We start from the raw sequence: 288,358 nt of genomic DNA, 5'->3' as shown, positions 1-288,358 counted from the left end.
CACCTTTGGCTTCAAGAGCATACTGCATCTCGATTCAAAATCTGAAATATCAAATAGAAACATATTAAATGGCTTGATCATGTCTGCCCCCTAGTGGTCAATGCTCTACTAAATGAAGAGGCTGCTGAAGGTTGAATCTGGAAGCTTGAATAAAAACAAAGACTTCTAATTCTTAAAAGAAAACTATCACAACAGAAAAATTTTTAAATGTGTAATTTTGTTAGAGGTATGCAATATTGAATTGGAAGATAATTTTCTCCTGGTGTGGAATATATGATAGTATTTGGAAATGCTGTGTTCTGTGCTACATTTTGTTATTCCTGGCATTACATAAGACATATTATTGATGTATTTTTGCAATTTAAGCTACTATTAATCTATCCTCTTTTAGTATGTTTGTCAACCTGTAGAATATAAATTTGAATGTATAATACTCAAGCCTTATGGTGATCAATGAACACATGAAGTGGTTACTATTGCCTTTTGCTTTTCAAAAATGTTATCCCCAATTACATTACTTTTGGTTAATGAGGTTTGAACCCGTGTATACATGAGTTAACTTGTGCAGTCAAATTACACTCCTGTAGGGCTTCCCTGGTGGCACAGTGGTTGAGAGTCCGCCTGCCGATTCAGGGAACACGGGTTTGTGCCCCGGTCCAGGAAGGTCCCACATGCCGCAGAGCGGCTGGGCCCGTGAGCCATGGCCGCTGAGCCTGCGCGTCTGGAGCATGTGCTCCGCAACGGGAGAGGCCACAACAGTGAGAGGCCCGCGTACCAAAAAAAAAAAAAAAAAAAAAAAAAAAATTACACTCCTGTAGAACAGAAGACACATTATGCTTCAAGAGCCATCTTCCTTCCATTTTAATTTATATTTGATTTAGCATTATTCTATGTGAATAAAGAGTTTGCAAGTTAGTTACTATAGTACCTTGCTACAAAAATCATGACAATGTGCCCTGTTTCCCTGGCAATTCTTCCTTCAGAGATTTACAATGAATTCCCTTCAGTTACATGGTATTATGTCCAAACTTCTTAGGACAGTTTTCCTAAACTGGTCATATTTGATTTCAAACAATAAAGCAAGAGCTCCACTGAGTGAATTCCCTTTCCTGACTATTTTACATGCATTGTCCTATCTCCCATGCTGTTGTTTATACTTTGGGACAGTGACTTAATTTCTATTTATAATACATGGTTTTCTCATCTGGCAAATGGGATAATTATAGTACATACCTCAGAGAGTTGTTTTGAGGATTAAATGAGAGAGTATATGTAAAGCACTTTTTGAAAAGTGTCAAAAAGTTTCTTTTTGAAAAGAAACACAGTAAGCAGCAAATAAATGCCTATTATTATTCATCTTGCCCTTGTATAATATTCTACCCCATACACCTCTCTACCACCTGACAATCAAGAATTGATTTCTCGGAGATTGGTTCAAGATGGCAGAGTAGACAGACATGCTCTCACTCCCTCTTGCGAGAGCACCGGAATCACAACTAACGGCTGAACATTAATCCACAGAAAGACACTGGAACTCACCAAAAAAGATACCCCACATCCAAAGACAAAGGAGAAGCCACAATGAGATGGTAAGAGGGGCACAATCACAATAAAATCAAATCCCATAGCTGCTGGGTGGGTGACTCACAAACTGGGGAACACTTATACCACAGAAGTCCACCCACTGGAATGAAGGTTCTCAGCCCCATGTCAGGCTTCCTAATCTGGGGGCCTGGCAATGGGAGAAGGAATTCCTAGAGAATCAGACTTTGAAGGCTAGTGGGATTTGATTGCAGGACTTCAATAGGACTGGGGGAAACAGAGACTCCACTCTTGGAGGGCACACACAAAGTAGTGTGCGCATCGGGACCCAGGGGAAGGAGCAGTAACCCGATAGGAGACTGAACCAGACCTACTGGCTAGTGTTGGAGGGTCTCCTGCAGAGGCAGGGGCTGGCTGTGTCTCACCGTGAGGACAAGGACACTGGCAACAGAGGTTCTGGGAAGTGCTCCTTGGCATGAGCCCTCCTGGAGTCTGTTATTGACCCTGCCAAGGAACCCGGGTAGGCTCCAGTGCTGGGTCACCTCAGGCCAAACAACCAATAGGGAGGGAACTCAGCCCCACCCATCAGCAGACAAGCAGAGTAAAGTTTTACTGAGCTCTGCCCAACAGAGCAACAGCTAGCTCTACCCACCACTAGTCTCTCCCATCAGAAAGCTTGCACAAGCCCCTTAGATAGCCTCATCCACCAGAGAGCAGACAGCAGAAGCAAGAAGAACTACAAACCTGTAGCCTGTGGAACAAAAACCACATTCACAGAAAGATAGACAAGATGAAAAGGCAGAGGGCTGTGTACTAGATGAAGGAACAAGATAAAACCCCAGAAAAACAACTAAATGAAGTAGAGATAGGCAAACTTCCAGAAAAAGAATTCAGAATAATGATAGTGAAGATGACCCAGGACCTCGGAAAAAGAATGGAGGCAAAGATTGAGAAGATGCAAGAAATGTTTAAAAAAGACCTAGAAAAATTAAAGAACAAACAAACAGAGAAGAACAATACAATAACTGAAATGAAAAATACACTAGAAGGAATCAATATCAGAATAACTGAGAAAGAAGAAGAGATAAGTGACCTGGAAGACAGAATGGTGATATTCACTGCTGCGGAACAGAATAAAGAAAAAAGAATGAAAAGAAATAAAGACAGCCTAAGAGACCTCTGAGACAACATTAAACACAACAATATTTGCATTATAGGGGTCCAAGAAGGACAAGAGAGAGAGAAAGGACCCGAGAAAATATTTGAAATGATTATAGTCAAAAACTTCTCTAACGTGGGAAAGGAAATAGCCACTGAAGTTCAGGAAGCACAGAGAGTCCCATACAGGATAAACCTAAAGAGAAACACACTGAGACACATAGTAATCAAACTGGCAAAAATTAAAGACAAAGAAAAATTATTGAAAGCAGCAAGGGAAAAACAACAAATAACATACAAGAGAACTCCCATAAAGTTAACAGCTGATTTCTCAGCAGAAACTCTACAAGCCAGAAGGGAGTGGCATGATATACTTAAAGTGATGAAAGAGAAAAACCTACAACCAGGATTACTCTACCTGGCAAGGATCTCATTTAGATTTGATGGAGAAATCAAAAGCTTTACAGACAAGCAAAAGCTAAAAGAATTCAGCACCACCAAACCAGCTCTACAACAAATACTAAGGGAAATTCTCTAAGTGAGAAACACAAGAGAAGAAAAGGACCTACAAAAAAAAAACCCAAAACAATTTAAAAAATAGTAATAGGAACATACATCTCTATAATTACTTTAAATATGAATGGAATAAATGCTCCAACCAAAAGACACAGACTCACTAAATGGATACAAAAACAAGACCCATAAATATACTGTCTACAAGAGACCCACTTCAGACCTAGGGACACATACAGACTGAAAGTGAGGGGATGGAAAAAAGATATTCCATGCAAATGGAAGTCAAAAGAAAGCTGGAGTAGCAATTCTCATATCAGACAAAATAGACTTTAAAACAAAGACTATTACAAGAGACAAAGAAGGACACTACATAATGACCAAGGGATCAATCCAAGAAGAAGATATAACAATTATTAATATATACACACCCAACATAGGAGCACCTCAATACATAAGGCAACTGCTAACAGCTATAAAAGAGGAAATCAACAGTAACACAATAATACTGGGAGACTTTAACACATCACTTACACCAATGGACAGATCATCCAAAATGAAAATTAATAAGGAAACACAAGCTTTAAATGACACAATAGACTAGATAGATTTAATTGATATTTATAGGACATTCCATCCCAAAACAGCAGGTTACACTTTCTTCTCAAGTGCACAACGAACATTCTCCAGGATAAGTCACATCTTGGGTCACAAATCAAGCCTCAGTAAATTTAAGAAAATTGAAATCATATCAAGCATCTTTTCTGACTACAACGCTATGAGATTAGAAATCAATTACAGGGAAAAAAATGTAAAAAAACACAAACACATGGTGGCTAAACAATGCATTAGTAAATAACCAAGAGATCACTGAAGAAATCAAAGAGGAAATCAAAAAATACCTTGAGATAAATGACAATGAAAACACAACGATCCAAAACCTATGGGATGCAGCAAAAGCAGTTCTAAGAGGGAAGTTTAAAGCAATAGAATCCTACCTCAAGCAACAACAAACATCTCAAATAAACTATCTAACCTTACACCTAAACGAACTAGAGAAAGAAGAACAAACAAAACCCAAAGTTAGTAGAAGGAAAGAAATCATAAAGATCAGAGCAGAAATAAATGAAATAGAAAGAAAGAAAACAATAGCAAAGATCAATAAAACTAAAAGCTGGTTCTTTGAGAAGATAAACAAAATTGATAAACCATTAGCCAGACTCATCAAGAAAAAGAGGGAGAGGACTCATATCAATAAAATTAGAAATGAAAATGGAGAAGTTACAATGGACACCGCAGAAATACAAAGCATCCTAAGAGACTACTACAAGCAACTCTATGCCAATAAAATGGACAACCTGGAAGAAATGGACAAATTCTTAGAAAAGTATAACCTTTCAAGACTGAACCAGGAAGAAATAGAAAATATGAACAGACCAATCACAAGTAATGAAATTGAGACTGTGATTAAAAATCTTCCAACAAACAAAAGTCCAGGACCAGATGGCTTCACAGGTGAATTCTATCAAACATTTAGAGAAGAGCTAACAACAATCCTTCTCAAACTCTTCCAAAACACTGCAGAGGAAGGAACACTCCCAAACGCATTCTATGAGGCTGCCATCACCCTGATACCAAAACCAGACAAAGATACTACCAAAAAAGAAAATTGCAGGCCAATATCACTGATGAATATAGATGCAAAAATCCTCAACAAAATACTAGCAATCAGAATCCAACAACACATTAAAAAGATCATATTGGGCCTCCCTGGCGGCACAGTGGTTGAGAGTCTGCCTGCTGATGCAGGGGACATGGGTTTGTGACCCGGTCCGGGAGGATTTCACATGCTGTGGAGCGGCTGGGCCCGTGGCCATGGCTGCTGAGCCTGTGCTTCCAGAGCCTGTGCTCTATAGCGGGAGAGGCCAAAACAGTAAGAGGCCCGCGTACCACAAAAAAAAGAATACAAATTGGAAAAGAAGAAGTAAAACTGTCACTGTTTGCAGATGACATGATACTATGCATAGAGAATCCTAAAGATGCCACCAGAAAACCACTAGAGCTAATCAATGAATTTGGTAAAGTTGCAGGATACAAGATTAATGCACAGAAATCTCTTGCATTCCTATACACTAATGCTGAAAAATCTGAAAGAGAAATTAAGGAAACACTCCCATTTACCATTGCAACAAAAAGAATAAAATACCTAGGAATAAACCCACCTAGGGAGACAGAAGACCTGTATGCAGAAAACTATAAGACACTGATGAAAGAAATTAAAGATGATACAAACAGATGGAGAGATATACCATGTTCTTGGATTGGAAGGATCAATGATGTAAGAATGACTATATTACCCAAAGCAATCTACAGTTTCAATGCAATCCCTATCAAATTACCAATGGCATGTTTTACAGGACTAGAACAAAAAATCTTAAAATTTGTGTGGAGACAAAAAAGACCCTGAATAGCCAAAGCAGTCTTGAGGGAAAAAAATGGAGCTGGAGGAATCAGACTCCCTGACTTCAGCCTATACTACCAAGCTACAGTAATCAAGACAATATGGTATTTGCACAAAAACAGAAATATAGATCAATGGAACAGGATAGAAAGCCCAGAGATAAACCCACACACTGATGATCAAGTAATCTATGACAAAAGAGGCAAGGATATACAATGGAGAAAAGACAGTCTCTTCAATAAGTGGTGCTGGGAAAACTGGACAGCTACATGTAAAAGAATGAAATTAGAATACTCACTAACACCATACACGGAAATAAACTCAAAATGGATTAGAGACCTAAATGTAAGACTGGACACTATAGCACTCTTAGAGGAAAACATAGGAAGAACACTCTTTGACATAAATCACAGCAAGATCTTTTTTGATCCACTTCGTAGAGTGATGGAAATAAAAACAAAAATAAACAAATGGGACCTAGTGAAACTTAAATGTTTTTGCACAGCAAAGAAAACTACAAACAAATCAAAAAGACAACCCTCAGAATGGGAGAAAATATTTGCAAACGAATGAATGGACAAGGATTAATCTCCAAAATATATAAACAGCTCATGCAGCTCAATATTAAAAAATCAAACAACCCAATCCAAAAATGGGCAGAAGACCTAAGTAGACATTTCTCCAAGGAATACATACAGAGAGCCAAGAAGCACATGAAAAGTTGGTCAACATCATTAATTATTAGAGAAATGCAAATCAAAAGTACAATGAGGTATCACCTCACACCGGTTGGAATGGGCATCATCAGAAAATCTACAAACAACAAATGCTGGAGAGGGTGTGGAGAAAAGGGAACCCTCTTGCACTGTTGGTGGGAATGTAAATTGATACAGCCACTATGGAGAACAGTATGGAAATTCCCCAAAAAAGTAAAAAGAGAACTACCATATGACCCAGCAATCCTACTACTGGGCATATACCCTGAGAGAACCATAATTTAAAAAGACACATGCACCCCAATGTTCATTACAGCACTATTTACAATAGCCAGGACATGGAAGCAACCTAAATGCCCATCGACAGATGAGTGGATAAGGAAAATGTGGTACATATATAAAATGGAATATTACTCAGCCATAAAAAGAAACGAAATTGGGTCATTTGTAGCTATGTGGATGGAGCTAGAAAGTGTCATACAGAATGAAGTAAGTCAGAAAGAGAAAAACAAATATCGTATATTAACGCATATCTGTGGAACCTAGAAAAATGGTACAGATGAACCGGTTTGCGGGGCAGAAATTGAGACACAGATGTAGAGAACAAACATATGGACACCAAGGGGGGAAAGTGACGGGGGGGTGGTGGTGGTGTGATGAATTGGGAGATTGGGATTGACATATATACACTAATATGTATGAAATGGATGACTAATAAGAACCTGCTCTATAAAAAGTAAATAAGATTAAATAAAAAATAAGAATTGATTTCTCTGTCATTTGCATTCTGCTGACTTTTTGTAGATACTGTTCAAGCATTATCACACTATATGTAAATTATTTAGCTATATTTCCATGTACCTGGCACACTGCTCTTTGTGGGCAGTTCAATTAGTACAGTTTCTGCACATAATAGAGGTTCAATAATGTTTGGGGAGTTTAAATGAAATGATTAGAAAACATGAAGATTGATGGGATGTGAACCTGATTCATGAAAATCAGTTGAGAACAACAACAAAACAACTACAGTAGACCCTTGAACAACACAGGTTTGAACTGTACAGGTCCACTGACATGCAGATCTTTTTCAATAAATATACTGGAAATTTTGGGGGAGATTTGCACCAATTTGAAAAAACTTGCAGACAAAACCGTGTAGTCTAGAAATATCAAAAAAAATGAAGAAAATGTTAAGTATGTCATGAATGCATAAAATATATATAGATACTAGTCTATTTTATCATTTACAACCATCAAATATGCACAAATGTATTATAAAAAGTTAACATTTATCAAAACTTATTCATAAAACACTTACAGACTATACTTGGTGCCATTTGCCGCCAAGAGAAATGTAAACAAATGTAAAGATGCGGTTTTAAACTGTAACTGTGTAAAATTAACTGCAGTACATACTGTGCTATCATATCAATTTCATAGCCACCTCCTGTTTCTGTTTAGGTGAGCTCAGATGTTGCGAGTATTGTGTAAAATGCCAAGTGATGCTAATCATCTCTGCATGTGCAGCTCCTCGCTGGTAAATTTCGTATCGCGGTAAAAAGTGATCTCTCCCAGTTCTTGCATGGTTTTCATCATGTTTAGTGCAATACTGTAAACCTCAAATAATACCATGGGATCCACACAAAGTGCCACTAGTGAGGCTGGAAGTGCTCCCAAGAAGCAGAGAAAAGTCATGATATTACAAGGAAAAGTTGAATTGCTGGGTATGTACCCTAGATTGAGGTCTGCAGCTGCTGTTGCCTGCCATTTTAAGATAAATGAATCCAGCGGAAGGACCACTGTAAAAAAAAGGAAAGGAAAATCGTGAAGCCATCGCTGCAGCTACATCAGCAGGCAGGAAAACCTTGCACTTTTTGCAAAATACCTTTTTATCTTGTATCGAAAATGCAGCTTTTATGTGGGTGCAGGCATATCTACAGACTCTAAAATGATTTTTAAAAAAAGCGAAATCATTATATGACAACCGAAAGCCAAAGGAAGGTGAAGGATCTAAAGCTGTAGAATTTAATGCCAGCAAAGGATGGTTTGATAATTTTAAGAAGAGGTGTGGCTTAAAAAATATCAAGATAACAGGAAAACCAGCTTCTGCTGACCAAGAGACAGCAGACGAATTCCCAGACGCCATTAAGAAAATCATTGAGGAGAAAGGATTCTCCTGAATGGGTTATAATGCAGATGAAAGTGCCCTATTCTGGGGGAAAAAAATGCCACAGAAGGCATTTATTTGTAAGGAAGAAAAGTGAGCACTAGGATTTAAGGCAGGAAGGGATAGGCTAACTCTACAGCTTGTGCAAATGCTGTCGGGTTTATGAGAAGTACTGCCCTTATCTATAAAGCTGCTAATATCTGAGCCTTGAAGGGAAAAGATAAACACCAGCTGTCAGTCTTGGTTGTACATCAAGAAGGCCTGGACCATGAGAATTCTTTTTCTGGATTGGTTCCATCGATGATTTGTCCCTGAAGGAAATACCTTGCCTGTAAGGGGTTGCCTTTTAAAGTTCTTTTGATATTGGACAAGGCCCCTGGCCACCCAGAGCCTCATGAGTTCAACATCAAAGTTTCTGAAGTGGTCTCCTTGCCACCAAACACAACGTCTCAAAGTCAGCCTCTAGATTAGGGGGTTGGAAAGGCCTTTAAGGCTCATCACACACAGTATGCTATGGAAAGGATTGTCAGTGCTATGGAAGAGAACCCTGATGGAGAGAACATCATGAAAGTCTGGAAGAATTACACCTTCCACTGAAGATGCCATTGTTATTATAGAAAAAGTTGTGAAAGCCATCAAGCCCCAAACAATAAATTCCTGCTGGAGAAAACTCTGTCCAGATGTTGTGCATGACTTCACAGGATTTATGACAGAACCAATCAAGGAAATCCTGAGATTGTGGCTATGACAAAAAGGTGGGAAGTAAAGGCTTTCAAAATATGGACCTTGGAGAAATTCAAGAGCTAATAGACACCACACCAGAGGAATTAACAGAAGATGACTGAATGCCTCTGAACCAGTGGCAGACAATGCGGAAGAAGATGTAGAAGATGCAGTGCCAGCAAACAAACTGACGTTGGACCTTCCGTCGGAAGGGTTCCGATTTTTCAAGACTGCTTTTTCATTCTTTTACGACGTGGATGGGCCCTTCTATGAAATGGGTACTGGAGCTAAAGTGAAAAACAGTAGGGGGATTGATTCCATCTAGAAACAGTTTTAGAGAAATGAAAAAGCAAAAGTCAGACAGAAATAACCATGTAGTTCCATAAAGTTACACGGAGTGTGCCTGCCTCTCCTGCCCTCCCCCTCCCCCTCCTCCATCTCTTCCCTCTCTGCCGCTGCTGAGATAGCAAGACCAACCCCTCCTCCCCCGCAGCCTTCTCAACGTGGAGACAACCTTTATGATGATCCACTTAATGAAGAGTAAATGATCATCATGTCGTACAGTTAATAAACTTATCTGCTGTGTACGTGTGAGTGTCTTCATGTGAAAATCTAGTAACCGTATGACAGGAACCATAGGAGACATTTTGTGTCATCATCATCAACATCACCTGAGTATTCATCGGGTAGAACATGGTGCACCAGACTTGTAATGAAGTGGACAGCATATCTTACATAGGCATAAGGTTAGTAATATTTAACATAAAATTGACAGTGTGTTAGTTTTCTTACTGTTTTATAACTTTGCTTTCAAAGAATTACATTACCATACAGTATGCCTCTCTCTCTCATTATTGGAAAAACTGTGTATCAGCCTATCATCACAGGTAGGTGGTTTCTAAAAAAAAAAGTAACAATGTTTCTAATACTGTATTATGAATAAGACTGTAGTATTGTATGCCATAAAATTTTATAATGATTCATTCACTAGTGCATAGGCTAGGCTACCATGAATCAATCATACTGTCGCTTCTTCATTATCAATGCACAAATCATTATACTTATAAATAAATATGCATTTTTCACATTATCTTTTCATTTTGAAGTCTAGTGATAGTAATACATAGAACATCTATTGTGTTTTGTATCATATAAGACAATATTGATGTACCTACTGTCAGATAGATGATTCATCCTGTAAACAAACCATGTAAACTTATAGTATCGATAAACACAGTACAGTACTGTATTTTTCTTCCATATAATTTTCTTAATTTCTTTATTTCTTAATAAAATTTTCTTTTCTCTAGCTTACTTTATTGAATGGATACAGTATATAAAACATATAACATACAAAATATGTGTTAACTGTTTATGTTATTGGTAAGACTTCCACTAACAATAGGTTATTTGTAGTTAAGTTTTGGGGGAATCAAAAGTTATACTCAAATTTTCATCTGTGTGTGTGGTCTTGGCACCCCTAACCCCCGCGTTGTTCAAGGGTCAGCTGTACTTTTAAATGTAGAGGACTAAGGTAGGGAAAGGCAAAGAAAGGTGGAGCAAAGTCAGTCTTAATGGCCATCTGTACTTATCAGACTCCTGGCAGAAAATAGAAGCAACTCTGGGTCTTTTAAGCAAAGTGGTGGGAATGCTGAGAAGTTAAATGAAGGATAGAGAAACAAGCCATAGGTTAGCCATTTAGGGGAGCCAAAACTTTATCTTTGCTGATTTTAAGTTTTCACCTGGGGTTCCTTAACAAAAAGATTTACAAGAGGAAAATAGTTTATTTACCTGTGCTGTGCACATCATGGAGGAGAAACCTCAATGAAAAGTAACTCAGAACTGTGGCTTAGAACTCCAGCTTCTATAGCATCTTCAACAAAGAACAATACATTTGTAGAGAAATGGCAGGACAAAGGAAAGCAGTTTTAGGCTTCTAAGGATGGCAAACTGTGGGAAGGTAAACATTTAGGAGGGAACTAATAAAGTGAGGGTTGTTTGCAGATTGCTCTGGTGCTGTCTCTGAGCTGATAAGTCTGTCTCCAGTAAAGGGAGAATTTATATCCTGCCTTCATACAGAAAAGGGGAGGGTAGAGAGAGCGTTTCCTGCTTCTTAGCTGTCTTTAACTCAAAATAATTTTTATGTCAGAGAGGTGTATTTGGAGTGACATATCCTGATTTCCTTCAGGTGAAAGAGGAAGCTGCTACCACCCTTAGGGCGGAGAGGACAGTGTGATGAGATGGTGTTACCAGAACCAAGAAGCCAAAGCTCTTTGGAGGAAGTTCAACTAAGTGGGGGCTTCCTGGTGAGAAGTGAAACCGCACAGGGTGGACTGTCCCGTGGAAGCTGGAGACATGAAGACATAGTTGCTGTCAGAGGTCACACACAAGAGTGAGAAAGGAGCAGACAGAGCCCTGATCTCTGCACTACTGACCTCCAGTCTCTAGCAGGTATCTCCCACTGGCCAAACCCAGCTGTAAACTAGCTGAGGTAGGAGCCTTGATAAAGCAGTCTGCAGGGGCAGGCTTTTCTATGCTATGGAGTGGAATTGGCTGCAAGCCTGAGGAATAGATCTGAAGGCAAAAGTACAGCTGACCATCTTCTAACTTCTTTTCTTTCTCACAATTTACATTCCTACCTCTGTTTTTCTGGCCATTCCTAAACACAGGGAAACTGTTCATGCCTTTACTACTATTCCTGCATCACAGAACACAATCTCTATGCTTTTTTCCTGTTAGAATTTAACCAATTGTTCAAAGCCCAGTCAGAATGCCACACCATTTCAAAACTTTTCTCTTACTCTCAGTTAAATAGTGTATTTCATCAGTACTTTATAGTACTTTGATTATGTTTCTCTTGTAGCACTAATTTTTGCCTTACAGTATAGTGATTTATGTATAGGTCCTTTTCTCTTAATATTAAAAACATATTTGGCTATTGCTTGACTAAAAATCCCCACAGGTTCAACACTTTCTTTAGTGCCAAAATCAGTGTGGACTGTGAACTGTGAGGATATTACCCAAGATGGTATTGCCTCCATTTATAGCCCAGGGACCATGGCACATACTATCTCCCTCTGGACACCAGGAAGGACTTCCATTAGCTCAGAAATGGGAGCTAACTTTCTCCCTGAGGCATGGAGAGATTGAAACTACAATGGATGTCAAGATTTTGTCCTCACCCTCTTTGGAGAATTCACCATCCTGGCATGAGTCTAATTTATTTAGGGAAAAAAAAAAGTGCATTGATTTTTTTTAAAAGATCATTTTCTTCTTCTAAATACAGAAGGTTTCCATCTATTTTTCAAAACAAGGCTACAGAGGGTGAGAAAGTTATGGCCAATATGCTTTTCCTTAACCAGTGGTTATGATTTATTAACACAAATGTTAGGGTTGGTCAGTAACCACGGTATCTGTAGCTTCAAACCACATATTTCCCAGTGCATTGAACTACAATTTTCCAAGCATTGTAGGAGGAGATAAATTCACCTGTTTAATACCATTCTTTATTGAGCATCTATGTACCATGAACTGTGCAAGGGTCTTGGGTAGGTCATTCTGGACAAAGTTCGGTCACGCTGATAGCTGGATGGTGAACCAGTTGCTTTCAAGGATGTGGACTGGAGCTGTTGAGGGCCCAGCTTAGTTTAAAATGACATAGTCTAACTGCATCATAGCAATGCCAAGGGCATGCATTTCAACATACAGTCCTCAGTCATTCCAAGATCTCAGTATCTAGAACCTTGCAACTATTCTGTAATCTCCACAAACTTGAGATATTTTCAGGAGTCTCAGACTATTGGTTTTTGAGACTCATTCCTTTACTGTTCTAATTTTGCTCCTTTCCCAGGCATATTTTGTTTTTAAAACATTTAGCATTCATCTGGGCTACATTTTCTATGCATGGAAAATATGCTTACCCTGAAAATCATGTAAATCGTAAGTTATAAGAATGGGCTCCTAGCTGTATTCAAGAAAATTAATTCCTTCCAACCTTCATGATTATTATTCATTAGAATCTCCACTGTGTAGGGTATTGTTCCAGATTCTAGAGTTTGAGGGGGTGTAACATTAAAATTGTACTCTGGAAGCATAGGGTCAACATTTTGCTCTATTGTTAAGTAGCTCTGCGATTTGAGGTTAATTTCGTTACTTCTGTAAGATTTAGTTCTTTCATTTGTAAAGTTAGGAGCTTGGACTTCACAAGATTAATTCTAAGCTCTTTTCCAGGTCTGAAAATCTATGATATTATAATGATAAAAATTCTGATATAAATATTTTCATATATGGGACAGGCAGTTAAAACTATAAAGTATATCCCTCTGACACATGAGGTTCTAAGTGATATAACTTGATTTTGAAAATATCTTCACTGTGCGAGTGATGGGAGAAATCCTTAAAAAAAGACATTGACACCTGTAAGTTACAAACCATCCTTCTGTGACTTTTCTCTCACCTTTTCATAGTTTTCTATTCGAAACAAGTGTTATCACAATTTGTGGCCAAGTAGAATCAAAGTAGGATATAAAAATCGATCCATGTTTATACTGTTTTCATACATCATTTAAAATTACCAAATGATGCACCAAATATCTGTAATTGGGTCCAGTCTGTCATTTATGGGCTCAAATGACAACACTGTATGTCCAGAGAAGCGAGAATATCATATCATTACTTCAACCAGGTTAAGTCTGTGACCAAGAAGAGACACGTTCATAATTGGCAATGAGACCTGGGCAGGGGGAGGAGAGGAGAATGACAGTCCATGCGGAGAGTGAGAAGAAGGCAGAGCAGTGGGAGAGATGACTGGGGAAACTGGGAACCCCATTGCACTGAGAAAGAATGATCTCACAGCTCCCTGGGAGCTTCAACAAGTGATCGTTGATCAGGATGATGGCTAGGTGGCTCTGTTCAGCTGCTCATTTCATGTTTTCCCTTTTTTGCTATTAGTCACAAAATGAATCGGTTGCATTAGAGCCAGTGTAAATCATAAAACCACAATACATTAACTATGTTTTCCCTGCACAACATTTATTATTGTTGTTTTCCCTTAATGCCAGTTATTGTACATATATTGCAGAAATTTAGAATAATAGACAGGATTATGAGACAAAGACACATAAGGTCTAACTGTAATCCATCCACTCTTTTGAATCATCATTTATTAATATACATGACACTTCAGGGTAATCAAATCCCCTTACCAAAATCAAAGATAAGGAAAGTGATCAGTGCACTGTAAAACTAAGTTTAAATATCTGAAGAAAAACATCATTTACTTCATTCTTCTCAGGTGCCTGCCACAAAGTACCTGCATATGCCAGCAGTGGAGAATCAGGGATCTTGGCTGTATCAGCCTTCTACAAAAACTGCCTCCATCTCTGAGAGTCCTTCCTAAAAATTACTCATTAAGAGGGTTTCTACCTAGGCTCAAATGGGTGACCCACTGTTCTAATGTGGTATTTTCTTGCAGGAGTTATGAAAATGCATCAGAAAAGACACTCACACTTAAATGCTCAAGTGATTTCCACTCAATGTTCCAAAATTATTTAATGGGAAAATACAGTCTTTTAAAAAACAATCCTGGAATAAATGGATAAACAAATGCACGGGGAAAAGAAACTCTACCTTACCCCATATGCAAACATCAACTCAAAATTAGTCATAAAGTTAAATGTTAGAGCTAAAATTATTAAATTTCTAGAAGAAAGCTTTAAGACAAAATCTTTATGACATTGGGTTAGGTAGATTTCTTAAGAGGATCCAAAAATCACATAAGAGAAAAAAAAATGGAAAACTGATTAGATCAAAATTTGTTCAATTTCTTTGAACCTCATTAAGAAAGCCACAGACTGAGAGAAAAAAATTGAAACTATATCTACAAAAGGCTGATATCCAGAAAAGTAAACAAAGACCTTATCCAGAGCATATAAAAGACTCTTAAAGAGAAGAAAAATTTTAAATGGGCAAAAGGTTTGACAGACACTTCACGAAAGTGGCCAATAATCACAAAGTATGATCCACATCAGTAGTCATCAAGAAGATGCAATGAAAACTTTAGTGAGATACCACTACGGACTCACCTGAATGACTCAAGTGAAGAAGACGGACAATACTTCTGACAAAGATGTGAAGCAACTGAGACTCCCATACCTTGCTGTGGAAATTCAAAATAGCACATTAACTTAGGAAGATAGTATGGTATCATCTTATGATATTAAACATATATTATTATCTGATCCAGCAATCCCACTCTAGGTATTTATCTAATGGAATGAAAACATATGTCCATACAAAGACTTGTATACTTATGTTTATTGCAGCATTTTCTATAATAGCAAAACCCATCAACTGATGAATGAATAAACAAATTGTGGTATATGTAGCATATCTATATATGATAGTTCTTTTTATGACTTGACTGGATCATGAGATGTCCAGATGTCTGGTTAGGCATTATTTCTGGTTATGTCTGTGAGACTATTTCAAGAAGAGATTAGCATTTGAATCAATAGACTGAATGAGGTGCATTGCCCTCCCCAACATGAGTAGGCATATTCCAATCTACTGAGGGCTTCAATAGGATTAAAAGGTGGAGGAAGGGGGGATTTGCTCTCTCTGCCAACTGAATCCTTAATTAAGCTATTAAATATTTAAATTTTGTAAAGTAAACTCATCCACAAAGAAAACCCCATTCCCAGGTGAGTTCTTCAAAATATCTTACATACTTTTACACACAGAAAGGATAAAGTGGGGATACTTCCAAACTTGTTTTATGAGGCCATAACAAAATTAATTTCAAAATATGTCAAAGATAAAGCATAAAATTAAATGCCAATATTTGCCACTATCACAGTATATCTCTTTATATCTTCTTTAATTTTGCAAAGTATTATAGTTTTCATTGTACAAATTTGGTCCCTTATTTTTGCTTAATTTATTCCTAAGTATTTCATATCTTGATGTTCTAGTAAATGCTGTTAGTTTCTAATTTTACTTTAAAATTTTAAATTGTGATTATACAGTAATAAAGTTGATTTTTGTATTATTGACTGTGTCCTTGCTAACTTTATTTATTAGTTCTAGTAGCTTTTGTATAAATTCATTGAAATTTACTGTGTATATGATAATGTCCTGGGCAAATAAAAACAGTTTTTAGTCTTCCTTTCCAATATTTATGCCTTGCCTTTATCAATCAATCCTCTATCTCTATCTATCTATCTATCTATCTATCTATCTATCTATCTATCTATCATCTATCTGTCTATCCATCCATCCATCTATCTATCTACTATCTATCTTTGCCTGGTGAAACTTGCTAGCTAAGACCTCCATCAGAAAGTTGAACAGAAGAAGTGAGATAGACATCCATTTGTGATCTCAGCTAGAAAGCTTTGAACCTTTCACTTTCAAAAATATTAGCTGCAGGTTTTTCAAAGATGCCTTTTATCATGTTGAAGGAGTTCCCTTTTACTCCTAGTTTTCAAAGTTTTTTATCATAAATGGGAATTGAATTTTGTCTACTTTTTCCCCCTTCATCTGTTGTGATGATCATATGGGTTTTTTTCCCCTTTATTTTATTTATATGGTGATTGATTTATTTTTGAACATTGAACTGATCCCTTATTATCAGTATAAGTCATTCTTGGCCATTATGCATTTTTCCATTTATATATTTATAAATTTGTGGCTTTGTTTATGGGAATTTGGTACGTAGTTCTTTTTTCTGGAGATGTCTTTTGTCTGATTTTGGTACTGTTACATGAATTGGAAAATGTTCTCTCCTCTTTGCTTTTCTGAAAGAGTTTTTGTAGGATTAGTATTATTTTTCCTTAAATGTTTGATAGAATTTACCATTGAATCCTTCTGGGCCTGGTACTTTCTTTGTGGTAAGGATTTTGATTATAAATTCTAATTCTGTAATTGTTATAGGACAATTTATGTTTTCTATTTCATTTTGGATATCTTTCCATAAGTCATATCTTTCAAGTATATTGTCCACAGGCCAACATTACTGGCATAGAGCTGTTCATAATATTTCCTTATTATTCTTTTAAAATGAAACTAAGGTCTACAGTGATGCATCTCTGTTTTGATTTTTCTTTTCTTTTTGATCAGTCTAGCTAGATTTTAATCAATTTTATCAATCATTACAAATAATAAGCTTTGGTTCTACTGATTTTCTCCTTTGCTTTTCTATATTCTATTTACTTGGTTTGTACTCTTATCTTTTGTTATTTATTTACTTTTACTTACTTTGAGTTTAATTTATGCTACTTTTTCTTGGTATGTATCACTAGGGTTTTATCAGTTTTATTAGTCATTTAAAAAAATTGCTTTTGGTTTTGTTGATCTTATCCATTATATTTTTGTGTTCTATTTCTCTGATTTCTGCTTTTATCTTTACTATTTCTTTCCTTATACTTCACCATGTATGAGCCTATTCCTCTATTGGAATAGTGACAGATCTATTCCATCTATGAAAGTATTACTCGTTGTGGAAGATGTTTCAAGTTAACAACCTTTTTATAAGGTTAATTAAAGAGTTTCTAGAATTTCCATGAATCAAAACACTCACTGCCTATGACTAGTTTACAGCAAGGCCTGCCTTTAAGAAATCAACTAACCACATATTGAAGTTTTCTACTTCCACAATTTGGGGAAATAAACATTCTATGGTTACTGAAAAGTAGTAGGTAATAGTGGAGAGAGAAAGATGGAGGTAATTCAGTTTTGAGTCCTTTGTCTTGGAGCTCAATATCTGCATGAAAACATGATAGAAGGGACAATTGAGGGTATCCAACAGCAATTCAGACGTGAGTAGTTATCATAGATTTATAGTCTCTCAATGGTATTTTACCTTCTAAAGGTGTCCTTGGGACAAAATTCTGTTCTTATGTAGGTCATAGTTTGGACTCCTCTGTGGCACACAATTACATTATCTCTGCTATTGTAAAGTGCATTCCTTGGGCACTCAGTGAAAATATACTTTATACTAGGAAGACGTCTCCCAGGATTTCGAGCCTAAAGTCACTTTTTGTTGGAATGAAGCAGACAGATTTATCATTTGGCAATCCTAGTAGAAAAAGACTTGAGACAACTATTTCCTTTAACAAGAGAAAAAAAAACCAGTTCTACCTCTGGTTTTAAGAGAGTATCTTACATCAGAACAAACTTCCTGTCTTGGAACAAACAATAAAAATTGGACACAATAAGAAAAGAAACAATAAATAAAAACACCTATTTAAAGGCACTGGAGAGAAACAAAGTCAACCAGAAATAAGAAAAAAATATACCAAGGTGAGCTCTTCTTTCTCTGCATCTTTTACTCCTTGAGGCACTCGATGATTAACAGTTTTAAAGGTCAAAAGCTAAATAAAAGCAGAGGCTTAAAGCTTGATTTAGTCTCACTGGGCTAGTAATATAAAAAGGAATTCAGAGATAACAAGGAGCTCATCACTTCATGGGAAATGCCCTGAAGAAAATGGAACTATGGAGAAGTGAAACCGTCTATCTGCTTGGCTTTTGGCCTCATACTATATTACACAATGATGAAGGACCCTACTTTGAAGAACCTTAGCTTGTTTTCTGTGTATATACCTGGGGCTTTTCAACTCTTTGTTTGGACCTAGCCTCCAGATACCTGAGATTTGTAAGGGGTATACCTAATACAAGCCCTCCCTTTTTTGCATGTGTAGTTCAAGGTGAACTAACACACCATGGGAACAGCAGTAAGGGAAGCTCAAGATTCTTGAGAGCAGTGTCTGATGATGAACGGACTAAATGTATGAGGAAGAAAGAGCAGCAGATTTTGAGAGTGAGGGTCTGGCTGCACTGGTTCTGTTTGCCCTGGAAGCCCATTCATTGGTGTCTCGGGTTGGAGACTCTACCAAGGACTTCGAAGCACCTCGCCTCTCTTTCATCAGTTTTGACCTTCAGGTAGGAGTCAGCAACCTTTTCTTGTAGAGGTCAGTTAGTAATATTTACAGCTTAATGGACCATGTAGCCTCTGTTGCAACTGCTGAGTTCTGCTGGTGTATTACTAAAGCAGCCAGAGACAAAAAGTAAATCATTGGGAATGGCTGTGTTCCAATAACATTTTATTTATGGACACTGATATTTAAATTTCTTATAGTTTTCATGCATGATGAAATATTCTTCTTCTTCTGATATTTTCCTCCACCATTTAAAATTTAAAAAAACATTCTTCACTTGCAGGCTGTACAAAATTGGCCCGTGGCTGGTGTTTGCTGACCCTGTCTTAGGGCATCAAGTCCTTCCTGATATTCAGAATCCTCAGGAGATTCAGTACTCTTTTCCCATAACAACAGTATTATGGTAATATGGGGTTTCGGGGAAATATTCTGCAGACAATCTGTTCCTGGAATCAATTTCAGCCGCTTAATAACCACCTCGTCATCAAGGAAGAGAAGATGGCTTGTCGGTTTCGTGGTTATTCTCAGTGTTTGCTCCAGAAATAACTTGCTTGATTTTTCTCCTTCTTTAAGTGGCAGACACTGAACATGAATGAGAAATGATTTAATATGATGTACTGTTCTGCCAAGAAGGGAATGTGGAATGAGACATGATTTTTTGGTTGTTGTTGAAATTTTACCATTGTTAACGAATGATTTCTACTTATGAACAAGTCTAAGACTTGACTAGATTCTTTCACACGTTCAGTAATGAAGTAAGTGACTGGCTGTCTGGCTGAAACAGCACTACGAATACCGACATTTATCCTTTCTCTATGAGTCGAGCCAGAGAATAGTCTGAAATATGAGGAAATTAAAACAGAAAGACAGGGGAAATGACAATAAAATGATAAAGGCATTTGATAATACACATCCAACTGTGAGTAAGGTTGTTATAGTTCAGAAATTTACATGAAAGTTAAAAAATAACTAGAAATTCACCCCCAAGATTATAATCAGTTTACACAAGTCTTTTTAATTCAAATGGGAAAGTGTTACAAATGCATTTCAGGTGTCTATAAGGACACCCCAGTTCCAAGACATGTTTCCAACTTTGGAAAAGGAAAATCAAAGCTGATGTGTATAGCAAATTTGGGAAACGATTTCCTTGCCTCTATCAGAAACTGCATTCTGTTTCTTCCCTGAAAGAGTACTTCTAACAAAGGAATTAATTCTGCAGAGTTTCTCTAACAAAAAAAGCTTAAGATGAAGCATACCAGTATGGGGGCAAGAGGTTGCTTCAGAGAAGATACCTTCAGAAAGCAGTGGAGTATTTGAGTGAAAAGACTCACAACTGGCTCCCAAATAATTATAAACTTGTCCAAGTCAAGCAAGAGTTTTAGAAAAGCTATTAATTGATAGGACCAGTAGATGGCATCAATAAGTCAGGATAGACTCAAGGCTCAAGGAAAGAAAAAGGGCAATTTGGTAACTCCTTACTTTCATGTCTAACCCTTCTGTCTAAGCTAGTGCTATTTGCCTCCCTGATCCTATCTGACACTCTGAGCTACTGCTTCAATTTTAGTCCACACTCAGCAAAGGTCCATGAGCACATGCTGAGGGACTTAGGACAAAAAACCCAGTGAAATGATGTGATCAGAAGAGAGTTATATTTACCATTATAATTTTCCTGCTTCTGTCCCCATGCTCATTTTCCTTTCTTCCTCCCTCCCTTCCTCCATCTCTTCCTCTGTACCTTAGGTGCAAATATCTGACTTATATTCTGCTCACCATCATCACAGTTTGAAAATCCCTCTCTCTCTTTTTTAAAAAATTTTCCCTCTTTTCCTGGACTTCCAAACTGATCTCCCCATAGGTATTTACGGAATGTAGTTGATATCTATGCTTGACATTTTACATATGTAAAATATGTAATGTTTTGTGCATGTATATATTTTTAATTTTTATGAAAAGTATTAGATTGTTGATTTTTGTTTCTTGTCTTTCCTTTTTCACTCAACAATATGTTTCTCAAAAATGTTCAAGTTGCTGTTACTTCTAACTGCCACCTACTATTATTCCATAGGATTTACCTGCTATATTTTAATTGGCTATTCCTTTAGTGATGGACAAAACTAGACCTTGGTTGTTTGGGGGTAATCTTCTATTTTTCTCTTTCCTTCTCTCAGGGCATGGTCAGACTTTAGAAAAAATACATTTTGTAAAACAGCTTTTAAAAATGTGATAAACAGTGAATAAAACTGAGGAAACATGGTGTTTGTTGGGAAAAGCATTCTCAGTCTCTGCTACATATTGGCTCGGTTCCTTTAAGACTTCTAGAAGAGCTTTCTGATTCTCATTATTACTAATTTTTACATTTTTTACCAAGTACAAGTATAAAAACCAAGGAGATATTTGAATTTATTCCACTCTTAGATTTATTTTCTCTTGTTCTAACAATGTATTTTGAAGAGAGAACAAAAATGAGAATGTTACAAAATTAACATAACTGGTTTGTGTTTTATAATCAACATCATGGCTATTTCTAATCTTACTCCCCTCTACATATATAACAATTTTTAATGGAAAATGCAGCATTAAACACTGGTAAACTATCTGTGCCAGACAGACAGGCAATACCATATTCTTTGATGGTACAAACTGAACTGTGCTCCTCTAAATTCGTGTTGAAGTCCTAACTCTCCACGTGACTGTATTGGAGACAGGGCATTTAAGGTGATTAAAGTTAAATGAGGGCACAAAGGCAGAACCGCAGTTCTCTAGAGCTGGTACTCTGATAAGAGGAGGAGGACATACAGAGTGTACTCTGCACCATGTGAGGACCCAGCAGGACGGCAGCCTTCTGCAAGCCAGAAGGAGGGCCCCCACTAGCATCTGACCTACTGGTACTCCGATCTCAGACTTCCAGCCTCCAGAACTCTGTGAAAATAAATTTCTGTTGTTTAAGCCACTCAGTCTATGATATTTTGTCATGGAAGCCCAAGCTGACTCATGCAAAGGCGCAGATAATAAATATTTCAGGCCTGTGTGCGAGGACCAGCATTACAAGGCTTACTCCGGAATGCCTTTCTAAGAAGGTGACAGTTGGCTGAGAAATCAATCATGAGCAGGATCCAGTTATGCAAAACTCAAGGTGGTCCTGGCAGTGAAAACAGTAAGTGCAAAGTCCTCAAGGTGGCAGAGGTGGCATCCAGCTTGTGGCAGGGGTTCGGGGGGCTCAGGACAACAACAAAAGGACCAGTGTGTCTGGCTTAGAATCTGGTGTAAGAGTGTGAGATGTATGAGATAAGGAAGGATAATGAGGAGGGTGAGAACTTGGAAAGGAACTTGGATTTTAGCCTAAGGGTTGTGGGACACTTTTGGAGTGTGTGTGTGTGTGTGTGTCTGTGTGTGTGTGTGTTTAACTTTGTATTTCTTTGGAACACTTTAAAGTCTGAAAGTAACTTGATCTGATTTATGTTTAAAAAAATCACTTTGGCTACTAAATGGAGAGGAAACTGGGAGTCTAGTTAGTAGACAATTGTAAACTTGGAATATCGATGCTGGAAAGCGTGGGTAGATTTCAGACATTATTTACATGCTAAATCATCAGGATTTGTTGATAGATTATGAATAGAGGGCAAGAGAAAGACAGGATGACACATAGTTTTTTGGTTTCAATAACAACAAGAGGGGTGGGAAAAATAGAGAAGGAATAGCATCTTTTTCGAGGGGAGGGAGGCAAGAGTTTATTTTGGAAATGTTGCATATAAGATGCTTATTAGAAATGCATGGAATTACTGTGCATGTAGTTATATATACAAGTCCACATCTCAGTAGAGAATGGAGGTTGGTGTGTTACCTTCAGCATAGAGACGGAAGAAAAGCCATAAGACTGAGTGGAAGCCCTTAGAGCAGGAGTGAGCAAGAGAAAAGAGAAAAAGAGGGCCCAGGATTGAGCATGGGGGCATTTATAGGCTGAGCAGTGGAGGAAGAGCCATCAAAGGGCACGAAGAAGAAGCTTCTAGGAAGGTAGGAAAAACACTTACCACAAGATGGCAGTCATTTTGGAAAAGGTCAGAGAAGGGAAAAAAGGCCAATTGCTTTGAATGCTGATAAGAAGTTGTGAAGAATGAAGACAGATAGTGACCATTGGATTTGTCAATGGAGGTGGTCAGTGGACCTGACAAGAGCTGTTTCTCTAAGAGAAGAGGATGGAAGCCCCAATGGACCATGTTGAGGAGAGAGTGAAGGTTTGGATTTGGAGGTTAAGAAGGAAATAAGATGAGCACTGAACTTGCCTCATAAGATCTGAGACTGAAGTTGATCTCTGTCATGTACTAACTGAACCATCTGGGAAAAATCACTTAATTTCTTTGAATTTCATTTTGCTTCTCTGTAAATTGGGGATAAAATGCTACACACAAGGGTAATTATGGAGATTAAATAAAACAATGTAGGCTAAGTGCACATAATGGACAAGTATTTATCTTTTCCTCTCATATTCTCTTCCCTTGATCTAACCCTTCTGTAGGTAATGAATGTTTCCAATGTAAGGATCCACAGGTGGCCTTAGCAAGTGCCACGAAACTCGGGTTGTGAGTACAGAAACTACTAAAAAAGACTTTGCTGCTCTAGTTTCCTCACCTGTGCTTGAGGTGCAGTAAGTATAAAGGTCTATACCTTGGTCTCTGAGGGCCACCAACCTGAGAAAGCAGGAGGATATTTGCAACATATCCCGACAACTCCACTTTGGATCTATCAAAACGTTCTGATCTAAGGTCTATCCACGTCTCAGATGGACTTTCCTACAGTCTATGAGTGACAAGAGAACATGTATAAGTCAAGGATGATGCACTTTCACCCAGAAAAGCAAGGTTGGCATTGTCAAGTGGAAATCTGAGGATTTCTAGGAGCTTGTAGTATGTTGCTATCTAATTGCATTGCACATGCCCTTACCCCCATAGTAGAAAAATGGGTTGAGAGGAACCATCCAGTGGTCTTCCTTGAGTCTTCTACAGTGCTGCTTCCCCCAGGAGATTCTGTTTCCTAGAAAGTCACACTGATGTCACAGTCAAAAGAAAGTGAGTTATAATGGAAAAGAATATAAAAAAAGAAATGTATATATATATGTGTAACTGAGTCACTTTGTTGTACAGCAGATAGTGATACAACATTGTAAATCAACTATACTTCAATTAAAAAAAATAGAAATAAACTTTTAAGGAGATAGAAAAAAAAAAAAAAGAAAGTGAGTTATTCCAGTTGAGGGACCTGCCAACATTTTACCTTCCTTGAAGCATGTCTCCTTCTTTCTCTGTCCTTCTCCACCCCTGCGCCTGTCATCAGGAAAAAATATTCTCTTTAAGCTTCATAATTAAAAAATGCTTTACTAATTAAAATATTTGTTTGTGTAATAACAATAACTAATTACACCCAGCCTGATGAGTTGTATATCACATTTCAGCCAAGTAGAACTCAAAACAGCTGAGCTATTAAATCCTGATAAGTGATAATGGAAAAGACTGCACAGCCTTAACCCTAGTGATGCTACCAGCAGCACTATAATTATAATTTCCTCTTTCATTAAGGACCATAATTTGCCATTGATTTTTATGTAAAATGCCATTGACTTCAATGGGAATTCCTTATGCATAGCAAAGGGAAAATATGGCCTTTGTTATTTCCTGAAATGTTTCTAAAACTTTCATTCTTTACGGTATGATTGGATGCCATATCACACAAATTTTCATCTTATTCTTTATATTTTATCTTCTGTTAGAAAATATACATAAAGTTACTACAATTCAGCTTAGAATGTTTGTCATTTTTGAAAAAAGTTAGTCTAGGATCATGTTCCCAAGAGAATTATAACACAAGTCATGTCTGTATGAAGATAGATTTAAGTTCAAAAGAACAATCTTTACGGAATCTACAGAATCCCTTTTCCCAATTTCATGACACATTTTGCCCTGTTTTATTGTTGTTTTTGTTTATTTGTGCATATGTCTGTGTGTGTGTGTGTGTGTATTGATAATGTCTGAAGTCTGTGAACTTCCTGGGTTATTTTTACATGGGACATGAGACATGTTAGAAAGAAGGCAAATTCCCTTTTCCTCCCAACTACCCACTCACCATTCCAGACAGCCATCCTTCCACAGCCCCACCTCCTGGCTCCTCTTAAGACTAAACACAGATCCTTGCACCTAGATGTCTTTTATTACAAGGGCGCAACCACAAGCATGGTGCCAAAAATACTATAATGACCATCAAGATTTTGGTTCATTTCATTTGCTATCAAAGCATAGAGCTGAAGAATGGTAACATTATATTCTTGTCAGTATTCTTTATGTCCCCTCCCTCTTTTACTTTTCTTTTTTCTTTTCTTTTTCCTTTCCTTTCCTTTCCTTCCCCTCCCTCTCTCCCTTCCTCCCTCCCTTCCTTCTTCCCTTCCTTCCGTCCTTTCTTGCTTTCTCTCTTTCCCTTTTCCCCTGGTAAGTGCTTGATTCTCACTATTGAGAGAATTATACACTGTCACCTTGTTAGTTAAAGCCAAGGCAGGAGTAATCGTCACTGTGCGAGGCAGCACCCGCTCTCTAGAGCTTACTGACCATCGTATAAGAAGATCCTGGGGATTACTGTTGGCTCTGGATCCCACCTTTAGGAGTGATGCTGGCTCCAGGCCCATGCACTGTGTGGGGGGAAGTGGAACATAGTTCTCCCTTGCTTATGATTTTCTAAAACAAAGCATGTCCATGCAGTTCAGGGAAATGTGGCTTCATGAGCGTGTATCAGTCCGGGTATGCACAGATTTCAGCCCTGCCACTGTCTCAACAATGAATGGGGACAAGTTACCCAAACATTCTGGGCAAAGTTACTGACTATTATTACAAGCTAAGGGTTAAGAATCAAGTGACTCTAAGGTCTTAGGTCATCAGCTTTTGTTGTTTAACAAACGAATCAAAAATTTAGGTGTCAAACAATTTATTCCTGCCCATGGGTGGCCTGGGGGTGAACAGATCTAGGGTGAGTGCAACGGGAGGCTCTGCTTCAAGCTGTGGATGCCGCTGGAATTGGCTGCTCTCAGAGAGCTTGACCCAGATCTGCTCCATGTGCGTTTATTCTGGGCCCAAGCTGAAGGGGCAGCAGCTAACTCGGGGGAAGCTCTTGTTAGGGTGATATCAGAGGCACAGTGAGTAAGCACAATTTCCCAAGTGCCTGCTCAGCCTTGTTTTGTGTCACATCTGCTAACATACTGTTGGTCAAATCAGGTGGTGTGGCTTTTCCTGAAGTGGGGCATGGAAGATAAACAACTATTTGTTAACAATGAGATTAAAAGCAGAATTAATTTTCTCTAGATAGTTATGTTTCCATTTTATATATTGGTACCTTCAGAGAGGAGGGCTTCAAAAGAATACATTTTGGGGGGAATTTCTAAAATTGTGGAGATGGGGTGTTGAGAATAAATGAAAAACAAGGCTTTCAAAATATGAATTAAATAAAAACCATGGAAAATTTCCCTGTAATGATTTTAGTGTTTCTTTCTTTCTTTTAAAATTTTTTTCAATTGTTTTGATAATATTCATGGACTAGGTAAATCATTAGAAGCTGTGCTAATGGGTCCAGAGAAGATAGATGTACACAAGAAATTTGGAGTAGAATTTAAGAGTGAAGCGTTAGTATCCCATTTTATATAATGCTGTCTTATCAGAAACAGCAGCATAGCAAATATTAATTTTCACAGAATATATAATCATTTGTACAAAAATATAACTTTATTTTCTTATAGCTGATCTTTATTTCTATTTCAAGCCATATCCCATCTGACGACAGGGAAGGTTTTTCTTTTCCTCCTTACACTTGCAGGTAAATTCAGCCCAATTCAGGGATTCTTTTGAAGATCATTTCAAGTTGTTTTTTTTTTTAACAACTTTTTTGGAGCATAATTGCTTTACAATGGTGTGTTAGTTTCTGCTGTATAACAAAGTGAATCAGCTGTATATATACATACATCCTCATATCTCCTCCCTCTTGTGTCTCCCTTCCACCCTCCCTATCCCACCCCTCTAGGTGGACACAAAGCACTGAGCTGATCTCCCTGTGCTATGCAGCTGCTTCCTACTAGCTGTCTATTGTACATTTGGTAGTGTATATATGTCCATGCCACTCTCTCGCTTTGTCACAGCTTACCCTTCCCCCTCCCTGTGTCCTCAAGTCCATTCTCTATGTCTGAGTCTTTATTCCTGTCCTGCCCCTAGGTTCTTCAGAACCATTTTTTTGTGTTTCTTTTAGATTCCATATATATGTGTTATATGTATAACATATGTATATGTTCTATATAGGGTATTTGTTTTTCTCTTTCTGACTTATTTCAATCTGTATGACAGACTCTAGGTCCATCCACCTCACTACAAATAACTCAATTTCATTTCTTTTTATGGCTGAGTAATATTCCATTGTATATATGTGCCACATCTTCTTTATCCATTCATCTGTTGATGGACACTTAGGTTGCTTCCATGTCCTGGCTATTGTAAATAAAGCTGCAATGAACATTTTGGTACGTGACCCTTTTTGAATTATGGTTTTCTCAGGGTATATGCCCAGTAGTGGGATTGCTGGGTCGTATGGTAGTTCTATATGTAGTTTTTTAAGGAAGCTCCATACTGTTCTCCATAGTGGCTGTGTCAATTTACATTCCCACCAACTGGGCAAGAGGGTTCCCAGCATCTTGTTGGGGCATGCTGGAGCTCTGTAGGGAAGCCTTGAGTATTCTTCTTGGGTATTTCTATGTAGCTGCTCTGTCTGCTTTCCCCCATGACTCCAGTAGGGTAATGCGACACATACCTCTCTGCCCATAGGTCCTCAGTTTATTGTGTTGGCATTTGTTCATTCTTCCCCAGGGACTCTGAGGCTATAGGCAGGGCATAGGCCACCTGGCCAGTTACTAAGGCCCCTTCTTCTCCAAATCTTTTTTCTTCCATACTTGGATGATTTTTATTAAGTGGGCCATGGAGACAGAAGTAAAGGGGTTTCCCCAAGTTATTTTAAATATTTCTACTGTTTCCCATGGATTTACCAAAGGACTGGGCTTTTTGACCTTTAAAACCAGAATTTGACATTTTTCTTCTCTCATACTTCTTGCCCTTGAGGCGATGAGCTACCCTAAGGAAAGATGATCACAAGAAAAAAGGAAGGAAGAGAGAGAATAACACGCCAGTTAATATCTCACCATATCATCACATCTCAGCGGTCTTAGGAGATGAGAAAATTATACTTTAACAACAATAATGGTTTACAGTGGTAAGACTTCTCAGTGTTTTCAAGTATTTTCACAACATCATCTCATTTAATTCTCACAATGACCCTCTGGGGTTGAGCACATTTGCAGCTCTGGAAGTGTGAATATATTTCATCACTTAATGAGCTGTGTCTCCTGGGACCGACGCTTTAGCAGGGTTAGGAAATACAAGTATCCGTGAAGATGGAGACACCCTAGGGAAAATGCTGCACCTTTTCATACATCTTTCTTTTTTATTTGTAAATTTGAAATTGCTAAATAACACTGGATATTTATTGAGTCTTTGCCAGCTGTACAGAAAGATGCTTCTATTCACAGATATTTAGCCTGTCGGAAAACTTCAAGGATTCAACATAAAAGGCACAGTTATTTAAGTTCACATGCTTTCTCCTCTAATTTATGCTTGCCCACTATATTAGCTTACAAATGGGGGTGTCCCAGTTGAACCTACCCCTAGATTTGGAGGGGCTGGTCCGTTGACATGTTGGCTCCCATATCCTCCATTTGGCTTTTGTGGATATGAGGTAGAGCAGGTGGCCTCTGAGAAAGAAACTTCATGAAAAATCCTGTTATAGAAGTAGGAGAGACAAGAAAATGGAATAGGATGAAGCAAGCAGTAAGATGAAAAGGATTAATTGTAAAGTAGTCTGTTCCCTGGTCCTGCCCCTTTGACTAGTTCGGAGCTTTAGAGAAAGAGAGCTGTAATGAAACAACTGAAGAGAGCTTTCCTTGGGAGGGACTTTGTGAGATTTTTGCTTTAGATCCTAGGTGGTAAAATATGCAGAATGGGGTGTTCTCTCAGTTTCTGCCTGGAGCAGCCTAACTTCATCTTAGCCAACACTCAAAGCTATAATTGTAAGTAAAGCCTAATAGTTTTCATGGAAGTCCATCCTGGGTTCAGCCTCCTGCATAAGTATGGAGACTAAAAAGGCTGCAAAGAAAAACTGAAAGAAAAATGTTGCTTAGCATTGTAAATCATTATAGGGCACAAGCCCATCAGAGTTTCATAGAAAGGAAAGCAAGTCATTCTCTTGCTGCAAAGACTGGTATTTAATAGAGCCTAGTTTAAATCCTGTGCCCACAATGTATTTATCACACTTGCCGTGTGATCTTAGGCAAGTAATTAAACTTTCTGTGGCTCAGGTCACTCATCTCTAAAATGGAGATAATAAGAACAACTACTTCATTGTTTTTTTTTAGGATTAAATGAGGATATTTAGGAACTGGACAATTTGTGGTTTTAGGGAAAATATGGCCCTGTATTTCTATCATTATAAGGAGTTGGACACATTTTCCTTCTTCTTTCCTCCCTTCCCTCCTTCCTCCCTTCCTTCCTTCTTTCCTTCTTTCCTTCCTTCTTTTACTCCCTTGTTCCTCTATTTATTTGAAATTACCATCTTTCATCATTTTTCTGATCAATTAAGATTGTTTTGATTGGCTCAGTTGACCCCTCAAATATTACTGATATTTCTCAATTTTATTTCCATACTAAAAAAATAAATTTTTTATTCTGGTATAATTTTAGATTTATAGAAAAGCTACTAAGATACTAAAGAGAATTTCCCACATACCCTTTACCTAGTTTTCCCTAAAGTTAACATCCTACCTAATCAAGGAACATTTGTCAAAACTAAGAAATTAACATTAGTATATGACTATTATCGAAACTAAACGTTCTATTTGGATCTCACCCATTTTTCCATAAGTGTAATTTTTCAATTACATGATCCAATGAAAGTTACCACATTGCATTTAATTACTTCTATTTTTAAGAGAAAAAGTACCTTCGTAAAATATAAATATCCAGAAAAAATAAAATCAAACTCTATCAATTTGTTTATAACACAATTTTGATAAATTAGGTAGTAAAGTGACAAGAAATTAGAAAGTTTTGACTTTTAAATCCCATTAATATAACTGTATTCTTTCTATATATAATGTGCCAACCCTCTTTTATAATTCTAAAATGCTGGAGAAAATAAGTAGTGTAATCCCAGAAAATAAAATTGCTTATTTAGTCAGTATCTTTTAAGGTAACTTTCAGGAGAGATATGATATATACTATATATGCTATTTATTATATATAGTCATTTAAGCATTTGAACTTTAGTTTTATTGGGATAAATGCTACTTTTTTAGTTTTAATTTATATAACTATGAATAATAAAAATAATATACAAATTATCTTATTAGGTCATAATTTGGCATTAATTTAATTTTTGGTACTTAAATACTGGGTGACCTTGGTAAAGTTACTTCTCTGTGCTTAAATTTGCTTATACAAAGATAAAGAGATTGATTTAGATGGACTCAAAGGTCCAGTTGACTCCAGAAATCCTCTACCTATGTTTTACTTTGGTATGTTTTTTAAAAAGTAGCAACTCCATGAGACAGGTAAGGCCTGTGGCCCATTGGGGTTAAATGATTCATGATGTCACCCAGTGAGTAAGTGGCCAGCTCCGAGGCAAAATAAGGCCTTAGGACTGCAAGACCAGTGTGCATTCCATCCCATGGAGTCCTCTTCTGTGAAATACTTTAGAAACACACATACACATAGCTCATTAGAGATGGAGAAACACATTTATTTAAAAAAACCAAAAAGAGCTCTGGATTACTCACTCCATAGCAGAATTTTGCTTCATTTACCTCAAGATTCAGAACTGTTACAATTGTTTTATTGTTGTCAAGGTTATTTCCATGATTTTGTTTATTTTTGAGAAAATAATCTTTCATTTAGCCCATCTAGATCTTAGTCTTTAGATCTAGATAAAGACACTCTATGACTAATATTTTTGGAAGGGAAGTTGAAAAGTACAAAAATTAAATACCTTTGACATCATCACCCAAGAGACCAGTGTTTCACCACTGATGAGACGGCAATTCTCTGAGTTTACTCCTGTGTACATTCTTAATCCATTGCTAATGCCCCTCTGCTTTTTGCCTGGTCTCAGCACTCTAGTTGCAAAGCATTACATAGTTAACTGTGTAATGTTAACTTTACAGTTAAAAGAGACACTCTTTTACTTTCCCTGAAGGTCATGAGTGCAATAGTGGGGCACTCCTATTACTGGGAAAACAAGGAACTAGTTGTGTTTTCAAATGCCCATTTGGGTTCTCATTTTCCACAAAAGCAAATGAAGATCTAAATTCTGAGGCTTGTGTGGGATGCACTTGGGTTTCATTATGGCTGATGGACTGATGCATTCATGCAATCTGTCTTTCTTATAAAGATGTGCGGTTCATCGCAGAGCAGTGGCACTAATGAGCCTTCCAAACAACCAGGACCACACTCTTTAATAAGGACTGGAAAATGAGACCTACGATTTTTTGCTTGTCAGAGAGAAAAAGGAATATGAGAAATATATGGAGTCCTGCCTTATGTAAATTGGTACTTGCCTTTCCAAATGACATGTTTTCTAGTAAAGTACACAAAGATGCCTTAGCGGGTACTGGAGAAAGCCATAGGGTCTGCTGGTGTGCAGCAAATAATCATAAAAGATCTGAAGTTGGGCTGCAGTGAAGTGGGAGTAGAAGGAAGTAAAAGCTGTTGTGTATTATTTTGTCTTTCTAAAGATTCCCTTATTCCCATAATAATAAACCATAATTTTGACTGCAGGAATGCTACCAACATTTCAGGCATTCTATAGAGTCTGCCTAACTATATACTAAAATGAACTATGGCTGACTTAACCTGATAATTAATTGTTTATCAATTGAATGGGGCTTTAAATATACAGAGGTATGAGGATAACCAGCAATTAAAGGTCATTTGTCCAAATGAAAAATAGGAGATCAGAGGGGACCACATTGCCAGCACCCAGTTTAATCCTCAGTTTGAAGACAGAATCTTGATTTTAGCTGAAGAAATGCTTTGGGCAAACTCTGTTAGAGAAATGCGATTTGGATGCCTATCATCTCATACAGTGGATATAGGTTGTTCAATCTGACAAATGGAGAAGAATATTAAAAGAACAAACACAGAGTCAAATTCTTTTAGAGATCAGGAACTAGCATTATGTCCATTTACTGACACTCAAAATATGGTCCTTGTAGCACAAAAAGTCCCTGAATGCTTCAGGGTAACTCTAACCAGTCTCAATTACTGATCTATATTATACTTTAAGACTAGCTCCTGAGTTAGGTGTAAAAAGCTGCAATTTTTTTCTCTTCTGTACTGGGAAACATGAAAGAAAAAAGATGTGTGCAATATTTTCAGCAGGCTAAATACGAAATACTTTATACAATGAAATATTAAAGGTAATCATTTCTTATTTCTTTTCATCTGAGCATGATTTAAAAAGGGAAGAGTGTGATTATATTTTTGTATAGGATGGAGCAGAATTTCTGGGTAATCTTATGCTCAGCTTTACTGCTTTATTGATAAGAAAGGAGGATGTATGGATGTATATTTTATGAGTAATGCATTTATTAAGCACAGACTGTACATAATGCATTAGGCTTTATGTGAAGTGCATTGGATTTATCTTTATTTTAGAGTATATTTAAAAAATGTTTTACTGTATCTATTATAATCCCTTTATAGCTAAGATGTCCCTTCATGGTAATAGTGGTTTAAAATCTTAAGAGTAACTTGTGAGATGATAGTCAAGGGAAAAAGGTCACTCGGGCATGCACAATTAATAATTAACATCTCATGTCTCCCCATTTCCCTCCTTTCCTTGAACAATGCTTCTTTTTCTCCTGTAATCTTCCAGTCAGTCAAGTTCACTGACAAATTTGTGAAGAAAGTAAGATGATTATAAATAGTAGGAGATATAAACAGATCTAAAAATAGTTTCTAGAAGTAGAGTCAAATGTCTCAGTCCAACAAAAGCAGCCTAAAGTTTGAGAGTGTGTCATGTTCTCTGACAAAAGGAAGCATACTCCTGATTGCTCTTTGTTGAGAGCAAACAACATCTGCAAGCAACCAGAGTTGGCTTCCACAACCAGCCTTAAAAGGGAGACCATTATACAAATTATGCACCAGCCACCTGTTTTCCCTTAATCACTGCCTGCATATTAGCTAATATATTAGCTCTAAATTTAAGTTCATTCCTAAGGATATGATATTTGGAGATTTTTTCAGACTTTTATAAACTCCTAATTAAAATTTCCCATATATTCTCAAATCTGGCTTGACGTTTGTCAGTTTTAGCATTAACCCGACCACACGGCTTTATCATCTGCAGCATGAATGAGCCATATCCTTTAATGCTGAAATAATCTAAATGGAATAATATGATTCATCCTCCCAATAAAAATTCTCATGGAGCTTTATCATGGTATAGAGATGAGTATTAGAGCCTCTATTTGGATTAAGTTTGTACAACTAGAATGTGCAAAGCTTCCTAATTTTTTTTTCCTGGCTTTGCTATTTATGAGAAGTATATTGCATATGAAAAATGTTTAAATCCATTTAAAACAATCCAAATTACACTGTAGATTTGAGTTGGGACTCTCAGCATCATCTATTTGCTGAATCAAACAATATTAAGGTCATCTTAGAATTACACTTTCCTGACCAACCTGACCCACAGATTTCAAAACATCATAAAATGTCATATTAACCCAATACGGTGTCTGTTATTCACAATTTAATACAAAGAAAGAGATGTCTAAGAAACACTAGACCTGATTGCAAGATTCTGAATTGTCTCATTCACCTGGTCTTCTTCCCTACTGTTCTTTAGTATAAATTCTGACTGAGATCAACAGGAGAGTACATGTCATCATTGAAAAGGAAATCTGTCGGCTATTTCCATCACCGTTTCTGTAACAATGATTTTTTTTCTAGATCCTTATAATAATGTCCAGTGTTAGAGGACATCAGGTTGTTCATAGGCCTGCCTGTTGTCAGCACATTTCCAGTGTGTTAAATTCCATGGGGGCCAACACTGCCTGTTTTACTTACCATCAGCTACTGGCTGACACAGTGACTGGCACATATTAGGTACTTAGTCCATATTTATGGAAATGTATGAATGAATGAATGAATGATGTAGCTGTTCTCTGCCTCAGGGTGATTGTGTAGAATAGAGGTCTGTTTCATTTACTCTGTGTAACAAACCCAAAGCTTAATGATTTAAAACAACATATTTTATTGTGCTTAAATAACAAGAATCAGCAGTCTGGGCTGGGTTTGGTAAGGACACCTAATTTCCTTTTCACTCAGTATGGCTGAGGCAGTCCAATGTTTGGGAGCTGGAATCCTCTGAAGACTTCTGAACCATGTGTCTGAAGGTGGGGCTGGGAAGACTCAAATTGCCCAGGGCTAGAACAGCTGGGGTTCCTTGGGCATTTCTCCTTCGCTCAATGTGGTCTCTGCTGAATTAACTCTTCATTATAACTCGTCTCTTATACAGTGATTCAGGACTTCAAAGGCATGAGTCTCAATAAGGAAACAGAGGCTGAATTGTCTTTTGTAACTTGGCCTAAGAAATCACATAGCATCATTTCTGCTGTACTCTATCAGTGGAGATAGTCACAAAGGTCCACCCAGATTAAAGGGGAAGACACATAGACCTCACGTCTCCATGAAGGAGCGTGAATGTCATATTTTAAGAAGAATATGTGGAATGGATTATGTAAGGGTGCAGACGTTTTTGGAAAAATACTATCTGTCACAATGCTCAATCTTGTGTTATTATTTTACTTGGAGAGCTAGGAAGATTCTTAATCAGAAACTTACAAATCCCTTTTTTCTAGAGATGAAAAATAGCTTAAGTGAATAAATAAAAGCTTAACTGAATAATAATATTATTTTCAAAAACCATTTAGAACATTGGCAAATGTGAATTTCTCATTTTATGTTTCTAGGAAGATGAAAGATTATCTATATTTTATTAACCCTGAAATACTTTAAGTTTTGATTATTGGTCAATTCCAGTTTTTAGAAGTGGAGAAAATGAAATAAAAGCATTCAGAATCTACTTTCTTATTATCTGAAGACTGTGAAGTACAATATTATCTGAAGAACATGAAAATTTGATGGCAAACTTCAGAATCATTTTCTACTGTATTATTAGCCCAGTTCCAACCCAATCCTTGAAAATATGTCATAATCCTGTGATAGTCTGCATTATTATTATTATACCCTTGGGCTTTACACAGGTCAAATCGTATTGCACAGATCTTAGTGTCTCTGATCAGAAAAAAAATTCTTTATTAATTATATTATATTTATATAATTATATAAATAATTATATTATCTACAAATATATTACCACAATTAGAGTCTAGAATAGCATCTGTTAGATCATGTTGTAAATAAATGCACTACTTACACAAATTAAGTCACTAAGTCATAATGACTTAGTCCACTGACACTGATTCCAGTAAAACCAGGGAAGAGTTTTTTAAAGGCTGCCTATCTATTTTCTATTAGTTTTTACAATTTCAGAGGATTCATTTTTAATTGCTCTTAATTTCCACATTTGAAATATGAAATATAGAGGGTTCTCCAATCTGAATTTTAAGCAAAAATCTTTAATAGAAAGGCAAGAGTACTCAAATGATGGCAGAGAGTTAGGTTCAAGTCCCCACCAAACCACAAACTCCGCAACCCAGGCAAATCACTTAACTTCCTGTAGACCTGCTTTTCACACTGAGTAACAGAATAAATGTCTGGATGAATAAATGAAAAACTTATTAATGAGCAGTCCAGGAAGAAAGCTTACAAATTCAAAACCCTAAGAGACTCTCAAACATGGCCAGGGTGCTAGAACCTTAATGAAATAGAGTAAAATGAAGAAAATTGCATTTGTCAGTATTTCTCAGGAAGAAATTGAATGTGGATGAAAGAATGCAGTACTTTGATAAGCCCCTTTGGTGGGGCATGAAACCTCACAAGAGCTGGAAGTGGCATTGTATTTTAAGGTGGCAGGGCTTTGGTTTTGTGGGGTGAAGATTGTGAGGAGTGTTCAAAGTGTTCAATTTGGAGGCATTAATAGAAAAATTGTTAAGCTCTGTCCCAAGGAAATCTCATTCTCTACTTTTCCCCAGTGCTGTTCAACCGTCCCCTCCCTCCCTTCCTTCCTTCCCTTTCCCTTTCCACTAACATTTATTGGCCAATTATTTTGTGCCACTTTACTGTTTTAAGAACTTTCCATATAGTAACCCATTCATAAGTAACCGTTGGACACTTACTTGATGAACATTTATTATCCTGAAGAGGCACTGCGCTGGAGGAGACACATCTGCTGCCTCATTTAGTCAGAGACTTTCACTTTTGTCCTCTTCCAGGTCTTGGGTTTACTGGGATCCTGTGCTGATGAACAAGAACTTCTCTTAGAGCTCAGCTTGTTCACTTCTTCAGGTTTTCCTTGCCGACTCACCTCTTAGGTCCTTGACAGGTTAAACTCCTAGAAACCAAAACACCAAGAATAAAGAAAACAAAAACAGAGGAACAATAACAGAAACCATCACCATTACCACTACAAGGAGGAGGTTAGTTTCTGTGCAAACTAAGGTATTATGTAAGGTGAGATAAAATAGGTATCATGGCATTATGGCCAGAACCATAACAAGAGATGAAACTGGTGAAATGTCAAGATCAAAGACAAAACTAGAATGAAAAATTAGCTATTGCATGGTGCTGAGAGGCAAGGAAAGGAATGGTAGAGATTAGGAAGCTGAGATAATTGAAATGGATGATTACTAAAGTCTGTGAATATTTTTAAGGAACATACAATAATTTCAAAACTACATAGACTCTGGACAAATTAAGTCAGACATATTATGCAAGTATGAGGTTAAAATAAAAATGATAGTTCTTCATGTTTTTCAAGTAAAAACATCTCTCCTGTTGAAAGGGGAAGCCCATCTTATTTTTCTTTACATCCCCAGCACCTAATGTGCTCTTGGCATGCAGTAGGAGGTCAAGAAATATTTGTGAAAGAATTAATGATGAAATTTATTTGTGCAAACATTAAGGATCCATAAGGATGACATTAAAAATCAGGAAGGATTAAAATTTAAATGATTATGTATCAGACTATCACTCGATATCTCAGTAGTTCATAGTGTATAAGTAAAATCTAAAGAAGATTTTCTGATTATTTTGCATATTCACATTCATATTCCTTCTTTTATTATTTATTCCACATCAATCTGTGGTTAACATTTGCCATTAGCCCTGCCTAAAACAGTGATTCTCAACTGTGGGTTCACATCTGAATAACTCTATCTGAATTTCAGAGACTTGATACAGACCTCTGTATTTTTCAAAAGGGTCTTGGATCATTCATGTGATTTCTCCTTGTTAAGAACCACTGGGCTACAATATCTTTTCCCATCTCACACACATGGCCGATCCCCACTTTTTTTTTTTCCTGAGATTTAGCAGATGTTTAATAATCAATATAATAAAAACTTTTAGATTTTCCTTTTTCTGATATTTATGAACAAACACAGATAGGCAATACCAGTCAGAATATATCTGAGAAGCTTAAGGGGCATTGACATTTTAAATGCTGTTATCCTGTATTATAATTCAGGTTGATAGGGACAGACATTGTCCTTTTATTGGTGCACTAACTCTAGCATACCAACATGAAGCTAACGTGTCCTAAGGAAAGAAAAATCCTAGAGTTTTACAGCATTAAATATGGCATGCTACAGAATGAATATGTGAAAACACACTTGGAAATAAACTATTACATTTTAGAAGTGAACTTTTATTTTCAAGAGAAAATTATTTATAAATAAATATATCTATAATATTCTAAGAGACTCACTACCTTACAAGTGATAATCATGTATAGTTTAATTGACTATTTTCAAATTCCTTTTTGGTAGAAGATATAATAAAAATACATCAACCCTTATATTCAGAATCACCTATCAATATCAGCATGATATTCAAAGTTAAATGGTGATTTAATGATGCAAAATATATTTTTATTTTCCAGAATGAGAGGAAGTACTAATTTCAGTTCATAGACTAATATTTCCAACAGATTAAATAGTTCTAATTATATTTATAACATCTAGAAAAGTTGTATAAATACCTTTGAGCTAGGGGGCTTAATTTTACAGTCAGGATTCTGAATAAAATCCATATGCTTGTTGAAAGCATTGTACAGTTGTCTGAAATTTGTCCAGTTTAAAGGCTTACTGGTATAGAGCTGAAGTTAATGCTTGTGATCATGAACTCTGAAAAATAATGAATAAAGAATTTTAGTTCACTAATGGAAAAGTGAGTCTCTAGCTTTTGACTGGTGCAGTGTGGTTGATTTGTATTTCTACTATTACATATGCTTGTGCTTATATTATGAATTTTGCAGCTGTGGTACTAAATGTAAATTTATAGTCATGGATAGTTTGTTTTAGTCATTATTAAACTAGTTTAATGTTTATGATGGATCAAATAAATACTTTGGGACTTCTGTTTTAAACCTAGTTGATGTTCACCTCCTGTATTTTATTCATATTCTTTTAATAGATGTATAATTTCCTAAAATTGTCAAGTTCTAATGATAACAGATATGAGTAAGTTGTGGACTCATCCTTCAAGAACCTAAAGGACTGGTAGATTGATGAGAGAATTTGAAAATTTCTTAAAATTTTGTAATTACAGAAGAATGTACCAACAATTTTTATCCATTAGATTCTCTCTGATTGGTAATTATTTTCTCCTTTTGTTTGAACTAAACTTGAATAATAATTTCTTATGGTTTCATTTTGTTAAGATAAAATTACTGCTGGTCTAGAAGGAGAGAAACCTGTCTTTCAGAACTTTTATAAAAGCTTTTTTCCCTTAATTTTCACTAAGTTAATCTGGAAATTTTATGTCTGAGTTTGAGGGGGAAACATCTATAAAAGATTTCTCCCCTATGGTTGGTTGTAACAGAAATGTCTCCCAGTGCTGTGTGAGCTTCTGGTTTGCTCAGCTTAGAGGCCCCTGACAGTTTTTGCCCAGCCTCATGACGTTCCAACTTAATGCACAGTTAATGCCTAGCTTAGAATTCAGCAACGAACTCAAGGAGATATCCTGTGTCCTTTGTCTTCCTCCCTACCTCCTTTTCAGGACTCTGCCCACAAAGTCAACTGCAACCTCACTGAACTGTCGTGTCTGACTCAATTCTGTGAGCTTGTTCTGCTCTGCTTGGGTTCCCCTTTCCTGTGCCATCCCTCTAGGTAAAAAGGTGGTAATAAGGCTCCTCTTATTTGTTTTCCTTGTCTTAGAAATCAAAGACCTGTACTGCCTGTTGTCTAACGTTTGAAAGTGAAAGTAAGTTGTTTCTTATATGTTTCTGGTGGGAGGGCAGGTTTGGTACTTCTTATTCCATCCTGGTCTGTCTATTGAATCATATAACAAAACTTTAGCTTGTGCTTTGCAGGTCTTTCCTTTTTTAAAAAAAATTATTTCTTTTAACAATCTATTTTCATTATACTTTAAACGTATATCAGTCTGGAACAGAAGGGAAACAAGAAAGAGCTGCTTTGAACCACAACAGTTTAAATTTTTTTTTTTTTTTTTTTTTTTGCGGTACGCAGTCCTCTCACCGTTGTGGCCTCTCCCGTTGCGGAGCACAGGCTCCGGACGCGCAGGCTCAGCGGCCATGGCTCACAGGCCCAGCCGCTCCGCGGCATGTGGGATCTTCCCGGACCGGGGCAGGAACCCGTGTCCCTTGCATCGACAGGCTGACTCTCAACCACTGAGCCACCAGGGAAGACCCAATAGTTTAAATTTTAATGTGTATACAAGTTACCTGGGGATCTTGTTAAAATTCAGATTCTGATTCAGCAGGTATGAGGGCTGAGGGTGTAACAGTCTTCCAGGTGATACCAATCCAAGGACCACATTTTGTGGAGCGATGTTCTGTGCCACAGGAGATTCAACTTTTGGACTCAGACACATTCTGGTTATTGATAACCAGCAAGTTAGATTCACTAAAAGTGCAAAACCAATGAAGAAAGATCAAAGCAGCCCAGGCAAGGAAAGAGACCTTTGTCTCTTTTCTTCTCCCTTCCCCCTACCTCAACCCTGACGGAGTTGGTATTGAAAGGGGCACTAGAAAGAGATGACTCAGAGAAAGATCATGTCTTACCTTTACCTGCTGAGACCAGAGTCAGGGTTCCAGCTCAAGGATCTGGCAAACAGCTGGCAGCATGTAAAACCCTAATAGATTTGAATTAAACTTTTAAATACTGAAAGTGATAGAATTGGCCCAAGATAACATCAAAGCGCAGGAAGATTATACAGAACATATCTGAAAGCAGTGATTAGAGAACAGAGTTATTTCATATTTATTCTTCTCCATATTAAGACTGCTTGACAAAGTGGTTATGTTTATATAACACTTGCCTTGAGAAAATTTTTCAAGCACATTTTAAAGTCTGGATAAAAATGAAATAATAAATGTTATGCAAACTATTTTTAAATGTTACCACAGAACTGTGTTTATACAATTAAAGATTTGAAATAGTCTCTTTATCCAGAGCAAAATACACACACACACACACACACACACACACACACACACACACACACACACACACCAATTTTTACAATAGAGTCAAGTCACCATTTTTATGAGTGGCATCTCCTGCCATCTGCTCAAGGTTGGTCGCTTTACTTCTAATGTGTTTACTTTCTGGAATGCAGACTTGTTCGGCTTGAAAGTTATTGGGCGATGCAGTGAAATCTAGGTAATAGAAAACATCCGATGTAAGGCTGATTAACTCTACAGAGAAAAGATATTTTGGGAAACTGCACAGGCAATAGGATTGGATGATTTTGTAGAGGCATAAATTGAATTACAATTATTGCCAAAGGCAAGCAGCACCATTAGAAAGCACATCAAAACGGTAACCAAACCAGACACACTGCCAGCGTTTTTAATGGGCGTATCAACTCTCTGTGGAGATGTTGAGAAATAACTTGATGAGACTTTTTCTGCTGTGTTTGGGAAAAGGGAATTCTTAAGATGTACATTATATTGGTTTAGAAAACAATGCATGTTTTTGAAGCTTAAGTGAGCAAACTCACAAAAACTTGTGAACAAGCATGTGTGTGCCCACACACACCCACGTGCACACATGCACACACACAGGAAACTTTAGGTGTGCTTATCTTTTTGATATTCAAGATAGACTATTTGCCCGTCAGGCTTCAGCCAGAAAGTTGTATTTCTTAACAACTCCCCAAAGAGAATTTCAGTTCTCTTTCATAACTCTGACATTTGAAACCATTTTTCAACATTTCTACAGGAAAAAGGGAAAAGATAACTAAAGTCTGGTTAAATGGATCTGCTCTTGGGCTTGACTTCAGTCCCAACTCCTCTGTGAGAATTTTTCTGGCCATTTCAGCAATAAAAAAAAGATCTATTCCTCCATCATTTTAACTCATTAGCCTTTTATCTATATCACTTGTCATTTAAATACCACTTAGTGTCAATAATAATTTTTTCCTGTGTTATTTCCCCAAATAGCTCTTCAAGGACAAGGAACTTGCTGTCTGGGGGGTATCTCATGGTACTTTCCAAGATGCCAACACACAGTAAGTATTTAATAATAATAATTGCCGTTTACTGAGCTTTAAGTATTACCTGCTAGATACTGCTACGTTACATCTAACACTTCAATTAATTCTTATGGTAACTTTGTGAGGTAGCTATATTCTCCATTTTCTAGATGAGGAAACTGAGGCTCAGAGAGGTTAAAGACTTGTTAGATGTAGGCATTGGGTCAGAGTTTAGCTCTGCTCCAAAGTTTTTTTTTTTTTTTTTTTTTTGCTCCAAAGTTTTTATTCGTGTGATATCTAGCCTTCCTTGTACCCACTATATGTATTAACTAATAAGTCAGGAGATCAGATTCTAGGTCCAGCTCTGCCTCTAAATAGGTCACTGATGTCATATTAGCCACTTTATCTTTATCAGCTTCAGTTTTCCTTGCTATAAAACAAACCTAAGTCCATAGAACCTGCATATGCACTTCCAGAGAACTAACATTTATTGAGTACTTATTATGTACCACAAACTATACTAGTCAACTTCTTATGTACATTCATCTCACTGAATCCTCCCAATGCCCCTAAATACATATATTAATATATCTCTTTTGTAGTTGATGAAAGTGAGATCTGAAGAAGTTAAATGAATTACTCAAAGATACTTGGTCTGAAAATGACGGAGTCTGGGTTTGAACCTGACCCTAAAATCATTGTCCTTCAACTCCGCCGTGCCAACAACAGGAAGAAAAGCTGCTGTTGAGTTAATAATGATGTAGACAATTAATTTTCTACTTTGGGAGGAAGGATAAACATCATTAATGCCCTGTATTCCTCTATTAGTGATCAGATAACTTTAAAAATATTCTCCATGTCAGAAATGGGTAGTTTAAGCAGAAGTTAATCATGTCAAAGTGGTTGTAATAAAAAAGATGCAAAGCTATCAATATATCTGTCTCTAGATACAATTGGAATTTTTATCACCTTGGAAATTCAGCAAAGTGTAGACAATGTTTCAAATATCTACTTCAGGCAAATATTATATGAATATCTTTGAAGCAATTAAACTCGTTTAATTTTCCAGTTTACAACTACTATTTGTAGGTATCTCCAATGTGGTAGCATGTTTAGTATGCCCTCCTAAAGGCATGTAGTAAAGTGATTATCCTCCCTCTCAATCTAATAGTCAAGGGCTTCCCTGGTGGTGCAGTGGTTGAGAGTCTGCCTGCTGATGCAGAGGACACGGGTTCGTGTCCCGGTCCAGGAAGATCCCACATGCCATGGCGCGGCTGGGCCCGTGAGCCATGGCCGCTGAGCCTGTGCGTCTGGAGCCTGTGCTCCGCAACGGGAGAGGCTGCAACAGTAAGAAGCCTGCGTATCGCAAAACACAAAAAACAAATAAAAACAATCTAACAGTCTAACTTTTTTTTTTTAACTGCTGGATATATTTTTTAGAGCCACTAATTACTCAGAGATGGATTTGGTATTGCTATTGTTTGTCTATTTTACTCACCCTAATCTGGCATATGACCTGCTCTCTGCCTCACACCCCCATTTCATTATAGGGTATTACATCTGAATTCAGAGGGGTGAGATGCATTTATGCTTCTGTTAAAATAGTGTAGACTCGGAAAAGCAGTTTCCTTTTTAGGGGGAAAGAATGAACAAAACCATAACTATTTCTCCCAGGGTGTGTCCCAGTGCAATTTTCACCTTGAATGAAACCTTTAAGTCAAAATCTGCAAATGGTGCCAGAAACTTTTTGGCTTAATACTATACAGCAGTTAAGACTATTATTATTTTCCTTTTCTTCAAATAAGTTCACAAATCTGGTAATTACCAGGAAGTTGTTATTTTTTGCCTTTACGTGAATACACTTTATTTAGCATTACGGTGGTTCTGTAAGAGAGCGCTTTTAAAATATGTATACAGAGGAGTTTTTTCTATCACATGAAGGTCATCCTTGTTGCTTATCCAACTTCATTGGAAAAGTCTTTTGTGCAACTGAAAAATAGAGAATGTGCTTATTTCAATTTCTCCCCGGGTCCTGACAGTGAATTTCTCCTCAAGGTGATATTAAACATAGAAAGTGAAGTGCTGAAGCAAAACTGGCCAAGAGTTAATTTGGATCTTCGTGTCAGCATAGTTGAGATAATCTGAATCATATGCAGTTCTTAAGGACTGCTGAAGACCCTTAGTGAGCCAGAGCTTGAGTTCCTCTGACAAGCATATTGAGAAAATGTTTATGGTACCTGGAAGTGAGGAAGCTCCTGTCGCACTAGTTAAATTTGGAAAAATACCAAGAGCGCAAGTTTTTTATAGGCCAACCATGCAGTGTCTGCTTGCGTCAAGCCTGACCATGAACAATATTTTAGCCATAATTTATCTCTTGTGAAATCAGTTCACAATAAATCTTATGAAAAGTTGAGCACAGCTCTGTTCTCTTCTACTGCTTCCAGGCTGATGTATTAGACTACTGGAATACGTCACTTAGCAGGTTGAATTTATAATCTTCTAGCGCTCTACTGACTGCTTTTTGCAGAACTTGATATATCTCTGCTGCCTATCATTAAAATGATCAATTTCTTATTCATTCTTGAAAGCATGTGATGCAATCCCTACCACGGGTTAAGCGTAGTAAACAATCTTCCAACTAAAGTTACTGAGGGAGGGAGGCATATCTTTAATTAATATAGCTGATCCTATAAAGAGTGCTCTTGGAAACTGTGCTGATTTCCTTTTGCGGAGAGTGATTTTGAGACTTTAAAAAGTAATTGAATATTTTACTCCCTTTAAGTACTCTGAGACATCTAAAATGGACAAGGCTATTTAGGAGCCACATTATGAAAAATAACACATACTCCATAGTCACAGTGGAATACTTTTGTGCATTTTCAGTCTGCTACCTTTGCAGAATACACATCAACAATCAAAACATGTCTTTTCTGTTTTCTGGGGTTTTTTTTTTTTTCTCTTTAGTTTTACAAAGAGATACTAGAACTAATAAGTAAACTCCATATTGCATTCTGAGAGAATATATTTCTAACTGTGGTCAATATATTTCCTGCTGTGTTAGGTTAATAGCTCCTTTCCGTTGTTTACTCCAGAAAACGGACCCCAGCAAGCATGTATGGTGGGAGTTACAGCAACAGTGGCAGCAACATAAATAGCTGTGGTAACTTTTTTACACATGAGGTTATTACATTTTCATTTTTTAATAACTGAATGTATTGAATACATAAGAATAAAGTTAAATCTTGAGAACTGTATACACTTTTTAATTATTACTTTGAATTCAGCCATTCTTAATGAATGTGTTTTTTTTTTTAATATCAAAGTAAGAAAATTCCTTCAAGCCATTGAAATAGATTGAATTCTGAATCCTGTTTCTGATGTTCACAGTAGGCAAAAAGCAGTTGACCTGCTCCTTTTTTAGTATAATGTCTTAACGGGGCTTTTTTTTTTTTTTTTTTTTTTTACTTTGAGTGTACTAAACATTAGAAATGCTCCAAGCAAGTTGTCTAAAGAGACATCTCCCTTTTCCAGGGTCCTTTGATAAGGTAGCTTTAAGAACAGGAAAGAGCTCATTTGAAAAATATAAAAGAAACCCTGTCGTTACATCAGACCGAGTTATTTTCTTACCACTGAGTTTGCCCTTCATTTATCAAAGAGTTGTTTACAAGGGTTGAGAAGGCTGACATATCTCTCTGTTCTTTAATTCTTTGTTTATGAACTGGAGTAATCAAACAAGAATGTACATAGCATGGAGAGTGGTAAACAACCATTGCTTTGTTATCATAGTTTATAAAATTACAGAATTTCTCAAGAGATTTACATCATTGTTTGGTGCAAAGCATTTTCACATTAATTAAGAAACAGATTCATTTTCGGAGATTCAGTAAACACATTTTAATTATTTCTCCAACAGTGTCTAAACCAAATGAACAAGAAGGTAATGTAAAATTCTCCTACTCACCTTGAATTCATTTGGAAGATTTTTAACTCCAAATATCTTTTGGCCCACATTGTGTACACTAGCTGGTGTAACCTTGTTTTTATTTTGTGCATTTGTGGCCAAAACCTTCTTAGCAACTAAAGCTGATGCTACATCATGCAATATTCTATAGAGATGACATATTTAAAACATAGCTGCCTTTGGAGGCACAAAGGAGGAGGTCCAGTTAAATTGAGACTTATCTTCATTCTTGAGGATGGTCAATCTATTTGAGACCTTCTCAGGATCCCCTGAAAGCACCATCTATATTTCAGGATTTAACTCTATGGAACCCATGGAAGACTACAAACTAGCTGTAGGGGTCCCCTAAAAATTTATGGTGCTAGATTTGATATCCTGGAGGTACTCTTCAGACTGCTACATCTTTGATTCCTAGGAAAATTCTTCATGTGTTTGCTCTGTAACATTTCCTTTTATATAAATGTTCAAAGACCAAACTAAGCATTATTAATGATAGAAAGGACAACACAGAAGAAAAAATGATGCCATACACAGACCCCATCTGATACCTTATCTGCTTCCACAGTGCTATAGACTGAACGTTTGTGACCCCTACACATATGTTGAAATCCTAAACTCAATGTGATGGCAGCTGGAGGTGAGGCCTTTGATAGTTGATTAGGCTATGAGGGCAGAGCCCTTGTGAATGGATCCCTTATAAAAGAGACCCTAGAGAGCTTCCTCCCTGCTTCTTCCAGGTGAGGACACAGCAAAAAGATTATCTCTGTGAATCAGGAAGTGGGCTCTCACCAGACATCACATTACCAGCATTTTGATCTTGGACTTCCCAGCCTCCAGAACTGTGAGAAATAGATTTCTATTGTTTATAAGTCACCCAGTCTGTGGTATTCTAATACAGTAGCCCAAACAGACTAAGATACATAGTTAACAAATGAATATCTATCTCAATTTTGTTTTATAGTGGAGCATTTCGTTACTGAAGATAATGCTAACTGCTGTAGTGAATGAGCTCAAGATCTCAATGGGTAAATAAAATAGAGGTTTCTTTCTCTCTCACATAAAATCCAAACTGGGTTTTCTTGATTGGCAGGCAGCTTTCCACATTTGAGGACCCAAGCTCCTTTCATCTTGTAGCTCTGTCCTCTTCAGGAGCCATGGATTCCTCCTTAAATTTTGTTCATAGATAGGTAAGGAGAAGGTGAAGAGGGCTCACTCGCTTCTTTATCAGTTTAGCTGGCGAGTATTTCATGTTATCAATATTTTTGCTGACACCATCAGCAAGAACCAGTCCCGTGGTTCCAGTGACATGCAAAGAGGCCTGGGAAATGCAGTCCATTTTTGGGCAGCCATTCTGGTAACAACTCTGCACAATGGAAGGGCATCTTTGATTGTCCTTTAGGTTTAGGTGTCTCAAACATCCTTGACATTTGCTGAAGTGATGGTTTTCCATTTAAAACAAATTTGTTAGGTCCTTACCTTTAGGAATTTTTAAAAATATGGAACAATCTGATAAGGAGAGCTTCTAGGTGAGAAGGAATTTTTTTAAAGGAATTTTTTTTCATTTGGAAAGAATCTTTTCTTTCTTCCTTCCTTTCTCTCTTTCTTTTTTTTTTTTAGAGCATTTTTAATTTTAGAATTAGTGAAGCTTTGATTTACAAATGGTTAACTTATGCAAATCTTCAACAGAGGGCTAAAGTCAAATGAGTCAAGAGATAGTGTCTGGTAAATTGTGATTTCCATTAAATGGGGTGTGGGTGTGTGTTTTCTTTTCTCAGACATATATTCTTAGCTTTTTTTTTGAGATATTGCCTTTAGGGATTTACTCCATTGATCTCGGAACTTTTAAACAGCCATACAACAAAATACAATGAAAATAGTCTTGTACTATAAATACTAGTATCATTTAAGATTTAGCCTAGGAAAAGGCTCTAGTGATCATGGAACTCAGTATAAAGGCCTGAGGAAGGAGAGAATATAGAAGGGCTGAGTCAGATGAGAGATGGAAAGATGAAGTCAGTGAAGACTTTTACCTATTTTCTAGTTGTATTGAGTGTCAGCTCTGAGTGGGAATGTTGATTTGGAGTACAGTGAATAAGTATCAGTGAATATAGAAAAGCTATTACTTTATTCTCTCCACATGTATTTTCTAGGTGCCTACTATTTGCTAGCAATTTTATGAGATGCTGGAATAATGAAGAAGAGGATGGCCATTTCAGTTTTTGTAGAGCTTACAGTCTATTGTTATTAAAATTGAATCAATTATATTGGCAAATTGAGTCAATAATAATGATAAATAATAATGAAAGTGGGCTGAGTTTCTGTTTCACTTGAAATATTTTAATTTATATGTGTAATATTTCAATATTGTAATATCTGTATTACACATTGATATATTTATATGTAGGTAGCAATAGGCTAAAAGGCAGCATAGTGTTATTCCTAGAGCCCAGGGCAATATCTGGTACATAACAGAAACTCAACCAATGATACCTGATGAATGAATAAATAAAATAATCCTGGGTAAAAAATTAGGAGAACTCCAGTTCTTACTGTGAGTTTGCCAGTGACTTTCAGTGTGACACAATAAATGACTCCCTGTTTCAGTTTCCTAATCTGTAAAATGAGATGAAAATATCCATTCTATCCACCTTACAATGTAGGCGGTTCCTTGTGTAGAAACAAGATAGCAGACATGTAAGACTCAGGAATATTACAATAGCTGATAATCTCAAAATGGAGTATATTTTTATGTGACTAAGATATTTCCATATTCTGTTTTAGAATAAGCTTTCTGATTGTCATGTTTTAGGGAAATAAAAATAATTTTATTTTAGAAAATTGAATTGTATTACCAAGAGGCAAGTATATTTTGTGAAATCTTAGAACCTAGTATCTCTTAGAAGTGTAGCCTAATGAAAGTGTCTTGGAGCCCTGGAAAAATCTCAGTGCAGAAAATGGTACCCTTTCCTCGATTCTTTCCTTTCATGGACAGATGTTCCCCAAGGTAAATCCTTGGTCCATCATTTTTTAACCTGGATTGCTTAAGAGAAAGAAGTGTTATTTAAAGACAATCTAAAAACAGCCTAAGAGGGAGGAGGTGCACATGCACATATTTGAGATTAAGATGAAAGAGGCATGTTTTATTCAAAGTTCAACATCCATTTATTTTGAGGATAGAGGTGTCTGTGTTGTGACTCATGCATGCTGTGAGAAAATGCCAAGTATCTTGATAACTAATGTTAGCAAGGAAAGATTCACCAAGAGGGGGCAGAAGCTCATGAAATGCTAATCTTTGAATACAAGAGTGAGAATCAATTTTAGATTCTGATTTTTTGGAACATTTCAAAGGACTTAATATTTTGGTACAAAAAGAGAAATTTATATATTCTGAGAATAATGATAAACACTTCTCTCTACTACAATTCATCGTTGAGGCTTTCTTTTCTTTCTTACTGCTTTAGCTTTTCCATTGTTCTTTTGTCTTCATGCCCCCCCTCACCTTCCCTCTAACCTTTCAGACTAAACATTATAGTCATTTACCTTTTAAGCTTTCAGACTGAACATTTTATTCCTTTAACTTTAGAAAAATTTTGGTTGTGAATGTGCTCCTTTTATGCTAAGTGTTAAAAAACTATAAAATTTAAGCTAGAAGGACAATACTTCCATCATAATCCCTCCTTTAACAAACGATATTTTGGAGCATTAAAAATGTTGTAAAGAGACAGTACATTTTCTTCAGTCACTGAATGTATGATGAGTGGTACACTGAAAGTGAAAGGAGAGACATTTTGTAAAGTGTAAAGAACAAATTTACTAGGGCTTAGTTATGGACTGCACACTAACAAGAGACACGAGGCAGTTTAGTTGGATGACAGTGGATCAAATTAATCCTACAAAATGACAAGGGCAAACACCAGGGATCTCCATTATGAAATGCCTTGGAGTGAAGGCTTAGCAAAAAGTCAGTCTTGCATAAGCATAAAACACAAACTCTTTTAGAAACTACATTGCTGAAGATGATTTATTTTGATGCGGGAAGAGTTTTTAATTTTTAATTTTAGACCTTTTCCTTAAATAGAAATATTGATTTACCTAATAGGACACATATACTTTTTCATCTCAAAATATCAATGACTTCAAAAGGAGAGGTGAATGGGACACAAAAGGAGCAATCACAGACCACAGGCATAGAATGATTTTGATAACTTTTGGACCTGAATACAAAAATCGAGTTAACAAAACCACAGCCTCCTTCAACTTGTAATGCAAACACACAAAAATAACTTGACTTCAACAGGCAAGGTAAATTCACTTTACTCGGAAATGTCTAAGGTACTTACAGAAAGTCAAGGAGAGGACCTAAAGTGAAGGAAAAAAATGTATCTGATTAATAATTAATAAAACTATTGTTGATTCAAGGAATATTGTTGAGTGGAATATTTTCAACATCTTAAATATGTCTTGATGTCAAATGCAAAGCTGTTGAACGGTTTCAAAGGAAATGTTGGCTCTGTAATAAGAAATCTGCATTTAATACATAAATAGATGGGTTTAATATCTTTGTATTAGCCAGTCTTGAGAGAGACTAGCCATATCTAAATTCATGTATTGTGTAATTTGCATGTTTTGAGTCTGGTAAATGTAGCTACAGAGAATCCATATTTTTAAAAAAGTAAGCATGCCACTTGCTCTTTTAAATTGCTCTGCTGCATTTTTAAGAGTTTTGAAAATGGGTACTTGGTGTGCATAGAACAGCAACTGTTGCTCATTCTGTCTTTGCCTCTACTTCAGCAAAGGGATATTTTAAAAAGAAATATACTAGGAATACATCAAAATACGTGATGCAATGGAAATAAGTTTTCCTTTTTTTTTTAAACTTTCATTCCAAGCATTTCATCAGCCTAACAGAAGAGAATGTCTCTCACAAAACCTTCATGGCCACCTATCACTGTGACCACATTCTTAGCTCCATCTAAGCAATTGACATGGATCAGAAAATATAACATAAATTTAAAAACAGGCTATCCCTTACTGGAATAACACAAGGGTTTTGTTTGAAAATAAGAACAGTTGAATTATTTGTAAGAGTGTGGTATGGCTGAACTGGTTAGGAAACACACCCCATTAGAGCACTTTTCCCTCTTTCTTCTTTTATCTATGTCAGGATAATTGAGGAAGGCTATTGCAGCTGGTACAAATAGCAACATGAAACACCAAAGAAGAAAATCTGCATCTCAAAGATGAACTGAGGGACTTCTTTCAGAGGTTTGAAAGATCAAAACTTTGAGTGGACTATCTTCCAAACCGCAGATTTTGAGATTAATCAATGACCATAAATCTGGGTGCCAAAGTATCTCTCAGAATTTTGAAACATAAGCTGAATATACAATCATTTAACAACATTAACAGCCAAATTCATTTTCAAAGCAAGCCAAACAGTGCTATGGGCATTTTATAGTTCCTTTTCTGTTAACCTTTTATATTAAATATTTAAGTATTTTAAAATGTACACCAATTATTTTTGATGTATTCAAAGTATATGTATATATTTAAAATATATGTAACACATATGCTAGCAAAACAATATAGTAAACATTGGTGAAGCCATTATGTAACCTAAGAACTTAAATATTAATATGAATTGCATCTACCTGTGTACAATTGACTATCCCATGCTTTCCACTGGAGAAAACTACTGTGGAGTATTTTAGTAGCTTATACTAGTAGTTTCTACACTAGTATAGAAAACTAACTATATATGTCATTATTCTGACATACGTATGTAAGGCAAAGGCATATATGATCCAACTGTGCTTGTGTTGAGATTTATAAAAATAGTTCTATGTTTTATGTAGTCTTATAGGACATTTCTATTCAACATTATATTTTAAGTCACATCCATATTTTTGTAAATAGCTGTGTTTCATACATCTTCACTGCTTTGTAATATTTGATTCAGTAAATATAAAATCATTTATTTATCTATTCCTTTGTCAAAGGACATTTGTGTGACTTCCAGCATTTTATTATTATTAGTGTTGCTATTATGAATACTTTTGCATGTCTTCTTGTACACTTATGTAATAATTTTTCCAAAATTTGTACATAAGGGTAGAATTATTGGTTTGCAGGGTGTGTGGATGTTTAACTTAATGTCAACAGGTTTTCTGAAATAAGTCCCAAATCACAATCCATCAGATTGTCTGAGTTCCTGCTGATCTACATCCTCCCAGATTGTCATATTTCTTAACTTTTTGGCACTCTAGTAGCTATGTGTAATAATTACAAATAATTAAATTAATTAATTAATAATCCCTATCTCATTGTAGTCAAAATTACATTTCATTCATTGCAGTATTTGAGAAATATTTGAGTGCCTATGTGCTGGGTACCTGTTGACTGTGCTGTGGATATGGCAATAAACAAAACAGAAAAAAAAATAATCCCTGCCCTTATGAAGGTTAAGTTTTAACTGGGCAGACTGAAAATGAACATAAAAAATAAGTGAACTATGTAGCACATAAGGAGGTAACAATTGCCATTGAGAAAAATAAAGTGAGATGGGGAATCTGTGGGTAGAGGGCCAGTTGCAATTGTAAGTAAGGTAACCAGGGTTGATGTCTCTGAGAGAGGATTTCAGTAAGGACTTGACATATGTAAGGCCTTTAGTGATGCGGAAGGAACAGCCAGGGCAGGAAGGATCCTGGGATGTTTGAAGCATAGCCAGCAGGCCATTACATCAGGAGCAAGTTGAGTGAAGGGAGAGTAATAGATGAGACTGAAAGGTAATTGTGGACCCAGATCACCATGCAACGTATAGGTGATTTTAGGGATTTTAGCATTAATATGGTGAAATGTGAATCTACTGAAGATTTTGAGCACAGGATTTACATGTTCTGAGGCCATGGGTAGAAGTATGGAGACCAGTTAGGAGAGGATTAGAAAAATGGAGAAGATGATGGGGGATTGGACTAGGATGATACAAGTGGAGGTGGTAGAAATTGAGGAGGGTATACGCTTTTAGAATATTGGTTCATTCTATTCTTGAACATGGGATATCTCTCGATTTAGATCTTCTTTAGTGTCTCTCAATAATGTTAAAAATTTTCTCCACACATATCTCTACATCTTTCATTTCTATTGTTATTGCAATTGTCTCACTCTCTCTCTCTCTCTCTCTCTCTGTCTCTCTCTAGCACTGGCTCTCTCTGCTTTAAACATTATTTCAGTGTTTACTGTATACTGAGATACCATTTATTTTTGTATAGTGAATTTATGACGAGCCACCCTGCTAAATTCTTATTAATACTAGCAATTTGTCTATAAATAATTTTGGGTATTTTATGTGGTCAATTATATCAGTTATGAATAATATTTTATTTTAAGTATTCTTCAAATACTTAGGCCTTTGATTTATTTTCACCTTTCTTACTGTGCTAGAAAAGATCCCTGATAAAATTGGAATAAAAGTAGTGATATGGGCGTCCTTGATTTATTCCTGATTTTGAAGGGAATACGTTTAATGCTTTAGCACTACAGGATTTTTGTGGTAGACTTTTGGTACATATCTTTTATCAGGTTAAGAAAGACGCAGACGTAGAGAATGGACTTGAGGACATGGGGAGGGGGAAGAGTAAGCTGGGATGAACTGAGAGAGAGGCATGAACTTATATATACTACCAAATGTAAAATAGGTAGCTAGGGGGAAACAGCCGCATAGCACAGGGAGATCAGCTCGGTGCTTTGCGTCCACCTGGAGGGGTGGAATAGGGAGGGTGGGAGGGAGACGCAAGAGGGAGGAGATATGGGGATGTATGTATATGTACAGCTGATTCACTTTGTTATACAGCAGAAACTAACACACCATTGTAAAGCAATTGTACTCCAATAAAGATGTCAAAAAAAAAAAAAAAAGAAGCTCCCTTCTACTCTTAGTTTTCTATTGGTTCTTTACATCAAGACAGGTGGCAATTTTATAAGATTTCTACATCTCTTAGATGCTCTTGTGCTTTTTCCCTTTAATATAGTAGGTTTATTATTAAAGGGTTTAATAGATTTTCAATGTTAAAACTTATTTGTATTTCTAAGATAAGTCCAACTTGGTCATAGTGTATATTTTTATGTTATTTTGGATTCAGTTTGTATATCTATCATTTGAATTCTTGCATCTATATTCATAAATGAGATAAAGCTATATTTTTCCTTGCTTTAAACTATCCTTCTCTAGTTAAAAACGATGCCAATATTTCTAGTTTTTGGCCACTACAGCATTTGTCCACACTTAAGTAGTGAACAATATTTTAAGACCTTACTCGAGTGGATTTTGTACATACTGACACAATTTAAAAATTTTGTGTTTGGACCATTGGTTATTTTAAGGTAACAAATATTTGATTAAGCTAATGAAATCAAGACTCGGTCAACATATATTATGCCCATTGTGCTTTTGTAATTCTCAAAGGACTATTAACTTATGTTTATATATAAATAGCCCAAAAATGATTATTCTATAGGGCTGAGGTGTTGCAAAATGAGTGCTATAGGAATGTAGTATTTTGAACATATGTATAAGTCATGATCATTATGTGAAGTGTCTACTATTTCATCTGATATTTTGGTTTGTTTGCTTGATTTTTTTTGATTTTGATTTTTGTTTTGATGTTTTGTTTGTTTGATTTTTTTTTCTTTTTTTGCAAAAGTTTTGTGTATGTTTATCAGTACCCAGATCTCTACCCTAGCCGTCTTGTGTGCCCACTGTATCTAATTAGCAATTTCAAGTTAACAGAGTCTTTCTTATAAATAGTGACTTGACTAATTCACCCTAAGGTCAGAGATCTTTTTAAGCTGTAAGGTTCTTTAAATTGTTATCATTTCTAGTTTTTACCAGACCACAAGAGTTGTCAAATAAATATGAATGATTAGGCCTGAAAACTTTAAAATAACAACTTAGAAGAAAATTTAAACTACCAACTTCATAACATTAAGACGTTGTTTAAATGAATTAAGTTTTTTCTTCACGGTATTATGCAGTTAAACATTTGCTTTATGCAAGGGCACTGGGCTTGAAAACTCCAAAGACATTGTGTTTCTTTGACAAATTGATGACTTCCTTGTGTAGAACTGTCATATAAAAATACAAGACGTAATATTTGGGGCATATACCAAAAAATTTGTTGTTTACTCATGTTATTTTCCCAAGTTTTTGATTTATCTAAATTTACCTGGGTGTTTTGTTCTGTGTTTGCTAAATCCAGTAACCCTCTCCCTAGGGGAATTAAAAACAAAAACAAGTTTTTATAAATGCCACGTATAATTCTAAAGGAGCACCTAGCTCATCTGTCTAGGTCTATTATGTAATCACTTCAGGTGGTTAACATCTCTGCTAGTTAGTCATAAATAAGAAAGCAACACAAGTCAACTTGAAGAGTCTGTTTGTGTGCCTTCTTTGATATTTAAATAGAATTCTAGACAGTTTTTGGTATATGGCATATCTGCTGTATTTGAAGTGAGAGTATGTGAGACCATAAAAAAAAAAGTAAGAGGAAAAGGAGGTGCTGGATCCTCTCCTGACGATGACTAGAAAGTGAAGACTGCTTTCAATAGTCTGGGTCCAAATTCACTTTGAGCAACTAGCTCAAGAGGGTTGTGACATTAATAGATGTATTAGAGATGAATATACGTGAAGGAAGAGGACAGAACTCCACAATACAGCTATTATTTGGAAAATAGACTCGGGTGCAGAAACCAGAGAATAGTTTGGTTAAAAGCAGATGAAATAACTGATATTTTCAACTAATCCCCATAGGTACCCAACAAGACTCAATGTCCTCAATTGCCCATTCTATGATCTGATAAGAATTCCTGGACTATTTCAAAGAGGAAGTACAATAAATGCTCTTTCTGCTGATAAATCCTCAATTTCTGAGAAGTTCATTTTCCAAGCAGAATAAAAAAAAATAATTTCCATTTCCATGAACAAATCTGCAATTATGTTGAAAAGAACAATCTAAATAACTTTAAAGCTGTCTTGGGAATTTGTGTTAAACCAGATAGAAAAGTCACATAATGACTGAAGTGGCTTTGTGTGCCGAATATGTAAATAATCTTGGATAGTTAATTATTTCAGGTAATATTATAATTTAAGCAGAGGAGAAGGAAGCTTTTACTAAATTTCCTTGATTAAGTAGATTTTTCGCTATGATTAATAAAAGCCAGCCGCCTCCCAATATGACTCCTCCACTTTGAGTTTAACTCTCATTTCCAAAAATCAAAGCAAAACGAAAAATAAAAGCAATATGCAAAAATTATCAATATTAAATTTTCCATTTGAATGTATACTTAGGTTAATTTCCAAAAGAATATTTAAGATAAAATATTTTCTCTTAATAATGTGTCTTTAATTAGAAGTAGAAGACTTTTTAGGAAGTTGAATTCCGGTCACTTTTTAATAATTAGTCATGTTGGGGCTTCCCTTGTGGCGCAGTGGTTGAGAGTCCGCCTGCCGATGCAGGTGACGCGAGTTCGTGCCCTGGTCCGGGAAGATCCCACATGCTGCGGAGCGGCTGGGCCCGTGAGCCATGGCCGCTGAGCCTGCGCGTCCGGAGCCTGTGCTCCGCAACGGGAGAGGCCACAACAGTGAGAGGCCCGCGTACGGCAAAAAAAACAAAACAAAAAACAATTAGTCATGTTGGTAGATGATGAAGTTTCAGTATTTTGAGTAGCAGAATATTCTTAATCCCTACAGTATTAATGTTAATACTAACAATAGAGCACTCTTTCCAGTGAATAGCAAATGTGTTACCATCCAAACTCATTATTGTATTTTGGAAATTAATTTAAATTGAATCTGTTATTGCTTATCTCAAATATATATTTGTTTAATTACTTTTTTGAATTTTTTTATGTTTTATAATGATTTTTCTCTGCCTTCAATGGTTTAATGTGTGAATATACTAAAATACCTTAGGGCAAATTACCTGCTAATAAAAGGTTTGTAAGTTTCATGGATTGTGGAAGACTTAGTTTACAGTTAAATAATATTCCTCTATATTAATATAGATTGTTATCTCTCTATTAAATATCATTTTTACTGGGAATAAACTTGTCTGTAAAAAGTATTATTAAGCAGAAAAAGCTTGTTTATCTTTTGATTCTAGCAGTGCCCAGGTCAATTTCCAGAGCAAAAAAAGGTCTGAGCCTGGGAGTGTTTTTTGTTAATACCTCTAAATAAGGGATGGAAAGAAACTTTTCATCTGCTATTTAGCTCTCCAGAGTGGAGGTCTAAAGATATCTCTTTAGTCCAGGAATAGATTACTAATAATTTATTTGACATTTAATAAATTCTAGGTGCTATACTGTGCAGTGCACAACATAGTCTGTGGCTTCAGGGATTTCCTATTTATTTGAAAAACAAGACACAGATGTGTGGCCAACTAGTCAAGTGTACCTTGAACACTGCACTAAACTGAGACACAGTAAAACCATGTCTCTCCCTATTGCGTTACAAATTAAATGCAAACTTAGTTCTGGAATCTTATACTCTCCACAGTGTGACCACATCCACCCCAAGGTCTACTGCCCATTGTTTCCCTCACAAAGATTCCACAATAGTGAGATGGGAGTTGCACGTAGCATTTGTTTTTTGAGTGTTCATCATGTGTCAAGCATTTCACATGTATGGAATCATTTAATTTTCACAACAATTCTAGGAGGTAGTTACCATTGTTATCCTCATTTTATAATCAGGAAAAAAGAAAAAAGAAAAAAAAAAAGCAAGACATGAAGATGTTAGGCAGCTTGTCCAAGGCCATAGAACTAGAGGTGGGCCACTGTCAGGACTGGAAACTCAGTTGGCTGGTCCCAGAGCCTGAAGATTTAATCACTGTATTTTGCCTCCTTCTTGCCTGCTATGTGTTAGTCTGCTTCCAACCTTCTGTTCTTGTTGTTTCTATAATGCTTCCTTCCACCATCAAAACTGTTCTCCTTATTGAACCCCTACTCATCTTTTAAGGTTGATCTCAAAAGTCACCTTTTCTTATGACCACACAAAGGTACCTTTTTTTACTACTCTATAACCACTTTATTTACCTCTTTTTGGCTATTTATTAAAATTTACCTTATATTATTGGAAACTTTGTACTTATCTGCATTATGAGATTATAAACTTCTTGACTGTATCCTAATTCACTCATTTATTCACTCAACTCTCTGTCATTGTGCTAATCTCTGCCCAACATAGAATAAGACAGAGTACTTGACCTCAAGAAAAACCTTCTAGAGTGGGAGATAATTACAACAAATAATTACATCCAGGAGGGTCAGTGCAAAGACATAGAAGCAAACATTGCAAAACCAAAAAAGTGAACTGAATCTAAGTTGGTCACTGGGGAGGTGGAAGACAAGAAAACGTTTTAGGAATTGCTGGCACTGAGCTAAGGTTTTAGTGTTGAGACTAAATCCCATTGACTAGTGAGGAAATGGCTATTATAGTCCACAGTCCCACCAAACCATATTCCTGCACATAGTAGATGCTTAACAAACATTGGTAGAACTTAATTAGATTAAAATCACTACGTGCATTTCCTGTGTTCATGCAGACACAGCAAGAACAACTTTGAAGCCATTGATTAAAAAAGACTTTACAGATATGAAAAGTTTCAGCTTTCTGTGAAGTTCCCTGTCAAGCAATCTCACAATTGCACATCGTTGTTGATAGTTTGGCACGTATTATGGGCTTTATGGTCTTTATTTTCTTTAAAACTCTCTATTTTTTAGAGATTGCTAGATAAATATGTGGCAGCACTCCGTGCAGAGTGCACAGAACAGAACATTCAAAGATAAATCCTACCAAGCTGAGGGGATAAAAGAATTAAAAAAAAAATCAACTTGCATTTCAGGTTGTTCATCTGGGCAAAAAGAGAATAAAAACGGCTTTTATTTAGCCCATTCAATAATTCAAATTCCTGGAGAACAGTAGTGGGGTAGTCACCAGGCAGAAAATTCTCTTATTTACTTTTAAGAACAATTTTTTATGCCACTCATCTATTTCTATCACCTAATGAAAGCTGAAGATCGATTCTTCCCTGGTGAGTGCAGAGTTGGCCAAATGTAGCTGCATCAGAGGTGTCATATGTCAATACCTGTAGAATTATACAGAATAGTAAAATAAAAGCCAGAGTTGGCTCTGGTGTTTTAACACTCACATATATATATGGCATATATATGAGATACGAGAGTGTGTGTTCCCTATGATCTCTGTACTAGGAAAAGCATGAAAGATATTTCCAATTTAAAAGCACTCACACACATTTTTATAATATTGTGGAAAATTGAGTGTCTATAATAGTGAACATATGTGTAAAATGTTTACTTGGAATTTATTTAAATAACTTTTCCTTAACATAGTATTAAAGAAAAAGAACAGTATTCTCCACAGCATATGCCCACATCAGTGCTTTAATCATAACAGCCTCATTTTCCAAAGGTTTATTTACATAAGTGCTTTCTCTGTAAATGTTACATTTGAAAAAAAATACACACATTCATATAACCTTTTAAATCAACGACTGCTGGCAAAATGTATGGAGGAGACCAAAGAAATATGCCAAAAGTGGTTTGGAAATGTATTTAGCCTTAGTACTGTTTGTAAAATTCATTTTAACTTTGATGCCTGATTACATTGCAACAGATTTTTCAAGATTCCATCTGGCGCTGTAAGTGTAGTGGGTAATCTGTGCTGAAAAGGGAGTTTGGGCGGTGTTAAGTACATTGCCTCATGCGGATCTTGGACTAGGCTTTTCAGGCAGAGGTATTTTTGACTGATTAATATCTGGTGAACTTGACCTTATATCTTCATCTTGTGCCCTGGAGGCCTGCTTTCCCAGAGATGGCCCTCACTTCAGCACCTTTTTGTGGATATTAATGAGATCAAAGGACCCCCTCCTAACCTGGTGAAAGGTATTGTCCTCAGATGTTCAGACTCCTTTTCACTTTCTAGATGCTTTATTTAAAGGAGCTGATGAAATTGACCAACTGTTTGGATCTTGGGTGGGTAAAGTCTAGAAAGATAATGCTAGAACAACAAGGGACATAAACTTCCTAAAGACTGAGGCAGATTTTTAATGAGTTATTCAAATTATTATATAATTCTCAAGCTCACTTTTATCATTCAGATGTCATACTTTCTAAATTCATTTGGTAAATCTTTTCTTCGGTCTAACATGGGCTCAAATGTTGTAATTGAGGGACCATGAAACAAAGTGATTTATTTTAGTTCTTTAAATTCTGGATTATTTGTATAGATCTTTACCTTAGAAATATAAACATGTTTAAACTGAAAGAGATACCAGCAAAACTTATTTTAGTCACTTTTAACGTTAACTTTCTGAGGACAATTTAGGAAATTTTGCCTGTATTGTATCTTTCTCCTCACTCCTTCCCCACATCTCCAGGCAAAATTCTTTCTCTAGATTACACTGCCATCTGTTTTCATTCTTTTGGTATTTGGTTGCAATTGTTTTACAACATATATTTTTGAATAATAATTAATAGAAGTAAATCAAAACTCTCAGAGAAATAATTCTCATATGTGGAATAGCAAAATCAGATGAAAATATGACTGGAAATATCAAATTAATTTTCAAAGCTAAGGACTGGGGATTTTGCCTTGTGGCCTTGATCAAGGTCAATAGGACTCGTGTGGTTAAGTTTTGGCAATGTGCTCTAAAAACGCTATCCTCTGAAAATATCTAAGGAAACTGGAACCAGGTAAAAAAAAAGTCAAGAAAACACAAGGGCATTAAAAGAAAGAAAATCTCAGAAACCCATTTTTTGTAGAAGCTAGAATAATATATTGTATGAAATCATTCAGTATTTCTGGCAGTATATTGGAGGTAAAATTTTATACTCCAGAGCAACCATGACTAATTCTTCTATCTGCTGTTCCCTTGGTTTCTATATTTTTTTCATTTGTGTTTTCTTTCCTTGGCTCTGCTGAATGCAGCCTTTCCCTCTTGGGGAAGTGTGATAAGGAGTCCAACTTTTCATTATTCATTATGGTCTAAAAATCTCATCTGCATGCTGATCTCACTTTGAAATCAATGGAATCTCAGCCCCCGAAGAGGTGTTTAACTAAATGAGAAGCAGCTCATGGGAAAATGATGGGGAAAACATTTTATTATACTAATGTACATTTCAAATCCAAATGTAAAAACATGATGGATGATAGAGGCAAAACTGGAACCAAGAAACATATTATGTCAAGAATTAACTTAGTTCATGTAGCAAATGTCTCAATTAGACAAAGGGGGGAATAAAAAAAGGCAAATGTTAATGTTATTAAATTAATGCAATTAATGTTTAGTTACTTTAATTCAGCATGATTCAATACTTATCTGAACTCCTAAGTCAACAAGTAATATTATATCAGGGTCTATAATGTTTATCGTCTACGACTAGAAACCACATTTTGAGAATTACAAATATTGATAGTACATTATATTATAGAAGGTTATCTATATAATCTATATTTTATTTTAAAAGGACTATCATTTCTGGGAATAATCAGAAAACTGGTTATCCCCAGAAAACATCATTTCTTCTGTAGATCTCTTCATTCCCTGGGCTTCTCACTTTTTTTGAGATTGTGAGTACTGTCATTTTCCTAAGATTTTAAAACTCATACAAAGACCTTGTAACATGAAAGTGAGACCATTTGCTATCCTGCCTGTATCTTATTTCCTCATTTACTTTTTATTTCCATATATATAAAGTTACATAAATGTATTGTAATAAAAATATACATTTTCATTCACATTTCAGGCATCTATTGAGGACAATGTCTCCTTTCTCACAGTCATCCTTACCCTTTCACCTTCTATCATCCTATATGATTTCACCATATACATCACCCCAAAGTATCCCAAATCTCATGACTCCTTATTTCCTCTATGTTAGTGTCTTCCCCTTATATTTCTCTTCAGTAATTTATCTTCATTGCCATATCCTGAAGTTTGCCCTCACCTGAAATGGAGCCTCCACACAGCAGGATTAGTGAATGTTGGGAAGGAAGTATTTTCCTTCACCCTTCAGAGGTTCTTTTGACTGGTCTAATAACCAAATAGACATGAGACAGATTGACAGGAGAAAATCAAATTTAATTTCGTATGCACAGGAACTCCCGCATACATGAGAGGTTCAAAGACAGAAGGGTAAAATGAGGTATATATGCAATCCAGAGCTAAGGAATGGGAAAGGAACCAGAGGCTTCAAAGGAGAGGAGAGCAGTTCACAGGACAATAAGAGGAGCAGGCCAACAAACACATGAAAGAATGCTCAACATCATTAATCATTAGAGAAATGCAAATCAAAACTAAAGTCAGAATGGCCACCATCAAAAAATCTAGAAACAGTAAATGCTGGAGAGGGTGTGGAGAAAACGGAACACTCTTGCACTGTTGGTGGGAATGTGAATTGATACAGCCACTATGGAGAACAGTATGGAGGCTCCTTAAAAAACTACATATAGAACTACCATATGACCCAGCAATCCCACTACTGGCCATATACCCTGAGAAAACCATAATTCAAAAAGAGTCATGTACCAAAATGTTCATTGCAGCTCTATTTACAATAGCCAGGACATGGAAACAACCTAAGTGTCCATCATCGGATGAATGGATAAAGAAGATGTGGCACGTATATACAATGGATTATTACTCAGCCATAAAAAGAAACGAAACTGAGCTATTTATAATGAGGTGGATGGACCTAGAGTCTGTCGTACGGAGTGAAGTAAGTCAGAAAGAGAATAACAAATGCCGTATGCTAACACATATATATGGAATTTAAGAAAAAAATATGTCATGAAGAACTTAGGGGTAAGACAGGAATAAAGACACAGACCTACTAGAGAATGGACTTGAGGATATGGGAAGGGGGAAGGGTAAGCTGTGACAAAGTGAGAGTGGCATGTACATATATACGCTACCAAACGTAAGGTAGATAGCTAGTGGGAAGCAGCCGCATAGCACAGGGAGATCAGCTCGGTGCTTTGTGTCCACCTAGAGGGGTGGGATAGGGAGGGTGGGAGGGAGGGAGACCCAAGAGGGAAGAGATATGAGAACATATGTATATGTATAACTGATTCACTTTGTTATAAAGCAGAAACTAGCACACCATTGTAAAGCAATTATACTCCAATAAAGATGTAAAAAAAAATAATTAAAAAAAAGGAGCAGATGTTTGGTAATTAGGTGTTTGCTCTGCCATACAGATGGGTCACTCATATAAAATTTATCTCTAATAATAATTCTCATTCTGAAAAAGCCCTGAATTTTAATTCTTCTAGGTAGGTAAGGGTGGGGCAGAAGTTTCTCTTGAGCGCACAGGGTCTTAATTGCCTTTTGTTCAAAATAATCCACTTGCCAAAACAGCACGTCTTGGGGAGGCTTATTCTGAACCCCTTCAAAAGCTTAAGCTGCATTGTCTTTCTTTCTGATTACGGCATCATTTCATCTCAGACATCATGCGAGTATTCCCTACACTGTTGATTTTTGATCTTATTGAAACTTTCAGTCTCTTGACATCCAACTCTTTCTTCTAGTCTCTGGGCTTACTTGAGGCATTCCTTCCTTTTCTAAACACTCGGTTCACTTTAAGGGTCCCTTGGCTAACAGCCTCAATTCCTTTGCCTCCCTGACCTCTGCCATCCCCTATAATCCTCCTGCAAATGAAAAATGTTAAAAATTGCCTTTCACTTCTCTACACATGTGTATGACCAGAGGCAGTCACACAATTCAGCAGCTGTTCTCTGATTTATTTCAACAACTATCCTGTTCTTCCATTTGTATGTCATGCAGCTTACTTTGTTTTCTGGCAACTTGAGAGACAACCTTGACTTCTATTATAAAGAGAGAAGAGCATAAACCACCAAGCATGAACTTTCTTTACTAACTCCCCATCCTCCTATAAACATGTCTATGTCTGATTCTAGAGTCTTCTTTTCCTCAGTCTCTTAGACTGAGACTAACCCCCAATTTGTTCTTAAAGCCAGTCATTTCTGAGATTTTTCATAATGTTGATTCATCAATCCTCTTTTCTTTCTTGTTTCTTCAACTTCTTTATATTTGCCCTTTTCTATCAGTATTAAAAACAAACAAAATCTAAAAATTTATTTCCAGATTACACACTACCTTATATGGCATCAGCTTATCTTTACAACAGCCCTGTGTGTGTGCTGTTGGTCAGTTAACCTGGGAAATTCAGATTCAGCAGTGTTGAGGATTTGGCCAATGTCACACTGCTAATGGTAGAGCACCAATCCATTTCAAATCTTCTTCTCCCTTCCACCATGCATTGTTAATTATCTTTTCATATGCAGTCTTCTAAATTAAAGGTATTCTCTTTACTCATTGTATCCATCACAGCACTTAGCCCAGTACCTCACAAAATATTGGTGAAATATGGACTTCAGTTATGATAAAGTCATCACAATTCAGTGCTTTAAATGCTACATTTCCAAGATATAATCATGTAAACTACGCTCACAATGTCCAATTTATGGAAGTGTCATAGGCACTCCTTTCTAATGGCAGTCCAAAATGGAGGTTGGCATGATGTTCTGAACATTTGAAAAGAATAATAGTTTATATCTCTGAACTATGAAACTGTACTGCCAACTCCTAATGACCTTCTTGACTGTTAAGAGATTCCCCTCAGGTTCTCCAAATGCTTAAAATAATAATAAAAAAAATCTGAAATACTAAGATCATATTATAAACTGCACCTGGAGAAAATGCTTCCAGGGGTCATAAAGTCAGTAGGTTTTGCAGATGAAACAACTTTATTTGAAAAAATTTTAAAGGGAAATTACACCACGAATCAAAGTACCTAAAAAGAGAAAAAAATACTGCACACTTTTCAAAACTTTCTATTCCATTTGGAATAGCTATTGATCAAGTACAATAAAGAAAATTTTTTTGTCCAAATAACTTTGCATATACAGTTGTTAACCTATTTGTAGGTATTGCTTTTCAGACACATTTTGGATATTGCTTTTTAGTTATAACAATGGAATAACATTGTTCTCACTTGAAGTATATGAATAGCTCAAAAGTAATTTTCCTGCTTTACTTTTTTTTCTACCACTTTTTGGATATTACTGCTTTTATGTGCCCTGTAAGTGTCATATCTTATTGGATGCATTTTCATAAGCATGCCTAGCCTTTGTTAAGTGTGCATCTCTATTTTACAGGCTAGATTATAACACAAAGATTTTTAACCCACATTTTAAATCCAGGGCCATCTGAGTAGAAATACATCAATACCAAATTATTAGTAGAGTTCTGATGGGACAGTGATACCTGTCTGTCTTACTAACTTACTAAGTATTGAAGGACATTTCCTGTCATAAGAAAATGTAAAAAGAAAGGAAACACATATCAGTACAAGTATAATTAGATTTTAAAACCACCCTGTGCAGTATGGATTAATTTACTAATTGTCTAATATGACATACAGCATAATATGAGAAATGCTGGAAATCCCAACCATAAAACTGATATCATTAAACAGAACACTGCATCTTTGTCCTATTAATGTGTCTAATTAGAGGTCACTTGTTAACTTCATGGCAATTATAATGTTTTTTCCAATTGTACCAGCCAGATCATTTGCATTCCTTCACATTCTGTAGTTACAGTTCATGAGATGTATTAAATGGGAATCACTCAACGTGATATAAAAAAGGAGATCAAGAAATAAAACAAATGACTCTCTTTTGCTATCAGTTTGGGAAAACTGGTGAAGGTGTTGGGAAGAACTAGGCCAGGTGGTGAAGTGTTTTATCAGAGACAAAATTACAATGAGGTAGTTTGATATATCCAGTGATACCTGCTAAAATATTAAAAATGAAATGCAATAAAATCACATCTAATCTCAGAAACATTTGTCTGTCCTAGGGTTGGATATTCTTCTTTGAACTTATTTTTTTCTGCTCTGGTAGAATTGGAGAATAAGATATGGCTTTATATGCACTCATTGTACTTTGAATTAGATTAACAGCTAGTTCCATCAGGATTGGCAGTAGAAGTAGAATTTGCCAGTATCATATTCCAAAAATTTTATAACTATTCTCTAGAGAGATTATGTGACAGATACAGACTTATGCATCTTAGAGTGAGCAGCTCTTCTGTTGAAGTTTTATGGAAAGACCTTGGTTGTCTCATATGCTTTTAGACTCTTCTCTCCATTTGTCTACTATATGAATTATTTATTTAAATTTATTCATTTATAAGCATGTAGAAGTTCCATTTGGAGAAAATTCCACCCATCCAAACCCCTTTCTTTTCATCTAATTATAATTCACTGGTTGCATTTAAAGAGGGGTATTGGATGCATCATTGTTGACATAGACTCTCTTCTTGACATAACTGTAGTCATGCTCCTCTAATCCCTCTCTAGGCCTCCACCTTCAATGTCTGTCCTTGATATCTGATCACTCTCCATATCTGGTCAAATTCCTTATTCCTCTTCCTTAGTATCTGATCCCCCCGGGTCTGACCTCGACAAGAATCCTATCAAGTAGATCTAGCCAGAATCCCCCCTTATCCTTGAGTTTCCTCCTAGTAATTTTCCATCCACTGACCTCCAATCTACTCCTGGGCTGAAAATTCCCATTTTTTTCCATGCTGTATTTGGAATTGAGCCCAGTTCTATACTGAGGTCTCTTTTCCCCTATTGCAACAGTTCTTAAATGAAATCTGGTTTTGCTTCTTAATTATTATCCAGTTCTAATTTTCTTTAACATTGTGAATATGCATGATGTCAAGAAAAGAGCTTTCATTTGACAGAACAAGTAAATAATAAATACAGACTTACAAATTGATCAAATTTGGCTGGTATTGATGTGCTGAACTTTTAAATTTACATTTGTTTCTGACTTAGACATCTTAATCTCTCTTAAAATCCCCTACAAACATTCTCTCCTCTCTCACCTTCACCACTGGGGTCTAATATTATCAACATTATTCCAGTATCTGTAGGTAGTGGAGGAAAAAGATCTTATAAATACATTCATAGTGATATGTACAGGACTTGTTGTGCCATTCTTTTCAGAATTATAGATTTTTTAAAAGTCCTAAGGAGAAGGCTAACTAAAAGAAGAAAAAAATTAAATAATGATAGTATTTTAGGCAATAGTGGGGGAATTCTCTGGATTTGGGGAACCAAGTAGCAGTCATTTAATTCCATCAAGCAGTAAACATTCCACTGCCTGTGTATAAAACCTGCACTGATACAGATGCCCTATTTTAAAAGTCTTTATTATTATATATAATCATTGGTATTTTTAATAACAGGTAACTAATTTATTATTGCATCATTATTTCTTCTTCTGAGTTTTTATTTTACAAACCACAGTTTCTAAGATAGTGAACTTTTTCTTTTGGTATATGTTCTTGTTCTTCTTTCCCTATAGTTTGAATGCAAACTTATTTCTCCCAATCTATGGAGTTAATTTGAGTAGAGTTAGTTTCCTCATTACATTGGGTGAAGTACATAATTTATAAGTCTCAAAAAGTTATTGAGAAATATATTTGTCTTATGATATTTGTGTGATTTCAAAGAAGAGGCTTATGTCAACCTCCGTGGACAGTGTCCAACTCAACTCTCCTGTCTTTAAAGAGAGTGCTGATTTATTAGACTTAATAGAAATTGATACAATATGATATATTTGGCTATAATTAAGGCATAGTTTTCAGTTGGCTGTCATGCTATACATTTTTGCCACTGTCGTTGTTAAAGAATAATTTTCAAAGGAAAGGAAAATCTTGATTCTTATACAGATGCAAGAACGAGTACATATTAAAGATTTTATTTAACTCATTAATGAGGAAGCTAAGATGTTACAACCTGCTCAAAGAAGTTAAAGAAACACAAATATATATATAGAATTATGGACTGTTGAATAGACAAGTGGAAGCAAAATTGGCTTTTCCACAACAGGAGAAGTTTATCTCTTCACAGAATTTATTTGTATGTTGATAGAAAAGAATTATTTTTGCACAATAGCTTCCACAGAGTCAGAATCAGACAACCTAGAAGGACGTCTTATAGAAAATGTACAGTTTTCCTTTGAAGCACAAAGTTTTTCCTACACTGTCTAGACATTATGAGTTCGATTAATCTGTCCTCCTGGATGGTAGTCATGTCTCTGATGACTTAGTAATATGAGGACAATGGACCTTAGCTAAAACTCTAAGGAAAGGAAAATTCTAAGGTTGAATTTATCATCCTGACAGGTCAAACATGGACTAGGCTGCAAGACTGTTTACCCTGTAATTCCTGGCACGTAGACTTGATATCTTCAGAAAAACCTTAGCTAAATAACAAGGGAAGACCCATATTAGGAAATTTGAAATAAACAGTAACAACAAAAAAAAACTAGGTGTCTGCAATGGAAAACTTTGCATTGTTTAGACTATCATACTTTCTGGGTTACTAATTCTAGCTTTTTTTTTTTTTTTTTTTTTTGCCTTTGAGCTAATTTAGAACTCTGCAAGTTGTAGATAACTGTTAGCAATGAGAAAGAATTCTTGTCAATAAATATGCAAATAAGTTAATAAATTGTGTTAGGTGGCAATTTAGTTGATTTCCCTCACTCCCCACTCCTCAAGTACCCCCCTGGAAAAAGCCAGTTTTGAGTCATTTGCACATTTATTTCAACACTTATTTATTCCATATAAATTTGCAGTTCTTTGGTTTCTCCTTTGGACTGGTTGTAATATCATACCAGTTACCTCAGTTAAATAAATTCTTTGACGTGTTCATTTGATATTTGTATGATACACAAGCAGGTATTTTACGATTTATCGTTTAACATCACAAAAGCATCTAGAGACTCCTCTTGTGTAAGAAATAGTTGCAGTCTCACACTGGCTGGGTTACATTACGAAAGCAGGCAGAAATGGAAGGAAATGATGGCAAACTCCATTACTTGCAATAGATCTCTGTCCTTACAATCTTCTCTCGTGTACTTCTTAAGGTGAATATGCCTTAGTTTTCAGGATAAAAACTAAATATTTGATTTATAGGGGGTATTTATTGTATGAAATAAATTTCATGAAATAAAAAAATACATAATTACCATATTTGGTAAGTATCTTCTCACTGTATCTTATATTTTTATAGGAAGAAATAAGATATTCAACTTAATTCAAATGAACTCAGTTCAATTCAAATAAAAATACCTCTACTGTAAGTGTCCAAGAGGTGCTTTAAGTTTAAAAAGTTTCTTGTTATCCAAGTTAGATATATTTTGTGTAATTCTCTGAGATTCTTGTGGAAAACTATTTCATAATTGCAAGGTATTTTCAGATTTGTATATAAGCAATGATCAATTATCAATATTTCTCCTGGGTATTTCCAGAAAGCAGTGCCTTCTTATAAAAAATAAATTGCTCTTTACCTATAGCTTAGATATTTTTCCAGCTGTTCATGCCAGTCCCTTAGCTTTCATTAGCACCAAGGAGTTATGCATGATGAAGGGAAAATATTTACCAATGGAAAACATGTTGACTAATGAAATGATGCATTCCAGCTATTACGTTTAGGAAGATAAGACTACATATGCAGGCATCTAATTGAAGTGATATTTTTCATGTTCAATCACAATCGTTTGAAAATCTTTTAAGGAAGAATTTATATTTAAAATCACCTTGACTAAATATAAACGATAAATAAATACTTTTAAAAGACCTACATCACTAAACAATTTCTTATGATTTTCTTAGGGAAGCCTCCTCTTTTGCATAGCTAATGCTGTGGCAGCTTGAAATTGAGGTCCATGTATTAGTCAGTTAGGGCTGCTATAACAAAATACCACAGACTGGTTGGTTTAAACAAGAGACATTTATTTTCTCACCATCTAGAGGCTGGGAAGTCCAAGATCAAGGTGCCGGCAAATTCAGTTTCTGGTGAGGGCTCTCCTCCTGGCTTATAGACAGTTCTCTTGTCGTTATTTCCTCAAAAGGCCTTTCACTGGTGTGCAAGGAGAGTGGGAAGAGAGAGAGAGAGAGCTCTGATGTCTCTTCTTATAAGGACACCAATCCTATGGGATCAAGACCTCACCCTTATGTCTTCATTTAAACTTAATTATGTTCTTAGAGGCCCCATCTCCAAATACAGTCAATTTGGGAGTTAGTGTTTCAACACATGTATTTTAGAGGGTACAAACATTCAGTCCATAACCGACCATAGAGTTCAACTCTGTTATAAAAATTTGACAGTTTGTATACACATTTTATTACAAATTAGAGAATGATTTATTCAATTTGAATGATAATTTGCTTATACTTACACACTTGTACCTTATATAGAAATTGTCCCTAGCTTCATGAAACCATCTTTAGTGCAAATATAAGACATATTTACATTCTATTACTGAAATATGCTTCCACAGTGCAGTGCGATTGATGAATTCTGACCGACTGTTTCTTCAGTTTGAAATAGAACCTCACATTTGAGCAAAAATGTAATATTCACTTACATTACAGATTTTCTGAAAAAATATGTATGTTCACATTCCCTCACTTTTTGTCACAAAACCCTTTGAAGTATACTTTTAGTGATAATGTCTCTAATAACACAGTTGAATATATAAGAAGAAAGAAGTTAGTCAGGAACTTAGTGCCAAGAGACATCTGTTGATTTATTGTGATCTACCCTTCAAAATATTTATTATTCTGGACCAGTAGAGATGCATGGTTATTATAGGTTATATTATAGGCTATATGCCCGCCAAAGTGAGATTGTGTCAACTGATATACTTTTGTACACGTTATATGTTAAACTCTCCAGGGTTTGCACATGAATCCACTGAATCACCACGTTGCTAGTAGTATCCTCTGCACCCCAGTGTCTCCTGATTTACTACTTTCTTTTGGCCATGACATGAAATACAACAACGCATCTCAAGCCAACCTTTTTCCTTCCTACACTTCACTTTTCACAAAGATTTACATTAAAGCATAAGTGAGAAAAAGAAGTAAGCCTCCCTCCAAACCCTGAATGACTGAGATGTATTTGGCTATTACTAGAAAATTGCTTCTTACCTTCAGTACATTCTGAAAAATAGACATATTCTTTATGCCTTTAGTACACAGTGCTGATTGCATTTCTTTAAGCACGTCTTGCTAAATGTCCTCAAGTTTCTAGTAGGTGTATCAGCTATCACTGATACTGTTGTTTTTGTGGTCTGTTTTCTATTTCATTTTCTTGAAATGGGGATTAAATACTGTTGGAGGGTTTCTGGAATTAAAGAGAAGGCTCAGGTAAACATATCTGCCAATGATCTCAAATTGCTACATTTTCATTTGGGGTTGCAAAAATATTTTAGGGGCTTCCCCTCCCATTGTTTTCTCAGATATTGACCATTAGTACTGTTTTAACAGTTACTTTCTTGACTTTAGAAATCCTTTATGGTCTTTTAATAAATTATGTGGACACTGTTGCCTTCCAGCAAATTCCTGACATTACTTCCCCTATTATTATAACGATTTACCAAAGAGAATACATAAATTGACACACTTGGAGACCCTGTTATTTGGGAGTTCCCATTCAAATGTTATTTATTGGGAGCTGATCACTAAGAATCCTAAGAAAAATAGTTGGTATTGACCCAGCTAGCTAGTGTGGCTCGTGTAATTATCATACACAGCCATATAAAACACAGCTATATGCAGTCAAAGATCCATGAACACAATTCACAGTAACATCGTTGAAATTCAGCAGACAGACAGACCTGAATTTAAATTCCAGCTTCACCACACATGAACTTAACCTTCTGGAAGTTACTAACCTGCAGAAACTTCTGTTTCTTCATTGGAGGCTGATGAAATTAGAGATTATGTATATACCACCTAGTACAGTCCCTGGCAAATCTTTGAGAGCCAATAAATTGTCATTATTATTGAGTTTTTGTTATATATCTGTGAGGCCAGGCTGTTACTTGGTCTTCAAAGAGATGTTATGACACAAATTTAGTCTTCAGCTATGTATGACTTTGTAGAAAATATTAGTAATATTAAATATTTTGTTACTTTTCATAAGATTAATATGAAAACCTTAAAAACTTCCATACATTTGTTTTTATAAAAATATCATACTACATAAACTGTGATGAATAGATTGCAAGGCAAAGTGGAGCAGAGGGACCAGTTAGGAGGCTACTAGTCCAAATGCACCGTGATGATAATTTGTAAGACAGATTCAGGAAAATTCGATGATAAGAAATAGGGTTATAAAGGGCAGATTCAAAGTGAATTCCTAGGGTTTTGTCTGAAACAACTGTTTGTGCTGTCATTTACTAAGAAATAAAGCTATAAATGGAATAAAATCAGGTTCAAGAATAAAGTAAATTCAGTGCTTTTTAAATTGATGCATAATTGGCATACAATAACATGCACAAATCTTAAGTATCCAATTTGACATGCTTTGATTATTTTATTCACTGGTGCATTCACAACACAAAATAATACCTGGGACGTTTTCTTCACCTCAGAAAGTTCCCTCATGTCTTTTTCCAGTTGATTCAACTCCCCTTCCCTAAGCAATGATTTTCTGACTTCTGTAATTGTAGAATAGCTTTATGAATCCTCAGATTGCATACTGATGGACTCATACAGAATGTATTCTTCTTTGTCTGGGTTTTTCATTTTAGCCAAATAATTTTGAGAATGCCATGTGTATTGGTAGTTTATTCTTTTACATTGCTGACTAGTATTCCATTGTATGAAACTATCCCAATCTGTCCATTCTCCTGTAGATAGACTTTTGGGTTGTTTCCTGGTTTTGGCAATTATGAATAAAACTGCTATGAATATACTTATAAATCTTTATTTCAGATATATATTTTCATTTCATTTGTGTAAATACCAAAGAGTGGAATTGATGGGTTGTGGAGTAGATGTATGTTTAATTTTAATAAGAAACTGGCAAACGATTCTCCAAAGTGGTTTTCATTTTATACTCTCAGCAACAGTATATGAGAGTTTCAATTGTTCCACATTCCATCCTATATTTAGTGTAGTTTGTTTATTTGTCACTCTAGTAGATGTGAAAAGATATCTCTTTGTTGTTTTCTTTTTTTTTTTTGACTTGGCATCAACTTTATTAGTTTTTATCACTAACATGCTTGGGCAGATTTGTTACTTGAAGCTGGTTAAAGAAAAAGGAGTTTTAACAAAATGATATGCTGGATAATTCTTCATGCTAGTACTAGTACACTATTGAGAGCTCAAGCTAACTGAATTAGAACTTGCTTCCTTTCCGATTTGTAAAGATAATTTCCTATTCAACTTTTTCTTTTTCTCATTACAAGACCCTAAAACATAAGATGGGCACACAGGTTTCAAAAGTTCTGTCAATACTTTAATTTCAAAGTATCCACCCTGAATGCAGGCTAAAACATCACCTAGGTCCCTGTAATGTCCCTCTCATTTCTTCCTAAGTTGAAGTTCAGATAGCACTTTGTAGTCACACAGAACAGAAATCTTTCATGCATGAGCTCCAAGAATGCTAAGGATTAAGAATATAACGAGTTCAGAAGAAATGAACAGGATAACATAGGAGGAGGGTTCAACCCTTGCAGGGTTCAACTCACAAAGATGTTAGAACAAGTTATGCTCCATCCAAAGAGTCAGTGTATTTCTGGACAAGGCACAGGACCTGAAGAGGGAACCCTTAGATGTCTTCCACTTCACCATAACGCACGGGAGCCCACCTTGCGCCTCTGACACAGCCACTGCCTGGCCTCTGGAGACAAACAGGCTGTGACACTCCAAAACCTCAGTGCTTGCCTGCGGCTGGAGCAGCTGCTACAAATAGGTGATGTACTGGTGCCAGCGGCTAGCCCTGTTCCAGGAACATGCTCTCAGACGAACAAGTGAAGAGAGTGTCAGGTCCCCCATGTTGGGTTTCTTTCTGAAGTGCTGTCCAGTTAGTTGGTCCTGATGCAGCAGGCTTCTAGAAGGAAGCTTCCTCTAGTGGAGCTCTCCAGGCAGGCAGTCTGAGAAGCTCCATCACCCTGAGTCCACTTAATACACATAAGGATATTAAGTTTGCTTGTAGGACACATGAAAATAGCTAATATATAAGAAGGAAGAACAATCTATGCTTTCTCTACAGGACCTGAATCTACAGGCAGATCAATTCTAATAGCTCAGCACTTCATCTACTCACTGCCAGGCTTTCATGGCAGTTTCAAAGTCAACTCAGAGGCAAGCTCTTCAGGAAAACAAGTGGTGTTAAGAGAAAAAAGAAGCATTACCTTCAATTTATGGAAACTAAAAAGAACACTGCCACATTCTTGTCCATTCTGTTTGAAGCTAAGTCTTTGGTTTTCAAATGAAAAAAACCTTAAATCCATAAAATTTGAGAAGATTAATTCGGGTATCTTCTGGTTTAAAAAAAAAAGACAAACCCCTTCAACCAATGAAAATCTGTAAGGGAAGGAGCAGAGCTCAGGCACTCCGGAGAATAGATGTGGAGGAAACATGTCCACCCGCCCGCCCGCCCGCACGCACACACACTGCACACGACCAACAGGCAAAGACTCAGTATGTGACTGCTAAGTTTAATTCAATGGCTACACCCACTCCTGCCTTGTAAAAATAACAGAATGCTCTTCTCAAATCGCCATGTGAGCACTGGTTTGTTGTTTTTGATACAGCCTTACAAAAAGTTGGCACCAAATGCACATAAAAAAGTTTTAAGGCTTAATAAAAATACAGATGAGTAATTTCTTAATGCAGCTTGGAGGTTGAGAAAAGGATGCCAAGAGTTAATGAAGCTTCCAAATACAGGCAGTCCCTAATGTACAGAGCATTTTCTAAATGCAAATGGCCTCCCCCATCAGGTTCAAAGGAGCAAAAACTTTTCTGCTGTTCCTCCCAGGGACCAGGCTGCCCGGGGCTCTCTAAAGCCATGCGCATGGCCCCAAGGAGGGAAAGGAAGACGGAAGATGGGGACAAAAGTAAGGCGATGCGGTCACTGCTGCCCAGAGGCTCTGCTCTGGTTGTTTTCCTCCTTCCCCAGGCCTCTATCCCCAGCTCTGCCCCAGAAGTCCCTGCCAGGGGACAGATCTAGAAAGCTCTTCCCCTCATGTAACTGACAGTGAGACTAAAGCCCTGAGGGCCAGCAGCACGTCAGGGTCTTCTTGGCGATCCAATTTGGAATTCACAAATCATTTTCTTGTATATTAAAAAAAAAGTTAGAAATAGCAGTTCATTTCTACCTTTGGAACATCTTACTGTAAGCTAAACAAGTTAGTGTGTTTAACTAAGTGTGTTTGAGCTTAAAAGCTAACCACCACGTATGACATTTTTTAATGTGGAAAAAAATGCTCTGAATTCCAGACAACTTTCCTATAAATGACCATTTGAAGGATGGAGGAGATAGGAAGCACTTGATAGAGTCACATGGAATCAGTGTTTCTCGGCTCCAGAGTCAGCAGGGGACAGAAAGGCAAAGTGTCTTTACTTGGCAAAGCACCGTGCGAACCCCCCAGCGCCGGCGGAGGACGTGCAGTTTGGCAGGGAGCTCCTGCAGGCACGTGAGCGTCCAGGCCACTAGGACTGGAATCTTTCATGTATGAGCTCCAAGAATGCTAAGGATTAAGAATATAATGAGTTCAGAAGAAATGAACGGGATAACATAGGAGGAGGGTTCAACCCTTGCAGGGTTCAACTCACAAAGATGTTAGAACAAGTTATGCTTGTTCTATGCGACTGCACTTTAACAACGATGAAGACATTTTTAGCACCTGCATTAGCTTTGTAGGCACTCGTACCAGTAGCTCCAACCCAAACTGTTGGTCCCACGTGACTGCAGTACAGGAACCGAGACCATAGCCCTACAGAGGCTCGATGGGAGAAACTTTCGCCTGATAGATTACAGCAGCACGATTCTTGCCAGCCCATTATCTTTGCTAGCAAATACCATGGAATGGGCCGGTTGAGACTTTACTGCCAAACTATTTAATGTCTTAGCCTAAGGTCTCTAAGGCTCATCTGGAAACTGTGAATATGGTCCAGAGGTTCTGCAAAGCTTTATAAAGGGTGGCCTAAGAAAATTTTCCTTCCTCTTTGGTGTACCTGAGCAACAGACTTTTTTCTAGAAAGGTGTCAGAGACAGACCAGAGTCAACAGTTACTGATGTAAAGTTGGTACTTGAGAACAGCTCTTGAGCTATTATGACAGAATCCAAACCTAAGAACCCAAGGTTCTCAAGCATCTCTTCTTCCCACTGTCAGCAGGAATATAAAGGAAGACACATGAAGGAGTTAAACAATCCCATTACCTGGATATATCTGGGTAGTTTTTAAAGTCCTGTAGAAGTTAGTGGTCTTGCAGAAAGGAAGTGTCACTGGTGAAGGGAATTGTCTACATCACTAGTGAGGAGCAAAGGCCTGGCCTTAAGGCTGATGAGGAAAAAAGGAACAATTCACAAGCAAAACTGCCTGTAAAGAGCCCCAAACCAGTCTCTCCTGGATGAAAGGGAGAGATTTCTACATAAGATCTGGCCAAGGATTGAGAGGGCAGAAGCGGGGCACCTCGGGAGATCAGGGTGCAAAATCTTTCCATAAAGCGTACGACTGAGAACGACATTTTGGTTTTTTGTTGACAGTTGCTGAGGAAAAACAATGAAGATGTTTCAAGAAAATCTGCGGAACTGAAGCGAAAAACACTGCGGCCGAAGTCGCAGGAACGGAGACCGTGTCCATGAAGGGTAAACGGCGTCAGGACCTCAGGGTTCTATCCAGATACCCGCCTCCCCACCCCGCCAGGGTTTCAGTATGTCTTGCTCTTCTATCCCACAGCAACGGACATGTGGTTTTTGGTTTTCTCTCCAAGGCTTTAAACTCTGCTACTGTGTTAGTGATTCCTAGATACCCAGCTAGCCAACACACCAAGGACGCGAAGAGCCCACTCCTCAGGCGCACCTGGCCTGGCACTGCCTCCCCGCCCACCCACCCGACAGCTCCTCCCACACCAGGCAACACGTTTCCTCCCTTGGTTTCCGGCAGGCGAGGTCTCGGGCTTCTAGTGATGGCAGTGAAGCCGGAGCAGCAGCTGCAGGTGTCCACCCAGCAGACCGTCTCCCCACCCTGCTCCTTCGGGCTAAAGAAACTACAACTGTGAAATCCTATCTCTCGAGTTTCCTGTCTGGCTCTGGGGTCGCAGCAGCGTCTCAGTAGAAGGAGACACTGGACTTGCCTCCAGGCGGGTTCAGGACTTTGTTGTGGGAGCGAGGCCTCGGGCTCAGCCTGGGCTCATGACTGCCGATGGCAGGTGCCGGCTGCTGGGCACGGGCTGCTCCTCGCTGGCTACCGGGCGCCCCAGCTCTTGTCTGGGAGAGGCGCTGGCTGCGGCTCTAAGGTCCGGTGTGTCCTCTCCCTCACACAGGAACACGTGGTCCTTGGGTTTGTTGGGTGTGCCATGGGTGAAGCAACAGCGACTGGGGAGCCAAAAATGTCACTGGTCTTCCCACCAGGGGGTTTCAGACGCTGTCGAGTCTGCACAGGCATGGATTCGTCAAATATACCACTTCCTTTCCCCCCAGGGGGCTTGGTCCTTTTGGGTATGTTCTGAGGTTCTTCGGTGGGTCCCAAAATATTAGATGCCATCCTGTTAAGGCCTGCGTGGGGGTGCGGCTGCTTCTGGACGATCGCTCGGCTCTCCTCCCGGGGGCTTCATGGACCTGGCGGCGGCCCGGCCTCCCTCGCTCTCCCGCGCTCGGAACGTGTCGCCCGTCACGCGGAACCTCCAGCCCCTGTGGTTTTCATTTTACTTTTTATGTCCCTGATCGCAAATGATTTTGAGTGCCTTTTCATGTGCTTATCTTTTGAATATCTTGAATATTGAATATGCTTGTGCTTATCTTTTGAATATCTTGAATATTGAATTTTTGAATATCATTTGAATATCTTCTTTTGGAAATTGCCTGTTGTAATAATATATCCATTAAAAAAATTAGACTATTCATAATTTTATTGTTTATTGTAGGAGTTTTTGTATAATCTGAATATGTGTTTTTGTCATATAAATGTCATGAATATTTCTCCTTGCATTTGGTTTATCTCTTCATTTTTAAGGGAAATCTTTTCATGAGCAGAAAATTTCCAATTAATCCATTTCACTTCTGCTAAAAGTTGAGTGGTTTTGTTTTTTTGTTTTTGTCCTTACCAAGAAATCTTTGCTTACTCTAAGGTTATTAGGATATTACAGTTTGGATCCTTTTAGAAGTTTTACGGTTCTGAATTTTCAATTTAGGCCTATGACTTATCTCAAATTAATCTTTGTGTATGGTTTGAAATTGGGGTCTACTTTCATATAGATATTTAGTTGTTTAATCAACATTTGTCAAAAACAAACCCTCTTCTTTCCCAATTTATTTATCAAATGGCTAGATATGTGAGTCTGTTTCTGGACTCTATTCTGTTCATGAATCTCTCTATCCTACACCAAAATCACACTTAGTTATGTAAATTTTGAAATCAGTTCATGTAATTTCTTCAACTATTTTTTTTCAAGATATTTTCTAGGTTCTTTGCATTTCCATAAGAATTTTAGAAATTTCTCACCAATTTCTACTAGAAATCCTTTTAGGATTTTGTTAGGGATTGTGTTGAATCCATGGGGAAAATTAGAGAAGGAACATCTTAAAAATATTGAACCTTCCAATACATAAAATGGTAAATCTATCCCTTTGGGTCTTCATTAATTCCTTTGGGCAATGTATTCTATTTTTCAATATACAGGTTGTGCATATATTTCATTGGATTTAATAAAGTATTTTGGGGCTTCCCTGGTGGCGCAGTGGTTGAGAGTCCACCTGCCGATGCAGGGGACACGGGTTTGTGACCCGGTCCGGGAAGATCCCACATGCCGCGGAGCGGCTGGGCCCGTGAGCCATGGCCGCTGAGCCTGCGCGTCCGGAGCCTGTAAAGTACTTTGAATTGTTACTTTTTTTTTTTTGCGGTACACGGGCCTCACACTGCTGTGGCCTCCCCCGCTGCGGAGCACAGGCTCCGGACGCACAGGCTCCGCGGCCATGGCTCACGGACCCAGCGGCTCCGCGGCACGCGGGATCTTCCCGGACCGGGGCACAAACCCGCATCCCCTGCATCGGCAGGCGAACTCTCAACCACTGCACCACCAGGGAAGCCCTGAAATGTTACTTTTAATGGTATTATTCATTGCTAGTAGATAAAAATGCAAATCATTTTTATATATTTATTTTGAATCCTGTGATCCTGATCACTTCACTTATTAATTTTAGCCATTGTTTTGTAGACTACATAGAGTTTTATACATAATCATGGCATTTTCCCATAAGGACAGTTTTACTTATTCCTAGATTTTAGGTTTTTTATTTATTTTTAAATATTTTTACTTTATTGCACTGGCTTGGACATTCAATACAGTGCTAAACAGAAGTGGTAAAAGTGAATATCTTGACCTTTTTTCCTCTCTCAGGAGAAAAGGGCTCAATATTTTATTAAGTGCGATGTCAGCATTAGACTTTTCTTAAATTCCCCTTCTTGGATTAAGGGGAAGTTTCTTTCTATTCTTAGTTTGATGTGTTGTTTTTTTAAAATCATGAATGGGTGTTGAATTTTGCCTTTTTTTTTTTTTTTTTTTTTTGTCCTCCTAAGAAAGTCATATGGCTTTCTCTTTTATTCTGTTAATGTATTGAGTTACATTGATTTTTGAATGAAACACTAAACTAAATTTCTGGGATAAATTACCTTTGCCATAACATATTATCCTTTTTATACATGGATTGATTGAATTCATTAATATTTTGTTATGAATTTTTGCATCTGTGTTTGTGAGAGATATTGGTCTGATTTTTTTCTTGTAATATTTCACCACAAAGTTATTCTGGTTTTATAAAATGTATTGGGAAGTCTTCTCTCTTCCACTAATTTCTGAAAGTTTGTGTATAATAGGTATTATTTCTTCCTTAAATACTTGGTAGAATTCAACAGTGAAGCTATCTGAGTCCACGGTTCTTTGTGGGAAAAAAAATATTAATTTCCTTTACAGTTATCGGTATTTTGTGCTGTCTATTTTTGTGTGTGTATGTGTCTGATGAAATTGTCCATTTACCTAAGTTGTCAAATTTATTGGCATAAAGTTGTTCAAAATATTCACTTATAGTCATTTTAATGGTTACAGTGTCTCTAATGATTTTTTCCTTTTTATTCCTGCTGTCATTGTGTTCTCCTTTCATGAAACTACGGCAGGCCAACATTTTAGCTTGCAAGGAGGGAAAGCTCTCCCAGTCCTTGACAATAACCTGGAAAAATTTTTCAGCAGTCCAAGATTTGACTGATTTAAAGTTAATAATGATTCATTTGTTATTTTACCAGCTTTTTTTTTCCAGCTATCTCAATCCGTTAATAATTGTACAATATTTGTAAATTCCTTGATGCAAGGTAGTCCTCAGAGCTAATATTTAAAGAAGCAACTGTGTTCATTTCATTGATAACTAAAAATTAAATACACAATACACTGGGATGTACTTCAGTATTTCCACGTTGACATTACCTACCCCATTACTTAAAAGTAGATTTTAATTTATTGAGCTATTCAAGAATTATTGAGAGCCCTATTAAGCCAACTCTTGTGGAAGGTGCTGGAAATATAATGAGGAGTAAGACACAGTTCTTGCCCTGAAGGAGCTTACATTTGAGTATTGAGAAAGACGTGTTACCATGACTTGATGGCTTAGTCTAACAAGTGATATGATAAAAGTGGGCACAAGAGACAGAGAGAGAAGACTTAACTCAGTCTTATCTAGGACAGGCTTCTAGGAGGAAGTGTCATATAAATTCAATTCTGAGGAATGAGTAAGAGCTAGCTAAGCCATTCTCAGATTCCTGTCCCTCAGAGACTGCAAAAATACAATCTGTCTTCAGATTCTCTATTTGCAAATTCGCCTACTTGCTAAAATATGTTCATAACCACAAAATCAACATCATGGCATTTTTACAGTCATTCACCTCCATGTGCAGAGCAGTGAAAAATCTGAGTAGCCCAATGATTGCGCCTCTTCCCAGTTAAGATCAAACAAGGCGATCTCTGCCATCTTCTATAAGGTCTCCTACTCTAAACAAGTGTCCTTTTCATTGTCTATTTGGTGCTGCGTTTTTCAGTTTTTCGTGTTTTGGTGTTTTTTGATGGTGATTTCGTTGTTTACAATGGCCCCAAGCAAAGTGCTGAAGTGCGTCTAGTGTTCCTAAGTACAAGAAGGCTGTGATGTGCCTTTTGGAGAAAATATATGTGTTAGACAAACTTCTCTCAGGCATGAATTATAGAGCAGTTGGCCACGAGTTCAATATTAATGAATCAACAGTATATATTAAACAAGTTGTTTTTAATGAGTAATACACATAAAACAAATTTATGTCTCGATTGGTTGATAAAAAGTTTGTGGCCAGAGGCTTGCAGGAGCCTAAGCCTGTGTTTCTCCAGGAGCAATGGTTCAGTATTCACTACTTCTGTGTTTGCAGTGACTTTATAAAATATAACTACTGTAAATAATGAGAATCAACTCTAAATGTTTTCTGTTTTAAGCACTAAGTTTTGAGATAACTGGCTATGCAGCAATAGATAACTAAAAGAACATATAAAGTCCAATGATGTAGCCTTTTTATAAGGCCTATATGATCTGACAGCTAATATACCCTTCAGGAGTGTGTCTAATGTCTAGCCAAAAATATTTTAGTACAGAATGAATGTGTACATTTGCAGGTGAATATTCATTCTTTTTTGTTGGAATTGGCATAGCTCTGTAGACTATTTGGAGCTACTGTGTTTTGAGATATTCTGAATTGTTTTCTATTTGGAAGTAACTTAATGTATCAAGAGTTGGCCACATCCAGTGCCTTTCCACTTAACTTTGTTTTCAGGATCTCTTTTAGTAATGTATTGTGAACAACATACGAATATTAGAAAATAACAGTTTTGTGGCTTTTCCATTGTATAAATCAATTTTAAAAATCAACCAAACAAGGTTACCCTGGCTATGTGTGAAAAGGAATGTCTTGACAACCTAAGGTCCCTGCTTGGTTTGCATTCTCCATGATTATACTTGTTTCATACTTGTTAAGACAATAATCATTATTTAAGCTACAGAAGAGCTTTGCCTACCTCTGATGAACACACACAGGTGTAGGGTGAGCCATTAAAGAAAGATTAAATTGTTGGCTCCTTATTAGAAAGTCCCGCTTATTTTGTTGAAAGGTACCAGATTATGTATAAAAATAGAAAATAGCTGAATTGGGCACAGGCATTCTGCTGGGATTAGATGAATGGCAGCTGCGAAACCATTGTGAGATGCAAAAGCTCATTTTAGCTTTCGCTAAAAAGACTGTGGCTCTCACTTTCCTTGCAGCTCTGGCCCATGTCTTGCTGCCAGCTCAGCTGTTAAATTACTGTGATATTGGAAAACAGGCTGGAGCTCGCTGTGTTGATAAGGAAAATAATTTAGGAAGTCCCTGTGCTGACTCCTAAGAATGTCGCCTTAAATGGATAAAGAATAATAATCATAATATTCAAGTATATGAGGTGCATAATCAATATCTTAAAAGATGTATGAAAAATAAAGTATCTTACCTGTGATATTGAATATTTACTGAAAATTTATAAAATTGTTCATTTCATAGACAACACTGGTTCTGATGCTTGTTTTCTGTGGGGACAGGGATAATAGGAATCAAGTTGTTATTTGACCCAGAAGAGATATGAATACACAACATATATTATTTTCAATCTAAGAGATAACTCAAAAATCTATACATCAGATCTTCTGGGATTCTTTTTGTGGTGTTCACTAATATTCAAAGATTTTAGAACTTGAACACAGCACCAGGAATCTCCACACTGACTCACATCCTTTGTAGTCTCCAATATGGCTCTGAGAATCACAAGAGATGTAACTTATTCGAAACTTAGTTCTGCTTAGACACAAAGTCATAATTCTTGCCTTCTTCTACTGTGGAAATGGGAAGACGGGCCTGAGAAGAAATTAATCAAGTACTTTACTTCTATTCCCTTCCTGGCCACCAACTCCCCCCGCCCCCTTCCCCCAGGTTAATAATTCCCACTGGTGGTAAGGGGTTATGGCAAAAAGACAGTCAGTTCATTAATTCAGAAAAGTTAAATGAACCAATGTTTATGAAAATAGTCAATTTTGGAATTGGGGAGGGGCAACTCTTAGGTGTACCCATTTCAAATTTCTATGTTTTAAAAGTTTCATTAATGTTCATATTTCTTTTAAGCATTGTACTTTTGAGCACAAAATGGTTTAAATAAGATTTTAATTTCTTTAAATAATCCTCAAGGAGCCTAAAATAGAACTGTATTCTGTGCATTACAGTTTAATAGATGTGTTGTTATTTAAACTGACTGCAGTTGTATTTGATTTTTTTCATATAATTAGATTCAGTCTAGCCTTTTGGTCTAGCCTACTGGTAATTTTCTTCATTGGAAAATCTGTTAAAAACTTTGATCTCTTTTTGAACCTCCCCATTAATCAGTTCAGTTCACTGATCTGATTCTAAAATATAAGCATATGAAAAGACTGAAATAATTGGTTTGCTCTGAATTACACAAGTTCATCTGGATAGAATCTATGGAGACAATAGGAAAGCTGAAAAGAGTGTGAAAGCATTTCCTTTAGTGGTTTCTTTATGCTGGAAAGAATGATACATTTGTATTTATCTCTGAAACAAAAAGTCACCAACACAATATTAGGAATTAATATTTTCTTATGAGAAAGATGTATAATTTACATATAGGTTAGTTTATCTTAACAAAAATGAATTTTAACTTTTACTTTTTAAAAGATGAGAAATATTTGGTGAAATGCCTTAAACTCCATTTTAATTTACTGTTATGACCAGATATATACATAAATAGTTCATTAAATACAAGGAAAAAAGAAAAAAATAATAATGATGTTAACAATTAATTACTTGTGTTTTAGGGATAAAATCCATTGACAGATTTTTTTAAATTAATAAGCTTAATTTTTTTTAGAGTAGTTTTAAGTTCACAGCAAAATTGTGTGGAAAGTACAGAGAATTCCATGTATCTCCTATTTCCACACACCCACAACCTTCCCTGCTATGGACATCCCACACCATAGTTGTACATTTGTTACAATCAATTAACCTATATTGACACATGATTATCAACCAAGGTTCATAGTTTATGTTACAGCAAGACAAACATTTTCCAACATATATAAATATATATATAACACATACACCTTCATACATGCATTTCTTTATTCATGTGATATCCAAAATTTTAGAAGAATGTGCACAATTTATTATAAAATTGTAACAAAGACTGGAGAGTGTTTTGATCATTCTGGAAAGATGAAGCTCAGCATAAATACAACCTTGGAAATTGTCCAGAGATTGTGGCAATATCTTTCTTCTAAATAGTTAGATATTCTTTCATTAAAGATCCCAAGTACTCTTAAAGGGATCTTGTGACAAGTATAGTGCAAATGCTAGACAGGGACCAGAAGGGGTATGTTTTTCCATATTGAAGTGGTCCTCACCCACTTTGACCTTATCTCTTGCAGGAAGCATAGCCTGTGTGGTGGTAGTGGGGTGGAGTGTCTGGAAACTGTGCTGTACATGTGGTGAGACAGCCTGAAGCAACTGTTATTTGGCTGTTTGTTGAGTCCCTGCTCATATTATTTAAAGTTATGTAAACTGGTGTTGGGGAATATTGTGTGGCAGAAATCTTTTAGTTAATTCCTAACTTAGGACCAGTTGATACTGAGTCTGTGGTTGTGAAGCAGTCAGTCAGATCCCTGAGTCTAATTAACTCTGGTGGACCTGACAAAATAGTTCCATGAACCTTCCAATGAAGGGCCAGGCCATGGATCATTATGAGGTCTGACTCTGTTATGAACTGAATGTTTGTGTTTTTCCTAAATTCATGATGAAATCCTAATGCCCAGTGTGACAGTGTTAGGAGACCAGCATTTGGGAGATGATTAGGTCATGAGGGTGGAGCCCTCATGAATGGGGTGAGCGCCCTTATAGAAGAAACCCCAGAGGACTCTCTAGCACCTTCTGCCATGTGAGGACACAGTGAGAAGGTAGCCATCTGCAAATCAGAAAACAGGTCCTCACCAGACACTGAATCTGCTGGCGCTTTGATCCTGGACTTCTCAGCCTCCAGAACTGTGAGAAATAAATGTTTATTGTTTAAGTTGTCAGTCTACAGTATTTTTGTTATAGTACCCCAAAGGACTGAGACATTTCACCTACACAAACAACAAGTAATCCTAGATCAACTTTCTGTTTTTAAAATCTCAAGCTGCAACCTTAAACCAGGGCATATATAACTCCTCCAGTGCTCAATGGATGTTTCATAAATGTAGTAACATAATGTACACAAGTGGTTAAGCAAACAGGTTTGGAGTCATATACGTCTGGGTTTTAATCAGAGCCCTTCTTTTATTAACTGCGCAACCTGGGGAAAATTGCCTAAAATACTCTGGTTCTCAATTTATCTATAGGATAATTCCTACTTGATAGATTATAATGCAAATAAACTATTTGTATGTTAAATGAAAGAATGAATATTGCCCTTGATTAGTTAATATCAAAAAGTGGGCACTGGGCTTCCCTGGTGGCGCAGTGGTTGAGAGTCCGCCTGCCGATGCAGGGGACACGGGTTTGTGCCCCGGTCTGGGAAGATCCTACATGCTGCGGAGCGGCTGGGCCCGTGAGCCATGGCTGCTGAGCCTGCGCGTCCGGAGCCTGTGCCCCGCAATGGGAGAGGCCACAACAGTGAGAGGCCCACGTACCGCATTAAAAAACAAAAAGAAGTGGGCACTTTGTAAGAGTTATTTTCCCTTTAATCCATCTTTCAGGTTACTAGTTTATTTTTGAATAGTTATCTTTATGGCACAATGGAAGAGATCCCTGTAGGCAGTGCATTTCTGAGCATTTCTACATCATATCTACAAAATATAAATAATAATGTAAAGTGGCTCAATATGACATCATGAGGAGGAGTCTTTTTATCTCAATATTACTACTGCAATTACCTCAGTCATTTGAAAAATTAATTCCTAAATTCAACAAGGCCCCTACTTCATGACAGATTTCAAGACAGATTGCTCTTCAGGAGTGAATGGGGTGATTTACTACCTTTCATGCTACTTCAACCATCGATATGAAGCACCATAATTTTTCAAACTTTATATATTTACTCTTGATGAAACTTTCAAAAATTTCCAAGTTGCCTTTCTATGTATTCAGTTCAAGGTGTGATTTTTAATATGGAATATAAATTCTTCCATTTTGTCCCCCAGGATACTGAATATTGACAGGGATGACAAGTTGTTTGGCCAGTGACTTGGTGAGTTCAAATAAAATAACAAAGTTATTTTTTGGCCAGTTGCCATTATACTCCACCATCACTATAACTGAATTAATCCCCCTAAAGGATTATAGGTTTGATTTTGCATGGAAAAATTTTAAAAAGTCAATAACTTTGTGCATAGCACTTCTTTCCATTTCATCTGTTTTTTAAAATTTTATTATAGAAATTTTAAGCATAAAAATGGGAGGGAATAGTATAAATGAATCCTTATGTTCCATCACCCAGCTTCAACAAATATTGACACTTTACTAATCTCATTTTATCTCTCTTCTCTACTTTCTTTTCCTGGAATATTTTTTGAAATCCAAGATATTATATCTCATGTCATTTTCCAGTAAGTACATTATCTCTAATAAGTAAGGACTTAAAAACATCATGATGCCATTATCATGAACCTAGCAAAATTAAAATCATTTATATCATCTAGTACCCAGTCTGTGTTTACATTTTTTCTATTGTCCCCAGACTGTCTGTTTTATGGTTTTGTCCAAATCAACATCAAACAAGTTTCACACATCACATTTGTATCTATGTGTTAAGACTCATAAACTATAGCACCCCCTTTTGTATTTTAATTTTTAATTTGTTTTTCTATCTTCAGATTGACTCTGTAGAATGCAAGTGAAAAATCTTCAAAGGATTATATTTCCCATAAGACAGTGTAATTAGTTGGAGCACACAAATATTAGGATTTCTCTGTAAGATAAAGCTCTGAATACAGAAAACACTCATTTATTCAAAAAGTAGTTTTGGGTGTTTACTATGTGCCAGGTAGTATGCATAACTGGGATAGAATGTTGAGCAAGACTGATACAACTTGTGCTCTTCTGAACTTAAGTATCAAACAGAAAGAGAGACATGGAATCAGACATGTAAGATGCGAAGTGTAATAGACTAGTGTGTAATGGTGTGTAGCAGGGCACTATGGGAGCATATAAGAGAGAACCTGACCCAGTCTAGAGCGGAGGAGTATTAGGACAGAATTGTGTCCCTCTAACTTGATATGTTGAAGCTCTAACCCCCCGTGTGACAATATTTGTATATAGAGTCTTTAAGGAAAGATACAATGTGGTCATGTGGTTGGAGCCCTTATCAATAGGACTGGTGTCCTTACAATAAGAGGAAGAGACACAGAGCTCTCCTTCTGTGTGAGCCTGTGCAGAGAAAAGGTCACGTGAGGACACAGCAAGAAGATACTGTCTGCATACTGAGGGGAGATTCCTCACCAGAAGCCAACTCGGCTGGCACCTTGATCTTGGACTTCCACCCTCCAGAACTGTGAGAAAATGAATTCTGGTTGTTTAAGTCACCCAGGGTGTGGCATTCTTTCATGGTAGCCTGAGCAGAACAATGCGAGGAGTAATAGAAAGCAGAAGTGGGGCTCCTAGCTTACCTCTCAACCATAAAATGCAGAAGATCTGAGAGAATTCCTTAATTTATTCACCAGTAAATCCTGATTACAAATCTACTACATCAAGGGCTATTCCGGGATGTGTGTTGGTGGAACAAACTGTACGTGGACTCTGCCCTCATGAGGTGCATCCTTTAGTAGCCATCTAGACATTAAACAAATGACGTCAGGTATAAATGCATCATCATGTTGAACCCAGTGAAGGGGAAGGGCAGAGTCCTAGAGGAAAAATTAATGGGTTGCTGTGTGGGTAGGAGGAGGTATGGAGGGGGCAGGGGAATATTCATAAGGCTGGGGAAAGCCTCCAAGAGGACGGGGCGTTTTAAACAGAGTTTGAGAAATGAACAGGAATTTAGGTAAGGTTCAGAAGAAGAGCATTCCAAGCAGAGGAAAGAGCCTGAGGAGAGAATAAGCTTTGATACATTCGAGAAACAGGATCAGAATGCATGGAGTGTAATAACAAGAGAATAAAGAGCTGCGAGATGAGACAGAAGAGGGAGGATCCGGCTCCTGCAAGGCCTAGGGAGGCATGCTTGGAATATGGCACATGCAGTGGAGACCCCGAAGGGGAGAACGCAGGCAACTACTGGTCTGAGAGAGGGATTAAGAAAATCACTCAGGCTGCTGAACGGAGGATGCCCAACCATACAAAAGAAAGCACAAGATGAAAGGAATGAAAAGAGAGGGGAGGTTAAGTGACTAGAGCAGCTCACATCTTGGCAGAAACTAAGGATAAAAGAGGCATGTCTTTTTCAACATTTTCTTTAGCACGGGTACCTCTGCCCACAAGCACCTAGAACATGATTAAAGAAAAACCGCTCCATCCTGGCTAATCCCACTTTATATTTATGATTATACCCTCAAAGCAGCCTTGAGAGCTTTCTGGAAACTCTATTGCATTTCTCTAGTCCATTCACCTTTTTTCACTCTTCTAGATCAGGGGTCAGCAAGCTACCTTCTGTGAGCCAAATACATCTCTGCTTGCTTTTATAAATAAAATTTTATTGACACAGTCATGCTTATTTGTTTATGTGTTGTCTGTGGCTGCTTTTACAATGTAACACAGAAGTTGTAGCTGTGACACAGACTTTATCTTTCACAAAGCCTAACATATTTGATATCTGGCTCTTTGGGACAAATGTTTGCTGACCTCTGTCTGAGATGGCTATTATATTTCTGTGTCTGCAAAACTTCAACCCTCCTTCCCCTCTTTACTCTCAGCTGAAAACCTTGCTTTTTATTTAAAAAAGAGAGTAGAAAAATGCATAGGAAAAATTTCACATTCTTCTAACACCAAGTATATATCTTCCTTTGGACACTATCTAATTTCCCCTTTTACTGTTCCTTTTTGATTTTGTTAACCTTGATGAGAATCCCTTGAAAGAGTAATCTACATTTACTGTCTATATTTCTACTTCTTCCATTCCGTAATGAAGTCTTGCCACACAATATTTTTGTCAAGCCCCATAATGACTTCCCTGAAACCCTATTCATTGGTCAATTGTAACTTGCCTTCTAAGCAGCATTTGACAAAATTCATCATTCTCTCTCTTGAAGCAATTTTTTTATGTAGCTTCTCAAAATCTGTCGATTATTCTCTTACTCCACTGTCTTCTGGCTTTTGTCCCTTTCCAGGGTTTATTTTTCTTCCAACCTTTGCCCCAAAACATCATTGTTCCAAGACTGAGTTCTCTCACCTTCCCTTTTTACACACAATGTTATCAGTCTTATCCAGTCTCTTATAGTAAATGCCATCTCTGTATTGATTTTTCCCATGTTTACTCCTTGAAACCCCAGATATTTATTTTCCTATTGGACTGTCTAGTTGATACTGAAAAATTAAAATGTTTCCAAATGCAAGTTCTTGATTTTTTTCCTAAAATCTACTCGTCTTTGTTTTGGTGAAGGCACTTCCATTCTTCGAGTTGCTCAGACCAAAAGCTCTGAAGTTTTGGGGGGTGGGGGGCTCTCTCTTTCTCTCATATCCTAAAATCAATCCATCAGAAAATCCTATCAGATTTGTTAAAAAATGTATCTAGTATTCAACCCCTTCCCTACATCTACTTTGACCACTTCATGCAAGCTGCCATCTTCTCTTATCTGGATTGTTATAATATCCACTTTGATGGTCTCTCTGCTACCAACTCTTTCTCTCTGTCATCTGTTCTCCATTCAGCTGCCAAAATGATACTATTTAAAACTCGAACCTCTCTTAGAGGCTCCACGGGCATCCATATAAGAACCAAATCCTTACCTTGTAAAATACAACTACAACAAAAAACAAATAGCTTATTCAAATAAACAATTATTGGAAATAATCAAGGGTCTTTTACAAAGATATGGGCAAGGTAAAAAGGGAAATTCAGGAGATAGTGGAAATAGTGCAGGATTGTGGGATTATTGACAGCAGAGGTCATTACCATCCTTAAACCTGAAGGAATGAGGGAAGGAAATTATTATTGGCAGCTGGAGGCAAAGGATTACCTGTCAGGAGCTGTGACCTGCAGTGTAGAGGCAGAGCCAGCCTGAGGTAACCAAGCACAGAGAGGTCTGGGAGATTAAATACCTCACCTTCACTCTTCTCCTTCCCTCTGATTTCCTCTCATGCCTCTTATTGGCCAAATCCAACCTAAAGCCAAAGGGTAAGGCAGCCCACTGATATGATTCATAAAAGGGCATAGATAATGGAACAGAAGTATGCTGAGATGAAATCTCTCTAAAAAATGTTAGTATACAAAAAAGTAAGGAATAGAACAATGTACATGAGTGAGCCATTTCATAAAATTTGCTAAAGAAGATAATTACATGGATATGCATGGATATTCAAAGAGGTGTATGTGTGTATGTATGCGAGTATCAATATTTAGGATTTACAATTTATTTTTTTCTGGAGAGGGCCATAGTAACTATTTAACTGTGGTAAATAGAAAAGAATGTTTGGAATTAGTATACAAGGTAAAAAGTATTTTATTTTTAATTTGACATCGCTAGGATTTTTAAGTTACTAAACACATGCATATTTTTATTTCTAAAAGCCATAAACTTTAATGATGTCCTCAAATATAATAAATGAAAAATGGATTCTATATTAACTTAATTTTTTAAGACTCTAGTTATGTGAATGACAATGTGTGAATTTATATAGTTGTAGAGAGAGTTGTGGAATGACACATATAAATATTTTAAAATATATTTTTAAAAAACAAGCTTACAGTGACAAAACTTTCTAGAATAATTTATAGAATTATAAGCAGGTGAGGAAATCATTATTAATATGCTCTTTTGAGAAAACCAATGGAAATTCTAAACTGCTGATTGTGGCACTTCAGCAGAGAGATTGGTGGGAAAATATCCAATTTACATTTAATTTTTGAAGAAAACCTTAAGAAATATATGCAACACTTGTGGCTACAACTGGCATTCACATTTGGAATACTACAAAGTTCCATTATTTCAGCAGATTTCACCTCAGCCTATCACTGAAATCAACAAGACCTCATGTGCTACCAGGAAATAGATTTAGTAATTAGTTAATATTTATAAGTGGAATATTGTCATGAAAAAGACAATACTGTTGGAAAATGATTTAAAAATAATAATTGGAGGTTGCATAGTGGTGCAGAAAAATTGACACAATTTTTCTTGAGAACCCTAAGTAGGTATACACCAAACTCCTGCAAATCTAGACCATTTTGGTCCTGATAAATGGGAAGAGAATTTGAAGTGGTCTTTAGGTTCAAACTGAGTAGTTTGTTTATGAGCTTATTGAACAATTTCAGTTCATTTTAGAGTGATGATGTAAGAGAAGGAGAAAAAGCAATTCAAACGAAGGAGAATATTAACTCCAGAGGTAATCTCTAAGGACCCAATCTTGGTTGGAGCTCCAACCTATTTTATGTGGAGGACTTATGGGTGATAGAGAAATACTGAACCCTTAAACTCTGGACACTTTCCTTTAAGGTTTATTGAAGGATTTATTCTTGTAGATATATATGTCTATAGAGATATAGGTGCAGATAGAGATATGAAACATCCTTTACATAAAGCACTATTACTCTGTGATCCTCCAAATTACCCCAAGTCAAATAATGCTTTTATGATGAAAAAACTGAGGGGGCTATTTTCATGTATTTCTCTGCAGTGCAGAATTTTGAGTGAAGACATATTTTCAGGCAAGATGGGAAACGTCAGTATCAGCATGCAATAGTATATTTTTCTTTGTTGAATATGTATGTAGTATGAATCCTTGAAATGCAAAACCAGAAAACTATATTAATTATGTTAAATATCAAGTAAAAGTAAGCTATTTGCTTTTATATTCATTTGTCTTCTGCTTATGAAATGAGTTGATTAAATAATCTGAGGTTATATGATTTTGGTACAATCAAATTGATCTTGTAATGAACTGCTGTGCATTCAAAATTATGCTCTATTGTTTCCCTGAGCACAAAGCAGAAGAAATCCCTCAAGCCCAAGGTTGGCTTGAGCTGAGAATTACCTGGCAAAAGTGTGAACTGGAATTTAGGCTACTGCATAAAAAATAAATAAATAAAAATAACAGTCTTAGTTACATTCTATGTGCGTAAGCAAAACATATGATGAAACTTAATTATTTCTCCAAAGCTCGAAAAATTTGTATAGGAAGGTAATTTCCGTTTTCAAATTGAATATATTTTCTTACCCTAATAAGACTGGATTTTAGTTCTGTGCCAGTGATTTCTATTTTACTCTTTGTTTACAACCCACCTTTTCCAAGTACTGTTGTGGCATTCCACTAGAAATATCTTTTCATATTGAGAACTAGAAACCCTCCCTTTCTGAAAGTTAACTTCTGAAAAATAAAATACAGCTCTAGAATTACAAGCATGTTCAATCCTATTTAATGAAATACAAGGAATAGATTTAAATAATGGATGTGCTTTTGTTTCCCTGAAGAACACATGCAAAGGTGAAAGCCATAGTTATATTAAAATGCCTACATACTTTATATTGAATTATGAAAAACTATCATATATACTATCATACTTACCCTAAACTATCATATATACTAATATAATAATGTACAATAATTGATTATTAATAAATAATTAATTGAGATAAAGTACTTACCCTAATACAATTTTTGGTTCTGTGAACACCCCCAAAAAGTAGAAAATATTGCAATTAAGTTAGATTAAAAATTGTCTTACTTTTAAAAATTACATGCTTTTAAAATATATAATATTGCCAATAGCCTAAGAAATCCGTTATTTCAATTCTGACACCAGTACACATTCTGCTCTTTTGTTCCACTTTAATGAAAGGCAAGTGAATTTCTAAACACAAATTCACCCTAAGAATTCTTATACCATTTATATTCTATTTGTTTTTGTCACTCAACTCAAGCACCCATATTCTATCTGACAAAGGACTGTCTCATGGGGCACTAAGTTTCCCACAGTTGTGTGTTGCATGTATGTGGGAACCCTGGATAGAAAGAAATGAGAAATGCATTTTTAGTTTAGATTCCCATATCTTTATCCTTTTCAGTTTGTATTTCATAAACTACATTTAAAATAAATGAGGCAAAGTTTTTAATAAAAATATACATGTTGCAGAGAAAATCAAAATAAGAGAAATGACTGTTTCTCCAACCGGTGATATCAATGGACCCACAAGATCTTCCCACACAAAATGTGACTATAAATGAGACAATGTGTTGTTTGCCAGGATGACAGCAGCATCCATAGCCTTCCTGATGGAGTGAAAATACTAACATTAAGTGTCAGTCATGCTGCTGAACATTAAACTTTATCAGAAGCCTATGTTAGAAGTATTGATCCTATTTTAAGCTTCTTTTACAGAAGATAATGAGTCCAGGGAAGTTCATTAACTTGCTCAAAGTCATACAGCTAGTTTGGAGCTGAGTATGGGAAATAATAGGAAAAACTTATAAGCAACACCTTACTTACAAGACTCAATTCTCAAAACAACTTGAGAGTAGATGTCCACAGGTAACCATATAAGTGAAGGCTGACTGATACTCTCTGAGCTTCAGCGCCTGGTCCAGGTCAGTACATGGTAAATTCCCAATGATTTGTGTTGAAGAAATGAAAAAAATAAATGTAATTGCATTTGACAGATCATGAGTGTTGTCTACTGATGATGTTCCGATTAAACCCTTATTTTCTATTTCTGTAGAAATAGCTTGAAACTCCTTTTTTCTACTAAACATATTTGATGTATCCCACGGAGATACAGAGTTGGATTAAGCCAAGTAAACCTTGCTTTTGCCTCATGTCTTCTTGAGACCTGGTGAGAAAGAAAGTAGAGGAGCTTCAGCTAAAGAGGAGGGTTAAAAGTGTCCATTTCTCATCACTCCAGTCTGGGTTTGGAATGAGCTGATGCAGAAGAAGGGTGGGAAAGATCATTCTGGTGACTAATGTCCTCAAGAAAACTGGATGCAACATTTTCTAGTCAGAGGAGGATCATAACCTTCATCAGAGGATCTCATCAGACACAACTACCATAGTATGGACACATGATGGACACATGACCTGTGCTTGCCTTTCTATCTTCTGCAGCTCTGGAGATGGTCATTGCTTCTTCCATTTTATTCCAGAGCTAGGGATACTCTGACTCTTAAGGCAGGTGGGCAGGTAACAGCAGTTGTGTGGCCTAATTCTTCAACAGTGACCAAACAAAAAGTAAGCCACCAATTATTTTAAAACGTCTCACCTAATGGCCAATCGCTCTTTTATTTTAAACATAGCATTTGCACCTATATTCAAACTCATGATATAGTCACATATCAGTCAGATTAGTACTTCAGAAGATCATTTTGTGACCAAAGAGATGAAACCTCATAATAAAGTCATGATTTCAGGGCACATTTTTATGTGCTACTTCAGCTCTTATTATACTCATCTGTAAATTGTTCTTCCAGCTACAGCAGCAGCTGCAACTTGACAATGCCTCACCTCAGCCCCTGCTGCATGCCTCTCACCTCCTGATCTATGGCTTTCCTGTTGACACTGAGGTATGAGATGTCACACGTCCTCAATGTGTTCTCACATATGAACAACCCAGATGTATGGGAAACTTAATGTCCCATGGGACAATCCTTTGACAAATGAGAGATGGGAGCGGTATATAAATATTTTTCCCTTCCTCCATTCACACTCTATCCCCAAAAGGCTTCCTAAGATCGATGGATCTATCTATCTATCTATCTACCTATCATCTTGATAACACAGCTTTCTGTGCTGTGTTTCCCTCATCTCTCATTCCTTCTCCCTCAGCTTGTGTTACCTAATCAAACAGTAGCACCAAGCTCTTTGCCTCAAGTTTTGTTTTCTGATGACCTGGGATAAAACAGTTGGTAAGAGGATTGCAGTGTTAACATCTAACATGTAGTGACATCATCACTCCTGAGGCTTTTACCTACTGACTGATGAGAATGAGATATGGGAAGGTGAAATGGTAGACTATATGGTGGCCATGATTCTATCTAAGGATCATGTAGGGCTATGACACTTTTACGAATTGTAATGTGGAGGGGGTTGGCTTCTGTTAACTTCATCAGAAGACCTGGGAAACAAATGATAAGCTCAGAACAGCCAACTGTCAATGAAAGGTATGCTGTGGAAACCAATTCTCATCTCCTGTAACTGCGGGGCAAATTTTTCTAATTATCAGGCCCAGAATCTAATTGCAAGGGTGACAGAACACTGAATGCACAGCTTCAAAGGAATTTGTATGTCAAAATCAGAGAACTGATAGAATAGAAAGAGACCCTAAGACCAGGATGGTGACATTTCCATAGATGAGCCTGAAAATCTTGAAGACTCAAATTTCCCTAATGACTCTAAGCTAGTAAGAGCAGCCCTCTCCCCTTTCCAGAGATGAGAAGCTTGGAGACCATGCCTCAGATCTAATCTGAAGCAAATGACTTGCAAGGTGCCATCTATCCTCCTAAACATCTGCCCCTATCACTTCTCATTTCCACCAGGTTAATGAGCATGATCATGTCTCTGCAGAACCTGAGAGGGGAAGTTAGTGCCTGCCCCAGGAGAGAATGGTTTATAGGAAAGAATTGTTGAATCTCACTAATATGTGCCAGCAGGAAACAGGAGGGTGTGGTGAGGTGGATCTTAAGGATGTTAGATCGGGTGGGAAAGACTATAAAGCTGGACAGGGGAAGATTTATTTTCATGAGAGCCCTCACTCATGAATCCGGTTATAATATTTGGTAAGGACACCTGAAGATGGTCCTAACAGTCCTAACAGTTAGTATGCCTTCTTGAAGCATGATGACAGCCTACAGTATATTGGGAGAAGACATCAGCATTTCCTTGGCATATTATTGAGGAAGAGGTCTGCAAGTTCAAGGAGATGGAAATGTTAGAATAGATTCACCTAAAAATACCCAAAACCCACCATCTGACTGTTCATAAAGGCAATAAGGAATGCACTGGTGATATGGGTATGCAATATCCATAGAAAGCCTCATAATAGTTTGTTGGAACTGCTGCCACAGGAAAGAACTTCCTAGTGTCAATGGGGATGATGATTTTGGAATGGTAAAGGCCAGATGGTGGCACTTAATCATCAGAATTAAGGTCTTTATAATCACCAAAATGGGCAGTAAGTCTATAATGTGAATCTGGGTCCCTTGACCACTGTGGCAGTGACTATTGTTTCAGTGTTTCTAGAAATAAGATAGAATACCAATAATTAGGGTATACTTAGGAACTGGCAGAACCCTCATATTAGTTCCTGATCTATGGAATAAGAAATAATTACGGAAAAAAAAGTTTAGCAATTTCCCTTCCTCCCTTGCCTAACCACGATGGTAAATAAGAAGAAATACCATATACTGGGAGGAATTTCAGAGATTACTGCTGTCCTCAAACACTAAAATGATGCAGGTGTATAGGTCCCCTTCCTATTCATTCCACCTGTGTGGTCACCATAAAACCAAACTGCTAATGGTAATGGATTACTGTAAAATTAGCCATGAAATAATCTCAATTGTAGCTGCTATTTCAAGGTATATCCAACACCTTAACTGAAATATATTTACACACTTAGTATATAATTATTTATTTGTTATATATCAACATATAGTCTTCCTAATTACTAAACAATTCACTTTCATATAGCAGAGACAATGATATACACTTGCTGTCTTGTCTCTGGGATCATGTGAAAAATCTTACTCTCTAAAACAGTATAGTCTTCAGAGACTTCAATTGCCTTCATTCTTCTGGAAAAGTTCTCTGAATATTCTCTATTAATGACATCATGTTATATGCAACTGATAAGCAAGAAGTGAGAGTATCTCAAAAGTCCTACTATACAACAAAACACCCAGGAGCAGTTGTCCTACTAGAACAGGTGAATAACATATTGGAACTCTAGCTAATGTTCCAACTTGGGGTCAACATCATGTTAGGATAGCGTGCTGTCCTTTAAGATGTGGTACAAGTATGTAACAATGGCCTCGATATGGTACAGTGTTTCAATAGTTAAAATGCACAGGTCTGGAAATCAAGAACTAAAAGTATGATTGGCCCCCCTCACCACCACACTAAGTGTTCCACTTACAGAATTTTTGTTTACTCGTCTGTCACATTAGAGATCCTGGTTTCCTAGGAGGAAATATTTCTTCCAGAGACACAAAAAAGGCCACCATGTCCATACAACAGGAAGCCCAGCCTACCACTTAACTACTTTGAGTTTTTCATGTCAACAGTCCAAAGGGCAGAAAACAAATACTTGTGAAAGTAATCAACTCTGATCACCATGAAAATGTTGGAATGCTGCCACACAGTGGGGGGTAGGGTGAGTGTGTATGGGTCCCACAAGATTCTGGTGCTTTCATCACCAATGATAGTGGCAAATGGGCACTTATAGCAATGATAACACAACAAAGACAATATAACTAAGGGCCTTTTAGTTATCCCTCTGGGCTAAAGGTCTGTGTCATCCTACTAGGCAAGTATCCAAGACCAGCTTGGCTGAAAGAGTGGGAAGTGGAGGAGGGAGATGGTGACACAGTTAAGATCTCAAGGTCAATGGTTATAATGAGTCTTGCAGCATGTTTCACTTGGGAATTAAGATTTTTCAAAGAGTGTGGCTGGTTTCTACTTGGAAGGAAACTCTGACTTATTAAACTTGTATCACCTCTCTTTGGGAAAAATTAAGATCACCATATTCTCACAGAATTGGAGGCCCCATCGTGTTTTTTGGAGCCAGTTAAAATGGAGGCTACAAGTTTACCTGAGGGGTAAATAGTCAATCAATACTTGGTAAGAGCCAGCGAATTAATTCTTCTTTTCTTCTCAAAGATATTCTTACCTGAAATGAACTTTATATAGCTTCCAGGTGAATGCTCCCCAAAACTGATTGATTGCTGCTCTTAGCAGCCATCTCAATAATTACGGTATTTTGTAATGTGTCATCTCGGAGCAGCTCAACAACATTTTCCAAAATTCCCTTCCATTTCTGATTCGAGCTAGCCAAAAGAGAAATTTGGGCAAGAATTGTTCAGATGTTCTATATGCTTATAATTTATATACTTATATATATATATACCTTTATGTATTCTATCCATTACTGAGGAGGCAGTGGTGTTAAAATCCTCAACTATAATTATGACTTTATTTCACTTTAATTCTGTAAGATTCTGCTTTATCTATTTTAAAATCATTACTTGGTACATACACATTTATAATTGTTATGCATTTCTAATAAACTGCTTTTTTAAACATTTTAGCAATTCTGATAGGCATGTAGTCATATCACATTGTGCCTTTAATTTGTATTTTCCTAATGACTAATGATGTTGACCATCTTCTCATGTGTTTATTTGCCATCTGTATGTCCTCTTCAATGAAATATCTGTCATGCCTTTTGCACATTTCTAATTGGATTTTTTTTTCATTTTTAGTCTGACCCAGATCTTAATGAATGCCTTGTGATCCTGCCTGTAATATAGCAAGGCAGGCAGTCCTGTGAGGAACTGTCACAAGACTGTTTCTTGTCCACCTCTCTACCTTGCAGGGGGCTCCCTGTCTAGCAGGAGGGGCTACCACAAGGCAGTTTCTCATTCATCTCCTTGCTTGTGGTGAGACGTGGGACCTCCCACCTCACCACCCCCTCCCCAACACAGGCTATAAAACCACCACTTAACTGCAGTCTAGAGATGACTTCTCCACAGCAGAGTAATGTACTAATTGTGCTGTCATCTGGCCCCTTAAGTCCTGTGTCATTCTGCAGAATTAGGGTCATAGGTAGCTGAAACCATGCTGATCTTGCTTCTGCTTTACTTTGTGTAAGTAATAAACTGTCAAAATCCATTCAGGTTCATTGTCTTTTGCTGACTGAACCTATGGAAACATAGCAAGCCAACGTAGCAGCTGCCACCATGCTGCTAGTAAGGAACTGCTTGACCACTTGACAATATTCATTAACCTTTTACTCAAACACCATTTCTTTGACCTATAACTGCATTTGCTTAACTTATCTCCCTGCCAATGTTCTGGCCTCCTGCAAATCTCTATCTTACATGAAACTAGAGTAGCTTTTCTAAATGCAAATCTAATATTGTTCCCCCACTTAAAATCTTTCGACTGATAGATAAAGTGAAACATTTTACCATGTCTTAGCCAATTCAGGCTTCTATAACAGAATATCATAGACTGGGTGACTTATAAAAACAACAGAAATTTATGTCTTAGGTTTTGGAGGCTGGGAAGTCCAAGATTAAGATGCTGGCAGATCAACAGTGTCTGTTGAGGGCCCACTTCCTGGTTCAATCTTCATGCTTGGTCCCCAGTTGGCAAAAGGAATGAGAGAGTTCAGTGGGGTCTTTGATGAGGGCACTAATCTCATTCATGAGGGCTCCAACCTCGTGACTTAATCACCTCTCAAAGACCACATCTCCAAATACCATCACATTGGACATTAGGATTGCAACATGAATTTGTGGGGGGAAACATTCAGTCCATAATACTGTGGCTTACAGTGGCTTCCAGGATTTGCCTTTTGACTACCTCTGCCACCTCATATCTTCCTTTAACAGTGTAAGTTCTAGTGGGATTGAATATATTCTCAGTTTTGGAGGCAAGATACCCATGTCAAGTTTTAGGCTTTAAACATGTTTAGTCCTGACCAATCCTGAGCACAAAATATGGCAGCAAGACATGAAGCTGAGTAGAAAGCCACTATTGGATTTGTGTGGAACACTGCAGTCTTGCCTTATTTATCTGACTTAATGAGGTGGGTATATATTTATAAAATATATCCAGCAACCCATGATTTTCATGCAACAAATACCACACTTATCATGTATTAATGGGCTACAGGAGACTGCAAGTCCAGAGTCACATCTTATTCCCTGTATTCCTGTATTTCCAGGAAAACAATGATGTAATTTCTTCAATTTTCTAAAACCTCAGCGATGATTACAGGGAGCTGATTTAGAAGCACTTTTGATTGAGTAGTATGTGCAACATTATGTAAATGGCTTTAGGATTAATTAGGACCTATTTGATCCAGCATTTTGCTGCAGTATTTGAAAAGCCAGCAAATGGCTCATGTTATGTGTCAGCATAAAACTTTAGACTGCAAAAAAAGTGTCTGTTTTGTCTTTGACACTATATTCTTTGCCTCCTCCACCTTCCTCAAACTCTAAGAAACTAAGTAAGCCTTTGTAAATATTTTCTAATTTTTTTCAATTAATGATATCCAAAAACAAAAACAAAAACAAAAATGGGGTTACCAACTAATTTTCCCCCCAGTAGACTATCCCTCAGTAGGAAACTCACAAGGAAAGGAAGAATAATGTTCCCTAAAAGTACAAAAGATCTTGAGGAGAGATGTTTAGAGGTTAAGATGTTATTTTAACACTTATGAGGGAAAATATGATCCTTCTCCTTAGTGATAAGGAAGACATTTGTGAATCACCCACTTTAATACCTTTAGTGTGTATCTGGTACTTGGCAGCGTTGGTAGCAGTAAATGTAAGAGTGCACAGAGCATAAACGTGTAAGAATGAATGCAGTATGCTTTAAATTGCAAAAACCCCTTGATATGAAATGGAAATGCATTTGAATTATCACTTTAGAAATACTGCTTTAATGCTGGTGTTATTTGTTGCAAACATATTCCCTTCAGGTAACAGAGTTATGTTAATGACTATTAAAATTCAGCAGATATTTCTGAGTACTCCTCTCACTGTATTCATGATGCTGAGTTATGGTTTAGTGATATCATATGTTTAGGGACAAAAATGGGATTAGGAAAATTGCTCTCAGCCACCCTAGTAAATTTTCACCAGAACAATCAAGGAGGCAGCTATGGTAGATGATATTTACTTTGACCTCTGAATACATCATTAGAATGGAAATGACTTAATGTAATATCCCCAAATATATGTTCTGCTGCTGAGATATGTTACCTAAGATTAGTATATCCTGTGCCAGTATACTACAGTTTAAAAAAGTCAAAACTTTTAACATTCTCCATTTTTAAATTTTGGTATTTGGTGACATTGGTACACAGGCAAATGCTTATTCATGAAATGATGTATTTAAATTGGCATTGTGTGGGAATAAAGGTGACATATAATTTTTAATCTCTATACTTAATTTTGCATGTTCTTTGCAGATTCCATATTTTTTTTCAAATCCCCCGAACCACTCATCAACAGAAATTGTAGTTAAAAGTGACAGCTAACACTGTAAAGAAATAATCACATGACCACAAGGAAGTCCATTTCAACTCTGTATAAAATATGGCACTAATTCCATGCATATATTTTATCCATTTAACTTTAGAGAAAATATTTTTAGGAAAAGTACATTGCTAGTCATCATGTCAGAATCCAAACTGTAACAGTAGTCAACTGGCTTGGAGTATGTATTTTATAATACATGCCTCATCTACAGTGAATGTTCCTGATTGCAATCTGCCATGAGGTTCATCTACTCAGGCTGTTGTCTGGGTTGCTTCTCTTAGAGGAGGACCTGGCTGAATAATTGCACTTCAAATTTTATGGTAAAAATAATTTTGTCTTGTGGCCAGGTTTTAATGTCAAAGGCCAAAATATAGCTTAGAAAAACCATACACATATTCTATAGAATTTTCTCTTGCAATATTATAATATTGTGCAATTACTTTACTATTATGGAAATTTGAAATGTGTGAGACTTTATTTCTCTTCCAGTAATTTTGCATTAAAATTTTGACATAGGGAAGCAAGAGATTGATATGTCAGTTTTGACTTTGTCACTTTGTAAATTTGTTACCTTGGTCAAATCATATTAATGCTTACAGACATTTGTTTTCCAATTTATAATAGGAAGGAGTTAAATAAGATCATCAATAAGATTGATTTAGTTCCCAAAAGTTGTAATATTATAACAAGGAACTTGCTTAGGTAACAAATCTTAAAAAGTTGTACCATAAAATTTGGTATTACTTTATCATGTGATTTTAAAGTGAGATTTCATAAAAATTTTGTTGATGTAATGAAATCAATGTTACTTTCTTAAAATTTAATTACAATTATCCCATATGCCATTAAATAATAATAAAACATTACTTTTTCTGTGGAAGTACATTTTAAAGAGAAATATATAATTTTTCTTTTTTTCTGAAAGACTTGATACATCAAAAAGATTTACCTTTTTGAATGGTATCTATCTAGAATTGTTATTTTGTAAAACATAATAACGTCTTGGAATAAGGACAATAATGTCAGCAATTGAATATGTCATTAGATTTGACATGTGTGGAATGTGATGCTCATTTTTGTCATCTGCAGGTCACCATGACACAGGATCAGGATGACACTAGGTCAGAAGACAGATAAAATAAGCAATTTAATGCCTAAAGGGTTCTTTGTGCTCAATCAAACCTCTTTGTGCTAACTCAAATATAGAGCTTGATTTTACTCTAGAAAATGCAAAACCACCTAATCATCTAGAAGTAAAATGTCTTTAGAAGTGAAAGCGTTCTTTAATCTGATAATTATAAAAATGCCAGTCACTTGTTACTCCATATACTTTGAAGTATTATTTGGCTCATGTAATGTGAAGTTTGTTTATTTTGCTATTTTTGTTCCATTTTGTTCACATTTTTATTTCAAACATCATTCAATGGAGGAATGATTTCAATGACCTCAACTGTCTACGTGGCAGAGCAATTTGCTTCTGCTTTTATCCATGTTGAATTAGAGTGAGGAGAGAGTTTCTCTTTGGACCTATGAGAGATTATTTATGTACAATCCTAGAAGAGGGGCATTATTAACTGCAAAAGAAATCCATGAAAGCCCCTAACACACTCAGGGTTTTTTGGGTTTTTTTAGAAGATGTTGGGGGTAGGAGTTTATTAATTAATTTATTTATTTTTGCTGTGTTGGGTTTTCGTTTCTGTGCGAGGGCTTTCTCTAGTTGTGGCAAGCGGAGGCCACTCTTCATTGCAGTGCGTGGGCCTCTCACTATCGCGGCCTGTCTTGTTGCAGAGCACAGGCTCCAGACGTGCAGGCTCAGTAGTTGTGGCTCACAGGTCTAGTTGCTCCGCGGCAAGTGGGATCCTCCCAGACCAGGGCTCGAACCTGTGTCCCCTGCATTAGCAGGCAGATTCTTAACCACTACGCCACCAGGGAAGCCCACACTCAGGGTTTTTAAGTTTAATGAGCTTATTTCAAGAGTAAGTCTAAATATTTTTCAGAAAATGAAAGTGATTACACAGAGACTATTAACCTGTTTTCCATTATCTTTGGTGATTTTGTAGACAGTCTTATTTAGCATCATTCGAACCAAGACAAGTGGTTAATTTTCTATTGTTTCAAATTATGTTGAAATCATATATATGTGCATGTGTGTGCATATATATATATATATATATACATATAATAACTATTGAAACCGAGTGAGGCCCTTTTTCCCCTGCTTCTTGTAAGCAAGGCTCCAGCCTCCATGACCTTCCCTGAGTTCCAAAGGGCAGATTCCAACAGTTGTTAATCAAGGGAGAAGCATCCATGAAACCACCTGAGGCAAGATTAAAGGGAACAGAGAAGCTCATCAAGATTAGCCGACCACCTGAGCTGAGATTAAGGGCGTGCAGGCCCTGCACAACCCTAATCTTGTCAGAGACCCCACCTTTGAACCACTGTTATAAAACTCTCATCAAATCCTCCCAGGTTGGGACACATAGTTTCTCAAGGCAGGAGCCCTATGTGTTCCCCTTTGCCTGGCAAAGTAATAAAACTATCCTTTTCTACTTCACCCAAAACTCTGTTTCTGAGATTTGATTTGGCACTGGTGTACAGAGAGGCCAAGATTTTGGTAACACAATTAAACAATATTTTGATGACTATTAATCATTTAAAGATTGCAAGCAGAAAAGTTGATTTTATAGATTTATGAATATAGTTCCTTCTTAGGTTTAATTCTTATATTTAGATGTATATAATACTTTTCTTTAAGATTTAAAATGGTTGCAGAATTATTGTCCTTTCTTATTACAGATTTGCAGACTATTTTATAGAGTATCTATACTGTTAATCAAAAACAGTGTTTGATAATATATATGTGTTTGTCATGTAATTTCATTTTATCTATGCAATTTTATAAATGCAATGGGAGAGTGCAAATAAATAAATAAATAGAAATTGGAAGCAATTTCTAATTACTAAGTCTCAGAAGACATAACATTTAAAAAGCCAAAATTAACTTATTCTAGTGACCTTTGAAATCATATTAGAATAACAATTTAGCAAATCACATGCCTCTTAATTCTGACTGAAGATATGAAATCAAAAAGTAGAATAAAACATGTTGAAGTTGCAGATAGTGCCAACTTTGGAAAATATTCTGTTTTATATCCTGATCATCCCTAATTTTGGCTTCAGGTCTCAGACTGTCTTCTCCTAAATCATTTAAAATCAAAGAAACTGAGAAACAGCCAAATTTATATTAGAAACCTCTGCCTCCAGCTTTCTGATAGACTGGATATTCTACAAACAAACAACCAAAACACTTCTTTCTTTGATATAACTTGATCCTGGGTAAATTTTAACAAGCTTATATTTAAATGAGTGACTGAGCTTGTGATGAAGTAAGAAAAATTAACAGGGTTACCAAAATAGGAATAGCTTGCTAAAACCAAAGCAGTGAGCATTAAGTAATCAAAAGCTAGGGGATGTTCCTAAAAAGCAATGCATATATCAGGTATGTAGATCTTAAAAATAGATGATATAGTATACAACATTGTAAATCAACTATATTTCGATAAAAATTTAAAAAATAAATGACATAGCATGTAGGAAATTAGACATTATCCTTAGGCCCACTGAATTAGAGAGATAAAGGGACAGGACTGCAGTAATACTATGTTTTAGTGAAATGGTAGGTTACCAACATTTTTCTTTTGTTTTATTGAACTATAGTTGAATATAGTTGAATTTTGGTACAAAATTCAACTATATTGTTGTTGAATATAGTACCAAAAATTTTGTACCAAAAATTTTCTGAACAACAAAAGGAACATACAAGGATACCTGTCTGTCTCCATCTCAAAAAAGAGAAAGATATGATAAAAATAATGATCATCATCAAAATGATAGGCTTATCTGATAACTTACAAACATAAAGCTCTCTCAGGTGACTCTCGATTTCAAATTTTTACAACCCATGTCAATGGAGAGTATCAAGCCAAGAAATTATCTTAAATTGGTCCCAAGTTAGTAGTTCTCCTGATGACATATAAATACTTTCAGGAGGAAAAAAGACCCAAGAAAATATCCTCAGGTTTTCAACAGAATAAATCCTGTCAAATATTAACTCAGATTAAAAAATACTGGATATTTCAAGAAAGAAGCCATTATGTCTGAGGTCCAGCACAAACAACACAATAAAGACATACAAGGACTTCAGATACTGGAATTATAAGATTTAGAATATAAAATAATTATATTCTAATTGTTTAAAAAATGGGGTAAAAAAATAGCAATGTGCAAGAAGTTATCAAAAACACGAGAAATATCTGATATTCAATTAAAAAAGAGAATTGAGTGAAAAATATAATAAATTTAAAGTGAAGATTAAACAGCAGATTAAATAAATCGGTAGAGATTATTAATGAACTAAAAGAGACATTAAGAAATTATTTAGTCTGTAGCAGAGAGAAAAGAAGATGTACAGCATGAATGAGAGGTAAAAGATATGTAGGATAGATACACATGGTCCATTAACATAATTAGAGTTCCAGAAATAAAGAAGAAAAATAATGACTAAGAATTAATGCTAGAAGAGATAATAGTTAATAATTTTCAAGAACTTTATATGATATGAAAATCTTTATGAATACTAATAGAATAAATAAAAAGTTCACAACTCAATACTTTGTAGTGAAATAACTGTGACATACTCAAAGAAAACCAAACAAAAAACTACAGCAAATATTTTTAAAAGCCACAAATTATCTTCTCATGAACAGTAATTATACTGACCACTGATATTTCAAGAATAACACTGTAATCTTGACAATAATGGAAAATATCTTCTAAGTGTGAGGAGAATTTATGTACCCAGCAAAACTATCTTTTATGAGTGAGGGAATAGAAAAGTAATTTGCAAATAAACAAAATGGAGTTTACTATCAACAGATCCTTATTTAAAGAACTTGCAAGTAATGCATATATCTCAAGAAGAAGGAAGATGATCCTAGAAGAAAGTCTGAGATATAAGAAAAAATGGTGAGGAAATAAATTGGTAAATATGTGTATAAATACACACACATGCTAATTATAAAAAATATTAATATTCATGTACAATTTGGAGGAAGTAAAAATGACAAAAGAGGATTATAATACCACATAAGCTGGGGTATATAAAACATTCAAAGATCTTGGTATTTGAAAGGCGAATTAATCTACTGATTAAATTTTCTTTACATTAGGTGCTCCTGAGAAAACTGTGTAAGTGTAACTCATAAAAGAATAAAAATAGGGTTTCCCTGGTGGCGCAGTGGTTGAGAGTCCGCCTGCCGTTGCAGGGGACACGGGTTTGTGCCCCGGTCTGGGAAGATCCCACATGCCATGGAGCGGCTGGGCCCGTGAGCCATGGCCGCTGAGCCTGCGCGTCCGGAGCCTGTGCTCCGCAACGGGAGAGGCCGCAACAGTGAGAGACCCGCGTACCGCAAAATAAATAAATAAATGAATAAATAAATAAATAAATAAATAATAATATTATGATAGCACCCAAATGTGTAGATTTAAAAAATAGTAACAATTAACAAGTGAAAATTCTTGAAAAATTCCTCCCCAAAAAGACAGCAAAGAAAAATAAGACATATAAAAGCAGGAATAATAGAAAGCATAAAAAAAGATGTAAACAAGGCCTAATATATCATTAATCAAATGCAGGTAGACTGAATGTTTCTTTTATAAGACAGAAATTGTCGAGTGGAATTTAAAAGTCCAGTTGTAGCTACAGATTCTTTACAAGCAACAAACCAAAAATATGAAGACACCAAAATGTTGAATATAAAAGGATGGAAGAAGTCATATAAGGTGAATAGAAGGCAAAAGAAACTATGCTAGAAATAGTATAGATGCTATTATGAGAAGAAAAAAATGGACTTTAAGATAAAAATGTTATTTGGACAAAAAGGATTAGTACATTATGATAACAGGTTTAATTCACCAGGAAGATGTAATAATTCTAACCTTGTACTTGTACTTAACTAATAGATAAAGCAAAAATGGATCACACCAAGTGGAATTTGAACAATATGCTTACCAAACTTTATTTAATAGTAGATCTGTATATCTAATGTTGAAGCCAACAATCAGAGAAAACAAACTCTTCTCAAATGCTCGTGAAGTAGTTTTACAATTTGTCTTAATGAATGTTATGTTATTGAGAAATCTCAACAATTTTTAATAAATTGATATCATACAGACCAATATTTACTGACTACAATTACACAATATTAGTAATAAGTGAAAACTAACTTGATTGTGGTGATCATTTCACAGTGTATACACATAGCACACACATTGTACACCTTAAATATGTATAATTTTTATTTGTCAATTATACCTCTAAAAAAGCTGAAGAAAAATAAAATACAAAAATACTCCAAAAATAAATTAGACATAAGTGGTAAAATGATATTTAATAAAGCCTCTTTCTATATGAGAAAGTTAAAAATACATAAACAATTGAATAATTAAATAATGACTAGATGAAAAAACAAAATGGAAATTAAATTAAAAAAATTTTTCCTGCATGATAGTAAAACACTGCATATTAACATTAGATAGGTACAACTAAGTTGGTTAGATAAAAATGGATAGCCTTTAATGCTTAGACTAGAAAATAAAGAAGACTGAAAATTAATGAGCTCAGCCTCCCACTTAAGTAGTTAAAAAAAACAACAAAGAGAATAGACCTAAATAAATTGGAAAGATAAATCTAATAAAGATATGAAGAGAAATTAATAAAATATAAAACAGATATACAAAGGAAAAGAGCACTAAGCTAAAACAATGATTACTGAAGTACCTATAAAACAATAATACATTTTACAGGATGGAGAAACAACAATAAAAAAAAGAGAATGAAAATACAAATACTGTCAAGAATTAAAACGGTAACATAACTACAAATATAGCAGAGATTTAAAGATAGTAATCGACTACTATAAACAAACGTATGCCAATATATCTGAAAACATGTGGAGTGGAAAAACCTCCCAGGAAATTGACTTACCAAACCAACTCAGGAAGGAATGGAAACACTAAATAATCCTATAGGCCTTAAGTACATTGAATCAATTAACAATCTCGTCATAAAAATAATACCACTAAATATTCCTCACAGATGGTCTTACAAGCAAATTCTATTATTTATATGGAAGAAACCCATCTCATCGTGAACAAATTATTTACAGAATGGAAATAGTGGGACTGCGCTCCAGCTTATGAGGCTACTAATAGTCTTGATTGAAAGCCAAGTAAAGAAATAGGAAAATTGTACCTGCAAGATAGGTGAAATCATTTAAAAATTAGTCAAATAGAATGCAACAGTATATAAAACATATATTACAGCCTGACCTAAAAAGCATGTCTCATTTAATGTTACATATTCTATGTAATTTCCTTATTAAAAGACTAAAAAACAAAAATGCTTTGATCTTTTCCAGAGTTTAAAAGAAAATTCAACATCCATTTATGATAAAAATTTTTAACAAACCAGGACCAGGGTAGAACTTCCATCTCATTGTCAAAGGTAAACATCATTGTTAATTGTCCAAAACATTCCTTTAAACCTAAGAAAAGGGTAAAGATGCCCAACGTCACTTTTGGTAAATCATAGTGAAGATCCTCCACAGTGTAGAAAGATAATAAAAGGCAGAAGGATTGGAAAGAAAGAACAATACATCAGTCGCTAGCATGCTTAGTAAAACTACAACAAAAAGATGTGCAAAGTATTTATAAAGTTATTGAAAACAATTAAGGATATACTCCATATTAAAATATCAGTTTTCTCTAAATTAATTGAAAGAATCAATGCAGTTCCACTCAAAATTCAAACAGAGTTTTTCATGAAATTTGTCAAGCTGATTTAAAATTTTATATAGACAAGCAAGAAGACGAGAATAGCCATAACACTCCTAAGGCAGAAAACAAGGTGGAAAAATTTGTTCTTGCAGTTATCAAGACTAATTATAAAGTTATGATAATTGAGATAGTGTTAACAAATAGATCAGTGGAATAGAATATAAAATATAGAACCAAACCCAAGTATATACTGAATCATATACTATGTGACAGAAGTGACATTGCAAGGAAATACGTTAGGATGGACTATTTAACAACTGGTAGAGAAAAAGTTGTAATTCTTGTAGAAAAAATAATAAAGTTGGAGCTGTATCTCATACCATAGACAAAAAAAGTTCAGGTGGATTGAAAGTTTAAGTGTAAATGACAAAATGTAGTAGATTTACAAGAAAATTTGAGACTATGTTTACAGCCTCAAGATTTCTTAAACAAGATAAACAAAGCAAAACCAAAATAGAAAGAATTAATATACTTTACTATATTAAAATTTAAAAATTCTGCTCCTCCAAAGACACATAAAAATAAAGTGAAAAGGTAAGTCATAGTCATAAATCAGCAGAAACTGAAAATTACAAAAGGAGGATTTTTTTTTATATATAAAACTACAAATCTAAAATTACTCAACAGAAAAGAAACAAAATATATACACAGGGATTTCAGAGAAGAGAAAGCAAAAATTTTTAATAAACATAGTAAAAGAGACTCAGGATTACCTGTATAAAAAATGCAAATCACATCTATATTGACATATTCTTTTATATCCAAATGGCGAAAACCATATCACAATGAAATTTTAATATGGAAAAATAAATATAAAAGAACATGGACTCAATCATCAGGTAAGCAGGGCCAAAAAGAGAGAGAGCAAGGTGCAACCAAATAAAAGAATTCATCTTCCCGAGAATTAAAAAGAAATGCTAGACATCCAAAAAAACCAACCAACCAACCAACCAATCAAACTAACAGGAATTAAGAATGCATTTGATGGGCTTATTTAGACTGGACGCAGCTGAGGAAAGAATCTCTGAGCTTGAGGATATCTTAATCAAAACTTTTAACACTAAAAAGCAATGAGAAGGGCTTCCCTGATGGCGCAGTGGTTGAGAGTCCGCCTGCCGATGCAGGGGACACGGGTTTGTGTCCCGGTCTGGGAAGATCCCACATGCCGCGGAGCGGCTGGGCCCGTGAGCCATGGCCGCTGAGCCTGTGTGTCCGGAGCCTGTGCTCCGCAATGGGAGAGGCCACAAAAGTGAGAGACCCGTGTACTGCAAAAAAAAAAAAAAAAAAAAAAAAAAGCAATGAGAAAAAAGACTGGAAAACATGACAGAATATCCAAGATCTATGGCACAACTACCAAAGGTATAACTTATGCGTAATGGTGGTACCAGAAAGAAGACAGAGAGAAAGAAAGTGTTGAGCAGAACACCATGAACCAATTACTAATCCGCAGGGAGGACTCCAACTATGTAGAGAATAGCAAAGATCATCACTATGCCAGCCACCAGGAGTAGAAGGAAAATGATATAGGTTAGAAATTTATAACTACATAAAAAAAGGAAGGGCATAGGGGAAGGAATAAATAATGTAAAATAAAATCTTTTATTTTTCTTATCCTTAATCGATCTAAAAGGTAACGGTTTATTCAGCGTAATAATAGCAACAATGTATTATGTAGGCATGTAACCCTTCTCATGCAGTTAAATTACTTTTTGTTCCTTATTCTGGGCAAAGCTGCTTTGCTTAGAAGGCATTTTCCAGATGGGAGGCATCCAAAAAATCAGTCTCCTTTCTAGGAAATTTCTATCTGTGGTTAACAGTTTAAGCAGACAATTTAAACAATTTCACATGCATGTTATTCTGAGTCATGTATAACCTAACACTGGCTTTACTGCCAATCAAAATGACAACTGCAAATTCATTCATGATCTTGATCTGAGAAGAGAAATCCCTACAGATGATTTAAGTAAAGGGAGAGTAGAGAAGAAAATGAAATTTTGTGTTATTGTCCATTATGGTTGCTAACTAGCAGGTCCTCAGAGAAGTGAGTGAAATGTTTCCCAGGCACTGGCTAATAATTTGGAAGGATGTAATTTGAGATTAGAAAGAGAGTTTGAGGTCCATATGACAAATATGTGTGAGCTAGAGTGGCCCATTTTCTCATCTAGAAACAAACAAATAAATAAAAAACACCTGAATAGAAATTTTAATAGAAAACCTTGAACTTTTGGAAAATTGGTCTGCCTGTCACACTTCATATATGATTTAAGGTAGGAGTTTTTTGCTTGCCTCAGGGAGTGAAAGCGCTATTGAGTTTACCTAATGAGATTTCATGGAAATAGATGAATTCAAAGGAGAATAATTACTCTAATATTTTTACACTTTTCAATGCTTAAGGTTAAGGAAATTACCTATCCGTATATACACGTTCCTCGGTGTGGTCCTTTTAAAAACTTAGAACGCTAGTAAAAGACTGCATCTTCGAAGAAGTGTATACATTTCTGAAGCACAGTACTTGGAACCCAGTGGGGAGTGAGTCAATATATGCTGGAGCGAGAGAACAAGAAGGAAAAGATGAAGGGGTATGAGGATAAGAGAAAATGAGGAGAGAAAGAAAATAGGAGACTCTCTTACAGTACCAGTTCTGAAGTTGCTAGATAATATATTACTGAATTTTAGGTTTAAATTTTAGCATTTAGTACATCCAAAGGGATATAAAGAATATTATATCAAGTACCCATGTAGTTACCAACTAGCTCAAGAAAATACTTGCCAATACTGTTAAATCTCTTTCACAAACCTTTCCTGTACACAACCCAGCTATGCTCTAGAAGTAACCATTATCCTAACATTGTTATTTAGCATTATAATGAATTTCTTTATAGTTTTCTAAATATATATGTATCCCTAAGTAATACATAGTGTTGTTTTGAATACTTAAATCTTTATATATAATTGGTTTCAATGTGCAACTTCATTTTTCTTTCCATCCAACATTATGAGATTTATCTATATTCATTCCTTCCCGCATGGTATGAATATACTATTTCTCCATTCTCCTGCTATAGACATTTAAATGGTTTTTCTCTCCCTTCCTTCCTTCCTTCCTTCCTTCCTTCCTTCCTTCCTTCCCTCCGTCCTTCCTTTCTTCTTTCCTTCCTTCCTTCCTTCGTTCCTTCGTTCGTTCGTTCCTTCCTTCCTTCCCTCCGTCCTTCCTTTCTTCGTTCGTTTGTTCGTTCCTTCTTTCCTTCCTTCCCTCCGTCCTTCCTTTCTTCTTTCCTTCCTTCCTTCCTTCGTTCATCCATTTCCTTCCTTCCTTCCTTCCTTCCTTCCTCCCTCCATCCTTCCTTTCTTCTTTCCTTCCTTCGTTTGTTCGTTCCTTCCTTCCTCCCTCCGTTTCCTTCCTTCCTTCCTTCCTTCCTCCCTCCATTTCCTTCCTTCCTTCCTTCCTTCCTCCCTCCGTTTCCTTCCTTCCTTCCTTCCGAATGCTATTTTACGCATTATCCAAAGTGATGGCACCAATTCCCAATTCCACTGTAATGCATAGACATTCCTCATGCTTCCCTACTTTTCCAATATTTGAAATATGGCAGCTTAATATAGCAGGTTTAAAAATTTTTGCCAACTTGATTATTATGAAATGGTATTTCATTGTGACCCTAATCTATTTTTTTCTTAATTGTTAGTAAAGTGGAGTATCTTTTCATGTGTTTATTGGCTTCTTTTTGTTAATGCATTGTTTTTGCTTTTTACTGTTTTAGGAAGTTTAAAAATATATTTTAGATATATGTACAGTGTATTATACATACATATGTGTGAATATAAAAAATAATTTTCCCCCCAATTTTCAGGCTCTTTTCCCACTTTTGTGATGTGCTTTAATAAAAATGATTTTACATTTTAATGCAATCAACATACAGATAAACTCATCACCCAGATTCTCATTCCTGTTATGCTCTGTACATCCTACTGAGATCTATAGTCTGTTCAATCTATAACATTTTTACTGTCTCTCCTTCTTATGCCTTGCCTACAGCCTTCATTGTCTTGCCCTTTAGAGTACAAGTCTGAAAAATCTGAACTCTAAATGAATTCAATTTTCTTTGTACTCAGCACTTACACTGGGACTCGTAACACAGTGGAGAAAAAAAGCACACAGCCATGATGCCTAACCCACTAGAACTCATAATCCTTTCCCTCTTCTGCTCTCCTATGTAGCTCTTTCCTGCTGCTTCTTAAATTCAAAACACTCTCTTATCCATCTTCACTCTCAGACTATGTCCTTGCTTATTTCACCAAGAAAATAGAAAAAATTGAAATAAAGATGCCACATACTTCCTCCACCCCAGTCCCAAGTTAACATAAACTATGTCCATAGAGCCTACATTACTCCTATAACTAAAGCTCCCCACTTGTCTATCTAAAGCTAAACCCTCCACTGGGTTCCCTCCCATATCATCTGCTCAATTTTCTTTCCAGCATTCGTCCCCTTTTTCTTCTGTGCACAACAGTCTCCTCTCTCTATTAGATCATTACTGTCATCATACAAATAAGTAATAATTTTTAGAAAGAAACCTCTCTGGCCTCCACTTCCTTTCCAGCTAACACCACTGTAGCACTCCATTTCTTATCTCTCTCTTCTAACTAAACACTCAGAAAAGCTGTGTACAATTGCTTCTCTGATTCTCTACTTTTATTCTCCTCTTTTAAGGTTTTTATTTTGAAAAATTCAAACATACACAAATATAGAGAGAATAGGATAATGAAATCCTATATTCTTATCACCCAGATTTAACAATTATTTGCCTTACTGTCTACATCTACACTTTTCTTTCTTTCTTTCTTTCTTTCTTTCTTTCTTTCTTTCTTTCTTTCTTTCTTTCTTTCTTTCTTTCTTTCTTTCTTTCTTTCTTCTTTCTTTCCTTCCTTCCTTCCTTCCTTCCTTCCTTCCTTCTTCCTTCCTTCCTTCTTTCATTCCTTCCTTCCTCGCTTCCTTCCTTCCTTCCTTCCTTCCTTCACTGAAGTACATAAAAGCAAACTTCAGACACCATGTTATTTTTCTTCTCTAGTCAGTCTTTGGAGTTCAATACTTCACCATATCAGCTATTGTCAAGGTCAACTATGACCTCTACCTGGCTAAGTCCAATGGTCAGTTCTCACTTCCTCTCATACTTGGCTCATCAGCACCATTTCGTAAACTTGATCACCTGCCTCGTTGAAATAGTTCCCTCACTGGCGCTGCAGTGTACCCTACTGCTTTCGTTTTTCTCCTGTTACACTGAACACTTCTCTTCATTTTCATTTGGTGGTCTCTCTATCTATAAATGGTAGAGGCCTTGAGATTTACTTTCTTAGCTTCTTTTATTCTTTGCATAGATTCATTCTTGGGTAATCTAATCCAATATTCTGGGTTTAAGTACCATCTAAATACATAATGATTTTCATAGTTACATCCCCAGATGAGTCCTCTTCTAAGCCTTACTCATATATGTCCAACTACTTTCTTGCCTGTATCACTAAGATGTCTAACAGGCATGTCGACTTTAAAGTCCCGAACTGGACCTAGAATCTTTTCACCTCCTCTTAGCAAGCCTCATCCTCTAAACTGGATCACTATAGCAGATAAAGTGATCCTAGAATATAAGAGAATATGTATATTCTCTCTATATAATCTATAAGCTGTATCACATCACTCTTTAGCTCTACATGTTTTTTTTTTTAAAGACAAAGTCTTACAAGGTTTATAAGTAAGGTGGGCATATGTTTATCTTCCAGACCAGAACACCTTGAGGAGTGAAAGAGGATTAAAACTAATTAAGGTAATATGATTTTAAAATACTCACTTATGAGTAGACAAATTAAATTAATTTCATTTGTAGACATAAAATGATCATATTCAAGAATTATTTCAGAACAAAAATGTTCTCCCCAAACAGTGTTTGTTAAAGCAATATTTAAAAACTAAACATCTCACTTAAAAATGAACATAATGTGAATAATTATTCTTGGTACATTTTCACATACTTTAATCATGGTTTAGTCATAATTATCTCTAATATTATGTCACTGGTACTTTTTTTAAGTGTATATTTTACCATGGGTTTATTAACTTTATTTAAAAACATTTTTTCAAATGTTCTTCTAATTTGCATTATACAGCTAATTTAAAAGTAATGAATCTTTCAATGTGTTCTAGTTTGCAAGCTGTCAATAATTTCAATTTGCTAAAATCTTCAGATATGAAATTTGGAAGGGACTCCATTTGCTGAATAATTTAACTATTTCTATTTTCTTGTTTTGAAAAAATACATCAACATTTAGAGGATTCTTTAAAAAAATGTTCAATACCATTGTAGCACATTTAGCTAGATTGACAAAGCAATTGTTCAAAGAGCCAACATTTTCAAAATATTATTGATGTGGGAAGCAAAAGAATAAGTTAGCCTCAGAGAGAATGTACTTTTTTAAATTTAACATTAACTTAATCAGAAAAGGTTTTATAGTTAATCTATATACATGTATATGTTTGTAAACTTTGACAACTATAGCTATTGTTTTTATTTATAGGACACTGCTGTTTGTTTAGATGTAAATGAAAATTATACGTGCATGATAACCAATTTAAGAATATCTCTCTATATATTTTTAACTTATAAGAACACTGGTAGAATTATGCTGTTATTCTTCAATATTTGTATTTGTTTTATCACTGTGGTGCTAAACTTTCTAACTTAATTAAGAAAAGTATTCACAAGAATGTCAGATATCTAACTTTCAACAGAATCAACTTTCAATAATTTTACTTTTACCCCACGAATTGTACAAAAAATTCAAATCATTATTGGAGTTAAATTAAAATTTTTTGAAACATCAGATGACACTAATATGAAACTGGGATCTTTTAACTATTTCTGAAATTCTTCTACTAAAGGAGGCAATATATCACTTCACTCCTCATATGTGCACAAGAGAAGTAAATAATTAAAAAAAAAAACTTGGATCTAAAAGAAAAGCCACACTTAGAGTGACATATAAATGTATCTTCTACAGTTACAAGCTCTAAGTCATTGTCTTGTGTGAAGTTGTTTTTAAAAAAAGAAAAACATTTATGTTTAAAGTAAAGGATCTCCAGCAGATTTTTCTTCTGATTTTCATGTGATCAGTGATATTATGGCCCCATGAAAGATGGAAAATATTGACAAAGAGTAATAAGAGCAGGGTTGCTGTACAAATATTACAAATGTTTATAAATGTGGTAACTTCAGAGATAGTATAAGTCAGTCTATGAATGAATGCCCAAATGAAACTTTGTATTTAGGATCTAAAAATGTGGCTGTCATTGAATATCATGTTCTTCTATAAGGCCATCATTATAAGAAGAGCAATTTTATTCTACTGGACTGAACATTAAAAAAAGAAAAGGAAAAGAAAAAAGAAACCAGGGTCAAATCAAGGTTTATGTGTGTCCTGATAATTAGAATTCTAGCTCATTCTTATGTGACATATGCTGTGTGTAAGGCACTGTTCAAAATAATTTAGATATATTAATACGTGTAATTTTTACAACAACCTTGTGAAGGGGGAGTTTTTTATTATTACCATTTACAAAGAAGAAAACTGACAGCAGAGATGTTAAATAACATGTCTAAGATTACATGGTTAAAAGGTGGAAGACTTGCATTAAACCTTGGTGCTATGGATTGAACTGTGTCTTCCCCAAATTCATATGTTGTAGCCCTAACCCCCAATGTGACCATATTTGGATGTAGGGCCTTTAGGAGGTAATTAAGATTAAATGAGGTCATAAGAATAGGGCTCTAATCTAATGGGATTGGTATCCTTAAAAGAGGAGGAGATACCAGAGTGCATTCTCTCTCTCTTTCTCTGCCATGTGAGGACATAGCAAGAAGGTGGTCTTCTGCAAGACAGGAGGAGAGCTCTCCCCAGGAACTGAGTTGGCCAGCACCTTGATCTTAGATTTCTGAGCCTCCAGACTGTGAGAAATACATTTCTGTTGTTTAAGCCACCCAGTCCATGGTATTTTGCTAGGGCAGCCTGAGCTGGCTAGTCCACCAGACAACTTGGCATCAGAGTCTGTACCTCTTAATGATTAAAACTCCAGGTGAAAAAATGACTTATCCAAATCTTCTCAAACTTGTGTTCTGGTGTGCCCAGAGTAGCAGCATTAAATGAGTATTCCCATACGTATTTGTTTCCTAGGGCTGCCATAAAAAAGTATCGCAGACTGGGTGCCTTAAAATAAAAGAAGTGTATTCTCTCACTTTTTGGCAGGGCTAGAAGTCTGAAATCAAGTTGTCACCAGGGCCATGATCCCTCTGAAAACTCTAGGGAAGAATTCTTCCTTGTCTTTTCCAGTTTCTGTTTACCTTGACTTATGGCAGTGTAACTCTAATTTCTGCCTCTGTCTTCACATGATCTTCTTATATGCTTTTCTGTGTGCCCTCTCCTCTTCTTACAAAGACACCAGTCACTGAGGTTAGGGCCCACCCTAATCCAGTATGACCTTATCTGAATTTAGTTACATCTGCAAAGACACTATTTCCAAAAAAGTTCAAGTTACAAGGTTCAGGTTGGACATGAATTTGTGGGGACTCTAGTCGACCCATCACCAGATTTCTGGGGAGACTAGATTTAGGTTAAAAAATCACTTGAAATTTTCTCTCTAGGAAACAAGGAAAGGGACAGCTGTAAACGAGCCATTTCCCTCTCTTTCTTCCTCCCTCTGGATTAGCCATTTTGAAGGATTAAGCTGAATTGTAGGCTACCTGCCGTCCCTCCCCCCACCACAAACAAGAAATTAACTTCTTTCAAATTTCCTGTCTTTTGAAGAAGGGGATGTAGGATTTAGAGCTATGTATGTGGTCTGAAGAGAGCTCATTTCAGAGTTAATTTAGAATTACAGACTTAATTTAGAATCTAGTACATGTGAACCTCAGACTATTCTAACTCTTAAACAATTAGTGTTGGAAAAGCTGACTGAGCTTTAGAAAACTGTAATATTTAGGCTTCTTACTGAGTTTTTCTCTTCCTGATGAATAATTAAAACTGTAACTGTTATTTATGGGAAATCATTCTGAAAGAGTTGTTATCTATACTTTTCATAATTGGAGTGGAATAAACACATATACATTGCTATGAAGGATAGTTTGCACGTCTTTTATTTATTTTGTTAGTTCCTAGATATAAGAAGAGCAAAGTACAAGAAACTAACTTTAGAACAATTAAGAATTTAAAAAGATTTTGAAAAAAATAAAGGACGCTTAGGGGCTGAGGGAAAAGATCTTCTGTAATTTATGGACATTGAATTATAGATTTGAACATAATACTTGAAAATATCTGTGTTGGTTAATATTTTGAATTTTGGAACGTGGTGAGGATGGATAAAAGTCACAATGGCAGACCAAAAAAAATCTCAAAGCAAAATGTAATAGTAAATTGTTCCGGATGGGTGAGGCCAAGGCATAGGTCCATTAGTAGATGATGTTAGGTAATAGCTTTCTTTGAACAGCTTGCTTGGTATAACTGGAAAGCACTTTCCACTGTATGGGGCTGTGGTTTACATGAAAGTTCAAAGAAGACTTCTGGAAGTGGAGCATGGAGAATTATTAGAACCTTGACCTCTCTTGCTTCACTGAAGTTTATTATAAAAAGAAAAATTCCTGATTTTCTACAGTGAATCCAGTGAATCTGGATCTACAGTGAATCTACAGTGAATCTTTGTTGGAAAGAAACAAAGAAGGCTCTAAGAGGAGCCCAGTCTGAAGAGAGGAAGAGTGTGGATGGGTGGCCGGACAGCAGTAGTGCTGGCCCATCAGAGGGGAGTGCCGGGGTGGGGCACAGGGAGTAGCTGATGTGGGAGCCTCTTCAGATCCAGGTTTTTCTCTGGGGAAATGGACAGGTGTGTGAACTGAAAGTGCTGTGCCACTGAAGAGTGTAATTTCAGGTCCAGGTAGCTTTTTTGTGGTTAGTCTCTGATTGGATGTAAGTGACGAGAGCACATCCTTCTCTTTGACCTATGAATCCTTGGAGACAGAACGTTTTGCATCTGGGAGGACTGCTGGCACTTTTAGATGGGCTCTCAAAGACTCTAGATATCTGGCTCCACTATTAGCAATGACAGTCCACTGCGGGTAATGGTGGCAAGCTATGAGGCTGCAGGCAATCAAACCACCTGGGGGAGGGTGGGACACCATCAATTATAAGTACCTTGTGGAGTTCAGCCTTGAGTGATGCCATTGGCAACAGGGGAGCTCTGAAAGGGACTTATTTATGACAAAATGTAAGCAGCTCTGAGGATTTGTGTAAATATTTATATGAAGAGTAAATTCTGGAATAAATGGAAATTATTACAAGTAAACGGATAGTGGCTTCAAGATACTATAATCTAAATATAACTATAAATGACCTCTCACTTTTGCCATTGGGCTAGTGAGACATGAGGACGTTCTCAGTGACAAAACTGCCCATATTAAGGCAATGCCAAGGTGGTTAAGAGCTCAGAAGTTGGAAACAGGCTTCTTGTGTTTTGAGCCTGTCTGTACTATATACTAGTTTTGTCTTTGTTACTTTAGAAAGGTAAATTCATCTCTCTATGCCTCATTTTCCTTATCTGCAAAAAGTAGTGCCTCACTCATTAGATTGTAAGTTTCAGGGTCCCAAATTATTTCTTAAGTACTTAACACAGTGCCTGACCCACATGCTATATGTGTAGTTAGATAAGAGTCAATCAAGGAAATGGAAGTGAACAAGGAGAGTTATATCTGTGTTTCTAAAAATAACAGGGTGCGAGGCTGAATTTGTTAGCATTTCAGGGGCACTGTTCATCTCCTCAGTGAGCATGACTGAACATCTCCCGTGGGTCAGACAATTGCTTAATTGTGGCCCTCAAGCAATAAGCTCCAGCAATGGGTAAGCCAATCAAAGAGGAGCTCTGGATATCTATTGTCTTCCATTAGTCAGAAGGATTGCACTGGACCTCAGGCAAGCCTGAATATTTAGCCACCAAGGTAAAAACATGCAGTCTTCTGGCCTAAGGACGACTCTAACGGCTGTCCCAGACCCTCCTCTGAGGATGCTTAGGGCATTGCTAGATACTGAGAAGCAGTAGTGTAGTGATATTAGAAATCGGCTATAGTGCCAGACAAAAGAAATGCTTGTGTTATAGGGCCATTGTGAGTATGAAGTAAAGAGACACATGTTCAAAGCCTAATAAATAGGCACATTGTGGGCTCCTGTTATTCAGAAGTTGCATTTCTCAAATAATTCTCTGCTGTTTCTCCAAGGACCTCAACATCAATCCAATACACAGCATCACTGACAAAGGCTTTTGGGATGCAGCAAAGCATAATGACTTGATATTAGGGCTCTAGACATATTCCTGTATTCAAATCCCAGCTCCTTTACTTACTAGCTGTGTGACTGAGGGCAGAGTCTATGCTCCAGGTTCATCATCTGTAAGTGGGAACAATGACAGTTCTTACTCCACCGCATCATTGAAAAGATTCAATGTATTAATACATGGGAAATCCCCAGGACATTACCTGGTGCACAGTAAGTGACCTTAGTAGATATTAAGCACTGTAATTAATATAAGAGTGCAACAAAACACCAGAAAAAGAAATAGTATCAGGAAAAATTCCACAGAAGGAATAAGAGAGTGATGAAGTCAGATTTGCCTTTTCTGTAAAAGCAGGGTTAGAAGAATCTTTTCTCCACTGATCATTGCTACCAATGGCTCTAGTGCCACGAGATGCAGGAAAAGGCTAGAGTAAGGATTCTGATGGCAGCAGTAAAGTTAAAGCAGGAAGCTCGTGAAGGATCTTCTAAATATATGAGGTTCTGAGTTAAGGGCAGTGAGCTCATTTAAAGACCACCTAGCTGGTGGGTCTAAAATCCAGTCTCCTTACCAAGGCCCATGATGTCCTATTTGATCTGCTGGCCTGCCCAGTCCTCCAACCTCATTTCCCACTCTCCCCACCCCCATTCCTCACTGCACTCCTGCCTTTTCTTTTCCTCAAATATCCCAAATTCTCAACCCATTCCAGTCCCCGACTTTTGCATTTGAAATTGCCTCTGCCTAAAATGCTCTAGGCTCTCCTGACTGGCTTCAGATCACCACTCAGATCAGCATTCCCTGGTCATCGATTTGAAAGTACCCAACAGACTCTAGTCAGCTTTCATCTCCCCACTTGTTTTCTTCTTTGTACTTAGCACTGTGTAAAATTATACTGTGTACTTGCTTCCTTGTGTAGTAAAAGCACGGACTTGGTCTCAACCACTATTTTTTTTTTCTGTTCCTGGAACAGTGCATGTCATACAGTAGGAGATCAACAACTATTTGTTTTGTGTGAAAAATATTCTGGCTGCTCAGCAGAACGGGTCTGGAATTTAAAGACAGAATATCTTTAGAGCCTGTGGCTGAATGGGGCTGACAAAGTCAGGGAGAGGTCTTCTCACTTCCAAAGAAGTTTCCTTTCTCTTCATGAGGTTGTTTTGGTTCATCTTAAAATGTGGGTGCAAACCCGTAATCTTCCAGGTATACTTTGGACTAAACGTGGCAGGTTTATCTCCATTCTTTCTCTGCTTTCCATTCATATTTTAAAATTCAAGACTAAAGCAGCATTAATTAAGTAGGTGAATAAAAAATATAAGAATTTGGAACCTGTCTGAGTTTTATGGATTTTTAGCATTTTTTTAACGCAGTATTTCAAATTCATGGATAATAGATTGGCCTATTCAACAAATGATGCTGAGAAAACTAGTTAGCCTTTGGGGGTAAAATGTAATGAAAATCCATACCTCACTGAAATCAATTTCAGATAGAGCAATGCATGTAATATTAAAACGTAAGATTTTGACAACAGTTGAAGAAAATAGAAGTGACTATTTCAGAATTTCTGATAGAGGACAACTTTCCTATGCATGCCGTAAAGCCAGAAACTACAAAGGAAATGGTTGACCTACAAAAGATTAAAAGTTTCTATAAGGAAAAATAAGTCCTATAAACAAAATTAAGAGACATTTGACAAACCGGAAAGATTTACTATATTTCCTTAATGTATTTATGTTTTTTTTGTTTTTGTTTTTGTTTTTTGCGGTACATGGGCCTCTCACTGTTGTGGCCTCTCCCGCTGCGGAGCACAGGCTCTGGACGTGCAGGCTTAGTGGCCATGGCTCACGGGCCCAGCCGCTCCGCGGCATGTGGGATCTTCCCGGACCGGGGCACGAACCCGTGTCCCCTGCATTGGCAGGCGGACTCTCAACCACTGCGCCACCAGGGAAGTCCCTCCTTAATGTTTTTAGAGATGTATTTACACACACACACACACACACACACATCACTTAGAAGGACACCTAATCTTCTGAAGGCAGATGGCACTGGTGGCCCCATCCATTAGTCATCTTTCTTCCCTCTAATTTCTTCTTTGCCAGTGTAGTCAAGTTCTCACCATAGAGGCTGAACTGTCCCCCAAACCATGCTTTGAAGCATCCCTGCAGCTAGGCCAGGATCATGTGAGCATGTGACTCAGTTATGGTTAGTGGGATTTGAGTTGACGTCTGCTGGCCTCCTAAGGTGTAATTTTTCTCTGCGAAAGAGGCTCAGAATAAGAAAATTTTCTTTTTAACTAGATATTGTTATGCCTACCTGGGAGCAGGATTTTGCTACATTTGAGGGCTAAGCCAAAAGTTTCAAGTCTGAAGACCAACCTCATATGCTAAGAAATTTAACTTCATATTTAATTTGAAAGGTAATTAATCATGCCAAAAGTTGAACATGATTTTATAATTTATCATTTTTTTAAATGTCCATATCATTTTTCTTTTCTAATCTAGAAGCCTAGGCAGGTTACATCTATCAATAGCCTTTGAAGTTGTTTTTGTTTGTAAATCATGAATCTGTCAAATATTTGAGTTAACTCTCATTCTGAAGGCTTAGCAACTAAGTCAACTGTCAGTGGATCCGTACAGTGCGTATAGTTGACAGTCTTAGCATTTTCTAACAGCCAAGCCACATAATATGCAGTGTTCCAGGCATCTGGGATCCCTACTAACCAGGGTAAATGATAAAATAAGACCCATTGTCTTCAACAAGATTGCTGTTGTATCTAACTCTGCACACTTCTGATCTCTGTTTCAATCAGTTAGAGATCCCAGTTGTCTGCTTCTGTGTCCCATCTGTGCTCTGATGTTCCATATTTTCTATAATACTCTGTACTACTTTGCCCTTGGGCTGCAGTCCTGCACCTTCTAAACCATCCATATCCTCTGGAGTTGCTCCTCCGTAATTGGCAACCCCTACCATATCCTCAGTGGATATCTCAGTGTTCCCTCCATCGTCTTGTCTTAACAGAGAATGGCCTCCTTCCTGTGGACATTACTTCTGCCCTTTTCTGTTTACTCTCCCTCACCCAATATAGCTCATGACCAGGAATTAGGCTTTGACATCCCCATTTATCTCCATTATTACTTCCAGTCCATTGTTCTTCTACTCTCTTGTAATGAAATTCTTTTTTTCTCAAGTCAATGTATTGAAAACTGTGTTGCCTAGTTTACTGTCATCATTTTATGTACCTTCGCTGTTCACAGGATGAACCTTCAGTGTTCTGGCTTCTCAGTATTCTGACCTCTTCATCTCTAGTGGCTTTCTCTTTTACTTCACTTTAACAATCCACTCCAAGGGTTGTCCCTAACATCATGCCATCACCTCCGATTTCTTTTTCTCTAAAATAAGTAATTCAAGCCTTACATTCTTTTTCTTTTTTTTTTTTTTTTGCGGTACGCGGGCCTCTCACTGCCGTGGCCTCTCCCCTTGCGGAGCACAGGCTCCGGACATGCAGGCTCAGCGGCCATGGCTCATGGGCCCAGCCACTCTGCAGCATGTGGGATACTCCTGGACCAGGGCACGAACCCGTGTCCCCCGCATCGGCAGGCGGACTCTCAACCACTGCACCACCAGGGAAGCCCAAGCCTTATATTCTTTACCATGTCCTCTTATATGTTTAGCTTATTAATTCAACATTCCTTTTTTTTTCCCAACTATTCAATACCGTCCATATCACTTATCCATTCTTACCCATTCATTCCTTAATTTGTCAACAGCTACCTTTCATGCCTTGTCATCCAGGTTAAACTTTATGGTTCATCATTTCAACAACACTCTTGCCAGTGTCTTAAACTTCTTTTTTCTCTGTATTTTCCCCCCTCATCATATTCACCTGGAAAAGCCCTCAATTCCAATCAGCTTGACTGTTTGACTTTTCCAACTTTCACTGTATTAGCCATTAGCTGCTCCTAGTTTCATGCCTTCTCTTACTTTCCATCTTAAAAGTTTTTTTATCCAAATTTCTCAACATAATCACCTAAAATGTCCCATTTACTTCCCTCCAATTTACTTATTTATTTAGTTCTGTCAGTATTCTGACCTCATCCTTTCACCAAAACAATACATGTTAAGACCACAAATGATACCCATCTTCCTAAATTTTTCAGACAATTATCAATAATTTACTTGAACTTCCATCAGGATCCTGTGCTTTAGACTCACCCTTCCTGAAATAACTCTCTTTTTTGGTTTCCATGTCACAATATGTTTTCACTTCATTCTTCTCCAGGTCACTTATCCTGTTTGGTTTTGGGGGTTCATTCTTCTCTACTTACCCAGTGAACACTGACATTGCCAGGGTCAGCATTAAATAATCTTCTCTTCTAATTTTACACTATACACCATAACCTATATCACTAAAACCTATGGATTAAATTTTTCTCAATATGCAAATGACTCAGAAATATATGTCTCTTACATATATTTAAGATTTACTTACTTCCCATAGTTGCTTACAAGTATATGCAACTGCTAGTTGATATTTCTTTTGGTTGTGGTAAAAGCACCTTAAATGAAACATGGCTAAAACTAAACAAATGATTTCTACCCATCTCTCCAAGAAAACAAACAAAAATGCATACAACACAGGTCCTCTTCTAGTGACACAACCATCTGTTTAGTTGTATGCATTAGAAACTCTCCAAGTCCCATACATAATCAAATCCTAACAGTTTCAATTTCCACAAATCTAGGATACCAACATTTCTCTCCAGGAATGTTATTCTGGTGTCATAACTCCCTCCCTCCCTCCTTCCTATCTTGCAACCATCCCACCCAACATAGTTTCCACATAAACCCAATTATGTAAACTCACTCTTTAAAGCAATGTCTTTCTCTTACACTAATTAAAAAAATATTTAAGCGATCTACAATTATATTGTGTGTCTATCCAATATCTCCTTTTCAGCTTCATTGTACCTCTGTCTTCCAAAAAGAATGAGTCAAGGTTGACTAAAAGATTTAGCCTGAGAAAATTCTAGGATGGCATTGACATTTCCTGAGACAGAGAAGAGGGTACAAGGGGCAGGGGTTATCATTATTATTTTGTGTTTGTTGTTATTGTTTGTAGTGGTGGAAATTTTTTGGGAAATACCTATTAAACATCAAAATGGAGTTGTTAGGCAATTTGATAGAGGATTTGGGCAATTAAGGAAGAAGGTGACAGTGGATATATTAATTTAAGGGTCATTTGATGAAATTACCTATGAAGTGAATATTAATAGAGAATAGGCTCAAGACTGAGCTCTCAAACAGGGAAACAATTTGGAATATGGATGAAAGGAAGGATCCAGCAAAGAATCAAAAATAAAGAGTGGTCAGTGTGATAGGAGAAAAAAAAAGGTGGTGGAGTACCAGAAGCTAAGTGAAGAAAGAGTGAGTAACTGTGCCAAAAGATGCTGATTCAGGTAAATTGAGGACTGGGTTTCCCAATATGAGGGTCACTGATGACCTCTATAATTGCAGTTTCAAGGGAATGGTAGCAGTAATACCTCGGTTAGATGGGTTCAGGAGAAGTGAGACGTGAGGAAGTAGAATAAACAAATAGTGAATTTCTACTAAAGAAGAGCTATGATTGACTTTTCTCAACCACCTATGTTCGTAATAATAAGACACAATAGACTCTCAATAATTATTTGTTGAAAAAATGAGTTAAGTGGATAAAATAAAGGAAGAAAATGTTATTATAAACAAAATTATGTAAATTCATGGTTGTTTCTTATCAATGACTTAAGTCATAAATTTTAAATTCCAGTTTTCTTTATGTCTAGTACATAGGTAGATAGGATCCTTTTTAAAATTATTATAAAGGAAAATTGACTTTTTACTTTGGCTTACAGTTACATGAATTTTTAAGACATGTATGGTTTCCACCCATACCAGGTTACAAAACAAGCACTTCATCCCAAACAACTCCATTGTGTTATCACATTGTAGTCACACCTTCCCTTCATCCATTTCCATTGGCAACTACTGATCTGTTCTCGATCACTATCATTTTGTCTCTTTAAAAATGCTATTGTATAAGGAAGCATTCAGTATGTAGCCATTTAAGACTGGCTTCTCTCTTCAGTTATTGAGAGTCACCTGAATGATTGTGTGTAACAATAGTTTGCTCATATTTGTGGCTGAGTAGTACTCCATTGTATAACCTCTGTACCATGGTTTGTTTATCCATTCGCCAGTTGAAGGACTTTTGGGTTATTTACAGATTTTGACTTGTTAGTTAGTAGATAGTCTCTTTTGTGTAACTTCTATAGCATTAAGTTCCATATAGTATCACTAAGAAATATTATTATAGGAAAAAATAATTAATGGAAGGTTTTTTATATTTTAATAAATATTTTATAAAGCTATATAAAAATGACAGTTTTTTCTCCTAAAAGAAAAGCTATTTTAAATTCTGTCAGTTTGCACCATGATCATATTTCATGATTTGTGACTCTGTAGGCACAAAATGACCTTGAGGTTAAGACAGTGTTCTAAGACCAATAGAGAGAAAAGAATAAATATTCTGCATTACAGATGATACCTAAAATATTATTTCTTTACCTCCCTTCAAAGCCTTTAAGACTTTTTGTATGAGTACATATGTAATTCTTTTCACATAAAAAAATTGCTTCAAGAATCAGCTCATATTCAGAATCCTAAAAACAGTGGGTTGTTTCTTCATGAATCTTACATTTGTTTTGTAGTTGTGATAGCTTTTTATTTAATTGTATTTCATACACCTTAGAAAAGGTGTAAAATATAACTTATTTAAATACAAATAAAAACCAACCTATTTTGGAAGAATTTTTTTAATGTCAGGACAACACTGGAGGTTGAAAGCTCTTGGGATACAGCACAGTAGAGTGGAAATCAATCATTCATTTAACTAAATATAATAATATCCTCTTGTGATTTTGCTTACAAGTTGATATGGAGACAGTGATATCCACCTAGGATCCTCACTTTTCCAGTCATTTTCAGAAATGACTATGGGAGAACTGGAGAGACATGTTACAGCTAGATGACATGGAAGAAAAGTAGGCTTTATCTATTAAGGTGGCTTTGTTTGTACCCAATGGATCATAAGCCTAGGCAAACATATATAATCACACACACAATAAAGACGAGTGTTGTATAATGATAGAGAGGTTTAATGTAGACACATCCACTGGGTGTTAAACCACTGTTCTTACTTTCTCTTAAACCAGTTTGAATTGGTAATGGCTTGAAGTCCGTCTCCTTGTTCTTCGTCCATAGAAGTTGACAGGACAATCTGTTTTCATGAGGTACATTAGTAGAAATATAATCCATTTTAATGCACTGCTAAAGCACATCAAGAAAACCATATCCTCACATTCCTATGTGTGATGTAAAAGCTGCTCAGGGCTACCATGTCCTCAGGAGGTGTGTGTGGAACCACCATTAGTATTTAATAGAAGCTGGGCACGTCCATCAAGAAGATAATATTATAGTATCTGAGAATGTGGTAAGAGCTATATAATATTAGGGCTTTTCTTGGACAATAGACATAAAAATGATTGAAATCCTGGTTTAAGGAAAAGAATGTATTCACTTTAAATGTCTTCTTTGGTGGTATTTATAGAAATAGCTTTTATTCTTCTCCAACAGCTTTCCTAACTGTGGAAAAAATAAGTCATTTCAGTATGATGCAGCCTAATCTATAAACCCTTAGCCTGTAACTGTTCCACATACCATTGAAATACAAATACTCATCTGACTGGAATTTGGAAGAGCAGTCAAGGGGGCCTACCTAAAATTTGCTTTAAATTGAGGACAGAATTAAAAGATTCTTTCGTGTGTTTTTGTGCATATGTTTGTGCATATATGTGTGGAATGATTCTATGGCACATTATAATATGGAAGTAAAGCAATCAATGATCTAATTCAAATAAGAAATGTTTCATTTTCTAAGTGTTGATTGGCTCAAAGAGATTGCCTTTTCAAGGTTGTTGGCTTAAAAAAATTAAAACACTGCTTCAATCCTCTCTTAAATTTCCTCTTTCCGGTCCTAGGGAGATAAAAATACTTTATTTTAAAAAAAAAATCCTAATAAACCTGTGATTGATTAAAATGTGGAGATTTTTAAAAATTCAAATTATCTTTCCACAATTATCATTAAGCTTTGTGTGATGAGGCTCAGTGGCCTCCATTAAATTTTTTAGGTCAACTCTCCCAGATCCTAACATTCAAATTCAATAAGCACTTCTTGTTTGAAGTAGAACTGTATTTCCCATGGACTGTTTCCTTAAATGAGATCTCTAAATAAAAAAGAGTGTTTTCCCTCGTTTTTTCTCTTAAGAAGTAGTGGGTGGGGAATCCGGGCTGGGAGACCTTATAAGCTGTAATGTCCCGACGCTGAACTGCTTATTGGAGAATTCATTATACTCAACTGAGAGGGCACGACCTTTCAGCAATCGTGTCTTTAGATACTCCACATGTTTTGTTAGCAGCTGTATTGTTAAATTTAGATAAATCAGCCCTTGCTTGTACTGAGGATTGTGTCTTTGCAGTTTACCCTATATCAAGTTCAAGGTAATTAAATTTTTAAAATTTAATTTTCTTTCTTAAACACCATATGGGCTCTTTTTTAAAAAAATATTTTTATTTTTTTAATTGTTTAAACATCTTTATTGGAGTATAATTGCTTTACAATGGTGTGTTACTTTCTGTTTTATAACAAAGTGAATCAGTTATACATATACATATGTTCCCATATCTCTTCCCCCTTGTGTCTCCCTCCCTCCCACCCTCCCTATCCCACCCCTCCAGGCAGTCACAAAGCACCAAGCTGATCTCCCTGTGCTATGCGGCTGCTTCCCACTAGCTACATATTTTACATTTGGGAGTGTATATATGTCCATGCCTCTCTCTCGCTTTGTCCCAGCTTACCCTTCCCCCTCCCCATATCCTCAAGTCCATTCTCTAGTAGGTCTGTGTCTTTATTCCTGTCTTACCCCTAAGTTTTTCATGACATTTTTTTTTCTTAAATTCCATATATATGTGTTAGCATACAGCATTTGTTTTTGTCTTTCTGACTTACTTCACTCTGTATGACAGACTCTAGGTCCATCCACCTCACTACAATTAACTCATTTTCGTTCCTTTTAATGGCTGAGTAATATTCCATTGTAGATATGTGCCACATCTTCTTTATCAATTCATCTGTCAATGGACACTTATGTTGCTTCCATGTCCTGGCTATTGTAAATAGAGCTGCAATGAACATTGTGGTACATGACTCTTTTTGAATTATGGTTTTCTCAGGGTATATGCCCAGTAGTGGGATTGCTGGGTCATATGGTAGTTCTATTTTTAGTTTTTTAAGGACCCTCCATACTGTTCTCCATAGTGGCTGTATCAATTTACATTCCCACCAACAGTGCAAGAGGGTTCCCTTTTCTCCACACCCTCTCCAGCATTTATTGTTTGTAGATTTTTTGATGATGGCCATTCTGACCGGTGTGAGGTGAAAATGTGTCCATCAAAAATATGCTAAATTTTGAGTGTAACAACAACAACAACAGCAACAAAACCACATTTGCATCAGTCTCACATCTGTTCATTCTTCCTATGGTTGATTCCTTCTGATTTTGTTCTCCCTTTATCCTTACAAACAAACAACAAACAAAAACCTTTTTTTCATTGAGCTATTTGTAATGAGGTGGATAGACCTAGAGTCTGTCATACAGAGTGAAGTAAGTCAGAAAGAGAGAGACAAATACCGTATGCTAACACATATATATGGAATTTAAGAAAAAAAAAATGTCATGAAAAACCTAGGGGTAAAGCAGGAATAAAGACGCAGACCTCTTAGAGAACGGACTTGAGGTTATGGGGAGGGGGAAGGGTGAGCTGTGACAGGGCGAGAGAGACTCATGGGCATATACACACTAACAAACGCAGTAAGGTAGATAGCTAGTGGGAAGCAGTCGCATGCCACAGGGATATTGGCTCGGTGCTTTGTGACAGCCTGGAGGGGTGGGATGGGGAGGGTGGGAGGGAGGGAGACGCAACAGGGAAGACATATGGGAACATATGTTTATGTATGACTGATTCACTTTGTTATAAAGCAGAAACTAACACACCATTGTAAAGCAATTATACCCCAATAAAGATGTAAAAAAAACAAAAAAAAAACAAAAAAAAAAACCTTTTTTTCTTTGACTGGTTCTCTTTTCTTCTTCTTCTTCTTCATTAAAAAAAGAAATTCTTTTATTTTCCTTTGTGACTATTAGTAGACTCCCTCAGCTAATTGTTTCTTGGCTTGGAAAACATAGGTTCGTTCGATTTCAGAATCTCTTGCTTTTAAAGATTTTTCCAGGAGGTGGCACTAAAACACTGTAAAAAGATTGAGTCACAACTCAGTTTTAAAATGATCACCTGGAAAAAAATCTCTGATGGGTCGTGAGGTTGGTACATGTAAAGAGGGTATGGTTGCAAACAAAGAACATTTTACAGTTGAAAAATCTTAACACTGCATAGATTTAAACTACTACCAACAATTTAGCCAACCTCATCTGTACAAAAGAAATCAATATTCATAAAGAAATAACAGGAGTTTGTATGAATGTGTTTGTCTCTTTTGGGGAGAATTAATTGAAACAATCTTTGTCTCCAAAGAGTCTGCTAAGTGTTGTGTAAAATACTATGTTAAATCTGCATAAAATCAGAATTAAAAATGTATTTATTAGTATCCATATGATTATGTTCTCATTTCAACACAAGGGAATCGGTGCTCATACTCTAATGTCTATTAGTATTAATGCGAATTATATGTGTAAATCCCCAAGTCCCAGTGCATTGAGATTAAAATCTTCAGAAGGATTTCCAAATCTGTATTTGTATTGCTTTTGGTTGTGAAGAAACTCAAAGTGTGGAAGTTGGTCTTATATCTTTAAACTTAGTAGAGATAAGTTGCACCTGAAACAACAGACTGAAATGTTATTTATTCCAGTTAAACATTCAGTTTTAGTGGGATGATCAATTCAGAGCCAAAAACTAGAGAGGTTTCTCGGATTGCCAACCCGGAATTCTGGAAATCAGCCATCCCCAAAGAGCTACCACAGCTGTTCCCATAGTAGCAGAGGTTGCTCCTGGGTCTGGCTTCCAAGAAGAAATATCTTCCTTTCCATGCCAGTGCGAGCATGAAAAACAGCATAGCTTTCCTGTCCCGCCCAAAGCCTATCTCTGCAGTTCCTTCTGCCTCACCCAGCGGGGCTGCTCAGTCTCTCTGGCACCTGTGGCTCCCAGGATCTTCAGAACACCACCTGGATTTGTGCTGGTCCCCAGTGACCCTGTAGAAGTAGGTTCTCTCCAGAACGTTCCAGGCCCAGGCAGCCGAGGAGGAATGTCAGCTGCACTGCAGCAACCAGCTCTTCCTGACGGACACTTCTGGTTTGGCACTGAACCAGGAAATTGAGGAGAGGGTTTTGACAGCTGGGAGATCTCCAGCCCTACAGACCTAGAAGATTCTTGTGCCAGGAAATAAACCCTTCCATGCAGGAATGCAAAGAGCCAGCCAGTCTTTTTCTCAACTGATTGTCTTTCCCGGCTCTTCTTTTCTGAGCTTTGCCCCGCCTAGATGACTAATAATAAGTCCAATCGCTTGAAGAATCTGTGTGGTTGGCACACAGCTGCATTCTCTACCTCCCGTGGTCCCAGAGACTTTCTGGTCTTAGTAAAAAGCCCTTCTGTTCTTGAGAGTATACTTCCAGTAACGGAAGACTTCAGTTTTCCCCCACTGGATGAGTTGATTAGCCAATATTTAGTGAGTACTGACGATGTGGCCAGCACTGTTTTATGCTGATTATGTGAGGGACAGGGGAAAAGATTCTTTTTCCATTTTTTCAACCCTCTTGCTTCTGACTACCTGTTTTTTGAAGTAAAATAGCCTTTTCTTTTCTTTCCTTCTTCTAGGTTGTCTGTGTCTACCATTCCTAGCTCTGCTTGCTGTATTTGCCAAGGTGATAGCTGTCACAAATCTACTGGCCTTTTGTATTTAATGAGTGGGTTTTAAAAGGCATCATTAGAGACAGTGTATACTATAGATAGATAATTCCCTCTGGTTTTAGGAAAAGATGAAAATGAGTCTTTTATGTTAGCCTGAAAACTCACTCTCCTTTATATTTTGTTGGTTTTTAACTCCTAATGTAAAAGAAAATATGTTTTTTTTTTTCCATTTTCTTGCTCTGGACAGGATGGAGAACTGTAACACAGGTACTGTGTGTTTAGTAATGATTTACTTCACTGATAGAGCAAATTGGTTTTGACAATAGTTGACTGTTACTGCCTAATAAGGGAAAGAAGCATTTTATTGATTTAAAGACAAAAGTACCCAAACTGGGTTTTGTCCCTTTAAATGTATTGACTGTAAAATGAAGACCTTGCACTTTTTAAATTTGAATTTAGTCTGATATTACAATTACTTTTACTATCACTCTATTCATGTTTTCTGAAAGGGCATACACATTTACTCACAGGAAAAAATGCTACCCCTTAGAGATTCATTGTTGAGGAGTACTTACGCACACCCACATGCAAAGAAAAATTCAAAGCAAGAGATAAATGCACTCTAATTTTAAAAGGCATTCCGAGGTCATTGCTAAAAATGTTTGATTTGAAGTCAGTTCTTCCAAGTTGACTATAACAATATTTCTTTAGCACAGTATCCTCCGTCCACATCTCATTTACAGTAGTTAAATCCCTAATCCTCTAACACCAATTCAAATAACTGTCCACTTACTAGCTTCAAGCTTTGGGTCACTATTTAGTGAGAAGTGACAGGCAGTAAAACAGAGGACTTAATGGCAGGTAGGTAACGGATGTCAAAGAAAGCCTGCATGACTTGTAAATAGCCAGACTTTATAAATTATCTATTAAACAATTATTTTCTGAGCACTGTGCAAGGCAATGGGTGCAGTGGCTGAAATAATCACCATTCTCAAAAATTGTCACTGTTCTCAAGACACTCAGGGTCTGGCAACATAGGCTGATAGAGAGGAAGGTACAGGAGCTAATAATTGCCACAAACCAGGTGATTCTAAACATCCCATACCTGCTAAACACCTAATATACACCGTCTTGCTAATCTTCACAACAACCTTATGAAATATATATTATCTGAACTTTACCAAGGAGACAATTAAGGCTCAGGGAGATTATGTTAGATGGCTAATGTGTATACTTTATTAAATGACATCATTTGAACCCAGGATCGTCAGGCTCCTGAAACTGAGGTCTTTCTCCCCACCTTGCTATTTTCATCTCTTGGGAATACAAATGATCAAGTCGAATTTTCTGACAGGAACACAGGTGACCAGGTAAGACATCACAGAGATGGCATCTCTTGAGACTGGGGGATATATTTTCTTGGCACGCTGAATTAGCTAATTAAAAAAAAAGAAGTGTTAGAGAGTTGCTAGGTAGTTTATATTTTATTCCAAGTTGGGAAAATACCTTGTTTCAAGGTTTTGTTTTTGTATATATTCTTTGTGGGGTGGATCACATTGTAGGCAATTTGGAGAAAATGTTTATAGCTATACAGGCTGAGAATCTGGTCCTTCCCCAACACATATTTTAATGTATAGCAAAACAGCCACTGTTCATGAAGCGAAGTTTGATTTTGGGGCATAAACAGGAGTGTAACTATAGGAAACATGAGTTAAGCCTCTCACAGTTTTCAGCATTTGTAAAGCTTTTTAAAGAACCTCCTGTTTAGAGCTGACCAAAGCAATTTAAGCAGATACATGGAAACTGGAGAGAATCCAGAGGAGGGAGTCTGGAATAATGTAAAGATTCTCCAGTCTGCCTCGTGTAAGAAAATAATTCAATTCAACAAACACTCATGGGCAAGGGATCCCAGAGGAAAAGCATAGCCCGAGAGGGCTGGATCCACATCTGTTGTGTTAATTAATATGTCCACAGTTCTTTGCCCAGTTCTGGGTACATAGTAGCATCTTGGTCCATATGTGATGAATTGAATCAAGGGCCTTAGAATCTAGCAGGGATGCAAACCTAAGACCACAATCCAAGGAACGGGAGATAAGTGCTATACTAAATGTACCAGGAAGAAGGGAAGAAAGTAATTCACTCTGACTAGATAATTATTGAAGGTTTCATGGAGGAGTCTAGTGTTTGAGATAGGCTTTGGACTAGGGGGGAGCTTTCTATAGGATAAAGAGGGAATGGGCATTTCTGGATATTGGGTCAGTCTGTCAAAAGACATAACTGTAAGAGAGTTTATGCTGTACTGATAGAATGCAGGGTGGTAGAGCTGTAATATAAAGTTCATGGGGAACATGAAACAGAGGAAACAAGACTGAAATTAAGTCGATATCAGGCTACAAAAGGCTTGAATGTCATGGTAAGGATTTTGTACTTTATTCTTTAGGCAGTGGAGAAAATGAGAGTTAACATTTATTGAACTATGGTTATCAAATTTAATAGTAGGTAAATATGCAATTTACAAACATTATCTTACTTAATCCTCAAAACCTAGCTGAGGCTTAGTAGAGAGTTGAAGTAATATTCCCAAAGTCACCTATCTGGCTGATAGCATATCTGTCTGAATCTAGATCTGACCCCAGGGCGAGAACTATTAACTATTATATTAAGCTGCCTTTTGTCAAAACTTTTGGAGGAGGAAGTGATATGATTAGGACAATACCATCACTTTGAAGTATGCATTAAAGATATGAGAGAATGGAAGTGAAACCGCTTTGGTAAAACCAGGAAGATTATTGCCACAGTCCAGGCAAACTATCATTTAAAGCATAACTCTAAAAATGGCAGTTGAAGTGAAAATAGGGCCTGGATATAAAAGTAATGTCAAAAGTAATCTAAAAAGGGCTCAAATAGTTTGAATTTGGTGATGTGGCTATTATTAGTGTTATTAGTCAAAAAATTCCAGTTCTTTCTCTTTCCAAACACATTAAGTGCACTTTCTGTCTTCCTGTAGTTGGATGGGGTCATGTGGTTAATTTGAGACAATAAGTTGTACATGGAAATGAAGTGTGTAATTTCTTGCCTGAGTACTTAATCACCAATGTATGAACCTCCAGAGCTCTCTTTTTTCCTCTTATCATTGCAACTTGCAGTATCTGAAAAGGTGTCTTCTCTTCCAGCCTGGTTCTTGAATGCTTATACAGAGCAGAGAGCCCTTTGATCCATGAAAGGCATGATCTGTGAATGACAAAGAAATCTCTGTGACTGTAAACCACTGAAATTTTAGGTTTATTTGTTACTGCAGCAAACCTAGACTGTCTCGACTAATACAGGGGATGAGGGAACTAGCTAACATTTATTGAGTACTTATGATGTGATATGCTCTGTTCATTAATTATCTTATTTAGTTCTCAAAAGGAAATCTATTAAGTAGTTATCGTTATTATCCCTATATTTAGGTGAGGATCTGAGATGTATTGCTGTTAAAAGAGATTGGCTACAGGTTTCTTAACTGAATACTCAAGCCAGAATTCCCCCGAGTGACCACATTTTGAATATCATCTTACCCTTTCATTGTGTTTTCTGGTCAGGATGACTGGAATAATGATTATGCAACGTTAGTTGAAAGAGAGGGAGTAGGTTCCTTAAACATGTGTTGAGAAATTATTACATTTTAATATATTTTTTAAGTAGAGTTGGAACTTTTGGAAGCAGAAGATTGGGCAATTTTATGTAAATATAACACTTGGGGGAAAATCAAAACTAGTGTGGTAGACAGAACAGTAGTCCCCACCCCAAGATGTCCATGTCTTAATCCCCAGAATCTTTGGCTATGTGTTCTTACATAGAAAAGGATTTTGCAGGTGTGATTAAGTTAAAATCTTGAGATGGGAGATTATCCTGGAATTTCTGAGTGTGCCCAAATTAATCACAAAATTCTGTACGGGAAAGAAAGCAGATGTGATGATGGAAGCAAGCAGAGGTCTTGGAGTCAAAAAAAGATTGGAAGATGCACAAGTGCCAGCTTTCAAGGTGGAGGAAGGGGCTGTGAGCCAAGGAAAGCAGATGGCCTCTAGAAGCTGGAAAAGGCAAGGAAACAAATTTTCCTCTAGACCCTACAAAAGGAATGCAGCTCTGTCAACCCATTTTGAACTTCTGACTCCAGTACTCTAAGATAATAAATCTCTGTTGTTTTAAGCCACTAAGTTTGTGGTAATTTATTAGAGTAGTGATGGGAAACTAATACAACAATAATAGTAGATTTGGGGATTCATCTAAAGCAACTTGATAGTTGATGCTGGGCAGGTGGTAAGATTGTCCAGATAAGGAACGTAAAGTGAAATGAGAAGGACTAAATACTGGACTTTGAACAATTATAAATTCTCTTCAAGGGGAACACAAGGGAGGAGGATACAGTCAATGTCAAGATAGAAAATGGGCAGCTCTACAGGAGGAGAGCCAGAAGTGGGATAGTTATAGATCTGCTGTGAGTTTGGTGCTGCCATCTCTGGAAGGAATGGTGAAATTGATTCATAGACCAATCATAACAATAAAAAACTAAGAAAAATAGGACATACTTGTATGGAGCTCTGGCCCAGCCAGCTCACTACTACTACTACTACTACTACTACTACTACTACTAATACCAACAATAAAAACAGCAACATATGATTGACAGTTTACCATATGCTGAGCACTGTTCTAAGTGCTTTACATTTGTTTATACTTCTGAACACTGCAACAACCCACTAAGGTATGCACTACTGTTAGCTTGGTTTTGTAAATGAGGAAATTATTTATGACAAAGCAGAATTTTAAATGAAAAAGCTAAGAACCCAGGCAGTCTGGAGCAACGTCTATATTTCCTAACCCCAATGCAGGTAGATATTTAAGAGAAATATGAAGAAATAAGACCATTGTGATTTCAGTTCTTTGTTAATCCATTTAGTAGATTTTTAAAATACTTTTTGCACTTCCTTTTTTTGTTTTTAAAGTAAACATAATAATAGCGGTACCTATTTTGTACGGCCACTAGGAGGTGTACTATTCTGGACACTATTGGCTGCAAATGATAGAAACCCAACTCAGACAAACAGAAACTGCCCTCTCATTCCATGAGAATAAGAAAGGTGGACTTATTGGAAGGGTTATGAGGTGGTCCTCAGATGGAAAGAGCATCACTCTTGGTAAGGAGAGAAACCCAGCTATCTCTGGGGATCCCAGCAATTCGAGTGTCATCAAATTTTTTTTCTTCTCATCCCTACATTCATCAGCATATAAAATTTGTCCTCTCCTACAGAAGAATATCTCCCTCCAACCATTCAGTGGGGGGACATGGTATTTTGGACTTCTTGTGCTCTTCTCTGTCACCTTCATGAGTACAAACCCATGATTTGGCCCATGGATATTTCTCAAATCTTATTTTCTTCCAGTATACCGCTGGCTCCTCCAACCATTCATACGAAGTCTCCTTGCTGTTCCTTGGACCTACCAAACATGCTACCATTGCAAATCCTCTTCTGGAATTCTCCACCTCAAGATAGCAATAGTAATAGCCAATTATAGAGTAATTATTGTGTTTGGGTACGTTCCGTGGACTTTACCTATAAATTAATACTCAGTGTCAAACCTCTAAAAAAGATACTATTTTTATCCCCGTTATACAGATGAAGGAAACTAATTCATGGAAAGGTTTCTTACTCAATGTCACACAGTGAATCAATAGCACAGCCAAATTCAAGCCCTAGAAACTTGGCTTCAGAGTCTTTACATTTTCATTCTCTCATTTCCTTCAGGATTCTGCTCAAAGCCCATCTCAAAGACCTGACCACCCTCTCTAATATAGTACCCCTGGTATTCTCCCTCTTTTATGTTCTATTTTCTTCTAAGCATTTTATCAGCACTTGACATTATATTATGTATCTATTGGTTGTTACCTGTATTCATCACTATCATATGAGTTCCATGAAAACAGCGGCTTGATCTGTTTGCTTAACTACCTGGCACATAGAAGCATTCCAATATTGGTTGGACAAATTAAATTATTGAATTATTATGTGCTTAGTGTGTGCCAAGCACTATCCTAGATACTTAAAATGCATCAAAGATCCTTGATTTTGTGGAATTCATATTAGATGAGGATTTACGGGAAGAAAACAAATAATAATTATAATGTAAAAGGAAGCTATAAAGTATGAAAGCAAATTATAATATAAAAGTAAATTTTATAATATAAAAGTAAATTGTAAAAGCAAAATTTTTACTATGTTTGATGGTGAGAAATTCTATGAAATGAGACGGAAGTAGAGCAGGGAAAAAGGAGGTGAGGAATGCTCTCAAGATAGGCAGTTGCAAGTTCCAAATGAAGACTTGAAGGTGAGGGGGTGAACCATGTTACTATGGGGGGTGAAAAGAGTATTTGGGGCAGAGAATACAGTCAGTGCAAAGGCCCTGAGTCTGGAGTTGGACTGGAGAGTTGTCTCTGCTGTGGCTGAGTGGAGTGAGGTGGAAGTCAGAGGAGTTGAGGTGAAGGAACTCAGAGGCAGGAGAGAAGGAAATGGGTCAGGTCACCAAGAGACTTGAGGTTCACTGTCAGTATTTGGTATTTGAACAGAGAAGTGACATGAGTTTACTGGATGAATAAATAAATGAGTGATTATAAAAAGGGAAAAATGTATTACATTAGCTCCACTTAAAAAAATAAAAAGTCTTTGACATTACTGAACTGTTCTGCTTTGGGCTTGTGTCTATTTCTGAACAAATCCCATGACATTGACCATGAGCCTCGGTCACAAGGTTAGCTCAAATTCAGTTGCCCACTTAAAAAAAAATCACTGTGGATAGAAAGGTAAGTTTATATGAGAAGGTGGTGATTTAGTTTTGTAATATTTAGTTTGGTTGGAAGGGTACAGTTCCCCCCAAAGTCAGAGTGGTATCCCAGATACGGCTTGGGACAGTAAATTTTAGTAAGGAAATAACCTGGCAAACAGTAGATTCTAATTTGTAATGTTCTTTTATCTGTTTCAGTCATTGGGAAACATTCTGTTTGAACTTGTGGCATCAACTTTAGATCATCTTTCATTAAACTCACTGTTCCAGGCACTGGGGACATAAAATTAATTGACCAAGACATGCTCTCAAGAAGCTCACACCCTAGTGAGACAAAATATAAACAAATCACAATAATACGACGTGTTCCTTGATATAATGGAGGATGCACTGCCTGCTATGGGGTCATGCTGGATGGATCGCTTAGAACATTATTTTCACAATTCAGTTTCACAAAGCATTGTCCAAGGACTGCCTGTATCAGAACCACCTGGGGAGTATTCATTAAAATGCAGGTAGGACTTCCCTTGTAGCGCAGTAGTTGGGAGTCTGCCTGCCGATGCAGGGGATGCGGGTTCGTGCCCCGGTCTGGGAGGATCCCATGTGCCCCAGAGCGGTTGGGCCACTGAGCCTGCGCATCTGGAGCCTGTGCTCCGCAACAGGAGAGGCCACAACAGTGAGAGGCTCGCGTACCGCAAAAAAAAATAAAAAAATAAAATAAAATGCAGGTGTCTGGGCCCTACCCCAGACCTACTGAATCAGAATCTCTAGGGATAGGGTTTAGGAATCTGCTTTTATATTATAACAAGCCTCCTAACAATTCTTACCCACACTAAAATTTGAGAGCAACTGCCATATATTTTTTCTTTCCTCCAATGTTCCCTGGTAACAGTGCTAAGCACAAAACCAGCTGCAATGAGCTGGTTTACAGCTCAGTAGAGTCACAGGGGAATTTGCATGGTAGTCACTCTGCCACAAGGTACACAGATCTGAAAATTCAGCACTGAAAATAGAGAAGCACAGGCCCCCAAAACACTCTTCAGATTTTAAGCCATTGCTGTGGTTGCCTGTGTTTAGAACCCAAGTATTACCGTGGGTGATACACTTCATTATTATTATCTTTTTTGTCCATTGTGAGTTAATTATTTTTAAAAACACTAGGCTTTTGAGAAAGCCATTCTTTGCTGATAAGCGACTGTTGTTTTCCTCAGGACAAATAGACACAGTTATCCAAGTTAATCTGATGGAATGATTGAGAGCTGGTGGTTCAACCAATACATTCTTTACATTACAGAAAGAAAGGAAAGGAAGAAAAGGAGGAAGGAAGGGAGGAAATCAAAGGAGGAAACCAAAGAAAACTCTCTCTCTTGTTACAATTTTGAACATAAGCCTTACTTATTATTCCCCACACAAATTATTTATCTATGTAACTCAATTAGAGAATTGGCTCTGATGATGGTCAGATCATCACGCATTTGTGTTTCTTTAGTCCTTTTTTTTTTTTTTTTTTGCGGTACGCGGGCCTCTCACTGCTGTGGCCTCTCCCGTTGCAGAGCACAGGCTCCGCACGCGCAGGCTCAGCGGCCATGGCTCACGGGCCCAGCCGCTCCGCGGCATGTGGGATCTTCCCAGACCGGGGCACGAACCCGTGTCCCCTGCATCGGCAGGCGGACTCTCAACCACTGTGCCACCAGGGAAGCCCTGTGTTTCTTTATTCCTATACTCATCTCCATGACCTCAGTCTCTAGCCCTCGTGTTCCCAAGTCCAGCTTGCTTACATATTACAATATATTCCTAGTGGTTCCCTTTGCTTTTCTGTTACCTAGCTTCAAGATTCAGCAGTGATGCTTGATAAATATTCCTAAAGTATGACTTTCATGATGCCAATGTGTTAGTTAGGCTTCTAGAACCAAAGAATGGAGTTTTGCTCTGATCACCTTACATACAAGGAGGTTACTGGAGGCAATTGTCTTCTCTCTTGGTCTCCCATATGTACTATATGGTTTCATGATATGCTTCTGACTACAAGTTTCCTCTTTCTAACTCTTTCTCTCCCCTGAACAGTCCTTTATGCAGTCAGTCTGATTGCCTTAACTAATAATAATCGTCATCATTCACAGTGGGCAGATTCTCTATCCCTGGGCTGCGTACCCACTCTGACCCAGTTAGTTATCAGCTCAGTGCCAAGAATTGTCCATCTTTGCTTCCTGAGCCACAACCTCTGGTTGAGGGCACCTGTAACTTTCCAGCTCAAGAACCTATAAGTGACTCTCTTTAGGTTCACTTTAGGTTGAAAATGTTTAAACTTTCTCTCTCTGGATTTCAGTTTCCCTGATAACAGGATGCTTCCCTAACTTTTCAATTTTATTGCTGACTACTTTAATGTGTGCTCACTGCCATAGTAGACCAGTTTCCTTCAAGTGCTTCCATATACTGTGCATGGTCCCACCTCTACACCCTAGTCTTTAATGCTTATTCCGCAAAAGCCATGCACCTTCCCTCTATTGACACCTTACTCATTTAGCTACAGCTCACTCATTCTATAAGAATCATGTTCTATCACCTTTATCCAGCCTCTTCAAGGATTTTGTCCTATGTTAATCCTCCCTTTTTGTCATCTTTTTGAACATTATAAGTACTGTCCTATTATCTATGATTTATTATTCAGGTTGTTTAGTTCATGTGTTTTTTACACAATACTTTGCTGTCTAATTGGCTTCCTTGTGTCATATTGGCTAGCACTGTCCTCCTATGTGGTAGGGTCACATATCACTGTGCTTTGTGACATAGTGCCCAGCCCAGTTCTATACACATAATTGGTGCTCATTGTTGTAAAGACAATGTGAAACAGAATAAGCAATCATTAAACAGGAAATTCCCTAAATGATTGCTACAAGGGTGATGATTAGCAATATTACCCAGAAAATATCATGTATTTGGTAAACGGGAAACTTCTTTTCTGTATGAATTAATCATTGAGTGGTTCTTTTTAACTAAAGAAAGGGGATTTTTTGGGCCTCCCTGGTGGCGCAGTGGTTGAGAGTCCACCTGCCAATGCAGGGGACATGGGTTTGTGCCCCGGTCCGGGAAGATTCCCACATGCCGTGGAGCGGCTAGGCCCGTGAGCCATGGCCGCTGAGCCTGTGCGTCCGGAGCCTGTGCTCCGCAATGGGAGAGGCCACAACAGTGAGAGGCCCGTGTACCACAAAAAAAAAAAAAAGGGGGATTTTTAAAATCTTTCTTCATAACCTCAAAAACAAACAAAAAAATCTCGATCTGATTCAAGTCCAGAAACTAGAGAGTTCTTTGAATGAAGTAGAGGACTTAGCTCATGGACACGAAATAGGGAGAAAAAGGCATTTAAGGCAGAGAAAATGGCTTAAATAGAAGCATGGAAACAAGGACATTCATGATTTGATCTGGAGTTCAGTTTTACTGAAGTAGTAAATTCAGCATAATTCCCACCTCTAGACTGGATGGTAAGGAATTTATCCTGCACAACTTTGTATCTTCAGTGTTTAACACAGTAGCTGGCATATGGTATGTCCTCACTAAACATTTGTTGCAAGATGGCTCAGGTTAGAAAGAAGAAGAATTAAAAAAAAGAAGAGAAATTATTCTACAGAGCATCCTGAGTGAATGCAAAACATACATAGAAGTATAAAGGAATGTGTACATATTGTTCAATATTATAACTACCATTGACTAGTAATGAAAGTCAACTGATCATTTGAGAGCAAGCAATTAAAAAGACTTAATAATGAAGGCACTAAAGCAAATATTGGTTCTTCTAGCACCAAATGCTATGGAGTGAGATTTCTACCAGGTATACAGAAAATGAACCGTAGATCTGTGACATGCGTAAGTAAAAAGTAACCAGGTTTAATTGATTCAAAAAATACAAAGATTTTCTTTTGGCTTTCCTCGTGAAAAAAAATTTCCTTTTTCTTACCAGTTTCTAAGTGAGCAAATTGACATTGTAATTCATGTTGTTGTACTCAAAGTTGCTTTGTTAATTTGTGCCTTGGTCATCTATATAAGAATTTCTTTTGTTCTATATGTTTCTTCTCACATTAACTTTTTCGATTGAATTTTATTCCTTGTTAAAGACTTTCTTTCAAGTATTCTTATACATATGTGACAGAGTAGGTGGACTTTACTCAAATCAGCAGGGCTTTTTCAGCACAGGTACTGGAAACTCAATTTAAATACCATGAGTAAAAACTTGGGTAACCTGGAAGTCAAGGGTGGAACTAGATTCATGCACATTAAAACCTAGGGCTCTAATGACGTTATCAGGCCTTTATCTTCACCCTGTGACTCTGCCTCTTGCTGTGTATCAGTTTGTATTTTTTCTACTCCAGATGAGCTTTTCACATGTGGTTGCTAAGGAGGCTTCTAGTGGGTCCAATTCTCCATGTTTCCAGCTTAATAGAACTAGAGGACATAGATATTCTCTCTCTAATGTTTGTCTTCAGAAAAGACTGATTGGTCCAACAAGGCATGTAGTTCCCGTGAATGATTTGCAAAGTTGGGTTGTATGATTAGTTTGATTTTCGTCATATCCCTTCCCTCCCTGACTCCCTCACCTTCAGTGGCCAGGGTGTGCTGGGCACCCCATGTAATAGCACTGCAAGATTACAGGTATTGAAGGGAGAATTCTCAGAAAGAAAGTGATGTTGGCCATTCAACATATGACTACAATTTTGACCTAATAGTGGAGATTATGTTTTCTAGATTGGAAACAATGAGATAAGCAGCACATATCTTGACATAGAACACCATCCTGACAAAATTTATTTTTGCCTTATGATCATTTTTAAGACTGTATCCTACAAAGATGACTGCAACAAATCTTCTATCCCATGTGTTTTCTTCAATATGATCTTACCAGTTTCTGATCAAGAGGTGGAGTCTAACTCCTTCCCTCTGCCCCCAAATCTGGACTGTAGCTAACAGAAGATGGCAGAAGTGATGCTGCAGGGCTTCTGAAGCCAGGTTAAAAGCAGTATTGCAGTTTCTGCCATGGTCTCTTGGAATGCTTCTGCTTGGGATGGTCTATCTTAGAGCCCAGAAGCCACGGTGACTTGGCTGCATGTAGATGTTCTGATCGGCAGTCCTAGCTAAGCTTGGCCTTTGAGTCATCCCAGCCCTGGCACCAGCCATGCAAGTAAATTAACTGTCTTGGAAGTGTATCCTATAGCCCCAGTTGTTTCAGCTCCCAGCCATTTGTGTCACTCACAGAGGAGGCTCTAGACATAAAGGGGAAAAGATGAGCCACACCACTGTGTCCTGGTAGAATTTCTGACCCTAAATTACGTGGCACAAAACAAACAAACAAACACACCTCAGTTGTTTTATACTACTAAGTTTGGTTAGTTTGTTATGAAGCAATAAATAACTAGAGCATAATTCATGCTCTCAGTGCCCAGCATGGGTTTTGGCAGAGGATAGAGAACATATTTTCCCCCTGACATCTGAAACACCATTACTCCAGATGAAAAACATAGTCTGAAAATAATACTATCAGAGAGGGATTTAACTGATAGTATAATGATGATCAGGTACATTCTTTAAAAGAGGTGGATTCTGAGATCTTAAAGTCACTGAAAGATATTAATTAAGGGAGAGAAATGTAAAATAAAATCCAGGGATAGAGAGTTTAGTGATCAGCACCTACTTGGGATAATAAGAAATTGATGACTGAAATGTATGCAAGGCAATAGAGATGAATTTCAAAGCTGGGTAATTTATTGGGGTCTCGAATGTCTTGCTAAGTTTAGCTTTAGATAAGGAATAATAGGAGGGTGTTAAAATATATTCTGTTTGAAAGTTACATACCCCAAATGGTAAATTTGTTATCATAGCTGTGTTTCAGATGACTTAGAGTGAGTAACAATCCCATGATGTAGTAGAGAGTCTGGTAGAAAACATGAAGAGCATGTAGAAATTGTGGAAGATAAATAGAATAATTGTGTGACCAATTATAGTTAGGGGTTAATTATAATTATAAATTCTTGCTTCCTATAAATGATTAATCCCCCAAATAATTCCAGAACATGACTATAGTTTGTAGTGAGGGACAGCTGAGAAAAGAGGCTTATTTTGAGGGATTTTCAAGTGTTAGTGGTTAGTATAGAGATGTAGTTTTCAAAAATAGCATTGGAAAAATTTTATTTTCATTTGGCATATTTGTGATCTTAGATTTTTCACTCTAGTCTTGTCAATCATAGGTCGTAAACCACACTAACAGAATGTGTTGTACCTGATGTGTGTACTTTTGGTTTAGTACTCAAAATCCCAGTCACTAGCTATGGCATTTAGAGCAAGTAACATTCCTAGAATTTACTTTTAACATTGGGAAACTGTTATTTGACTATTTCATTGAGTTTGTGGAAGAATCAGATGAATACATATATGTGGAAGTGTTTTTGTACACTATCAAACCATATACACATAAAAATTCTTCAGATGAAACTATAGATTAAAATGTTTCAGCTATATCAAAGGAGTATGTTATAGGGTAAAGTCCCTGAGAGGTATATATACTGGGCTGGTGTCTTGGATTTTATGTGGGGCTACAAAGAGGAGTGTTTCAGCCCAGACTGAAGATTGGGGAACACAACTGGATGTTGGATCAGAATAGACTCATACTCTAGGGCAAGGAGCCAGAAATGGGTGTGGAGGTAAGACCATGATAAGTCCAAAGGTGAGAAATGAGAAGTCAATGAAATGAATCAGAGAAACAGATTTGAATAGACTGAAGGAAGGAAGTTAGAAAGATTTCAGTGGATTTCTGTAGGAGGGGCAGGGACACTGGTATGTCAGTTTCCTCTATCGACAGTTTCCTTTATTGATGGTCCTCTTGGTGTGGGGCTTCTTTGCCTAGGGTTTAATGGGGGTATTCTCACATAGGATTACTTAATTATTAAGGGTTTCATTCTTTCAGTTCTCAAAATTGCTATACCTGATACTTTAACTTAGACAATTCCTATTCCTGTCTCAAGCTTAGACTCTGAAAGCTAAGGGATATAAAAACTGTTGTCCTAGTTGGCTCAGATTCCTCCTCATTGATGGTGCCCTCCAAATACGAGGGCAGGTGACACTAAAGCACCCTGTATAAAGCCTCTATTTTGTATCATGACTCCCAAAAGCAGCTACTATAATTTCCTTTTTTCCCTTTTGAAACCCTATTGCCTCAGAAGTTGTTCTACCACCTTGCCCTTCTTCTTTGGATTGTTCATTCTATCAGCTTGGGTCTTCACCCTTTTTCTGACCTTAGAAAATGTCCAGCATTTTTTGATTCCATGCTCCAGAGCCAGAGGCCACCCTTGCTGTACTCAAGCATTTTAATTTAGTGTTTGTTGTCAGGGTCAAAACCTGAAAGAGATTATTAGTCAGGCAATTACATATGCTGTTAGGTAGGTGTTAATGTGGTCACTTTTATTTCAGGTCAAACATTGAGGTTATCTCCTGTTTTCATGTTATTTGAGTGATGGTGCAGAACTTTATCAGTACCAAGTAACACTGTGTATTTGAAAGTAAACAGAGATTGCATGGTGGGTGCAGCTTATAAATAAAGAATGCAAAAGAAATCTTTTCCAGTTGCCAATATAATTTCACTTTCTGGCATGAGAATTGAATTATATTTCAGGGTGAATTTTTAAAAAATATTAAATGTTTAAAATAATATTTTCTATTTTAGAAGAAAAATTTTAGATTTACAGAAAAATTGTGAAGCTAGTACAAAGTTCCTGTATACCCAAGCCTAGTACATTTGTCACAATCAATGAACAAACACTGGTGCATTATTATTAAGTAAAGTTTTTAACTTATTCAGATTTCCTTAGTTTTTATCTAATATCCTTTTTCTGTTCTAGAATTCCATTGAGGGCACCACACTATATTTAGTTATGGTCTCCTTAGCTCCAGTGACTACGATAAGTTCTCAGATTTTCCATGTTTTTGATGCCTTTGACAGTTTTGAGGAGTTTTTGTAGTTTTGTCTTTCACTTGGGATGTGACTATGTTTTTCTCATTATTAGACTGGGATTATGACTTTGGGAATCCCCATGGATGTGTTCTTTCAATAAGGGAGGCGATTCTTTAAATTTAGCTATCATTTCTCGCTTATAAACTGGTATTATTTCTTTGTGTGTTTGTTATTCAGTGATCAGGTTACTGTATACAGGTCTCCTTATTGGTTTTCATTAGCATACAATACTTTTGGAGTGTCACCTCTTGCAAACGAATTTAACTTAAACCAAGATATCTGTCTTCATTTCAAGCATATTAGTGCCTGTAGTGCCACCAAAAGGCAATTATCACTCACTTTGAGATTTAGCTTATTAGAGACAGAGTGCTAAAGGAAGCAGGTTAATTCTTGGTCGTGGTTATTTTCCCTTTAAAAATGAGAGGTGTAGCCTGCAGCTAAGGCTTCGTAATGATGTGTTCAGTGTTCACAGGCTGTGTTGCTTGTGTGGTTTCAGAGAAAAATACTTTTTGAACATGGGATTTTTCACCTTTTCCCTATTATCTCAAGCTTCCCCTGCTGGGTCTATCGGGTGATTATGTCTGATTCAGTAGTCTGTAATACTCTCATTGCACTTGGAAGTGTTACATACAAATCATCCATTAAAAGGGGAGACAAGAAGATATCATTGAATGCTGTTTTCAGATTCAGTAGATGATTTTCAGTTTTGTGTAGCTTCAGGGAAGGCATCCCTGCAAACTACTTTCCTTTAAAAATGTCTTTAACTTCCTCACTAATTCATAAATTCATTTTTCCTTAAACACAACTTCATTATTTCCCTTTCTCTTTTGTACACTGTCATAGTAAATCAGAGACTCAAAATTTCTTTAATGTCATGGGTAGCACCATTTTATTTTTGAATCTGTCATTTTGTTGTGCAAAAGTTCCACAACTAGATCTGGGTGAGATGAAATACAGTCTTAGTGTACAATATGTTTTAGGTCATAGCTTTTTGACTCAGGTTGTCACAGAAAGAGAAAATAGGACGTAGTTTAAGTTTGGTCTCACTAAATATACCAAACTTTTGAAATAGATTCATTGTATATGTAAACTTGCTTCCTAATTTTTCTGATATTAAATATTTGTCTTCTTTTTTTTCTAGTCAGAGCACTATGTAGAAATATTATTCTGTAAATAGTATCAACTTCCTAGAGCAGAGCCAGAACTGGATACCATTACATAACCTTAAAAATACTTGAATATGGATAAACAACAAGTTCCTACTGTAGAGCACAGGGAACTATATTCATTATCCTATGATAAACCATAATGGAAAAGAATATAAGAAAATAATGCATATATATGTATAGCTGAATCACTTTGTTGTACAGCAGAAATTAACACACCATTGTAAATCAACTATACTTCAATAAAAAAATTACTTGATTATGCATTCACTTACTATATATTAGTGACTTCACATTTGTTTAGAAAATGCTACATTCTTACTAGTTACACAATGATTAAATATAGGATAATATTTGTAATACAAAATAATTTATGTGCCATTTTACAAAATGAAAATATGTTCATCTAAATTTTAGGATAATAGTTTTTTTTTGAGAGCTAAATATTTGCAAGTATGTTCTAAACTTGAAGCTGCTCTGAAAGTTATCAAGTGAATGAAAGAAAAACAGTAGATTTTCACACTGACTTTGGATTTTACACTAATAACCTTGAAATTTAATATTAAGATCAATGTATTTGTAAAGTTCATTTAGGGGGATATTTGCCTGTATATTGGCCAGGGAGAACTTTAACTAAATTACTCTCATTATGCCACAGATCGGGAGTTGTCTGGGCTCGCCATCACCCAATCATTTGTTATGTTGTATGAGGGAGGTGTGCCCTTGGTTTGCTACTTTATAAAGCTACTGTGTCCTCTTTTGTTGTTGTTTTCACAGAAAAATTATTAACTACATTCCTGAATTAATTGAATGCAAAGGAGTTTCATTTCACAACTGACAGGTACTTGACTTAGAGTTTATTGTCAAACAGAGTGCTACTCAATATTTCTGACCAACTCTACTGATGGAGTCAATAATTATGGATGAGTGACAGTGGAAGGATATGGAAACTGTACTGTATCACATCAGTACTTCCCGATCTATGTGCTGTGTGATCTCTCAGATCTTGGTTAGTGTACTCAAGGGAAAGAAAGAAGGGTTCTGAGTTTAAAAAGGTATGGCAAAATTACGTTAAGCTAGCATCAACATTTTTGTTTGTGTGTTTTTTTAAAGCAGCAGTAATTCTTTTTTTTTAACATCTTTATTGGAGTATAATTGCTTTACAATTGTGTTAGTTTCCATTTTATAACAAAGTGAATCAGCTATACATATACATATATCCCCATATCTCCTCCCTCTTGCATCTCCCTCCCACCCTCCCTATCCCACCCCTCTAGGTGGTCACAAACCACCGAGCAGATCAAAACAGTAATTCTTAAAATATTTTATATACTAAAAGAATTGACAGGCTGACTCAGTCAGTGGTAGAGTTGGGCAGTGGTTATGGGTAAACTATGCAGGATTTCTCAAAAATTTTTACTTATGGAATACCTTTGGAATGGTTTTAATAATACTATGGAATATTTTAATAATAAAAGTATTATTTTATTTTTTCAAATAGGCCCTATTAACTTTAATCAGAATACTGGTGTTTGGATACAGTATGGGAAATACTGATATAGACATGGATTTTTAAAGCTACCTCTGGATTCAGATATAATAGCAAAACATAGTTACCTGGATCATATAATTTGGGAGGTTTATGGCTTTTATTGTTTTCACTGAATTGTTCTTTGGTGTGACTTCGTTGGACTGTATTCAAGGACACTTCAGGGAACAGTCCTATTGAGTTCTTTACTTTGTCTAATGAAAGGATACACAGACATTAGCAACAGCATAAAACTTATGGCAGATTATATTTTCCTAAAATGACCTCAATAATATTTCCCAATTCCATATACTTTTATGCATGTGACTTTGTCACTCCATTAAAAGGTGGATCTATTTCTCCAACCCCATAAATCTGGGTGGGATTTGTGACTGCTTTGGTAGAAGTAAACATTATGCCTTCAGAGGCCAGGTGGTAAGAAGCCTGTCAGCCTTTACCAGGGTCTTTTGGAATGTTTGCTTTGGACATGCTATCACAAAGACCCCAGAATCCATGCTGTGTGAAACCCAAATGACATGGAGAGACCATGAATGGTGTTTGGCTGGCAGCCCCTGTGAAATGGTAGTGGATGGCCATCTCAGATGGCTGTAGCCCCAGTGAACATCTGAGTGCAGTTTCACGAGAAACCCTGCGTGAGAGCTACCCTACTGCGTTCAATCAACCAACAACAATGTGAGAAACCATAATAAATTATTTTTCGAAGGCACTAGATTTTGGAGTGTTGTGGCTACACTGCAGCAGGTAACAGGACAGAACCTGAATGAATAAAGCACTCATGTTTTAACTCCATTTTATGGCTGTACCCTTATTTCTCCTTTGACTCAATTCTCGTATGTGTTTTGCATTAAAATATCTAATTTGTATTTTATCCATGTTTGTAAAGTGCCTTAAAGTTATTTTGTAAAAAGGTTGAATGTACATAATGCTTCATGTATAAAATCACATCATGTCCAAGTCCAAAAATATATATTAATCCACTTACCTTTTCTGAGATTTAAAAAGAAAACAGAAGGATACTAAGAAACAGCATTATACTCTTGGTCTCAAAAAAATAGAGATTTGGTGAGAAAGAGTCCCAACAAGTAGAAAAAAAAAAGTTTGGTTGTATAGAGTTATTCAGCTTATCCAAGCTATGCATGCAAATCTACTTGAGAAAAAAAAAATTCACACAATGCTAAACAGGTCTTATACTTTAGCACATAAAAGAATAAAGAACTATGCTTCTGACCTCTGAGGCATTCTTTTTCAGAATGATGAGGTATAAGGTGACGGTGACATATAAAATAAAATGTCTGAATTCTTATATTAGTAACTAATAGAATTCCTGGCTCATTTATCTCAAAAATTTGCAATATCTAGTTTACTAAATATGGAAACTAGAAATTGCCTTTATATAATAACAAAGACATCTTATTGTTCAGGAAACAATGCAGAAAATTTAAATAGCATAAAAATAGGTAAAAACAAATGCATTTTACATATGACTATGAGGCATTTATTAAAGAATATTTCTTCCTTTCTACTGAAGATTCCTTTTTTTTTTTTTTCAAGTATTAAAATAGCTCATTTGCTTTTGCCTTTAAAGAAATCAAGACTATGTTTTAAAGGAGCATGGTTTCTATAGTTTTACATTAGGCAAGAGCAAATGAAATGACTGCAAATTGTCCTGCACAAAGAAGATGAAGTACCCAAATGATGCCAGAATGAATCTCTCGGTCTTTTATAGGAATATATGGAAAGCTGAGAATGTCAAATTATCTTCGCGTATATGTAACTGTTTAAAGAAGAGATTGTATTTTTCAAGTTCATATAAATGCTCATAGTATTTATACTTAAATAAAAATATATCAATGCACCTTTGTACAGGAAAACATTTAATCAAATGTTTAATCAAATTGTGGGACATTTAGCCCTGCAGGGGCAGAGATTTTATATGTCCAGAGCAGTGCAGGGGCCTGGGCTGCACCAGTACTCCAAAGGGCGTGTCAGCAATGTTGAACATTTGAAATTCTCTCTAACATCCTACCAGCTTTAGAGTGGAACTTCAGGTTTTGAATGGGGCAGGGTGGAGATGGAAAGGTAAGTTGGGAGGTGGTAGACAGGAAAGTGAACCTACAATTTGACTTCATCGTGACTGATTTCTGTTTTTACTGTTTCCTCACCTCTTTCAGAAATAACTTGCTGATAAATCAATAATGTGGAAATCTTCACTTTATACAAGAAATGTATGTCTATTTTTTATTAATTTGCTTTTTATTAGTGAATTCCACCACATACCTATAACAGTCCCTGGCACTTAGTAGGTGCACAGTCAATATCTGTTCACCCAGGTTATAATAATCATAGCTAATCCTTCAATGTCAATTGCTATGTGCTAAGCACTGTAGTAATTATCTTCCATATATTAGTTGATTTAATTGTCACGACAACGTGATGAAGTAGGTCCTGTTGTTATCCCCATTTCCTAGATGAGAAACTGAGTCACAGGGCATAACTAAGCTGAGACCCCATATCTCACTAGAGGTAGAAAAGGAATTCTAGCCCAGACACTCTGACTGCAGAGAGACCGGCCACACCGCGTTGCCTTTCGGAAAGTAAAGTTCTAAGATGTGAGAGGTGGCTGTTTATTTACACATTCCTTAAGGAGAATTGGAGAGATTGATCTGAGTGGGAAGATCAAATTGGGGAGCATTTAGGTAGTTCTGCAAAGGAGTGGGTGGCACTTGAGAAACAAGAAGTGATGTTTTGAATAATTACTTTCCTTACTCGGGTCATAGAAGGTCTTGCACAAAAACCTCCTGCATCAGATTGAGTGGAAGATATAGTGGTCATGATTGCCGAGTGGGCTGAAGTGACAGAATAAATGACCTCACTGGAGCTGTGTCGCTCTCCAGGAGCCAGATGCATGGAAAACCAGGGGAATTTTAGGGTAATTTGAACAATATTTGCAGTGGTGGCAGCACAAGGCTCTTTCTTCACAGCAGGCAGCAGTAGCGTGGAGTCTTTTTTAGGGCTCTGCTCATATCACCTAAAACTTACAAAACTTAACTGACTGCCAGGATAATTAACCCCCCTGCGTACTGGAGGTTCTTTTAGATCCACTTCCGATACATTAAGGAAAAGAAAGAAAATAATCATTTTCAGGTTGGGCAGCCTGGCCCTTGGATGCTGATATATGGCAAATTGCAACCCAATAGGAAATGAAACCACATTTCTTAAGAACAATTTTGCAAGAAAGCTATTAATTTTCCCCTTTTGAGTGTATAAAATTGTAATATACTTTATAGATTTTATTATTTACAATGCCTCAGAGTGGGGGGTTGAAATTAGAATCGTGGTACATTGATACCAGAAGAGATCCATTGCAGCTAAACTAACGCTCTCATTTTATATTAATCATAACTACCATACAAACCTATGACGTATAACGTCTGAATGAAATACTGAGTAAATTGTTCTGTACTTTCAGATTGCCTACTGATCTTAATGCTTGCTCAAGCCTTCTATCTAGTGTAAGTAATTCAAATCCTTTTCACTTAAATGAAAATGCTCAAGGAGCTTTGTGGATCTCAAATCCATGGCATGATTTTCACTGAATAGTTACAAGAAATAACAAGCAACTTCTATATCAATGAAAGGTTTATAGTGCTTTAGCTTATCAACATGGGTCCACATCCATCATAAGAAAAAAAATAACTATTGGCATTGGGTATTTTAAACAACAAAACCAAGCCACATAGCATGGAGAACATTACTCCTGAAAGATACTGACGTCTTCTAATGTATTACTGCATACCAGCTGTGCAATTTATGGTCCATCCTTAGTATGGAATATTATTCAGTCACTTAAAAGAAATGAATGAAATATACCCATTAGCTTTCCACATGATAATAGAGATGCTTTTAAAATGTGATCTAATACTAATCATTTGAATATGATGATATGAACAGGAAGAAAAAAATGGAAGAATATATAACAGCTAGTTAAAATAAATTGCCTGGTTGGGGGTGTAAGTGGGCATGGGGATAGGAATACATGTGCAGAGAAAGGGCAGCAAAGCAAAGAGAAAAGAAGAAAAATACTTCACCTTAAAACATATGAAATACACATTTCAAATTGCATATGCAATGTAGAAAAGACATGTTACAAAAGAATGTCACACTTCCTCTATACCCAAAAGAACATAATTGTAAACAGGAATATTATCCTTATATGATATGAGTTTATAGCTACGGAACAGTGGAATATGCTCTAGACTGAGAGGCAGAAAGCTTGGGTATGAATCCAGTCCCTTTAACTTCCTATCTGAGAGAGTCTGAGCAAGTTCCTCAGAGTTTCCATTGCGGGGAGCAGAAGCAGCTATGACTTTCAGTTTAAACACTGATTGTTCAATTTCCTAGCTGTGTGACACTGAGCACTTTTCACATTAAAAAATGAGGATAAAATTGCATATATTACTGTAAGAATTAAATGAGATCACACAGTTTAACAATTGAAATCTATATCAAATTTCAGGAAGAAGTCTTTTTTCCCTTTAAATGCCATCTTCCAGTTATTTCTCTCATATCTGTAGTCTAAAACCTAAAAGTTTTAAGTTTTAAGCATGATGACTTAACAACCCCTATTAAGTGTTATGTTATTTCGTACACTTTGTAAGTGCTATAGTTGTAGTGACTGGGGAAATTAATATGCACCAAATTGATCTGAGAGGCTTCATACTAGAGGTCTTGAATCATGGGCAGAATTTGCACGGGAGAAGACGTTCTAGGTAGCAGAAAAATCTGAACAATAGGTACTCTTTCTGATCCATACTGAATCAATAATTCACATACTCCTCAAAGATTTCATGTTGGAAAAATTAGAGGATAATCTTGACACATAGAAAAGGCTCATATTTTGTAAGTAATTGAAGATGGGTGCAATAACTTCAAATATATGGAAAATTAAGAAATGCAGGGTTATCATTTAATTGGGGGGCATTAAATTAAAAAGGACTGAAGAAATGATGCCATCATCAAATGAGTACGTATAGACTGTTGGTTATGCCTAGCATGAAGGTTGTGGAGTATCTGCTTAGAGACTTTCTCGTACGTTTTTTAATTGCTATATTGTGTGCAAATATATTTTTTCTAACCACAGTGTAATCAATCAACTAACAGATTTTTTAATTAGGGGATTATAGTGTCTCCAGTTAATAACAAGTTTATACACAGTAAGGGAATTTATCTTACACTTCTTTGGTGTCCATTCATCTCATTGTTTGAGACGCACCTTAAAGTATTAAGTTCTTTGATTGAATCCCTTGAAATACGATAACCCTTCTCCCAACCCCAGCTGCTCATGAAGAAGAGTTTGCAAATTAATATTTATTAATGAATTTGTAATACATTTTAGAGGTTGAGGAGACTGAATTTAAAATCCTAATATTTATTCCTCTCACTATCAAATGGTACATGAGGAATAACAGACAAATGGAAAATAAAGCACTACTTTATTACTTCTTTGGCAAGTTCCTTACAAATCCCCAAAGATCTTCCCTGGAAAAACTGAGTTGAAGCCATATTACGAGCTCAAGGCTACACTGGTAGCCTAATTCCTCTCCTTGCTCTACTTCATCAATTTGAGATTGCTGGGCCATCTCTTCCACCTAAACTGCATGACATTAGAGATAAGCATGGAGGGCTTTACCTGAGAAAGCTGGCTCACCCAATATGCTTCCAGTATGGAGTATCTAAAGCAAAAGAGCAAAAGCCAGGCTGTTCAGAGGGTCCAGACTCTCTTATCACCTCAACCACAAGGTCACAAAACAGAAGAAGGCAGTGACATTGATTCACGAAGCAAAAAAGAAAAGGTATCTGCCTTAAAGGAAGAACATAACTTGGTACAATGAATATCTTGAGCTCGGATAAATAATTGCAATACAATGTGATAAATGTCAAAATAGGTAAGTACTGGATGGAATGATGACACAAAAGTAGAGCTGATTAATTCCTTGTGTGAAACCAGAAAGGCTTCATAGAGAAAGATACATTAGGTATAAGCAGATGTTTGTCAGAGTAATGATGATAACAAGGAGGAAGCTCCAGAAATAGGGGATTTGGTAAACCATAGAAAGTCTTGGGAAAAATAAACAGTTTAGCAGAACTGAAGAAACTCATAGGGCAAACGTGAGAACCAGGGGGGTAGGATCTCTTTATCTCACAGACTTTGAGTGGGTTTAAATTTTTTCATGTTAATTAAGTGTGTGGTGTGTGGGCATTTGAAGGTGTGGGTGATGTCCACACCATGGGGCAGTGTCACTTGGGGATGGGGTGAGCCCTCAGGCAGCGGGTCACACTGGGTCCTGCTGAGGCAGAGCTGCTGGGCCTCAGGGGACATGGCTTCATTGCACTCCTCCATCTGAGGGCTCGGGAGCCGCACATTGGAAGTGTGTTTCCAGCAGCTGTATGTACTTTTGTATGTACCTTTCAGTTCAGCATCTTAATACATTCCTGTCATTGTAATGTTCATTTTTGTTTTTGTGGTTTTTTTTTTTTTTTTTTTGCGGTACGCGGGCCTCTCACTGTTGTGGCCTCTCCCGTTGCGGAGCACAGGCTCCGGACACGCAGGCTCAGCGGCCATGGCTCACGGGCCCAGCTGCTCCGCGGTACGTGGGATCTTCCCGGACCGGGGCACGAACCCGTGTCCCCTGCATCGGCAGGCGGACTCTCAACCACTGCGCCACCAGGGAAGCCCCATTTTTGTATTTTTTAAACCGAGCCCAGTGAAAACCTTTTTTGAGCCCTTTCTCTTGTTGATTATAAAAACAGGGGGCAAGTGCTATGAGGCATTTATGCAATAAATATATATTTATACGTGTGCACACACCTGTTTTTTTTTTTTTAAAGAGAGATCCTTACCTAATAAAAAGGTAAGTGAGCAGTTATGAAAAGGTCTGAAATCTCATACTAAAGAATACAATTTTCACCCAATGATGTCAATGGGAGGGTTAGTGAAAACAAGATTCAGGATTTTAAGGTTTTCCCTACTGATATGAATACTTGCTTATATCTAAAGATGTTATTATGTATATATTTCCATAGTATTAGTTCCTATAGTTGCTGTAACAAATTATCAAAAAAAAATATCAATAATCTTGTGACAAATTATCAACAAACTTGGTGGTTAAAGCAATATACATTTATTGTTTTACAGTTTTAGATGTTAGAAGTCCAAACTGGGTCTCCCTCGGCTAAAACAAAAGTACAGCAGGGCTGACATCCTTCTAGGAGCTCTGGGGGAGAATCCATTTCCTTGCCTTTCTCAGATTACAGGAGCTGCCCATGTTCTTTGGCTTGTGGACTGTTTCCATCTTCAAAGCCAGCAATGTGTGGTTGAGTATGCCTCGTATGGCACTGCTTTAACAGGCTCCCTCTTCTGCCTCCATCTTTTGTTTATAAGGAAACTTGTGATTACATGGGACCAACCTGAAAAATCCAGGATAATTTCCTCACGTTAAAGTTAGAGGACTAGCTGTTAGCTGGTTAATTCTCCTCTCCACGGAACCTAACGTATTCATGTGTTCTGAAGATTAGGGTGTGGGCATTTTGGGAAGACCATTATTCTGCCCACCACACATAATTTGTATACATTGATTGAACAGATTACTTTTTTAGTATCTTATTCCAATAGCACTGTCCTATAATGATAATTATAATAATAGGTCATATAAAAGATCAAAAGATCAAATAAAAAGTTATCACAAATACTCTAAAAATGTTTAAGACATTGGCAGGCAGCTCATCTTTCTAGAGAAATGCCTCAGTCAAGCAGTAGAAAGATTCATTCAGATATCATTTTATTTGTTAGTGTAAGATGTGACAGACTTCACTTGAACAGCTGGAGAAATCAAGGTCAAATCACAACATTTAGTGTATTGGCACACTTTTACAGGTAGGTGTAGAACAATTACATATTTTTTGAAGTAAAATCACTGTTTCTACATTTTAATGAGAAAACTTGAAGATAGATAGAAGCCTTACATTTTAGCAGATATGCCTTAATAGAGGAAAACTGTCAGAAAATAGATCCAGTGTGAAAGTTTATACAGTTCCCAGTGATTTCTTTGTTATAAATAACATTTTTAGATGTGTACTTTTCTGAACAGAAAAAAATAGCAATTAACTTTATGAATACTTTCATATTTACAATGCCCTTTTAAAAATAGTAAATTGAAAGAGAATATTGTGATGTGAACTACAATATTTCTAAAATTAAAAAGAAATAAAGAACTCAAATATGCTAGTCTAATGAGATACAATATTTTTCACTACACTGAAAGGTTATGGAACAGAGTACTTCAGGTTTATATACACAATTTTTACATTTACAGGCATGAACAATATTATATTTTGACACATTTATGTACTACTGAATAAGCATTTGAAATCACAATCTGTGAAATAAGTATAGAAAGAGCATATACCTCATTCTGATGTTAACCTAAAAACAGAACAGAAATGTTTAGTTTTTTTTGTGTGTGAAGTTTTGTGTTTTTATAGACTATTAGAATAGAAAATGGATATAACAAATACAGGTCTAAGTTGTTTAGGTAGAAATTTAAGTTCAGAACAATTCACAGAATGGTAAGATGTGTTTATTCAATTGTTTGTTTTATCTCTAATTTCCCATCTAGTTTACAAAACAACGAGCTTGTTCAAAATATGTCTCATTGTTACAACCATCATTCCCTTTTTACTGTTTTATATTCTACCTCTTCATTCTCTTATGTTCCACTTTCTGTAACGGAGCTCATTACCAAGGTGATAGGGGACTAGTTTCAAAGGCAACATGAATCAAGAAAATATCAAGCCAGTGGTTTCCTTCAGGACATTCATATATTTTTTGTGTTAGAAAGAAAATCTTTCCTTGGGTGCAGTGATATCACTCTGAGAAACCAATTACTTTCCAAATATCTGCAATACTATTTTTGACACAGCTAACTAAGTCATGTAGGAAAGCTTACTATAGCTATATGGTACATAATTTTATCTCGTATTATCTACATTTCTTATACAGTAAACAGAAAAATGGACTTAAAATATTTGGTTAGTATTAATAATTGGACAATTTGTTTGAGTCATTTTTATACACTGGCCATCCACAGCTTGGTTTCTTTATTTCTGTGTAGCAATAATGATCGATAGTTCTCTCTGTTTACCTCAAACATCCGAAACAACAAGGGACATTTTTGAACAATCTATAATATTCTTCTTGGATCTAAAAAAAAAGAAAAAGAAGAAAGTAAGAAACGTGAAACATAACTGTAACAATCACATCAAATTATTTTCAAATCACAACAAATTGTTATATTTAGTTTTCTAAATTATTGTTGCTTTCTGATTATCTGTCAGAATACGCTCAAGTGAACGTAAGCTGTATTTATACTCCTACTAGCAAGTTTTTTAAAAGCACATTTCCCTATGAACAGCTAAGCATTCTGATTATTCTGACACTAAAATGTACTGCACTGAGGCAATAACGGCACAAGTCATGAATCTATGAGAATGAGAATTTTTATCAATTTGGTAACTGATGCTACATAAATATGCTATAAGGTTGACAAAAATAACAAATTGCTTACCTTTCTAGATAAAACACACAGGAATAAGAAGATGAACATCCCCTGGAAGGCATTGCTGACGGTGAAGAGGTAAGCTGTCACCACCGATGCATGTACAACATGGAGCACTCCAAAGATCCAGGTGGTGCCAAGGAGGAACAGGAGAGCAAGGGCTCCTCTGGCACAAGACCTAGAACAAATTTGCAGTGTTCCAGCTAAGAAAGCTATGCATACTTAACGTATCCTCAAATTCCTCAAATTATGTGGGAAGTCAGTTTTTGAATAACCAAGAAATCTTCGGTAAAGACCAATAATTTTGAAACTGACAAATTATGCTATAGCTGCATGGGACAGGCTAGGGTATACTAGCGTACTGTGGCTGGGATGTGCTTCCAAATTCAAGGCAGCATTTTTAAAATCTGGTATTTTTCAAGGAATTTCCTTAATCCTAAAATATTTTCATCTGTGTGGTTTTTTTTTTTTTTTTTTTTTTTTTTTTTTTTTTTTTGCGGTACGCGGGCCTCTCACTGTTGTGGCCTCTTCCGTTGCAGAGCACAGGCTCCGGACGCGCAGGTTCAGCGGCCGTGGCTCACGGGCCCAGCCGCTCCGCGGCATGTGGGATCTTCCCGGACCGGGGCACGAACCCGTGTCCCCTGCATCGGCAGGCGGACTCTCAACCACTGCACCACCAGGGAAGCCCTGTGTGTATGTTTTGATCTCAAATCTAATGTTGCAGGAACTCCCAAAGGTAAGACAGATAGCTGTTAGGAAGTATTCTCCCTAAGAAACCTTGAAGAGTATACCATGTGGATTTAGGTCAGCACATGGGCAGGACATCAAAGGATACTTCTGCTTTCCTTTCAGGCTTAGTAGAGAACATGTAAAATAAAACAAGTTTTTTTTTTTTTTGCTTTTGCAATACAGTTACCTCAAAGTAAATTCATGTTAGAATGCTTATTTCTTAAAAAATACAGGCACATACTCACTTTTACACATTTTCAACTTATTGCCTGTGAGTTTTGGTAAAATAATATTCAATCCTGCTCACTGAGGACCCTGCCTTGAAAATGAGGCAACTAATACTTATTTTCTCATTCATTCTTAGTGCAATCATTCTTTACTGCAGAAGATGTTTTTGCAGTGTACCACAGAAAATGAGTCATTCTCAACTTTATTAAAGCCAGCAAACTACATGTAACTATGAATGGTGAGGAGTAAAAGAAAGTAATCAATCAAACATTTGCTAAATCTTAACTATAAATCTTGTGCAAGATATTGAAACTACAGGAGTGTTCCCAAGAGACCCAAACGTCAGTTGTTTCTAATGTTCCCTACAGTACACTTCAGTTTTTCCTGAATAAACCATTTTCAAGGTCTCAATAAATCAGTTTTAAAGGGAGGGAGCTGAGGAAAAATCATGGCGGAATGCAAACTAGAAATCACAAGGAAGAAACACAGTTACTAAGCACTGAGAAGTGCTTTGCAAAAGCAGATCACTAAGGCCAACTTTTGTCTTAAAATGCAGTCCTCATCTTTTCTTTCAAAGGGGAATATGTTCAAAAAGATTGCTTTACTTACCATTTAATCTGTGGTGATTATAGGCTTATTAAACATATTAAATACTATTTAGCAATACTATTTAGTATTTTAAATATGATGGGGGAAAGTGTGAAAAATCATTTAAAAATTGTCCTTCCAAAAATTATTTCTACTTTAAGTTACTAAAGCTTTTAATCACTAAAGAAAATACAGTTGAAGAAATACTTACCTTATGTTCTCACAGCAACTAACTTCTGGTTTCAACCCCGCAGTGTGACGAAAAACTTTGTATATGATAACTCCAAATGCCAAGAGATTAACCTGAGAATATAAATTAATTTCAACAAAGAGATAATTTTCATAGTAAACTAGATACATATAAAGGAAATAAACAAATAGCAAATATATCAAATAAATAGAAACCAGTAAATCATGGCACTTTTATGTATATTAAGAAGTACAAACCCTCCGGTAGACATATGCAAACAAATATGTGGTTGATCTTTACAATATCACTGAAAATTGTCAGTACAAATCACAGTTAGTACAATTTGCCAGATTGTATTAAGCACCTGTTCAAGAACTTCTTCAGATGTTATAATCACTTCTACAGATTGATGAATTATCATCTTCTGCCAACAATATGGTTAATATACATATTAAGATAAATTTTGGTTTAAAAAACTTTATGAACACTTGAGAAATCAAATTTTTGTTCATGAAATTGTGTGCTGCTTCTTTGAAAAGAAGTTTTAGTGATACTTCTGTCAATCCTTTGAAAATTTAAACTGGAAAAGAGAAATTGAAAGGAAATTTGAAAACAACAAAACACCCTTAATTTCTACTGTTAGAAAATGTTTGAATGCACTTTCTTTTGTATGGTTCATCTAGCTATTTCTCCTAATATTATGTTGAGATTTCCTTTCCCTAAATTTAATCTCATAAACTTTCAAGATATTAATCAGTGAAATATATGTTTAAAGGCATATGCATTTTGATAAACATTTATATTCTATTATATATATTCCACAATATCGGTTATATAGAATTCACAGAATTTTTACCCCTTCTAAAATGACTGCATTATGAAAAACTTACTCTTCTTTTCTTTCCTTTTCTTATACTTTTGGAGACTTGTAAGTCATATATGCAGTGTCAGAGGATTAATTGAGGGTATATTTTAAATATACATCTATTTTAACATAAGCATACTAATAATTAAAAATATTAAAATTATAGAAATAATTTGTAGGTTAATCCTTTATTGCATATATTCTATTAATCCAAACAAATTTTTCAAAAGCCATTTTGTAACAACAGTAGAAAAGTGCAATATTTTAATTTTCAGCTAATTCTTATACTAGGATTTCAGATATCAATAGAAAAATTCTGTTTTTTCTTCCATGTTCTAAGGACTTTATATAGATTCTAAAAATGAAATTTACTAGTTACTATTATAAAAAGCAATATAAAATAATGGATCAGATAATTTCATGCTGTCATATCTCCATGGAGAGGTCCTTGAGAGAAACTCTTAGAGGAATATGGATCTATTCCCTTCTTCCTGCTTCCAAATGTTTATTACTTCAATTATACGATTAATTAATTCTAATTACAGTAAGGTTTCCATACAAAGAAAGACTTCAGCAATTGCAGAGGGGAGATAAAATATATTTAAATTGATTTAGTTGACAAGTTTTGCCCTATTGTATGCTCAAATAACTAACTGAAATGACAATTTAATAATATTTAATTTTATAAATAGTCTCTGCTACTTATGAAAGAGAGATGCATAGCATTTTCTAGGCTTCTATAGCTATAATTTCTTTAAATAAATTTGGGAACAACACTTGTATTTAATTTTATAAACATATATATGTTTTTTAAAATAACAAAAAGTATTAAAATTTGGTTAGTATAAATAATATACCCAAAATATTATTGATTTGAAAATTTTCAAAGAAGTTTTATGAGGTGTTTATATTGAACTTGTTAACTCAACAGAAGAGTTATAAGATAAAATAACTTTAAGTGTTAAAATAATTGTTCACTAATGCATAAATTTCCTAAGTTAGTGATTTAAATTTATAATATTTATTAAATAAAGTTTCTTAAACTTCTGTTATTGATAAAACAAATTTGAAAAATAGTTGCTTATATGGTTATGGTTTCTCAGAAATGCATATACATTTTGGATATGCTTTTACGTCATATGCTAAAATAGTGAAGAGTAAAAATGGAACATTCTTTATGGGTGATCTAGCTGTGGAAAGTACATGTTTTCAACATAGAAGGGAAAATGTTTGCATACTTATAAAAACCAGGTGCTGCTAGACAAACAAGAGACAATTCTTAGTCCATAAACTTATATTTTTGCAATTGTAAGATAAGACAGATTAAAGCATTTTAATCAAAAGGTATTATGGTTTTATGCAATGAAAACAATCACAAATACATTGATTGTATTATCAATGACAATAATAAAAATATATGGAGCTTTTTATTTGCATATATTCAAAACATTTTATAAAGGGTCAACTAAGTGTCTGGTATATTGGTGAGGTCTGGGTACATATTAATGAACAAAACAGACACTGCCCTTTGTTCTCATAAACTTATTAAGAAAATAGATAGTAAAAAAAAATCATACAAATACTTACAATTCTACAAACTGTGAAAAATGCTACTAAGTCATAAATTTAGACTGTTAGGAGACACAAAATGAAGGTGGACTAGAATGAAGGTTTGGGAAGTATGTCTCTTAAGATTTAGCATTTTAAACCAGACGTGACGACTGATAATGCATTAGCAGATCAAAAATGAGGGAGAAAAGCATTCTATGAAGCAAAATGGCACAGAAAAAAGCCATGAGGCTTAAGAATATGGTATGCCTTTAAGGAATTACCAGCAGTGGTGGCTGAAGTGTAGTAAACATAGGGAAGGGTAGCTGGAGACAAGGTAGACAAAAGATGAAGAGTTCTTAGATTTTATCTTAAATGCAAAGGTTTTTAAATTTATTCTTTCACTCAAGAATCACTTATGCACTATAGTCCTTTTCCTCAAGGAACTTACAGTACAGTGGGGGAGATGGCCAGTCAACAGGCAAGTACAACATTACTTAGGAAGGGCCATGCAGTTGTTTGCAGAGTAGAGTAGAAGGACACAGGTGATGATACCCTAATGTATGATTTCTAAGCCAGTCTTGAGTGACCAGTAGAGCCAAAGGAGTGAAACACAAAGAAAATAAGTGATTTGTCTGGATCTCAGTTGCTGGACCTGTCTATATATACTCACTGACTCAGACTCAGTGGCTCCAAATAATATCCTTAGGCCCCATCTAACTTTTCTGCTTGGAAATCTAATGGGCATCATGAGTTAAAATGTCAAAAGTTAAACTGCTGTTCTTCTCCTAAAGAACCTAGTTTTGTTGTAACATATCCCACCTCACGAAAAAAAGTTATCTCATTTTCTAGCAGATCAGGTTTATTCATCAGCAAACCTTTCATCTCTACCTTCAAAACATATTCGGAATATGACCACCATTTACCGTCTTCACAGCTCTTATCCTGGAAGAGGCCACCATCATGCCTCTTCTGGGTTATTGTAAAAGCCTCCTAATTGGTCTCTCTGCTTGCATCCTTGCCTTCCTACAATCTTTTCTCATTATAGCAGTAAGATTGAGCCTTTCAAAATGTAAGGCAGACCACTTCTCTAGTCGGAACCCTCTAATGGCTTCCCATCTCAGAGTTAAACCTGAGGATCTCACAATAAATTCTAAGGGCTGAAATGACATACTTCTTCCCTCAAGTCCTACTTCTCTGTGCTTTGATCACCTCACTCCACTCACATTGGATTCTCTGTTCTTCCTCCAGCACACAAAGCATGACTTCAGGCCATTGTCCTTGCTGGACCTTTAGATATCCCCTTAGCTCATTCTCTCACCACCTCTGTTTAAATGCTCTTTATCTACCTACTGCTTCCCAGTGTACCTTTGTGAAAAACTGAAACCCAAATGATAAAATCAGACCCGAATTCAATTCTACGGTAATGCAGAGCATGATCGTACTCTTTACTGTTTTGGACAATGAAAATTCTGTATGTCAACATGTTCTTCCCTTGCCTTAGTCAGTAGGAAACTGACAAAGACTTTCCTTAATTAAATCGCAGTCAAGTTCCTCTGAGCCCTCTTCTCATCTAGGCCTCAACCCTGAGCTTCAGTGACATCCTTGCAGTGCCCAGTTTTAGCAAGAATCCTGCTGAATCAGCTTAGAGAGGATTTTTCCCACTCTTGATATGTGATCACTTTCAAATTCCTCATCTCCCATCCTTGATATCTGATCACCTTGGCCTGCCATTCAGTAAGAAAGCTCTTAAAATAAGTTTAGCAAGAATTCTCCCTACACTTGGGCTTCCTTGGTGGCACAGTGGTTGAGAGTCCGCCTGCCACTGCAGGGGATGCGGGTTCGTGCCCCGGTCCGGGAGGATCCCGCGTGCCGCGGAGCGGCTGCGCCTGTGGGCCGTGGTTGCTGGGCCTGCGCGTCCGGAGCCTGTTGCTCTGCAGCGGGAGGGGCCGCAGCAGTGAGGGGTCCGCGTACCGCAAAAATAAAAAAAAGAATTCTCCCTACACTTGATGTCTCCTCTTAGTTTTTCATCTGCCATCCCCACCCACTCCCTCACACATAACCTGTTCCTTGGCTGTAAATTCCCAGTTGCCCTTATTGTATTCAGAGTTGAGCTCAATCTCCCCTATTTTGATAGTTTTGACACGTCTCACAATAGTCTGGAATAAAGTCTTCCTTACCATTTTAACAAGTGTCAGAATAATTTTTTCCTTAACCAAACTCAGAGTCAAATCCAAGGTCATATTATAATATTAAGCAAATTTGGGATAACTGGAAAAACCTAAATTTACTCTTTTTACACTGCCTGCATTCTCTCTTTATCCATAAATATATAAGCTACTTAAAATTCTTTTTCTAATAGAGTAAAAAAAACAAAAACAACTTAAACAAAGAATTAGCATCACCTAAAGGCACATGACTTTACTTAGAGGTGGAAATTAAGTTGAAACTCTATGCATTTTACATGGTACAGAAAAGTATCTTTTGGGAGGAAATGTTTTATGAAGGAATCATGAACAGTCTGAGATGAGATAAAAACAAAAGCTCAGAACAAGATTATGTAGAATTAAAAAGTATTTCTAATAATAAGAAATAGTTTGCAATTATTCCAGAAGTAATGATTTTGAGGGGACAGATACAGAAATATCTGTATTTTAGGTTAAATAGCTGGGAAGATACTATTAACACTGTGTTTACAAGCAATGGCTACAGCAACAATAAAATACTTGAATACTTCAGTAAGTCTTTAAAATATAATGTAAATCATTAATATTAACCTTAATTAGCAAAATGTTGCCTTTAAAATGATTCACACTTTTGCGCATTAGTGCTTACCTATGTGTGCTGATTTTATAAGCTGTGGTTCCCTTATTACTTATCTCTAACATTAGTGTCACAAAAAAGCACAGGGGCTAATTAATGACTTGTGAATCAACAGAGTCACTCATTATGACTTTTGTCTCAATTTTTAAAATACAGTTGTAGTTTGTCAACCAAGAGCCCATAATACTTTTCTAGGAATAAACAGGACAAGGACATTACATGGCAAACATAAGAACTCTGAAATTCATTGCTGTACTTTAGATTACAGAAGAGAATGAAAATAGCTGTGGAAAAAAAATCATTCAAAGTCCTGGAAGCTTAAAATCAGTTCCCTTGCTTCATCTTAAGGGATGTTTATCTATACAGAGATTTGTTTCTTCACTTCATTGATGCATGCAGTTACTTCAAAGTTTGGCACACATGTTCGACAGAGTGCATTAAAAATTTTTAAGTGCCTTAGTTTTTTAAACTAGAAATTTAAACAGATGGGCTGGTGAGAGAGCGAGAGCTAATTCTGAAAGATTTAGACCTACAGGTACATTCAACCCAAGGGCCTCAAATTCAGACTTCAGAATAAAGCATCCCAATCAGTCATTTTTTTTCTTAGTCTTTTTCTCAATAATTGATGAAGCCATCTATATGCTGATGTCAGATCTCACCAGAAAGAATGAGAAAATTTCTCTTACAGCACTTTTAGTCTCATGCTTTAATTTTTCATATATATCAAACAGGATCTGGTTCATTTAAGAATGTGTCATGATCACAACTGCTATATCCTTTCAAATAGTTTTATTACCTTTAAATTAACTGGCCTAGAACAAAACTGCTTCTGCCAAGGACAAAAGGTGGGTTTCTACTGGCTTACCAAGAGGCCATAAAAAAAGACCCATTCTCAATCCCTAGGCCACTGCAGAGATGGCTGAGTAGCTTTTAATTTAAGCTTTAAAGTGAAAAGATATAATCTATTAAATAAAAAAATTGTCTACTAGCTAGATTGGAATTAAGTAGTTAGAGTTTTGTCTTCTGTCTGATTGTTTTTTTTTAATTATTTCCCAGCTGGAATCACTTCTTTACATGCCTAAGTTACAGTATATTCATATAGTATTGGGGTATGTGGTAAGTGGAATAATATGCCCCTTCCAAAAAAAAAATGTCTACTCCCTAATGTCTGGGACCCTGTGAATATAGCAAAAGGGATTTTACAGATAGAATTAAGGTTATAATTCTATCCTTAGGATAGAAAGACTTTAGGATAAGAAAGTTATCCTGGATAAAATAATGGCTCAATGTAAATATGTGAGCCCTTAAAAACGATAGAGGAAGGCAGAAAAGATTCAGCAGAGATGCCACAGAAGGCAGGAGAGATGAGGCATAAGTGAAGGTCTGAGAGACGGAAGACCAAGCGGGCCATGTGTCAGGAAATGTGGGAGGCTTTACAGATTGAGATTGACCTCTGTCTGACAGTCAGCAAAGAAATCAATCACATGAAACTGAATTTGGCCAACAATCTGAATAAACACAGAAACAAATTCTCCCCCAAAGCCTCCAGAAGAGCTGATGCCTTGATTTTAGCCCAGTGAGACTCTGAGCACAGGAATCATCTGAGCTGCACTGTGCCCAGACCTCTGACCTACCACACTGTAAACTCACAGATTTGGGGTGTTTTAAGCCACTAAGTTTGCAATAATTTGTTATGACAGCACTAGAACACTAATACAGGGTGTTTCCATTGCTAATTATAGAGGTATAGATATGAAACACCCTATAATTACAGTGTTTCTTATTTTTAAAATAAAAAAATTAAATCCAGCTTAAAATAAATATTAATTTATCAATAACTCATAAATATTATTGATGTTCGAGATATTTGATGGGTAGTCAATTACATGAAAGCATTTACTATTTGTGGATTCTGCTTCTGTGTTTCCTAAAATAAAAAGATCAAGACAAGTTATAACTTGTAAAAGACTTCCTTTCCAGCAAGTCACAAATGCAGTTTGTACTTTCAGGTACCTGTCACATTTTCTTCATTATAATACCTGCCTTTATAGGCCTTTCTCATAGTGCTGCCAGATTAGTAAATAAAAATATAGGATGCCAGCGAAAGTTGAATTTCAGATAAACAACAAATTAATTTTTAGCATAAGTATGTTCCATACAATATTGGGGACATGCTTATACTTAAAAAATAATTTTTTGTTTATCTGAAAGTCAAAGTATGTGGGCATTCGGACGTTTGTTTGACAACTCTGACTTCTTAGCTTTCAAGTTATTTTCACATCTGATCTTTTTCATACTCTGAGGGCACTGATTTCTTAGTAGAAAACCCCAAGGACATTATCCTCTCGATGAAGGCTGATCTATAACTGTTTGAAAAGAGATCTCAAAAGAAGAGGGGGTCAATTTTCAGAAGTTGCAACCATTGTGGAGCCTGAACATGTGTGTATGTGCTAAGACTGATACAATACCCTGAAGGTATATAGTGGCTGAAAGCACATATAAAAGGTTTGAGCCCAATGAAGAATATACCCAGGCTCGGCAGAACTCCCCCTGGAAAGCCCGAGATCTGCATGGTGAAGCTGTGCCAGGAAGCAATGGATTGGGTTGGCACCTGTTAAAAGCTTTTTGCTAATAAATTAATATTTAGAAACTAAATTTCCAAAGTTTAGATGCGAAATTGCTTTAATATAAATTTAGGGAAAACCCACAGAAATTATGACGCTACCGTGTTTGTTGACCTTTTGTCTGAACTGTGGAGTGGAATAACTTTTCCTCTCCATATACCTCCATGACACTGCTAGGAAGCATTTCTCTCCCAACATCACGAGCCTCATCTTGTTTAACATTCCTGAGGCTCAGAACTGAGCAGCTTGGGAATATCTACAGAGCTAAGAGATGCTTCTCTCCTGAAATTATTAGCACCTGGATCAGGAGGGCACAGACTACAGAGAAATGGGAATGTAGTCTACAAATTATATGAAAAAAAAGTAATCTGAAACATATTGAAACATCTGAAAAAATCTGAAAACAACATATTTAAGTAGGTTCTAAATATCATGAGAGGAGAATATCCCTCATAGATTACTCTGGGGTATTAACAGTATTCCTGATACTTCACTAATCAATCTCTTGAGGTTTACACTTTAAAACACAGCAATACTCTCCTACCAGGCCTTGACTGTTTGGATATACAACTGGATGAATAGTTGTTCTGGTATAAAATAGCATTTTTCATGTACTCAATAACTACTATAAAATTGAGGCTCAGATCAATAACAAAAATAATAATAACTAATATTTATTGTTTTCTATGTGCCAGACACTATTCCAAGTTTTCCTTATTTATTTATTTAACCCGTACATGAACTTTATGGGGTAGGTTTTCTTAGTCTTCTTAATATTATTATTACAGATGGTCCCTGATTTACGATGGCTTGATTTAGGATTTTTCGACTTTACGGTGGTGTGAAAATGATATGAATGAAGTACAGTTTCAGTAGAAACTGTACTTCAAATTTTGAATTTTGTTTTTTCCCAGTCTTGTGATATATGGTATGATATTCTCTTGATGCTGGGCAGCAGCAGCGAGCCTCAGCTCCCAGTCAGCACCGCTGTCACCAGGGTAAACAACCAGTACACTGACAAATATCTGTACCCATACAACCACTCTGTTTTTCACTTTCAGTACAGTATTCAATAAATTACATGAGATATTCAACACTTTGTTATAAAATAGGCTTTGTGTTAAAATATTTGCCCAATTGTAGGCTAATGTAATTGTTCTAAGCATGTTTAAGGTAGGCTAGGCTAAGCTATGATGTTTGATGGGTTGGCTGTAGTAGATGCATTTCGACTTAGGATGGGTTTGCTGAGCCATAACCCCATTGTAAGTCGAGTAAGATCTGCATGATTACATTTATTTCACATTTATGGCAACAGAGGCATAGAGAAGTTAAATAATTGGCCCAAAGTGAAACGGTTAGGATGTAGCAGAGCCAAGATTCATACCTAGTAGACAGATTCTACAGTTTATGCTCCTAAGAACTACCAAACTACAGATGAAGGATAGGTAAAGAGAAGTTAAATTGACATCTAAAAGTTTAAGAATTTGTTTAGACATTTATTTATTTTGACTACTAATAGTAACTTTATTTTAGAAATGGTTAAAAGTAGAAGAGGAAAACATTATTGAGTAGTGACTTGGTTAGCTATTAGGCATTAGTGTTCATTGAACTTAGTCAAGAAACCAGTAACACTGAACAGGATGTAGTGTTTTATGCCAATGATCCCTTAATGGAGACACCTGCCTTCTGTTCTCTGTGGTCAAGGATCTAAGAAAGTGATAGTTTTTCCTGTGCTGGTCAATAACAAAGCTTTATATCCTTTAGAGTTCAAATATGGTTATCGGGTTCATGTCAGTGGTCTAAGTGGAATGCAAAATAATCTATTGTTGCACAGGAAAAACACATTGGAATTCCTATTGATATTTTTCCAAGGAAAAATTAAGGTTTACTACTTAAAATACAAAGGACGCTGGTGCCCTCACTTTTTCTACATCACATGTCACACATCAGATATAAGCCATTGGGAGGGATAAGTGCTTGTTACCAAAGGTAGCAGAGTCCCCCCTCTCCTGCTGCGCCCTTTGTTATCTTTCAGCCTCCTGCAGCATATGGTATGTGTATCTGCTAGGTGGATTTCCAGATCACATTATGTAGTTTAATAAAGTAACCCTAATAAAATGAAAAAAATAAGATCTAATGTCTCCAAGTGCAACTCTGGATTAAAATGAATACTGCTAAAGTATACACGAAGGAGAAAATGACACAACTGACTTTTTTCCTACTCCTAGACTGAGTTATTTGCCAGAAAAGTTGCAAGTCCATGTCAGTCAAGTTAAAATCCACAAATGGATTCAAATTCCACCTCTGACATTTATTTACTTAATTCCTTGTATTGCATGTTCCTTGTCTGTAAAATATGGATAATATTAGTACTTATTTCACAGGGTTTTTGCATGTATTAAATTACATAATTAATGTAAAGTACTTAGAATAGTGTTCAATATATACATTCCCAACAAACATCAATTATTATCACTAATAGTTATTAATTTATATGGAAAGATGTTATTCCAAATTGTCTCAAATATTTGAAGTGTCTAACAATAAATATAGTGAATATTTATTAACAATGGGATAAGCATTATTTTGTGTCATAGTCTCACTGGACCTATAAATAGCACCTTAAAAAAACAGAACTTTTATCTGTCAGTCTTTATTTTAGGCAATATGTCTTCAACAGAAAATTTAAGATCTTTTTTTCCACTTTCAGGATTTTCCTCTAAAATAATGTCAGGAAAATAAATACTTAGATATAATTCAACAATAAATCAATTCTGTATTGTTCATGTAAACAATTTCTCATTTTTGTTAAAACATCTCTAGGGTAGAATTGAAATTTCAGGGTCAAAAAGCTAGCTATCTTTAAGAATTTTATAGAAAAGGAAGGAGTAACTAACTGTATTTTAAAGGGCAATCAATATATAAAGTTACCAGATACCTTAATATAAGAAATATATTCTTAATAAATCCAATATGATATTCTAGGATATTTTATGGGAGAGGATAGTTATCTTTTCTTACATCACTCTAGTGTAGAACAGGGATTAGCATATTTTTTCTGTAAAGGGCCAGATAGTAAATAGTTTAGATTTTGAGGGCCATATGGTCTCTATCATAACTACTCAATTCTTCCTACCATTAAAACAGCCTTACAAGAATATACAGTGAAGAAAAGACAGCCTCTTCAATAAATGGTGCTGGGAAAACTGGACAGCTACATGTAAAAGAATGAAATTAGAACACTCCCTAACACCATACACAAAAATAAACTCAAAATGGATTAAAGACCTAAATATAAGGCCAGACACTATCAAACTCCTAGAGGAAAACATAGGCAGAACACTCTATGACATAAATCACAGCAAGATCCTTTTTGACCCACCTCCTAGAGAAATGGAAATAAAAACAAAAATAAACAAATGGGACCTAATAAAACTTAAAAGCTTTTGCACAGCAAAGGAAACCATAAACAAGACAAAAAGACAACCCTCAGAATGGGAGAAAATATTTGCAAATGAAGCAACTGACAAAGGATTAACCTCCAAAATTTACAAGCAGCTCATTCAGCTCAATATCAAAAAAACAAACAACCCTATCCAAAAATGGGCAGAAGACCTAAACAGACATTTCTCCAAAGAAGACATACAGATTGCCAACAAACACATGAAAGAATGCTCAACATCATTAATCATTAGAGAAATGCAAATCAAAACTACAATGAGGGCTTCCCTCGTGGCGCAGTGGTTGAGAGTCCGCCTGCCGATGGAGGGGACACGGGTTCGTGCCCCGGTCCGGGAAAATGCCACATGCCGCGGAGCAGCTAGGCCCCTGAGCCATGGCCGCTGAGCCTGCACGTGCGGAGCCTGTGCTCCGCAACGGGAGAGGCCACAACAGTGAGAGGCCCGCGTACCGCAAAAAAAAAAACAAACAAATAAACAAAATAAACACAAAAAAACTACAATGAGATATCATCTCACACCGGTCAGAATGGCCATCATCAAAAAATCTACAAACAATAAATGCTGGAGAGGGTGTGGAGAAAAGGGAACCCTCTTGCACTGTTGATGGGAATGTAAATTGATACAGCCACTATGGAGAACAGTATGGAGGGTCCTTCAAAAATTAAAAATAGAACTACCATACGACACAGTAATCCCACTACTGGGCATATACCCTGAGAAAACCATAATTCAAAAAGAGTCATGTATCACAATGTTCATTACAGCTCTATTTACAATAGCCAGGACATGGAAGCAACCTAAGTGTCCATCGACTGATGAATGGATAAAGAAGATATGGCACATATCTACAATGGAATATTACTCAGCCATAAAAAGAAACGAAATTGAGTTATTTGTAGTGAGGTGGATGGACCTAGAGTCTGTCATACAGGGTGAAGCAAGTCAGAAAGAGAAAAACAAATACCGTATGCTAACACATATATATGGAATCTAAAAAACAAACAAAAAAAAACAGTCATGAAGAACGTTGGGGCAAGACGGGAATAAAGGCGCAGACCTACTAGAGAATGGACTTGAGGATACAGGGAGGGGGAAGGGTAAGCTGGGACAAAGTGAGAGAGTGCCATGGATATATATACACTACCAAATGTAAAACAGATAGCTAGTGGGAAGCAGCCGCATAGCACAGGGAGATCAGCTCGGTGCTCTGTGACCACCTAGAGGGGTGGGATAGGGAGGGTGGGAGGGAGGGAAATGCAAGAGGGAAGAGATATGGGGATATATGTATATGTATAACTGATTCACTTTGTTATAAATCAGAAACTAACACACCATTGTAAGGCAATTATACTCCAATAAAGATGTTAAAAAATAATAACAGCCTTAGACAATACTGAAACAAATGAATGTGACTGTATCCCAAAAAAACTTTATTTATTAAAACAGGCTATGGCTATTGTAGACTCCTGGTCTAGAATCCAAGATCCATAAGGGTAAGGACTTTTTAATATTTTATTCACTGATGTATTCCCAAGGTATAGCACAAAGTCTGACATATAAAAGATGCTCAATAAACATTTGTTGAATGAATAAGAGGATGAAGAGTGGTATGCCCCAATCCCAGGTATCCTTAATGGCTTATGTAAAGGAACATTCAACCATTAATCTGACTAAACATTTAAAAATTTATATTTTGTTACATCTTGCAGATTTTGACAAAACAATATCTCACTAGAAATCTATAATCTGTAGATAGATATACCAATGGAAACTGAGAGAAATAGTTATCAAAGTATAATGACCCTCTAGGAATAATTTTGAGAAAAGGGAAAGAATTAAGTTACATCTCCTTCATTTTATGAATGGATACCTTGGGATATATGCAACATTTTGCATCTAACAGAAACCACAGACCTATGGACTTTATGAGGTATATTCGTTAATCAGACTTGGGCACACAAAAGTCTTAATCAACAAGTGGGCAGAAAACTGCCTCATTAGGAAAATATCTTCCCACATCCCCCCTGAGGTAATAGTTAAATAATTGCTCTATTTTATTACGGCTAAAATTCCATAGCAATATATAATCATCTTATGAATTAAAAAATATTCACACTTCATATTTTTAATATGTTTCCACTGGGAATATTTTAATAGTTGGATATTGTCAATGTTTGAAAGAATAATTTACTAGTCTCCAGACAGAATTAAAAGGTGGAGAGAACTAGAAATTTATAAACACGAAGGGTAAAGTGGCCTCCGTGGGTGTAAGTGAATTTCATGAGCTTATTTTTATGGTTGGTTTCAACTGCAGATGGTTATAAACCATAGAAAGATACTAGAAAACAAAGGTGAAGGAGAAAAACTATATGTGAAGAGTATTTACAACAATTGTTCGGTTTAATGTGACAATGAAGACTGAATAATGAAATTTAAGATATAAGCAAGGAAAAATGTTCCTTGTATATGCTTACTGTATAAAATGAGGATAGAGGTTAGTAACAGTTAAAAAGTTTATACAAACATATAAATCATTAAGCTGTTATTTAGCATCTGATAGAACTTTAACAATTAAATTCAAAGATGTATCTAGTTATCACCAATATAAAAGATAAAAATAGAAGAGGGACATAAGACTGTCCCCCAAATTATTAAAAGTTTTCCTTTTTAACTTTTAAAGGATGTTTTTATCTTTTTAATTTTGTTTCTTTTTTTTTTTAACCGTAACTCTGTATATAGAGTTGACATTGCTATCCTCATGTACATATTAGAAATCCAGGGCATAGAAAGGACTCCATAATATGTGCTTTTTACTAATCATACTACTTTTTAAAAACTCTGACATTATTTGGCTAGGACCTCATTTTATTCAGTTAAACCTAAAATGCCAATGAAGATAGATCTAGGTAGATAGATAGATATAGCAATTATTCCTAAGGTGAAAAGACATAAAGTAAAAAATGAATTAAATAATGCCATTTGCAGCAACATGGATGGACCTAGAGATTATCATACTAAGCCAAGTAAGCCAGACAGAGAAAGAAAAATATACAATATCGATTATATGTGGAATCTAAAAAAAATAAAAGATACAGATGAACTTATTTACAAAACAGCAAGAGACACACACACAGAAAACAAATTTATGGGGGAGGATAAATAAGGAGGTTGGGATTAACATATACACACTACTATATATAAAATAGATAATCAACAAGGACCTACTATATAGCACAGGGAACTATACTCAATGTTTTGTAACAACCTATAAAGGAAAAGAATCTGAGTATACACAAATATACATATATATAATATATGTATAACTGAATCACTGTTGTGTACATCTGAAACACGACATTGAAAATCAACAGTATTTCAATTAAAAAAGTGATATACTATAATGACTGCTTCACATGTTATCTCTTCTGAGAAGTCTTCCCAAAATAACCCCATTTCCACGCTGATGATTTCTTTCTTTAAATTTCCTTTGGAGAAAAGAATTAACATGTTTGACTAACTACTGTACTTGGTGCATCATTTATTTATTCATCCAACAATATTACTTGAGTGATTACTACTCGGCAAACTTCAAGGATAATATAGTGAGAGAAAATCCATAAGGTTTTACTCTTATAGAGCTTACAGTCTCCTGGGGGAGACAGATACGAATCAGTTATTGATCAGTCATTCAAACTAACTCCCGTGTAATTATAAATAGAGGAAAGTCTTCAAAAAGAACAAAAAAAAAGGGCTTCTTTGTAGGCATATAACAAAAAGATTCATTATAGACCAGTGAGTCAGGGATGACTTTCCTCAGAAAGTGTTGTTTGAATTGATATCTGAAAGGAGTTAACTGGATGAAGGACAGACAGAGGAAAGCCACGAGGAGTGTTTTAGTGTGGAGATGCTGACATGGGCAGCTACATAGAACTTCTGAGAAACTATAAAGCAGCCAATGTTATTAAAACACAAAAGCCCACGGGAGGGTCATGAGAGATGAGGCGGATCAGCAGACAGGGGCCAGAACACGCAGTGCCTGCAAGGGACAGTGTCCACTTTATCCATGTTTGTTGAGGCCCAGTATTTGTTACTCCTGTTGCCCAGTGTTCTGCTCAGTTTAGAATTTACTTGAGTTTTTTGTTTTCATCTTATTAAGATAAGCTCAGATATGTTTGGCAAGCTCCACCTCCAGCTTCTGCCATGGCTCCTGGGGTACCGTGTGAGAATCATGTGTGTAGTGACCATTCTAACTTTCAAATGTGCCTAAATATGGAAGGTAACCAGCAATAAGTCACCTCTTTCCAGACCTTATCCAGATGTGATGTAAGCATCACCTTTCACCCAAATACGCTCAGGCACAGGTGGCTAAGGACAGCCACCTCCTTCGTGTATCGGGGTAGTGGAAGAAGGATTCAAAATGTCTATCATTGGGAATCTATTATTATCATTCAAAATGTCTATCAGGCACGTGGTGCTCTGTTCCAAATAAGTGTTACCCTGTAGAAAAAAAATTACTTTTGAAAATAGCTTTTTGAATAGAGCTGTCTGGAATACATCTAGACTATCTGTATTCCATATACTGATCTATAGTCTGGAATAGTCAGGATTTCAGGTAGGATTTTTTGATTAGTTGTTAGATATGCTTGGCAAGTATTTAGATAAGGCAATACAAAATGGGGAAAGAGACATCTATAGTAGATGAGATCTCCATCATTTTCAGTGAAAAATAATTTATTTTGACATCTTCACTAAGTAAAACAAAGAATTGAAAGTTTATGAATAATTTTTAGAAGGAATGTAGTTGCTGCGTCTCCGACGACCCACCTTGAAACCATTTGTGGAATCTGGGAGATGGGAACAAGTTTTTCATGGACCTAACAAAGATCTACTCCCTTTGGTCTCTTGGGCAAGGCAAGTTGAAAGAATATATGACAGGGAAACAGCACAGAATGTAAACTTGGAAAGCATGAGCTTGCCTCTACCATTCAGTAGCTGGGTGACCCTGAGTAAACTTCTTAATCTCTATAAGCCTTAAAATAAATTCCCACTTATATGAAATACAGTCAAAATGGTGGCTCTTACCCAAATGAGTGTGAATGAATCTCTAATGAATAAAGGTTGTGCACTAACACTGAACAACTTGGGCTCTCTTTTTGAACAGAAACCATCAGGAGGCATGTTTTTTTTCATCAGAAGGAATTGTTAAATGTTCCTTTCTTGGGAAGCCCTGAAACTAGACACAACATTTTTATATGAGAAACAGAAATCAAGACAGAGCCACGCAGATAGTCCATTCTCTCAGAATGAGTAGTTTGTATTTTGCAGAGAGTACTGAAGGGGACAGAGGGACATGATACATACTTACAGGGAAGATTAAATATTTTCAGATGTGTAGAACAAGAGCTCAGCAAATGCTAACAAAGACTGATTCAAATAAGGGCTCACTCTTGTTGCAGACCAACTTGGGTAAGGACACTGTGTTACATTAAGAGGATGAGCAGAAGTAGAAGAATGATCAGAATATGTAGTGTGCCCTTGGCTAAGGTTAAGGATTTTTATGTATTCTTGCTGAGTAGTAGCTTGAAGATTTCATCTGTTAGCTACGTAAGAATGTACATAATTAGCTTTAGTTTAACCAGTTCTCAAGGAATTGGTACACTTCTTTAAAAAGCTATAAATAGTAGAACCCCCATAGGTATTTATAAATAGATAAGTCAAGATTATATTTACTAGATCTAGTGAAAATCTAGTAAAACATTATCTCTTATTACATGCTATTCCTACCTTAATTTCGATGTATTACTGAAGCTTTTGGGAAGATTAACTGAGATGCTAAAAGGGTTTTGTAAAGATTAAAAGACTACACAAACGTAAAGTGAACAATAATTCTAATTGACTGTCTTGCTCTACCAACATCCCTAGTGTTTCCCTCTCACCATTTCATTATGTAACATCCCTCAATGTAAAGCTGCATTTATACGAAAATACCAGGGATGAATTTCACCTTGGCTGGTGAAATTCTAATTGAGCTGGTTATTTCTTATTGGGCTTGAGAGACCCAAGGGGTTTCTTTTTCGATATTTTTTTGGATTGATAAGTTTTATGAAGTTATTCAAATTTTATGAAATTTTTTAGAACAAGTTCCAAGAAGATTATCTGTGAAGATATTTCTGATAAGAATATAACTCCCATGAATGGGAATACACAGGAAACTACAAATGTATTATTTATGTTAAGTTCTTTTTTAGCACCACTTTTCCTTTTTTAAAATTCCAGCTACTGTTACAAGAAGGTCAGGATAATATGAAAAAGTAGCTAAATGTTATAGGCTCTGAAGTTCTTATTAATACATAATATGGAGAAAAGGGTAGAATACTGAAGTGCCTTGAACCACAGAGGTCACTAAAGATGCATCTAACAAATATGATGCCATTAAATTAACACATGTAATTAAAATGTTATCCATGTAATTAAAATTGTTATCCACAATTTAAAATTTACAATGAATAGTGTTTCTAATATAACTTCAATGGGGTCATCTAAAGGACATTGCCCAAACTATGATTTTAATTCTCTTCCTTATATTTGTGCCATTTAAAGAAAGCTGCAAATGCACTCCTATAAAAGATACTTAAAAACCAAGTCTACACTAGTAGCTCCCAGTCAAGAGATTTAGGAGTATTGCCCCCCATGGGACATTTGGTTGTGTCCGGAGACAGTTTTGGTTGTCATACCCAGGTGGGGATGGTGGAGCTGGTGTTGATGATAGAAGTCAGAGATGCGGCTAAACTTCCATACAGCACAGGTGCCACAACAAAGATTTGGTCCTATGTGTCAATGATGCCACTGTTGCAGAATCTTGGTCTATCATAATTCTTCCTTTCAGTTTATATATTCCTATTTAGCCATTAGACACCACAGTAGATAAAATTATCTAGTGTTGGCAAAAATGTCAGAAAACAGACATTCTTATATATTGTCAATGGAAGTATCAATTGAAGTAAGTGTTTCGGAGGCAATTTGGAAATTTAAAAATCTGCCTCTACTTGCATTTGTACCTTTTTTAAAAATTGAAGTTTAGTTGACTTACAATATTACATTAGTTTCAGGTGTACAACAGAGTGATTTGATATTTTTATACATTATGTACTATACAAAGTTATTACAATATTATTGACTATATTCCCTGTGCTGTACATTATACTTCTAAAAAGCACTTCATAACAAATTTATATAATGGGTATATGTAACTGTATTGAAACGATTCTCTTGCAGTATTATTTGTAAGAAGAAAATCAATAAGAAAGTGATTAAATAAATTAGATCATACTCATAATATGCAATGATAAAAAATGGTAGAATTGTATGTTCTAACAAGGAAGGATGAATATGATACATTGCAGGTTATAAATAATTTGGGTTATTTAAATTTATAATCAAATTTCTTGCTTACATTTATACATATGTATATGCATATTTATGTGTGGTATATATGTATTTGTGTGTGTGTCTGTATGCATAGCAAAGGTCTGGAAAGATACAAAGTAAATATTAAGCAAAAGAGTAGTCAGTCATGAAGAATATGAGTATGTTTTGAAATGTTCACTTTTTACTTTACATAGTCTTGTAATATTTGCATTTCTTTCAAGCTTGGGCAATTTGCGAAATTTAAAAAAAAGTAATAAGAATACATCACATAATAATAAATATACATAGACATGGTCTGTCTTGTAAGGCTTATGTGAGGAATTCAGTTTTGAGTAGGTTGTAATAGTTATTTCCTAGTGAAAGGGAATTAAGAGATTGTAGACATAATTTAGAGCAATTAGAGGAGACCATCACAAAAAACTGAGTGGAATTCTGGGCAACCTAAAAAGACATGGGTAAAGGAGCAATATAGAAACACTGAATTATAAGAGTTGTGATTTAAATTGAAATGAAAGCTCTCATTTTTTAAAGAAAATGCCTTATTTGGACACAGCTTAATTAGTATTTGCCTCAATCCAGCAAATTAAATTCTTCAATACTGAACATATCTATGAGAAACTTCAATTTCTACTTAAAAGTTAAATTATTTTCACAAACTCTTCTTTATATTTTTGTACTTGAATCTAATCATTTGCACAGTTTTAGTTGAAAGAATTCAGCATGAAAAATTAAAAATACTGAAGAAAAGAAATAAATTATGTAAATTATCTTCAGTTTGCAGCTTGCTTTACAAAGATTTAGAAATCTCTTTCTTGTACAGCTCAATCTTTCAAAAGCATGGCTAGGTCTTTTCATGTATAGTTATAATCTTAACATTCTAAATGTAGTGATTCATAGATAGAATCAGTGGGGTCAGCGGTTCACACTTCAGAATTCTAAGAGATCCTTAATATTAATGAGTAAACACCTGAGGAGTACTTTTATTTGATCAATGCCGAAAATGTTGCTGCTCAAATACCTAAGTAGTTAACACTTAACAGAGTAGATTGAAAGCTTGAATCTTCCTTTGAAACAACATACCTAGGGGTAGAAAAAGCCACCAGTGCAAACTAATCCAGTGCTCATTCATTTACATATTATCTTAAAGGCATCATCATTATAACTCCAAACCAGACATGCCCCAGGGCTCCATTCATAAAAACAAGCGAATATCATTTACTGGGAATTGGTTCTTACTCTACAGAAGAAATGCAAGGATTCCATGTAAGAATTAAACCCATTGCCAGTTATTCGATAAAAATGTCTTTTCCAAGTACAAGTCTTCCCAGATTTATTCAGAGAAAGCTGAGAAAGCAATTTTATCTCTCATTTAAAGCCAGGCATAACAAAGTCACCACTAATTATCTATTTAAATTTGAAGGCTCACTTACTTTTTTATCTTTATTCTGGAAAGTAAATACTATTTATTCTATTAATTTTCTATTGCTTCTCTTTAAGACATTTCACACTTTGTTTCATTTCAGTTAACGTTTTCCAGCAGAGTGTACTAGAGACTTTTAACAAATTCCATGTATAAGCATGGTTATCATAATAATATCTTGCTATAATTAAACAAATGCTGTCATATCTTCACCAATATTTAAAAAATTAGGACCTATGCTTATATATATGTATACAGACACACACACACACACATTATACTGGCCAACATATAGTACCTTGCATACAAAATTTTGCTGTGCAAATTATGGTTTTAAAATTAGTGTTTTAACTTAATTTTTAATACAAAAGGTAAAGCTAAGAAAGCCGAAGATTGTCCTCCAAATTATTGTGTATTTTCCTTTTTTAATTTTTAAAGAATAGATGCTTTTTCTAAAAAAATTGTTTTGTATTTACTGTATCTTTGTTGTGTTGGGCTGGCATCATTATCTTCATCTTACATGTTAGGAATCCAGAACACAGAATAGTCATATAGCTTAAGAAAGATCACAGGGTGTTTCTTCTTGCCTTATTTATTACCATGGTCTTTATTAATGGATCAATTAAAATACACAGATAATTATTAAGGATTTGCTACCATCTGTGTTCTGGGGTGATCAGTAAGAGGGCTGGTAGTTTTACAGTGTAGAGTCCACTCATACATAGAGAATGCATTGTGAATGTGGCTGTGTAGAAAATTCGTTTGCAACTCATTGGGCTGTGGCCCCTAAGGTCATGCAATAAGTGGCATTGATTATTGAACAAGTTATGGTCTGTGAATCAAGAGACTCACAGCTCTATGTTGGGTATTTGGATGTGGGAGATGAGTAGTGTAAAGCAGACAGAAAATTATCATGTGAAACAAAACAAATCATTAAAAGTACTATTTCGGGTTTGACTCAAAATTCTATGGGAGCAGGTTGAAGAAAGAGATTAGCTACAAATCTGGAAAGGTTTTCATGAAGTTGTGCAGTAATTAATGATAAGATTTCAGGCAGCAGAGTTTTACACAAGGTTGTAGGATTATTGAGTGCAAAGAACCAAGAAAATATCCAAGGAACGGCAAATATTCTAAAGAGGATAAAGCTCTTAGGTGAGTTGTTTTGTGGAGATATGCAGTGTAAGAAAAGGCTGAAAATAGGCAGGGTTCAGCTAAAGTACTGAGAACCTTATACACCAGCCTATGGTATTTGGACTATAGGCAATGGGGAACTATCGGCAACGGGATGAAGAAGGTAGGTCATAGACTCAACTTTATGAACGTGAGTTCCAGCTCAGGTACTTACTAATTGTTCGGCAAACTGTGTAACCGCTCTATGCCCCAATTTCTCCAACTTCAAAATAAAATAAACCACACATACACACACACATTTTTGAGTTGTTGAAGGATTAAGCTAAATGTGCTAATATATGGAGAATGTTTAGCTTAGTACCAGTAATATACAAGAGCTTAATATTAACGTTCTTATTTTTCTTATTAATTGCTCTCATTATGTGAGCTGAGTTTGGAGCAGTTTATTCTAGATAGATTAAAATGAAATTGTACAGAATGGCAGCAGAAACACAGATTAGAAGGCAACTGAAAAAGTGGCAAGTTAAAATGAAAAGGTGAGCTTTAGATTAAGACAGAACTAGTTTAAAGTTCTAGCCTCATTATTTATTTGTAGATTTCAGTGCCTTGGGCCAATCACCTAACATTTTGAATCAAATTCTATTTTTCATAAAATGGGATGATGACAATGTAGGTGATTTAAGGAGACTGAGTATTGAAGTATTAGCTGTCTGTTTTTAAAATTAGTAGCTGCTCAACAAACTGTGAAATAAAAAAAATCCCTATTATTGTTATTAATACTATAATCTTAGTAAGGAATAACAATGACTCAAAGGGATAAAAAAGGCCTGACTGTGAAAGTAGAGAAGAAATGGGTAAGTTTATGGAGGTAAAAATTTGGTAAATAGTTAATGACATGTAGACTAGGGAGTGATGAGTCTATGAAAAGATGATTCTTGAATATTCTTAATAAAAGACAGATTATGATAATTTTGTGATTTCTGGTACTGCCTTATTTACATTTTGTCTGTGCCCTTTGTTTTCCTTCAAAAGGAATCTGGCACGCTTACAGGGCTGCTTGGGAGACACTTAAGTTCACACTAAGAATCCACTGTATGAAAAGTATACTCTGCTTCTCTCCCCATCCACAAACGAGTTCCTCATCTCTGTGATGACGTCCTCTTCCACATCTCACTGGTATCACTTATATTTTATTATATGATATTCTTTGTCATTTGTTTCATCTTGCTTTCTCCTCATTGATACTATAGTGGGCAGGGGGTAATTCTTATATTTCCTTTGTTCTCCCATCATGTCCAGACCACCCAATTAACATGGTGACCTTAATGATACGGACTGGCATCCTGTCCTACCAGAATATCCCCAAACATAGGATGACAATTTTCAATTCAGTAAATCTGTATAGATGACTGTTGGGGTGGCATGGTTGATTCTAGGATATGTTCCTTCATTGGTAAAGCTCAGCTCCTCTGCTGCTGGGGGCTGGAAGGGTCTGATCAGCTCTTTCGGATGGAGAGAGCTTCACGACATCACTTTGGTTTAGGTTGGTTCTTATTACTGCCGGTAATCTTGGCTTATGTGATGGCTTACACTTAGATGGTATATGCGATTTCTTTTAGTGTTTATAGTATTTCATTTCCATCTTGGCCCCTTCCATTTTTCAGAGAGGGCCAGCCACGCCACCATTCAACATCACCTGTGCTCAGCCTATATTCTTGCTGTGTATAACTTCACTTGAGCTGACAATCTTCTGGGCAGCACTACAACTTTTCTTCCCCTCTCTAACTTTTTTGTGCTTATAGGATAGCTGAAGCCTTTGTGCGTTCGCCCCATCATTTTATTCCCAGGCACACTCTATAATAATCCTTTTCCTCCCTGCTGTCAAGGGGATAGTCCAATAAGCATGCAGCCTGCAGAAAACTAAAAGCAAGTCTAGGCTCTATGTTTACACTTGACCCAAAGTCAGGGGACATATGTCAAGCTGTCATAAAAATTGTTCATATATTGCTCTTGTATATCAAGGAGACATAAAAATTCCATAGTCACATCAATCCGGGATCAAGATGAGAGTTTTACTCTTACTATTTCTGATTCCATTCTTTACAGACCTTTTGGAGTACTCCTTCACAATTTGAACTTGTCTTCATGGAGATGGGGGAGTACTTTTTTTTTTTTTTTGACTGACAAGGTAAGGAAAAGCTTTTCATAGAGAACAGTGCACTCCTTCAAAGGCCAAGGACTCCTAACTCTGAGACATGACCCTCTCAGCCCCACTCTTTAGTCCCCTTACTGGGCTACAGCTGGTCGTACTGTTTCTTTGAAAGACCCATGGGAAGTGTCAGGTCCAAACTATTGGTGGCTCTTTTTCAAATGTCTGGGTGCTCAATATTTCTTTTACTTTATCTTTGAATGCAATACTATTCTGGGACAACAGGAAAACTTTTACTTAATGTTGTATCATGCAGCTGAATAACAATAATAATAATAATAGTAATAATAGGCCAGCATTAGCACAGAAATCCAGAGATCACTAGAGTAAAGGAATTCACTTTCATTCAATAATTAAAGAATTTCTGCTGTTTTCAAAGATATAAAAAAGATAAACAGTATTCAGTTTTAGACTCAACCGAAAGGCCTTATCCATTTCTTAAGTAGCCTGACCCTCTAGTTAAATGAATGATTATCATACAGAAACCATATGGAAGATATATTGGTTCATTAATTTCAGACTAGGACAGTGTGACATTGTTCATTTAAGCTTCTAGGAATGTTTACAGGACTCATTTTTAGATAAGCCCATCTAAAGTCTGTCCATCTTACTATAAGATAATCCAAAGTTATCTTTTCCCTTATAAAAGCAAAAGTAAAAAAAAAAAATAATTTCAGGGAACACTTTCTATTTCTTACTTTAGAGAAATATGCTCCTATTTTTCCGGTTTTCAGGAACTTTCTAGCCCACTACTTTCCTCTAAACTCTAAGAATCACTGATCCAAAGAACTTTCACTTATACAAAACAATATGAGAGATGGTCCACTCTGTAGAGAAGGAATCAGTAAAATTAGAAAATTTAGACAGTGCTTTCACACAAAATACTCATATAAGGGCAACGCATGAAAATATATGGATGGGACACATTCAGCCTCTATTCTCCTGTGGGTTGAAAATTTTGGAATTCTAAATAAACTAACTCTGAAACTGTTTTAGCTGAAATCTTGCCAATGTTTTCTTTTTATATTACTAGATTCACTGTGAGAATTATAAACAATTTTCTGTGATGATTAGGAAATACAGTTACTGAATGCACTTTATTTCACCCACACCATTAAAAAGTAAACCTTGAAGAAAATTCTCTGCTTTGCATTTCAAGTCTTTCTCCATTTAGCAGCTTCCTCACACCCATAAAATCACATGGGGAGGGGCTTCCCTGGTAGCGCAGTGGTTGAGAGTCCGCCTGCTGATGCAGGGGACACGGGTTCGTGCCCCAGTCCAGAAGGATCCCACATGCCGCGGAGCGGCTGGGCCTGTGAGCCATGGCCACTAAGCCTGCGCGTCCGGAGCCTGTGCTCCGCAACGGGAGAGGCCACAACAGTGAGAGGCCCGCGAACCACAAAAAAACCCCAAAAAAACCCCAAAAAAAACACATGGGGAGAGGAAAAAAATTCAGAAAAGACAGCTAGCTGATGGTCAAAACATATGGGACGAAGTTGTCCAAAATACTGTCACAACTCCTCCATTGACAATTCATTCTATTGTAGAGCCTTGTCAGACCTCCCAGATTCATTGACAGACTATTATATTCAGAGAGGCTTTGAAAACTTACGGCACTTAGAAATGCTCTGGAGACACATAAAAATGTCTTTATTTAGAATGGAACATATAACACCTGCCAAATTTGTAGGTTTGAAACCACTTCCAATAAGAATTAAAAGGCCCTCTTCCTAGCTGAAATAGGGCTATCAATACATGACTTGCCTGCTCATGGGAAATAGTGGGTTCTTGTCTCTGATGTCGCAATTTAGTTTAAAATCACTTTCGTGATGACAGGGTACATAAGGATGATAAAACTATAAAGATGACAGTCTAATCTTCAAAGATCACTGATCATTGATAAAAGATTAAATAACGTAAACATATGAAATGCCAGATTATCAGCTGGTTGGCACACTCTCAGTATTGAAGTATGCTGAGATACTACTGATAAGTGAAAAATGCTTTTTCTACATGTAATGCAAAAATACAGCCTCCCAAGAGGGGCAAATTAATTATAATAGCTTTGAGTTTAAAATGTATATTTTTTCTCAATAGTGATGCAATATATGTCCAGTATTAATAAATGATTTATTGTAAAGTGCTCAAAATTATTTTTCCCCTCAAAGTAATGCCTGATTGTTGAGAATTTTAAGCACCCTTAAACTGTAACTTTTTTTGAATTCTAGCCGCAATTTTATGTATACTTACAAGGATGATTAGACATGCTGGTCCTATAAAACTCCAAATAAAGTTGTTTTCTGTGCTAAGCCAACATCTGAAAAGTAAATAAGAGATAAAATCTACATATATGCTTGTACGTACTTCAACAAAGCAAAATTTTCAATGATATACAAAGCTTATTCAGAATTGCATTCCAAATATTTACGAGATCATCTTAACTTACACTTTGGTGGTGCCATAATACCTATATCCTAATGATGCTGAAAATCCAACTACCACAGCTGGGCTGAGATAGCCAAAGATATAAAAATTCTTGTGCAAAAATCCCTTGTTGTAGATGACTCCTACAACAATGAGATAGAGGTGGATGCCTTCAATGCACATCCATGCAAAGGCAGCTAAAAAGAAGTAATGCAGCAGCCCGGCAATGATGGAACAGAAGAGCTAGAAAGCAAAGAAAGAAACCATAAGCAATGTGTACTTTAACATTATTGCAACATAAAATCTTGACTTTCTCCATAAATTATGCCATTTTCTATAATGCTTGGTCACATTAAAATATCCTTGTCAAGTGTCAGTTTTTTAAATTGTACCATTTCCAACTGATTTAAAAGAACTGTGCTTCATCAATGTGAAACATTCACCAGTCCTGTAATAGAACTAAGTTGCTGTTCTCGTCCAGAGATTTATACTTTTTATACACTTATATTATGTGATAAATTGTGGATTAGTCACATGATTATCTCACAGTAACTGTTATGATTTGAGTTGATTTCTGTTTTGGAGCTGCCTTTACTTTCCTTTATCTTAATCATGCTCAAAGAATGAAAATTACTGCTAATACTATGTTAAACAAAACATTATAAATAATTAAGAGAAGGCACTGAAGTTACAAAACAGACAAATGATGATATATTTTACAAAAATATCCATTATATGATCACTTGAAGTTACAAGATTATCAGGTAAATTTGAGATGGATTTCAGTTAAATATTATTTATTAGTATTGACTTCACACTTAGAACTAGAGTTAGGCTTATAAGAAATAACAAAATGTAATAATTATACACTTCTGTAGTAACAGAACTAACACAATCTATTACTGGTGGGATAACACAACATTTACATACTGCACTTAATAAAATAGAGTATAATTGAAACATAATGAGATTACCTACTAAAATATATTCGAGAGTACTATATAAGGTTGGGGATGGTGATTAAAATTTGGGAACCAATGCAGTGAGGAAGTGAGATTTGAAATACGGCTTTAAAATGGGAAGAATTTGATAGGTGAAATAGAATTGAAAATAAACACTGGTGAAATAGAATTGAAAATAAACACTGTAACGAATAGTTTTGTGGTGAGGATGATGGTGGGGTGAAGCTGAAGGAGGAATTGGGCTTTGGAGGATAGTGGGAGGTATACAGAATTGACACGTGTTATAAATACCACTGCAAAACAAACAAACAAACAAAAACATACGGAGTTTACAGTCTTCTGTAGGCTATTTAAAATAGGTGCTTTGTGGCATCTACTTCAGAAGAAAACCTTGATAACTGATGGTTAGTCTCAGTACTTGAAAGATGACTAGTAAGAATGGAAATATGGAGGCAATTTAATGTTTTGTGGCCATGTTGATGCACTTCTCTGGTCTCCAGCGGCAGGGCAGGCTGCAGCTGCTATACAGGAAAGCCACTGATATGCTCACGTTCCCTGATGGCTGCTGACAGCCATTGACTGAGCACAGCAAGACATTCCTGTTCTTGAGAGACCTGTCAGGTGACTTTGGCTGACGGTCTTCTCAAAGGACTCCTTGACAGGCAACCTGGGCTTTCCTTAGAACTGCACTGCTGTGTAAAGCGCTTCTACTCACTCATCCTTTCACCTTTCTTTCCTTCACTCAGGCGCAGGCCTGCATCTTGGTCTGATGGCTCTCCAAGTCTCTCTCTTCCCGTTTTCTCTCACAGCCATTTCGCTTAATAAATTTATATTGTTTTATCCCACTTTAGTGTCTGCTTCGAGGATGACCCAGACTAGCTCAAGATGGGAACTATTTGATAAGGCTCTAAATCAATAATGGTGGAAAATGGTTAGAAAAGTGCATTCACTAGGTTGAGCTAATTCATCATATTTCAACCTATGAACCTTAGCCACTTTTGTGTTCCATCCCTGTCTTGAGATAAACATTTTTTCCAACTCTCTCTCTTTCCCCTCTCTCTCCCCTCTTTTTGTTTAACACCCATGGAAAAACAAACCAAAACAAAACAAAAAACAAAATAAGGTTATTTCTTCAGCTTGTTGACAAGTTTTTGCAGTTCATCATAATGAGGGCCACTGTGGTTAATGGAATTACTAAGCAAGTTGTTCAGATATATTAGCATTCTCAAACTTAGAAACACCTTAAGAACAAAGTATATCGTGTATTTGCCCCATTAAGCCCTTAATTCCAATTAATGTTTCTATGACATATATATTTAGGAAAGTAAAAATTTAGAAAATAAAAATAGAGAGTAAGGGAGATCTACATACCTTATTAGTATTTGTATTGATCCCAACAAGAAAAACAAGTTCAGCAAGGAATAGGCTACAGCAGAGATTTTTGTGAATTGTTGTCCTGGTGCTTTGAATTTCACTGAAGAACCAGAAGGTAAAAATGCATATGGCAAGGCAAATCAGTGAAATAATTATTCCTAGTTGAGTGATCCTTGTAAGAATATTATAATCTTTAATACCCTAAGGGAAAATAATAATACAACTGTTAAAAGAATAACTCAGTAGCTCGTCAAAGGAACTACAACATACAATGAACTTCCCTTTTTGGTGAAACGTTAAACTGTTCCTAAAATGTAAAAATACAAATGTGCATTTAGATGAGAACATTTTGTACTTTTGAAAATGTTCAACATTCAGAAAATCTGATATAAATCATGTAGCACTTTAAAAGTTCTGTAATTAGTGATTTTTTTCCCTAAGCGTAGTATATATTAGTACATGGTTTAACAATGTTATCACCATCAGTTTCTTGATATTAGAAAGGCAATTCATTATTGTGATGTGAAAATGGTTAATTAAAGCAGTTTTATCAGTGGTAAGAACAAGTAATTTCTATGCAGTAATTCATTTAAACACATTAAACAAAGGTATCAGAAATGCTGAATATGTAGAATAAAAAAACAGTATAGTTGCGAGACTTTGAAATTGGAAAGGATGGTTTCACTCTAACCAGATGGTTTTAAGAGGCATCTTTGTTTATTTAACATTCAGAAAAAAAATCATCTTTGTTATTGACATTAGGGTTAGGCAGATTTATTTAGTCATGATATGTATTTGATGGATTTTAAGTATTGTATGGAAATGAGCCTGTAATCTAAAGATTCCAATACAAGGATATAAAATAAAAACCTATATAATGTAAAAGCAAGATATTACTGATGTAAAATACATATTATGAAGCTATTCACCTTAGAAAGATTTTTCATGTTTAAAAATCTTGTGGGGTTCTACATTATTAAAACATGGTATTTGTTATGAATGTGCTAATACTTATTGACCAGGTATCAAATATTTTTAATGAATTTGTCATCAGTAAAAATAAACTTTCAATACAAAGGCAAAAGCCCTTGAAGTCCATGATACTTTAAAATGTATAAATGGTCCTTAAAAGCCGCATTAAAAACTAAGAGTCAATGGATAGATATTTAATACACAGTCTACTAGATATTATAGATTAGGTAAGTCTTACACTAAGAATAACCAAAGATCCAAACTAGATATGTCATAGAAGGCAGGTAAGAAAAGAAAGACTAAAAAAAACGTAATGTTGAGATTGTATCAGTAAATTAAATATGCTATTTATACCCAAAGAAAACATATAAAAATTAAATATTCTCTTGAATGACATAAAGAAGAAGAAAAAACAGATTTATAAATATGAATTGGAAAATTGGCTTACAATAGAAGAACCAGAAGACATCAAAATTGCAAAATGTGTCAGGTGGTTACAGCTGCATGAGGTGTGGGTCTCATTTGAGTTTGTCACCTCACAGCCCTCTGAAGACCAGCTGCCATTCATGGTGTCAGGTAAGTAGTTCCAAAATGCACATTGACTCCTATACTTATCTGTGATCTGAAAAAGAGACATTTTACTGACAGGAAAAAGAGAAAAATTTATACATACGACATCGTTTTGGTTATATTTAAAATACCATTTTGCATAGCAATTAAATAATTGCTAATTAAAACCAGGCCTAAAAAGTAAAGCATAAAATCAATGCTAATAAGTGAATGCTACTGTTGTGTGAAAAAATTGAAGTTTATACTGCAATCATGCTATATTTTATCAATCCTGTGTCACGTATTTGTGAGAATTATTGTCAATTGAGATCATGTATGTCATTTAGAATGGTGCATGACATATCTCATTATCTTCGATAAATGTTTATTGGATATGCACTAGATATTAGTCATTGATCCAGGTGCTAAAAATACAGCACTGAACAAAACAAAAAAAGTGTTTGCGTTTTTTTTTTTTTTTTTTTTTTGCGGTACGCGGGCCTCTCACTGCTGCGGTCTCTCCCGTTGTGGGGCACAGGCTCCGGACGCACAGGCTCAGCGGCCATGGCTCACGGGCCCAGCCGCTCCGCGGCATGTGGGATCTTCCCGGACCGGGGCACGAACCCGCGTCCCCTGCATCGGCAGGCGGACTCTCAACCACTGGGCCACCAGGGAAGCTCCGTGTTTCCGTTATTGACCTTACATTCTAGTGAGGAGATAAGATATTATTAAACAAAATAAATAAGCTAGGGAAAGGAGAACAGAAGTAATCTGAGGAGGCTTTTCCTAGGAAATGACATTTAAGCAAATACTTCAATTAAGTGAGAGTGTGAGTCCTAAAGACTTGGGAACAGAGGGTTCTGTACAGTTTGAATAGAAAATGGAAAACCTCTGAAGTGAGACTCAATGAAGGTCTTCCAGAAACATCTAGAAGCCAGTGCAGTTCAAGCAATGAATGAGGTAAAGGGTACTGAGTGTAAGATCAGAGATAGACAGGGGCTGATCAAATAGACTACAGGAAGGTTGTTCGATAAATAGCAGAGTTCTCCTTATCATATATTAATATTAACTAATCATAACACAATACTTAATGCACTGTAAGTTTTAATAAGTTACTCATAGAATGCTGTATACTTATGCTTTTGTCTTGTAGAAATAAAAACTTTTACAATTATATAACAATTTATAGTTAACGAGGTGCTTTCTTACCTACTTTGTTTAATTTGATCCTCAAAAGAGCCCTGTGAGTGGGTTTTGTGTTGAGACACCAAGAGATGTCAAAAAATATATGCAAGACTAATCATTGATAAGTGGAGTAAAACAGAACCAAATGCAAATCTTCAGACAACTATTCATTAAAGAAAATATTAGTTGAGTATCAAATATAGGCACTGTGCTAGGAGCCACGGATTCTTAGTTGAAAAGATAAAGCATCTGACCTCAAGGATGACAGAGGCCTAGATGATTTTAATACAATTAGACAGTTGCTTTAATGGCCTATATAGAAAATCTAACACTTAGATCAATAGTTGGAGCACTGGCCAATTTGATTGGAGTACTTCTAGGAAGACAGTGATTGAACTAAAACTGGAGAGATGACAAGAAATTTTTCAAAGAGGTCACGCTATGTGAAGAAAATTGAAACTCTACAGTTGCCCCAAAACTGCCAGGAAAATACCCAATCCCACTCTTGTTAAAAAACAAACAAACAGATAAGCTAGAGGAGCCAGAAGGACTCTAGAATTGAGGAACTAGAGTCAGCTGAGAGTGCATCACTCAAAAAACAGGGGTTAAGTGAGGGTCTGTCTACATGCTGAGCACCCACCATTGCCCACCACTTTCTTTTTATTCTCCTAATCCTTGCAGTGAGCTTCTGTATTTAGGCATGAGACTAAAAGGTTTCTGAGAAACTAAAGGCCAAAGAGAAATGACTTTTAGGTAGTGATCTTCAGGATCTTCCAGTGCAATGGCCAGAAACTAGCCTGATGATAACTCTCTAGGGAGGAACACCACTGCCACAAGCCACCTGAACACACAATCATCTTTCAAATGTCTCATTATTAGATATGGATGGATGGCCATGAACCACTAGACCTCCGAGGACACACTCTACCATGAAAGACAAAGAACAAAAAGCCAACAAGTCAAACAGAGGAAATCACGAGCAACATAATGTAGGGAGTAGAACACAGGTTTTTCTAAAATATAAATACTACCACAGAGAAATACTGCACCTATGAAACAAAAGTAGAGTTCAAAAAATAAGAGTGCTCTGTTATAATTAAGTATAAAGTAGAAATAAAATATGTTAGCAGGAAAAAAAATGAAAAGGAAAACTTAAAATGAAAAAAAAAAAAAAGACCTTAGAGGCTCAGTGGGAGAGTCCAATATTTACATAAGAATAACAAGAGAAGAGACCAGAGATACTGGAGAGGAAGAAATTAGCAAAGAAATAATAATAGAAAATTCCCTAAAACTGAAGACCATACATTTTCAGACTGAACAGACTCACATAAATGCCTAGTACAATTAATAAAGAAAGATCCACACCAAGGTTCATCTTTGATTGAATCCTGAGAATAAAGATAAGATCTCAAAAGTTTGAGAGAAAGAGACAGATCACTTGCAAAAGAATGCAAATTTTAAGTAAAATATTAATTGCATGCAACTTCTCCAGGTTAACCTGGAAAGCTAGAAAAAAATGAGCAAGGTCTAGAAAATTCTGAAGAAAAAATTATTCACAATTTATAACTCTATACCATGGAATTTATCTAAGTGTATGGATAAGATAGAAATATAGTATATACTTAGCTAAAAAGGTAATGCAAGAGCTCAAAAACTTGACTTTCTTGGGACCTTTCTCAAGAGTCACTGGAGAATATGCCACCAAAATATAGAGGTAAACCAAGAAAGAGGAATCGTTGGTTCAAGGAAACATTGAATCTGACACAGGAGAGAGGAGAGTTGCATGCCCAGGATGATGGTGACAGAGATGTCCAGGCTGATAGCTATACAGAAGGCAAAGTATAGACCACCCAGACAGGATCAAGTTCACAGAGGCCTAACAAGGATGTTTCCAGAACATTAATTTAGCTGATAATCTTATGTATTTGAATGTTTTATAAGGAGATTTATAGTACTATCAGAAAGTTTGGGGACTAATTAGTAATGGATAAATAGAAATCTAAGCAAGCTAAATTAAGGGAATTTACTAACACCAGGAAAATTGTTCAGCCTCATGATTCAGCTGTGTATAACACATTGAAAACTGATTTAACCCAAAATTTGATGAAGCATGGGAGGATGAATAGTTGGGGGAGTGTGTGGATCACAGGGGAAGACATGTATAAGAAAATTAAATCCACATTTTCTATAGATGAAGGCAATAGATTGTATCTATTTTTTAAAAGCTTAAAAAAATAAGAGGAGTTATTAAGTTTGGGGTGAAGGAGATAGAGGGTCAATGGAAAATGCTTTCCCATTTTGTAGGAGGCCAGAAACTTCAGCCTATTTGTTAGCTGAAACACTGGGACCAATGTGGAGACATCCAGGAAAGTTGAGGTAATGGACAAAGCTTAATTTCTTGGGAGGTAGGTGGGGGAGTGAATCAGAGAATAGCATCAGGCAGGAGAGTATCTTAGCTGTGGAAGAATGGATTCTGGAGAAAAACTGTGGGTATGAAACTTTGTTCTACCAGTTGTTACTGAGTGACCATGGGCAAGGCATTTAATCTTTCAGAGTCTCAGTATCCTCATCTGTGAAATGGAGATAACAGTACATACCTCATAGGGTTCTTGTGAGAATTAAAGTAAATAACTTAGAACAAAGCGTGTTTCCATATAAGCATTATTAAAGTATTGGTTGCTATAATTATTATCATTATTATTATCTGTATTATTATAACAACTATAATTAATATTCCTCTAAAGTAATGAAGTATATACTAGTTGGTGAAGTTGCAATTATCAGGGAATCAGGAAGTGGAAGGTGTTACATATGAAATAACTTCGATTTTCCTAGAGAATAAAATGGTATCCAAATTTTATTCTGAGAGGGAAGCAATTGATTAGGTAAATGTATTGTCAGAGGAAAGAGATGAAATTTCAGAGTGGTCATTGCTTTGAATGGGAAAATAATTTGAACAGAGAAGAAGATTAAGGACAATCAAGTTTTCTCATTAAGTATGGTGAAGAACTCTTGTGTAAATGTGTGTTTTGTTTTGTTGCTGTGTCAAACAGAGATGGGAGAAGTGGGTTGCCCTTGGCACCTCTTCAGCTGCCAAAACATTCCACTGGTAAAAACTGTAGAAAAACCATAAGACCATGTAAAAGAACAATGTTTGTTTTCTAGTATCAAAAGGTCATTTGCATTTAGCATCTGAAAATATCTAAATTTAGTTTCCATTCTTAAAACATTTCACACCTTCTTTTTCCCTCAACAGAATGCCCACCATTGTTTAGGTTTGACCTACTATTTACTTGCAATTTCTATACATTTTGTTTCTCTCTACATCAGATGTCTGTCTTTACAGTGACACATTTGTACCGTATGGAAGCATATAGAGTGGCCCCTAGATATTCACAGGGGATTGATTCCAGGACCCCTGCGCATTCCGAAATCCATGGATACTCAAGTTACTTTCGTAAAATGGAGTAGTATTTGCATATAACCTATGCACATCCTTTTGTATACTTTAAATCAACTCTAGATTACTTATAAAACTCAATACAATGTAAATGCTATGTAAATAGTTGACGGGCTGCAGTAAATTCAAGTTTTGCTTTTTGGAACTTTCTGGAATTTTTTCCCTTGAATATTTTCCATTTGTGTTTGGTTGAATTCATGGATGTGGAACCTGTGGATACGGAGGGCTGACTATATGTTCTTTTAATCCCCTGTTTTCCATAAACATGCAAATACAATTGCCCAGCTTCAAGGTTCTCCAAATAGAGTTTCTGAGGCACTTTAATTATGTACTAAGATTGAAATTCAATTGAAAGCCCAATAAACCATTAACTGTAAAAATGCAGCAAACAATATGATTTTGAGTTTCCCCTTCACTTTTAGGTCTATAGAAACCCTAAATACTTAGTTATTTCTAATCATTTTTTTTATTGTATAGTTTTAATTATACATGGGTTTGAATAAAGATTTAGAATAACAATAAAAGAGTAAAGTGTTCTCAGATAATTTCTTTATGAAATATTATGAACTTCTCTATGATTTTATTTTAATCAGCACCCAAATCCCTGCAAGTATTATTTTATATGACAATTAACCAAACACCTCCCTCATGATACAAGTAACATTTATCTCTTTAATACTTTTTTATAACTTCTTCCTTGAAGGGCTGGAGACTTCCAAAATGAACAATGTACTTAAAAATAAAACTAAAATGTAGCTTAATTTCAGATAATCAAATACATAAAATTCTTTGGTATTTATTATAAAATTTAAAGAGCACTGAAAGTACAAAAATATTTTATAGAAAAATTAGTTGAAACCACTTTACTCTTTTATTTCAATTTTGAATTTGCATTTTTAAACTCAAGAACTCACATACAATTAAAGTGACACTACAAAAACATGTTCATTTCTCTGAATGCTTCACAATTATAATCAATAGTCAACAGAAACACAACTTACCTTTATGTGATTTAATGTAAATGTTATTTTTTCAAGTTCATACAATGTGGGTGGGTTTGAGCTAATTGAGACTGAAATTACTGAAGAGATGACTCTTCCCTCCTCTTCAGCTTTATCATAACTTTGAGGTTCCAATAAGATGTTGTCAGATGATGAAAATAGAGGACCAATACTCTTATAATATAAAAATGCAACTGCAACACTGCCTGTCAATCAAATAAGTGTATTCAGTGAAATTCTTAAAATAAACATAAAAATTGACCAAAGGGAGTCATACAAATTCCCAGATACTGAAATATGGGTCATAATATATCTATGCTTACATCATCCAACCATATTAAGACATATTCTCTGACCTCTGTGACTCTGAAACTGATTGTGGACTGTAGCATTCCTTTGGCACAGACTATATTTAGGAGAAAAATAGTCCTAGATAAATTTACATCCAAGTGCTGACTAAGAACCAAGGAGTAAAGTATATTCACTTGAAAAATAAAATTTTGACTTACTACTTTGCTGGGCGAATATATGAATTAGAAAGATATTGGGAGAAAATTATCACAGATTTACAGTATTAAGAAAGTTTAGAATTGAAAGAGTTGTGAGATGCCACTGAGTTCAACCTCATGCCCACTGAAATGCTTCCTCTTTAAATTCATGACATATAGTTATGCCAACACAGCATAGGGAATTTATTGCCTTTCGAGGCAGCCATTTATCTGACACTCCCCAAATGTAGCACATCAGCACATAACCAGATACTAGAAATGTTACCTGATCAGTATAGACTATCACATGCTTATTTTTCCCTTAGCCTGGACACTACACTTATTTTAACGGATCTCAAATTGCCTTGGTTTTTGAGATCATTATCAGCAGCTCATTATCACTGATATTAAGTGTGTGTGAACAACTCAACATGGACAACTATTATCTTTTAAAATTCCTGTTGTCACTTAGATCACATTCCTTCTCTGTTGTACAGAATTACGGACAGTAAATTGAGGAATTTATATTCAGAATTTACTCTTGGAGTTAGAAGTTCTGGTTTTAGTCATTTCTCCTACTTGTGTGTCCCTGGGTAAACTTGAGTTTTCTCATGTATAACATGATGGTAGTGATATTCCCTCCGGCTATTTACTAGGATAAGGTGGAGACCAAATGAAATTATACGAGAGAGTCTTCTATAAAATTTAAGATGCTATATTAATATGATTACTGTTATACTTATTAACTAGAAATGTTATATGTTTGCTTTAGATACTTGGACAAATTAGGAAGAACTCTATCATATTCATTTTCCCTCAAATTTGTGACACCAGCAAATAATTTGAAAAGCATAAATTAATCAAAATCATTAATACAAATGTTGATAATGTCATCAAAAACAAAGGTCTGTGATATAATGCTGGAACCATCCACATCACAATATCACACTAATAGCTAATATTCTTTGGATATGGTTATGTGAGCTAGAAGTTGCAAAAATGTGTCACTATTCACGTTTTCTATCTTAGTATAAAAAGGCACCCCAAGATACTGCTAAGAGCCTTGCTGAAATTCAGATACATTACATATTTTCCTAAACTGCCAGCCCAGAAAACTTATATCAAAAAAATAATGTTAGTATAACATGGTTGGGCTAGTGAAATTGTGATGGCTCCAGATGACAACTAGCCCAGCATTTGCTATGGACAGACCAGGGATGGAAGCAGAACCTGGAAACCTCTTAGGGGAACTTGACCTAGTCCAGCTGATGAACCAGTTCATGCAACAGCAGCTTCTCAGAGGTTGTAGTAGTGGGTGGTCCAAAATCAAATGAAGCACCAAAGAGATAACATGGATTTAAAAATCTATCACTCTGATACTTTCTAAAGGAAAATATTTATTTAACATCAATTTTTGACTTTGGGTAAAAGGAGACTCATGCCACGTAGAATGGTCCAAAATCCCTTTTTAATCTTTTTCTGAATATTGATCCAGTATTTGTTCATTCTTTTTAAATCATTTGGAACCTATTTTAATTCCCATGATTTCTCACTAATTCTAGGCCTGATCTAGCTTTTAACTCTCATATCAGATCTGTACCTATTTTCAGTAAACTAGGGGTTCATTCACTAATGATAGGCACTAAAATTCAGTATATAAAAAAGATTAAAAATCCATCTGTGCCACTCTTATTTTCCTCCTAATGATAATATGCAGCTTTTAACTAATGAATGTTTTTATTAAGGAAGTTTGTCAATAAATGAATAATCACATGTAGACATCATTGAGTGGGTTTGATCAGTTTCTTACACTTGTCCTTATTTTGAAGATTCAACCTTGAGGAAAATAAATTTTCTCCCTCTGCTTTCTTGAGAGCTGATATTACTGTCCCTTTCAAATGTCAGCGTATGCATGCGTGATTATGAAATGTAACAAAACTACCATACACTAAGACACGATCTCTTTGAGATATTAATTCCATGAAATTTCATCATCTGTCACTATGATAAGTATTTTCAATGTCTTTATTCTCAACTTCCAAATACTACTCAAATTGTCTTTGAAAATACAACAGTTTAACACATTCTTTGGATTTGCTCCTAAATATTACGTGTGTGCTTGGTTAATTAGAATATGATGTAATGGGGTAAGAGCCATGGGTTCAGTGGCATTATGGCTTAGTTATTTTTGTTTTTTATGGCCATCTGTTTCTTACTTTTGAATAAATAATGACAAGAAAAAATGGAAAGGATAATATCAATGGATTAGAAAAAAATTCCCACATTAGCGCTGTAAAATTTTTTTTAAAAAGATGGTATTCTGAGAGGGAATGTGCAACAAGCTTTTTAACAATAAAGACAACATATTTTTTAATGAAGTGATGTCTGTAAAAGTGACATATGTGTGTTATTGTATATATTTTCCGTTTGTACGTATGACCACCCACAATGCTTTGTGGAAATATTATAATTCATGTTTTATAGTTAATATATTTGACCTATATGTGAACAGCACCAATTCTATTATCAGCAGAGATTTTTTTTTCTAAGTGCATTGCACTATGAGAGCAGATAAATGGTTAAATTAAAATAGCAGCTGCTAGTTTGCCTGTGGTTAGGCGACAAGGGAAAGCTGGTCAGGGCTGATTTCTTTGTTACCTCCTTCTCTTCAAGTCTTAGTTCTGTATTATCTGTTGATGTACATAGAGACAAACCCGTTAGCTTCTTGTGCCTTAGTTCCGTTATCCATAAAATGAGGCCATTAGGTTAGATAACTGTAAAGTCACTTGCTAGTACTAGCATTCTCTGGTCCCATTTCTTAAGAAATCCTGCCTTTATTTTAGCTGAAGATTTTAGTGTACAAAAACTAAGAAATGAGTGGAAGAGAAATCCATGGTTAAACAATAACTTTCTACCTTTTTGAACACTACCTCTATTCATCTTCCTCATACAATCCCAAATTCAGTCTTACAAGGAGGAATATGAAGGATTACTGAAGACGAAATATTAGAAGAACTCTATGAAAATTATAGCATCTGACTGCTGCAAAATGAGGAATAAAATCACAGTTCCTTTGTATATTTCCACTGGGATCTTAACATTATTAGACAGTTACAGAGTTGGAGGATCGAGGACAAGAAGGATCTAGGTATAATCAGCTAAAATTCTACCCAGATATTTTTATCATAATGAAAATCTCAAATATAAATACGGAAATTCTGTGTATAAACATAAAATATTTTTCTATAGAAAACCACACAAGTTATATGCACATATGATACAATCAAATGTATGGTATTTATTGCAAAACATTGAAATATTGTATATAAGATTGTCAAAGTCCTACCATTTGAATGATATGCAGCTTTTCTATTTGGAAATATCTTTATATTATCTCCATCCATATTCATATGGGGATGAATATGCTTCATGTGATATGAATCAAAAAAGAAAACTTTGAGAGCTGAAACAAAATCATGAAAATAATAAATTCTCTGAAATTAGTTTAATCAATGTATTTTTTAGTTAGAGACAATTTCATCCATCATTGTTATATTTCAACTTCTTAATTACGGCAGGTAGAATGAACATATTCTGAACATGATGTTTGGACATTATAATTTGTATTTAAAAACCTGATTCAAGTTTATTTGTTTGATTTCACTATAGCATTCATGGTTTAATTCTAACTTTATTGAATAAAATAAAAGAAAATATGTATGTACACAAAGAAGCTATAAATCATAATTACTAAAGCAGACAAGCAATTACAATGTATTAGAGGATGATATCTACAATATAATTTATTATATACAGAGTGATTGACTTAAATTCTTGAGTAATAATTTCCTTACCTGGTGCATTTTCACCTTTTTCATGAAGGAACATCATAGAAATTTAGGCTCCTATATATGGTCACAATGCTTGCTACCTTAATTTTGAGTAACTGGTGAATCCTGATGAGTTAATGATTTTTGTATATCTATAGGTGCACAGCAGGATAACAACCAGAAATATAATAGGGGTGCATATGCAATGATTACTGCAGAAAGTGTACTTTGTTTCCTCAGAACAACGTTACAGGCAGCCTCAATTTGATCCAGATTCTTAATGTGTTAAGTATGAGATTTCATAAAGCAGGAAACATTCCAATTTGCTATGCTAATTACTTTATATTATCGAAAGGCAAAGGATTCCTAATGAGAAATTTAAATATACTACATTTGGGACAAAGATATACGACCAAAGGATTTCAACGTTAAAAATAAACATCTTCAACGTTCAACATTAGAAAAACAGGGAATGGTTACATAAAATATGATCTATCCATAGACTATTGCAGAGACACTAAAAATTATGCTCATGGTATGGTTTTAGAAGTCAGGATGGTATAATTTTTATGGGGCAGGGAGTGGCTGCCTGGGGGATGAGGGGTCTTCTGGGGTACTGTTTATACAGACATGTTCACTTTGTGAAAATTTGTCAAGTTATATTCATTTGACATGTGCACTTTTCTGTCTGTTATACTTCAAAAAAAATTAAACTTAAAAAAATGAAATATACTACATCCAGAAAATCTGTCTGTACTATGATTGGTCAAGACAGATCCTACCAAGTCATGAGATGACAAGGGAGTAATGGTCTCTGAGCATTTAAATGCTAAACAGTTCAGAGATAGAAAAAGGTGGAGGCTATAAGTAGGTGGCAAATCTTAGGCACTCATCCTTTTTATTCACACTTCATTCATAACTACTCTTGTGATATGCATCACCATTCATGTCTACATTGATAAAACAACTGCCAGTTTAATTAGCAATATTTTAAAGACTTTTCTTCTCTTTTGAGAGTGGCTTGTTTGGAAAACTCAATTGCTTTGAAATTGACCTTGGCTTCTTACCTATATCACTTGAATTAGTATCAAACTGAGTGGTCTTTTGAAAGTTCTGAGATAGCCTTAAGGTAGCTTGCTCCACAGCACGTATCAGTTTTGTAAGATGAGTTCTTCTATGGTTTGTAGACAACTTGTCCCAAACTATAAATGTATCCTTTTGAACAAAATTATTCACAGTTTTTACAAATTCCTGTTGAAAAAAAGTGTATCTTTTAAAAATGTTGGACTTTTACATTAATCACAAATGTAAGGAAAATTTTAAGCCTCAATTATGAGTTAAAGCTCAACATACTTACAGTAAGAGTTGAATTAGAAAGAGTGTCCTTGGCCGAATTCGTGCTATTCATATAACCCAGTAATGGGGATGATTCAGCTAATATTTCTATATATGTAATTATATCCGTCGGTGAAAGATCTTTCACAGAATTTCTATAGACTTCTTGTAGCAAAGCCACAGGTTCTTCTATGTGTCTAATCTGAACAAAAATGAGCCCAGAGAAAGGAAACCAGTTTAAAGCACTACTAGATCTTTTCAAGAATAAATGTTGCATGATAAATATGGTCTGAGTTTTTTTCTTTCTCTTATACATTAATAAGTTATCAGATTACACCTAAACCATAACACAAAGCAATGAAACCTGAAATTATTTACAAAGGATTAGCAAATAGCTTAAAAGGCATAGAATTTACTTCAGAAAGGCAATACATGTTTGAATTTATCATTTTAAAGTTAATTAAAATAAATTATAACTAACTTGAATTAGATTTTAATTAACCAGAGAAATTTTTTTACATGATAAAATGGCAATTTGCTTTTACCTCATTGTTAATGAGTCATGTGAGACTCACACTTCTAATCTCAGGACAGTAATTTTATGAATGTCCTACTTTGTTTACTCTTTAAAATAGTATTTACTTTGGTGTACAAAATCTAGTTGCATTCAGCTATGTCTCCTTAGAATTTGAAAATGGCCTGGGGTCAAAGTGTGTTTTTACTATTTTATCCATCCAATTTCTTTACATGTTGAAAATAACTTTCCAGTCTACTGAATAGTGAAAAAGTAACTTAAATTAAATATGTAAGTCTTCTTCAGTACTTTGGGGATTTTCAAATTAATCCTATCAAGTACTTAGATCTCTATATGTAAACAGTTTCAACTCTACATGAAGACCAACTGCTTGTTACTCTTTTAAAAAATGTGACTTTGGAGTGCTCACTTTGGCAGCACATATACTAAAAATTGGAAGGATACAGAGAAGATTAGCATGGCCCCTGTGCAAGGATGACACGCAAATTTGTGAAGCGTTCCATATTTTATAAAAAAAATAAAAGAAAAAAAATAAAAGAAGTGACTTTGGAAAGAATTAAACTGAAACCAAAATGTCAAAATAGAACGTATTTTTAATTCAATACCTTTACTCACTTTTGTTAAAGTTTTATTAATATTCGCCGCAATACAGATATTATCTAAATGGCAGTCTGGATTCACAATTTCTGTAGAAAAAAAGATTATATATTAAGTCTTAAAAAATATTTTTCCTAAGATAATTATATTGATTCCATTGATTTTGCTCACTTATTTAGACATTAAGAACATTCTTATCATTTGAGTTTCATTTTTCTTTTATTCATGAAAATTCATTTATTTAAAATTTTTTTATTATTCATTATTTTAAAATTTTATTCATAATAAAAATTCATTTATTTTTATTCATTAAAATGCAATATTTTATGGAAAATAGAATATTGTAGTTACCCTAAGGAAATAGGGTATGGTAATTACATAAAACATGTGGTCTACATTTTCCATTAAATAAAACTGTAACTTTTCTTATTCCATTTTATAGCTAAAGGAATACTAGCACATTTCTTGGAAGATGTAGCTCTTTGATACTTCACAACCGTGTAGTACATATTTTATATGGTGCTTTGATAATACATAAAATATAATAATATAATTTACCTTGGCAATAAGTGCCATCATTAGGTGTGAACTGTGAGTTTCCTGTGGATGTATAACCTTCCTTGCAGGAGCAGTAATATCCACCATCCACATTTTCACACATTGCATGATCTCCACAGGCAAATGATTCATTGCATTCATCTATATCTGGGAATATTTGAAAAATTAAAATTTTAATTTAGTGCTCATATAGTTGCTACCTTGTTGATAATAGTATTACATAGAGTTAGTGATTTCATATAGAATTTTACAAGACAGCAAGAAAAATTCCATCATTTGGAAAATGACAGAGCAAACTTAGCTGCATATATATATATATATATATATATATATATATATATATATATATTTTGTGTGTGTGTGTGGTACGCAGGCCTCTCACTGTTGTGACCTCTCCCGTTGCGGAGCACAGGCTCCGGACGCGCAGGCTCAGCGGTCATGGCTCACGGGCCCAGCCGCTCCCCGGCATGTGGTATCTTCCCGGACCGGGGCACGAACCCGTGTCCCCTGCATCGGCAGGCGGACTCTCAACCACTGCGCCACCAGGGAAACCCTGCATATATATTTTTAACTTTGATTTGGTCAATCCATTTTGACAATATATTGAAAATGTTATTCATAGACCAACGCTTGAATTGTTTTCTAAATAGCTTGATTCATCAACAAAGTCATTAGAGTAATTTCAATCATTGATGATGTAATATTTATTCCTAATTAAAGATCTAATTTTAAAAATACATTTAGAATTCTTTGTTTTCTAGTATTAAATTAAACTGATTGTAACAACTCAGTTTAGAGTAATCTGCAGGGCAAAAAGGAGTAGCCTATTTTCTTTCCAAAGCCTCATTTTTCCATATAAGTAAACCTAAAAATTAAGATGTAGCAGAATGTATGATTCAACTCCCTTAAAATTTTACCAGAACTTATTACTTTTGTTCAGGTTATATTTTACTATGATTCTTAATACATGGTCATCAAAGGTAAAGTAACAAACTGTACAGAATTAAGTCTTAGATTTTCAGTAGCTATATATCAAAGCTACAATAAAAATGGTAAGTTATAAACTCACATAATTTATATTCTTAATTTAAAATTTTACATATTATAATGAATAGTGAAATATGTCTTAAGTTATAAATACAGAATAAACACTCTGCCAGTAGGCAGAGTTCCAATAGGGAATGATTCCAAGGAACTGAAGAGTCCAGATCATTAGCTTAAACTAATGTAAAGATTTTTGTGCTCCTAGCCTAGCCCTGACATCTTAGAGCTTCTCTATGTTAGATTAATGCATTAATCTGTAATCTTGCATATACAATTCGATTTTTTAAAGACTCATAGAGTGGCACAATCCTGTTTGCCATAATAAGGGGGAGTAATCAAAGTCCAATTAAAATGTCATCTAGCGAGCTATCTGAAATGTAGATGATCCTCATTTCTCATTTTAAAAATGCAATAATGGCACAAAAAAACAAACAAACAAAAAAAAACCATTAAACCTCACACCACCAGAAACTGGAACTGACAGTAAGTCTCCTGCCAGTTCTTGAAGAAATTTCCATTAGCTAAGAAGGTGAGGGTACTGGACTTAGAAAGACTACTAACTCCCTGAAAAAGAGGTAGAAAACCCCTTGTTCTTCTGCCAAGTCTTCATAGTCACGATCTGTACTGCCTAGAAGTCCAAGTTCTCTACTTTTAAATAAACAAATGCTGCCCTAGCACCCTCACCCTCTTCCTTGAATTTCTATATATTTGTGTTCATAAACTGCCACTTCACACAAAAAAAGGACAGAAATAAAGGAGGAGGTGATAGCAGGTTGGTTCTTGGGATCTGGAGAATCATTAGCAAAATCATTCCAGGTTGGGCTGAAGTAAAGAAGTCAGGTGGGAGGGCAGACTAGAATTATTATTTTTCATGAGATCAATGAAGTGAGAAAAAAATATGAGAAAGCAAAAGACTAGTCTTTTGTGGAGCAGCGTTGAAGAAGTCATTTGTGCAGTACCCAAATGTGGATAATACCCCAGTGAAGGTGTGAAGAGATCCATGAAGTTTCATAAATAGAAAAACTTATTTCATGGGAAAGAAAGCTGTGTTCTCTGAATACCCCCACTTCATATTTTTGGATACCTTCTATGGCTAACTGAAAATGAAGCGTTGATTTCTCCCAATTTCAAAAGTGCAACTTTTCTTGGGAACTTTGTCCTAAGCCCAATCTCTCAGCAACATACTGATCTTAGCTTTACAAACTCCATTTGCATCCTCCCTCGTGCACTTTGGACACAGATGTACACAGTCTTGGTGTTCTTGACGGTTTCAGCTTTCCCCTGTGCATCCTCCATACCCTGAGGTCATTATGTTGGGGTCTCTCCTCTGGTTCCAGCCCTCCCAGCACCCGCTCATCTGTCTGCTATCCCAGCACGTCAGCTTTGGACCAACTAGGGTATTTCAGCTTCTGAATTCACCAAGTGACAGAATGTTAATCTGTAAAAATAATGAGGTCATACTCTGGGAAATAAACATTTGAGATTAAGATTATGCAAATTTTTATATTCTGACTCCAAATATTCTAAAAGAATATCAATCACCCTGCCAAAGTAATGTTTTTCAAACCTCAATCATCCTTAATGAAAGACATGTTTTCTAAATTGTTTATGCTTTCCTTGTTTACATTATTGTTTCTCTTTTTACTAAAATGTAGACATGAGGTTTGCTGAATTTGATATCCTTCTCAATTTTGGCCTCAGTATTAGAACTTACTGAGTTTAACCTAGTAACAGGTACAGAGTGTGTGACCACCACAACTGGCTGTGTGTCAGGGTAGTCAAAGAGCTTCCACTATCCTTAGCATGTCACTCTATGCCTCCTTGCTACCTAGTAATATAAAGAGATTCATAAAATACTGAAAGAGTATCCCAGGCCCAAAAGGGATGAAACTGGCTTAGCCAAAATTAATGTGACCGCCATTTTACATTGAGATCCATACTAACATCTCTTGCAATTTCTTGTAGGGCCTAATTAAATCTAATAAAACCACTATGTATCCTCCTTCCTACAGGCAAAGGCCCTGTAGAAGACCTTAATTCAAATCTTGATTCTAATACTCATTAGCTCTGTGACCTTGGGTAGTATTATAAAAATACTCTTAACTCAGAAGAGTTCTTTTTCTTAACCAATGAGGAAATGTACGTAAAGGTGTTTGGAGGGATGCCTAAGATATAGTAGGTACCTGATATTGTAAGTGGAAATCAGGTACAGTGATTCTACTCATATTGTGTGTTTTCTTAATAGCAGGAGCCCTGTGAGTATGTAGGTTTGGAGAAAACACATTGATAATGAGTGTCTCCTTAAATTGCCATGTTTTGGTACTCCTAGAGCTGTAAAAGAGAAAAAGAACCCCTTCCCCCATTTTCATGAAAGCTAAATTGCTGCTGTATAATTATTTCAGTCAGGCTACAATTGACAAACTATATTTAATAACTGATCCACTTTTTCCACTACCAACCTAACACTCAACAGTAATAACTCGATTTCGCTAAATATAAGTACATCATAACACACATTTCCTTGTTTTGCATGTCAAAAAATTCATTAGCTACTTTTTCATTAATAAGGTTATGCTTGTTTTTGTGTCTACAATGAGCCAACACAGCAGTATTTTATCATAATCTTCTTTCAAAACATGATCATATGATTGTTTTGATTTTTATAATTCTTATAATTTTCACCAATAACTGAATTTTCTAATGTTGTTTAACTCATACACTGAAAAGAAAAGATACAATGTAGTGGAAGCAATTTGCAAAAACAAAATTGAATGTTAATATTATTCAAAGCCAGAAAAAAAATCTGTATTTATCAGGGTACCTAAGGCAATAGGACATAAAAAATTACAAGTAGTGAACAGTGCTCTTAAGCACACAGAAAACGTGAAGAAGTTCTTGGGTTCTACTCATTTGGTTTTGGGAGAGTCACTTTACCATTGGATGCCTCAGTTTCCCTACTTGTGAAATGTGAGTCTAGAACAAGGTCTCTTGGGAGCTGGGCACCAGACGTTCTGTTTTACTCTGATTCCAAGGAGAAGGAAAATAGGCAGGATGCTAAATCTCACTCAAAGCCTTCTGCAATGAAATTACCTCATCCATGGAAAATAGTATTTGAATATAGACTAAAGATATAGAATTTTGCTAGGGTCATTTCTTGCCCTGTACTGGAGTTTTTCATTATGTTTTGTTCATATTTTCTGTTTCTTCCTGGTTCAGTCTTGGAAGCTTATACCTTTCTAAGAATTTGTCCATTTCTTCCACGTTGTCCATTTTGTTGTCATAGAGTTGCTTGTAGTAGTCTCTTAGGATGCTATGTATTTCTGTGGTGTCTGTTGTGACTTCTTTTTCATTTCTAATTTTATTGAGTCCTCTCCCTCTTTTTACTGATGAGTCTGGCTAATGGTTTATCAATTTTGTTTATCTTCTCAAAGAACCAGCTTTTAGTTTTATTGATCTTTGCTATTGTTTTCTTTGTTTCTATTTCATTTATTTCTGTTCTGATCATTATGATTTCTTTCCTTCTGCTAACTTTGGGGGTTTTTTTCTTCTTTCTCTAGTTCCTTTAGGTGTAAGGTTAGATTGTTTACTTGAGATTTTTCTTGTTTCTTGAGGTAGGCTTAGCTATAAACTTCCCTCTTATAACTGCTTTTGCTGCATCCCATAGGTTTTGGATCATCGTGTTTTCATTGTCATTTGTCTCTAGGTATTTTTTGATTTCCTTTTTGATTTCTTCAGTGATCTCTTGGTTATTTAGTAACGTATTGTTTAGCCTCCACGTGTTTGTGTTTTTTACATTTTTTCCCATAATTGATTTCTAATCTCATAACGTTGTGGTCAGAAAAGATGCTTGATATGATTTCAATTTTCTTAAATTTACTGAGGCTTGATTTGTGACCCAAGATGTGATCTATCCTGGAGAATGTTCTGTGTGCACTTGAGAAGAAAGTGTAATCTGCTGTTTTTTGGATGGAATGTCCTATAAATATCAATTAAATCTATCTGGTCTATTGTGTCACTTAAAGCTTTGTTTCCTTATTTATTTTCATTTTGGATGATCTGTCCATTGGTGTAAGGGAGATGTTAAAGTCCCCCACTATTATTGTGTTACTGTCGATTTCCTCTTTTAGAGCTGTTAGCACTTGCCTTATGTATTGAGGTGCTCCTATGTTGGGTGCATATATACTTATAATTGTTATATCTTCTTCTTGGATTGATCCCTTGATCATTATGTAGTGTCCTTCCTTGTCTCTTGTAACATTCTTTATTTTAAGTCTATTTTATCTGATATAAGTATAGCTACTCCAGCTTTCTTTTGATTTCCATTTGCATGGAATATCTTTTTCCATCCCCTCACTTTCAGTCTGTATGTGTCCCTAGGTCTGAAGTGGGTCTCTTGTAGACAGCATATATATGGGTCTTGTTTCTGTATCCATTCAGCAAGCCTGTGTCTTTTGATTGGAGCATTTAATCCATTCATGTTTAAGGTAATTATCGATATGTATGTTCCTATGACCATTTTCTTAATTGTTTTGTGTTTGTTTTTGTCGGTCCTTTTCTTCTCTTGTGTTTCCCACTTAGAGAATTTCCCTTAGCATTTGTTGTAGAGCTGGTTTGGTGGTGCTAAATTCTCTTAGTTTTTGCTTGTCTGTAAAGCTTTGATTTCTCCATCGAATCTGAATGAGTTATTTGCAGAGTAGAGTAATCTTGGTTGTAGGTTCTTCCCTTTCATCACTTTAAGTATATCATGCCACTCCCTTCTGGCTTGTAGAGTTTCTGCTGAGAAATCAGCTGTTAACCTTATGGGAGTTCCCTTGTATGTTATTTGTCATTTTTCCCTTTCTGCTTTCAATAATTTTTCTTTGCTTTTCATTTTTGCCAATTTGATTACTATGTGTCTCGGCATGTTTCTCCTTGGGTTTATCCTGTATGGGACTTGCTGCGCTTCCTGGACTTGGGTAGCTATTTCCTTTCTCATGTTAGGGAAGTTTTCGACTATAATCTCATCAAATATTTTCTCTGGTCCTTTCTCTCTCTCTTCTCCTTCTGGGACCTCTATAATGCGAATGTTGCTGCATTTAACGTTGTCCCAGAGGTCTCTTAGGCTGTCTTCATTTCTTTTCATTCTTTTTTCTTTATTCTGTTCCACAACAGTGAATTCCACCATTCTGTCTTCCAAGTCACTTATCTGTTCTTCTGCCTCAGTTATTCTGCTATTGATTCCTCCTAGTGTAGTTTTCATTTCAGTTATTGTATTGTTCTTCTCTGTTTGTTTGTTCTTTAATTCTTCTACGTCTTTGTTAAACATTTCTTGCATCTTCTCGATATTTGCCTCCATTCTTTTTCTGAGGTCCTGGATCATCTTCACTATCATTATTCTGAATTCTTTTTCTGGAAGGTTGCCTACCTTCACTTCATTTAGTTGTTTTTCTGGGGTTTTATCTTGTTCCTTCAACTGGTATATAGCCCTCTGCCTTTTCATCTTGTCTATCTTTCTGTGAATGTAATTTTTGTTCCACAGGCTGCAGGATTGTAGTTCTTGCTTCTTCTGTCTGCCCTCTGCTGGATGAGGCTATGTAAGAGGCTTGATACGAGGGACTGGTGGCGGGTAGAGCTGACTGTTTCTCTGGTGGGCAGAGCTCAGTAAAACTTTAATCCACTTGACTGTTGATGGGTGGGGCTGGGTTCCCTCCCTGTTTGTTGTTTGGCCTAAGGCAACCCAACAATGAAGCCTACCTGGGCTCTTTGTTGGGGCTAATGACAGACTCTGGGAGGGCTCACGCCAAGGAGTACTTCCCAGAACTTCTGCTGCCAGTGTCCTTGTCCCCACGGTGAGCCACAGCCACCTTCTGCTTCTGCAGGAGACTCTCCAAAACTAGCAGGTAGGCCTGGTTCAGTCTCTCCTGGGGTCACTGCTCCTTCCCCTGGGTCCCGATGCACACACTACTTTGTGTGTGCCCTTCAAGAGTGGAGTCTCTGTTTCCCCCAGTCCTGTCAAAGTCCTGCAATCAATTCCCACTAGGCTTCAAAGTCTGATTCTCTAGGAATTCCTCCTCCCGTTGCCAGACCCCCAGGTTGGGAATACTGGCGAGGGGCTCAGAACCTTCACTCCAGTGGGTGGACTTCTGTGGTATAAGTGTTCGCCAGTCTGTGAGACACCCACCCACCAGTTATGGGATTTGATTTTACTGTGATTGCGCCCCTCCTACCATCTCATTGTGGCTTCTCCTTTGTGTTTGGATGTGATGTATCTTTTTTGGTGAGTTCCAGTGTCTTCCTGTCGATGATTGTCCAGCAGCTAGTTGTGATTCTGGTGTTCTCGCAAGAGGGAGTGAGAGCACATCCTTCTACTCCGCCATCTTGGTTCCTCCTCATTATGTTTTTATAGAGGTTCTTAATGACTATAATTACCAGACATGTCAAATTTAAGGATCAGCTAAACTTTCAAATCAGAAACAATATACTACAAGGTGATACACTAATGTAAAAAGGAAATAGAATTATGGTTCTCTGTTCAAATTCCCTGAGGATTATCACAGTGCACAAGAAAAATTACTATAGGACTGGGGGAAAAAAAGGAAAAGAAATAACTGTTCTGCTTCTTAAAAAAGTTTAATCTTTAAGGAAAACAAAACTGGTGAGAAATAACAATTTTCCAGAGAATGACTTTTTTCACCAAATAATCCATCAAACAAAACAGGTAGAAATTGAAGGACTCAATATTGGGTATTGGGTTTTAATCTAAGTTATTGTTTACTGATTACTTAAAATAGCTAAAAGGGGAATTAGCAAAACTGCAGGGTCCTTCCACAGTATCTCAATAATAATTGAGTACTGGGAGAAAGAGTCTTATATTACAAATATATTACAACCCCGTAAAATGTTGGCTTTCAATTATCTTTGTGTGTGTGTTTTCTCTGTATCTGTGATTAATTATTTTCTAAACAGGAATTCTTTACTTTCAAGGAATACAGAGAGAGAAATATATATCCCTTTGTGAACTGAGGCATATTAAAAGTAAACATTATCAGATGAAAAGACAGATGTCTTCTAGAGACAAGAGGGAATGGAGAGCACAGTTAAAATTGTATTAAATTCCAGTGATTAAGATGTCATAAGTTGCATTTCTTCATTAACTAGAACTTTTCTAATAAAGCTTATACAGGTACATATTTCAAACTTATCTACTATAGATAAAATAGGCACACATTATATAACATTCTAAAACTAGAGACAAGAGTTTAGGTTTGAGAAGAACAAAGAGTGGGGTACTAGGTTTTCTGGGAAAATTCTAATTTCTTGCATATATTGTAATGCTATAATCCAATAAAAATTTTTGCTGCAAACAATAAAGACAAAATTATAATTCAACAGAAATAGCATTATTTTCTCATATTTTAAATCATTTATGCCCTTGCAAAGTTGATCCACTGCATTTGCATGATCCAGATTCATGTGAGATTTAAATGGCCACCCATTTAAGACTCCTGTGGAAATACCAATGGCTTTCTAGATACAAGACTGTGATTCTAATCTTCCCTTTACCCTAAATGTGTGAATCTGGAATAGCTCTTCATTTCCCTTGGCTATAATATGAGAATAAAATCTACCTGGTTTATGTAGCAGAGAAAATGCTGTGAACCATAAGTACACAAGACAGGATAATTTCTTTGATACAGACATTTCACTGATAAATTCTCTTTGAACATTATCTCCTGACTATCATGTGTGTTAATGATAACATTGCCAGATTTCTCCTTAGCTCACTGATGAGAACCTCACTAGAAGCTCATCAAAGGCTTTAGGGTGATCTATATTGATTTAGACATCTCTCATTCATCTAACTATGGAAAGTAGAAGCAGCACCTTACTCCTGCCCATGTTGCATGTACAGTCCTGAGTTCAAGTCTCATATCTACCCCGGTTATGTAATTAACTCTCAGGACCTTGGTTCATCTGTTAATTTTGTAGATTATTATCAATCATAATTATACTAGCTGTTGGTAAACTGGACAGTTTCTTAGAAACCATGATTAAGATGATTCATAATTTATTTTCAAAGTTAAAGTCTTTGGCTCCAGAGAATTTGTCTCTGAAATTTCTATGCAATTATTTTTTTCTCAGACTATAGGATCTGATAAATCAAGTATGTGACCAAAATACAACAGAAGGACATTAAAAAAAATCTAGATACTCTCTTCAGACTCACAATATTTCACTTAGGGATTGAATTGAAATTAATAACCCTCCAGAAGACATTTTAGTGAATCTGAGATGATTTTCTAAATAGGACTATAGTGTTTAGAAAAACAGAATGCAGATTTTAAGTGTGACAAACTTTCGGCAGGCAGCAGTAAAAGCACTAGGACAATTTTTTCACAAGTAATGCTTTCCTGAACACTTTCTAGGAAAATGTAGGGCCCATCTCAGAGTTCATATTTATATAAGCATCAATATCTGGTGATACCAATGATAATTTTCTAGAGTTAATATATTACTTTAAAGTGTAAATATTTATTGTGTTGTTTGCCACCATGCTAGATCTCATAACTTCACAATTTATTTATTTATTTTTTGGTAAACTGGTTGATATTCTCAAAAAAAAATATTTTTCTTATACCCTTGGATAAATATACCATAGTAACTGACACCATACTGGAGAATTAAGGGAATTAATGAAGTTTTTGATAGTATTAACAACGGGGTACAATCAAGGACTGACAGAACTTGGTTTGAATATTATTGAATCTCTGGAGGTATAAGCAATAAGAGATAGGTACAAATTTTAAGTTATATAGTTTAATTTACCTACGCAGATGGTTCCATCATTAGTAATAAACTTGTCTTGCTTACTGCTGGATCTGAAACCAGGTGCACACATACAGTAGTAACTTCCTTCTGTGTTCGTGCAGTTAGCATTTTCACCACAGGACTGCGTTAAATTTCCACACTCATTATCATCTGTGGACATATCAATTTAAAACATTATTTTTATATAATTGAGATGAATTCCTAGTTTCCATCAGCTTTTGGGAATTTTGCCTGTTAAATAGTTTTAGGTATGTGATGTTTATTTATAAGAGAAGTTAATAATAAGAATCCACATTCCAGGTACTTCCTTGGTGGTCCAGTGGTTAAGAATCCGCCTTCCAATGCAGGGGACATGGGTTTGATACCTGGTTGGGGAACTAAACTCCCACATGCCACGGGGCAACTAAGCCCACACACTCTAGAGCCCGCGTGCCACAACTAGAGAGAAGCCTGCATGCTGCAATAATTCAATTATTATGTCAATGAATATCTTATTTGTGAAATTATAATACTTTTTATAATCAGTCAAAGCATACCATAAGTTAAAAATGAAAAATCAGAGATTACACATTGATATACTCTAATCATGTGCCATTTATTTTTGTCACTTACTCCCCAGAAGAATTTTGTGTTACTAGGTTTGCATCCCTTCATTTATTCATTATCACATGTATTGTACTGTATATGGAAGAGTACACAAATACAAAAATAATTACATGATGATCCATGGTCCTTACCCTTATACTCTTATACTGTAATTTATCAGAAAAGATATATATAGGTTCATAAACCATTTTTAAAAATCAGATCTATATTATCTTTCAAATAAATGAAATAGAAAACAAGTGTTTCTCAGAAGTGATTATGAGGGGCTGGAGGAGACATTAGATCCTCCTGTGGGCTGAACTGTGTCTCCCAAAAAGATATACTCAAGTCCAAATCCCCAGTGTCTGTGAGTGTGAGCTTATTGGGAAATAGGACCTTTGCAGATATAATCAAGTTAAGATGAGGTCATTCTAAATTAGCAGGGCCCCAAGAGTGGTGTCCTTATACTATGTAGGAAATTCAGACATGGAGCCACAGAGGAGAAGACAATGTGAAGACAGAGCCAGAAACTGAAGTGATGTAGCTACAAGCCAAGAAAAGCCAAGGACACCTAACAACCACTAGAAGCTAGAAAGGCATAAGCAAAGATTCTTTCCTAGACCCTTCGAAGGGAGCATGAACCTTCCAACCCCTGGATTTCAGACTTCTGGCCTCTAGAACTGTGAGAGAACAAATCTGTGTTGTTTCCAGCCACCAAGTTTGTGCTAGTTTCTTAGGGCAGCCCTAGGAAACTAACAGACCTGAACTGGCTAATTTTAGGTAAATAAGTATTTGTTAGACAGAGAGAAGGAAATCACTAAGAGGAAAGCAAAATTTTGGGCAAACATGCAAGCCTAAGGGTGATTGAGATGTTTCTGAAGGTAGAGGGAACCCTCATCAGGGACACAGGGAGAAATCATAGGGGGATAGTGGTACGAGTTGAGTTTGGAAAATGTCTTGAATTTCTATTCTCCATTTTAATCAAACTAAGGTTAATTTATTTTAAAAGGATGATTTGTATAACATTTAATTTAAACACAGCTTACTGAACATGTATATTGATACCTAAGGGTTGGAGATTTTCCTAAGTGTTATATAAATACTAATTCACTTAATCCTTACATAAGTTCTAGGAAGCAGGTACCATTATTATTCTCTTAACTGATGAGGACAATAAGCCATAGAGAGGAAATGTAACTTGTCAAGGTCAAACAGCCATTTAGTGACAGAGCCAATAGTTTGGTCCAAAGTTTGTTCTCCTAACTGTTGCATCTTGTTGCCTCTGTGCGAATCATTTTAAAAAGCAAATACATAAGGTAAGAATGTATCTAATGGATTATGGGTCTATTTTGAGAGAAGAAAAGATATTGAGGTAGAGATTTCAGAAGGAAAATAAAAACTATTTGTATTCTATCTCTAATGTAAAATTTATTTCCACTTAATCATTTTCAAACATTATAGATATAAGTATAGAAGTTAGTATATGACAGAAAACTAGAGGTGAATTCCTCTCTCTCTTTTTTTTTTTTTAATGATTACTATGGACAGTCAGGTAAGATTTGCAAATCCTATCCTTTCAATATATTCAAACTATACATCTCTATTCCGTAATTTTATTTTAATATTTATATGTTCTATCACTTTCACTTATTACATTAATTATAATAGGCCAACTGCTACAAATATATCCCAACATGTAGTGATTCAGCACAATAAAAGAGTATTTGCTGCTTTAGTCAGAGGCCAAGGTTAGTGTTCAGGTCGATGGTGTGGCTTCTCCAACAATGGTTCAGGGACCCAGACTCTACTTTTGGCACAAGACCATTTCAATTGCTTGGAAAAACCAGTTCATAAGAAAACTGGTCAGTCCACAAGAAGCAAGATCATTTTCTCCAATGTCTAGAGCAAAGCTAGGCCAAGGCTCTCACCTAACAGTTTTTCATGTTATGGCATCAGGTCTCTTTCCATTTTCCCACTGGCGCCTCTTTTGGATTCAATCCCTTGCCCCTTTGAAAGTTCTAATTCTCAGCATGTGACCTGATTTATTCTTGGGTGAGTAGAAAGGTAGAGCAGCAAGAGAAGAGTTTTGAGCTCCCCTTAGAGGCCAACTACTTGGAGACATGTAAGTGCAAAGGTTGAGCTCTCAAAAAGCTTGTTTAGGCCAGGCAGGAGGGTAACTTAAAGTCTGACTCCACCAAGTGTCAAACAATAGAAGGTGGTGTGGCTTATGATATAAGGAAGTACATACCTCACTTAGAGGATTTAAAATTTTTTAAATTTGAAAAGCATATTTAAAACTTTTTTTCACATTCAGCACTTGGTTAGGCATTTGTCACCCCTAAGTTAAAGTGTATAAATGTTGGAGGAGTTAAGGAAAATTGCTGAAAATATGATAATCAAGTAAGAGAAATTATGAATGGCCATTATATAAAATGTTGAAGAGTTAATACTTTATTAACATGTGTGTATTATTAATTTATCTATTCTGTATACAGAGATATTATGCAACTCTATATGACTATATGCACATATATATTGAGAAAGCAAACATATAGGCCTATGTATGCATTCAAAATAAATTAGACTAGTTTATTAAAATTACCTGAGAGTATCTCACAAATTGACACCCAAGAACCTAAATCAAGTTAAAGAAAAATATTTCACACACTTTGGGTTTGATTCAATCATTCAGTTACTCAAATATTTATGGAGTTTCCCAGTTCCCAAATGTGAGTATGTCTACACTGGGAAATAAGTAAAAAATAATCAAAAAGTCAGGATCTGTGCCCTGCTGTCAGAGTTCACATTCTAAAGCAAGTTAACATAGGAGCATGTAATTGAGTTCTTATTAAAATAAAAGTTTCCATTTTTATTTCAAAATTTGACTCCCTTCACTGCATACTGGGAGAAGTTTATATTAATTTTAAAAGAAATTGTGCTCTCAGATCAGTTATTGGTAACACAGAGAATGATGAAGATTGTATCCCTGTGGTCTATAACTGCAAAAATGATATGCAAAAATACTGAGGAAAAGAATTCACTAGGTCTGAGTTATTGGTCGAGTCTAAGAAAATTAGCCACTTTATATCACCTGATTGTGTTTCTAAAAACAAATTAATGTATCGATATGGTATTTGACTCCAATATATTTTTAAGTCTTGGGTAACACATTAACTGGAAGAAAAAAAAACAAAGATTGACACTGATTTTTGTGTTTCTCCTTACTATGTAGTTTTGAGCACTTGACCTCTTAGCTTCCTTATCAAGAATTTGGAAATAAAAACATTTTCTTATCTATCTCCTAATCTTCTGGACTGGATATACAATATAGGCGAATTCCCTAAATGGTATGACTCCAATCTTGTTCCTTGAAATACCACTTATCTGAAAGTAACTGCCTCTCTCCCCCCAATATAGTGGAGATAGGCAAAAAAATTATCTTTCTGAAGTAATATATAAATCTGAATTATTTAAATAGCTTTAAACTTCTCAGTGTCTAACTCCATAATAATTAAGTTTCAAGGAGAAAGTTTCTTTGAATGGGTACAATATAGGAAAATATATGTCAGCTTCTTTTGTGTTCTTATTTCCATTGTTTAAATCAATTTAGCAGTTATGTTACCCACTCTCTGTGACTCTATATTTAATACTTCTTGTGGGATTATAAAATAAATATTTAGATTAGGATGTCACTTGAAAAATTCATTATAACACCATTAAAGAGAAGGTAAATTATTTAAAAATTATCAAAAAATGTTAATAAGGAGAAATATTCAGCATTCCTTCAGCAAAAATTCTTACTGGCTCAAGCCTAACACACCAGGTTGAGCACTATAGGAACAAAGGCATACACACAGCCTGTAACATAACAGGATCCATGGCTGTTGAAGAAGACAGGCAAAAACCCAAATTATTAGGATGTGGTGTGTATAACAAATAAATGAGGTGTTTAGCGGTACACTAGTAACTCAGAGAAGAGACGGTTTCCTCAGCAAGTTTTCAGGATAAAAGGGAGAAGGTTATTCGCACAGAAGGTTTAGAAGAGGGAGAGATGCTTGAGCCAGGCACTGAAGTATAAGAAGAATTCAGACAAACAAAAGGGGCCCCAATGATCCATTCAGACAAAGGAAAGAACTCACCCAAATGCCTGAAGCCTGCAGAAGCATCATACTTTAGAGGAGAACTATATTGTGGAACACCAGCCATGAAGGTAGAGGCTGTAGGGCCAGAATCTATGCAGACAGATATGGTCTAAACTGGGAAAACACTTGCTAAGAATTTAAGACTAAATTCAGTGGGTAAAGGATGGCCATCATCAGATTTTATGTAGTGGAGAAGTCTGATTGGACTTGAATTTCAAAACAATTTTTGAAATATAAGGAAAATTAGCTAAGATCCAGGTAGACCTGCTAAAACGCTGTAAGACGTGAAAAACTAACAAAACAGAGTCAAGGAGAAAGGGGGGAGGGTGGGCTAGATCAGAAATATTTTCATGTTAAAAGTCAGTGATCTGGGGAGAGAAAGGAAAGTGGGTAGGAGTCACCTAGATTAGGCATGAACTGAAAACTGTGTCATCTGGATAATGACTAACATGTGGATCTTTATATATATATTTTTAAGGTTGTATTTTTTTTTCAAAGTTACATTTATTTATTTATTTTGGCCATGATGCACAGCATGTGGGGTCTTAGTTCCCCAACCAGGGATTGAACCCACACCCCCTGCACTGGAAGGCAAAATCTTTACCACTGGACCACCAGGGAAGTCCTTGGGTCTTTACATTCTTATTTTTATTTTTGTGACTTTGAAATTTTTCATAATAAAATGATTTTAAAATATTACTGTGGCTTGGAGACTAACTGGATATGAGTTAGTTGGAGAGGAAGTGAGGACTCCCAGGTTCTGACTTGGAGGGATTTGTTGGCTACATTGACTCACGAGGACAGAGAGAAGCAGAGGAGGAGCTTACTTTGGGGTTAAGAGAGTGAACTCACTTTTGAGCATGGAGAGACTGAGGTGCCTTTAGGACATTCAGATGGGAGTATCCACAGTTGGATAGTCAACCATGAAGCCATAACTTGTTTAAACACAAGGTGGAGCTCAAGACTCCCTTCTTTTCCAGAGGGTGAGTCAGAAGCAAGAGCCTGGCATTTACTAGGCTCCAGTGCAGGGAACAAGCCTGCTGTCTTCCTTTGCCCTTATCTCTAGGTGGACCCTTTCTCCTGACTCCTCCTGCTTTGATCTCAGTACTTTAAATGAACTTTGCCTCGGGCATTATACACTCTCTTGTTATTCCTTTTTCTTTTCTTTCTTCCTTTTTTTTTTGTTGTTGTTCTTTGTAGCTTCTACTTACTGAGTTTGCCTCTTCCAACCAACTGAGTGATAAAGTCCAGAGGTTAGGATGTGAGGGTAGAGAGAAAGGACCAAGGAAGCCCCTTAACCTGTGTTTGGTCTCAGTGTTGACCAGAAAATTTCTTGGGGTTCCACTTGCTTCAGTCCAGCCTATTGGAAAACTACACAAATCTTTAAAATAATACACAGATGAATATACCAGAAATATCTTCTCTCAATATGTTTTTGGGCAGCTTGTTCCTATGGTTGATGGTTAGTTACTGATTTAGTTATTGGCTTATATTTAGTTATTGGCTTACATTAAAAACTAGATCAGCATGATTTATGCCGAATAATCTGAAAGAAGAGAGGAAACATTTTTCAGGCATTCTGCTAGATGGCTCATTTTAGTTTATTTAATCATTACAATAACACAATAATTGATATTATCCCCATTCTATTTATTAGGAAATTAAACCCCAGATGCATTACATCATGCTAGTTTAGAGAATCTGTTGGATGTGGTTTTTATATTTAAGAATGCCTGGCTCTAAAGACCAAGTTATATCTTTGTATTGTAGAGTGAGGTGTATTTTGTAAAGTGTGCTTCTAAACAAGGCATAAGTAGTGGGTATATAATTCTCCAAATTCAAGAGTGATATTGAGTACCCTAGTAATGACATGTTTTTGGCAACAAAGCATAGAATTATATTACTTCCTGTATAATAATGTAGAATTTTACTAGCTTTATAGGTCACTGGCATTCCAGAATCTGAATAAGATTTTAGTTTTTCTTCCATTTTTCAATCTATTGACCACAGATAGGGAAAATAATTAAAAAAGAGAAAATATTCCCCTTTCTTTTTCTAGCACTTGAAATATTATTGGCTGGGCTCAAATTGATTATAACAACTTGAAAGCCAGAGAACTTTAACAGCAGCATCACTCTTATACACATTTTCCCTCTGGACATGATTGCCAGTATTGCTCCATAAATTTGAACACTAAAATGACTATAACCATTGTGTGATTACTTGTGAAACAGGCCCTCTAAGTCAAAGATGGAGCAACTCACACGCTTTTTTTCCTATTTCTCCCCAAGGCAGTCTCCTGGGCTCATTTGTTTTCAGTAACACTGGTAATTCTCTTCTCATATCCAGCATTCTTTAATGAACTTAGAAGAATCATCCTTACGAGCCCCCTGAATTATGGACTTCCTATGGTTTATATTTTTCTGGGTAATATGAAGGTAAACACATAGTCATGGAGGTAAGGGGGAGAAAAAGGTCAGCAGAAGGGAAAGAAAAAAAGGAGAGCTGCAATGAAACCAGAATTGGTTCAGTCAGTCAAGAAAAGTAATGGAGTTATTGTTTCCACACTGGAACTGTCATTACCAACCGCTATACAAGACAAGGAAAGGTATCAAAGGAGACACTTGGAATTATATATTTCTTCCCCTCTGGGAATTTCTTCTGCACCTGACTCTTCAAGTGCAGCCCAGAATATGAGTATGATACACACATAACCCACCCTTCCACATAAACATACTGACATATGCAGAATTATTAAGAAGACAGAGAAAAAAATAAATCCAGTGCTGAAGATATACTTCCTACGTTACCACTGTTGATTATAAAACACATAGTATAAAATGTATGTTTCCCATAACTGTAAAATTAATAAGTCCAATTTAGTAAAGGAAAAGTCAGACACATCAAATGCAAAATGTTAGAATTTACCATGGTAAAGAAAGTAGAATTACATAAGAATAAATTGTCCGTGCTGGGTATTTATTATTTGAAAAAAAATTATTTAGTGGAAATGTGTTTTTTTTTCATTGTTTGAAGCAACAAGTATCACTTGAAAATTTTATGAAAGAAGTGTGCCTTTGACTATGGAACAGATTTTGCAAAGGCTATATAAGCCAGGAAAAAACAAACAAACAAACAAAAAACGTATAGGATGGTCTCTGTTGCTGCTTTTGCATTTACTTATTTTCCAAGGGAAATGTAGCACTTAAGAAAATATTCTCATTTTATACTACTGTTACTTTTTTAGTCCATTCTTGGTAGGAATTATTAACACACACATTTTAGAGCAAACAAGCAAAACCAAGTGTAAGCAGAGTAGGCAAACAGGAGAAAAATAAATCACTAGACACTGGAAACCACTTCTCTTGTTCGTTTGATACAAACGTTTGATACAAACAAAAATCCTCATACATTTATTTCACATTATAAATTAACTATTCTAAAGTTTTTTCATTTCATTGTATCTATCAACTGTAACAGTAAAAATGAATAATACTCTTATATATAGTCCTTCTGGTGCTTGAGTGATGGCCATGAAATAGTTTTTGAGAAACTAGTTTTATTGATTTTTGTTTCTAATCATTAAATAATACATATTCCAGGGGAAAATCAAATCCATGATAGAAAAATCTTACAAACTTGAAACCGAGTCCCCCTAAAACTGAGTTCCCCTGCTGAGTTTACAATTAATTTCTCTATCCGCTTCTTGTCCTACCCCTGTTCCCCTCAGGATTGATGAGTATCAAAGAGGGGACATAAACCAAGCAGGACTGTGTGGGGGGGCCTTTCTGTGTACAGAAGCCCTGATTGTGCATCGTATGACCCTCTCCTCTAACACTATCTTTAAAAACCCTTGTCTAAAAGCCATGAGAGAGTTCAGGTCTTTTGAGCATGAGCTGCCTATTCTCTTGCTTGCAATAAACGCTGTACTTTCCTTCACCACAACCTGCTGTCAGCAGATTGGATTTGCTACACTTCGGGCAAGCAGACCCAAGTTTGGTTCAGTAACAAGCTCTCAGTTGCAAAAGAATTTGCCAGTTTACAAAGGAAAAACAATTATAATAGTATCAGGTTCTTGCTAATATAACTGAGAGACAGTAGGATACCATGTGTAAGTCACTGAGATAAAATGACTATGAGACCAGTTGTCTAGTTCTCTAACCAGCCAAAGAAATCTTTTACTCATCAGGATGAAAAACATTTGTAGAAATACATGGATTCAACGAGTAGATCACCCATGCACTCTGTGAAGAAAACATTCGAGATACCTTTGAATCAAATAATAATGAATTTAGGAGACAGAGCTCAACAAGGGAAAATGAGATGGAGGTGTAACAATGGTAGACAGCAAATCCTGCAATATGTAAATTCAAATGAATGATGACTGTATGATTATGAATGTGCAATATAAAAGATAATTAGGATTCTTATAAAAATTTACTGAAAGGAAAACCTAAGAGTCTGGATATAGTGGGTTCATATTACCGTGGTCAGGCTGAGGATAGAGTACAGTGGCAAGTAAAGCACACTGTAGAAAGGAAAATACAAAATGTGCACCTAATTTTGGTAAAGTACAAAAATGTGAATTTGATTATGAATAGAAAAAGGAAATGGACTGAGAATTTACAATTTAATTTTTAAAAAAAACAAGAGGAAAGGGGATGAAAAGTAAACTGATTAAGAAAAAATTAAAAGAAAAAATGAAACTATAAGTAAAAATAAAATAGCTAACATGAAATAATTTTGATGGAATAAAAATATCAATCAAATATATCAACTGTTATGCTAAGTGGAAAAGACTCATATTTCCCCATTATAAGACACAGCTTGTTAGATTAGTTTACAGTTGCAATCCAACTATTTTGTTAATAATAAACACACTTAAACTTTAAATTAAAGCAACCTTGAAAATAAATCAGAGGACAAAGAAAATAGGGATGGCACGTTTAATATCAAAAATACCCACATTACTGCCAGCCTGATTTAATTATTAATGAAACCTTGTTTCCTTAATTTTAAGATGTCATAAATTTTGTCACTTCATCAATGTGATAAAATATTTTGGGAAAAAAACTATAGCCAATCTACACTTATTAAAAGTTTAAACATTTACCCTACAAATACATAGTACTTTATCATAAAATTGACTCTAATCCTTTTACACATTATATTCTAATATAATTTGGAATTACCTTTGGTATCCAACAGTACATATGTTATGATAATATGATGCCTTCCCTAATTTATGATCATAACCTTCACCTCTATATTCACTACATTTAGATGTGGCAGATGTTACTGAAATGCAAAAGCTATCAGAGTTTTGCCTGCATTTTCTTTTTAGCTAAACTAGGATTTTGCTTGCTTTTGTTGCATTGTATAGCACTGAACATTTATATAACTTCTCAGCACTCAGCTTTAGGCTCTGACAGATTTCTCATGCCTGAGTAATATTTGTTCCTGATGCCCACATTGGTAATACCAACTTCTCCTAGGTTTGCTCATTGTATTATCCATTCCTAAATGTGTTAATATCTGAGCAAGAAATGGCAACAGACTTGAAACTTATTTCTCTATCAGCCAACAAGTTCATCCTGATATCAAACTAACAATGAAAAGCAGTATTTGTCTAATGTTCAATTCTATGTTACATTTTAATTTGGGGGAAGGCAAGAGTTTAACGCTCATTTTTCAAATTCCTCAATCTAATTTACTTTTCCTTATTTTTCAATTCTTTCATGCTAAATTAGGTTTCCCCGTTATTATTTTTCAAAATATATAATATAAAATAGTATTGCTGACAACAGTGAATTAAATTAGTTATCAACATCATTAAAGGTTAATGAAATTTTTTAATTAAAATTATCCAAAGTTTTAGAAAACAACAAAAACAAACCTCCCAAAACTTCTAAATAATGCACAGGACAGAAGAAATCAGAAATTATAATGGATATTTTGTAGGTTTCTGACACTAGAAATGAGTATATAATTCACAAAAGAAACTCAACATATAAAATTGCAAATAAATATTTATCCTTACTGATAAAGAAACTCAAAGAGCAAATGAAGGTCAATTATCATCTATAAATTTAGCATGATACCTTTAAAAATTCTTACCACCATTTTTATTAAAGCTAGAGATTTGCTGTTATTTCGTGATCAATTAATAGTCCATGGTCATTGGTTACAACACTATCCCACACTGTATTCCTTATTTGCTACTACTAAAGTTTTAAAACCAGACTGGGGCAATAGGGCAGAAAAAGCAAAGATCCATGAACATCTTCCATAACATCTTACTCCGATTCTGCCTCCACTCTGATTTTTTGATTTGTTTTTCTCTTGGGAAAAGTGTTAGAACAGTGTATTAGAACAGTGTATGGACTGGTGGGCAACCTGGTATCATGACCTTTTTTTTCAAAAAATAGCAATTTACAGAAGTAATGGAGTTCAACTTGTATTCCCTTTGATTTTATTGGTCTGAACTCTTTTTACATTACTTTAACATTTCAACAATTTCCCGTAACTGTAAAGAAAAAAATAGAGGAACTTAAGAGAATACTGAACCAGAGGTGGAGCACTCACATATCTTGCTAACAGAAGTATATTCACTGTTAAATCAAGAGCCTGAAAAAATGGCAACATCTTTTTCCCCAGGAATTTCCCTTCTAGGTAATAATTCTAAGGTTCAAAGATACGACAAAATTTAGTTCAAGAACTTTCACTGAAGTTATATAATGGTAAGAATAAGCAAGCGCCTAAATACCCATTACAAATATTTTGAATTATGTGATAATTTACAGCCATTCAAAATCATATTTTGAAGAATACTGGCTAACTTTAGATAACATCCATAGTTTAATAAGTGAGACATCCTGAAAAACACAATGATGAATCCCACCTCCTATTGCTTACTAATTATTTGAAATATCTCTGACACCTTTTAAGAAAGATGCTTACTTGGAGGCATATCCTCATATGAATTATTTCACTGAAATAAAAATGTGGCTTTTTTGTAAAGCATCTCCTTGCACCATGATTTTTCTAACGCTATTAAATTTTACAACAGTTATTCAGACTTTTTTAACTATATCTGTGCCCATGGGCAGTTTATGATTTTATATATGTTGTAAATAATATCTAGAGTTTAAAATTATCACACAAATGCCATAGTAAATATTTAAATCAGGTTTCTGGCAACCATAAGCCTTTGGAATAGACCATAAATCTGACAACGACCCTTTGCTCTTGAAACATTAACTATACTTTGACACCCATATTGAGTGATCTAACATAATTACCTCTATCCCAGACCATATAGATTGCAAAGCCAACTGTGATCTGGAAGTGGAGTTAGAAAATTTGATACTGTCATAACTCTTCTGCTTTACTATATATTTCCTAGGTTAAGGTTTGCAAACTTCTTTTTTTTTTTTTTTTTTTTTTTAACAGTTGCCTATGGTAGGAAATGCATACATCCCCATGACTGGATATATTTATAAATAGAGTGAAACAACTTTTTCATAAAAAAATATTTACCCTTCTGTCATTTACCATCGTTTGATATTTCCAATTCTATATTATTTCGGTATGTTTTAAAAAGCTGGTCATGATCCACTCCATCGACTGTTTCGCCTTTTAACTACATAAACTATATATATATATATATATATATATATATATATATATTTTTTTTTTTTTTTTTTTTTTTTGGTGGTACGCGGGCCTCTCACTGTTGTGGCCTCTCCCGTTGCAGAGCACAGGCTCCGGACGCGCAGGCTCAGCGGCCGTGGCTCACGGGCCCAGCCGCTCCGCGGCATGTGGGATCTTCCCGGACCAGGGCACGAACCCGTGTCCCCTGCATCGGCAGGCGGACTCTCAACCACTGTGCCACCAGGGAAGCCCCATAAACTACCTTTTGAACAAGCACAGATGGCTAGAGTCACTTGATTCTGTTTAGTGTCAGTTCCACATTTTATGACACCATGTGTTGATGACCTACTGTATGCCAAAGGCCAAGCAATGTTTTGTTTTTTTTTTTTTTTTTTTTTTTTTACTGGCAGTCACAACAACCCTGGAGCCAGGCCATCAGGGCTGCATGTATAGCCTTTACATGGCACCACTGTATATATGTCCTTGATACGGCGCCATTGTACGTATTAGAAAAATGTGCCCTCTCTGAGAGGACACAGCTTTGTAGGCATGGAAGTAAGTGAGCATATGAAAGCTTTGCACCAATTTGTAAGAAGCATCCCCTCCTCCGTGTGAAACCAGCCCTGCATCTTGGAACAGGGCCTGGAGAGCAGAGCATGGGCAAGACTTCAGGCTATGCTGTAATCAACATTTAATGCATCCCTAAAGTGCCTCAGTCAGCAAGCAGCCTTTGTGCTTCTCCTTAGACATCATTCACTCTCTGTGTTCAACTATTATCCCTGGGGATTTACATTTTTTTCCCCTACATCCTTGATCTCTCTCTGCATTTTAATTCAACAGCTACAAGATACTCCCACTTATCTCTCTCAGCATTTCCCCATACTAAACACGGGAAGTTTTCATATATTATCTCCTTCTTCAAAGATGACAGCCATTCTGCCTCCCTCAAGTTCTTTGCATCTACACCATCATTTCATGAGTCCTCCTGCAGTCCTATGTTGAAGATATCTTTGATTCCTTTCTCTTCCCTGTCTTCTCCAACCAAGAATAAACTTTATCTTGACAATGTCAGGATGACATCTTTTTCTTTAAATATTTCCCATAAATCATATTGATCTTTCTTCAAAAATATGTCATTTATGTATTTTGTTTTATAACTAATATATATGTATATATGTATGTGTGAATATATAATATACATAGTTTTTATTTTTTAAAAGAAAGGAATACAGAAATTTAATTTCAATAACATTTCCACTTTTCTGGTAACATATCTTTTCATATATGACAGATATCTCACTATGTACAAAATAAAGTGCAATAATGGTGAGGACATACATAAAACCTATGGCTAATAGAACTAATCAAATAACAAATTTTAAGTAATACAAAATACGGTGCCAATCTATTTGAGAAAAATGGCCATGGAAGCTTACATTTTCTTAGAAATACTTGATATGCAAAATTATAGCATGCATAAAAGCTTGTTTTCACATTTTATTATTATTAAAATATGGTTTCTGTATTTTATCATTGTAAGCTGATGAACTATCTACAAATATGCCACTTACTTTAAACTGTGAGATTCTCAAGGAAAGAGACCATAAGTTATTGACATTTGTATTTTCAGTCAAGTGTACATATCTAGCACATAGCAGATGCACAGGAAATGCTTGCTCAATGAGGAGACCGTGATATTGAATCTTCTTGCTTGCACCCAGATCAGAGTATGTCATGCACTTTTTATTGACAAACTGTTGAAAACTTAGTATGGGATTTGTAAGAGGTATAAATCGTACCAGTGTTCCCACTGCAACAGAGGTCTTGTTGCTTGCTAGGCAACTCATGCTCCATATTTCCTTTGCTCCAACCTTTCTCTGCTGCTTTGTATACCTGTCTGCCTTTCCTACCTGATCCCAAACTCCTCTGTGCCCAGAAAAAAAGTTAATACACCCTGCCTAGTTAGGAGTATTTGGACTCCCAGGGTGCTGCCAAGATTATCTTTCTCTGCCTTCTGAAGTCTCTAGCGAAACGGAAAGCTCTAATTGGATTTGGATATTTGAGGTCTCCTTTGGGACTGTGTAAAATGAACCTGGTACTCCTAGTTTTCATATTAGCAGGATTAAATATGACATTTGTTCATATTTTAAGACAACTCTACCTTTATCTTAAAGCATGCCACAAAATGATTATTTTATCATTTATGTCTGGCTGGTCTTAAATCACAGTCACTTGACTGTTTTATAGGATATCTTAGTAAAAAAGATAAAAATACATTTACACATAATAAAATCAAGGCCCCAAGAAATAATGAAAGCATGTAAAGAAACTGTTTCATGGGGCACATAATAAACATATGGACATTTCTTCAATTCTTAGAAGAGTTCACTGATTTAAAAAATCGTTGCTGTTCAAAAAAAGGTATGAGTAATTTATAGCTATTTAAATTGAAAATGATACTAGGTGTAATCAAACATCACGCTTCTAGCCCTAACATAATTGCCTTAAGGGTCAGTTAGAAATTGCTTTCCACCATCAGTTTTGCAGCCTTATACCACTGTTTAGGTACACTGAACTGTGTGAGGATGATTTAGCTAATAGTTCAGACCCTGGGAAAAGACATGATGCCTTATTTTCCAGACCAGTGATCTGACTGGTCCGGAAAATAAATATAGGATGGTAAAACTGATTATATAACTTGAATGTGAATACTTAAGAGCAAAGGAGGCTGATTCTAAAACTTTGTTCAACTTGAAAATGAATGTTCAAGATCAGAGTGATCCTGATATTACTGTACATTTCTTTATCACTCTAGTGTCTTTCTAGCTCAGAGTATGCAGTTACTGCATTTTTTTATGTTTAATAACATCTTTTTATGACAAGCCACTGAAGTCTCAGAGGTATCTCATTTTTAGTTCAGACACTATTTCTGATCAAAGTACAAAGCAGAAAAGGTTGCAACAATAACCATAGAATTAAGTTGTTTACATCCCCATATATGACGCAAAAGTGAGTGAAAACAGCAAGGACATTCTAGGTTGTTGGTATTAGGTTGCATCCCTACTATCTACTTAAAATGTTTCCATGTTTATTTTTCCCCTAGCCCTATTGTTAGCAATGTCATTTCAAAACCTAATAAAATTCTTCCATTTAAGTCCGTTTTTTCTTTCTAAAATATTTCATCAATCAGTACAACTGTGCTTTTTCGTGGGATAATTGCAAATTGTCATGTCAAAAAAAGCATCTGCATGTCCTCATCCCCCTTATCTCCACACGGGGCAAGGATGACAGCTAATTTATTAGTTCAAATATTGTTAAACTCATCAAATAAAATACTGTTTTCTGCTTCTGTGATGTTTTCTGTTACAGTATCAAAACTGTCTCTTTCAAAGCCCATTTAAAGATGCCTGTGATAGCAGTTAGTTATGCCTAATGCCTTTGTTGTACAGACATTGAAAATGGGAACTCCTTGGTTCTGGCTAAATGACTTGTACCAGATATTCTGGAAGAGAAAAGATGTGTAATCAGAAGACAGTTCTGCTTGTTGGTGTGTTAAAAAGTATGAAGACTTTAAATCAGAAAGATAAACATTTATTTACCACCAGTGGCTTTTTTTCCAGGCAAGTCACTCAGTACTACTTTGTGTCTCTGTATTCTCACCTACAAAGGGGTGATATTATAATTACTTCTTTTAAAATTTCTGTAAAATTGTTTTCAGCAATAAATCAGATAGTGACTGTAATGGATTTGAATGTTAATCTGTGAAGCTATTTTATTCCTAGTATTTTAACCTTTAAAAACAGAAATTCACCTAAGTCATAGTATAGAAATCTAATTGATGCTTATAACAGTACAGTCCACAGTTCTGATAAAATGCAAATATATATTTTTGGAGGTTCCTTTTTTAATGTAAAGGCTAAAATTTTTAATTTTTAAAAATAATCACACTTAAATATGACTAAAAACCACTATAATCTGAATAATATTTACTACTTTGTTATAAGAATAAAATGTAAGTGAAATATTAACTGATGATTCAATTTTAACTGTGCTAGAAAAGGAGATATTTGGAAACTAACTCCTTGTACTTTCTTGTTCATAGCCAGCAAAACTTGTAGGCTAACATAAAAATAAATAATATAGAACAACGTGCTAACATTTCAGTTTTTATAGTATTCTTGGAGATACCCAAACCAAAAAGTGTTCATTTAAGGAAGAAAATGGAGCACTTCCTTATCTCACAGTCCAACATTTCTGTAGCAAACAATAAAATGATTTCCCAATAACAAGTATAACCAGAATCCTCTTTTAAATAGCCTACTCTAAAAACCAATAGCTGGAAAGAACAAGAGACTGTAAGCATTAAAACTACTATACCCATTTCCATCTATCTCTTATAATAATGATTACACAATGATACATATAATGATATATAATGATAATGATATTATAATAATGATTGTGCTAGGTGGTTACATTAACTGTGTCATTTAAATATTAAAACACACCTTTGAAAACTATTGCCCCCATTTTATAGATGCAAATACTGAAAGCACAGAGACAGACGTTAAGCAGCAGGCTGAAGGGCACAACACTGGAGGGTCAGAGCTGGGTTATATATCTGACAGCTGAGATGACACTCTAAAATATTAAGCAAGATTTATATTATCTCCAATGAACATAGTGCCAAAAATCTATTCTCCAATGAGAAAGTAAAGTTCATTTCAGTTTAACAGTGATGACAGCACAGAATCAAAAAAAGAAAAAAAAAACAAAAAACAATGAAGCTGTTATTTGGAATCCTGGTTGAAAAGAGCCATAAGAGATTGAGAAAAAACAGACTGAAAAGTCATGTATAATAAAGTTTGAATCTTATGTGACTTGTCCACACTTTAAATTCCCCATCAGCAAAATGGAATTAATAATGTCCACTGAAGAGTAACTGTAAGCATTAAAAATCCATTGAAGTTGGGAGGGAGGGATGAATAGGCAGAGCACAGAGGATTTTTAGGGCAGTTAAAATGGTCTATATGATAATATAGTGGTGGCTACATTTCATTACTTATTTTTTCAAACCCATAAAATGCACAACACCAAGAGTGAACCTTAATATAAGCTATGGACTCTGGGTGGTAATGATGTGTCAGTGCAGGTTCACCAATTGTAAGAAACATCCCACTCTGGTGTGGGGTGTTGATAATGGAGGAGGCTGTGCAAGTGTTGGCTTAGGGGGTGGACAGGACATCTCTGTATCTTCCTCTCAATCTGCTAGGAACCTAAATCTGCTTTAAATGTAAAGACTTTAAAAATAAAACAGCAAATGTCCTCAGGGAGTAACTGGTACATTGAAGGTGCTGTACAAATACTATGGATAACAAAGCATACTAACTGTTGAGTAAATATGTAGGAAAGTAAATATTTTTAGCCCACTGCTTAGGTTATGGGATCCTACCTTTGTTTCTGTAAAGCATGTATTTATCACCATACTGTACCAATAGGATGACAAGTCTGACTGGATTTTATATCAGTATGAATGCTAAGTTCTAATATTTATGGCCAAATCTTCATTAAGACAGTAAACAGAAACACATTACTGCATAATTCTAAGAGCAGAATTAGTAGGTTTCATTGTAAATCTTACTGACTCATAAGTTTTCTAATGTAGCATATTTAGAACAAATGGAAATTATAAATATGTTAAAAAGAATAAAATCCAGAACAAGGAACTTATATAAAAAATAGTTTTGTTCCTATACCAAACCTTTATCATGTAAGAACTGTACATATTCACAACTAGCACACTGATAGGAGTTTGTTGAATTAAAAAGGAAACATGCTGGGAAATAAAATGCATTATTTGAAGATGAGGAGGATGGTATTGGCTATTTGGTTTCACGAATGTAATCTTATTGCCAAATCTTTTTCAAATTCTCTGCAACGGTTCTGTTTTCTAATTAATGTCTCAGTAAACACATAGTTTCATGGCCGGCATACATCTGCACATGTTTCCCCCCAAATGTTTTTTGTTCCACAACGACACTCCAGCTGTTGTTGCCACCTCACTTGTTCACCAAAAGTGTGGGAAGTCTGGTTGAGGAGTCAGATTGCCCGCGGACCCTGTTGCCACCAGGTGTGGGCCTCTCAGCTTTGAATGTCAGACTGAATTCATCGGCAAACCACATATTTCTGTGGTTTTAAAAGAAGCCAGACAGGTCGCATTCTTAGATGGTTAGCATTTTCATTTTCACATAACCAGTTTGCTCTACTTTATTCCTTTGATTTACTTCCAAATTTAGTCTTCTTTTCTTTCTTTATGAGCTGGTTTCAAAGCATTTAAAAAAAACAGATTCTTTAATTTTGTTTCAGATCTTAGAGTTAAACCAAGAACTCTTTTTATCCCCTAATTTATATGCCTTTTAAAAATGAGTTTATTTTTGCTCCATGTAACAGAGCAAATATCTAGTAACTCCTTTCATATATGTGTAGGTATTATATATCAGCTATATATAGAGAGAGACAGTCTTCATTTCTAAAGAAATGAAAGATTCTGAGTGACTGTTCTACTTATAATTAAAAATATTATTTTAAAACCTATCATGTAAATGTATATTGCTTTAAAAGGTATTCTTATGACTATACTTAAAGTTTCAAATAAGGGATATTTTATGAGCAAGTACAACATATGGAAACTATAATTTGAATAAAATGTAACATATATCAATTTCTCCTAAGTGATGTGAGATGTATCTTATATGAAAATAGTTAAATGTCAAAAGAAATAAGTAAGGAAGGAAGTCTATTTATATAATGTTAAACACGTAAAACACATTTTTCAACAAATTTTGCCATCTAAAATCTTTATGATAAATTGACCTGCTTGTTATCCCTCTCCACTTGTAAAATGTGCTAAAATACCCATTACTACTAAAGGATTTTTGTTTTATGTTGTTTTCCTCATATACGTTCATATTCTATAATTCTCCTTTTCAACAACTCCAAGAAGACTTTTGACTAATTTAATTAAAAATTAAGCTTAGGGCAACTGACAAAATCTTTAGGTAGTTATCCATGAGCTTTAACTTTGATTTATTTAATTATTGAAGTATACTGACAACAATTTTTAGAGAAAAATACACTCTCGTTTCTAGCTCAATCAGCATATTGAACACACACACACACACACACACACACACACACACGTGCACTCTTGAGGTAAGTACTCTGATTTAAATTATTATTTAATAATTACCTACAAAATTGGGGCTAAAAATCACAACCTTGTGTTATGTCTCCCTGTAGATACAGGTGAATTTGAGTACCATGATCTATTTTCTTCTACTCTTCCAGGTATTTCTTGGCAATCCAATTGTGCCATTTGGTTTTTTTTAAAAAAAATTATAGTGCCTCTTTTAAAAATATGACTCCAAAATCCTGTGAGGTTAAAAAAAAGAATAATGTACTAAGTTATGCTTTTCACTTTTATGTAATATTATACCCAAGGAAACATACTCAGTTACTGTATTAATTTCCAATTGCTGCTATAACAAATTACCACAGACTTGGTGGTAACGGCACAAATGGCAATGGATCTCACTGGGCTAAAATATTTTGCTGGGGCTGAGTTCCCCTTAGGAAGCCTTAGCAGAGAATCTATTTTCTTGCCTTTTCTGACTTCTGGAGGCTATCAGCATTTCTTAGCTCATGTCCCCCTATCCATTGTCAAAGCCAGAAATGGCTAGTTGAGTCTTTCTCATCTCATTACTCTGACACTGACCCTCTGCCTTCCTCTTCCACATTTTGGGACACTTGTAAGATTACATTGGGCCCACTCAGATACTACATGATAATTGTCCTACTTTAAGGTCACATGATCAGCAACCTTAATTTCACCTGCAACCTTACTTTCTTCTTGCCATGTAATATAATATACTTACAGATTTCAAGGATTAGGGCATGGATACCTTTGCAGGCCATTATTCTTCCTGCCAATAGTCACCTATTTAATATGTTGAAGAAACACTAACAAGACTAGAAAATAGACTGCAGTGGGCATGTGAAAACATTTGTTTTTCAGATCCTATTACAATCATACAATCACAGAGAGAAAAAAAAATGAATAAATAGATCAACTTTTCTCTCTAGCACCAAATTGAAATTGGGAGCTTCCAAATTGAAATTGGAAGCTTCTTTATATGATTATAAAGTAATCCTAACTCTTGACCACTATGTTTCTGGATATCTCTCATTAATAGGACAAAATGGTTTCTGAGTTGTAACTATGATGAAGGAAACACTAATGATTGCTTAGAATAAATATCTCATGATAACTTAATGACATGACAATTATAATATAGAAACAATGGTGAAAATTATTCCATTATATGAATATTCCTCAATTGAGTTATACATTCTACTGATAATGGTCAAAAGGATTGTTTGCAGTTTTAACTATTAGAAATATTTCTCTATGAATATTTTTATGTCTTTTGGTGCATAAGTAGTAGAACTGTTGAGTTACAGGTCATGCTTACCTTCAAGCATACTAGAAAATGCCAAACTGTTTCCCAAGGTAGTTATATCAATTTATTTTCATGCTAGCACTGATGAGAGTTCCCATTGTCCAAAAATTTCATTAACATTTGATATTGACAATCTTTAAACGTTTTACCCATCCTGGTAGGTGTGTAGTATTGACTTACTTTTAATCTCTTTGATTATTAATAAGTGTGACCATATTTTCTTATGCTCACAATGCATTTGAATATCGTCTTTCATGGACTGCCTATGCAAGTCTGTTGCTCATTTTCTATTGGGTTCTTTGCCTTATTATTATTTTGTAGAAGTTCTTTACATATCCTATGTAACAGTCATTGACAAATTATATGTGTTGCATGTATTTTCTCCCACTATATGGCTTGCCTTTTCATTAATGATGTCATTTGAAGAAAAAAATGTATTTAATTTTCATCTAATCCCATTTATATTTACTTTTATGGATACTACTATTTTGTCCTGTTGAAGACATAATTTCTTAACATCCTCTTAATCTTCTACAAGCTGTTCTGATTTTCATTTCTTATAAAGATTTACAATTCAACTAGAGCTAACTATTATGTATGATGTAAATAGAGGGTATGCTTTTCATTTTTCCATATGGATCTTTAATTGTTTCATCACCATTTACTGAAAAGACCATTCTTTCTCCATTTTCTGTAATACCTGTGTTATTGTAAACCAAAATAAGTATAAAAATATAAAATTAACTATTAAAGAAATTGAATCTGTAATTAAAAATAAACAAAACACCAGGCCTGTATGGTGCACCATCTGGATAATATAATGAAATAATGCCATTTCAAAAATTCTTTCAGTGAACAGAATTCTTTCAGTAACTTTTAGTTACTAGCTAACTAATTCTAAGAAGCCAGAAAAATATAAAAATCTGAAAAACTGAAAAGGACATTATGAGAAAGAAAAATTACAGATCAACTTCATTCATAAATAATAATGCCAAAATGCTAAAAAAAAATAGCAGCAAATCTAATCCAGTAAAATACAAAAGTGGATAACATATGATGGCTAACTCTGACTTGTTACAAGAATACAAAGATGGTTTAACATTTGAAAATCAATGTAATTTACCACACTAGTAATGTAAAGAAAAAATAGCATGGTCATCTTAATAGATAAAGCATAAAGACTTTATTGAATTCAGCATCTATTCCTGATGAAAATTTCTATAAGCAAGTAATAAAAGGGATAATACAGTAAACACAAAATTTAATGGTGAAAAGAAAGTTTTCCTTTGAGAAGAGAAATGAGATAAAGATGTCTGCTTTTACCACATCTATTCATCATTGTACTGGTGATACAGTGAGGCAATAAAAATAAATGAAAGGTATAAGTATTAAAAGAACAAAATAAAATAGTAGATGATTTGATAAATTATCAGAAATATTAATAAATGTATCAAGCTCATCAGATAAAACATCAAGATAAAAAATCATTTGCATTCCTTTTTACAGAAATAGGCAACAAAATCAAAATATAATTTAAAATACAGAAAAGTAACAGATATCTAGAAATAAATCTAAAAAAATTTGCAAGCTCACTACAAATATCATTAATCACTACTGAGAAATGTTAAATTATTGTAAAGTAGGCATATACCATGTCCATGGATTGGTTACATCAACATTACCAAAATATTCATTTCAAATATATATAGATTCACTGCATTTTGAAACAAAATCCCAACCACAGAAAATTAGCTTTTGTGGAACTAGTTATGCTGGTTCTTTCAATCTACATAAAAACACAAAGAGCTAGAAATGAATATCAGAGATCCTATTACTCTCCTGCCAGAAATAACCAACATTAATAACAACACAACAACAACAAAACAGGAAAAACATATGAATAAATGGTTTTCAAGGCACTGTATGACAGATATCAAAAGACAGTAATCCCTGTGAGATGAGTAAAAAAAGTGAAGCAAGCTTACTGCCTTGAAAATTTATTGGCCATGACCCAGAGCAGCCTCATGAATTCCCTGAATTGAGCAGATGGAGCTAATAGTGCCAGAAGACCAAGGTGGCTAGAGTTTGCAGAACAGGAAGAAAAAGAGAGAGAGAAAGAGAGAATCCTAAAGAACTGCAAAGTTCATGTTGAGGATTCAGCAAAATACTGAATAGTGCTTCATGTGAAGAACAAACCATCTGAAAGAGCAAAAGAACAGTATCTTTTGCTCACATAGCAACAGTTCTGTTCCCACAAGCCAGATGGAAAACAGGACATTAGGGAGTATGTTTAATAGTGTTAGGCTTCAGCAGTTTCTCCCATATGTGCAAAAATGACATACAGATATAGAATATTTTTTAAATTCTCAAAATAAAATCTTCAGTATTTGAGGTGAAAAATATACTTCATGTCTGTTCTCATTTTAATTTAGTTTAGTTTTGTTTGTATTGCCCATGAGCTAAGGATGGTTTTTATAATCTAAAGTGAGTACATGTTAAATAATTACATAAATACTATTCATACATAAAAGCCTCGATTTTGTCCTGTGTAGTTTAAAATATTTACTTTCTGGTCTTTATGAAAATGTTTGCAAATCCTTGACCTAGATAAAATGGAAAAATTCCTTAAAAAACACAAACTATCAAAACTCACTAAAAAAGATAATCTGAGTAGCCTTATAACTATTGGTAAAGGCAAATTTGTAATTAAAAGCTTTCCCAGAAAGACAACTCCAGGCCTAAATGGCTTCAATGGTAAATTCTTCCAAAAACTTAAGAAATAAATACAAATGCTACACGCACTCTTTCAGAAAATCCAAGAAAATAATTTCCAATTAATTCTATGAGGTCACCATTACCCAGATACCAAAATCAGATAAAGGCATTACAAGAAAACTACATGCCAATATCCCTCATGAACGCAGATGTAAAAATTCTAAACACCACTGTAGCAAATTTAATCCAATAATACATACAAAACATAACACATCATGACCAGCTGGGTTTATCCTAGCAATATAAATGTGGTTTAACTTTTGAAAACAATCAATATAATTCACTATATTAACCAACTAAAAAAGAAAAATAATCTGATTATTTCTATTAATGCAGATAAAGGATTTGACAAAATTCAAAATCTATTCCTAACCTAACTAAACTAACCTTCAGCAAACTGGCAATTGAAGGAAACTTCCTCAATCTCATAAAGGACTTTACAAAAAAAAATCTTAAATTATATTTAATGGTGAAAGACTGAATGTTCTTCTTTAAGGTGAATAACAAAATAAGGATATCTGCTCTCATTACTTTTATTCAACATTAAATTAGAGGTTTTAGCCTGTGTAACAAGGCAGGAAAAAGAAAAAAGGGCATTTAGGTTGGAATAAAAAGAAGTAAAAGGAAGTAAAGTAAGGGGAAGAAGCTACACTTTTTATTTGTAGGATAGTTTTTTAAGAAAATGGTGACAAAATAGTTGGATATTGATATGTAAAAAAAAAAAAACTTTAACCCCTACTTCACACCATATTAAAAAAAATAACTCAAAATAGACCACAATATAAAACATAGGATGAATTTTTGTGGCTTGAATTATAAGAATATTTTTTAGATACAGCACAAAGAGCAAAATCAATAAATGATTAAACTGATAAACTAAAGTTCACCAAAAATTTAAATGTTTGCTTTTTGAAAGACACTGTTAAGATAATGTAAAGTCATAAATTGGGAGAAAACATTTGCGAAGAATACATCTCAGAAAAGACTTCAATCCATAATATATTTTAAAAACTCTCAAAATGCAATAATCAGGAAAAAAACAATAATATTGGGTAAAAGAGTTGAACAGACACTTCAGCAAAGATAGTGATTGACAACAAACATGTAAAAAGATGTGCAACATTGCTAGTATCTTGGGAAATGCAAATTAAAACCACAATGAGCTACTATTACATACCTAATAGAAAAGCTAAAATTAAAGTGATGGACCACAGCAAATGTTGATGAGAATGTGGAACAACTGAATCACTCATTATCTATGGGAAAGTAAAATGGTTCAATCATATTGCAAAACATCTTGGCAACTTCTTATAAACATATACTTACCAAATGAACCAGCAATTCAATTTCTAGGCACTCACGAGAGATGTAAACATATGTCCATAATAAGACTAGAGTATGGATTTTCATAGCAGTTTTATTCATACCCCAAACTATAAACAACACAAATGTCCATCAAGTGAATGATTAATAAATTATAAATATTACTCAGAAAGAGAAAGAAATAAACTACTGATACTTGAATAAATCTCAATCATTACGTTAAAAAAAGCAGTCATATTCAAAAAAGTATGTATTTAAGACTGCATGTATTTGAGATAGATCAGATCTAAAGTGACAGAAAGTCAATCAGTGATTGCCTCAGGTCTGGTTTGGGGGTGGGGACAAGACTGACTATGATAGATTATATGGGAACTTTTGGGGGTGATAAAATATTTTATATATTGATTGCTGTGTTGGGTATGTGGCTTTATAAACTTATCAAAGTTATCAAATATAAATTTTAAATGGGTGACTATTACTGTATGCAAATTATACCTCAGTAAAGTTGATTTTTAAAAATGCAAAAGGCTAAATGCTTCTAAGATACTCTTGAAGAGAAGAAAATGACTTTATCAGTAGAGACTTACAGTAATTAAGTTACAGTAATTAAGACCATGTGGTGCTAATACAAGAATAGACAAAGAGACCAAAGAAACAGAGAACCAAGAAACAGATCCATGTACAAATATATGTGTAGGTAGTAGCAGTAATAGTAATAGTAGTAATACTATGTGTGTGGATTGGTGAGTAGTTTGGAGTATAAGTACTATTTTTCCTGTGGTACTACTAGAATTTGGCTATAGACTATTTATACTAGTGATTACATTTTACAACACAGGTATAACCTTTACTTGGAATTAATTAGCAAAGACTAACATAATCAAAATAGTAGACAGTCACCCCTATCATGTATTTGTGGTAGAAAATATTACCTAAGAAGTATAAGCCACTAGACCAGAAAATAAACTCATTAAATAAATCAGAAATTAACAAATAACTAACATTTCTAAATTAATAGTATTCTCCCCACCAAACTTTGCAACCATGTAAATTTCCATAACAATTCCCACTCTGCTCTACATCCTCTATTACAATGGCCATTTGAAAAAAGTTTGGGATCAGCTTCTTTGCCATCCAAAATAGTTAAGACTTCCACTTGGTTCTTGGACCCTAAATCACTTATCATCAGCATTCCAGTTCTCTTCAAGTTTAAAAGTACCCATTGTGATCTATATTCCTGACTCTAATCTCTGTGCTATTAATCAGGTTCTAGATTTCTGGAGCTTGGGGTACTCTTGGGGAATTTTCTTGCCCTCTACAAAGGATCAGGGCAGACCATCTATTGGCATCACTGGTTCTGTTACCTACACAACTATGTTTGTATTGAAAATGTACTGCCGGGCTTCCCTGGTGGCGCAGTGGTTGAGAGTCCACCTGCCGATGCAGGGGACACGGGTTTGTGTCCCGTGGGAAGATCCTACATGCCACGGAGCGGTTGGGCCCGTGAGCCATGGCCACTGAGCCTGTGCTCCGCAACGGGAGAAGCCACAACACAACGCGTGTGAGAGGCCCGCGTAACGCAAAAAAAAAAAAAAAAAAAGAAAAATTTACTGCCTACCCTACAGCTGACACTGTAAAAGTGAAAGGCACTATCTTTGCCCACAATAACATGGAAGATGAAAAGCTACAATTTCCAAGTAGAGAATTGCCTGCACTAATCAATGCCTCAATTCCTCTCCCGTGTAATTCTTCGGGTCATTGTTGCCAGATGTTTCTGTTTTTATTATCATCTTTTTCTTATAACCTTCCTCTTTAACATATATGATATATTCTTCCCTTTGAGAAGGATTTCCTAAGAAACCTTAGAGTATTTTATAAATATGCACAAGAGCAGACTAACATTTATCAAGTACTTTCCAGGTACTGAAATCTGTAAGTGCTTTACATGTGTTGTTTCAATTGATCCTCACAAAAATTCCTGTGGGTTAGATTTTATTAGTTCTATTTTACCTGTTGTAAAATTAGAATCAAAGAGGTTGACTTTTCAAAGTTTACAAACCTGGAAAGCTTGGAGTTAGGACTAAATTAATCGAATGCCAAAGATCTTATTCTTTTTTTCATCTCTACCCTAACATATTCTATTCTATATATTAGATTGATAATCTAATGTTGAAGTTCTACATTTTAATGTTTTAACATTAATATTTTTAAATGAATAAATTAATATTTATTTTACAATGTTTAATATTTTAAGTATTTTAATATAAATTTTGGACTGTCAGTACTTATCATTTACCACTAGCAGCAGCAGCAATTTTTAGAGTCAGTTATGGGTAAAATTTAACAAAAACACAGGTCCAAATACACCTAAAATTTAAACCAAGAAAACACCATAGTCTTATCTATAGCTCACATAATTATCTCTCAAATGTGGCTGGCTTTCCTAAGAAAGTAGAAACAAAACTTTTATGATAATTTAAGTGGTTAACAACCCTCAAGAATAAACATCGTTCACAGTCATGAGAGCTACAGACCCAAAATAAAAATGTCATCATGGCCTTTCCCTGCTTAAAAAGCCTTGTTTTCAACACTAACTTCAAATCCCATAGCTTGATATTTCAGTCCATTCCCCATCGTTTGATACTGATGTTCCTTCACAATCCAGCCCTTGGCTATGTCTCTCTTCTCACCTTACCCTTGCAGCCAATATTTCAGATCTACGAAATACTTGAAGATTTTCAAACTCATATCTCTCATTTTCAGAACCATTTAACATATTACTTCTGACACATTATTCCTCTTAACCTCACTTTAACAAAAAGTACTAATATTTTCGGACATAAATCAGATTTAACCTTTTTCCAGCCTTGCTAATTTCTCAACTACTCATGGGCACACACTCCCTAGTTGGAAGGCATTCCCTTCTCCCATGTGCTCTCTCTTCTTCCAATGCTTATTCATAGTGAGTTTCAATCCTTTTTATTTACTGTAGACTTTTTCACTTGGCCTTTCTTCTGAAGAGTACGGACATCTTTGTTTCTTTCCAACTTTTTCAGATAAGAACACAATAAATATTTAGTTTAAAAAACACTGCTTTTTCCAATATAACGGTCTCCAATAGAGACCTATATATCAAGTCCATTTGAGTGTTCCACTGAAAAAGAGTTCTAACTTCTACAATTAAAAAAGTTTTACTTAAGTCTTCCCTGGTGGCGCAGTGGTTGAGAGTCCACCCCCCGATTCAGGGGACGCAGGTTCGTGCCCCGGTCCAGGAATATCCCACATGCCGTGGAGCGGCTGGGCTCGTGAGCCATGGCCGCTGAGCCTGCGCGTCAGCAGCCTGTGCTCCGCAACGGGGGAGGCCACAACAGTGAGAGGCCCGCGTACCGAAAAATAAAAGTTTTACTTAATATTATTAAAACAAAATTTTATAGCCACTGAGGAGTTAAAGCTTTATTTATACAGTAAAGTCAGAAAATTTAGATGAAATCTTTAGTAACTAGTTTACCATTGAGAGTATTAACTGCAGCCTAATGGAATTTATGAGTTCTGAAGAAATATTTTATTTCTTTAAAGAATTACAAAGCTGGAAACGAACCAGAAGGGTCACTTAGTTCACCTCTCATGTTTAAATCATCCCAGATAAATGAGGAGCTATACTATTTGTAAAAACCTCCAGAAAAGTAGATATGACAACTTCTCTTTGTACTCATTCTAGTACATGACACCTCTTACCCTGACAATCTCTCCCTTAATGTAACCTAAATTTCTATTGCTAGAGTTTAAACCCCTTTCCTCTTGCACTATCACTGTTTAAGCCTGAGAACAGTAGGTTAATCTCCTCCATGTAAGCAGCTTATACACTGTAGCCTACTACTGGAGCCCTGAGTACTCCTTTTGTCTCTGGTTGAACAGTCATTTTCCAAAATTGTGTTGATCTTTGTGACACCTCTCAGAATTCTTGCCAAAGGCATCAGCCTCTCTATCACAGCCTTCTAATTTTCACTCCTGCCCCTCAACAAGCCCTTTCTCCAAAAGCAGTCACATTAACATGCAAACTTCGAAGAAGGCAGTATAAAAAATGTCTGTTGAAAGTAAAAAAGGTGAATATGAAGTGACTAATACAAAGACTGGTTACAAGGAAGCCACGATTATATCCTGCCCATTCCCTTCATGATGTTTCAAATTATTTTGTGTCTGCTTATTCCACTGCTGCTTCAGGTATAAAAGCTAAATTATAACTATTTTTTCACTTATAAAATGGTTACAATAAGAGCACCTACTTCACATGACTGATAAGGATGATATGAGTGAAATGAAAGTAACTGTATTGAGTAGGTGCTCAGTAATTGTTAGCGGTTATTATTAGTAATATTCACAGTACTATTGATTATCTTTTACTCTCTTTAAACATATGAACCACATAATATAATTTTAATTCTCATAAAAGCCCTGAAAGACTAGGGATATTGTCTTAGAGGAACAAATAAAAGTCTATTTGATATCCTAGTTTTCCCTGGTTTTATAAAAGTGGCTGCTAAAATTTATTAAAATGTCTCTTTCTTGTGTTATGAATTATGTTCATATAATAATGCAAAACAAAAATTAAAAATTAATAAAATTGAATTATTTAAATCATTACATAAACATTCTTTTATGTCCCTTAATGTCCTTAATGTAATTACAGAAGATTTCACTATTTTCACTTCGTGTTGTACATATCTTATAATTCATTTTGCACTTTCACCTTTTACCTCTATTTTCAGTCTTCTTTGCAATCTACCTCACCTGTCTATTTTGCTTTCTCTTGAGTTCAGGGTCTTCTAAGAAAATAGTGGCATAATTTTCTTCTTTTTAAGCTTTATATAATTTTTGCATTCATATATTTTAATAAAATATTATTTTTTGAATATTTTTCTGATTCATTTTGCAATTCTAAACTTAAGCAGTTTACCTTGAAAATCTCACTTATATTTCCCATATTTGCAAGCACCATTTCAAAATATGTGTGCATTTCTGTTAGAGCCAGACAACACCTTGCTTTAACATTCTTCTATGAAAGGTAAGGCAACAGCTCACACCAATACGGCTTTACAATCAAGGTCAGGAGGGTTGAGAAATCAAAGCAAACAAACTGATTATAGATCGTGTAAGGTGCTTCTGACTATAAGTAACAGAAAACCCATTTCGAAGTGACTTAAATCATAAGGTAATTAATTATCTCACAAAAGAAAAAGTGCAGCAGTAGAGTGACTACAAGGTTATTTCCTCGTTCTGCTCTGTCAATCCCAGAATTGATGCTTTTTCCCTCAGTCTAGATTTCTTCATAGTCATAAGATGTCTTACAAAGAATTTTGAATTTTTATTGTAACTATATAAAGACTAGATAATCTTAACATCTGTCTCCAACAATAGAAATACTAGATAAAATATGACAAATAAAACAAATGTACTCTTAAAGGTAAAACCGAGAATACTAGAAAGTACAAGAAATCCTCAGAGACAAAAATGAAGAGAAAGATAAAAATTAGGATGTAAAATTAAGCCTCAAAACACTTTTTAGGGGTGATAATTTTCAATGACTTCTCTGGGAGGAAAGGACTGAGCCTGCGCAAGGGGAAGCCAGGACTAAAACCATTGCATAAAGTCAGGATCATCAAAGGGCTGCGCACTCAGTGATAGGATGGATTTACCAAGGTCTTCACCAGGGAAAAGGGGTGACAAAAAATTATCTGTCTTGGCCTAGGCAATATGTGGGGGGCAAAAACACATTTCAGAATCTGTAGCTACATGCCTCTCTGTCTGCAGGAACCCCAAGCTGACAAAATAGTAGAAAGTGACTCTGAGGTGGCAGTGATGGGGGCATGGTAGCTGCAAGGAGCAAAAATGAATATTCTTCCTCCATAGAAAGATCCTTGACACAGGCAACACAGGACCCCACACATAATGACTGTGGCTAAAATAAGTCCTACCACTAAAACTAAACACACACACACCCACATGCACACGCACATGCACGCACACACACCATTTCTGAGGATCAGCACCAACAAGTAAAAATTTAGAATCTTTTACAAATGGAATTATTGAATACATATATAAAATAACTATGTTTAAAACATAAAGTGATAAGGGATGAACTTTAAAATATCTAAAAGCAATAAAAATATTTCTATTAAGGACTCAAGAAAGTTTAAAAGAATCAAGTAGAAGTTCTAGAATAAAAAATACTAGTTGGAGTTAATAATTTAGCAGACTGTTGCACAACAGATTAGCTCTATCTGTAAAAAATACTGATGTACAGCTAGATCCGATGAAGTTACCTAACAGGTGGTGTATACAGACAAAGAGATGGGTAATGAAAAAAAGTTTAAGAGACATGAAGGATAGAGAACATTCGACTGGAATTCCAATGAGGTTAAATGAGGAAGAGTCATTATTTTAAGAGTTAGTAAATAAAATGTTACAGAATTGAAGATAAGAATGTTTAAATACAGGAAATAAAATTCCAAGCCAGATAAATGAAAGAAATCTAAGCCCAGACACATCACTGTGAAACATCGGAGGTGATCTTATAAACAGATGCTCTTATAAACAGTGTAATAAATTGAATGTTTGTGTGCCCCCAAATTCGTATGTTGAGGCCCTGACCCCTAATGTGATGATGTTTGGAGATGGGGTTTTGGGAGGTAATTAGGGTTGGATGAGGTCATGACAGTGGAACCCTGGTCCAATGGAATTAGACCCCTATAAGAAGGGACATCATAGAGCTCTCTCTCTCTCTTTCTCTCTTTTTCTACCAGGTGAATGTGAGGACAAAGCAAGAAGGTGACCATCGGCAAGCCAGCAACAGAGCTCTCACCAGAACGTGACCATACTGACACCCTGATCTCTGATTTTCAGCCTCCAGAGCTGTGAAAAAATAAATTTCTGCTGTTTAAACCACCCGGTATATGATATTTTGTTGTGGCAGCCTGAGTTGACTCATACATACAACTATAGTGAAAAGATAGATGACCTACAAAGATAAATGACAACAAACTTGTAAAACAGTGACATCAAACAAATGCTATACCATATACCTTCAAATTTCTTAAAGAAAATTATGTTAACTCAGAATGTTACGTTAAAGTACAAGACAAAATTCAGACATTTTCAAATAAATACTGTAAAAGGTGACACCAATGGTGAACCTCAGGGCAAAGAATATTGAACCCAGAAAGAAGGAATGGTAAACATGACAGAATGGTGAGAAATAAATGGACAAATAACCAGGTAAATTTAAAACAACATTACTATGTAAATACAATAGTACACTTAAAGAGACAGCAGAGCAGTGGTTTAGAACATTTCAGAAGCTGGCCTGCCTGTGTTTTGAATTCCATTCAGTCATTAGTTAGCTGGGTCATCCTTGGCAATATATTAGTTTCCACATCTGAAAGATAGGCATCATGAGGATTATATGAGTTAATATAAGCTAAGATCTTAGAATAGTTCCAGGCACAAAATGAGCAAGTTATAGCTCTTAATATTTCTGTGAATATGACCACTATTATTTCAAAATAATAGTGCCTAATTTAAGGGACAAAAAATATCAAACTAAAACATAGGACTATAGTAATAATTCAGATAAGAGTGAGTGACAGGTGTTGAAATATTAAACTCATATATATATATATATATCTTATGTAGTTGTTTAAAAAAAATTTTTTATTGGAGTAAAATTGCTTTACAATGTTGTGTTAGCTTCTGCTGTACAATGAAGTGAATCACCTGTATGTAAACCTATATCCCCTCCCTCTTGGACCTCTCTCCCACCCCCCACCCCCATCTCACCCTTCTACGTTGTCACAGAGCACTGAACTGTGCTCCCTGTGCTATACAGCAGGTTCCCAGTAGCTATCTATTTTATACATGGTAGTGTATTTATGTCAAACCTAATCTCCCAATTTGTCCCACCCTCCCCTTCTCACCTGTGTCCACATGTCTGTCCTCTATGTCTGTAGAGATAATGATTATCTTTGTCTCGTTTCGTTAATTATGCAAGCTAAAGATTAAGGATACTACTAAAGGAAAATACATAGAAAAGGCAAATGTCTTCTAGCAAATAGTCTGGATAAATTTTGAATGTATCCATCTGGACAGAAAATGCATGTCATCTATGAGAAGTTAAAAGTCACACTAGCCTGAATCTTTGACATGAGAGCAGTCAGTGTCAGAAGATATAAAAAATGGTGTACAACATTCTAAAGAAAAGACTGTTTGGTTTAAAGATAGTATGTCCAGACAAGATTTTCAAGTATGAAAGGAGCTATTAAACCTTTTCAAATATACAGGAGCATAAAGGACACAGCGGTCAGAAACCTTCTTGAAAAAACATATTCAATGATGAAATTCAGCTAATTAGAGAAGATATTTTTTAATCCCCAGAAATGCAGCATCGATAGTGAAAATTCCTCAAGGGAAGCACTAAAAGCTTTTAAACATAAAAGCAAGACTAAACTTCTATGGGAATCGTAGTAGAACAGAATATCAATAGTATAAGCCTTGATAGGATAAGCAACAAAAACCAGGTAAAAAGGGAAAGTAAGGGAGAAGTGTTACTGTGATAATCAGTTAATCTTTTATAGCAACAGGCAAACCAGTACTGTTTGAAATTAAAATGAGTAGTTAAAAAATTATCTCAGCACGCTGATTCTATTTATATTTTTTCTTATATTTACACAGTTACTTTAAAATTTATTTCTCTTGTGGTTAAAAAAAGAAATCTGCAATCAGCAATTCCTTCAGTTTCAATTCCCTTTTCTTCTGTTAACTTCTAGTAAAATGAGTCAGCATCTTTCAGTATATAGTATATTATATACTTTCAGTTATAACAGTCTATTCTTTTTCTTCTGTTAAATCTAGTAAAATGAGAGTGGACACCTTTCAGTAAAATAATAATCCAACTGTTATAATTGTCTATCTATCTATCTATCTATCTGTCTACCTATCTATCTATCTATCACTTATCAATCACTTCCCTTATCTATCATGTCCTTTTGTAGGTACCTATAGAAAGATCTCCAGAATAGTATTCATTAAAAACATAAAGGCTGACTTGGGGGGCTGGGGATTTTAGTGATGTTTTGCTTTCTCCTTTGTACTTTTTAAATGGCTTGAAATTTTTATAATGAGTATATATATATATATATATATATATCACTTTTATAAAACAAAAATAATATTTATAAACAAAAGATTAGAGTTTGTTCCTGATTTGATAAATTTAACAGCAGTATCTTTTTGATGTTTTAGTTGTTTTGCACAACTAACATAATATGCTTCCTCCAATGGTAATTTCAGATGGTTAATAGCTATCATATATAATCTCTCATTGCTCATGTAAATGAAGATGAAAATCAAAAATTACATATAATAACATCCTCAGATGGCAGAAGACATGGGTGGCAAAGCTTAAGCAATATGTGAAAAATATGGTTCATATTTAAGTTTTTATATGACAGGAATATGACTAAGTGACTGTCTTTTTGGCAATGAAATCTGCAACAAAGATATCAATTTTTTTAAAAAGCAGTATTCGTTATTTTTTCTTCTTTTATTCAGAATTTCAAAAGATGTGATATGAAATATTTGCAACTAATAAAATACAACTGAAATCCAAATGTGAACTAGGTTTCTACTCAAATTCAAGTATTTTCCAAGTTGTTGACTCATCATAACAAAAAGCAGCTGGTGTCCTTTTCAAAATGACTATAAACAATTTAAGTTAACACCTCAAAAGATTATCAAAACAGAAAAAAATGTATTTTGCAAAAGAGATTGGATAGAAAATCTAAAAATGTATTTGACCATAAGGGAGGTATTCTGTAGCAATAAGATGCTTTGAAGGCACTTTAATCTCAATATATGTGTCACAGGACAAAAACAGATAAATCACGGTGGCATGATGGTATAATTTAAAAGGGATATTTTGGAAGGAGCTGTCAGTGCTATTTTTAATAGTAAATTTTCAATCTTAGATGAATTTTTTTACTACCAAGGACATGAGTTAAAAGTAGCTTCAAATCTCAATATCTAAATCAATATTTAACAGAAAGTACAATAATTACAATTTCCATGCATGACCTCAGATAGTTACATGGTATATATAAGACAGGTTATCACGGTATACTTGTCAAAGAGGACCTCATCAGTACCAGTTGTTTCCAAATTACAGTGGGGGAAATGCACGTGAAAAACAATCCATTGATATACAGGAAAACTGTTAACATTTCTTCACTTATAAATACCTTTTCCTTTTTACAGTTCAGTAGTTATTGATCATAACGTAGGCGGCTATAATTTATAAGTAAATGTATATATATATATTGGATGTGCAGTCTAAAAATTCTAATTTACAGCATGAACAGAGTCAAAAAAATCACCATCATTAATTAGAATGGGATTGATTTCCATGTCAATTATAATTATCTGGTAGTTATTGATCAGTACACTGTTTTGAGAAAATTCCAAGGCAGTGTTCAGTCAGTGTCGGTAAGGGATACTGCTATGGATTGAATATTTGTATCTCTCCAAAATTCATATATTGAAGCCCCAATCCCAGTGTGATGGTATGTGAATGTGCGGCTTTGGGGAGGTAATTAGTTCATGAGGGTGGAGCCCTCACGAATGGGATTGGCACTCTTTTAATTGGATGAAAGGACTAGAGTGTCCCTTCTCTACCAAGTGAGAGTACAGAGCCATCTGTAAACCAGGAAGAGTGTTCTCTCCAGACATCTACTCTGCTGGCAAACCGATCGTGAATTTTCCAGCCTCTGGCATAAATGTTTGATGTTTAAGCCACTCAGTATATGGTATTTGTTATGGCAGCCAGAATTGATTAAGACAGAAATTATGACAGTTATCTATGGGAGAAGACAGGAAGCATGGCATCCTTGGAATGGTAATCTGGCATCCTGCTCTAGGCACTGGCAACTAATACTGCTTGCTTAATTTATGTGGATAACTTCTTTGTTTCTATCATTTCCTTTTCAATATTCCAAGACTCCTGTCATTTTCCTAGATAAGCCACATTTATTCCCTCTTCCATCCCCCACCACTCAAGGATTTGAAATAGCATATGAGGATGCTCTAGATGGCAAACCTGTGCCTGTGTCTACAAGTAAGCCAGCATCTTTTGTTCTAAACCCTCATTTAGCCTCACGTTTTCTCTGCTCAAAATCCCACCCATTTTTAATTTCATTGAACCTATTCCTTCTTCTAGTCTTTTCTCTCATCTTCTACTCTTTTTCTGCTCAATTCTTTCCAACAGCCTTTATATTTGGTCAATTTCCACACTGGGTTTTTTATTTACTTTCACAGCTATACTACTTAAAATAATTTCTTTACTTCTCAGGCACTACTCAACCCATTCTCGATTGGATTCAGTCACCAAAATTTCACCAAAGCAGTTCTTGCTAATGCCACCATTGATCTCTATATTAAAACAGTTATTGAGTGTTTTTTTTAATTTTCATTGGGCCTTTCAGTAGCATTTGAAACTGTGAACTCTTCTTCTTTCTTGCAATACCCATTCCCTTAGTTTTAACAATAACACACAAGTTCTCCCTTCCTTTAAGGCCACATTTCTAAATTCCTTATGTCAATTTTCCTTTCTCTGCTGATTAAAGATTTGAGCTTAGTTCTTTATTTTCATTCGATGATCTCTTTTATGTCATCTCTATAGGTAATCATATTTACTTCCATGGTTTCCATTAACACCAACATTCTGCTAATGATTCGAAAAATTTTCTGTCTATTCAAGACTTCTCTAAGTTCCAGACCAACATGTACTGTTGTCTCTACTTAGATGTATGAATAGCATGACAGTGATACCATACAAAACAAAACTAATGATTTTTCTCCATATATATTTCCTTTTCTCATCAAATGCATCAATATCCACCCAATTGTTCATACTACAAACCTAAGAGATATCCTTCACACCTCTCTGTCTCTCACCTGGAACATCCAATTCATCATCAAGACCTATAGATGTCTACATTTTAAATGTCACTCCTATCTGTTTTCTTCCGTCTTTTTGGTCACTAATTTTGACTAAGCCAAAATTCACTATCCCCGACCCATGAGATATTCTCCACTTGCTGAGCCTGCTTCCACACTTTGCTGGCCTTCAATTCATTTACTTTGTAGAAGAAAAGGTGAATATCTGAAAATAGAATCCATTTTTTTCTATGGATAACATCAGGGCCCTACATAATATGACCACTGACCTACATTTTAGATACATGTTCTACAACTATAGCATTTCACTAACTACTTCAGCAACTTATATTTGTTCTTAGAATTTGTATTTCTTTATCATTCATTAGAGCTTTCATATGTGCATACAATGCTCATTCCTACCTGCCATTTCTATCCTCAAGCACATGCTTCATCAAACTAATTCCCAGCTCAACTCTCAGTTTAAACATTGTCTCCTTATGCAGCTTCCATGATCACTGGAACCACTCAAATGATTAAGTAATCATTGTGTAATAGTGGTTTTAATGTTTCTCTATCTTTCTAGAATCCATAACAGCCACATATACTTATTCACTGCTTTATATTTAACCCTACAAAGTGCCTATCACATCATAGGTGCTCAACACGTATTTTTTGAGTGAATGAATGCATGAATTAATGAATGGTAAACTATACAAAAGAGCACCTGATTTGATTCAACCTTATTGCTCTATCATTTAAAAAGGTAATCTACACTAATTACAGTATGGATTTTTAAATTTATGATAAGCTATCATCATATTCTTTAAAATATTTTTAATAGCAGCTGCAGTTTTTTGTGTGTCTGTAATTTAGAAATATTGAAAAATTAGAATGAAAGTTACAAATGTATTAGAATTTAAAATTTTAAAAAATTTAAAAGTGAAGAATTATGACATAACATGATACTTTCTTGCCAAGTTACAAAATAAAAGTAATAAAAAAATAAATGTTATTATATTAAGGGTTTAAACACTTTATCACATTTTTTAAAAGTTAAATTCATCATCAGCTCCTTGACAATAATTTTGAAATGACAAGTTTAAAAAAAATAGAGAGGAGTAAATTTAGACTTAGGAGAGACTGATAGGGATTTTCACCACTGGCCAAGTGCTATGATGTTTGTTTTGACTTTTTTTTTTTTTTTTTTTTGCGGTACGCGGGCCTCTCACTGTTATTGCCTCTCCCGCTGCGGAGCACAGGCTCCGGACACGCAGGCTCAGCCTCCATGGCTCACGGGCCCAGCCGCTCTGCGGCCTGTGGGATCTTCCCAGACCGGGGCACGAACCCGTGTCCCCTGCATCGGCAGGCGGACTCTCAACCACTGCGCCACCTGGGAAGCCCTGTTTTGACTTTTAAAAAATATTTATTTGAGATTTAGTTTCAGAAAGATGACTTTTCATTCTTAATCAAATGAATTTGTATTTAGCTTACTTTTCATTTATTGGAAAGTTTTCCAAGAAAGTAAAGATGGTTCAAATGCAGTGAGTAAATACTTGATCATCTTGGGGTGACATAAGTTAAACCATAACTCAGAAATGTTGCTGAACTGAATAAAGGTGTCTTGACACATTTTCACTCAAATCTATCCTTATTCAGAATGAGATGTTAATTTGATGAATGCCTGAACAGCCTTGGAAGAGCAGAATCATAATAGAGTAATTCAAATCATTCCTCTCAACGAGTTCTTGTCAATGAACACATGTCATTTCTCCAAGGCACTGAAAATCCTGATAGCTGCTGTCCTAGGAGGTTATTCTATGGATCCTTGATTTCTCTCAGAGTTTAAGACTCTACCTAGAGATTATATTGAAATTCCCATCCTTGAAACAAAGTTGTGCCAAATATTTCATCTTTCCATTCTGCAAAATTATTTTCTTTATATTTCTCTCAGAATGATCTTATTCAATGGCAAATGAATCTTTTATTATATATAAGCATCATATATATGTGATCTTGTTATTATATATAATGATCTTATTGTTCATATACACACATATATATATTTCTCTATTCAAATAAGCTTTAAGCTAAAGTATCCTGCAAGTCTTTTTTTAAAAATTGCATAATAATAATTAAAAGAAACCTCATATATTGGGACTTCGCTGGTGGCACGGTGGATAAGACTCCATGCTCCCAATGCAGGGGGCCGGGTTCAATCCCTGGTCAGGGAATTAAGTCCCACATGCATGTCTCAACTAAGAGGCCACAGGCTGTAAATAAGGTTCTGCATGCTTCAACTAAGAAGTCTGCATGCCGCAATGAAGACTGAGTGTGCCACAACTAAGACCTGGTGCAGCCAAAATAAATTAAATAAATAAATATTTAAACTAAAAAAAGAAACCTCATATAGAGAAATATCTATTTTTCTGTGTATCTGTATATCAGTGTTCATTTTTTGTTTTGTTTTTTAATTTTTATTGAAATATAGTTGATTTACAATCCTCATATACTTTTTTTTTTTTAATATAAGCATTTTTGTGTGTGTGTGTGTGGTACGTGGGCCTCTCACTGTTGTGGTCTCTCCCGTTGTGGAGCACAGGCTCCGGACGCACAGGCTCAGCGGCCATGGCTCACGGGCCCAGCTTCTCCACAGCATGTGGGATCTTCCTGGACCAGGGCATGAACCCGTGTCCCCTGCATCGGCAGGCGGACTCTCAACCACTGCACCACCAGGGAAGCCCTAAGCATTTTTTTTTTTAAATATAAGCATTCTTAAGGTCACTTTTCCATAAGCTATGAGAATGTCCCCAGAGCATTTTCTCTGGTTCTCTTATATGCTCGTGGGTTTTTATTTGTTTGTTTCCATTTTATTTTTCTTTTTTAATTGAAAGTTGCAAAAGCTTAACGTTAGGATCAGGCAAAATCTTATATTCATTTCCCATACCAGCAGCTTCACTTCCAGAAGGTTAAGGGTCATAAGGGTTTAAAGCTTCATCTACCACAAAGGTTCTCAATTCTTCATGCACTTTAGAATCACCTGGGGAATTTAAGCAACTCCCAATGCTTCTGTGCCACTGCCACCAGAGATTCTGATTGGCCATGGATGGGGCCCAGGAATGGCAATTTAGAAGCTCCAGATTGGATTCTAATATGTAAGCAGAGTTGAGAAGCTCTCTCTTTATTCTTTTTTTTATTTTTTGGGGGGGGTGTCTTTTAACATCCTTTACATTTTATACAATCTTCATATACTTTTAAATAGCTAATTTCAATGGGAGATTTGTTAAGCCAAAGAAAAATATTTAGAGTTTCATAATATGTAGATTTGTTCAAGTTTTCATGTAAATCCTGTGTTTTCAAGCAATATTAATTTATTACTCAACTATGATAAATATTCACAGTAAGTGGACTAAACTGTTTTCTCAGAATTTACACTTTTAAATGTTTCCTACTGTACTTAACATCCTCCACTAGGTACCACATCTTCAATGCTAAACATTTTATATTATATATGCCAATAAATTATAAAAATAATTTATTGGCATATATATATATATATATAAATTTGAAAGTAATTAGTTCCTAAATATTCTTTTTAAATGTGCTTCTACTTTAAATTCAGTCTTCCACCAAGCTGACCAGGTGATTGGTACAAAGGTAATTTAATGAAAATTGCTCTTTAAAGAAAGCTTACTTCACAAAGGACAGTGATGGGTGTTGACATGATGTGATTTCTGCCCAGTGCTCTGAATGTCAAAGTGAAGAAATTCAATGAAGCTTGGGTAAATGGTGGGACTAACTATGACTCTCTTCAGGTAGCCAAATACCTTGTCATCTAATTAGTGGTGCACATGAATGGATGAATGAGATTCCCACTGTCCCTACCTACTATCCAGCGAAAACACAACCAAGGGAACAGGCTTGGTGGAATCAGAGGAGAAAGAAGACCCTGTAGAGCTTAACTCTAGTCTGGCATGGTGAAAAGAATGAGAGATGTAGAATAAGTGGGAGGCCCCTGGCACACTCCGGTCCCTGTGAGAGGGTGGGGCGGGGTCCACCGGACTTGTAGGCTGCCAGTGAAATACCACTACTCTGATCGTTTTTTCACTGACCTGGTGAGGTGGGGGGGAGGGGGGCTAGCCCCGAGGGGCTTTTGCTTCTGGAACCAAGTGCCCAGCCACACTCTGGCCATGAGTGACCCACTCCAGGGACAGTGCCAGGTGGGGAGTTTGACTGGGGTGGTACAACTGTCAAATGGTACTGTAGGTGTCCTAAGGGGAGTTCAGGGAGGACAGAAACTTCTTGTGGAGCAGAAGGGCAAAAGCTCACTTGATCTTGATTTTCAGTATGAATACAGAGCATGAAGGTGGGGCCTCAAAATTCTTCTGACCTTTGGGGTTTTAAGCAGGAGATGTCTGAAAAATTACCACAAGGATAATTGACAGTAACACAATAATAGTAGGGAACTTTAACACCCCACTTACAACAATGGACAGATTATCCAAACAGAAAATAAATAAGGAAACACAAAGTTTAAATGACACATTAGACCAGATGGACTTAATTGATACTTATAGGACATTCCATCCAAAAACAACAGAATACACTTTCTTCGCAAGAGCATGTGGAACATTATGCAGGATAGATCACATCTTGGGTCATAAATTAAGCATAGGTAAATTTAAGAAAACTGAAATCACATCAAGCATCTTTTCCGACCACAACGCTATGAGACTAGATATCAATTACAAGAAAAAAAACTGTAAAAAATACAAATACATGGAGGCTAAACAACATGCTACTAAATAACCAAGAAATCACTGAAGAAATCAAAGAGGAAATCAAAAAATACCCAGAAACAAATGACAATGAAATATGACAACCCAAAAATTATGTGATGCAGCAAAAGCAGCTCTAAGAGGGAAGTTTATAGCAATACAATCCTACCTCAAGAAACAAGAAAAAATCTCAAATAACCCAAGCTTACACCTAAAGCAATTAGAGAAAGAAGAACAAAAAACCTCAAAGTTAACAGAAGGAAAGAAATCATAAAGATCAGACCAGAAATAAATGAAAAAGAAATGAAAGAAACAATAGCAAAGAGCAATAAAACTATAAGCTGGTTCCTTGAGAATTGGTAAACCATTAGCCAGACTCATCAGGAAAAAAAGGGAGAAGACTCAAATCAACAGAATTAGAAACGAAAAAGAAGTAACAACTGACAATGCAGAAATACAAAAGATCAGGAGAGACTACTACAAGCAACTATACGCCAGTAAAATGGACAACCTGGAAGAAATGGACAAATACTTATAAAAGTACCACCTTCCAGAATGAATCAGGAAGAAATAGAAAATATGAACAGACAAATCACAAGCATTGAAACTGAAGCAGTGATTAAGAATCCTCCAATAAACAAAAGCCCACGGCCAGATGGCTTCACAGGTGAATTCTATCAAACATTTAGAGAAGAGCTAACACCTATCCTTTTCAAACTCTTCCAAAATATAGTAGAGGGAGGAATACTCCCAAACTCATTCCACGAGGCCACCATCACCCTGATACCAAAACCAGAAAAAAGATGTCACAAAAAAAGAAAATTACAGACCAATATCCCTGATGAACATAGATGCAAAAATCCTCAACAAAATACTAGCAAACAGAATCCAACAGCACATTAAAAGGATCATACACCATGATCAAGAGGGGTTTATCCCAGGAATGCAAGGTTTCTTCAATATATGCAAATCAATCAATGTGATACACCATATTAACAAATTGAAGGAGAAAAACCATATGATAATCTCAATAGATGCAGAAAAAAGTTTTGACAAAATTTAACACCTATTTATGATAAAAACCCTCCAGAAAGTGGGCATAGAGGGAACCTACCTCAACATACTAAAGGCCATATATGACAAACCCACTGCCATCATTCTCAATGGTGAAAAACTGAAAGCATTTCTTTTAATATCAGGAAAAGACAAGACTGCCCACTCTCACCACTATTATTCAACATAGTTTTGGAAGTTTTAGCCATGGCAGTCAGAGAAGAAAAAGAAATAAAAGGAATCCAAATTGGAAAAGAAGAAGTAAAGCTGTCACTGTTTGCAGATGACATGATACTATACATAGAAAATCCTAAAGATGCCACCAGAAAACTACTAGAGCTAATCAGTGAATTTGGTAAAGTAGCAGGATACAAAATTAATGCACAGAAATCTCTTGCATTCCTATACACTAACAATGAAAAATCTGAAAGAGAAATTAAGGAAACACTCCTATTTACCATTGCAACAAAAAGAATCAAATACCTAGGAATAAAACTACCTAAGGAGTGCTCGCTTCGGCAGCACATATACTAAAATTGGAACGATACAGAGAAGATTAGCATGGCCCCTGCGCAAGGATGACACACAAATTTGTGAAGCGTTCCATATTTTTTGATGACCATAGTGGTAGTCTGCACCTGGTCCTCCTTGTGGCATTTCTAAAAGAAACCCCCGCAAAGATTCACCTTGTTGACTAACAGGTAAAATAAAAGAAAATATTCTAGAGGAAATAATACCAACAGGACTAAAAAAAAAAAGTGCCGCCAAAAAGTGAAGAGTCTGCTCTTCCAGGGGAAAGTGCAGTGAAACATGGTACATTTGTAAAAGATGTTCTGTTCCCCTGCACAGAGGTGCCTGCTATACTGCCTATCACACTCTAACAAAATATTAGTATGCTTTAGTAAGACATGTACAAAGTTTCAAATAAATACATTAAGTACAAAAAAAAAAAAAACTACCTAAGGAGGCTAAAGATCTGTATGCAGAAAACTATAAGACACTGGTGAAAGATATTAAAGATGATACAAACAGATGGAGAGATATACCATGTTCCTGGATTGGAAGAATCAACACTATGAAAATGACTATACTCCCCAAAGCAATCTACAGATTCAATGCAATCCCTATCAAGTTACCAATGGCATTTTTCACAGAACTAGAACAAAAAATTTTGCAATTTGTATGGGAACACAAAAGAACCCGAATTGCCAAAACAATCTTGAGAAAGTAAAACGGAGCTGGAGGAATCAGGCTCCCTGACTTCAGATTATACTACAAAGCTACAGTAATCAAGAGAGTATGGTACTGGCACAAAAACAGAAATATAGATTAGTGGAACAGGATAGAAAGCCCAGAGATAAACTCACGCACATATGGTCACCTTATCTTTGACAAAGGAGGCAAGAATATACAATGGAGCAAAGACAGCCTCTTCAATAAGTGGTGCTGGGAAAACTGGACAGCTACATTAAAAGGATGAGATTAGATCACTTCCTAACACCATACACAAAAATAAACTCAAATTGTATTAAAGACCTAAATGTAAGGACAGACAGTATAAAACTCTTAGAGGAAAACATAGGCAGAACACTCTATGACATAAATCACAGCAAGATCCTTTTTGACCCACCTTCTAGAGTAATGGAAATAAAAACAAAACTAAACAAATGGGACCCAGTGAAACTTCAAAGCTTTTGCGCAGCAAAGGAAACCATAAAGAAGACAAAAAGACAACCATCAGTATGGGAGAAAATATTTGCAAATGAAGCAACTGACAACGGATTAATTTCCAAAATATACAAGCAGCTCATGAAGCTCAATATCAAAAGAAAAAAACAACCTAATCCAAAAATGGGCAGAAGACCTAAATAGACATTTCTCCAAAGAAGACATACAGATGGTCAACAAACACATGAAAAGATGTTCAACATCTCTAATCATTAGAGAAATGCAAATCAAAACCACAATGAGGTATTACCTCCCACCAGTCAGAATGGCCATCATCAAAAAACCTAGAAAGGATAAATGCTGGAGAAGGTGTGGAGAAAAGGGAACCCTTATGCACTGTTGATGGGAATGTAACTTGATACAGTCACTATGAAGAACTATTTGGATATTACTTAAAAAACTAAAAATAGAATTACCCTATGACCCAGCAATCCCACTACTGGGCATATACCTGAGAAAACCATAATTCAAAAAGATACATGTAACACAATGTTCATTGCAGCACTATTTACAATAGCTAGGATATGGAAATAACCTAAATGTCCATCGACAGAATGGATAAAGAAAATGTGGCACATACATACAATGGAATATTACTCAGCCATAAAAGGAACAAAATTGAGTTATTTGTAATGAGGTGGATAGACCTAGAGTCTGTTATACAGAGTAAAGTAAGTCAAAAAGAGAAAAACAAATACCGTATGCTAATGCATATATATGGAATGTAGAAAAATGGTAGTGATGAATCTAGTGGTAGGGCAGAAATAAAGATGGAGACATTGAGAATGGACTTGAGGGCACAGTGGGGAAGGTGAGGCTGGGACGTAAGTGAGAGAGTAGTACTGACATACATACACTAACAAATGTAAAATGGATGGCTGGTGGAAGCTGCTGCATAGGGAGATCAGCTCGGTGCTTTGTGACCACCTAGAGGCATGGAATAGGGAGTGTGGGAGGAAGGCTCAAAAGGGAAGGTATATGGGGATATGTGTATGCATACAGCTGATTCACTTTGTTGTTCGGAAGAAACTAACACCACATTGTGAAGCAATTATACTCCAATAAAGATGTATTTAAAAAAAAAGAAAACTTACTAATAAGTAAATGATTATTTTTTTTCCCTTCAGACACAGAAAGCCTAAAATGTAAGTTGAGGATTAATAAACTATTAGCAAGTAGAGACTAATATACCCTTATTCTAGGTATATGGTTAAGTGCTCATATGTGTTGCTGTTCGTGGAATTTAGGAAAAGCAGGAGAGCACCTTGTTATAACATAACTGCCTAGATGATTTTCATCTGATTTTCTGGATAGTTTGGGAAAGTAGAAAAAGAATGAACCTATCCAAAACAATGTGGCAGAAAGTGACTGACAGATTTACATTAATAACAGTTCACTTACTGAGGCCTTTCTATATGGCCAGTATCATAACTAAATGCTATATTTTTATTATCTTCTTTTATCCTCAAAAATATTTTGAAGTTGATAAGACTATTTATATACCAAAGACATAGCAACTGGTCCAAATATGACAGCTAGCAAATGATGGAACCAGGATTCGATCCCAGGGATGCCTTCCTCAGAAGCTCTGCTTCTTCTATAGCTCTGCTTCTTTGGATCGATCTTGGTTCAAAGTGTCAATAGTGTCTGAATCTAAAAAGTTGAGGTACAGATTTTCAAAGCAGGTCTCCATTATAATCCTTCCTCTGCTGTAATATACTTTGAAATAAACTATAGCCATTTTTCCCCTCCTGTATTTATTATTTGTACTTGGTATTCCAGATGTGAATACTTACCGTATGTCAAAATTTTGCTTTAAATTCTATTCTCTAAGTGTGTCATATTTGTAAGTGTGTCATTCGGTTTTAATATTGTTGTAAGGACAATTTCTTTTCAATTAATAAAGGAACTGATCTGCAAATATTAAGGCATTAGTAGTAGTAAGTCCTTGGATCATAATTTATGAATCGCTGGAATCTTTTTCTGAAAACTGTATCTCCAATAATCAATAAGACTTAAGTTTTCTTTTCTAAACACAATAAAGTGTATTATGGGTTATAATCTAAAACCTTGCTTAAATTCATATTAACTTCATACTTCTTTATTCTTAAAGCAACCATCTGATTGTTTAAAAGGATAAGTATAAAGAGATTATTGACTATAAAACAACAATTACTGCCTCTATTGAAAATTTTCTGACATATTTGTCTACTAATAAACTGAAATTCAAAGTCCAAAACATATTTAAAAAACAGTCTTCTCCACATAGTATTCCATTATGAAACTGCTGCAGGGAACATAACATTCGTTGAACAAACACAACACTATAATCAAGCATCTGCTTGCTTTCCTGCATTGCATATACAACAGAGATTTGTTGTACTATTTTTAGTATTCTCAATAGATTTCTGTGTTTATAAAGGTCCAGAAATTATCTTCAGAACAGATTCTCCATACGGCACCAGGAAACCTAGCATAAGAACCTTTCTGACACAAAGGATATAGAACTCTCTTACTTCAAAATATCAAAAATTTTCCACAAATACAAAACTATCAAGCAAGTGTCAGGACCTCAACTTCTGTTCAGTCTCGTCAAAATTGATTTAGTTGTCTGCACAAGTCAACTTTAATTATCAAAAATGTACAAAAAACAGCACATTTCTTCCCACTTAAATGTTAAACATGACTCCAGTGACATTTTTAATTACAAATTCTTTAAGACTCAGTATGTGTTCTTGATCTGCAGAGGGCTAACAGCATGATATCACTAAAGAAACATGACCCAAATTTTAGTTCTGAGGTTATATCCACAAAAGAGAAATAAAGTGGAGATGCCCACTTTTCTGCGTAATTACTGCATATATAACTGACCTGGTGAGTCAACCCAAAGAATCTCAAGGAAAAAATATATATATTTTGGTGTTCTTTGGTAAGACTTTACAAATTTCACAATTTGTTTGAACTCTCCTCTGCAATTCATTTTTTCCTCTGTAAATATATCCTGAGTTAACACCTGTTAAATAAGCTAGCATGTAAGACATGTAGAACACTGATAACCTGACTACCTTCATTCTACTGTAAGTTCTTAAAAACTACATTCTAAAATTCACTGAATAATTTAAATAACAAATAATTTTTATGTCTGTGCTCATGTGCACACATTCTTATTTTTGATTTAATAAATATAACCTTGAAAGTATTAGAAAATACAAAATACCACGTTAATCTATAAGGATAACACTCTTAAATGACTGCACCTTCAATATAGTGAAACAACTAAATATAATGTCAATTACATAAAAACCACTTGTTACGCCATAGAAGATTATTCAGACCCCACACAAAAGGTAGTTTCCTTCCCCGTAATGGTAACAAAGTGATTAACTAGCAAGTTCAACATGAAGGAATGATATGGTTCCAAGTGTGTATGGTTCCTTAAACCTTGTCAAGGCATATTGCCAGATATTTCAATTAATGCGTAACAAGGTCACAAAATCAATTTCTTATCAGCTAAAAACACTCTTACAGTATATTTTATTTTCAAACCATAATCTCTAAATTAAATCTGTGTCCCTAAAACATACAGTACAGAAACTCACTCATTGGGTTTTCCCCCTGATAGCATTTTCACAAATGGCACAAGGCTTTGTATGCTATATATAGCCTACAATGTTTGGCTGGATTCTAATCTTCCTAGAGAATGTCTTTATCTTTTTCCATGGCAAATGAAGGACCAAAGTATTAATTTACTCCTTAAAATAAGTACAGGCTTTGAACAGTCTGGCATTCTATCTTCTAGCAATTTGTTTGGGAACTTTTAAACAGTTATAAAGAGAATCTCTGATACTGTATATTAATCCAGATTTCTTGGTAATATAAATTATCAGAACATAACATTGCGGGAAAAATCACGTTAATACGGGAAATACCATTACCGTGCAGTAAATTCCATTTAAAGGGACTTGGCAGGAATCGAGCTTTTCAGGCCAATGACACTCAAAATAATCTCATTCTTAATGAAAACTCTTTGACTTGAATATAAAATACCATCGTCTATTATTCAGGTGCTGGAGTTCTTTCTCTATATTCCAATTTCTTTAAACAGAATTTTTTTTCCTCCTAAAATCCTTATTCTCACTCTACCCACAACTACACATGAGACTACAGTAATTTAAGTCCTGGTACCTTTTCCCTCAATGGCAATGGACCAAAATAGTTAAAGCAGCTGAAATGTATCAGTAATACTGCCTTAATTTTTTAATATCCAGAAAATCACAACTTTCAAGGCAGACAAATATGATTTGTTCTGTTTTTTAACGTTCAAAATGCTTGATACATTTATACAGATGCTGTATAATGTACACTACATAGTGGTATTATCTCATACAGCTGACCAACAAATTAAAAAATCGATTAATTATTAATTCAGATTCTTGGCACCAGTTTGATGGTTGGTAAAATATGGGATATAAAATCATATCTCAAGAAGACAAGAAGAAGAAATTATCTGAGATAATACATCAGAGTTTTTCAAAACATTTTTCCCACATCCTCCTAAACATATACTCTTTTAGTTGATTTCAGCACTGCTAGAGAGCATGAAAAGAATGTTTCCTAAATCAAGGAAGTGAATAACTCTTAGGAAGGGCTACAACACATTTTTTAAAATTAAACACAACATTTTTGTAGATGAAGACAATATTTTCTTCATAATCTTTATATATTGGAGGTATTAAAATTCTAATGAAGTAATTTAAAGTTACAGAGATTAAGAATATTTTTTTCTTCCCAATTCATTCATGTGATAATTTATTCTATTTAATCAAATTTAGAGTTTGATAAAAAACAAAATAAAATTTGTCCTTCACTTTGTACATACTAATGCAAAAAAAGATAAAACTTCACCTTAAGTAGGTAACTGAAGAATAAATACAGCTTCATGTAATGTTGTATTTAAAAAGATTAGTTCATGGGAAAGAGTGATAAATGTGAGACAGATATTTTCAACAACACAGAATAAAATTCTGTTTTGAAATTAAAGAAAGAACAAAGTACTAATATGCTTAGAAATGAAAATATCATTTTTCTAAGTGCTAATAATTTCACAATTACTAATATTTCTATGAAAACAGCATATGTGACACATCAGATGCAGAAAAAAAATACCATAGTCAATGTGACTCCTGGGACTCTGAAGATTAGGACCAGGGTGCTTCAAAAACAGGAGGTCATCACAAGGTATTAGTGCCAATATTGCAAATGTCCCTGCTTTAGGACATACTGCTTCCTAATTCAGGAAAATGTTCAAAAGAGCAATAGATAAGTTAATGGAAATTCAGTCTTGCACAGTTGATGACTCAAAATGAAATAGGGAAAGACAGTTTGGAGAAAACCAATGTGAAGTTTATTAAGCAAACTGATCATTCATGCACATTTTCTATCTGGCTATAATGGATAGTCTTTATTTACAGCAAAATATTTGGGATGGGATTATACCTAATGTAATCTTGCTATATGGGTCTCTTACAATGTATAGAATTCAAGCAAATCTAAGTGCTGATTCATGCAAGCAGGAATACCACCCACAATGTCTTAATAAATTCAGCATAGGCAAGGAACAATAAGAATGGGGCGCCAACCAATCAGAGTAACCACTCAAAAACAATCCATAGTATTTTACAGATTGGATCCAAGGAATTTTGGTAGTTTCCAAGGATCCACTCAAGAATAAGAATTAGTTACTCTCCTCAAACAGCAGTCACTGTTGGGATTCCCCAGGCACTATTAAAAAGCAGGCATTCTCTATGTCTGTGTCTTTATTCCTGTCCTTGAGGACATGGGGAGGGGGAAGGGCAAGCTGGGATGAAGTGAGAGAGTGTCATGGACATATATACACTACCAAATGTAAAATCGATAGCTAGTGGGAAGCAGCTGCATAGCACAGGGAGATCAGCTCAGTGCTTTGCGACCACCTAGAAGGGTGGGATAAGGAGGGTGAGAGGGAGGCGCAAGAAGGAAGGGATATGGGGATAGATGTATGCATATAGCTGATTCACTTTGTTATACAGACGAAACTAACACAACATTGTAAAACAATTATACTCCAATAAGGATGTTAAAAAAAAAAAGCAGGCAAACTCCATCAACACTTATTCCAATATCATGAATTGATGCAAAAATAAAAAATGAATTATGAGAAGAAGATGAAAAAGCAAACAATTATTCTTAAAATATAGAAATAAGAAAGGCCTTGCAAAGAAAGTGACATGTGTATTGAGTTTTAGACAATGAATCTCAGTTTATAATTTTTCCAACATTGAAAATGCCTGATTTATTTCCTGAGCACACATACAGCTGATTATCCTGTCCCATTTATTGTCTGACACAAAGTATTTTGATGCCTGGAACTATATGAAATCCTCAGAATGGAGAAATTTAGCTACAGGTTTCCAGCTGAGAAGACTGCCCCTCTGATCAAGTCCACTCTCAACATCCCTGGCGCATCACAGTTAAAAATAAACAATCATCAATGTTCTTTTGAAATTGCAACACAAGGACAAGTTCTATTTTGTAGCATTTTGTTCCAGATTGTTCATTAAATGGTACTTATAAAATCACATGAATCATAACCCTCCTCCCCACATAACGAAAATGTGTATCATTTTATTCAAAAGGGGTTCTCTCAACTGCATACAACAGTGACTAAACCTTTCCCAGAGGGGAGCAAATATAAAAATCAAGGTTTATAGCCTTCTTGTTTCTTTTTTTATGATTCAGGTGACTCTGATATAGCACTTCTCCTGCTGACCATTTTCTATGTAATACCTTACTTTTTAGCACTCTAATACAGGGGGTTCACTGAAGATTCGTCCAGAAGTTCCTTTCAAAGGAGGAAATCACCAGAGAAAACAATAATGGAAATAATGGAAAATAAGTTTTATTTATGTGCCTGCCTCTACTGATTTGTAACATCTGCCTGGAGAAGAAGTTTGAGGTCACATCCTGGTTCAGCAGAAAAGAATATCATGATGGTGTTATGGCCATGAATAGGGAGAAGGTAGCACAAGCAGTAGATGAAAGCCTCACCTGCATTGGTCATGCCAGCTCCAGAGATCGCAGTAAAAAGAAGGGTAGTAGAGTGGAAAGTGCACTGAGTTTAGAGGCAAGAGACCAAAATCCATATCTGTTTCATTTTCATGTTTTAAACTGAGCCGAAAATCCATTAGTTACCCAAAAAGTAGATGAACTGTATATTGACTACAGTCCAAATAAAAGTCTCACAATAACAGAATCAAAGAATTTTAAAGCTGAGAGAGACATTAATAACCATTATCATAACAGTCCCAGTTGAACAGGACTAGAATATACATAACAAGCTTGGAGACCTCAACACAGTCATATGAGAATTTATTATCAGAGAATTTAGTTACTCGGGCATGGCATACTAGGAGGGTTCAAATTACAGGGCTGCTCCCTGTTATTGAGATACAAGGATATAAGAAAGGGATCCAATAATGGGCACCTGGAAGATAAGACTTTGGTGTAGTAATTATTTTATTTTTTTAGATGATGGGGTAATATCACAGTATTTCTAAAATATACCCCTCCTTTCTTAAACTAGAATTAGTCTCAGAAAAGGGTTAAATGAAAGTAGATGAATGTAGACATGGAGGCCCAGAGGATTGATAGAAACTCTTCTTGTAGTGGTCATTGTTGATTTTTGGCTGCTTCGCATCTATTCACTCTCCTGATGGTAAGAGTCACTCAACTGTCGTCTTGAAAAGTACTTTTTCTCACTCTGTCCCCATGATTTGAGAAGGTTTTCACCTATGCTACAGGAATGAAGAAGTCTATATATTCTATTATTTAGGTACACAAAGGTAATAAACATTTTGAATGTATAAATAAAAATGACAGGTTATGAAGTAAACTATACTCTTCTTTTATTGCATGATATCAATAGGTATTCCTTAAACATAAGCTGAGAAGCAAGGCACAAACATATTATGCAAAAGACAGTTGAATATTAGAGGGCTCTTTTAACTGAAGACTCAGGTGTTTCTTAAGCTATGGGAAATTGTCTTATATCTTTTGTTATTTCCTTTGCTAAATCTTGTCTGATCCTACTTTAATAAGACTTCTATTAGATGAATATTAGGTTCTCCATGTTGCTCTCATATTTTCCATCTTTGCCTTTTAGTTATGCAGTCTCTGGGTATTATTTTTCTGCTGCTTTATTGCACGTTATTGCCTCAATTTGGGAGTAACATAGATCAGAAGATAAATATATTTTATTGGAGGAGAAAAATAGATCTTTTTGTATGAACTCTCAAGAGTATTAGCCAGTGAATTCAGGAAATTACTCAGGGAAAACAAACAACATAGGTTGGAAATTGCAGATAATTACAATATTATAACCACAGAATTTATAAGTAAGTCAAAAACAAAGTTTGAGTTCAATCAAATGGAGCAGAGGTTCTTCAACAACAATGCACTATTCCTGGGTACCAAGTATGGGCTCTATCCCCATATTAATGACATTATAATGTGAAAAATTACCAGCAAATCATGGAATTAGGGTCGAAAGACACATTGACTACCCTGTTTTACCTTTGAGATAAACTAGGGGAGGAATTTGGGAGAGCTGTAGGCAGAGATAATGGAAAAGATCACAAGGGGGTGAAATTGGGTTATTATAAAAAGGGGGATTGTGCTCAGCTGATGAACTTAAGAATATCCTGACTTATGCAGTCCAGGGGTATCTTCTACTAATGTGTAAGAAAATTTGAAATTTGTAGTTTCCCTGTTCGGTGTGTGATCATTTTCATAGGAGAGAAAACCCAAGAATAGAGACTTTAGTCTCAATCTTCTGGTGATTTTTAAGAATTGCTTGCATTACTGACAATTTTACCAGTTTATTGTCTTGATGGATTTCTACAAAAGGAGATGAATAAAAGGATGAAGGAGGTACAAGGAATTGAGTAGCACAAAGGTTATGGGATATACCAAAGAAGAAAGTATTTTTTCTGGTATAATAGCTCTTTCACACACAGAAGCCTATTCTATTTGTTTTGTTTGTTAGGATGCAAAATTTTTGAGAATCTCTTTGAGGGTATCAACTAGAGTTTTTCCTTCAAACTTTCTCTCCCTAGAAAGTAACTTTTTCAGGCCAGTTCTATTTATTCATCTTTGTGTTTGTATTTTTGGCTTTTCTCCAATGACTGGTTATCCTTAAAAGACCCTTATGTTTATAACTAAAGAACAATGTTGATTATCACAGGTACCATGACCCAGGTTTTGCCTGACAATTACAACCTCTTTAGTGCAAGAGTTCTGGGTTTGCTGCATACGTGGGTGGGGCAAGTTTCAGGCATTATTCCAGGTAGCATAGATGGGGAGTGGGCAGAAAGGTGGTATTAATTTGCACCTTAAGTGATGACAGGCAGATGACAAAGTTTCCTTTGAGAGTATTTTCTTGGCTTTATTTGGGAGCAAACACCAATGGGAAATAGGGAGACCAATCTGTACAGCTTTAGGAAAATAATGTCTCAACCAATCACTTAGATTTCCACTCCCTTTCTGGGAAGGGTAAAGAATATGACCACCACAGGGAAAAGACACCATCTTCACTGAAGCCTTCTCTGTGTACATTGAACTACCCCCATTCGTAGCACTGGATTCTATTTTGAGAAGTTCACTCTTAATTTGTAGACGTCTCATGAGCCTCCTTTGATTTCACTGATTTTATTTTCAATTCACTGGTCTTGAAAGAGATAGATAAGCAGGAGTTAAACAATTGTTCCTGGTCTATGATTTTCATCAAGCTATTAAAACTTGTAAATAGTTTTAACTTCTCTGTACTTATTCCTAAGGTATCATAAATATACACACCATACATTTTTTTTTCTTTTTATCAGTTCTTTTGATAATGTAGCACAAAAAAAGCAGAATTGAGGTAGGAGGGGTAGAACCAAAATAATTCATTTTTTTCTTAATGAGATTCAATTTCATTATTTGCAGACTTAATTCACATAGTAGTTTGAGGATCATATGAGAAGACTGTTTGAAGGTACTTTCTCTGGGAAAATTATTTAACCTATAAATTGAGAATAATACTAGCTTTTACTTCAGAGTTGTTATGAGGATTAAATTTACAAATTCATGTAAAGTGCTTAGAATAGATGGTAGCTCAGAGAAAGCACTCAAATTAATATCAATATTATTATTCTTTTTTTGTGAATAAGCTGTAAATCTGAAGTTCCTTATTTAAGCATTAAAGAGACTAAGTAAGGATGAAGAGAAATAATGCAAAAATGGATAATCAGAAGACTGGTTAATTTGCTTCCAAAATAACTGGGAGTTGGCTATGAAGTATGCTAATGCCCTATTAAAACTGGGACTGTAGAAAATTGACATTCCAACAACAAAAGAAATATCATCAATTTTGCAAAATGAAGTTAGCAATCTTAAAATATTGACAAAATAATAGAATTTTAATAAGCAAAGCGAAAGAATTGAGACTCATTGAGTCACTTTACGGTGTTAAAGGTGCTATCTCCAAATTCCTTTGTTCTTCTTTATGCCAATATTTTCTTGAAAAGCAACAGAGGTTTAAAATGTCTGAAAATTCCACATTTAGAGCACAATTTTCACTTAATTTAAATTTCCTAGCAGTTCCTAAAGATATGACTGAACATAAAATATAAGATGGTACAACTGCCATGTTCACTTTGCATGCAAAAAATGAAAGCTAATGCTAGAAAAATGATATCCAATTTTATTGCTATTGATGCTTTATCATCAGCAACACATATTATATGACGTATATATATATAAATATATATATATATATGATGAATCAACATTTTAGCCTACAGTAAAAACAAATTGATAGTCTTCACTTGAAAAAAAACCCATCACTCTGATAATGTCAAATCAGATAGTAAGTCTTATCTAGGACTGATTTAAGACAGAAATTTGAGTAAGTATTTTTGATTATTGATATTAGAACTCAGAAGTTCTGTGTTGATTTTTACTATTTCTGTTTAATTCTCTGTGCCATTAGTTATCTGATATTACTTTTCTGATTCTAAATATGCAATGAATCCATGTAGATAATACTGATTAAAAAGTAATCAAAAATAAATGAGACTTCTACATGAAGAAACATTTTCACGTTTCATTATAGATTAGTTGGGAAAATCCAAAATCATATATTCATATTAAACTTTTCTTTAAGAACTCAGGATACTTCTTAGTTTGTATCTCATTCATTGTCATATCTGTCCAGTGAAATAAACATGAAACAGGATGACTTAGAAAAATGATTCCTGAAACTTAGTCTGCAAAAAATGACCTTGTCAAGTTAGATAAGAGAAGTTTTTAGTTTTTAGTTTTTTAACATTGTTATTGGACTATAATTGCTTTACAATGGTATGTTAGTTTCTGCTTTATAACAAAGTGAATCAGCTATACAAATAGAGGGAGGAGATATGGAGAAGTTTTTAGTTTTAAAACTGTGGAGCTGATCAGCAAAACTCAAATGACACAAGTTCTTTTTTCGTTTTCTTTTTAAAAATAAAATACTAGCTTAAAGATGGTTTCTATAATGGTTTATTCTTTTATTTTTCTCTTTTTATATGGTAAAAGAATTTGTAATCTTATAGAGTAGATTTTTTGAGGAGGTTCTACTTAATTATTGTGCTTGAGTTTGTTCTCTCTATTGTGTAACCCTTCTTGTCAACAGACGAAAGAGGTCATATTTCTAGTTACAAGGAAAAGAATTTCTGAAATTGGCAAAGGCATTTTATTTATTTGGATGAAGTTCACAGAAATCATGCATCCTGGAATGTAAGCCTTGGGTTAATTTAGACTATCAGTTTTTAAACAGGTTACAGTTTCCATTCAGTACAAGAAGGCCCAAGGAAATATGTACCTCACTTTAAAAAAATTTGATACACAGCTATCTAGAAGCATGTTAGAGTTCATACTTTTTCAAGTTTGTATTAGTATTCATTTTCCTAGGAAATTCCTCTGGAGTATGTAAAAATACACTTGTTTTACAAAAGAAATTTTGCTTCCTCAAGGGTTTTTAGTAACATATTACATATGAAGGAAGATGTGGATGTAATGTTATTGAGACATAGATTTCTAAATCTTCAAATATTCCTTAAATATTCCTTAAAAACCAGAAGACACCTCCTTCTATGGACTGGAACAAGAAGAAAAGAGAAAAAGACATAGAGAGGGAGGCAGAGAGAAAAAGAGAGAGAGAAAGGGAAAAATGAAAGAAAATGCTAGCCCTGGCTGCTACTCAATTCCGTACTCCTAAGTTTCAATGCCACAAAATGTAATAAATGTAAAAGGATAAGAAAAGTTGTAGATGAACTACTAGGAGAGCTGATGATGCCAGATGAGAAATGAAAACAAATATTCAAACGATACCCATTTGCAGCCTTAAGACAAAAAAGATTTAGAAGCTGCTGTGAAAAATCGCTTTTCTAGAGGGACCTGATCCAGGCAGTTTTGATGCACTCTATCTTCTGGGTATGTAACTCCACAGAAGTTAAATATCAGTACAATTTAAAGATGATTATAAACTTTAACTTTCCTTGTTTTTGTTCCAACTGCCTCACTCAATAAATAGACTAACTTTGGTAACCAGACTATTTAATTTGCCAGATCATGACAGAACTAAACTGATGGACCATCTTTTTTGGTAACAGAAATAAAATGTTGGTATGCTAAATTATTAAGGGTACCATATTCTAAATTTTCAAAGCTAGAATAGGTTTCAAAAATGACAGGGCCAAAATGAATATTCCAATTGTTGAAATAAGTAAAGGTAATGATGATGTTTTAAAAAGGTAATGATGATGTTTATCATATAAGAAAATGTTTAACATGTTCGCCAAAATGCACTGATACATTTTATGACATTTTTGTCCTACACTGTAAGGTTTATTTCATAAAATATTTGTATTAACGAAAATATTTCTAAGTAAGCTGGTATACACTTAGAATCTAGTTCAACAATGTGTTGGGTTTATCTTTGTTACTTTTAGAGCTAGAGATATTAACAATGCCCTTTGGAATCGGATTCATAAAGAACAGATAATGCTTATGAAATGAATGCGTGAAAATAATACAACTATCTTTAAGCAAATAACAGAACTTAAGCATCCCAATGAGAATTAACAACTTGAAAGTCAGTACATTTATTCTAGTGATCTCGCTATTATATGCAATATCAAAACATTTCAAAACTTAAAAAACTATCTTTGTTCCATGCTACTCATGAAAAATATTTCATCTCATATTACTTTATAACCACACACCATTTTCTTAAAACCATTTTGGCAATTAATCTTCCACTTCACCCATCAGATTTGGTTAAAAGTTTCTCTTAGCTGTTTCTGAAGATTAAATCCACTCTCAAAATCTCATTGTCATTGAGGACAGGAAAAAAAAAATATATATATATACTTAAATAATTTATTTAAATTTAATTTATTATATTACACATATAAATTATAAAGTAAGAGTTCTAATAAAATTTTAAGCACTGGTAGCATCATTTTCATAATTAAACCATCTTAGACAATGATATTTACTTGAGTGAGAAATGGGTGATACCAATTAGTTTGTTATTCTGGCATGTTTGTTCTGAAAAATCATTCACATACAGAATGTGACTATACCTCATAAAAGTGAAAAGGTATATGTATGTTATATAGCTTTGACTATATGTATATATCATTATTAAATATGAAATATCATTGAGATGTGATGCAAAGAAGAGTACATAAGAGTTCTTTTTCTGTTCACATTTCTATTACGGATATTATCATTTTGTTAAATATTACAGCTACAGTTATTACTTGTAGGACATAGTTTAGATAGTATATCTAATTGTGTTAACGATGTGTATATTCATGACATACACATTTTGTATGCTTTGCGTCTGTTCTGATGACTATTGGTTTGCCCATTTTGATGAGCATCCTCTTTATTACTAAAGAAAAAATTGTTATGGAAGCAATCACATGTCCTCAACACTTCTATTTTATCCTGGGCAGATTCATGCTAGTGGACTATTTTAATTTTCTCTCACATTCTGCTCTTTAGATAGCTACTGTGACACTGTTCTCTTTACCTTTACCAGCCTCATACTGCTCTCTAGTTTATTATGATAGTCTTCCAGTTGAATTTTACAAGCATACATATGGTTATTAGATAATAATGAAAAACTACTTTTTAATCAGACAGTATGTCTCCCTGAGTCAGGCACCAAAACTTCATTATTTTCTGTAAAGTGCTTGTGATGTTGTTCATAATAGGCATAATAGGCATGTCTCAAGCTCTGAAAAGATTTTTATACATGCGTACTGGTAGTCAATTACATCCTTCCTGACCATTCCTCTCCTTACCTAGGGCAGTTGTTTTCCTCCTACCCAATCTCATTTCATGAAACTTCCCAAAAAACAGCCCCACTTAATGTGCTGATATGAGAGTAGGGAGACTATTTTCTCACCACCCCCCATCCTTACACCCAAACATGCAATGCACTGCATCCTTCCACTGGTTCCTGCTTCTTGCTTCTCACAGCTCAGTTTATTCCAACTCAAGCAATATAGTGTTTTAGGTGTAGCCAAAGATTCTTTCAGCCCTTCTAACCTTCCTTCCCTTTTTTAACACTTTCATAATTACCTGGAGGAGGAGGGATCTTTAACTTCCTATATTTGTAACTACTGTGCACTAGAAGGTAGTCAAAAATGTACTGAGAGCCATAAGGAACGGCAATAGTAATATATGTTTAAAGAACTAAAATAACCTACATTTTATAGTTAAACATCATCAACGATTTCAAAAGCCTTTAAAGGTACCCCCAAATTTCTCCACACTTTTTCACCTCCTATCTTAAAATACACTTACATGTCAGCATAAAGATAAGTATGTAATAAATTCCCATTAATACCTCAATAAAATGGTAATAAATACATTCCTATTAAAATGATACTGTTCTACCAATTTGGTTTAAAAATCTGTACTAAACTAATTATGTCAGGTGACTGGTAATACGCTGACATTTTTGGTAATTTAGAGAAGACTGAGATTCCAGGGTTTGAGTCCTAACTTTATCACTTTAGCCTGGGACACTGGGGAACTCACTTAAGCTTTCAGAGTCCTGCTTCTCTCACATGCAAAAGGCTGTAGTGTGGAGTTCAACAGAAGCTAGTTATAACCAGTAATAATACTGTTTGTAAGTAAAAGACAGCATCTGTAGTTTTTATTTCAACTGCTTGATATGAAGATTAAAGTACATTGGGTAGATGGAGCATAAAGTATAATGAACTGTACTATTGGTTTTACAGGTTGGGTAAATGGCCTTTGTGAGTTGACCCTTGCTAATCCGTTCTTACTCTACCTAATGGGGTTATCTTTCTAATACATACAATCTATCATGTAACTCAGCTACTTAATACCTGCCAAAGGCTTTCTTTTGTTAACAGAATAAAGTCCATACCTTTGACATCTTGACTTAATTGCCATTGACCCCTCAACTAAGATACCTGTGATATATATCCAGCATGAAATACTTGGAGCTCCTTAAAAAAAAAAAACACACATGTTCAACTTCTAGGCCTTTGTTACTGCTGATTCCTTTTGCCTGACTTCTCTCTGTCACTTTGTTCGTCTTAATAAAACCTATTTATTCTCAATTCTGAGCATAAATGTCACCTCTACTCGGAAAACTTCCTTGCTGTTGACTGCACACCTCAAACTTACCTCTTTTATAACACTGTATCAAATTATTAACATAGTTCTGTAACTGTCCTCAGATATATTAGAAATCAAGGTCAATTCTTATTGATTATTTTAACCCAAGGGCATAGCAGTATCTGTTAAGCAGAGGCCTTACGGTCAAACACAGTGAGTAATAATACAGGCACTGGAATTAGACAGACTTGGGCTCAAATCTTGGCTCCACTACTTATTTGTTGTGTCACTTGAGATTTTCACTTACCTTCTTAACACTGTATTTCCTTATAGATAAAATGGGAATAATAACGGATGAAGATGTTGTGCTAATTAATATCTTGGACTAAGTGAAAAATACAGCTTAACTATCCTGATGATGATCGTGATAATGATAATGATGATGATGAAAGTGCTCAACAAATACTTGTTCAATAAAAAGATAATTAAGTGAAATAAATTCACTACTATTAAAACTTGTTTCTGTGGGACCACGTAATCCAAAGTCTAAATAACTTGTTCAAAACTAGCTCTTGGAACAGAATACATTGAGTAAGGTTGGGTTATTATCATGACATTTATTTGGCATGCCTTGGAGGGAGCCAGGTTTTATGAAGATGATGAAGATGATGAAGATGATGTTAATGATGCCAAAAAACAACAATTTTCACTCCTCAAGAAGCAGGCACCTTCTGCAACAAAAATTCTGTCCAGTGATTTCTTAGAGACCTACTAACAATCTTAGAGAAAGATAAGGAAAGATGGGGAATCTCCTTAGAGATGAAAAAAGCCAACAAGAGTCTTCAAACCCAAAATATAACCTAGACGAGTCAGCAGTTGAAAACACAATGTTTTGATTCCAAAAATCATATTAGATATATTTACTAAAAAAAGTGTCCCAAATTTGTCAGTGGATTAATAAAATGTGAAAAAGATGAAAACCACTGTTTGAACAGTTTTAAGAGGATATTATAAACCTCAGATTGTGAATATTAACACAAGTGTATATGCACCATTCTTCAAATAAGAAGGGAATTTAAGAAGAACTTGAAAAGAAAAAAAATTCCCATTACAAACTGTGTTCTGTGTGAAAAGAAATTTCAGGGCCAAAGCTCTTGAAATATTTTTATTTTCAACAGAAAATATTTTCTGCCCTTCAGCTGACTATTGACTAAACAGCAGGGGGAAAAACAATTGCATTGGATAATGGAAGAGGTGTTTTTAAAAGAAATCATTAAAAACATGATTATGAACTGCTTGGCTGCTGAAGGTCCAAATTGTGAAAAATTATTGATGTTAATGATGGTAATCATGACACTTGAAAAGTATCTAAATAACAAAAAGGCAACACTGCTTATGAAGTACTCTGGTACAATTTGTAATGATTAGTGGAAAAGCGCACTAATATGTTTGATGCCATATTTTGAAGGTCACTCAACTATCAACTTGCCATAATGCCATTCAATTAAATACACAATAAAAATCTAAGACTATTTATGGAAAGAATTTTGTAGTGCTTGTAGAATACTAAATTACAAATCCCGGCTGTATGTACAAGCAGAAATGCCTGATCTAATGCACCATTAAGCAACTGTAGCTTTGCTCCACATTTTTAAGCATTAAACTAATTGTGATGAGGTCTGGTCTTACTATATACTGCATATTTAATCTTTTTTAAGAGCCTATCAAATTGAATCACGAGACGCAACTTGTTTATGCTATAAGCAAACACATGCAATATTAACAATGTACAATGTCCTGGCTTAATTAGAAAAAGTCCATGTTATCTTAAATACATTTAGGAGTGTAATACCACACAGTTCGAGTCTGAGGCTTCCATTTAATTATATTTTAAAACTAATTTACATAGCTTGGAACTTTTTTTTTCCTCACTCTCTCCTACATAGAATGTTGTTCTATTGACCTAGTTAAACTAGATTCTACTAAAAATGAAAGAGAAAATAAAGACTGGGTGAAGCTTGAGGAAAGAAGAGGCATGGTGGTGATGGAGACCACAGGCAAGAAATCACTTAAATTTGATTATGGGATAGTGTTCTGTTCATCAAGTCAATGGGCTAAATTGTAGCCTAGAAGGAACTTTCCTGGCATTCTTGCTCTGGGCTCTAGCCTAAAGTTCCATAAATGGGATCTACTTTTTCAGAAAAGAATATATTTTAAAATTTTCTTTCTCTCTCTCTCTCTCTCTCTCTCCGGGGTATATATCCAGGGTATGCAGGAGAAAACCTCGAATCTCTTAATGGTATTCTCAAATTTAGATAGGCAAGTACTAAGGAAGGTATCTGAGGGCAACACATGCGGATATAGCCTGGACTTCATGAATTCTCTGTTCTTCTGTTCCTGAAGGTATTGACTCTGCTCTCAGAACCTAGTTTTCCAGCTTAAGTTCAAGGGCAATCTTTACCCAAAATAAGATATGCATGGAGTCATCAAAAGTCCATAATCAAGTATAAATTTTGACCTGGGAAGTTTAAACTTATTGTTTCGTTAATTAAGCTTTTTTATCAATAGCATGAAACCAAACAGTATAAAGTAAGACAACTTAACTTCTCGATAAGAAAAAAGCAGTCATATCAGAATTTAATCTTACAATATACTCCAAAAGAGGTAATAAAGATTGTCTACCTTCACAAATTGTGACACCATTTCCTGAAAATCCAATGTTGCAATAGCAGCCTTCAGCTCCATTCCGTATTTCACATTTTGCATTTGGGAGACAAGGTGTCCTGGTACAATTCTGAGTGTAGCAACAATTCAGCAAAGTGGAAAAACCCACTAAAGAAAATAGAGAATACACTTTTTCAAAAAGAAAAAGAAAAACCTTCTCCCACTGTTGAGTTAGATGACATACACATTACTATCCTTCTTTCTTTCCATTTAGATAAATGCATTATGAGAATTTCCCAAAGGAGGATTTAGGTAAATAACAGGACATGACCAAGTGAGTAAAAAATGTAACGTTTTTCTTCAGTCTCAGTGTTTATCAAGTAAACCTCAACCAAGCTAAAATGTAGTAAGCAACCTGGCTTTATAAAGAAAACAGCATTCTTACATCACTGGACCCTTCACCTTGAGGTGAGATACTTTTAAAGGTAGCTACATGATTGTAAAGTAATATCCCTCCCCTGGGAATGATTCTGTGCAGAAAGAAGTCAAGGTGAACTGAGTATTTGTGTCTTTTCAAAGTCAAATCTGTGTTATTTTAAGATGAAGAGAAACATATCATACCATTCAGGAGGACAAATGCAATTATTTTTTTTTCTGTGTTCTAATTATCTTTTAAAATTCTGCCTTTTCCATAATAAAGTTTCTTTTACATTTTCTCCCATTAGAGGGGAAAAAAATCAACTCAACATACTGGTCAAAGATCGATCGATCTTCCAGAAATGGAACACCAGACAAACATGACCAATAACATGCAGCATAAGAGAGAACAAGCCTTTATTTCAGAGTTTTTGAAAACAAAGTTGGCAATGGTATTATGTGGGCTGTTAGGAAACGATAAGGAAAAGGGTAGGACGTTCCTTTTTTATTGTTGTCCTAGGCCTTCTCAAGACAAACACGCTTGGGATGGACAGTTTTGAATCATGCAAGTCATTACTCTGAAAACAGTCATCCGAGATAAATTGTCCTCATCTGGTAACAAGAGATTCTTAAACATTCATTTCTAAATCCTAGCCTCACATAGGGCTGTATATACTGTCTAAACCAGAATTAATTCGGCTTCAAAGATGTGATTTATTTTCTTTCCGCACAGTATCATCGAAATGGTATTTTAAAGGAACCCAAAGTCTGGGCCAGCAGTCCCCTTGAAAGGCCAGGAAACCTCCCACAAGTGTTAATGGTTTGGATTTCCCAAATGTCTTGGGGGAAGATCAGAAGAAAGGTCAAAGTCTGGGACTTTGAGGACTTTGTCAGCAGGAATAAAAAGATGACTTGGTCCCTGGGTACTGAATATCGAACTCCAGAGTTGAAAGGCCAAAGAGAAAAACATCCTGAGAAGGACTGTGTCAATTCCCCCTGGAGTCTTGGGCAAATGCACTCGGCACGTGAGTTCCACCTTGGAAATAGCCTATTCCCTACAGGTGCCGGCCCGGGGCAGCCGGGCGACCGGGGCGCGGGCACTCACCTAGGAGCGGAAGGAGTCTCATTGGCGGCGCCGCGGTCGTGGCGGTGGCGGTGGCGGAGCGGCGGGGCGAGCGGGCCGTGTACCTGGGACGCGGCGGGGCGGGCGCGCCAGGCTCCCGGCTGCGGCCCCCGTGACGCGCCCGCTTCCTCCCGCCACTTTCCGGCCTCTTTTGTGTGAGTGCGCTCGTCCAGCGCTGAGTCTGCAGGCCACGTCCGGGCCCGGCCCCCAGGCCACCCTGACCTCACCCCTGGCCTCGGGGCTGCCGGCCCGCTGCGCTCCGCGCACCCCTCGGGGGGATTCTGTCCCCTTCCCGCGGGCAGCGTTCAGGGTGTCGCCCTCAAAGACAATGCGTTCCAGAGTTCAGTGGAGCGTACCGTGTCCCGAGAGAACCTGCTGAACTGCCTATCAGGGGTCCTTCCTACAACCTCAATTCCGGGACACAGCTTTTTTTTTTTTTTTTTCTTTCAGTAACACGTTTCCCTAAAGAACTCTGGGCCCAGAAGTAGGCTGGAAACTTGGATCCAAACAACAGGGCCTTGGTTTCCAGCACTGAGGCCGCACCTTATGGGGACTCAGGGTTCCAGAGTGTAGAATAAAGATACTCTGTCTTGCCTACAGAGCCTACAGGTTAGAATCGTGTCTAAAATGACTGAGTAAAAAACAAGCAAACAGAAAAGCCAAGTGTCGAGAATTAAATGGCTATAAAGTACAAGATGCTGTTTTCCACTTTCAACTAAAATTTACCTCTCTCCTCACCAGCGCCCTCCCCAGAACACCTGGTGCATCGTGTATAGCTTTCCTTTCATGTTACTACATATGAGTTGATTACATAGATACGGATCGTTCAGGTTGAAACACGGAAACATTTTTAGTGTAAAGATTTAAAATAACTGGCAGGCAAGGCTGATCTATAAGACAGAAAGTAGACCAGTGGTTACTTGAGGTTGGAGTGGGGAGTGAGGATTCACTGCAGAAAGACACAGAGGGAAACGTGGGGTAATGGGAATACTATTCATTTTGATTGGGAGGCTGGTTACTTAAATGCATGCATTTGGTAGAACTCATCTCTTAAAATTGTGCCTTTTATCACATGGAAATTATACCTCAATAAAGCTGATTTAAAGAAAAGAAATAACGGATGTTTGTGTCACTGACACAAGTCATTCCACCTAAAAACAGTTGGGCACACCTTTGTCACATTTCATATACGTTCTGTTTAATTGAACAAACATCTGCTAAGAATCTACTTTGCACAGAGAGTACGCTCACAAAGATGATCAAGTCATGGCCCTTGGACTCCAAAAAGATTATAAATAGTGGGGCAACAGCTGAAACTAGTCACAATGACACGAGTACTTATGTATAGACATATTTCCTTGGCTCTCTATTGCATTTTCCTGGACCCCTTTCTAGCTTAATTTAATTCCTACAAAAAGCTCCTGAGTGTGGTCCCACAATAAATGAGGGAAATGAGGAACAGAGGTGTTGTGTGATTTGCCCAGAGTCACACAGCTAGTCTAGCTGACCGGTTTGATTCAAACCCAGGCTATTTTGCTTCTGAGTTGGTGCCCTCAGTCACCCTGCTATATTCCTTCTATAGTGGTACCACCCTGAGAAGGGTATTGCAAAAATGAGTAGTCATCAGTTATTGCTACCAAGGAAGTCTGGAAAGGTGATTTAAATGCCCTAAATTCCTTTTTTTTTTTTTTAATAAGCTAGACAGTGATTCAGTGAATAAAACTCTCTGGCAGCAGTCTAAATGAGGGATGTTATGGAGACAACAAAGGCAGGGAAGCCAGAATAGTCCAGGAAATAGACTACAAATGCCTGAACCAGGATAGGAGTATTGGGATGAGGGAGATAGGGACAGATTGAAGAAAGGATTAGATAAACAAAATTGACATCTGGTTGACTTACTAAGGTTGAGGGATAGGTTTAAAACAGAGTGTGAAGATTTTCTAGTTGTATGAGCAGAAGGTTGGAACCATTCACAAAAAGAGGAAAGATAGGATGAAGAGTGGTTTCAAAGGGGAAAAAGTAACAAGCCCAGTTTTATAATATAAAATTCGAGGTGTTCGGAAGACCTGGCTCCATTTATGGGAAGCTAGTTTTTCCAAAGTCATTGCATTGTACTTATGAAGTCATTGTGTATACTCATCATTCAAAAGACATAAATATAGAAATATATTATCTCCCAAGATACGTTATAAACTGAAACACTGTACGTATGTTTAAAATCACTGTCATAAAATAGTTTACACCATAGATCTGCCACACATGCTTACTCTTGATTTTTATACTAAAGGTAATAGAAGACAACCAATTTTAAAAAATATTATTTTTCTCCATGCATTGCTTAAAAATAACAAAAATGAGGTAAAATGCAATTTTAAAATATTTTTCAAACTTTCTTTTTGCATGTGTGTTCTTATTAAAAAGTAAAAGTTTATTCATATATTTTATCAAGAAATACAGGACAGGCCTTCCCTGGTGGCGCAGAGGTTAAGAATCCACCTGCCAGTGCAGGGGACATAGGTTCAAGCCCTGGTCCGGGAGGATCCCACATGCTGCGGAGCCACTGGGCCCGTGCACCTCAACTACTGAGCCTGTGCTGTAGAGCCCATGTGCCACATCTGCTGAGCCTGTGTGTATAAAAAAAAAAAAAAAAAGAAAGAAAGAAAATACAGGAGAGTAAAATGTGAGCATGAAGTGTTTAATGATGCTTATAGTTTTAAGATCGTTCTTTGTAAAAATCAAAATTACTTAATTTATTGCTCAGTCATTTTCATAAGAAATAAATATAATAACTGAATAATTTTGGATATGTTGTCTTTACATTAATGAAAAAAAATATTGAATTTTCATTCCAAATATTTTACTTGTGAGAGAAAAGTATATGTTAAAGAAGTATTCTCAAAGAAATATAGAACTTTAAGTTTAAAATGTTATCAACGATCTTCATTTGGGTACCACTGAGACATTTCTAGTCTTTTGAAGATATAACAATCATTTAGGGCTTGATTTTGGCCTAAATATAACACATGGAAGTAAAATCATTTTAAGCTGCCTACCTAATTGCAGTTTTAATACACTAGTATAAACATTCATCCTGCAATGCGAGATCTTATCAAATCCATGATTAGTTCTATGTTGGTTCTGTCTGTAAGGTGCCAGGATTTAAACAGGTTTCCTTGAAAGGTTCTTGGTCAAGCTGAAATTTGTTATGGAAAGTATTTACTGTGAAGACCTGGGTTTAGCTCTAACTTTTATTATGAATAGATTCTTTAGCCTCTTTGGGGACCAGTTTACCCATTGTAACATGGAAATAACAATGCCTGCCTTAGTAGATCATTGTGGGTTGTTAAGGTCATTAACATACATTTCAGAAATATTGGGCATTTAGTACCTTTAATAACTAAAGCATCAAATATAGGAAATTAGTACACAATTGAAATGAAGACCTTATCCATAGATGTATTTATGGTGCCCCAGAGAGTGGCACGAGAAACACATGCAGCTTCTGGACCCCCTTCATGAGGCATCTGTGAGACTGTCTGATTCCTCACCTGAGCATTGGTAGTGTGACTGAATTCTAAGTGTTTGGCCAGCTCTGTGACTATATTTCTAAATATCATCATTACTCACACATCATTTGAATTTTCTCAACTATGGAAACTTTGTCATCAATTTCTTAATTTAGGTAGCTCCTCATTTCTTCATATTGTCTCTATTCCCATAAGACCCTCAAAAGGATTACAGTTTACCAAACATGTTTTCCCACCACAGGTCAATTTTAGTCAAACCTAGAATTAACAATGTACAATTGGCAAAAGGACGGCAAAAAGGTTAAAAAAAAAGAGAAAAAGAAAATTGAGTTATATGTAAGGTTGGGAAGAGTAATTGGATGGCAACACACTCAATGTTTACACCAAGAAGAGTTTTACCAAAGTGGGACATCAGTTCCTCATTGTAAGGGAAGTTCCACGAATGGATAAGGATTGAGGTTCCACAAGGTGAACTTCTCTATTAATGGTTCTTAACCTGGACTCTTAGAACTTGAAGGTAAGAAATCTAATTATTTTTTCCTTCATGACACCTCACACAGTGTCTCGAGGATAATAGGCATGTAATTTTAAAGGTGCTGATTGAAGGAATAAATAAATTAATAAATACCTAGAATAGTGTGTAGTCAAGTTTATCAGAAATGAAAAATCTTTCATTTTGGAGATTAACTGTTTGCCTCAAATGTCTTTTAGATTTCTAGATACATTTCATGTCATTGGGATATAGCCAATCACAATCTTTTGCATTTCAATTTAAAGAAAAAGCCAGGAAAACTCTTAGTTAACTGTAGAGTAATCTATAGTTCCCAAACGGTAGGGAACCATTTTTTTGTCTACTGTTAAATTGATGATCTTAAATAGTCAGCGTAGAGATGCTGCAATTTCTGAACCTAGTTACCTGGTAAGTTGTGACTCTCAATCTATATTGAGTCTATGTGTCTGTCGACATCTTGTATCAAACAATTTTAATGTTTTATTTTATTTATTTATTTATTTATTTATTTATTTATTTATTTATTTTTGCGGTACGCGGGCCTCTCACTGTTGTGGCCTCTCCCGTTGCAGAGCACAGGCTCCGGACGCGGAGGCTCAGCGGACATGGCCCACGGGCCCAGCCACCCCGCGGCATGTGGGATCCTCCCAGACCGGGGCACGAACCCGCGTCCCCTGCATCGGCAGGCGGACCCTCAACCACTGCGCCACCAGGGAAGCCCAATTTTAATGTTTTAATACACATTGGGCACTTCTAACAACTTAATTTTCTAATTATAAAACTCAAGTTAGTATTTAAAAGAACAATTTAAAAATTGAGTTTCCAAAACTACAAACAGAAACACTTAAATAGCTTTTATGGTACTAATTGTTTTTAGTGAAAGGGGATGCAAAAAGCATCTGGTAATTTTCAACCTTGGTTGGCAGAGAGGAGATCCGAGTTCCTTCCCAGCCTGGTTTGTTCAATTGTTTTGTGGCCTTCATAAAACCCACTAAAACTTTCCATTATTCTGTTTAACATTTGCAAATCTCTCTGTTTTGTATGTTTTTTTCTCTTCTATGGTTTCTGTTCATAAAGATTTATAAATTAGCACCCACACTTAGGAACTTACGTTTTTAAGCCAGGCATTGGCCAAAAAAAGAGAAGTATGTGCATTATGCTAATTGTTTGCATTATAACTGATTCTATGTTATTTTATTAATGTATTTTCCTTTGTTTGAACCTTTCCATGTTACAAAAATATGAAACTGACCACACTTTTTAAAAATGGCAATACTTCTAAAATAGAAACCATGCTAAAATCACCATCTATTTGATATTGTCGTACCTTTTAGCTATGCTTTTAACATGTTGTAGCATTGATTTATTTATAGTTGATTGCTCTTCTTCATTGAGTTGTCCAAAATAATATCCTGAGAGGTTACAGAATCCATCAGAATGTACAAGTAATTTGAATTATTTCTTTAAGTATGTAATACTTTGTGCTTTATATTACATTTCATCTACCTTTGTGTTCTTCAATCACTAATTTATTATACCTTCTTACAATTCTCCATATGGCTCAATTTTTTTAGCAAAATTAAATATTGTAATTACAAACTGTCAGCATATTTCAGCTGCTTGTTCTTGACTGTCATCCATTATTATTAACATGCATATTGAAGACACAAGCTTCTGGTTCAAATCTCCAGGGGTCATCATTATTAACTTCCTACCACTGTGAGAATTATCTTTTTTTCTTACTCTTTACTTACTACTTTGTCACAAACCTTTAATCTCAGACAAGATTTAATTTTCCTATTGTAATCTGTTTTATTAATAGCCTTCTGTAAGAAGGGATTGGCTTAAAAAACAGAAAGCTATTTGGAGATCTAAATAAAATACATTAGCTTATAGTCATTTGTAATTGATCTCATTTAAAAAAATCTTATTAAAGGTGGACGTCAGACCATGAGTTGTCCCCTCATCTCCATCTACAACCATAAATGAATATAAAAGTACTGTCTCTAGCCAACCAATTGCTAAAATAATCTTGCCTATACAGAAATAATTTAAAAAATTTAAAGGTAACATTTACTCTTCTCAAAGTCATGGTAATATAAAGGCATCATTGATATATAACGTGTACATTAACATTGTCAAACAAGGGCTAAGATAACAGAGTTTAGTTCTCATATATGTCAAAAATTATTCACAAACCAGTTGCACTAGTTTCTCTTTCAGAATTCTGAAATAGTTATTGATTTTTCCAAATTTTAGTTATACCTAATCTACTACTTTTCTAGTAACTAGTATAATGACATTTTTTAAATGTATGAATAAAAATAGGTTTCTTTGTCATATGAAATTATATAAACACATTTGTTTTATTCAATGACTTACAAGAAAGTGATGGAAACCTAAAATGAGGATCAGTTAGTGATAATTCCAAGAACATTTTTTTCTGTGAATGGAGTTCCACAGAGGGAAAATGTATTTAAAATGATATCTTTTGGAAATGAATCTCATTTGTGAAATGTAAACAAAATTATTTATGGTGCAAAGAGTAATGATATGAAAAAAAATTCTCACATTATTTTATTTTTGTGACAAACATGATTGCTGAGTCCAGAACATTGAATGATCAAGAGGTTTTTGTTTTAATTTCTTTTCATTAGTGGATATCCAGGTATTTATAGGTAACTTTCCTGATATAAACACATAGGTTTAAAATTAAAAGAATTCTAAACTATAATTGTAATGAAATTGTCTAGGTGTGAAATTGTCTAGCTGCGAAAGATAGAAGTTTCAGTTTAATTATTATCACATAATTGACCCTTTAATCCTGAGGTTGATATCCTATTTCAAGGCGTTTTTTTCACTTTGCCTATTCAAATCAGAAAATAAAATTTCTATGTAAAGAGTTGACATTTTTGTTAACATAGGCACTTCCTCTCCTTAAAAAAAAATGAGCTACATGTTAAACACTCTTCAGTAGTTTTTATTTGACTTCTAGGATACTACTTTATACTATTGGCCAAATTTCTTTTTAATGATTATTCTTCATTTATTTTTTAATAATTTCAGTATTCTCTCATTAGCAATGAATTTTGTGATATGTCCCCCATTACCCTCATATTTATGAGAATTAAAGAGTTTTATTTATACTTGCAAGAAAGTACTTTTAAAAACTTTTAAACAATTCATATTACTTTAAAATCATGAATCCTCTGTTGACTGTCTTCTTTTTGTTTTTGAAGGCTGAAATTAACTTTATGTATTGTTTATACTTTCAGTGCTAAGATTGTTAAGGTCAATGTGTAAAATTTTTAAGTGATGTGTCTTGTTTACAATGTCCTGTGGTCCATTACCAAAGCATTTGAGAGGAACCACATAATTATGGTCTTAGAGGTTGTCCTGTAAATATACTAATTTTGTTCCATTTCCCTACTATCCTTTCAATAGAATGGCTAAATATCATCTTTCTCTTTTTGTTTTTATTTCTTTTAAAGGACTTATAAGGCTGTCAACAAAAAATGGATTAATTTTTTACTTCTGTCATCATAAAATGTTCAGTCCTAACAGAGTTATCCCTGAATTGTAACTCATACTTTCACTGTGCAAAAAATTCACTGAGAGATAACATGCCAACAAATTATTCTAGTCTTAGCAAATCTTTAAAAATAAATTTCCTGGTTCATGTGGAGTGCTACAGAGCACTGAAAAAGTATGTATATGGTAAAGTAACTTGCCTAGATGCAACTTTTAATGTGTATTATGTGTCTCAACCTAATAATCTGTACTTAGAGTATCAAATCACTCTAACACTGAATCATCTCCAAATATTATTACCCAATAAAAGCAGTAGTCTGTACAATGTGTCTGATAATTAACTAAGGCACTAAGAACAATAGAATATAAACCATTTCTGAAGTGCTCTGCTTTATCTGGAGAACTGTGCTCCAGATCATATTTATCACTGCTAAGACCACATTCTCATTGGCTTCCAGTGACATCATATACCCAAGGGATGCCAAATTTCTTTAATCATCTGAAGCCAAAGGCATTGTTTCACCAACCTGGCCTGATATCTCTATCAGAAAAGGAAACTCAGCACTGACTATGCCTGGCCTTCCTGCTCTTCCATGAGCCTTCAAACCAGTTGCAATGGCCTAATTATCCCTCTTGTCTTCAGTGAGAAATTGTTTTATAATGAATATTTTTTTCTTTTATGATTAAAGGAACTATTCAATAAGGTGATTGGAATCAGACTGAAAGAAATATAATAAGTTAAAAAGAACTTTCTGATGAGCAATTCCCAAGATAAAGTCTCTTAGCATTACTCCAATCAGGCTCACTCTGTATCTCCCTTGATAGGGTCATAGAAAGGTTTGCTCTTTCATGAGAAAACACACACTAACGGGTCAGCAAATCTATACAAAGGTGACTTTATTTATTTTTTTCATTTAAATAAAGGAACAAATAATTCAAGTATTAGTGTATTTCTCAATGTTGCTTTCAGGTATAGCATCAGATATCCTCTATTCATTCATTCATTCTCCAGCCAACATAACTGAGTATCTACCGAAAAGCAAATTCTGTGTGATAGTCTGGAGATTCAAAAGTAAAATGTATCAATCAGAAACATTCCAGGATGGTCCTAGGGGCTAATTCCGGGTTTCCTGAGCCAGGACTGGAGATGCCCCTCTGCTTTCTTGATCAGGAGAGGCTGTGCCAAACCTGACTTCTCATGGGGACCCAAGGGGCCTAGGTACTTTCCCAGACAGCTCTCATCAACAGCTGATATCAAAGTTCAGACTTCTTGGCACCCAAATTGACCAATAATTCCTTCCTATACAACTGACAAGAATGGTCTCCTATTGACCCTAACAAAAGGGAAGGCAGGGCTCTATCCACTGAAGACATGTACTTCATGTACAGCAGAAAAGCCTTGACCAGCAGCCCTCCCCTGGGGATGATGGGAAGACTGCAGGACCTGTACTTGCTTTTCTATTTCTGACCTTGGGCTTGCAAATTTCCCTGCATAGGTGCTTTGATGAACATACCTTGCATGTTTGGAGTCCAGTGAAAGGGACTCCAAACATAATAAGGGTTCTCCCTTATTATAAGGGAAACCTAAGAAAATGACTTTTTCAGAGGGTAACAGACTCCTGGGAACCAAGAAATCAGGCTTCATGGACCAGCTGCCTAACATCGGGGACTATAAGGCCGTTGGGAGGTTTTAACTCCTCCTGTGAGTGACTGGGGTAGGAGAGAAAACTGCCTCTTAATGGAGAAAAGAGAATTCCTAATCTAAGATATCTTGATGGGCAACCTAGAATGAATCCTCAGGGTTACTTTCAGGCAGTTCCTGGTCCTCATATCATACAAGTTAATATGACATGTTCCTGACTTTAGTAATGGTACAGTTAAGCAAGGATAAATTAAAATACAAACATTATACTAAGAAATAATTGTCAATAATGGTACAAAGAACATAGCCTGTCATGAGGGGTGTGGCAGGGATTGTTGGTGGCTTCTTAACAAATATTTTTTTCTGACTTTCCTAATAATG

The 288,358-nt window shown here is 35.7% G+C and overlaps 1 protein-coding gene, 2 non-coding genes and 1 pseudogene across 4 annotated transcripts; 2 read left to right on the top strand and 2 right to left on the bottom strand.

The window, feature by feature from the left end:
• Positions 1 to 77,166: 77,166 nt before the first annotated feature.
• On the bottom strand, positions 77,167 to 77,711 carry LOC132516111 (jupiter microtubule associated homolog 2-like; annotated as a pseudogene).
• A 79,775-nt stretch (positions 77,712 to 157,486) lies between these two features.
• Positions 157,487 to 279,126, bottom strand: ADGRL4 (adhesion G protein-coupled receptor L4). 2 transcript variants are annotated; one of them, XM_060139668.1, is made up of 16 exons: positions 278,749 to 279,126; positions 277,245 to 277,394; positions 214,299 to 214,451; positions 204,450 to 204,596; positions 203,910 to 203,980; positions 202,782 to 202,961; positions 202,492 to 202,675; positions 200,941 to 201,057; positions 197,107 to 197,312; positions 191,360 to 191,533; positions 189,937 to 190,140; positions 187,626 to 187,846; positions 187,430 to 187,496; positions 161,692 to 161,783; positions 159,945 to 160,113; positions 157,487 to 159,580 (listed from the first exon to the last, which is right to left on the bottom strand). In XM_060139668.1, exons 1-16 carry the CDS (start codon positions 278,768 to 278,770, stop codon positions 159,518 to 159,520), a joined length of 2,220 nt encoding a protein of 739 aa, XP_059995651.1. In that variant the 5' UTR covers positions 278,771 to 279,126; the 3' UTR covers positions 157,487 to 159,517. The 2 variants fall into 2 exon arrangements, with proteins under 2 accessions (XP_059995651.1, XP_059995652.1); XM_060139669.1 differs by lacking the exon at positions 214,299 to 214,451 and having other exon boundaries at positions 278,749 to 279,124.
• Positions 203,696 to 203,803, top strand: LOC132516489 (U6 spliceosomal RNA). Its single transcript, XR_009539324.1, has one exon. It is a non-coding gene; the product is annotated as a U6 spliceosomal RNA (small nuclear RNA).
• Positions 257,621 to 257,727, top strand: LOC132516642 (U6 spliceosomal RNA). The gene has a single exon (XR_009539449.1). It is a non-coding gene; the product is annotated as a U6 spliceosomal RNA (small nuclear RNA).
• Positions 279,127 to 288,358: the final 9,232 nt, after the last annotated feature.

This window comes from Lagenorhynchus albirostris, chromosome 2 (assembly GCF_949774975.1).
Source record: "Lagenorhynchus albirostris chromosome 2, mLagAlb1.1, whole genome shotgun sequence".
In the NCBI taxonomy this organism is placed as follows: domain Eukaryota; kingdom Metazoa; phylum Chordata; class Mammalia; order Artiodactyla; family Delphinidae; genus Lagenorhynchus; species Lagenorhynchus albirostris.
This window is presented reverse-complemented; position numbering and strand designations above follow the sequence as displayed.

What these genes read in the sequence shown, in the direction of transcription:
- ADGRL4 (XM_060139668.1), bottom strand. Translation starts at nt 278,770, where the DNA reads ATGAGACTCCTTCCGCTCCTAG. An exon ending in TGGTGTCACAATTTGTGAAG is followed by an intron (nt 214,452 to 277,244) that starts GTAGACAATCTT and finishes ATATGTCCACAG; the next exon opens with ATGATAATGAGTGTGGAAAT. An exon ending in TTTCTAATTCAACTCTTACT is followed by an intron (nt 202,676 to 202,781) that starts GTAAGTATGTTG and finishes TTTTTTCAACAG; the next exon opens with GAATTTGTAAAAACTGTGAA.